This window comes from Struthio camelus, chromosome 19 (genome assembly GCF_040807025.1).
Source record: "Struthio camelus isolate bStrCam1 chromosome 19, bStrCam1.hap1, whole genome shotgun sequence".
Lineage (NCBI taxonomy): Eukaryota > Metazoa > Chordata > Aves > Struthioniformes > Struthionidae > Struthio > Struthio camelus.
This window is the reverse complement of record NC_090960.1, coordinates 1,139,344-1,358,908: the sequence shown is the minus strand read 5'-3', so window position 1 is coordinate 1,358,908 and position 219,565 is coordinate 1,139,344. Positions and strand designations below refer to the sequence as shown.

Below are 219,565 nucleotides of genomic sequence, written 5' to 3'. Positions count from 1 at the left end.
GGGCCACACAGTACTGCAAACCCTGCCAAGCGGGGCAGGCAGCGCCCCAAGAACAGCCTGGGCGACAGAGGAAACCACTTTAAAGCCTTAAAGCCCCAGGACTGGCCCTGGCCTCCCAGGCGCTCTCCTGCCCGTCATCGCACTGCCCGTCCTAGCACCGGCGGCTGAACCCCATCCCGCTCCGCTGAGGTCAGAGGGGCCTCTTCCTTGCTTTTTCACGAGTGTTACTTCGAAGCGCACATGAGCTTATGCGTTTTGTTCTGTAGGGTCAGGACAAAAACGTTGTCACAAAATTAGAGATTCTGCCCGTGCGTGTCAGCAACGCACAGCCAGTGCAATCCCCCAAAGCGCAAACAGCAAATCAAGTAAAAGCTAGGTATCGAGGATTAGCAAAGGACGAACAATTCAGGCCCTTTACTGGGTGGAAGCTGCAGCACTGAAATCCAGCGCAGTCTAAAACAGCACTGACAGCAATTTCTAGCTGCTGTCTAGCACTCTGCAGAACTCAAAGCATCTCCCAAGTAGGTCAGGTTGTTTCACAAAGGAGGAAACTGAGGCGCAGAGGAGAGCAGGAGCTTGCCCCAGGTTATCCTGAAAGGCAGAGGCAGAGAGAGCAGCTTTTCCCTAGTCTCACTGGAAGCCCTTTCTACTCCGAAAGTTCCAGTTTCCAGGTATTTGTATACCAGGAACTGTTTCGCTGTTAATGTTATGCGGCATCTCTTTAGGTGCATTAGCCTTCGCGCGAGAGCAGTGCCAGGCGTGAAGCACGAAGCCAGACGCGGCGCGAGGGCGGACAGCCCGTGCTGCAGGGAGCGTGCAGCCCTGCTTCCGTGGAGCAGATGATCAGGATGGACATCCAGGCTTTGGCATCAGCGGCCTTTTCTTCTGACACACGGCGGCTGGACCACGCTGGACCGCGAGCTGATGCCAGGACTGATTCTCGTCACCCGGTTTGCTAACGGCAAAAAGAACAGCGCCAGACCCAGGAAGCCAGCGGCGGGCTGGCGGAGGACGCGCTAACAGGACAGCTCGATTGGCGCATAGGTACGTACGTGTCCACGGACACAGCGGGCCTGCTCTACGCCCGCTCTTGCTTTCTTCCAAGTGAGTAGGAAGCAAAAGGCAGAGTTTTGTTTGTAGGTGGTTGGGACACTCTTTCTGCCTGCATGAATCAAATCCGGAGCGTGCATGTGCGTTTGAAATAAAGCTCGTACAAACCGCAGCGTGCTGGAAGCCCGGCCCAGGCAGCCCCCCGCATGCCTCCTCCTCCTCCTGGGGGGGACGGGGACCAGTTTGCGCGGTGGCACCTGCAGGCCCCCGGCCCCCTTCCCAGCCTCTCCGCTGCCAGCTCGGCGGACCGCGACGCGCAGGCGCGGGGCAGACCCTGCCTGCTCCTGGAGGAGCGGCACGTGCCAGGCAGCAGCTCAAGCCAGAGGGCAGCCCGCGCGGAGGAGCCTCTGCTCTCCCGCTAGCCTCCGGAGGAGACCGAGGAGAGGGAGGAAGCGGAGGGAGTAGGTGGGAGAACAAAGCTCTGTGGATAGAGACAATGCTGGAACGGGGCTGAGAAGACGGAGGGAGCGGAGGCATGGAGGGGGCTGGAGAGAGGAATTCATGGGCTCGTAGGTGGGGAAGGGCGGGCAAAGGGACAAGAGCTGGGCTGATACGAGCGTGCTGGAGAACAAGACAGGCCTCTGTCAGTTCTGCCGTCCAAGCAGACTGGAGGAGGCTCGACAGAGTGAACCAAAAGTGAACAGCAAACCCAGCCTCTGCTAAGACACCCAGCCTGGAAAGCAGCTGCTGTTTGCTCTAAAGGAGACCTAAAGCAACGCTAGGGATCGGTGTTTTCTCCTTGTCACTCCCAGGCTGCTGAACAGGCCAAAGTTCCCCTCGCTCCTGATTTACCCCAGCTCCTAGTTTTATGAGTGAGTAATGCTGAACTACACGTTGCTAAAGCGCGCTCTGGGGATACTTCCGAATAATAGGAATAGTTTATGTGATTTGCATAATTGGCATGATGGGATTTTGCATCACGTTATTAAACTAGGGGAAACGTATTGGGCAGTGTCTCCAACTGATGCGCTGGACAGGATCACTAATTACGGTGTATTATAGATTCATCTGGGGCCCAACGCTACCTTCCCTCACTGCACGGTATCTTCCTTCCTGAGAAGGAACAACCACTTCTGGAAGGGCTGCTCACAGAGAGGTTCAGCTAGACGAGGCTGAAGGGACTGAATTAGGCCCCCCCTTCCTGGGGCTCTGCTTATTCCTGCTCCATCTGCTCCCTCCCTGCTCAATGTCATTTGTTTCTTTTCTTCAAGCTTCTCTGTTACAGTGCAAGGAGCATAGTCCTACACGGGAAACTGTGAGCATCTGAGTGAGCGCTGGCTTGGGAGGCCAGGCCAGGCCTTCCTACACGAAACCCGCTAAGATGCCTCCCTGCTCTGAGGCTCAGAAATCTCATCCTGAACGTACGTTTACCTACAGCTACACGATACTTGTTTGTTCTTGCACTTTCAGCTTAGCTAGTGCCTTCCATCCTTGCTATTTAACCTTCCTGAGATGTTTATTAACAGCAACTATACACACCCTTGGCCTTCATTTTGTTAGGCTAAAAGAACAGGCTCTTTTAGGGTATATCTGTATGGAAATGGCCTGCATGGAGCTTTGTGTTGCTCCTGGTTCCCAAAGTAGCTAAGTTTAAAGTTTCACTCTACAAGGCACAACAAAATCTCTGAGAGGCATCGTCTTGTCTGGTGAGCTGATCAGCTCGCCAACCCTCCCCAAGGCCTGCTCCTCTTGGAGCTCCTTTGTCCAGAGTACAGATGCCCGGATGTGCCCACCTCCAGCTGACGGCTGACCTGTGTTCACACCGTGCCGTCTCCCCTGAGGTACACTTTATCACATTTCTCTTTTTCTCGGACACTTCAAACAGGAGGCTCAGTCGGGTCCTTCTATTCCTTATTCGTTTTCAGCTCCAACAAGCTCCTGGACTGCAGCAGAAACTCTGGATCTCCAGGTTATGAGTACATCACGTTGTACATTGTGCCACTGAATTTGATCTGCTACTATTCCAGTCTTAAGACCCTCTAGCCACTCTTGTGTATCTCCAGCCTCACTGTACTGACAGGCTCACATAGGAGCATTACCTCTTCCTGATTCAAAAGCAGAGACGCATCCCTGGGACCGGTCTCCACTTGTTTCCTCCCCTTCCTAATTGTACACTGTGCAGGCCATGACTCACTTCAGACTTGGGTACAGCCCAGGACCAGCCTTTCTGTAGCAGCCCTTTTGTTCACTGGAAGCACGTGCTCTGAAAAGCAGATATTGTAGGCAAAACCTGGCCAGGTGATAGCAGACAGCTGAAGACAGTAAGTTACTTTGCAGCGACAGCTTTACAAAGAAACACAGTATATGTCCACAGTTTCACCTAAGACTGAAAAAACACATTCCACTTACAGGTAAGCAAGCACACGTGTGTGGGGAAATAGCAAAAGAGAGTAACCTGGGGACCACGATGATTTCCTAACGCTCTTTCCACACTACAAATCAATCTGGAAGCGGGTCTGGCTTCCCCTGCAAACTCACAAGGTGAAAGTCTGACTCTCCTACATCAGAGCAGCTGCTAGTAAAGCACTTCAGCCACTGCCAAGCACCACCATACACTGAAAGCTCCCGTAGAGTACTAAGAGCCAGCAAAGGTCACATTCCTGAGCTCAGCCATGCAGCCCTCTAACAAATCTGCTTTGTTCCCATCACTGCTGTAATTAGGAAATTGCACTGATTTTTCCCACAGTTGAACTATCAAAACTGAGGCTTGTTCTCTGCCAAAGCCTCTTCCATCGCTCAGCTGGTGACTCAGCGTGACACCCAGCCACTTAAAATACACGAACAGGGGAAAAGGAAGGAGGCAGTGGCTGATCTGAGTGCGTTTCTGAGCCCAGAGCCCAGGGAGGGGTGAGGCTGCTGGGCTTTGAGCGCAGAACAAAACATGACCAGTCCTACCTACCAGCACAAGCACCACCCTGCCGCTTTCGCTCATCCCCAGCGTGGGCCAGGCACGGAGATCTTGGAGTGAATAGTGATTTTGCGGGGTGAGACGTGATGAAGACGAGGAAAAGGAGAATGGAAGACCCCCTACAAACCTCTCCAAAACAGTGCCTGTTCCCGACTCAGTATTTGTCAAGGAGGGTGGAGAATAGAGGATACTGAGTTAATGGTAGGGTGGGGAGAGCGCGCGGCTGCCGTGGGAGCGCCGAGCTGCTGCAGCACGCGGCTGCAAACCCTCGGCAGCTGCGGGCCACGCGGGCCGGCCGCGGCACCGAGGCCGGAAAGCAGCCGGACCCAGCTGCAGAAGAAGGGCCTGCAGATCGACTGCCACTACGACTTTTATCTCACTAGATTTTCCACAGGCATTTCGGGAACCGTTTGAACAAGTAGGGTCTGCAGCCACGTCAGCCTCCAGCAGAGCTACAACCCCTCCTGCCTCTCCAGTCAGCACAGAAATCCAGCTGTGTTGGCATAGAAACGACGACGGCTCCGACATGGCGTCACTGCAAGTTACACAATTCAGTTAAATACAGAATGAGAGGGCTGCGGGGATGTCACAAAGAGGGGGGAGAGGTTGTCAGGGCATACGGGATGGCAAAGGTGCCTTTGCCCCACAGCGACTTCCAGACAACCTCCAGAACACCAAGGGGGGGGCTGCCGAAGAAAACGGGGCCCAAGCTAACGAGTGAAGCTGATGTTCAGACGCTCTGCTGCCTCGTGGACAACACTGAATAACGTTCTATTTAAAGGCAATGCCGCTTGCATAACGTTCACAGTAATTCCCGCTCCCCCACAGCCTCATACATTATTCCTGGGGACGTTTGCAGGAGGACAGTGTGTACCACGGCAGAATTCACCTGCTCCGCGAGGCTGAGCCGGGGGCAGAGCTCCACCGAGCGCGGGTGGGTTTGGAGTCAGGAAAGGACAGACCGCAGCGAAAGCTCTCCCGGGACAAAGGCTTTCTCTCTGGAGAAAACAGCAGAAAAAGGCAGCATTGTCTCCCAGCAGAGCTTCTCCCTTCCCCCAGCCACTGACTTCTGCACAGGGTCAGAAGAGCTTACATTTCCACACAAGTCACGTTAAATGCCATGGCGATCGGATCGCACGGATCGGGGTGTTTGAAACAGCACAGAGACTCGGGCAACAGCTCTGAGAGAAGTGACAAATCACCTACTCCTGTAAACGTTAAGGGATCGAAATTCACTGTCACCTCTGCATGTGCTGTGTCTGTAACGGGTGCGTTGAAAGCGATGTTGTTCTGGTGGCCCGGACGCCTCGCGGTGCCGCGGGACCCGCAGCGGGCGCAGGCGAGGGAGCGCAGCCGGGGAGGCTCCAGGGACGCTGCGGCGGGGGGCAGAGGGAGCAGCATGAGGCTCTTGTATTCAAAGAGTTTAATTAGCAACGAGCCATGTTGCCTCAATGACTTTCTTTGAGGAAGGACACTCCTTTCTTAAACTAACATCTGGCCAACTAAAACACAGCTGGAAGCACTCCACGCTCAGCTTGCGCTGCGGGCTGCCTGCTCCCACCCCACCTGCACAGCTGAGCAAGTACCAGGGAGCGGTAATTAAACACCACGCGGCCACAGCCCCAGGGAAGCGGCGACTCCAGGCATCTCATCCTGCAGGGGGAAGATACAGGGGACGGAGCTACAGCAAAGGGACTGGCTGGCCGAGGAAGGAGTGACCCAGAAACATCCCATTGCCTCAGTTACCACAAGAAGTGCAAATCCAAGATAATGGGGAACTAGCAAAGGATCTTGGAAACACCAGCTGGTGGCTCGAGCGAGAAGCACGCATGGGACACATCACTAGGAGAGGGCCCGTTATCCCAAACTCACGGCTGCACGCTGCAGTTTCATTCTCCCCAGGACTGAGGAGCGAGAGCGACCGCAGTGCTGCACGGTGGGCCTGGTCCTAAGAACAGCGCACAGCAGACACGTGCCAGCTGGAAACAGGTACCTGCTACGAACACGAGGGCTCCTACTGAGGCTGCTTCAGGCAACTGGAGGATCCCACAAGGCTGGACGCTGAAAAACAGCTGAGGGAGGGGAAATCAGACCCCAGCCCAGGCAGCGGCAGGACAACACCGTCACTACTGTGATCTGACCTGAGCCACAAGCTCACTGGAGTCCAGCTTCGGGGCACAGACCATTTATTTCTCCGTTTCCTGAAGGTTCCAGAATGCTTCCAGCAAAGAACAATCCAACGTCATTACAAACACAGGCGACAGGGCTGCTGACTTTCCAAACAAACCCCTTTTTCTTGGGAGCCACCCCACTACTTCCGTCCCCATGAAAGGCTCTGTTTCTCCTGGGAGCTAGGAGGAGATTTTACACACGCTGTAGCTGTAGGCCCACTGCACCCACACAGTTTCTGACCCACTGGTGACAAGCAACAGGTAGGCACAGACAGGGTGCACACAGGATTGGCTTTACCTTCACAGCAACGATACAACGCAAACATCGTTTTTCTTCTCAATACACCTCCACCTCACCTGCATTTTGCTCCCAGACAGCGCCATGTCGCCGTTGCTGTAATTTGCCAACGGAAGAGTGTTCCTAGGACATCTACACAAACAGGATTGTGATTTTATTACACAAGGAACCAGTTCTGAATCCTCCCTGCCCAATTCCCTCCCAGGAGCAGGGAGTAAAAGTGCAGAGAGGAAGGCAACTCTTGATCATCCAAAACATTTATTGTGAAAATATGAGGCTGAAAGAGAGATAGGTGAAACCATTAGAAATATTTATTGTTACAGCACACTACAGAGGTCACACGCCACCCCGGCTTTTCCTCCTAAGGAGACACAGTACAATCTGTTTGGTACAGGGATTAGAAAAGGAAGCTGCCGGCAACCGGTTTCAAAGCTTCCTGTTAGGAGCTCAGTAAACGGCCTCTTGACTGCAGCTACGAATGCAAGGAGCTGCATTCAGCACTAGCCCAACTGCCTCTCTGGACTACAGCTTTCACCCAAGGAAAGCACTGAGCAAGAAAGCACAGACTGTGCCGGGATATTCAGCTCCCTGACTGGCAGCTACAGGTGCTTGACACAGCACCACCACAACTTCCCCTGGGATGGTTGGCTCGTGTCTCCCTTGTTGCCAGAAGGCTCATGGAAAAAAAACTGGGGCATAGACTGTGATGCTCTCTCCTCATCCATGATGATGTGTGCCAACCCTATTTAATAGGGTTTACTCAAAGTGCTAGCAGCAAAAGCTGTGCTCCTAGGACAGGTCCTTTCAAGACCTTATTAGGAGAGTCCAGCATTCACTCCTATGAATTACAAATTAAATAGGGCAAAATTAAACAAGTTGACACCAAGCTAGCAAGGGACTAAAGGAGACCGAAAGAAAAAACGTTCCACAGAAATGTTAAAGACATCGCTGTGCTGATGAAGACAAGGCTCTCTCTGGTGGAAAAAGCGTGCATTGCATGACATTCAAGGTGGTAACTCAAGAGAAGGGGAACAATCTTGCCTAAAGAAAAAAAAAAGTCACAAGGGCGTGAAATAGGATACAGATCTGTCCTATTTTAGCTTCAGCTGTGAAAGCTGAATGAACGGTTGTTGTAACATGCCTGTTCCAAACACTGACTGGGGTAACTAGTGCATTTATTACATAGGTGCAGAAATTATTTTAAGCCTACTGCGCCAATTTCAGAAGAAGTTGAGCTTGTTTTCTGAAGTTTCACACTAATTAAGAGAGAAGGGTCTGAAGCATGTGGGACAGTGGCTTTGTGAAGAAACATTAATTATGAGCTACTGCAGTGAAAGTGAAAATAGGGCAATTCCAAAGTGCACGCCACCTTGAGGACTCACACTCTGCATCCTGCCCCTCACAGCAGGGCCTGGACGCCCAGTCCAGTCTTTGGAACTTAACAAACATAGGTAAAAGGAAAAGAATGATTTAAAAAAGAAAAAAACACGTTTGCTGCTGGCCCATCACCACTGGCTGGAGAGCAGCACAGTCTGGGAATATTTATTATTGTCTAGCACCAGATCACATAACCCCAAAGGCAGTCACTAAAAGTCTCAAAGGACCCCCCCCCCCATGTCTTTCTTCTGCTCTGTTGCAGAAGAAGGAATCAAGGGTTGTGGCTTCAAGAATATAATAAATAAAGATCTGCAATGTCCTGAAGAGCATCTGCAAGCTGGCACATAAGCTTGCTTCCAAGAACAGCTAAATCTGCCTGCCACCTCGCTGGCCAGGCAGTTTTCCAAATAATTCATCAGCTATGCCAACCCAAGTCCCTCTAAACCATGCTAAGTACAGAACTGTCCTCCACAGTCAAGTTCCCCCCCCCCACCCCAACTACTTATTGAACAGTCTTTGGAGTGTTAATTTAAGAAGTTTCATACTTCATATCTGGTACAGAATGAGTCTCATTCACCCTGTTCTGATCTTTCCAGTCTCCTACCCTACGAGGAAATATCAGACAACAAGAGCTGGCAACTGGAAGCAGAATCGATCTCAGTCCATCTGAACGTTGCAAAGGTGAACTCTCACTCTGATGAGGGTGCAGAGCCACCAAGTGATGACTTCCGGCTCATAACATAGGCAGCAGAGTCCTTGTTGTAATTTAAGAGGTTTGTCAGATTTCTGTAACTTCAGCTCTGCTGTTACACTCAGCACCATGGATTACTGTAGACAGACAGGGAGAGCAAGATCTGAATGGGCGTCCTTAACGCCTGCCTCTGACTCGCACCCAGTGGGAGGTCAGCTCTTCACCTCACACTGGAGGACTGTTTCTTTCATCATTGTAAAGTCAAGCAATTGCTCTGAACTTAGCCCAAAAGGAAGAGCCTCACATGTGAGCTGGTCTTACACAAGCCTGACAGAGAAGAACTGTTTTCAGCCTGTAGCACAAAATGTTACAGCCTGCAGAAGCTCAAGACTTGTTGCCTTCTTTCAGCCTGACTGCATTCTGCCCATGCCCTTATAGTGCCTCAGAGGTCCTCATACATGCCAGTCACTGATTTAGATGAGGACAAGAGACAGAATCAGAACAGAAAAGCAAAGGGACTGAGAGGACTGAAGGCAACAGAAAGGTCTAGAGGGCTCATGAGCGCAGTGGCTCTTTCTCATAAAGCCTGGTGCCTATGACAGCCATTTATAAGCACACAAGCACTCTAAAGGGAGGACTTCCTGTGGATTCAGTCACAGCAGAGGCAGATTTACAGTTGAAACCAAACCTAAAGAGAGCATTAGGATTTGGAAGTTTTAGAGCTGTTGTTTAATCCTGGGACAGCACAGCTGAGTGAGTTTAGAATTTAAGATACAAAAAAAAAGAAAGCACTAGAAAATAATCTTGATACAAGAGCAATAATCAGCTGTTCCCCAACCTGCACAGGGAATCCTGCTCCACAATCCGCCCAGCACAGCTGGGATGCTGCCAAGGCATTGCTCGTTCCCAGCACACGCTGGGATGATAAACTGTCCTGGGTGAAAGTTACGTGGGGGAATCCCCAGAAGTGGGAGTTAAGATGCTGCCACCAGTTCTGGTTTTGGCCTGTTCTTGACGGGTGATGCTTCTGTGGAGGAAAGAGAAACTTGTTACAGAAACAGAATGCAAAAAAATCTCCAGGGTCATCTCCGGTGAAAGAACTAGGGCTCATATTGCACTTCTCCACAAAGCAAAAAATGCTTGTGGAGCACCTGGAAAGTTACTGAACTAATACATGCTCATTACAAACAATTCTACATATCCAATACACCCCTCTTTTCCACACTACTCAAAGAACAATTTCAGAATGTGCCCGACAACTTTAGTAAGTCACCAGCACAGCACAGCACGCAGATCTAGAACAGCGAGCAATTTCTCAAAGGGCAGAGGGTAGACATGCTTTGCCACTCACCTCTTTGTTGCACTAACAGGGATTTAAATGGGGCTACATGCAGCAAGGGCAGCTTGTACTTTTTTGGCCATCCTGTCGTCAATGTACAGATAGGACATCTGATCCATATTTACTATTAAATAAATACTAAAAAGAAACAACCTCACTTCTAATATTCCACATTTCTTCAGGACAGATTTCACACAGAGAAAATGGCTTCTTATAGCTCCCGGCTTCCATGGGCATGAAAGAAATCCAGCTCTGCAACTGATGGCTCAGTGTCTGTTGTCCCAGGAGACAGACCCTTTTCCAGTTTAGTGTCTAGCACCCTGCTGAGTCCAGCCCTGCTTCACTGTTCATCTGAATGTAGGAATATCTTCAGTTCTTCAGTGAGGACAGAGCAACTGGTAAAATTCTGTGAAGACTCCTTCCTCACCAAGCTATAGGCCAGCAGCATCCATTTATTCACTCTGCATTCTGAACTCTCGCCTGCTCCCTTAGCATCTAGCTGCACAAACCCAGCAGCTGAACTTCTCGGTTGCTCAGGAGCAAACAAGCACATCGCATCAGATCTGTGGAGCACATGCTCCCACAGTCCTGGAATTCCAGGACTCCACTGATTCTCATCCAACTGGTTCAAAACTACCATTGTTAGCTGAAGTAAAGTCAAAAGAGCTATGAGTTGTCATCAGCCTCATCGAAATCCAGTTTTGTGCAACATGAACACTGATATCTGTGGTAATAAAAAAAGCCTCCCTAATTAGCAACACATTGTGCTGATGTCCAGGGTACCAGTTCTTTGCTTTCAAGCAGACAGCCAAGGAAGGAACGAGTTCTCCACGGAGCTTCGCAATGGAACATACACTAGGTATTCCAATGCAGCTGGTGGTCTCACAACACGTGCAAAGCATGATTCGAGACCACCAGATGCAACAAAAGGTGGGAAACTCAGACAAATAACTAGATGCCAACTGAGCAGAGTAAGAGATTAGAGACTGGAATCCTGAATGTAAAGGTTCAACTGAATTTGTGTGAAGGAAGCTTTTACCGCCCATAGCAACACTGTTTTAAACTAAAAGGTTAATTCCTTCATGTTTACTAGAACAATACTTATGTAAATGAGGGTCTCAAACTATTGCATAGAGCTGAGAAGACGCATGAGAAGCCAAAGCTGCAGAGCATATGAAGAAAGTGTACCTGGGATCTCTTCTGGGAGTGGCTCAGAAGGAACTTCTGGAAGCTCAATCTGTTCCTGTAAGAACATTAAAGATGACACATAACACACGCCCCACGTGCCAGGCTGTGGTTACAGAGCCCTGTGCCACAGTTCTGTGCAAAGACTTATTGGGAACAGAATATCAACACAAGACATTTCACATACAGACTGACATCTGCCCCCAGAGTTGCAGGAAGAGGACCCCAGATTAGCTGTGAAACCCCTCAAAGCATTGCTAGCTGCTGATCCGCTCCATCTCAATCTCCACTGACTGCACGTTTCCTACAGTGAAGCCAAGCCAGTGTTTGAGAGAGCCATAAGCTCTTCAGAGATGGGTGGAAGCGACAACACACACTAACTTGTGTTTATCTGAGCATGATCCAGGATGTTCACAGTCTTCATCTAGTAAAGTTCAACAGTTATCCAGCAAGACCAGAGATCTGCTGACTGCAGCAGAAATAAAGTACAATCCTTAAAAACGTCCCCTTTTTTAAAACAACCCCTGAGTGCAGAGCAATTAGCTTGACCTTTGATTACACAGGAATTGGGCACAAACACGTATAAATGGGATCTCTGGCAGAATGATACAAACTACCAATAGCGGAGGAAAAGACAACGTCTCCCCTATTAAAAGCAGCTTCTTGGAAACATGGATTAAAAGGAATTACAAGCACATCAGGTTAGTCCTACCTGAGTAATGGCATTTAATTCTTCTAAAATGGCATCTTCATCTTCTTCAGTCAGGCTGCCAGCCAGTATCTCATCTATTTGCTGTAAAAGAGAAAAAAAAAATATTCCAGTCAACAACAGGTTAGCAACACAAGCTCTACAGCTTATAGTAAGGCACGCAAGCAAAGGAAACCAGCGTAAACATGGGGTGCAGGAACACTCAAAATTAACAAATCTAATTTTCTGCAGGAAACAGAGGTTCAAATCCCAATTTGATTGTCTCTTAAATAAGGTAAGGAACATAAGGCTCACTGGACAAATTCTGTATGACAGGTTGTCTCTGCTCAGAACTACTCATGCATACAGTACGTACCCTCTGGTACTCCACAGCATCTTGGGTTTCTCCTATTATTCTTTCCACTTCTTCTATTGACATAACCTGGAGAAAAGAGGCAAACATCCATCCATAAGTAAGGCTTACAGGGAGATAAGTACAAATATTCAGGACTCTGCCCAGTCCAAGGCAAGAGTGTACTCGGCTAATTTGGTCGTACACACCTGGTGCATTTTGTTCAGACATTCATTGCCAATTTTCAGACCCTCAATGACCTTCATTTCAATCTGGGTGAATTCAATATCCTGGACCTGAAACAGGAAGAAGAAGAGGAAGCATCACAGGCCGTCATGTTCCCAACATTCGCCAGATAGAGATTTCCAAAGAGACGCTGCAAGGAGCAGGTAGTCAAGAGCCCTTTTCCTAAGAAACAGGGGCCCAAATCATACCAGGTCAACGGGAAACATGCACAAACCCCCTTAACTCAGGCAGCTGCGGAAGTAAATCCAACAGGCCTTTAACTGATTTCCACAGTCTAAGCTGAGGTCATAGCTTCAATGGCCACCCCAGAAGGAACACATTTACTTCTGAAATCAAGGCAGAGACAAGCTTGAGGAAGTTTCTGCTTCACCTTTTGACACAGTGACTAAAGTTTTACTGATTTACAAAGCACAGGTTTAAAACATAGCCTGCACTACTGACCCAAAACATGTTCACTACTTGATTTTTTACAGAAGAGTCATAGCGTAATTGTGATTTCAGAGATATCTGCACTTCTGGCAGAATAACTAAATCTCCATTAGGACATGACTGTTAAAACACAGTACTACAGAATCAAAAGACACATACAACCTGAAAAGAACACTTACACCAAGTGCAGATAACAGGCCATTCACAGGCTATAATAATTGATTCTTGCTTACCATCCGTTCCAAGTTGCTGATTTGGTTTTCTGTTTTATCTAGAAGTTGCTCTTGGTAACGCTTCTTCTTTAGCAAGAGCATAGCTTTTCTAAAGGAAAGGAGGAAGAGGAAAACTCAACACAGAATAAAGCAAATGAGCCTAGGAAGACTGCGCCGAAATTGTATTTGTTTGTATTTTGTTCTTCCAAAGGGAGTGGGGAGGGAAAACGTGCAATTTAAATGAAAACTCTGAATTGCTCCTGTGAAGAATAAGCATGAGCAAATACATCATCTGGTACCGAAAAAATTTAGGTGTTTTTATTGTGGTCTAGGACTTCATTGTGCTAGACGTGCAATAGCAATGCAAAACAGAGCCTGTGCTATGAAAGGCTTATGATACACATACAAAACAAGACATAGTAACAGGCCATTGACATGGCATCCACACGTGCCACTGACACTTTGTGGTTAAAAAGAAATGGCTACTTTTTGAAGGCCTGTTTTAAAACATCAACTTTGGGAACACAGGCAGTCTTCTCTTGATGCTACATATAGAACTCACAGCTTTAAAAAAAAAAACACTTCTTCTTTAATGAGTAATCTGCAAACATATTCATAGCTCGTTAGTAGCTATGGTTCAGTAGTTCTCCCTTTCCAGAGGCTTGAATAAAGGATCTTTTATTCTACAAAAATGCTACCTCCTCTCCCTGTCAGGCTTTTGTACCCATCCACTATGGAGAGGCTACACCTCCTCACTTACTCTTTTTTGCCCTCTTTCAGCAACTGCCTGGCTAACGCTCTCTCTTTTTCCAGGTGCAGGCTTATCCGCTTCTGATACTGCTTCAGTTTATCCCGCTGCTGCTTCAGTTGCTACGGAGGGAGAAAGACTTCGGTTACAAGCCAAGCTCTGACTTCACAGGAGGGCTGCTGCTCAGCACCCCCAGCGCCCGCCACGCTCCCCTCTGCTCTTCCCGCTTCCCATCTAGCGCAAACACTCGAGGTACAAGGGAGCGGCCGTTAAAAGGGCGCAGGCATCAACCCCGCTCCGGGTGACGATGGGGCGCAGGGGCTGCGTTGGGGCAGGCTCCCCAGGAACTGCAGCTTTAATCCTCAGTAACGTGGGGACCAGCTTGGGGGGGGGGGGGGGGCAGCACCCCAGCCTGTGCCGGGACCCTGCGCTCCCGAGCAGCTCCCCCAGCACCCCTTAGCCCCCTCTCAGCCCCTCGGCCTCCCCCGAGCCCCCCCAGCCCACTTGCACCCCGGGCACCCCCGAGCCCCCCCCAGCCCCTTGGCCTCCCCCAAACCCCCCCAGCCCGCCGGCCTCCCCCGGCACCCCCGAGCCCCCCCCAGCCCCTTGGCCTCCCCCAAATCCCCCAGCCCGCCGGCCCCCCCAACACCCCCGAGCCCCCCCCCAGCCCGCCGGCCCCCCCAACACCCCCGAGCCCCCCCCCAGCCTCTTGGCCTCCCCCAAGCCCCCGAGCCCCCCCCAGCCCCTTGGCCTCCCCCAAATCCCCCCAGCCCGCCGGCACCCCCAACACCCCCGAGCCCCCCCAGCCCCTTGGCCTCCCCCAAACCCCCCCAGCCCGCCGGCCCCCCCAACACCCCCGAGCCCCCCCCCAGCCTCTTGGCCTCCCCCAAGCCCCCCCGGCCCGCCAGCCCCCCAGGCATCCCCCGGCCCCCGAGGCCCCCTCGGCCTGCCGACACCCTCGGCACCCCTGAGCCCCCCTCGGGCCCCCCGAGCCCCTCTCAGCGCCCCCGGCTGCCCCAGGCCTCCCCGGGCGCCCCAGGCCCTCCAGGGGCCTCGGCAGCTCCGGGCCCGCCCGCCCGCCCCCCCGCCCCCCCGGCCCCCGCGGCCCTCGAGCCGCGGTCCCCGCCCGCGGCGGCGGCGGCCCAGCGCACCAGCACCGCCTTGTCCTGCTCGGTGACGCGGCTCCGCCGCTTCCGCCCGAACAGGTTGCCCATGGCCCGGCCCGGCCGCCGCCGCCGCCGCCGCCGCCGCCGCCGCCGCTCCCTGCCCGGCTCCTCCTCCCGCCGTCCCTGCCGACGGCGGCCGCGCGGGGCCCGGCCCGGCCGAACGCGACCGCGAAGGCGAAGGCAGGCGCCGCCAGGGGGCGCTCGGGGGCGGCGGGGGGAGAAGAGGGTGTATAGGGGGTGGGGGTATATAGGGGACAGGGAGGGATGGGGGTGTATAGGGGATGGGGGTATATAGGGGACGGGGAGGGATGGGGGTGTATAGGGGATGGGGGTGTATAGGGGACGGGGAGGGATGGGGGTGTATAGGGGGTGGGGGTGTATAGGGGACGGGGAGGGATGGGGGTGTATAGGGGATGGGAGTGTATAGGGGACGGGGAGGGATGGGGGTGTATAGGGGGTGGGGGTGTATAGGGGACGGGGAGGGATGGGGGTGTATAGGGGGTGGGGGTATATAGGGGACGGGGAGGGATGGGGGTGTATAGGGGATGGGGGTGTATAGGGGACGGGGAGGGATGGGGGTGTATAGGGGGTGGGGGTGTATAGGGGACGGGGAGGGATGGGGGTGTATAGGGGGTGAGGGTATATAGGGGACGGGGAGGGATGGGGGTGTATAGGGGGTGGGGGTGTATAGGGGACGGGGAGGGATGGGGGTGTATAGGGGGTGGGGGTGTATAGGGGACGGGGAGGGATGGGGGTGTATAGGGGGTGGGGGTGTATAGGGGACGGGGAGGGATGGGGGTGTATAGGGGATGGGAGTGTATAGGGGACGGGGAGGGATGGGGGTGTATAGGGGGTGGGGGTGTATAGGGGACGGGGAGGGATGGGGGTGTATAGGGGGTGGGGGTATATAGGGGACGGGGAGGGATGGGGGTGTATAGGGGATGGGGGTGTATAGGGGACGGGGAGGGATGGGGGTGTATAGGGGGTGGGGGTGTATAGGGGACGGGGAGGGATGGGGGTGTATAGGGGGTGAGGGTATATAGGGGACGGGGAGGGATGGGGGTGTATAGGGGGTGGGGGTGTATAGGGGACGGGGAGGGATGGGGGTGTATAGGGGGTGGGGGTGTATAGGGGACGGGGAGGGATGGGGGTGTATAGGGGGTGGGGGTGTATAGGGGACGGGGTGGGATGGGGGTGTATAGGGGACGGGGGTATATAGGGGACGGGGAGGGATGGGGGTGTATAGGGGATGGGAGTGTATAGGGGACGGGGAGAGATGGGGTGTATAGGGGATGGGGATGTATAGGGGACGGGGAGAGTTGGGGTGTATAGTGGAAGGGGGTATATAAGGGACAGGGAGGGATGGGGGTGTATAGGGAATGGGGATGTATAGGGGATAGGGCTGTATACAGGATGGGGATGTATAGGGGGTGGGGAGGGATGGGGTGGGGTGTATAGGGGTGGGGTGTATAGGGGTGGGGATGTATAGGAGGTGTATAAGGCTGGGGGTGTATAGGGGAGGGGAAGGGATGGGGGTGGGAGTGTATAGGGGATGGGGATGTATAGGGGATGGGGAGGAATGGGGGAGGTACAGGGGATGGGGAGAGGTAGGGAGGGAATTACAGGGGATGAAGAAGTGTGGGAGGGATATATAGGAGATGGGGAGGTATAGGGGAGTGTATAGGGGATGGGAAGTCATAGGAGATGGAGAGGTAGGGGAGGGATATATAGGAGATACAGGTATAGAGGAGGTATAGGGGATGCAGGTGGGGAGGTATGGGGGGCTGTAGAGGGGATGGGGAGGTATAGGGGATGCGGTGCTGTGGGGCAGGGGATGGGGTTGCATGGGGTGCTATCGGGGGGGGCTATAGGGGTGGGATGGGGCAGGGTTAGCGACTGTGCACCCCGCTGTGTCCCTGCAGCCCCGTGTCCCCATTTCCCCACATCCCCATGTTACTGCACTGGGTTCCTGTGGCCCTGTGGCCCCGCTTGCCTGCATCCCCATGTCCCTGTGTCCCCATGTCCCTGCCTCCCCCGTCTCTGTGTCCTCATGTCCCTGAATCCCTGCATCTCTTTGTCTCTGTGTCCCCGCAGCCCTGTGTCCCCATGTCCCCGTCTCCATGTCTCTGCGACCGGGGGCCGCGGAGTCGCCGTGGAGCGACATTGCAGTGACACGGCAGCGACACGGCACGGCTGGGCCGGCCCGCAGCAGCAGCACCCGAACTGCCAGGCTGCAACGGCCCCACGGCCCAGTCCTGGTGCACACACGTGTCGGAGCAGGTATGTGCACACGCCAGACCCTGGTGCACACGCATGTTGGAGGGGGTGCGTGCACTCGCTGGACCCTGGTGCACACGAATGTCAGAGTGGGTGCATGCACACGCTGGACCCTGGTGCACGCACGTGTTGGAGCAGGTGCGTGTGCACGCCGGGGCCTGGTGAACACACGTGCTAGAGCAGGTGCGTGCACATGCCAGGTGCTGGGCGCACACGCACCAGGTCCTGGTGCACGCGCACGCCGGCCCTGCTGCGCGTGCGAGCCGACGCGTGCAGCTGCGCACGAGCGGCTGCCGCCAGGGCCGCTGCAGCCGGCACAGGCGAGGGCTGGCAGCCTCGCGGCCGCAACCCGGGCGCCCGCTGCCGTCGGGCCTTGGCACGCTGCGAAGTGGGGCCGTGCACGCGTGCCCACCGCTCCTGCCCCGCGCTGCGCCCCGTCCCCTGCACCGGCACCTCGCCCCACCGCAAGCGAGCCTTAAGTGGGGTGCCTTGAGCCTGGAGCAAGTCCCGGGCTGGGGACGAGCCGGCCCCCACTGCGGAGCACGATGGCTCCAGACGTCGGATTTGTGCTGCGTCGGTCGCCGAAGCCGCCCGCCTGCGGCGAGGCCAAGGGCGGCCCCCGGCTCAGGGCTTCCCTCCGCCCCGCGGGGAGCAACACGCCGCCGGTCCGGCGGTTGGACGCGCTCGGCGCCCGCGGCTGCAGCTCCCCGACCCGGACACGTCGCGCGCGGGCTGGGCTGGGCGGCTCTTCGCCCGCCGGAAGGGGTTTCTGGTCGTGCTGGGCTGGAGAGCGGAGCCCCGTCTCGGGGCACTCGGCGGCGCAGGCTGCGGCGGACGGAGCCGGGAAAGCGGGATTCGAGGCACCAAACCGCCCGCGCTTTTGCCGCGCGGCGGAGGCTCGGGAGCGTTTTCCCCTTGGGGACAAGGCGCAGGGCAGCGCGCGAAGCGGCGGCAGCAGCCCCCTCCCCGGCCCAGGACCGCGCAGCACCTTAGCGTTAGCTGGAAAACTAAAGCTAAAACCTGCTCGGGCCGTTCGCGGCACAGAGCTGCCCCCTCCGCCTCCCCCAGGAAACCAGCACCGGGCCGAGAAACGGTTCTGCACTTATTTTGTATTAACCATTTATTGTTTGTAATTGCTTTACTCTCACATTACAATCGTGTGTTGGTTTGGTTTTTTTTTTAATTTTTTTTTATTTTAGTTTTTGTAAAATAAATAGAGATAAGTGAACTTTTACGTAGGACGCTCTCCAGATCCTTGGTTAAACTCCATGATTGAATCTCTGCATCAGACCTGTGAAAGCACAGCCCGCGCGCGCACGCGCCTCGACGAAGGCCAAACCGGCCCCGTCGGCTAAACCCCGTCTCCCGGCGGCGGCAGCAGCGGCTGCCGCTCGGCCTCGACGCGTTTTGCCAGGTATTTCTCGTTCCTTAAACAAATACACTGATATAAGTTAAAAATCTACTGTTTGTTTTTAAGCGGGGTATGTTAATCGGTTACAGGTGGACCCCAAACTCGGTGTCAACGCTCGCCAGCAGGGCCCTGGTCAGCCCCGGGCGGCGCGCCGCAGCAGCTCCGAGGGGCAGGCAGAGGCACAGCTCTGTTCGACCATAATTAACTTTTGGTATCTCCAAAGTGGACTTTCGGGTAGTTCACAAAGCCTTTGATTCGTCACCGTGTGCAGGGGCCCGCGGCCCCCTTCGGAGAGGGGGGGCAGCAGCGGTGCTCCAGGGGAAGGCCGCAGCCCCCAGCCTTTGGCATCTCCTCAAGTTCAAGGAGCCTCATCAAAACGAGTGTCCAGAGGTGCATATGGGACTTTGTACTGGGCTGCCCCACGGCAGGCCTGCAACAGCCAGCTGGCCCCTCCCAAGGCTGCTGCACGGGCCACCTGCCTGGACACACAGGAAAACAAAATTATCTGGTATTTAATGAGCAGTGACAAGGTCAGATGCACGCCAGCGGGTGCCACGGCAGAGGTGAAGTTGCCATCCATGCAATAATAAGAGGACGTTTCTCCCCCCGCCACTCCTATGTCCATCACAGTCAGCCTCATCCCTGGCAGCGTTTGCCGGGAGCCTCGGGCAGCCTGCAGACCAGCGGCACCAGCCCAAAGGAAAACGGGGGACTTCTAGGTCTAGCAGGTCCACCTTTGTCACTACAGTGATTTTTGCACAGCGCAAGCTCTGCTCTTCTTGGCCAGCTAAATCGGCCCTAGGCAGCGCTTCACCAAAGAAACCTGCCCTTTGGCTTTGCCCCCCCCCTCCCCTACATCGGTCTCCAGATGCACGACGGATTTCAAGGGACAGAAACATTCATTACAGAGGCCTGGAAGGTGAGGAAGATGGAGCTGGGTTTCCCTACATAGCTGGGACAGCGCGGTTTTGCTTTAAGCAGGATGACCTGCCGTCTGCCCCCTCTTTAGCGATTTTCTCGTGCTCAGACCGTGCGTGGTTTCATGCCCAGCTCTGCAGGGACACACAGACAAGCCACCACCATACACACGTGCGGACACACGATGTTTGTAGCTGCACACGTACAGCGGCAAGTGCACACATACTCATGTCCATCACCTAGCTGAGCGTTAGCAAATTGGAGTGAGATGAAAGGCTGGGGTTTGAGCCCGGAGCCGCCCTTGCTGGCTGTGCAGAGCTTCCAAGCTGTCACCCGTGTTTGTGGAAATCGCTGAGGGCGAGAGGACCGTGACTGCCGAAGTAAACAGTGACTGCGATACCCCAAGTCCTCCGCCCCCCGCACCCGCACCGTGCGCTTGGGTAGAAAGTGGTTATGTTAGTGACTTGCTCCAGGCTTGCTGGGACGTTAGAGATGTCCGGTTCTTTTCTCCCCTCTTTTCCTGGTATGTGCAACTTTACGGCATGGTGGCACCGTGCCCTGCTCCTGTCATCTCCTCAAGCCCCTCTCCTCAGGATCCCTGCTTCCCCTTGCCACCACATCTCCCGACTGATTCTTCGGTCTCTGCTTCCACCGGAGAGGAAACTGCAGAGAGGACAAGGTTCATGCAGAGCAGACATTTTCCTATCTCCTTCTCCCGCGCTCAGGGAGGGCGGGAGCACGTGTATGATCTTGCAGAGGGGCAGCTCGGGTCTCGCTGCCCTGTCGGAGGGATTACTGTTTGGCACAGGCTAGGTAGCAGCTGGAGGGGTCCCATGGTCTGGTCAAACGCACAGAGCTGTAGGTGAGTCCTGACTTCACTCCTTAAAGCAACCTACGCTCCAGCAAAACAAAAACAAAGACTAAAACAAAAAGCCCTTTTCAAGGGTATTGCCTCATCCAGTCCTTCCAAGCTCAGGAGCCGTGTTTCTAACAGAGAAGCCAACCACTGGAAACAAAAATAAAATATTCCTTTTCTGTAGCTTTTAGAGATACAGCTGAAAAAAAAAAAAAGAGATTGTCTCTCCTCCCCTTGTCAAAATCATCAGTAGCTAAGTCAGAAAAAAAAATATGTTCAAGTTATGGGTTGCAGCAGCAGCCAACACTAAACATTCAAGTCGATAATTTCACTATGTACATTATAGGTGAGACACGGCCCTGTCCACTGGGACTCCCTTTCTCCAATGACGCTGCCATGAGCCGTTATCTGATCCGCTTCTCCACTGAGTACACTGAGATGTAGTAGTCATTGCTTCCGACTGCCAGATGAGGCTGTGGAAAGAGAGCAAATCAGGGATAAACGTTCAGGTGTTAGGCAGTAATGAGAGGCGCATCGCAGAGAAACGGTAATGGTCGACATTTTCAGCAGTAACGCCCAGATGCCAGAAAGCTCTTAAGTGCATCTGCCAACGCAGCTCTGACGACATTTCTGCTAGTACCTCCATCGTGTCAGCAAGTTACATGCCCCTGTTTCAGCCAGAGGGAAAAATTATGGTGACTATTAGTTGCCAAACCCTAACATAATTTTTCTAAATGACTGCAAATTTGCCAGTTACGAACAGTGCCCTGGACTGAAAATTAGCATTCCCGCTATTGAGGGGGCCAGGAACAATTTTGCCATGGAGCTCTGGGCTAGACAAGGTTTTGTTTGTTTGCATATTTAAAAAGCAAAACATTTCAAGTGATCAGCCACTTCTGTCTCCATCCCCCACACTGCAGGATAGCAAAATCACTGTTCAGCTTTCTGCAAAGTGACCTTTCAAAACCAACGAGGAGATATGCTTTCCTTTAACCCTGTTGCCTTAAAGATGTAAAGTGTGCATAACCTAGGCAGAAAAATATCTTTCCCGTTCCCAGTCCAGCCAACACCAAATCACAGCCTAGCATATTTCATTCCTCTTCTCCTCCAGGTCCTTTATTATCCCCACTGCTCTTTCCCATTACATATAAGATATTTGTGTTCTCATGTGCAGGTTTCCAACACAACTGCCTGTTTACCTGCCTTCTTTAACCTCCTCCTGTTTTTCCTGTCCGTTCACATCGCTTTTCCAGTCTGTCTCCTTCACTTATTCTCATCTCTGAGCGAGCAGAAGGCCATAATGCGAATGGGCACTTGCCTCCTAACCACATAGTGACCAGATCTTCTCTCTGACCGCTACTGCAGAGCCAGCTCAGCTGTGACACATTTAGAAACTTCCTTTTTACTCTGATTCACTCTATATTTTTTCAGCTTACGTCTTTAATTTTGGCAAAAGTCTTATTTTTTTGACATGCATTTTTTCTGCTGCACAGCATTAGGTCTTCCAATAGCATTACATCCGAGACAGTGTAAAGGCAGCCTCAGAGACACAACGGCGAGCCTACTCTCTGTAAGCACATAAAAAATTTGCAGGCTGGAAGTGCGAGACTGCACCTCTCCCCTCAGCTGCAGTCGAATTCACTTCAGAGAATTTCTGTGGCAAGAACTACGGAGCTAAGCCGGGCTGCCGTCCTGGAGTGACGGAAGGAAACAGGAACAGTATATCAAACCTACTCCAAAGTGAAAACGGCTCAGCGGTTGGGGGTTCTGTGCTACTCTTAGGAGCAGGTCTTAAAACAGCAGCACTGGCGGCATCTCCAATGTGGCCCTGTCTGAAACAGCCTGGAGTACAAGCACTGAAGGACCCGGGCAGCACAGTCAGGCTCAAAGGACCCTCAGAAAACGGGGATGGGGCAGCATCCCTTTGTGCGAGAGGAGTCTCTGCACCTTTCCTTCTGCCAACACTGACATTCACCCAGAAATGCAAATTATAAATTCCAGAATAAGAGAATACAGACCCAGTGAGGATGGAAAGCCAGGCAGCTGATGGCTCCAACTCTTTGTCCCATAAAACCATCGTAGTATTTGATATTGTTGATCAGCTCACCATTTCCATTGTAGATTGCAGTGAACTGATTCATTGAGCCACTGAAAATGAATAAAGAGAACATGGTGTCATTGAGAATGCTCTGGTAACACCGATATTGTTGCTTGCAGCCCCCTTTTCAGTTGCGGAGACCTCAGTTAGCAATTGCAATGAGTTCTTATAAGGGGTGGGGGACTGACTTTAACTCTGACATGGCTGCCTCAGTACAGAGATATTCACAGAACAACTTAACGACAGTTACCTGTTGCACTGCAGGACTGAGACAGAAAACATGGAGAGATGATGTATGCACTCACCGAAAGCGGATTCCCCAAGAACCATGAAGATTTATGGCTGTGGAGCAGGCGCTGGGCCCTGCTCAGAGCCCAAATGTCTTTGAACAGGAATCTGACATAAGGAGTGAAAGACCGTACGCTTTTACTCCAAGTCACCAGTGCAGAGGTTTCACTAACGCATGCAAGGGATAAAATACCTCAGCTGCAAACATGGGAATGAAGCTGCACTGTTCACGGTGAGAATAAGCAGAACAAAACAGAACAAAAAAATCCCCCATGGATAGTGATTGCCGAGATGAATTGTCCTCTATCCACTCAAGGGATGCAAGGGGTGAAACTAGAACTTACCACGCAAAGAGGTTGGCTTGTGGGTGAATGTCAAGAGCCGTCAGCCCTTTGACTATCTGAAGGACCTTCATGGACTCTGGCATCCTGGGGTCAAAGAATCGCACGTCTCCGTTTACACTGCCAACACATGAATTTCACAATGTCAGGCTGTCCCCGACCAGATCCTGCAGCCCAGGAGAGCAAGCCGTACGCCTGTCTGCGTGCTGACCACCTCGACCAGAAAATTAGGATAAAGAAGTGCAGCCCTGCCCTCTCTGTCAGGGTGACTGAATTCCTACTGACGTCACTTATACTCAGTACCATCCGCAAAGCGTTAAGTGCTGTATAAACACCTTGCCTCTGCCCTCAGGAGTAATCCATTATTACTTTTATCACTTACAGCCCGACACCGACTACGAGTGCCTTTACTGTTATGTCATACTCAATACACTGAGTTACATGTCAGACCCAAATTCCTTCTCCTTTTCACAGCAGAAAATTGTATTAGAAAACTCCAACCAGATGGGCTCTGCTGGTACCATCTATTACGCCAACTGTCTGGACACAGATGCACAAGTTCGTGCTGTCCAAAGTACTCTGTGGACCTGGCATAACAAACAGTGCTTCATGCTCAGGCTACGTGTCAATCCTATTAATGACTTTACTCATCAGGGAAGAGAAGGTGGAGAAAGCAATAGTGGCAGTGGGAAGATACTGTGCTTAGTAGATCAAGCACCTTTCAAATACAAATGATTTCTTGTTGTTAAGCGATCTCTGAAATACATCGCTAGAATCAAGTCTATTAGAAGTGAAGAGGGGGCATCCTGTTCTATGTCCCTGGAACAGAAGACTGAAGGTTTTGCTGTGGTACATCTGCTCTTCCGTGCTTCTTAGAAGAGACTTGTTGACCAGTGTAGGAAAAGATAAACAGAAAAGTCTCTTATGGAAACTAAATTCAAAGTCAACTCATCTGATCTTATTCTACTAGTAGAGAAGAAAGGCCTTTGGCAAGACAAACCCTTACAGTATTTTTTTCAAGTCACCGGTGGCCGTATACGACTGTGAATCACTCTACAGAATTAAGAACAAAGCATTAAGATGCATATTTCCTTCAGTCTCTTTATCTCTGGAATTTCTAATAGTGATCAGAAGACTGCTATACAGGATTATTTATATCATTATAAAATGCTGTAATTCCTGCTGTCACATAATTAAATTCAAGACAAGTTACACTTCAAGTGGATTTACATCTTAAAGACTAGACAAAAATATTTTTTGCGAGAGATCAAATACACAGTAAGTTCATTTAAAGCTTTGAATCTTACTAAGACTTGAAAATGGTTCTGAACGTACTGGAAGACCAGGTAAGAGCTTTAAAACGGAAGCCCAGTTCTGTGGTGGGAGGAGCACATACGAAAACACGGTCTTAACAAAGCACGTCCCAGCTGAACAACAACCGGTGCATCAGCTAATATTTAAAACAAGTCAACAACAGCTAAGCTACTAAACCAGGATATTCAGAAGACGTTTAAGGACCTTTTCTCGCAACACTGTACAACTCATAGAAGCAGACCTGCTGATTAACTGGAGGCAATTTTCAAAAGAGAACAGGGAAAGACCCTGTCCCGACATCCCACTTAGCCGCGGGCTATCACTGTAGACAACTAGGAAAGAAGTCCAAGATACATTTGCCAGGTCCCTGTTATCCCATTATCGCACTTCAGTATTTTGGAAGAGCAGCCACTGGTGAAGTGCTGGTAAGTAGGAAAATTCAACGGTAGCACTAGCACACCGATCAAAACCGCTGAGCAAAATATCAAGTGATTAAGCAGTGCCAGCCGGTGGAGAGCAGCAGAACGCCGGCTGGCATCGCCAATCCCGTGTTGTAAACTTCTCTCTCTGGTCCCGATAAAAACTTTCCCTGTGATTCAGCTCCATAAACACCACGATGCCTCGACGTTTCTCAGGACCAGCTATATCCTAACGTTTGTTTTTCTTGGACGCTGCTGTCAACCAAAGGAGAGACTGAACTGGGGGAAACTGAGAGCAGGGTGGCTTGTCTTAACACACCACCTTCCTGTGCGATGGGACTAGACTGGTCTTCTGAACGGCAGTAGGGTCTCCTACTTTTCCAGTCGTGAGCAAAGGCACCGTTTGCTGAGAAGGGCACTGAGGAGATGAAAAAACGAGCCTTCAGACAGGGGCTGGCCAAGCACACAGGCCTGACCCCTGGGACGGCTGAAGGAGATTACAGAGAGGAAGATTAAAAACTGTAATATGTGAGCTTGACAAATCTGGCAGCTGCATCACTTAAGCCCCTTTCCGAAAAATCTTGATAAATTTGTGCTGGCCCCTCCCCCTCTTCAGGAGTGTTCTACATCCCAGAATATTACGTTTCGTTTTCAGTCTGTAATCAAGAAAGAGAGCCTCTCTGTGTGCAAACAGCGGCTTTGCGACAATAAATTATATTCTGCCGTTCTTTAATGGCCAAATAAATATATGCTGCTCTCTGCTCAGTATTTACCAGGCGGCAGAAATGGATTTATGTGTACAAAATTGCTAGACGGTGAAGTAATCCCACACAGCAATATGCCCAACAGATGCAACATAAACCTCCCTCCCGCTCGCGCTCCATCTCCTACGACCCCACCGCGCTGCTGGCAGCGAGGAAGGACACCCACAAGACGCAGCGCGTCTAGCTTAGGCTCACGGCTCGCTCCGTTCCTCCCTCACACACCTCGTGAGAGTAATTTCAGCAAAGCTGCCTCGGCGTTTACTCCTAAACCTCCCTAACGGGCTTCCAAGGAAAGCTTCACCGCTCTTTTTGCCTTCTCTCCACCAAGTTTGGAGCAGGAGTCGACTACCGAGGCAAACGTCAAGACGCCCTCGACGTCAAGCTTTACCCTCCTAGCTCTCAATATACCAGAGGCAGATTTCAGAGAGAAAAGCAAATGGCGTTTAAAAGAAAACAGCTCAAGCAGTAAAAGCCCTTTTTACCTGACACTCATGATGTTGCCCTCGGGATGTTTCTGCAGGTAGGCTTTCACCACCCAGGCTGTGTGCTCGCGGTAGGTCATGACGCGGCTGAGGGACAGGGAGAGAGGAGAGTCGTTTCCAAGGGGAAGAGGAGGAAACGCGAGGACGCCCCCCGGGCTTTGGAGAACAGGCAAAGCTGGTGGCTTTGGGCCTCCTCTCTGACTTTATACGGGGAGGGGGAAGGGTCTTCCTCCACCTGCAGACTTTGCCGCTGAGTTAGGGGCAGGATATGGTCTCTCCCAAAGGGCTCGGCAAGGCCCTGAGAAGCCTGGGCACCCAGCAGGCTCTGAGCCAGGCTGGGAGGGGAGGACACCTCGCGGAGCGAGGCTCGGATCGCAGCACGATGAAGGCCGCAAACGCGCTCACTGAAACAGGGACGTTTTTTCCAGTACGATATTTCAGTCACCGAAGCCAATGTCAAAATCGATAAATTCCCTGTGGGCTTTGGGCCTTTAAACCGTGGAGAGTTGAAGGGACGGGGACCCCGGCGGGCGGGGGGACGGGGGCACCGTCCTTACCATTCGCTCAGAGCCATCCTCCTGTCGAACACGCGGATGGAGCCGTCGCCCAGCCCGGCCACGATCAGCGAGCGGTGCGAGTCGCACGAAAGGCTGGTCACGCAGCTGTCGGCGCCCGTGGGGATGTCCTGGGGGCAAAGCACGCACAAGGCAAGCTCAGACCGTGACGCGTCTTCGAGTCTACGGCCCAGAAGAGGAGAAGGCGCTGGAGTCGACGTGAACATCTCTAGCAGGGAGGGGAAGCTTTCTGCTGGGCCCAGACGCGAGAGAGCAGCGATCCTGGGGGGACTATGGTCACCGCAGCCGCAGTTCCCAAAGCTTATCCCAAACTCCCAGACCCAGAGGAGGAATTCCAGCCAAACGAGTGCTGTTAAAGACCAGCTTTTGCAAATCATTCAGCTTTATAAACCAAAATCAAGGTGAGGTCTATTTTAGGAAGGAGGAATTAGTATTATTCTCTGGTAAAAATACCTAACTAGTTAAAATAAATGGCCAGAGGAATTGTTTCTCCATAAACCATCTTTGCTGTGTGCAAGTTGTAAATGCTACTGGGATGGCAGGATGAGCAGTAAGTATCTGGAAGAGACACGCTATATGAGAAAGCAAAACTCATAGTGGTGTATATAAACACGCATATAAAACCAAACACAGAGTATGCTTCAAGCAATACCATCCCTGCAAAACCCTGCTGAAGGAACAAGACTGCAAGGTATTAGCTCTTTTTGTGCCTCAAAGGAACCCCCAAATAAGTTCTGGGAAGTTATTTGAAAGCCTCTTACAGAAGAAGCTTTAAAAAAAAATCCAAAACAGTAGAATGCAAAACAGATCAAATAATAGATTTATTCGGAGAAATATTTCCTAGTCAGCAAACCCAGGTCTAAGTGGTACAATAGCAGACACTGGCCGTGGAGAATCCCTAGCAGTAACACATACATTAGAAGAATAGCTTTGTACAACAAGTCTTTTCATTTCACAGCGCTGTGCGGGACAAAAACCATATTTGCCCCCTGGAAACAATAAAATGATTTTTTGCCCTTTAATGATGATTGCAGCCGTTTCAGGTAATGAGCTCCATTTCTTTCAGTTTCATTTTTTTTAGCACTGAGCTCCTTTCCTCCCTTCAGCAGAATCACCCCTCGGTCTCTGCAGAGCCCCTCTGCTTTGGCACAAACGGGCCAAGTTAAAGAGCCCTGGGACCAGCTCCTGCAGCGCCTCCCACAAGGTCTACGTCCAAGGAGGGCGATTCGGCCCGCCAGGCCCAGGCAGAGAGCCAGTGACAACCCTGAGGTTCGACTGTCTGACCGTGACCTCTCTTTTCTCCACGGACAGCGCAGGAAGCCACGTCCAGCAGCCCTGGGGCGCTGGCAGTTGTGAAACGGTTCTGGTGCTCGTGGACAGCCTTGTAACAAACATGCAACTCTTAGCCAACACAGTGAGCTGCCTGGCTACCATGCAGTGCCACAAAGCCACTTATGCAAAGTGAAGTGAGCCAATGCTGTGCCACCCCTCAAGCCCCGCTGTAGGACCTTGGGGCAAGGAGAGTATCTCATTAGAAGCCAGATACTGCATATGTTTAAAAAAAAAACAACATGGGAAAAGACAACTGGAGCTTGCAAGGACAGCTGTGCTGTGAACAAGTCTTGCATTCCTACTCCAATGCTGCAACTTTCCCCCTCTTTTACTTGCTAAAAGCAAAGGAATTTCTTGAAATAATGTCTACAGCTGTTACGAAGAAAAACAGTTTCAATTAAAAAGGGTGAAAACTAAGCAACGTTTTGAAAATAGGATAACAATCAAAGCGGTACTTTAGAACTGCATTAGCTAATTTCACACTTCCATCCTATTTTTGCTTCTGTGCATATTCACCTTTCTTAGTTGCTATGCACAGTCTTAGCTGAGTGAAGTAGCTGTTCGCTAGAGGCACCTAACTTTAGGGGCTGTGTTTGGATAGTTACTCTAACTGCCTAAAACCAGATCCTGCCTTTGAAGCAGGAACAATCAGCTGAAGTGAAAATGAAGTCCTTGCTTCTTCAGCTACAAACAAAGCGCTTCCAGAGATGCGCTTTCAGTAGTTCAAAGAGTGGGGAGGCAGCTTTTTTAGCTTGGATGACATAGCTTCCCTGCTCTGTGCTGAATTTCAGCTTTCCAGTGTTACTGAGTCAGGAAGTTTCAATCACTTGAATTTCAACAAAACCAGTCTTTGCAATTAAAAAAGAAACACCATGTTTTTAGATAATTCCAGTACAATCATTAATCATCATCATTTAGAAGATTTTCACCTCCCGAATTTTGATGTTCCCTAATTTACATAGGAAAAATAATAGGCAAAAGTAATTAAGATAAACTTAATTATGCTACATTGCAGGGTCAAAGTGTCATAATTAATGTTCATCCAGGGTTAATTAATTTCTAGAAGCTTTGAAGACTTCCTTTTTTCTCCAGCATGGTGACTTCATTCTGACAGACCTGCTGCTTCTCCTTACAATTCCTAAAAACATTATTTGACTACAATCAACATGAATGCTTGCTCTGTCTTTTCCCCGTGACACTGCACGGGAAGTTATGCATGCCTTACGTACCACCTCCCTTTAAAGGCGAGATGCACTCGGTTCTGGAGATAACAGCGAGCTGCAGAGCATTGCCAGCAGCTCCCCAGCTGGAAGCAGAGACTTTGAGGGAGCCCTCAGTAGCCTCAGGGACATTGTCGGTGCTTCGGTACCTGGCCCCCACAACACCGGGCAAACTGCTGCTCTGAGTCACGCTGGCCTCAGCTGGCTGTAATCCCACTGCCTTCACTTGGCCACTTGGCCAATGCAAGGTTAGGAAACACCTCGTGTCTCCATCCTGCTAAGCATTCAGGCCCCAATTCAGGAAGGGAACTAAACAGATGTGTGAGTACTTTTGGCGTGAACCACGCTTTCCTGAAGACAGGAGGTATGAGGGTAGTGTTGTTCCGTAATTAGCTCTGTTTGCTTCCCAGAGATTTAGAGAGATGGTAGCAGTAACTCTGACTGTGCTTACCACCTATCCCACTCACCGCTTAATTTCCTCAAGATTTTTTTATACTATTTCACTAACGTATTCATACAAAAAACGTGTCAGCGGCCTCTTGCCTGTTCCTGCGTTGCACAGACCTCACCTCTTCCAAGCACTATCACACACCGTTCAGAATACCAGCAGCGACTTCCAGGAAAGATCTGAAATGCTATCTAAATGTTTGTGCATTTTTATGTATCTTGTAACGTGATTCTGAGGCTGGAAAGCAGGAGATTCAGAACTAGGTACCTGTCAGCTCTTCACAGACAAATTCTCAGATCCTTTGGCTGTGCACGTGATAACTCAATGCATGAGATGTGGGCTGGGAGTTTGCTAGGAGACCGGTACGTTCAGCCATAGGGGAAAGTAAATGGGACAAATACACAGGTGTTACCTGTACTTTCATTTCCCGATCTGTGTCCCAGATCCGGATTATCCTCACATCTCCAGATGTCATAAGGAGCCCCGTTTCTTGCTCCCAGTCGACTACCATTCCTGCTCCTAAGAGAAAACACAGGCAGGACATGCAGATTATTTTCCACACCAGCACAGGCAGAGCAGGACTGAGCAGAACACCAGGTTTTGTGATCTCATGTTACAGAACGCTATCATCGTTAGAGGAAATTTAAAATTACATATACACACACATCCATACATCCTCCAAATGGGATCAGATCAGTTGGTCCTGGTTTTGGGTCCATCTTTTACTTCTTGGGGAGCTTAAATGCTTAGAAAAGTCAAGGTCTAGGTGGTCTCTACAGGCAGGTGAGTATAGTCTTCTTGGCACTTTGGGAAACTACCTACTACTTGGGGATTTCCATGGGAGTCCTAATAAATTATCCACCACCTTATGAGAACATCAGACTAAATGACGATTGCCGCTGACATGTAGCATGACCGGAGACCCTCTGGATTATCATGACTTCTTATTCTAATGGAAGCAGGTAGCTAAGAGGAAACGTTTCTAAACAACGAATAGTAAAGTCATTGCTGTAAGATACTGAATTAAATAGCTTGGTAGACTAAAAAAACATTTGCTATATGGACAGAGAAGGAAGAGACCAATCTGCAATTACACTAGCTAAAATACATTTACAAGAGCTCTTGATCCTCATCCTTGGGGGCATAAGCTGACTGCTAGCCGAAGTCTAGAAGAAAGACCCATCCATGCTGTAAGAGAATTACAAGGGATTTTCTATCCCTGAAAGACCTGACATGGGTACCTGCTTACAGACAGGTTGGCAGACTGTATGAAATAATGAACCTTCTTGGTACGGCAATTTCTAGAGGAAAAAATAAGCGCATTTCACCTCTTTTCCCAGTGTGGGGATTAAACGTCCAAAAGCCACGGAACGAGCTGACTTTCCTAAGCACAGAGCACACAAGGATCAGAACGAAACAGATACTTTGGCCTTAGGAAATAGCTGGCAATGAAATCCCTAATTGGCAGGGGTAATCTCCAAGGTACAATTCTTGCACATTTAATTAGAAGGGACCTCCTTGCACCACCGATGTGCTGCCTGCACAGCACCTAACTGCTTTGCTTTCAGCACAGAGCTGTATACCACTTATCTTTTTCTTCTTACACTGGAAAGGCTGACTAACCCCAAATCTGTAGATTTTGCAGGGAGATTTTTATTCATACACTAAAAAAACCCAAAAAACAGAAGCTCTACACAGGGAACCTGAAAAGGATTTCAGTTTTTGCATGTTTGCTTTCATTTTCTTGCACAGGGTTGTGCAAGACAGAAGCAGTAGCTTCCTTCCTTTCAGAAGCACTGCTTTACTGTCTCTTCTGTGCCAAATTGAGATTCTGGTGCTGAAGGAAAGTATTTTATAAGCACATACAACTTGGCGTCGGAAACTGCTCTGCAGCACACGAGGACCGCAGGCAGGCTCACCACTTGGAGCCATTCACCGTGGCCTTTGTTGGGGCTCCCGCGTTTCCGCTCCACAAACTCTCCCAGGAGAAATGCACAACTAGCTTGTCCAAAACGAGCGTACTCCTAAAGAATTAGCCCCAGCAGGAAATTTAAACATCCTACAACATGCCTTTTGTCACTAAAGGACTGTAAGTACTTTTTGCCAGACGAGACATCTTTACCATTGCTGCTTGGGTACGAAGGAAACAAGTAGAGGCACCCTATAAACACCAAGCTAGCTTCGAAGATGATGAAACGACCTTGCTTTATACAGATCCCAGTACAATGTTTTGCCTGTCTCCCCCTCCTAAGCATTGCATCCAAGCCGCTTCCTGATCTTGCTGCATACCATTGAGAAGATAACTGACACTTATTGACAGTCTTTCATCTTACTGCAGGAAATTCAGGACTCTCAACTAAGCTGAGAGCTTGTATCTTTATCTTGCGAGTCAAATTGATTGCTACTTCGGATTGCCTGGCAGCTCGGAGGGCTGCTGGAGATCTGAGGCAAACAAGCAGGCAGTGATTTAGATGATAAACATCACCAAAGTGTTTTCATTTGTCATCTTGTTTATGGCCCATGTGACAAGATAAAACTGGCAGGCTGAGATAGATATTGCTATTACCATCGCTGATGGAGTTAAATAGGCAATGTGCTCTTAGGCAGTTTTAAAGCTCCCAATTTTCCAGTTACATCCCCCAGTTTGAAGACAATCATTTTCCTCAGTTTGATCAGTAGCAGCAATCCCCAGCCGGGGGGGGGGGGTCCAGAACTCTATTCTGCGGAGGGGGGCAGAGAGATGGTGATTTCAGAGTTATGACTGGCATTGTTGGTGCCACTGGCGTCTAAGCTTGTTTCGGTGTATCTGTGGGGAATTTAATCACCGAGAATATTCAGAAATGAAATCCAGAAGGCTGGGAAAATTTCATGGAGGGAAGAAGCCACAGAAGAGTTTCACTTTACATAAAACAGCACAGAGATCTCTTCTGAGAAAATACCGGATAGAAAGAACAAAAATTCAGCCCTAAAAGAGGAACCGAAAGAGACTCCATGGTTAGAGAGAAAAAGGGGAAAAGCTTCATCGCATGGAGGAAGAAAGCAGACTGCCCCACATAGGAGAGTTCTCGCTCCTTGGCAGCTCAAAACTTAGTACTGGAGCATCCTGGTGTACGGTACAGCTCACGGTCTTACAGGAAGACTATTCTTCTTCTGCCTTTCTTATAAAAACTTTAGTAGTCTGTATAACTGATACCTCTGCTTGCTGAAGAGGCAAGTGCAGCATTTTAATAATCACCTAACCTGAGACCTTCTCTTGCTCTTGTCAGCTTTCCTATTCTCTCAAGGAAACATGAAATGCCATTTTTGCTTCTTCAGATCCACAGTGCTCAAGGGCGGACTAATTTGCATCTGAATATGGGATGCTCATATTGCTCCAAACGATCCAGGCATGAGAAATAAGAAAATATTTGCATAAAATCAACAGTGAAGGAGAACTCCTGGCACCTTCCTCGATGGGAAACACCTGCAGCCCAAGAACCGTTCAAGGTCTTGTCTGCAGAGGTCGCACCCGCGCTGAACACCAGCCGCTCCTGCCGGGGAATCCTGCTCCCAGCCTCCCTCCCGGGCTGCCGCAGACGGCTGCGGCTGGGGGGATGCGAGAGAGGCTTAGAGGATGCCCCTTTCAAGGAAATGGGATAAGGAAAGGGGAAAGGAAAAGCCTGGCTTGCAACTGGAAATGCTACACTAGAATTCAAATCTGTGTTGAAAAAAAAACAAAAGCCTTTGTGTGTACATTTAACTTATTCAGCAGCATGTAACAGGGAAGGCTTCTCTTGACTGTGAAACGTTAAATTCAAAGACGATTCTCACAGTATGAAATTAAACAGAAACAGCTGAACTATTTCTATGTACTAGAGGCTTAAGGGCAAACATGTTTTCATGGTGGAAATGACAGAGTATTGGCTCATGTTTATATGTTAAATTCCCAGTTCTTTAGGATGAGAAGCAAATGTGGGACTTAATACTAACTATCATTTCCTTTTTAATTAACAGAGGTCCTTCTCCAGGATGTTACAACTGAGAGTGCAGCTCACCTGCTGTGTTTTGGCTTGCAGGTCTGGCATGTAAGACGCTTCTCGGCCTTATTCTTGCAAAGGGTAATATATTCTGCAAGCGCATGCAGTCTCAGCTCCACGGGCGAGCCCTGTAGCAAGATTCATGCATTACCCGCCACCCGACTTCCAAGCTCCCGCCTGCTTACAGAAGTGGAGCAAACAGAGGGAATGCTGTGACACAAATGCAACCGCCTGATAAAGGCTGGCAGGGAACGGTAGGACTCTCAGACGCCAGTGAACTGCAGCACCAGGCGCCCTGACAACACTGTTCCTTTAGGGTACCATTAGTTAAGATTAAATTTTTTCTGTAAGGAATTCTTGGGGAACAAGCAAATCTTCCACAGCTTAGGGAAAAAAAAAAATTTAAGGCTTTTTCTGTTGAGCCTTTTCATACAGGTACTTGCAGTTCTGGATGATGTGAGATGATAGACAGGCAGTGCATATCAACAGCCATTCTTGAAGCTGTAACTTTCTAGGGCTGTTCCCTGCAGGACTCCCCCTGAAAATCAGATATTTGTCTCGATGGGATAGTTCCTTGTATAAATTTCAATAAATAACACCGGTGTTGAAAGCAGCTGCATTTTGAGTGTCTGCACTTATTTTTATCGTGACTGGAACACGGCCAACCTGTACTCGGCATTTCAATGAGATCAGAAATACCGACACGGGCTACAATATAAAAGCATCTCAGATTCTGACTGATGATTTTTTAATCATGGGCCCTCCTGGTTAAGCAATGAGGCACATCTCTGTTTTAATTTCCAGGACGCAGTGGGAGGGTTGTATGACCTCACTCTTCATTAATTTCTACAACACACCTTCAGAAAGTGTCACTCTTTTCGTGCCAAGGACGATGCACAGTAAGAGAAAAGAGTGTCTGTTACTCTGGGAATCCAATTGAAAGAACCCAAAACCCTGGAGATGCAACTCCAATTATTTTATTTCAATTAAAAAAATCTGACCATAACGTAAGGTGGTTTTCTCTAATGTGTTCCTAAAGAAAAAGATACTAACTCTTGGGAGATGTGGAGAGATTCACTTCACTTCTCTCTCTCTCTCATTCTTCAGTATAAACTCCTTTAAATTTTATTTTGAAGCCTTCTCTCTGCCAAGGCTCCTCTTTCTGTTGAAGCTGCCCCATACTCAGCTCTGCAGCTCCCCAGGAAATTCCCCTTCCCGTCGGTCGCTAACTTTTCTCTTAAGAACGGCCAAGGGCTGCTCTCCAGCCTTCCCCTCCGCACTGCTCACTTCTGCCAGAAGAGCTGGGATCACTAAAGGCAGAGCAGAGCCTCCGGAGGGCAAGGTCCTGCTTTTTCGCAGAGCTGATATTTGACAATTTTCACTTTGTCTTGGAAGCCCCAGGAGAGCAGGAAGGAAGCAGAAAACTGGCACGTATGCGCTTATTTTTTCTTGCTTGGCACAAGCAGAAACTTTCTGGAGGTACGAGAGATTACGGCTGTTTTCACACCAGAACCAACAACCCCCCCGAGACAGCGATGGATAGAGGTGGGCACAGGTCAGACATATTAGCTTGTTAACACCGCCTCCTCCTGCCTACCGCGCAGGCAGTGCCGCGACGGGAGGCGACGCTGCGGTGAGCCGAGACGCCGAGCGCGCCGGGTGGGAGAGCGGGAGCAGCCCAGGCAGAGGGCAGCACCCACGCGGCGCTCCAGGCTCCCGTCCCGCCGGCCGGCCCCGCCGCAGGCTGCTCCCCCTTCACCCGCAGCTCCTGGGATTCAGCGCCGACTTGCACGCAGCCGCCTGCTATGACCTGGACAATTTTGCCGTGGGTCTCTCTCGAATTGCCCCGAGCTGTGTTGCAGCGGTGCCTAGAGGCTCTTGCCTCAGGCCAGCAGCCAGTGATGCCAGAACGAAGAGACGGTCCCTATCCCGCACTTGGAAAAAGCTCCCCACGGAAGCTGAGGCAATGAGAACAGATTTTTGGTGCTTTAGTGAAAAAATAAGTACATTTTACATGAATGTAGCTGATGTATTTTGCTGTCAAACAAATGGTTAATCTTACACTTTTCCAAGGCTTCTTTGGTCAGGCAGAAGGAATCCTTTTGCTGCATTTTGCCCTAGGTGAATGCCTGGCCAGAAGATGCTGGTGATTTTTTTTTTTACTGGTTCACAGTTATTTGTGTGCTTGGGACAGAGCGCTGACTGTTTAGCATCAGCAGTATTGATCCTGCGCAGGAGTGGCTGGTATTTCCTTAAACTGCTCTGAAGCCCACTTTGCTGAACAGGGAATTCCCTGCAGCCGAGTATTGCTAATTTTAGCATTTTGATTTGCCAGCGGGTTTTTGAGCGAAATGCAGAGCCAGAAAGCTAACAGCAACACACCAGCTTTGCTCAGTGCTCTCCCAGCGTTTTGTCTCTGAACAGCAAGAGATGTGCAAAGGCCTCAAGTTACAGAGCTCTGAATCACACACCAGCGCAATCATCTTTGTTCTGTTAATCACCACAGACACGCTCAGCTCTTATCAGCCAGCAAATGGTAATAACTGATGAAGAGCCCAGGAGGATTACGTCAGCGCTCGCACCCGCGTATGTGCATACACGCAGAGACGCCCTGACACATTCGCCATCTGCTTCCCCCAAGACCTCCGCGGCGGCAAAGGGGGTCAGGCTCGGGAGCGATGCAGGCACTGCACAGCTCCCGCTTCTACGCAGGAAGGTTGGAGGGTTTTATTCGTCTTCCTTCCATATAAAAGAACAGAATTTGTAAAATGTATTAGGCATACCCTTGCCAAAAGACTAAATCCACTCTTCTAAGCCTCACAGGAAAGATTCATCAGCTGCTCCTTTTCAAATGATCTTTAGAGTAAAACTGTATTGCAACTAAAACCTAACAAAATTCGCGTTAGCTTAACGGCTGCTCGCATTTGGAACCTGTTGTTTGAGTTCTTTTGTCCAAGGACGCTTTGAAATCTTCCTAGAAAGAAGATTGGTATGTCCCAGAAAACCACCCATACTTGCTCTCACTGCAGAAAACTCGGCGAACGTTACGTGAATCTCCTGCCCTTTCCTTCAGTGGTTGGCTGAGCTTGCGTGGAGAGCGCGAGACTCCCTCACTACACTTCCCACCGCTGTTACAGACACATACACAAGGCAAGGAATGGGGAGAGGTAGAAGCAGCAAAGCTTTCCAGGAACAAAAAGGACCCAGCAGTCATTCAAAACCATGCCAAAAAAAACAACCAACCAACCAACCAAACAGAAGTCGGACAAGGAGGTCCTTCCCACCCCAGCTGGTCATAGGTAACAGGAAAGAAAGCACTCACCTCCCTGTTTACTTCTGTCAAGATAGATTGAAACCCTTCGGGCCAGACCTGTGAGAAGACAGGGATTAAGGGGTTGACGCTAAGGGTAAGTTGGTCAGCCAGAGCAAAAATAAATCTTAAAAAAAGGATTAGAAAAAGCAACTCAAAGCAAAGGGAAAAAACATAACAGAGAAGCAGCAGTACCAAGAGCAGCACATGCCTCCGACCAGAGAAAAGGGTTCAATCACCGAACCTTTTCCTAGGAAGCCATCGCCAGTGGTGCTTGTCACGTGTGAAGTGAATACTCTGGCTGGCTGACAGCAGCACAGATCTGACTATTAAATTTCCTCTTGAACCAGGAGACTATCCTTTGTATAACCTGGTCCCCGCTCTGAAGTGCAATGTATTGGGCAGTGACAGACGGAAATCCAGATAACTCCCGGCATCTGCACACATCAAACCAGGGCACAAAGTTGCTGTCATTAAAGGCTTGGGCTCATGCAGCTAGTGCACGGGCTCTTCTGCTCCATATTGCAACAGATAGCTCACCAGCACTCAGGGGGTGCAAACAATTTATAGGTGCTCCATTTAAACAACCCTTAAATGGGAGGTTAGCTACCAAAACAGATTCATTTCTAGCCACTGTAAACCTGCAGGTAGTAAGAGAACACTGCAGCAGGCAGAAAACGGGGAAATGAGATATGGCTCTGGGTAACCCTGGAAAATCCTGCACGAGCAACTCCAGGTTCCCACCATTGGTTCCTGCCAATCTGTTAGGCCTTTCACTGGCCCTCCTTTAGAAGTGACACACTGGCTGTCTTTGCTAAATTGGACAAAGAAAAACAACGCAGACTTATGCAAACAGCACACGGAAGGAACTGGGAAGGGAAACCTGAGCAGACAGTAGTTGGTAACTCTGAAGCAGCTAGCTACACTTCTGTATTTCTCCAAATTCCAGCGCTGTCATGCTTTAAAGAGCAATGATGCTCCGATTGGCTTATTTGTTTTCCTCCGTCACAAAGGGACGATACAAAAATTGCAATTTTGTTCGGAAGCATGCGCATGACCACTTGTCTTCAGAGACAGCCAGAGAGCTGCACGACCACTTCTGCCAGGCAGGACGTGCTCTGTGCGACTCTTGAGCAGAGCTCCTGCGCAGGCATCACATGCTGGGTCACTGCGCTGCTCGGCACCCAACTGCTCCAGGACCTCGAGCCATGCACAGAATTAGCAGCTTTCAAACACCCCCTTTTTTATAAAAATTGCCTACATTCCAGAAGCCTTCTACCGCGACATCACAACTTTAGAGCGCTTCAGGTTTATGGTCTTCCCTTGCTAGAAAATGCAAGATGCATTCCCTTGCACTAGAAAATGCTTAGATTTTGCTACTTTTTTTCGCAGTTTACCGTGGCTGGAACACTGGGCTATCAGCAGCATGAGTTTTGCCTTTTCTTGGACCCCTCTCTCCAGCTGGGGGTTCCTGGTTCCTCACATGAGCAAAAAGGAACACTGCTTCACGCTAGAGCACCTGGTACCATTGCTTCTTTAAACACCCTGATTTTAGCTTAAGAGACTTTCTTTGTGCAGCGTGAGTTGATTGAGCACAGATCTAAACAAGATCAAAATTAACAGTTCTTATATTGAAAAAGTAAAGGGCCCACACAGTGTGGCACTCAGTTAAGACTTGTCTACCCTGAATCTCAAAAGTCAACTAAGATGTACAGTGAACTGGGACCAAGCTACTTCTGAGCAGCAGTAGCCACACATGGGTTTAACATACAAACTCAGCTATTAGCTCATTTCTCTTATCTTGGGCTGCACAATGCAAGTCATGACACAGTTTAAGTTCTGCGCCTCCATCTGGCTTAGGCCACCCTCTCGGACCAGCCTGATGCTGCGGGACACTAAGCAGCGTTACCCTGAGCCTCCTGTTACTTAGGCAAGCTGGTGAGGCCTCCGAAGATACCAAAGTATGTATTTCTGTATCGCATGTTCCTCCCTCCTTTTATAAGAGGGGTAACTCCCTAGAAAAGTCAGTATTTTGGTTGCTGTCGAGACTATCAAATAATAAAGAGGAGTATGACACTGCGGAAAAGGATGGGAGGGGAGAGAAGGAAATCAACAGTAGGAGCGAACGAGCTCCAGTAAAACTCCCGAGCACAGCCAGCTTCAAAGATGCACCTTCAGTTTTAAGAGCTACTGCTGGACCATAGCTATGGCCGTGGCAGCAAAGGATAACTCTTCAGTAGAGAGCCTCATTTCCAAGGGGACTTCATTCACATAGCTCCTTTGAAGTGACTGCATTTATTTCTCTCCCCACAAAGAAATCTAACTGTTTCTTCTTCTGAATCTAATTCAGCCAAAGGTGAAAGGCAAAGAAACAGGACCCAGACTTCTTAAGATCACAGAGAAAAGAAGAGGGTGAAAAAAATCTTGAAGAGAACAGATTTAAAACTTTCAACACTGTTGTTTCAGCAAGCATAACCATTCAAGTCTTATAGCTAAATCAGCTCTTGCCTCAGCTCTTAACCTGTTTTGCAATGGCAAACACTGATGCTCTTTAACAATCCTTTCTTCTATATGAAAGGCCTGCAGAGAATAAGACCTGCAGGAAGTAAGGCAGGAAAATGGGATTAGCCAGAAGGAGTTCAGCCTACAGTTGTCAGCACCTTCTCCAGACACTACTCACGATGCAGGAAAAAGTCAATGATCTCAGCAGTCTAGGGGAACATCAGTTGTTTGAGCAAGTCCATTACCAGCACCAAGGAAATAAGATCCTGAATCCAGAGAGGGTAAATATTAACCAACATCTTTCAGGAAGGCTAATGTTGACAAAAAAGAAATAGAGACTAACTGAATGACACTACAAAGGGCAACTTGAGATGACTACTGGGTACTTTTCTCTCCTCCTAAGGAGATTCAGGCCTCTCACCACTCAGTGCATTACTACTGTTTTCTGCCTGCTTTTATTGACATCTCTGCAAAGGGCAAGTTTTGACTGTGGCAATTTTCACAGTATGCTGCAAACTTCCAGCAGTTAATAATCCATTATGTGCACCTATGACAATGAGGCACAGAGCCTAAAGTTACAGCAAATATACTTTCCTAAAACACCAGAGATGAACCGTGAGGTGTTAAAGAAACCTAGCAGATATGAATTCAACAAGGCAGCACAGGTAAAATCCAATGAATAGCTAAAAGAGCTGTGTCAGACTCCTGTGATGAACCACATAAGCTCAGAAATGAGAACTGTCAGATTTTAAGGTCAGGATGAATTATGTTGATCATCTCATCTGACCTCCTGCACAGTACAAGCCAGAGATCCTCACCCAGCAATTCCTGCATCAAACCCATAACGTAAGTACTGATTGAACTACAGCACATCTTCTAGAAAAACTTGTAGCCTTGATTAAAAATATCCAAGTGACAGAGAATCATCATTAGAGCATTAGTACATTACCAGAAGGACAAACGTCTCAGAAGGACAAAACGTCCACCTCCTTTAACGTCCTAAAACAGACTTCAGGGTTACCCAAACTGGTAATCTGGTTTCAAACTGCATGTTGCTGGACGCCAGCGCTCCTTTTTACATCTTTTTCTATATTACTTTTTTAGCACTCAAAGTGGGTCAATGTCCAACTGCACTGTCCTTCTGTAGGTATCAGATTTAGATTGCATATTCTCTTGCCATCTCCTGACCCAAAATAAACAGCAAAGAGTCAGTGCTAAAACTGAATTCAAGCTACATGAGGTCACAGGTGCAACATGCAAAGCTATGCAAAGGCTGCAGCCCATGAGGAGGAAAGAGGAAGTATGTGAGCTACTCCCATACCCAAAGGGGAAGAAACAACCACCTGCCAATGAGTCCAGAGCAGGTAAGTGCTTGTGAAGAACAAGGATTTTGTGCCCTTCTGCTCCCCAGCAAGAGGCTGTTCTAGTTGTTCTCACGCGTGCGTGTGGCAGGGGAAGTTGCCGTGTAGGGCTTTTGGTTTTGTTGGTGTTGTTTTGTGAGAACTGGAAAAGGAATTCCTCACCAGGGCTTGGTGAAAGGCCATTCCAGAAAGATAGAGACTGTCAAATAAGGATGTAACTGATGGCCAAAGTTGAGAAACCCATTCTGCTCTACCCCACCCTAGAAAAATGCCTACCATCCCAAGCTCTTTCTATCCTCGACATGACAACTTAGCGGGGACCCACCTCGTGTAGTTGGCAGCATGTCTGAGAGGCCCTGCCAGGCAGTTACCATCTCGGGGTTCTTTTCCAGGTCTGCAAAGTTCTTCCACACTCTGATAGCGCCGTCGTCTCAGGGAGCACAGAAAACAGAACACAACGCAATGTCACTGCTGATGCAACTCTCACAATTACTTGCACATAACAAAGGAAGGAGAGAAGTGGAACTGTAGTCATACAAACCATAAAACTGAAAGTGTCACTTGAACTTTATCCCTGTTAGAGTTGTTTTTCTCTCTACTCTTACATCCATATAACCTAAAACACTATTCCACCAGGAACTTTTCTGGAAGAGCTATGCTCCTTTCCATGAATAACACCCGACATTAGATGTCGCTCCCCCTCTTTTGACCAATTTGTTTTCTCTAGGACTCATCTCTCCATCTTCCTTGCTGTTGGTACTGAGAGCCACAAAAGTACCCTGCTAGATACAAAACACAACCCTACAGAAGGAGCTGAATCAGAGTCCCCAGCCCATCAGCAGCAAATCTTTCAAGAACATCATGTATTTTTTCAATTTGTTCCCCAACTGTGAAACTTTTGTGCTAAGAATCAATAAATTGAAAGAAAAATGTCCTAAAGGCCCTCTCAACTCTTCTTCTACCTCTCTTAATTATACCCAACCTGTACATTTCATCATGAAGTTTGAAAAGCAATTGAAAACACTTAGACTGACAGGTTTAGAATGGTTCCTTGGGAGAGAAGCAGATCTTACTCACAGCTTTAGAGACCAATGAATGGGAATGAGAGCTCTTCATACTACCTTACAGGGTACAACAGAGCATTCTAGAGAACTGTTCCCCCTAGGTGAGACGGAAGGGACCAGAGAGACATACAGAGAAACTCAGAACTATTTGAGAAGTTTAATGTTTAAAATAAGCCCTGCCTGCTCTAGAGCTACAACAGCACAAGTAACAGAATTTGATTTCTTATACTTCGGTTGCAGTGAGATTTCCTTTTCAGCTTTGGACAGCAGCTTTTAAAACAACAGGACCAACTGAAATCAAATTGCCTCAAATGTTGTATAGGAGAAGGAGTTTGCAATGTGAAGACCCAGAATAATGTAGCAAATGAAGCTGTGACCGAAAACGGTTTCAGTAAGTGTTTAATTTGTTAGTCATTTGAAAATGTCTGCAGTGCTTACTTAAGCGGTTAAGATAATCCAGTACTGCCAGAAACAATTTTCAGGTTTGATTCCAGAAGCGCCTCCTCAACTGAGATCGCTCAGGCAAGCCACCGAGGAGGGACAAGGGTCAGACTGGGCCATGTTCATAGAGGGCAGAGTGAGAGGTCCAGAACAGCTCACCCAGACTTGAGTTCTGTAAAATCCCCCAGCCCTGCCCTGAAACCATGTGGACAAATGTGTCGCTTACCTGTGGCAGTCAGCAGCAAAGAGCAGTCTTGTCCATTCAGGTACTCCATTGCTGTGATTCTGGTGTATCGAGGATTCCCGTTGTGGAAATAGTCCAGCTTCTCCCCTTTCTCCCAATCCCAAAAACTGCGTGAGGAAGAAACATCAGGTCAGTTCTCAGTTCTCTATGCAAGCTATAAAAAGAGAACTACCCATTACAATGACACTAATAATTACACATTGGGTACCAATTCAATTTGTCTTTCTCCTTTGGTATTGATATAGTGATGGTATGCCCAGCTTCTGCCAAAGAAACAGAATAAAACCCCAACTATAATTAACTATTATAAGTTTGTCAGGATTCACTTGTAGCCCTCTAATCCAGCACCTCTTGTACAAAGGGATTCGGGCACGATGTTGAACTCCACTCCATACGGCACTGAACTCCAGGACCTCTTCCTCATCTCCTGCCCCAGAAAGGGGGAGGATGACCGCTGAGGGCAGAGGGGCAAGAACAAGGAGCAACACACCACTCTTCCCCCAAAATCATCCACACCCACTCTCTGATGGGCCATTTTCAATCACAGTCCTCGCACGTGTCACGGTGTGGGAGCTGCTCTCACGGTGTGGGAGCTGCTCTCCAGAAAGCCAGAGGTGAACCCTCACCAGATGCTATCCTTGTCAGCCACCGCTATGCAGGGAGTGAAGGGGTGAAACTTCACCACTGAGGGGACACCCGGGTTCCTGTTGAGGAAGATCTGATCGTCGAGCCGAGAGATGCCTGCAGATGGAACGAGAGAAAGCCAAGACTCAGGGTCTAAGAAAAGCCCATCGGAAGGAAATGCCCAACCAAGTCCAACAAAATATTTTGTGTTGACACAAAATCAACCCTGTTTTTTAATTTATTTTGCAAAATAAAACAAAATGAAAATACTTTATTCAATATACAACACAGTATTTCATGTTAGCTTGTGGATTATTTATTTGACCTTCCATTTCACTTCTTTCTTTGCAATAGTTTGCTATTCACAAGCAGTTTTGGTATCCCTGAAACTGCATTTTTTGGCAAAGTATGAATTCATCACACAAAACTGTAAGCTCAGGAGACATTTACTCAGTTCTAGTTTGTTTTGGAATGCATCTGTTTAATTAAAGTATTTTAAGTCTACTTTAATTCTTGTTAATATTTCCGATTTTGATTTCATTTTTATGAATACTGGCATTTTACTTTCAGGCCAAGCAACCAAATACGAACCTTGGTCAGGAAAAGACTTCATTTCTTCAGGCAAGCATGAAAGATCCCCTTCTTTGTATTCAACAAGACCCCCTCAAGCCACTTCCCGGGCTCCAGTTTGGTTTCTGTATTATTTCAGTTTATGATATTCTGCAGTGTTATGACATTGAGCCACCCACTGCATTGCCTGGAACCCAGCAAGCCTCCAGAGAATCAGGTACATTTGGGAGGCTGGGCCTTGGATATCACTTCACTCAGCAAATCAGTATTTCAGGCTACCCTTCCCTCTGCTAGCGCTCAGAAGAGGAACAACATCTACCCATTCCCTGGGAGCCTCTTTCCTGCAGGATGCCATCTCAGGTCACAGCGAGGAGAGCTCACATAAATGACACTCCCCCGTCTTTGCTGTTTAAGTAAGACACGCAAGCAGTAATAATTCAGCTATGCAAATTCCTGAGGGCACTGCATTGGGTTATACTGAATTTGAATAAATTCCCGTGTTAAAAGAATTCTAGCCCAACTGCTGCCTTGTAAACGCATAAAGAGTTATAAACAAGCAAGATTAGCTTTCGGTAGAATGCAGAATACACACACTAATGAATCATGAACCTGAGGCATATTAGAGGCAACTATGTAAGTATACATAAAGCCCTACATATATAAATATTAAAAATATAATGGGATATGAGAAGTAAACTACCATTTACTGAGTTCAGGAGAGTGGGGAATATGAAAGTCATTTAGATGTCTGCCGAACATCAGGAGGAGAACACATCCATCAGTTCAGCAGTACTGGCTTACTTGTCACGACTAGTAATCCTAATGGTGTTTGACATGCGTCAAGCACTGTCTGAACCTTTTCAGCTGGAGCGCTAAAGTTTATCTTGCAATATTTTATCTCTATCCCTTTAAAAACAGAACCTACAATATTCATCAGAAATTTAGAGGACAGGGAGGAAAAGCCAAAATGGAAAATCAATAGTATCTGTTAAGGGCCTCTGAATTATCGATTTTATGCTTATGACTTTGGCTCTTGCGGACACGCCAGCTCCGACGGGGTGAGTTGCTGAAGAGCTCAGCTGTTGGCCTTCAGATGCAAGGGCTCAGCAGCAAACACACGTGCTGGAAATCACAGGCTTTGTCAATTCTTCTAAGCGGAGAAACCTGCTTTTATGGCAAGCCTTCTCCTCTTGCAAAAGATTACTCTTAACGCTTCTCTCCTCCTGTGACGGACTCGAGAAGACAGACAGCGCGATGCTACACCGGGGCTGAACGCTCTACTTGTGCCTGACCACGCCATTTTGTACACAGCGTTGTATTTAAGTTTTCAAAAGGGGAAGACAGATATATGACTTTTAAAGTAGTCGCTCCCCTGATCTAGCGTACAAAACTATCCCGAGAATGGAAAGATAAGTGATGATTAGCAAAACACGTTACAGCAGAACGGGACCCTATCTGCCTCACCTGCACGTGAAAGGAGGAGCAGGGACCTTTTACGTTTGCGGGTCAGCGTGGGCTCGTTACTACACGAGAGGTTTGACAGCGCAGAGTCCGCCACGAACATGGCGCCGGGAGCTGCCCGCAGCGCAGGAAAGGGGAAACTCACCCTTCTGGATGATCTTCTGGGCTTGCTTCCTGACCCGAGCGTTGCGCAGAAACCGCCACTCCCTCTCTTTGCGAATCTGGCTCTCCAAGTCATGCTCTTCTGGGATCTTTCAATGCATCAATATATTCGCAATACAAAACAACAGTAACAGTCAAAACTCCACGAATTGCCCGTGTCACACACACCACGCACGCACACGCCATGTCACAAGCACAGTCTCAGCTACAGACCCTTTAGCGTGTCCAGCTTCAGGCAGTAAACGGAGGAGCTCAGGAGCCCATGGGACCTTATGTTTTTAATATTTGAGCATTTTTAATATTTGAGCATTTTTCTGATCTGCACATTCTCATCATCTGTAATCTCTTCCCCTTTCCTTTTGCTGTCATCTATTCTGTTTTGCCTTTAAGCTATAGGCATTTCTACAAAGTGAACGACGTTTGTTTTTTAAAGCGCCCCGTACATTCATCGTATGCCCTTTTCTGTTACTGACACATGAGATGGGCAGTTAAGGAAGTGGTTTTACTCTACTCAGTCATTACAACTCCTTTCCCTCTACAAACAGTTTACCTCCAATCTCAACACAATACAGATTATAATACACAACAGTTCTCAGCTGAAAAGCACCACCCAGCAGTCCTGAGGTTAAAGAGAGAACAGTTTTGATACAGTTAGAAAACTAAAACCACGTATTAAAATCTTTCTTTCATCGCTAATAGATGACTGCAGGCCAGAAAAAGCGTTGTTTTACTTCTGAATTCCCACGACGCTTGAGCTACCAAGCTGCGTTCACTAGTAAAGGCGACTGTCTCCGCTCGTCAGACCAGAATTTTGTAAGCTGCCAGAAAGCGATGACCCCGTGTCGTCCTGTTTTGACTACACACAACTCCCACCTGAAATGGGAGAGACGCCCTGAACAGCGTACAACCCCTCCGACCCATTTTCTTCTACTTCCTCCCAGCGCGTAGCTCCAGGCTTCGGTACGCCAACGCGCTTTCCTGGGCAGGGTGGGCCGCCACTGGCGTCCGCGGGCCCCGGCGCTCCCGGCAGCGCGGCGATGGAAGGTGCAGCTCAAAGACCGGTAAAGGTCTCAGATATTTGCATCTTAAATCACCCGTCATTATTACAGCTACTGTCTTCAGAAGCTACCATGCTTTGGAAAACAATTACTATTGAGTTGAATTGCTGCTTCTTTAAAATAAAGGACAAATAAAAACCCTATCCTTCCCCCTGCAGCCCCAGGAAAAAAACCACTACTGTTTTACTATTTTACTATTTTAATTTTTCAAGACTACAAGATCTATTAAAAAGGAAATGACAAATGACCAATCATATAAAGTAATAAACAAAACCAAGATAAAATATAGCAAAGGAGATTTGAGAGTAGCGAGATTACACCTACGCCTTAATGAAAATCCAGCTCCCCTGGGAATAAATTAGAGTAAGACTTAAAAGGCCAGGAGAAGAGAAGGGCTTGAACAGAATGGTAAATTCTGCTACAGGCACCCAGCAACTTTCTCAGTTTAGGATATGCAGCTGAGCAATGAATTTTTCTACTTTCTAGCAGATAAAGAATATCAAATTAAAGGAGTAGCTGGGCTTCTCAGGTCTGAAGAACTTAATTCTTGCACGGCTGTTAAGCAGAAAGTTTTTTTAATCATTTAATTTCAGCAATGAAGACTCCTCCTGTGATGAGGTCTCTCAGGGTATGGTTCCTTGGTCATCAAGTCTGCGCTCTACAGCGTCAGCGCATAATAAAGGTGCAACGCAGTACGCCCCAACTGTGCCATCGCGGGTGCCGAGCACGCAGCGCGCAGCTTGCAGCGGCTCAGCTGCGGGCCAGCCTGGGCCGGCCGCCTCGGCCCCACGTGCTGCCCGGGGCAGCCTCCCGACCGAGCCGCTCACCCAGCCCCAGCCACCGCAGCTCCCAGCGCCCTCCAACGACATTACGGAGAGACAGGCTGGAAGCGACCTCGGCGCACATGACTGTACCACGAAATACTCTGATGAGGGAGAGACAACGTGCAGGCTCCCCCTCAACAGGAATAGCAACGCAGAAAGGCATAGGCGCAGGCCGGGATGGTCACCGTGCTCATCACCACCAGTGATCCCTATACGGTCCTTGCTCCTTGGCGACCACCCACCCATCCAAGCCTGGCTCGCCGTCGTTCCCTCAGGAGGACAGCTTCTGCCGAGCCACTGCGGAAAAGCAGCGTGTGCGTTTTGTCGCCAAAGGAGCGCGTGCGTTTTGCCGCCAGAAGCGGTTCTCCTGTTCGATAGACCACTTGCCTGCTGTGTTCTGCACAACATCCGCAAATGGAGGAGCAGATGGCAGAGGGCAGGGAGCAAGAAACTAAGACAGAAATTAAGGCCATCACCATCTATAGCTTGTCACCAACTGGGTGATGAGTCACTAGGGATGTTCTGGCAGGCTAGCTTGTGTGAAATCCTCCAATACTGCTTGTAAAGTTGCAACTATGTATATTGGTTGCTTTGGAAGCAATAAACCACCAAGCATCCAACCTTTAAACGTCCAACCACTAACAACCCAAAGCCTAAACCTGAGACCGTCAGAAATGCAAGTGAAGACTTGCATGATGAACGCAGCAAGAGTGCAAGAGCACAAGATTTTCTTGTAAAAAGAGTACAACTCCTCCACCCAAACCACCAAAACATTTATTTTTGAAAACACACATACAGAACCTTTTAAAAATTCGTGCAACTATGTGCTTCTTTCTTTTCATCACTGACCCATCAGGTGACGTTCTTGAATGGTTGCAGTCTGTGGGCCAAGTTCTCTGATGGGAGGATGTGCTCATGGCAAGTGGGCTGCTGCTGTGCAGGTTCCAGAAGTTGAGAAGACTGCCGGCACTTCTGTCTCTACCTGTCCACCTGGGCTGGTTCCTGCATCTCCTCCACTCCAGGCTGACTGCAGGCATGCATCATTTCCACGGTGATACGTGGCGACTCTAGCTGTCCTTCATGCATGTTTTGATTTTTTGTCTCCTCTCATTGCTTCTAAGGATTCACATACCTATTGCAAAACCTCTCTCCTCACTGAGACTTCCTCTTCTTTTTGCACGTTGTCTCTGGAGCACATTTACTATCCTTTCTACCGTAGCGTTCTGCAGCATCCTTGCGCTCTGCGTTCATCCAGCGGTCCTTAAATAAGGAATTAAAATAGTTATTATAGCTTCCTTAGGTAGAGATTAAGACAGCATTACTGCCCACTACTTAAAGCTCTTCTCCCCCTTGTCTAGGCCAGAACTGACGATGACAGACTGCTGCTCTATCTTCCCAGATGTAATCTCTGACTGCAGATTAGATTTGGCCTCGACTGCATCCTGGAAGTTGGTGGATAAAGATTCACAGACCAGGCAGGGAAAAAGCACAGAGCAGAAAGCTGTTTGCTGATGATGGCAAGCTGAGTCTGCACTCAAGTAGCAAGACGATGGATGCTCTGTCTGAAGACAAAGGGGGGTTTTATTCACCCCTGCCTAGGGGAGAAGAATCTGTTACAAGCCGAAACAGAGGATGGGAAGGAGGAAAATAGCAGAGCACAGTCCTGCTTGTGACTGCCGTGACCACTTTTGGAGATAATGCTTGTGCTGAGAGACATAACAGTGATCCCAGTTATGGCAGGTCAACAAAAGCATTTCTTCATTCAAGCCAAAGGAAGTTCTGTCAAGCATGCCCTGCCACTGCTACCTCACACGGGTCCTGTAGATAGCCTGAACTGTGGGACAGGGCAGTAGCCCAAGCTGACTTGGTAAATATATCAGAAAAACATTACGGAGAGGTTATTTCACTATCTCAGACTAAAAGTAAATTATATAACCTCCCAGCACATTAATGAGATTCGATGCATGACTGAGGAAACAAACGATGAGGGGAGAAAAAGGCCCTGCCTGCATTTTCCTGCACTGAATGCTATTTGTTTCAATACCTGTGTCTGCGTTTGCACTGCTGTTATGTTGCTTGAGCATGATAAACCTGAAATATAGGCATAATTCCCAGCAAAAACCCTTCCTTCCTCCCCCCAAAACAACAAAAGAATGAATGAGTGTCTGTACCTGGGATGGGAAGGCTTATTCAACTTTTGAAGCCTGGGCATCTTCTTGTAGCACCTGCAACTCACATATGCTCTTGGGAGGCCTCTGCTTCTACTATAATTTGTTTGTCATCTTTGTCTTCCTCTTCTTCCTCAAAAGATGTGAGCAAAGGGGAGTCCCAGCTGCTCCCCCAAGAGTAGCTCTATGTCACGACGGGGTTACATCCATGTATCAATTTATGATGCAATCCAGCTCCTTGCAGTAGGGAAACACTAGGGGCACGTTTCAAAGTCTTGGCGATGGTAAAACTGATTCGAACATCTGTGTTCTCTGTGCCAAAGAACCTGCAGACAGTGGATGTCATCATCTTGGAACTCCTAATGGAGGTTCTTGCACAGACTGAGTGTCGGCTGGCTTTCCCCAGGTCCAGCTGGGATCACAGCTGAAAATGCCCAAAATATACTCACTGAACACTTGATACTTACTCTGGGTGGCTCCATTTCTGATTCAGGTTCTGACTCTCACCAGTACCAATGTTATCATTAAGCTGACTGAGGCTCAGCTAGTTGGCATTTGGTGAACAAGCAAATTAAAAAGAGAAAATAAATGGGCCTGATCCTGCGTATAAAGAAACGTGGCAAGATTCTGTGACACCGCAGGGTGGTCACAGAGCTTTGAAAGAAGAAAAATAGGAGGAGGAGTGGTGAAAAATGCCTGTGATTCCTTTCAAAGTTTTATTACAGAGTAAACATACTACACCTATAGTGAAATAAATTCTGTTGAATTACAGTTATCCTTTCAAAACGTTGCAAATAACTTTAACCTGACAGAGACGCTCTATAGTAGTTGAGTACTTCACTCCGCATGGGTGTGGTGGCTTTGATCTGGTACTGAGCATGCTAAAGCTGGATGTATTGCTTTGGGGAAACAAAAATCACAGCATCACAGTAGTAAACCCATCTAACTGCCTGACTCCCGCAGCATGACTGGGCTCCAATCACTGGAGCCCAGTGGCACCATGTGGCAAAGGCAATACAGTTCCACGTGTCACAAGCACGACACGGTCTGTAGGCACATTATTTTATTAGACCAGTCGGCAAATGTACGGTAAACGGACAAGGTTTTGACCAGACAAGCCCTTAGACCATCAACTGCAGTGAGCAGAAAGAGTCAGAGCACGCTGGTAAAATACAAGTCCTTTCCCATTCTCATCAACCTACAGGCCAGAGCTGCATGACTGATCCTGTCAAGAAGGTGCAATAATCTGTGAAAATATGAACTCCACCGAAAACATCACGAGGGAGCTTCTGGCAATAAACACGCACAGGAGTGGATATCGGAGCACGTGTGCAGCAGAGCACGGTGACCTCTAGCCCAACTGCTGCTGGCTGCAAAAGCAGAAATTATTATCCCAAAGAATGAGCCCAACTCACTATTCAGCCTCATTACTCACGTCTCTGTCTCCCCTCGCAGCCAGCTCCCATTTAAGCACGAGGTCTTCTTAGTAAACAACAGCCCAGTTTTGGCTTTTGCTCAGCTCTCCTCTAAGCAGAGCCCGCAGCGTGCGCGGGAGTCCCAGGCAGCGCTACACGATTAGGATCACGACATGCCGCGGATCTCCAACGCCTCCGAGCTTCCACTCGGACAGAAACCAATTACAACTCTGAAACCTCCCACCAAGCAGCGCCATTTGAAAACCAGCGAAGTTTCTCCTCTTTAACACTTTGTCTCTCCCTCTCAACACGGCAGTTGGCGTTTGGAGGGGAGCAGGGGACGATTCGGCAGACTTCAGTAGTAAATACAGCTTTTCTCCCTGGTTAACGCTACTGCAGCAATTGCACGAAGGGCTCATTTCCCTCTCAGGGCTTTGAACAACTGCCAAGACACAGCGCTCAGAGCGCTGCGGCTGCGGCTCATCGGGAAGGATTTCTTATGTAATTCTCACCTTCCAGGATCCTTCCCCGCTCCTGCCTGCGTGTTGTGCCAGTGCTGGCAGGGACAGAGGCTGGCTCCCGTTCGCTTCGGCTCAGGGCTTCCTGACAGCTGGCAGCGAGGCTTTCCTGCGCCTCGGCGGTCCAAGACCGCCCGGGGTTAACAGAACAGCCTCTTGCCACAAGAGATTTTAGGAAGGGGCAAGACTTTTGTAGAGATCAGCGCTGTGGTAGGTATCTGTTTTTCCTGGCACACGGAGTTCACAATGCAGTATTTGCTTTTACATTTATTTGATTAGATAATCAATGCATCAAATTCAGCATGAGCCAATGGTTTACACTGGAAATTAATCCCTGAATCTTTCCAGTGAAAGCATTTTCAGAGCAAGGTCTATGAAGCAAAGCTAAATTCATAAATTAAATATGACTAGGATGCACTCGCAGTCATTTTGTTTATTCATTACAGGAATAGTTGTCCTGCCTTTCCCTGTTTATGATGATAGGCAGCACCTCCAAATGAAGTACTGGAATTAAGCATCAATGTCATCTTTCACCACCAGCACTTGGTAGATTTTTCTCTTTGCCTTTTTCATGAGACTGAAGCTCCCAAAAGACAGCAGCAGCCAGTCAGGGCTGCTGCAGGAACAGCGATTCCAGGAAAGGAGCCTTCCGCAGAACCGCAGCCGATAAACAAGGTCCCACACGGCCAGCCCTGCCTTGGTTACATAAGGAGCAATGGAGAAACGCCAAAGAAAGTTCTAGTAGAGGGACTTCTCCCTGTCCCCTGTACACATGCAACCCCACCTAATTACAAAGTTGCATATAATTTCCCAGTTAGTACAGTGTAACAGGCAAGTTCTTCCTGCAAACTCTTTCTACAGAGGTTCACTACTTAGCAGTAGTGTCTCCTTCTTTGGTATCCTAACTCATCTTCTAAAATATTTTTCTGTCACTATTTCAATCCTTGGCCTCCTAAAGCTTCTTTACAGAAGTAATGGGAAATTGATTCTTTTCCTTGTTTTATCAGAAAACACAGACTTAGCTTTGCTCAAACTTTACCTAAAACATTGCCATTGAGGACAGGCCATGCTCAGAAAACTCAGCCCCAACCAGTGAACGTTAACATCTGAACACACTTATGGAAACTATTAAAAGAATCGTCACCATCATACACGCTACTATTCTTAGTAAAAGCTGAAGAGATGGGTCACTGTACACGCCATATGTATTTGGATGTAGTTTTGGAGCACCTTAATTCTTATATAGTGAGGCACTGAACCCTTTGGAATGGGCTGTGGGGTAGAAAAGCCCACAATCTCCATTTTGATGATTCCCTCCTCCCTTGCTTCTCTGAATTAGTACAGGAATGCTTCACTTTTCCTCTCCCAAAGTAATTTTCTGTATTTCATGCACATGAAGTACTAAACCTAAATATATATATTATATATATACACACACACAATACTGCTCCCCATCTACACACTAAAACTCCATTTTGATTGGCTATCTACCATGATTTATTACATTAATAAAGACACTCTTTATTGTGAAGAGCTTTCCTTAGAAAGTAGACAAATGTTTTTAATAAGAACCAAGAGATAAAATACCATCCTCCTCCTTTTCTTGCACTATCTTCTGGAACTTGAATCAAGACACTGAAACGCATCTTGATCAAAGAAAACCTGGGTGTAGAGCTTGACCAAGCTCCACAGGTCAGGTATTTCCTAATGAATTACTCTGCTAATGGTATCAGGAGAAAATTAATTTCATTAGCAGCTGAGGAAGTGTCAGGCCATCACTTTTTACCATCTACTACATCCTCTTGGTGATTCTCTAAAGAAATTGAAGCAACGCCGAAACCCGGTTGCCATATAACCAGTTTTACAATACCCTTAAACATGGGGACAATTATCTCACTTCATCGCTCAACAATTTAACATGCTCTAAGATTGGTTTCATGAAGGAGCAGTAACAGATGGCTCAGTGGCAACCCTGGGATGGGAGAAACTTCAGCACATAAAACGCACGACTTCTTCATATCTTCTGAAGATGCAGTGGTTGCATGTTAACCTCCAGAGCCAGAAATATTGCTTTCCTCTGAAAGCATCACATTAGCACAGGAGGATGCGACACAGACACTCTGGGCTTTGCTTGAGATCTCACCCAAGTTGCTCAGGTAGCACCATTAACACAGACTGTGCATTCAGATACACTGCAACACCTCCACAAAATTACGCTCAAAGTTCTGTCACAAACTGTGCTGTTGGAATCCCAAGGTATCTGGAGGCCTTCCTTATTGCGTTTGTTTTTAACAAGGCAAGATTTGCTGCTTGTTTTGATTTCATACTTGAGATTGAAACCTGATCTTTAGTTAAGAGTCTCGAAATTTAACAGTTTCTGTTTCCAGTCATCGACAGTCTATACCCACCTCTTAAGAGCTGGTTTTTTTGTTCTGGAACAAGGCTTTAGTGCATCTCTCCCTCACATAAAACCAACTTAAGGTTACTGGAACACAGTGAGTGACTTCTAAAGACATCTCAATGGAGATTTGTCATTATCTGCTCTTTGCCATAATAGTACTTTTTTGTTTTCTTTAAAAAACAAGAACGATGCTTCAAAAGTTTTCCCCAGGCAGTCATTCAGACTTTGAATCACTATCACATTCCCCTTTCTAAGGTAAAGGAGTCTGTACAAGAGGCCTGTACGCAGGCACAGCTCTGAAGTCACGGTGAAGTACAGAGTCAAGCCTAACTTCAAGTGGAGCATATGTTCTGCTGACACTGGGATTATGTGGTCTTCACTCAAGGCAGCAGTCTCCACTGTTTTCTCTGCTTGTTTTAGCGTCATCACAGTCATAAAATTCAGCTAGAACACCAGGAAGAAAATAGCATCTCTCCTCCAGGCCCTCACGTCCCCTTGCGGAATAAAGGAGCTTCCTTACTCCATCTTTTATTCCAAAAATCACTCAATTTTTACTAGAATTCAAATTTCAATATATATATCCAAACGAAACAACTCTGCAAGCAATCTGCCACACTGGTGGATCTGGACCTACTAGACGACCTCTCCTCATTTCTACATTCTTCTTGAAAGTGCTCCATGGGGTGCAGGTTTTTTGCTCTGGGGCTCTTTCCCTAGCAATACACCACTGCCCCATCAGTCACTAACTCTTCTGCTCCCACAGATGATTTTTGTGCTCTTGCTTTACAAAAGCGCAGTGGTTATGCAGCCCAGCAGAGCAGAATGATGTGAGTACATCCATTCCTTTCCCTCCCAGACTGAAGAGAAAAGGATGTGTAGAGAACAGAGAAAGCCACTAGCCTGCATTCAGTATACTAGCACTCCAGCCTTCCAAGAGCTGCAGCGCTGTGATTCAGAAAACATGCATGCAGGAAACAAAATTACCTTCATGACAGGCTGAGCAAAATACTTTGCGCTCCAGTCACAGAAACCCGTCTGCACTGTGGCCGAAATGAAACTTTTGTGTCCAACGGTATCATCAGCGTCATCAGTAGTCTGTCCAGAAAGAGTACAGGATATTAATCTACGTTCATCCCACTCACATGGGCAGAAGGCATACACAATATCCAGACTGCCTTCAGCAGATCACCAGGCAGAAAAAACGCTGAAAAGCATTGCCAAGCATACGAAATTTTGCACGTCTGTCTTCAAGATCGTTACCATTACGTTATCTTATTTGGTCTCCCTGGAAATGGCACAGACTACCCCTTCTGCACAGCACCTGGCATTATCAGGCTATCATATGAATTAGGGCTGAAGCATTAGTTTATCATAAACATGAGATCCTAGGATGAACTCTTTCATGGTCTCCCAAGAATCTGCCTGAGAAACAGTGGAGCAGTGAAGACGGTTTGGGATAAAGCACTGCAGGACAAGGCTTCAGATCAACAGCACATATGCATTAAATATTTGTTATAAAGCATAAGACATCCAAAAATAAAATGGAAAGACCACTCCATTCATCTAGTTTTCCTCTAGTTTTTCAGAAATATCAGCCAGGCTATTGCCTCCATCCCCAAGAAAATTAAAGGTGTTCCTACTAAGGCTTGAAAAGTTTTTTTTCTTGTAATCACACAAAAGCATTGACTCTCAACCTCTGGAAACTTCTATGAAGCTGTTCATTAAGGAAAAATGGAAATGTCAATTTAAGTGAAGAGCAGTTACTTCTCAGTAGCTAGACTACCTAAAGGCCATACTGCCCACTTGTACTGTGGACTGCGATGCACACATCTTACCACCTGAGACGGGAGAATCTTTCCCTTTTATAGTGCACTGGAGGGAGAAAAGGAGGGCCAGTGTCCTCCCTCCATGATGTTAGTGCTTTAATATACAGAGCAGAGCACTATATCTGCCTTTTCAGTTTCCTCTTATCCACAGAGCCAACACCAGAAGGATCCCGGAAATGCTTTAAAGAGGTAGACAAAGACATTGTCAGATAACTAAGTCCTTGAGAACACTGACCACTGATAAGCAGAGCCTTTATCTTCAAGTGATGTCCACAAGCACATCTGAGTGTGCTTGGAGTCAGCTATACTCAAAGTCACCTGAAGGTGCCACTCAGAATATTTTGTGCAAATTACAGGGCTGCTCCACGAGGCACTGCATCAATGCAAGCTTCTGTAAATGGAAAAATGCCCAGTACCTGATGATTGGCCTTAAAATGCTAAAATAGATGCAAACTCCTTGTTGGTCTGGGCACTGAAAAGAAGAGTCACTGAAATTCCTTCCAGAAGTCCCAACAGCTCTTGACTGATCTACTCTTTTCCAGCAGGGTGACTTGTAATGAGCTTCGGTCTTCCTAGCAATAGCCTGAGCTTATATCCTCCCTTTGTGTGCAGTGAAGAGGGGCTGCTAAGCATGGAACGGGTGGCCACTGCTGTGAAGGCGGCAAACATTCCAGGGCCAGAGCGTCTGTCAGTCTCTGGAGAGGAATCTCAGTTTGTACGTTAACGGAAGAGGAATCTCCCCTTTAGTCTCCCCTGTCTTTGCTTTGGGGAGGTTGGGAAAAAAGCATCTTGAGGATCACGTATCTGACTGTGCATTACCACTCAGACAGATGAATGCTTACAGAAGAATAAATGATCAACTCTGATTAAACACTTCGTAGCAGCAGAAGTGAATAATGTGCTATCAAAAGCCATAAAATGAAATTCATCCTGAAGAAAAATAATCACTTTTTATTTTACTGGTTAGAGGAAGCTAAACTGGAGTTAGCAGCAGCTAGAAGCAAACAAAGAATACGTGGAAATAAAACTGAAAGAACAAAATATCTAACAAATCCCAGCGGAACAGGGAGGCGTCAGAGTTGAAAGGGACAGTTTATTTACCTGTTCTGGCCCTTTGTCAAACATTTTTCTTGTTCTGGGGAACTGGTGGGAGTGGGGAGTATACTGAACCCCCATGTTGCCTACGTTGGCAGGTCTTACAGACGTGATGTCCCGACTGACTGGCTGTTTTGTCACGTCATTTGTCAGGCTGGAGCTGCTGGTGCTGGTGGTTGGAGGTGACCCTCTAAAGATCAAACAAGAGTAAAAGGATGAAGATGACACTGGACATGAAACCTATTCTCACTTTTTAACCACTCTGACATGTATCCCCTGAAACCTGGCCTGTTTCAGTGAAGTGCAGTCCTGCCATGCTTTCCACTTTGCAGAATTAACTCGGTTTCCTATAAACAGAAGACAATTCAGTGCTCCCACTCATAGGTGAAGGCAATGCTGACCTATCAAACCTGAATGGCAGATGATAACACTTTAACTATATTACCATTATCTGTTTCACTGCCTTTGCTATTGCATGTGAATTACATTACTTTTACTTTGTTTCTTTTTTATTTGGTTTATATTTCACTGTTACGTTTCCTCTACAAAAACAAAACACTTCCCCTCTCCCCCTCCCCCCAAATCCAAACAACCTCTAAAATAAGAGTGACTCTTCGCTAAGCCAGCTCCAGATTCAGCATAGAAGAATCAAAATTTGGGGAAACTGTATATCCAACAGTCACACCTACAGCCACGATCCCTGACCTAAAGCACACTGACTAGCAATTCTCTTTCAGCAGGGAGACTGGAAGCCCTGTTAGCCTGCAGAAAAGCATTTTAATTTACATGTAAACTGAGATTTATCTTATTGCATAGCTACAAAATACCATCACAAGACATAAAAAAAAAAAAAAATCACTATGTAGTTATGAGCCCTCCTTTTTAGCTATAATGCTTACCGGTCCAAATTATAAGGCTGCAAGATCTAAAGCTTGTTGTTTTCTCTAGGGGAACGTATTTTGGGGAATAACCAGATTTTCAAATCCTAGCTTTGCCCACACCATTATTTCAATTCCACTGAAACTTAAGCATGGCTTGTTGATCACCAGGTAACGCTGGCTTTTATCAGCTGAACATGGAGGAAATACAGATAACATTTCACTGGGAGAGGTGGAACCACACAGGTCAGGCCAGAGCGCAGCAGTAACAGCAGCAGCATCAAGCTTTTTCTTTCAATTTATCTGTAGACAATTAATGTGGCTTGTTACTGTTTGTCCTAAAAAGGACTAACAGGAACAAACTCCCAGCTATCCCCAGAGCTTCTCTTTCTAAACGCTTTACCAGTGTTAAAACAAGAAACTTCTGAGCCCCTTGCATACTCATTTTCTCCGGTGCAGTTAGTTGCAATGGCTGCTTGAGTTGCAACAGGTAGGGAGCACCTAAATCCACTTAGGCGTAGCTGCTAACAACCAACATTAAAGCTTACCCTACTTGGTGGATGTGCATGCCCTTGTTGGTAGGGCTGGCAGGGGCCGACTGCGTCAGCGAGGAGGTGTCGAGGATGCGCTGGGGACGGGCATTTACCGTTGCCTAGAGGAGGAAAAAAAAAAAAAAGCCCAGTGTGCTGAGCAACCAAGAGTGCAAAATACCAACTGCACTTATTTATTATCTAATAAAATCATACACCTGGGATTAAATGAAGCTAAGTTCTCTATCACAGTGCACGTGTGTGGGTGTTTAAAAACGTAGGTGAAAAGCCCCTGTGCAGTTCCCCATATGTAAGATTATTTCACCACTTCTAGTCAGCAAATACTTACCAGAAAGTATCCTTCTGTTACTCACAGGCAAATGGCTTTGACTAAGGCATAAACCTTTTCCTCAAACCAATTACAACCTAAGACCTGTACCAGACCTTCAAAACCAGCTGCCAGTGGGCAAGCAGAAAGCCTGAGGGCTCCCTTTCAGCCGCGAGGTTTCCCTCCCATCTCCTGAGCCAGGGCTCCTCACAGCCAGAGCTTGTCCTGCCCGAGCAGCCTTTCGGACCCAGGTGTCCTGGTGCATCAGAGCTCTCCCTGCAAGTCCGGCAGCTACACAAGGTTCCCCCCCCGTTGCCTTTCCACCTCCCCTAACGAGCGCCAAGCTTCTACAGAGCTCATTAGAGGATGTCCTTCCCAGCAACACAGCCTGCATCTGCTCCAGTGGGGAAGGCAGGGAATTGCCTGCAAGCCCCACAAAATACAGCCAGTCCTGCTGCAGAACGGTACAAACGCACAGCACTCGGCCATGAGCTAGGAGAGACCCAATTCTGAAATAGTATGAGAAGTTACTGCCCCTTCTCCTGGGGAAGGCCTCAAGCGCAAGCCAGAGGAAAGCTGGTGAGAAACAAAGACACAGTTTCATCGTTGGCTCTTACTCCTCCTGGCTGAGCCCGCTGCTTGTGCTGCTCAAGCACGCTGTCCATTTACAAAAAGAGAAATGTTCCATTGCTTGTGGACTCCTTTCCTCCTCTTGGATATCACTCAGCCTTCTGTGAAATATATAGCTCCTTCATATTGGAATAACTTTTAAAGGAAGCCTCCAACTGGCTTAAAAGCCTGGAGGAAAAATATGGCAGCTCCTGCTGTCCCACAGGCAAGCTGAGTTTCATCCTCTCTTGAAGCACCAAGCACGCGAGTACTAGTGCCGCTAAGGCAAGTACACGAGCTCTGGCTTGCCTCTCGAGGTGGCCTCCTCATACGAGACAGGCTAATTTTGTGCGCTATCTTCCCACATCCCAGCCAGGAGCAAGAAGGGCTCCAATGCTGCTCATCAGTGCAGCGAGGTCTTCCAGGGAGCAGAAGTTATTATACAAGGCTGGGAAAGACGATCACAAAGGGAGAACGGAAAGAAAGTAGTAATTTAGCAACTAGTGATTGATTATTATTCATAACTAGCTTTAATTAATCACAGAAGGCCCGGTTTTAAGATTCTTGCCGTCAGGGCTCTATCACCTGAAATGAGTCAGGCCAACTCGTTTCACAGCAGAGGGACAGGGTCAGCTAGCGGTAGTTTGCCCAAGTGATACACAGGGAGATGAGTGTGGCAGACCACCTTCCCTCTTCTTGGGAAAAATAAAAAAGGAATTCCTCTTCTGAAAGCAACAAGCAATTTGAGAGCTGCAGTTCAGCGATGTGACGGTGTACTGTGCTTGAGGCAGCAGTTCCCCATTTCCTGGAGATTTGCTCCTCTATCAGCCGAATCTCTTTTTCAGGAGGGGAGATGGTCATTCATAATTTTGCTAATTGATTCCAAGTAAATAAAATGACCATGCTGTTCAAGAAAGCCTGTAGCAGGGAGGGATGTTGTAGAGGAATAACTACTAGGATGATTTAGCCACAAACCCTCCATTAAAAATAGCTGGATGAAGTAACCTGGGTTGAAGCAAGCTTTCCTTAAAAGGGCCATCATTGCTTTCTGGATCCTTTTTTTGTTTTGGTACAGACAAAAAGCACGTTTTGGATTTTTTTTTTTTTAAACAATCAGGTTGGGAAGGAAAGTTGTACCATTCCAATCTGAATCACTAATATAAATCACAACACAGCAGCAATCCAGTGAGAGAACCAGCAATGTCTAATCAGTCCCAGAAATAAAGCTGCATATTTCCAATCCAGGAAGCATGCGCGTCTGTGCAACCTACTCGCCAGCTGCTCAGAAAGCCATCACCCTATTTAAAGACCACTGGAGTTCTCCTATAGAACAAGATCTATGTTCATGGTGCCATCAGAAAAACAAATAGAGCTTGGCACATTTGGAAAACAAAAATTCTGCTTTTAATCGACGTCCTACCTTGCAAATAGTTATTCTGTAAATTCAGACTCTTAATCTGAACTTTTGCACAGGGTCACAAAATTCATAGTACTGACCCAGTGGATTACGGCAGAGGATTAAAAAGCTTAGCAATATTTACTTCCTCTGAAGCTCTCACACTACAGTACACTCAAGGTGTTGTCTGAACATCCTTTGGGGGAACTGAGTTACATGACCAACCCTTATATGGTACAAAATATGTTTAAAAATTGTGTTTAAGCAAAGAGCTTGGCAACAATTTCAGCCTGAATATTTAGTATGCCAAAAATGACGATTCAGACCAGTATCGTTCAGAAGTATAAGCCCATGGTGAATTTGTTACAGGTCCTTCAGCCCTGACAATCAAAAATAACGTCCTGCAAATCAGACTGTTTTATACAGTCATGTTAAAATAAGGAAACTATAGATGTCTTAAGTTCCAGAATTAAGCCTTTTGTTCCATGAATTTTGTATTAATTAGACCAAAAGGATTAAAAATCTGAATACCCAAGTGCTTTATTTAACCTGCAATACTATTTTTGTTTCAGTAAGAAAATCAAATTTTCTTCTTATTCAACACTGTAACTCAAACAGCAACATGGAAAATGCATTGTTTGCGCAAGCTTTATGCAGGAGGCCAACGGGCCTGTGGCCAGCATTCAGACTGCTCCCATTTATATCCAGCCAAAGCTCTATTAGCACCAAGGAGAGATCTCAGTATACAATTAGTAGAAATTTAATTGTTACTAATTGCCATTATGTGCCAGACAACTCCGATAACCTATCTGAGCTCACACCGGCAGAGATGTGGAGTTCGGGCTATAAATCCTGGCAGTGCTGTTCACAGCAGGATGAGTTAAGGCCAGATTGTAACCTGGGAACTGAAGCCTTAACTTCCCTTTCAGAGGGTTGTTAATAAGAATCCACAAAAAGAAACCATCTCAGAAGCTACCTAAACCAGGCGGTGCTGGCAAAGGCAAAGTCCCCAGCACTACAAAGTGCCTAGGAGCTGGCCCACTACCTGCACAGCTGCCCAAATTGCTGCCCAAATTGCATATTTAAATGCTTTCCTGACCTTACGGCTGAGGTAAAGAACAGCAAATAAGTCTTGCTCCCCGAAGCATCCCCAGATAAAAATCTTTGCAAATGGGAATGCTTCATCTATTGTTTTGCAAAACCATTTGAAAAGTCCTTGCCTTAGAGAGCCAGGGACAGAGCAACTGTCAAGAAGCAGAGCATGAAATGCATGATGTCCATCTACTTGAGCTTTCATACTCCATTCAATACCAAAACATTTAGGTCAAAACACCTCAAAATCAACCTAGAATTTACCAAACCAGTCATAACGTTCACTACAGATATTACAACATCATGATTAAAGTTTCCTAGTTCCTACTGGCTAAGCAGAACCACAGCAGCACTAGTGAAGACATCTGCAGGGCACAACTGCATCTTTATTAATATTTATGCATCTCTTTCCACTAGCAAGGGAGAAAGCCCTGAAAAAATAGTTAAGACAGAAAAAGCAGATCCAGTTCCTCTTCATATTCCTTTTAATCCCACAGTAGGACTAACACTTTATTCTGCAAAGAGCCTTCCAAAACGCAACACTGAAGTAGCTTCATGTTTCTAGTGCAGATAAGACGGGAATCTTTTAACATTTCCTTCTCTTTTTCACCTTAGTTTGGAATTTCCAGCCTGACATAGTAATTTGTTGTGTACCTCTATCATTAGGGAAAAGCTGACCTCATTGCCCACAACCGTCACAATTTACTATCCCAAACCCCAGACTTTACCAACCGACTCACATGTATACTTAAAACAAAAGAAGGAGTTTAAACGAGGAACTATTTTGTTAAGAGAGAAACAGATTTAAAAGCAAGAAACCTCTAACACATTAAAATGGTAGTGCACAATGCTGGCATCTCTTACTGCAACTTCAGCTTAGAAGCCTAAGTGCAAACATTTAGGGTTGTTCATTGTAAATCGTCAGTAAGAGACGTCATCTTGCATTGGGATGGCTCATGGTCTTGATGCTAGAGCAACTAGAAAGGTGGAATCCAAGCATGTGGGAAGGGCTGCACTTGATTAGCTTTCTGATACCATCGGCTCGGGCAGAGAAGGGGGAAAGGCAGTTGGTGAGAAGATGTTCTGGGGTGGCCTGGTGCTTTGTTTCAGGTGGAAGGTGCGGGTGCTTCTACAGCTCCCCAAGCTGGCAATTCTGGATCAGCAGTGACGGCAGCCTCCAGGGACATCTTGTCATCCTTGGAGGATGAAATGCGATGAGGATGGTGGTTTAGGCCTGGATTGGAGAGGTGAGTAGTGGCAGGGGTGTCTGCATGCTGACTCACATGTACTAGTTCACCTGGATTGGAGAGCCGTTGTGGCTTCAGTCTGCAGGCCAGTCCCACTTGCATAATCTAGATCAGTTTGCAAACGGATAATTTAATGAAGTATATTTAAGGTTTCTCCCAGGGACTGATCTAGACAAGAAGACTTCTAAACAAGACCTAGTGTCTAAGGACCGTACCTAATTCATGTCCTTAAACAATCCCCAGCCCTCCCCCATGTATTTTAACTTGTTTAAGAGTTCATACGAGTGTTTAATCATCTTGAAGGATTAAAGGTTCCTTCTGCAACAGATTCAGACTGAACTAGGCTCATTTACCACAGCCCTCCAAGGGATCTATTCTGTCCCGCCTACCTATACTTTGCCTAAGTATGAAAAAAATTAACATACAAAAGCCTCACAGACAAACACGAACAGGGAAAGGCATACCTTGTAGGCGATACTATTTAGGACTTTCATAGCCAAGTCGGAGACATCAGGATAGGGGTCAGCAGCTAGGTGAAGGAGTACTCTCCAAATTTGAGTATAAACACTGTTGAAACTCACACCTAAAATAGTAAAAAGAGAACAAAGCCCCAAACACATGACAATCCGTCAACTTCAATTCTGTGATCTTATGTGAGATAATTCCTAAGAACTCCTAACGTGACAATGGCAGCTAAGCAAATATCGAGAGAAGAGCTCAAAAACACCCTCTATGGGACAGTCTCCATCTAGTCTTCCTTTGTGAAGTCTGCAAAGGTTTCTAAAATGAAAGTGGGAGAAAATTAAAGAATACCTAAATAAGCCACAGGCAAACTGATTGTTTTCTAAGCCCTTGAAGCAAGTTATTTGAAAAGGCCAAATGGAAGACCACGTGTTTGCAATACCTGAGTTAAAATACTTAAAAAAAAAAATTAAAAAACATCACATTTGCTTAGATTTGTGTGGTTATTTTTGTTGCTGTTTTAAAGATTAACATTCAGTTTTTATGTTCAGGGTATTACATATTCTACAAGTTTATTAACCATCTGAATGTTAAAATGAAGCTTGAGGACTAGTACCTTTGAGGAGCAGAAAGTCTAACTCAGTTTTTCTTATTGACATTCGTGCCAATTTCTCAACTGCCAATGTGTTATTTACCACCAATATCTGCAGTTTGGTAACCAGCAGAAGCGACTGACAGGTTCTAAGTACAAATCAAGTTAATAAGCATTTCTAACAACTGACAAAAATTCTGTGAACGTTTTATTTTGCTGCTTCTAGGTGAATCTTTAATTTGCTATTCTTTCTCCTAACCCTCGCAATATTTAATAGCGATAACACCATTCTTTTGGGAGTTGAGCCATTTGGACAATACTAAAGTAGTCACACTAACAAAAAAGGAACTAAAATAGGGATTTCAGATGAGTCACAATCAATGGAAATGACAGATCAAGCTGTTACTGCATTTCCTTTAGTGTTCCTGGAGGCATCTAAATATAAAGTGTTAAGTTAGGAATAAAGGGTCCATGGTCAACAAGCAAGTTCTCACCTTGCATATCCTGAACCTGATACTCAAACCAAGAGAAAATAGACTTGGACAGTTCAGTTTTGAACTCTGGCCAAAGAACGCAAGTAGAATGCAATCATAAGCTCTCGCAGTATACACGCTGCCCTTTCTCCATATATTTGTCTACATTAGACAAAGGAACCTTTCTTCTGCCAGAAAAACTCCCCAAGGCGTGACAAAGCGTCCTGCAAAGCGCAAGGCAGGAGTCTAACCCCATCCCTTCATTCAACCTGCAAGTAAAAGGGTCTCTTACTCTTTCAGTAGAGGTCACTCAGAAAATCGCTTGGACATCAGCTGAGTTGTGTGCAGAGATCTCACGGACAACTATTTATGCAGCAGCCCCTGAACAGCACTGCCCGCTTGCTGGAGGTTATCTGTACACTAGACTCCTATAGCTCCTCCTCACCTTTCCAGTACAGGCAAGGTGCTCTACTTTGGGTCAGATACAGTGTTAAATCTGTTGGTTAAATCAGATTTAACCAACAATGTTAAATCTGCCCAGGAAAAAAAGATGAAATTGATAATCCTAGAAAGCAGTAACATCTGTCAAGGTGCACGAGAGTCAGCGCGCGCTGATCTGTCATATCTGGTTTGCGCTAGCTGAGGACAGAGCCAGAAGTGCCTGAGATCAAGGAACACGTGACAGCAGCATGAACGGGTTTAGCCAAACTGACTGAACGCAACTCGATCTGCAGATCCAAGTTCAAACTTTGGCTTTGGTCACAACAGGTAAAAGTCACTGTCTTTTTCAACAGTCCCTTATCCACGTTTAAAAACGATCGTCAACACACGGTAAAGGAAGTCTCTGCTTAGACGAGGGTGAGGCCTCCCCAACGTAAAGGGCGGTGGTACAACGCTTCTCGGTCCTTTCCGGGCTTCTGACCGTTTTAGTTTAAATTTCACAATCGCCATGCTCATCCCGGAAACCTCTATTTCTGGGGAAAAAATGGAGGAGACGGAAGAGAGAAAGTGAGAGACAAAGTGCTACAAGCTGCGGGAGGGCCAAAAAGCCTCAGCCCCGGAGCAGCTCGCCAGGTAACGCCGGCCGGAGCCTGCTCAGCACGCTGCCTCCTACGCTCGGCCCTGGGCTAGGAGTTACACAGGGACCAATGGGAAATCTGAACGGCTTGATTTCTTTTAAAGTCCCTGAAAGACAGTAAAAGGAAAGGGGGAGAAAGGCAGAGCGAGAGGATACCAATCAGGTTTTCCAGCCTCTCTGATAATAAGCCCATTCATGATGCAGTCATGAAAAGAAAAAAAAAAAAACCCCAAACGACATTTTTTATACATCTAAGCGTCATGAAAAACAAATTTAAAATAGAACTGCGCCAGCGCAATTCCTCAGGCACCCAGCAGCCTTTGAGGAGAGCAGAGGGGATTTCTACAAAGGGGCCTGAGGCGGGGACTGGCGCTGCAAGGCCTCCTCCTGCCCGCCGGCGCGGCGCGGCGCCCGCTCCGCCGAGGGACGCGTCTGACCCAGCTCCCGGTACATCACGGAAGGCAGCACAGGCGGCCGGAGGAACAGCCGCTTCATTTCACGTAACGGACTGAAATAATAAAACAAATCCATGAGATGCAAACAAAAAGCCAAGTGAGGGGGAGGGGGAGTTAATTTAAGCAGACAGCTCTGTAATTAGCACGGCTGACTCAAAGCCAGTTAAATGGACCCTGCAGTATGGATTCAGCAAATGATTCCTTTCAGCTAAGGATGTCAAAAATAAATTGCCTTTCTTTGCCGATGACTTTGATTTTGTTTGCATATGTATAACTCTTGGTTCAATTTAATAGCAAGCAACATGCAAAGCGACTGGTTTAGGTCTCGCAGTCTGGTCACCGAGTACGCGCAGAGCAGAACCATGCTGGATGGAGAGACGAACGCTCATGTTTTTATTTACTCTTTTTTATTTTGTCAGGGTTTGACAGGGTTTCTTTCTAACCGCCTTTAAAAACCACTGCAGTGATTTTAAGCCCTGATCCCCGGAAGAAGATGCAGTCCACTCGCCACCCAGCACAGCCGCAAGAGCGGACCAACAGCCAAACCCGAGCTGCGCGTTTTGGACCGTAGACGAGGCTTATTTGTTTTTGTTTATTCTGCCTGCAGGGAAAAGCAAGTTTTGGAGCGACACACAATGGAAATGCATAGCTGGAGTATGTCAGGACGAACAGTACCTGAGGACTCCGACACCCGCTCCCCATCACCGCCAAGCCCACCCGCTTTCTACATCCAAGTCCCACAAGCGGCTTCTCGTCCCGCGAGTGCGATAGCAGGTCCTGGGAGACCCAGGCTCGGAGGAAGAAAACCTCTGAAACGCGGTCGCCTCTCAACTCCGCTTCGGTCAACGCGGACGGCAGCCTGGTCCCTAGAGGGGGGCCAGGGAACTGACCCTTCTCGCAGGGACCTCGGGGTCTGCAGGCGGCTCTCTGCGCGGGCGGCCGCGCGAGCGGGGTCCCGCGCGCCCCGGGCACCCCAGCCCCGGCAGGGACGGGGCGCCACTGGGGAACGCTCAGGGGGCCCCCCGCGAGGCTCAGCCGGGCACGAAGGATGACTCAGGGCAGCGGTGACGCAACGCAAGCGTTCGCCCAGCCCCTGCCTGGCACACGCAAGGCTGAAGGGGCAAAACCACTTTAAAGACCTCGCTCACCACCCCGACAGCAAATCAAACGGCAAAACCTGAGCTTTTTCACGTCTCAACAGAAACCAGAAGCCGCTCATTAGGAAAAGGGACGTTCCCGCCCTCCGAGCGGGGACGGCCGGGCCAGGGCTGCCGCCCCACTAGCCCACGCCACGGCTCTCGCCCCGGCCGCAGCGCAGGGGAGCGCGGCCGGGGCAAGAAACGGGGCATCGGGAACCTCCTCCCCCAAAACGAACAGACACAAAGCAACCGAGCTGCATTTGATAATACCCCCAAAACTGCTTCGTGGCTTGCCGAACCGCGCAGCATTGCCCTGGCCGCTGCGCAGGCTCCTCCAGCCTCCTTCCCTAACGCAGCGTAAATAGCACGGACCTGACGGGAAAGCCCTGCAGCAGACCTCCACTCCTGCAAAGCGTTCGGACACCTCTATTTTGCTACTGTGCAAGTTACCACTTGTAAATACTGCTAGTTGATCGATTACTTATCATTATGACTTTGCATTTAAATATATTGTCTGATGATAAAGAAGGAGGCTCCAACTGTCCCCGCTCTCGCTTTCTTCGCTCCTGTGGCGTGCCGTCCACGTCCATCTCTTGTCTGCTTCACCCTGACTACAGTAACCTCCTGCTGTACGTGGTACTTCAAGATAGCCCACCAGGACCGATCCCGGGACAGGGCAACAGTTTTCAGCTCCCAGCCTCTCCTGCTGGAAAAGAGAACTAGTCTCCAGCGCTTCATTGCTCCAGGTTTCTTTTTCCCCCCTCCTTCTATGATCATTCCTTAATTTAATCTTTCCAGCACTGCCCTCCATAGGACAAGGACTTTAATCATGCAGTTTGGGTAGGAATAATCGGTCTCAATTGAGAGCTCCCCCATCTTAATTCTTTCCCTTTCCAATCTTAAAATAAAACAAAAAATTAAACAAAGCACTGGGAACACTAAGAGCAACGACTAGTAGTATGGAAAAAGAACGCAGGCTTTAGCCTTCCATCCAAACTGCTGTCTCTGTTGACTAACCAAGACTGCCTGCTGCCAGCTGGGAAATGCACAGGCCAGAAACACATCTCTCTTCTGGTAGCTCAGGACTGTCCAGCTGAGGAGCAGTCTGCCAGAAAACAGCACACCTAGACTACGTGTTGCATTTTGGGGGGGGGCACTACAAGAGGGCATTTTGCCTTTAGTTAGCTAGGAAGCTCTTTGTAAAATGGGATGGGAGGGAACGGAAAGATTTTCCTCAAGCTTGTGAAAGAGACTGTATCACACGATGACGTGAGGTCAGGAAAGCGGACAGACTGACCCAGAACACTCCCTCTAGCACAACACTCCCAAAATTGCAAGTGGGAAGGAAAGTCCTGAATATCAGTAAAACAACTTAGGGAACGCAGAGGGGAACACAGCATTAACTGTGGTTGACAATTTCTACTTTTATTGTTACAGACTAGATTTTCGCTTTGCTTTGATTCTATCCATGTACTCAAAGCATCCCTTTTACTGCTTTCTCTACCTCAAATATTTGGCATGGCCACTACTGCAGAGCCAAGTCACTATTACCTTTTCCAGAAAAAAGAGCAGAGCAGAACGTGTCTTCAATCAAGGCAAGTCTGCCACCCAGCTAGGCCCCTCTCTGAGCTACACCCACTCTTCCTAGCAGTATTTTATTGCAGGCTAAAACTTTAAGAAAGGCCTTCACCTGAAAGGAAGAGGGCGCTTTTGGAAGTCTGCAGGCTAAGCTGCAGCTGGCTCCTGCACGCAGACAACCCACGTTACAGGGTTAACGCAAGCCCAGGCGTCTGCACAGCAACTCTGAAAGGGTGGTTGGAGCTGATGGGATTTTGCAAACTCTTTCCTTTGGGACCAGACGAGAGCAGGTTGGAAGACTGCGATTCTTCAGTAGAAATGAAAAAAGCCTGGCTTTAAGCAGGCAAATGCTGAAGGTAATAGGATTCTGTGTGAGTTATGAATTTTAAACACTTCTGTAAGCTCTGTCATTTCCAGCTGGATATGAGCTCTTCCAATTGAATAGGAACAAGGGAGGCTTCAGAGAACTGCTCTTTTTGTTTTCCTAAGTTCCCATCACTCATCTCTGGCTGATCTCTAGACTCTTTTTCAACTGTGCTGTAAAGCTCTTGTGAAAGACACAAACCATCAAGCACATGTCAATTTGCACCAGCGTAAGCGAGGAAAACTCAAGTTCCAGTCTAAGGCAGGGACAGAAATTTCCAAACATTCCTGTCATGCTTTTGAAAATCCAATTTCATTATCTGCCATCAAAAGCAAATTATTTAAACCAGCTTCTAACGGCTGCTTGATTTTAAGCTATCCACAGGGGCTTTGGCCTTAGTTCATAGTCAATAATGATACCAGCTACATCTTTTTCATTAGTATGATCCCAGAACCTTTCGACTCAGTAGTGCAGCGTATAAAGTTTTCACTGATTTTTGAAGGCTAGAAAATTATGGGCACATTTACCAATTACAAAGAAAATACACAGGCTCCCCCCAACATTTCTCTGGTGCGTGCTTCCTCCTCTGCTCCATGGAGCTTGAGACCATTTCAAAAACTAGGTCCTGCATGCTGTCTCCGCTATCATCTCAAAATGGATTTCGACTGTTTAAAACCTACAGCTAGCTTAAAGCAATGCTGTTGTAGTAACCAGACACGTCTAGCAAAATCATTGCAGAAATAAATGAGTAGAACTAGCCATGTAAAAATTTCAGTTTTGTTCCATAGAAGAAACAGAAATCATCCATTACGTGCAAATCAGTCATGAACTGCATAAACACAACTCAAATTTCCTTTCCTTCTGTGCTATAGCACTTCACTCTGCAGTGTTCTGTGCATTAACCAGAGAGTCAGACTCCACGATAGAAAAGGACTCGAGTGGCTTTAAAAAGCTCCGTTGATGCTATTGATGTTACAAGTTATCCAGGAGGAAATAATGGAGAGAGAATTGGAAGTAGTAGAATCGACCATGGAACATTTTGCACAAAAGCAGATTTCTGTGAAATACCCAGTCTGTTTGTGCTTAAGATACAGCCTGGGATTTCTTCTTTTATAAGTCTCATTTTAACAATTCACACATAGATGCGCATAGGAAATTAGTTAGATAAGGCTCCCTTGTATGAGTAACAAAATTAGATGGTTGTGCTGTACAGAAATACAGCCTACATGAAAAACAGCCAGGGGAAGCAGCTAGTGCCAGAAATCCCAGCTGTTATGTCCATGGGATGGGGAGCTCTTGTTTTCTTCTCTAGGCAATGAAGTTGCAGTGGATGTAAAATTCCCATATGTGCAACATATCTGTGCTCAAATTCCTAATAGTACTGTGGTCTGTCATAGTGAAGCATATGGCTGAAGATCAGAAGCACTCTCATTTCCAGTCCCTCCACCAAAGAGGCTTGAACACTAAATTTCCCACTCTCCTTCCTGCATATAGCCTACACAGACACAACAGTTGCATTTCTACTATTATAAAAACTCCTGTTGGAGTAAGATCTAGCAGGAGCTAAAATCAGTGCTTTCTACAAAAGCCAGCTATAGTAGTGCCAGCATATAAAGGAAGGAGACACCAAAAGAAGGGTAAAAGAACCTTTACTCACCTATCAGTGAATTCAGAGAAGAGTAAGAGCTGACTCGTCTCATCTTGTCGATAGTCTCAAACGACAGGATATACTCTTCATTCTCAGGGCTGCCCAAGGTGCTGCTGGCACTGCTGCTGGTGCTGAGATTCCCAGGAGAAAAAGCAACAGAACTTCCAGCTGCCAAGAGAAAGGAAGGCAGGTGCTGAAACAAGATCTGGTGAGAGAACAATTTTTATCCAAACATAACAGCACTTTTAAAAATCCTACAACACCCAGTGAAGGTGTAGACAAATCCCCAATGTCCTCTTTTAAGCACTGAGCGTTTAAATACAGAGTAAGCGTCAAAGCATCAACAGTTAAAAATCCACGCAAGTCAGCAAGTGCAAGGTGCCTTGTTTTGTCCCCAGACACTTAGAAAATCAATGCTAATCACCAGAAAATTGAAATTAGTTAGGATGGGGCTTCTCATATAACTCCTTGGAGTTGGCAGCTGGAGGATCTGGGATAAATTGTTAAGTTTCGGATCTTGTTGTTTGGCAGGTGGTATTTCCTAGCTTGCAAGAGAGGGGAAAAAAAAGAAGTGGTAAAGAAAAATGAAAGAATTTTCAAGTCTCTCTTACATTCTTCATTCAGGCTGAGGTTCTGCAAGGACTTGTTCAGGTTCCTAGCTGTGGTAACTGCTCGGATATTCCCATAAGAGCTGACAGAGCGCAGCCTTGGTGTACATGGACCATCTCGCACTGGTGTCAAACTCCCACCCTCTGTAGAGGCAAAATTTAGCAATTACAGAGAGAATCAACCAAAGAGAATCAGCCTACAAGCTATGATCACAGCAAATATAATTTAGTCATTGCCTGCTACCCTAAAAGACAATGAGGAATAACAAAGGATCCTCTCTGCACATAATCAGCAAGGACTATGCTTCCCTATTGTGCAGGATGTGACTTGTTACCTCCAATGAAACCAGAAGAGCCAAGCCTTGCCCAGTGTCTGCAGACTACCAAGAGAGACAGGATGACTTGTCTTTCCAGGTTGGTGCTGGGCCATTGCCCAGATATTGTGCTAGGACACACTGCTACAGCAGATGCCTGTTAGTAGATGGCATTTAAATGTTGGGTTCTGTCTGCTTCTGCTCATTAAAAATCTGCTAATTTTTTCATTATAAAGAACTATTAAAATCCTTGCTTCCTGGTCAAATTTCAGGCTGGTTTCAAGTCATATTTTACTCACGACCTGGATACCCAAAATCTCATCCAGACAACCTATTCTTCATTTTCATTCCTGAATGTGCACACAGTATCATGGCTGCAGAACAATTATTTTGTTTCACTGCAGAGGTGGTTACATTATGGTGGTGGGAGCAGTGCTTCCAGTGCATCCTACTTATAAATTACTTTGGGATTCTTCTGAATAATGAAAAGCACTATATAAACTGTAAGTAAGGAGCATTTTCTGCAGCAAAAAAGATAAATGCAGGGAAGCTTGTTTTCTAGTACGATTCATTTATCCAGACAATGAAGAGATTAAATTGCTTATTGCACAGATAATACATGCTCTTGCCTCCAAGCTTCTGTTGCAACAGTCCCATTATCCTTGATGATTTCCAATGTGCTTAGTGTCTAAAGAGAATGTGAGGTTAGCAACAAATTCCCTAGCGCTTTTCATTCCCCATATGAAGCAACATACAAAATAAACGGATGGGAACACAGGCACTAAGCATAAGGTTCTTCATCAGTTCTTGTCTGGTGCTTTACAGTAACAAAGGTATGGTTGGTTTATTGTCCCATGGTAAGGCTCATTAGCCTCGTTAGGTCAGCATATCACTGAAGTTTCTGATGTTAAAGATGCTGATGTTGATGAAGTTTCAGAAGAAAAGAATACAGTCTGGGTGAGCCTGTGTACCTTACTACCTTGACAAATATACTTTAATCTTGACGTGAAGGGAATCCCTTCTGAGCTTGGCAGGGTGTTCAGTCTCTACAACTGGCTGGTAAGCTGTATCTGTCTTTTAGAGTGAGACTCAACTCAGGATGCATTTTTCCAGTGAAATACATTATAGTGCTAAATAGACATTATAGCTATGCACCATTTCAGTAAACTTTGTAGCAATGGTGTCATATGACATATCACTACCAGGAAAAAAATTACTGTCTTAAGCAAACTCTTTTATTAAAGTTCTCAAGAACTATCAGGCTATAAGTTTCCTGCCCACAAGAACACAAAACACATACCTGTGGCAGCTGGAGAAGGGAGAGGGTAATTCTTCTCTTCTTCCATGAACTGCAAAGCAACGGTGCAGAAATTGCTCTCATACTGAACCACCAGATGACTTAAAGCCACCACCAGCTCCTAGGGAAAGGGCAGAAGAAACAGGCATTTCATTGTTATACAGGTCAGAAACAACCGACCAAAGGGAAAGGAGTTGTTATACAGGTCAGAAACAGCTAACCAAAGGGAAAGACAGGGAACGATGTAGTCAATATCGTTAGATGGCTATCCAGAACAATTAAAAAAGCAGGAACAATCAAGAGCAATAGACAACTTCTTTCAGGAGCAGCTTTGGCTTCCTGCAGATCAGCTTTACATGTCCCCACATCCTCTTCCTCAACAGCCTCCTTGCCCTTTGCTCCTTATATCCCTCTAGCACATGCACACACAGCAACCCTAGTGCCTCCCATCAGCCCTCAGCTAGAAAATGGGCAGCAGGGGCTGCAGCAGGGGCTGCAGCAGGACCCGCGCTGGGCACGTGCTGCCTGCCTGGCTCCCATGCGCTCAACGATCAGATATTCAGCAGGCCAAACAGTACAGAAAACTGTTGAACTCCTGTTGCAGCCCTTTTCTAGTCAGGAAACTAATTTGGATCTCTCTCCTGCCCGCTCTCATTTCATATCTTTGATACTTTAAATCCCTCTGATAAACTTATCTGACAAGAAGTGACTGCCTGACAACGGATTTACCACTCAAAACGAAACACTGCAGCATATGGACCCCTGCATACATGTACATGGGAAACGGTTCAAATTGGGTGACTCCGACTTATTCATTTCTCATTTGGGATAAATTCTACAGTAACTGTGCCGTTGAGCAGTAAATGCTGCATGGCATAGGGTGAAACGTGCCCCTACTTGAAAGGGTTGGGGCGGGGTAAAAACTTCTAGTCGGATACTTTCTATTAGAGGAAAGAAGGATTATTTTGGTCCTCTGTATTTCAAAGATTCTCTTTATAGCTGAATGGCTCATTTTTTATGATGATGACTATCACAGAAATTCATATAAATAACACTGAAAGACAGAGAGGTGATATTACATATCTATCCATCCAAAAGAATATGCTGTTACAGCAAAGTCCATATTAAATAAACGGAGCTGAACAGTGTATTATGTTAAGTTTAAAATTGTATGAAGCTAATAAGCTCCAAATAATTTAAATTTAAAGATGCACGTTTTGTTTTAGTCTGTGCCCCAACTCTGTAATGCCTCCTCCTCTAGGATTAAAAACCTCTGGGGAAAAAAATCAAGTCTTCTCAGTGAGGTCAAATGTCAACACACGGATGGTATTTACTTGTCCCAGGAGCCTTTACACCATAAAGAAGTTCAGGAAAAGAAGCACGGAATCACGTGAGATCTTTTCTTGGGACGTATCTAAGATCAGGGCCTGGAAGGCCCAGGGACGTACGTCAGTTCTTAGACGGCTCATGAGAAAGCAATGGCCAGGCTGAACAACGGGGTACGTCTCCACCAAGCACACGGGTTCAGAGGGGGGAAAACAGCTCCTCTGTAGCTCTGCTCTCCTGGAGGCATTCTCCTTAAGGCAGTGGAAAGACAAAATCCCCTCCTGACCCTCCAAAACACACCAGGTGAACCAATGCCAAAGACATGAGAATTTAGCAAGTTACCTCTATTCCGAGTTAACAAGATCGGGAATAGCCTTCTCCTCTTGTGAGGATCTTTCTATTTTTTTTTTTAAATAAGGGAGACTCAGGTCCTTGTGAAACCAACCCTTTGACAAAATTAATACCCATCTGTCACCAACTGGGGATGAGGGCACTTTTTATAGTTGGCCTGGAGAAGTATTGATTTTCCTTTCACTTAACTGGGATGGCTGGAAGAAAGCCAGAGCCCTCAGTTTCAAAATTAATTCTTCACAACAAAAGTCTTCCTCCTGAACAGGCTCCCACCACTCTTCGATTCTGCCAGATATTGTCAAGCGGATGCAGAAAGTACTGAACAGGAGACTGGTGCGCCGCTCGGGGCTAAAGAGCGCAGGATCTGACCGGGGTCCGGGGACGCGGCTCAGCAATGCCACGATGAATCCCGGCGTTTGCCTCCGGAGTCAAGTGGCACGGGCAGCCTCCTCCCGACCTGCTCGGCAGCAGCTAACGAGAACGATGCTGAAGACCCCTAAGGAATCACCAGGCAGGTCGTTCTGAGAGTTGCAGCTTAGGAGCCTTGAATTTCCCGGGGCAGGGTGAGGGCATACAGGGGTAGAGGTGGCAAAGCGTGGACCCTCGGCTAGGTCCCCTTTGCAAGGGGCTTGGAAATAGCAAACAGGACAGCCGGAGGGCTGGTTTTGGTTGCTGTTCTCTGAGATGCATAAACATCTCTTTTGGAGATTTAGCCCATTGAACAAAGAGCATATAATCTGAAACACAAGAGTCTCTTGAAATAAACTGAAGTTCAGTACACTGGAACAAGACAACAAAAATTAATCCTCGCAACGCTCGTGACAACTTGACAGGCTACTGATGTTCCAGTTAGGTAAACAGAACAGTTAGGACACCTAAGCGTATGCCATCAAGAAAGTCGGGAACTATTTAATGCACTACTGTTGTACAGCAGAGCATCAGAATTTGTAAACTTTGCAAATCTGAAGTACAACCATTGAATCGATCTCCTTTCCTTCCTTGCTGTTTCTAAAAGCAACAAGATCTTTTTACTGAATGAAGATCTCCTGTTCTCTCAACAGCACTCTTACTCCCGCTCCTCCTCTTCCCCTAGAACTGCCACATATTCCATGTTTCCAGTAACAGATTAATATTTCATTTAAGCCCTGAGGTCCTGTAATGTAAATTTTGCAATCAAAATAGTAATAAATGGAAGAATTTTAGCAGGACAGAAAGTAATTCTTGTTTCAAGATGACAAATTCAGCTAGAATTCTCAGGGTTGTGGGTACCTGATAAGAGACTTCAGTCCAACTGTTCTCCATCTTTATCTTCATTATGGCATTGTCTTAAATTCAAAAAGCAGGATATAAAAATGCCCACAAAAATCTGATATTGTTACTCCTATTTCAGACATTTGCTTAATGGAATACATGAGCTAAATCAGAGGTCCACCATTAAATAGAAGAAACGTTTTGATCTGAACAACAATCTTGCCACCCCTAGTCATGATGACATCATACGCTTTACATATAATGTATTATTCCTGTCGGTGGACTCCTTATATTGCACGGTAAATGAAATGGCATAATGCGTGCATTGAAAAATGGCAAGTGGATAAAACATTATCCCAGAAAGCTACTGCATTCAGTTGTTCAGCATCTGCAACGTAAAGGTCAGTGCTGAGCTGCAGCTGCAGCAGTAGCTTCACGCTGCTGTTTTCGCTGGGGTGTTCCTGCTTGTGTGCTGCTTCTCGGCCGGAACTGAAGTTACAAGCCTTCCAGAGACATGTAACACGCACTTCCAAATGAGTCCAATTCATTGAAACTCTATTAAGCAATGTGCACTCTGATTAGGAAGAGTGCAAAGTTCACCAGCATTAGTCTACCAAACTTTCATGCAACCATCCTTTTCGTACCTTTCTAACCATAGGGCTCCCATCATTGATGAGCTGGGCCAGCATCATAGCTACGTTGTGATCAATGGTGGTGGAGTGATCAGTCCGCTCAGCTGAGTTGCCCACGAATGTTCCCAGTGCAAAGACTGCAGCACAGCGAACCTGGGAGAGACAAGCATTCGTCAGTGTTTTCCTTTGGTTCGAGCTTGGAACTTCCCAGTGGGATTTCTCATCCCCTTGAATGAGGTCTCTGGAAACTTGGGCTGTGTCAGGTAAATAGCGGGGACTAAAGGGAAGCCCACAGAGAGCAAAACCTGAGCCAGATTCAGCAGAGCACTGCGTTTTAAGTATTCATGGGTGCACAAATATATTTACTTTCCCAGAACATTTGATGACCTTCTCATGGGCGATTTTTCCAGTTGGCACTGCCTAGAATAATAATTAGCAGAAATAAGGTACACAGGGAGTTACTGTTGGGATGTTTTTCTCTTTTATTAAGGAGCGCTAAACTACAGTCATCAGATAAGGGAATACGGAAAGGCAGCACATGACCGGGCAGGGGGAGGAGGAGGAAAGAGGACAGCTCAAATCAGGGTAACTTTTGCCACATCACACAGAGCACAGGGATCAGACGGCTCGGTGATCTTACAGCTTGTCGTGGCAGAGACTGAGAACGGTGGGGATGCAGCGTCATCAGCGACTGTGGGACGAGCTTCACAAAGCAGAAGCGACCCTCCTGGCTTTTCAAATAAAGGTGCTGATGGGCCACAAGGAGAGTCAACCTGACCCTTGCACAAATATTGTTTATACAATGGGGGAAAAAACTGGGCAACAGAAAGGAGGTAGAAGATACCAGGACAGAAAGATTAGATCACTGTAAAAGGGAATAATAATAATCTTTAATCACTGCAAGTGGGCAATGGTGTTTATCTCCAGGCTTACTTCTCCCAAATGCGATATAATTTCACTAGAGTCCGACAGCGTCCGTCAATCACAGTCCTGCTCTGCACAAGAATCTCTTCTCTTGGAGGGTTTCTCACACAGGTGAAATACATTCAATTAAAGATGTATTTTCACACATATCAGGAGGAGAATAGTTTTCACACTCAGACAAAAAGGTTAGGGGATTTCCTGAAATTGTATACAGAGAGTTGTGGGAGCAGATTTTTAAAGAGCTTCTGATACAGACGTAGCCAGAAAATGGGGTGTTTCCCAACTCCTGCTTCCAGGATTTCAAGTCATCTGGGCAGTATAAATTTCCCCCTGCATTTCTTTGGTTATTTCTCGCACAGGGCTATATGACTTGCATTATCTATAAGAAAAAGTGAAAAGATCTTTCTTTGAACCAGGTATATAATCATAAAGATTTTGAAAGCCCTGGTTTTAAAAGCCCTTCTGTAGCCCTCTTTTACAATTGTGATAATTCAACTGACGTTTATTTAAAAATTTGGATTTTTACCTCTGGGATTGGATCGGAGAGGAGACTGTAGAGTTTTTCATGGGCACTGTCTCTCACGCCACACCACCTGGCTGAGTCAAAATTCTGCCAAATACGTCCTAAACAAATGGCCACCCACTGACGCAGAAGAGGATGTGGATCATTTAACTGCTCCAGGCAGATAGCAATCAGGTTTCCTTGAAGGCAGGCTTCCTAAAACACATTTCAGTGCAATTTATTTTGAATGACAGCTTCCCACCTCATCAAAAAAAAAAAAAGACAGTAAATCAAGAGAAAATAATTACTCTGTGGTTACGTAGTTATTTTGTTGCAAAACGCCATTTGAAAGCAGCATGAACTATATGCTGTTATAGCTAGTCAAACAGTTGAGCATTAAAAATGCTTTCTGTAGTGCATAAAGCCTGTTTTTTCCTCATTGGAAACATTCCTCACACCTGGCAGAGCCCCAAGGTTTATGGCTCATTCCGTTTGCCTGGCTTTATACCCTTCCCAAAACCTTTATCACAGCCATCAAGTTTCCACTTGACAAGAACTAGGCACCGCTTCTTTAACAGCATGTCAGAGCACTGCCTGAAGGAGTAGCTGATGAGTGACGTGTGTCTCTAACCTCCACTTCCAGGTGCCACGTACAGGATGTGCTTGTCACACCTCCTGGTCAACTGGTTTTTTTAATCCCCAAAGACATAATATAAAGCAATCTTCCCATTTCTGTTTTCCAGTTCAGGGCTGTGCGTTAACGCAAGGCAGGCACACGCAAAGTAAAGGCACAGTGCAGAGAAGGGCTGGGAGAGAGAACAGAAAGGCGGGGACTCACCTGTCCTGTGTTGTAGTTGTTAACAATTACAGCCAGAATAAAAGCAGTCATTGTCCTGTGTTCAGCCTTAAAACAATATACAACCACTTGTTATCTTGAAAACAGGTCAGAGAATACCTATATTCCATGCTTTCTGAAATATGAGATCATTCTGAATGCAGTTTGCATCACATGAAAAGAACAAGAGAGGGGAAAGAAAGAAATTTCTTGCCACTCAATCCCATCACTAATTACAACTCTGAGACCTCTTATAAGTTTATATCATCAGGCTGCCAGTATGATCCTCTCATGTTTCACTACTCCAGCTTGTTTTAAAATAAATTATTTTTCTTTGTTGAGCATGTTAAAATAAAAACTTGTCTTTTAAAAACTTTCTGCTGGAGAGATGAATGAAAATCATTTAGCATTTCATTACCTTTGCCATTTAAGTTCAGGATTTCTGAAGTGTTTCTGCAGAAAACCCTTCACCCATTTTAATGTACGGTTTGGGAAAACCATGGACATCCCTCATTGAAGGAAATTGGAAAAAAACCCAGACCTTAGTATATTGCTTTGGATGAAGAATACAAATATCTATTTCACTAAACTATAAACGAAAAAAAAATCTGCAGAGAGAATTACAAAAGTTGCAATAAAATTAGACCACCTCTGCACCCATTTATTAGGGCAGCTCCCAAGCCCTGCCTTCAGTGCTAGCAGCTTGGCCGTCCCCATCATGGAACGGGCGTTTTATAACCTTCCTCATCACTGACTTAGCAATGACTCTTCGGGAGAGCAGTGGGTGTTAGTAGGTACAGTTGGGAGGCAGGCCTACGTTATCACCAACTGCATCAGAACAGCAATATATAAATCAAAACAAAGCAAATATTAAGAATCTGAAAAAAGATGATATGTCCTTACTGGCATATAAGGATCAGCCAAAACGGAAAGGAAATACTTGTGACCATTGTCCTTCACAAGGTCAGCTTGGCATGACTGAAAAATGAGACAGACAAGGAAAAAAACCAATGAGTACAGCAACAAATACATTTTTCCTCCAATGAATACTTCATGTCTTAATCATTTTTCTCAACCTCAGCTTTCATTTGAAAAGCAAAAGAAAGCATGAGCCCTCTCGCAGGACTGCAACCAAACAGCTGCTTTTAAGAAGGGGTGATAGAGTGGTATCTAAAAGCAAGGAATCGCCCTTGAACCAGAGAGAAAGAGTAACTGAAAATATGCCCTACACTTCTAAGAAGGGTTAAATTTGAGATCTCTCTCCCATATTAAACCTTTGCCAGTATTTGAGAGCCAAAGGGGAAAAAAAAAGGAGGAATGTGATTCATCAGATTTTTGACATTTAGCAAAATAAAAATTATGTAAGATTACATTCTATAAAACCCTCTAGTCTAATTCTGCAGTTGATTCCCATACCAAGCCAAGACAGTTAGTTTACCGTAGATCAAATTTGCTGATAACTGCTGCTGCCCACCTTCTAGTTGTAAAGTCAGGTATCTAAGTAACTAGTGTAAAATCCTGGTCAAACTCATAAGGTTCCCAGGCAGAGAGCAAAAACCCTGACTTTTTCTTTCGAAGACCATTATAGTTGCATGCTCACTACCAAGATTCAAGAAAGCAGAGCGTGTAAATGCTCAAACCTACCGTGTCGGAGCATTCCTGGCAGCCAAGCACACAGCACACAGATGTCACATACGTTCTCAGGGTCCCTCTTCCCCCAAACTGCCCACCTGGTCTTCACTTTTGGACAGAAGAGCTCTGGAACTGTTTGGCACATCTGGCACGTGACCCGCCTCAGCTGAACATCAACACCTATCCACCCATGATTATGGGAGGCTCAGCATGATTGTATAGACAGTCTTTCTGGCTCTATACTATTGCAGCTGATTTTCCAGTTCAGCCCGTCAGCCAGGAACTGAGAACACGTTGTCTAAATGAATGCTAAGGTACCATCTTTCACAAACAGGACAAATCTTGGAGACTGCAGTGCTCAAAAAACCTGGCACACGTTTCTGTTGCAATGACCCACATCTCTGAGCGATTATCAGTAAATCTCGATGGGGATGGGGGAAGGAGAGGGAATTATTCATTCTTTATATTCTATCTCATCCCTAGCTGAGCTTGGACTATACTTTGACAAGATGATTTCAACCTATCTACACAAGTGAGGCTAATCTCTGTATTATTTGGTTAAGTGATAATATGTATTAAAGTGGTACAATAGTACCATGTAGCAACACGATCTTCTTCTATACACAAACAAAAATTGCATAGCAACTCCACTGTAAGAAATGCAGATTTTTCTGGAGCAGTATTAGCAGTGAGGCATGCGGCCTGGATTCAACAGCTCATAACATACACCAAGAACTTCCTTCTGCAGCTTTTTTTTTTTTTTTGGTAACATACCAACTCAGGCTTTAGGTATGACATATTAGGGTCAAACCAAGAGAATACATACTCTAAAGTGAAAATTTAAGAGAGGAAAACTGACTTGGCATTCCAATTTCCCTCCTGACTGTGATTCTACTGTATGCTTCATGTCAGAGACAGGATCATGTATTTTTTATGTGCAGAGAAGGTGAAGGAGGGTACTAATTGTTGAAAGGAGAGGGGATGGCAAGACAGAGATGCAAGAGAATGTTTTGATGTTGAAGGGAGTAAAGATATCGTTTTTGGCAGACCAAAGAGCAGAGGGAACGAATTGATGCCAGGCTGTGGTTTTTTTTTTTTTTTTAAATTCTCAGCTTGAACACTTTCTATTCCTTAGGAATTAAAAAAACAAAAAAACAAAACCCCCCAAACCCTTCAAATGTAACACAGGGAAGCAGACACCAACTAAGAGAAGACTGCCCATCCTTACGCTGCTTTTCCTTGTGCTGCCACTCTTAACCAGTCACCTGAGGCTACACGGAGGGAGGCAACTTTTATAAAGCCAAAACAGCTGTAAAAACACACTTGCTCATACCTTCACTACTTAGATCCTGTGAACATTACGGAAAAAGCCAGCAACTCTTCTCCTTCAAGGAATAAGCAGCTGTACTTGTGAATAATAATACAACCCGGCAAACACAAGCTGCAGGGTAGGATGGAAGTTCAGAACGTGCATAAAATATAAAGCTCGCGATGCCGGGGAGGGACGAGAGCGCAGCTCTGCCCTTGCTCCAGAGCACGACGCGCTCCGCCTAAGCTGCTCCGAGATTGCCAAGGTTGCTGCACCCAGCGGCACGATCCCGGCCCGGGGCACTCGGTGCGACCCACCGCAGGGGCCAAGGAACCACCACCGCCCCCAGGGATCCCTTTATCAAATTATCCCTAGAGAACGCCTAACTTGCATATTTGTATTAATCACAAGAAGTGAACTGGTAGTCACAATCCTGCTAAGAAAGGATGCATCTGGCAAGTAAAAACACTCTTTATCGTCCCTGCATCTACGTGGGGCAGCGCACACCACCCGTTCCACACCCACGTACGCCTTCCGGAGACCCGCAGCACGCAACTTTGAACCAACACTTGCTGCGCGGGCTATGCAGCCCTGCAGGTGGATTGGCCAGAAATACTCCAGCCGACTTCAGGCAGGGATGACAGAAGTCCTAAGTGAATATTCTAGTGAAAAATCATCTGACTCTAAACGGAATTAAAGCAGACTAATCCAGATAGCGCAGCGTTTACTAAGGACATCTACAGCTGCCACACACAACTCCGTCTGAGACGCAGTGCTTCTGTAATACCGTTAATTTCTCCTGTAATTTTTATGACAGGATACAATTCGTAGCAGGAGACCCCACTTCCTGAAGGCATCTCTGAATAGACACACGACATGCTACACAGCTGCCACACGCCAGAACACCCTCCCGTTCCTCTCTGCCTCCTTCGTTCCCGTTACTTCTTCTGCCTCCCTGCGCGAAGAGAGAGGGGAACCAGAGCAGAAATCCTCTCTCAGCAGCACCTCCTGCCGCTCTCCAGAGCGCAAGAGACCAGCGGGTCTTATATACCTGCCTCAGTTATATCCAAATGCAAAGAGGAATGACCTATTAGCTGAACTCCGGTCCTAACGATGGTGATTTCATCAGGTACAGCTTCCTGAAACCAAACAAAATACACTGACAGGGGACAGCTGATGAAGGCGATGACGCTGTCTGATTATTGTAAGGAGGAAGATTATCTGGGAGATAAAACAAACACGTGCTCTCACATGCCAAGGCAACGGCTTCTGCCCGGATGACCGATGTCGCAGCCGCTCGGACGAGAGTGGAGCCGGTCGGACACGGGCGCAGAGCGGGGCGAGAGGCGCAGCCCGCCCACCCCGGCGCTCGCACCCACGCGCGTGCGCGGGGCCGACGCTGCAGTGATTCACTGCAGCCTCACAATTAATTACTGCATCTACCTTTGAGTCAGAATGCTGCAAACCAGCATCTCATGCTTGCCTTTCCTCAGGCGTGCCGAGCGCACCCCTGCCGTTGTCGCTCCCCGGAGGCGTCTTACAAAAAGGCCAGCTCCGAGAAAAGCAGGCCAACACGCAGGGGTATGTGCTCTCTCCGGAGCTTAGCTACGTCACAAACCGCATCTGCTACAGAGCGGGAGGAAGGACTCTCTCTCTCTCTCTCTCGTTCTGGAAACGCACAGGGCTGGGAAAATGGAACAGACTACGTAAGGTTAGAGAACTTGGCATTCACACAACATGCACGCCAATACAGTTGTTTGTTAATCTTTTGTAACTGGATTTGTTTCAAATACATATGGGCAAACCTTAGGTCAGCAGGGGAGAGGAAGGACATTTCCGATTGATTTTTAGCATATAATAAGAAAGTATTCTCCCAGCTTCAGATACTACAACACGTTCGTATCCTTTGCTGTGCTGCCTTTCCCCCTCCCTCAGTGGCTTTAACTCCACCTCCCAACTGTAGTCAGGCTTGCCTTTCTTGCACCGATACAATTGTTGAGCTAGTGAAATGATACAACTGGAAAAAATGCAAATACACAATTCGACAGGTTCTTTTTGTTTAAAGTGCAGCCCACCAAATAAGTGGGGGCAATAAAACATAGCATGGGAGCTCTCAGAGTGGCTTTACCATCAAAGAAAGTGAACGATGGCATGACACTCTACGTAAATTATATATGAGCCTACTCTGTAAGGTACCTGGGGCTGAAGTGTCAGCCACGGAGAGGCATGCATCAAAATAAGCTTTTCAAGAGTTGCTTTAAGATGAATAGTTTTCATTTTCTGTGCTTTCCAAAAGCCTCTTTGGATGTTAATGAAAATATATTTATAAAACTAAACGTGACAATGCTAGATCAACAGCAAGGGAAAATGCCAACAAATCCAATGTTATTCTCCATACTAAAATGGAAGAGAAATAACAAAAATAAAACTGAAAAAGGTAAGATCCAACTTCTATAAGCAGTTCAGACGATTTAATATCGCCTCATAACTGTGCCTGCAATGAACTGTTTGCATCACTCCTAATAATCTTATATCACTCAACTAATTGCACTCACAAGCCAGGGACATATGCACGAATGCACAAGTTTATGTACAATTACTTACCTGCTTCATTACTTATTTAACACCCCCCCTCCCCAACCTAGAGCTCTAGTCAAGGCCATCTTTAAAAAAATCAGGGGTCAGTTTTTAAACCTTATCCTGAAAGGTGCCAGAATATTGTAGAGAAGACCAGAATCAGGGACCTGTGATGGGAATAACCTGCCTGTGGGTGGTAAATAATTCTACGCTCACCATGTTCAATACATCAAAGCATGCAGATAATATCACATTAGACTTGGAGTATGACTCATAAGTTAAGCTCCCTAAAATTAGTTTAGCTTTATTTCTAGAAAGATTTGGGGTCTGAAGACTACTTGGAGACTGTTCTGACAATTGACAGATATGGTCCTGAACAAATCAGGTTTCATACCAAGCCAGAGTGAACAAACTGAGTGTGCACGTGTGCCTGCATGCGTATATGTGGCAGAGCATGAGTGCTTTTAAAGCCCATTCAGCAAGCAAAGCAATATTTCTGCCAATAAAGATGTTATCAGCATGATCTAATGGCTTTTATCCACAGCATCCACACCCTAAAACCAAAGTAGGAACTAGGACCTGGAACGTGTTACAGTGACGTTCAGCATTAACATAGAACAGAGCAAACACGCTCTCACAGCCCATGCAGGTAGAACCGCCCTGATGACCTCTGCTTGCTGACAAACACTCCTATGAAGAGGTGGGTAGCTAAACTATTCAGCTTGGCAGTCCCTTAATGGGGGTTTCACATTCCCAAAACTTAACAAGTTAGCTTTCACACAGGTGGAATGAATGAAGTAGATGGATATGCTGGTCTTCAAATAATAGACTTCTTTTAAGTACCTCAACATAAATTCTAAATTCTAAAGTAACTGAATAAGGACAATGGGAAAACAAAGGATGTTGATGCAAATCAAAAAAAGCAGCAAAGTTCAGAAATACTCACACTGTCCACTGCGAGAATTTTGGCCCAGATGAATACAAGAAGTGGTCTCAGTTCACGAGCTGAACTTTGAAGTAGCTTCAGTACATATGGGAAAATGCCAACAGACAGCGCCTGGGGAGCCAGAAAGAATAGTAAATCATGTTAAACTTCCCAGCTTTAGTGCAAAAGCAGCACTACAGAGGGGCAGAATTGCACTTTTTACAAAGATGCAGTGTATTTAATAACACAGAGGAAAAATCTGATAAGAAGCAATTTCACACATTTCTAGTGAAGAGGGGATCCCTGCATATTTGTCTATTGCTCATTTTAATCTTGGATGTCACCAGATATTTTCAGACTCATTTCATCCACTGAGACCCAGAGTTAATCTAGCACTAGCTTTTACTCATTACAGCCTGTGCTATTTTATGCTTCACAATATGTCGCTCTCCTCAGATGGGGCCATTTGCTCCCATAAGTAAACATACTGCAAAAGCTCAATAATTACAGTCTTCCCACTGGAAATTAAACGGGTCTCTCCCCTTACACAGACTTTTTAACCAAAGCTTTTGCACGGTAACAGACTATGCTCTTTGGAGGACATGCAATTTGTCAACTCTTTGAGAATCCCACCATGACTGCAGAGACCCTTCACAAAGGGCAATGCAAAGGAAACGGATGAAGAGGAATTCTGCTTTCAGTGCTGGGCCATGCAAGCTGCGCGGTGGCACCAAACGCCTGCAGTCCTCGGTGCGCTACAGACCACGCGAGCTGTGAAAATGGGCGCTGTAGCTGAGCACATACAGTGCCAGGGCCAGTCTGGTTTACAATGCGCATAACGGCTAGAGCAAAGGCGGCCACTGTGGCTCACCTGTAGCTATCGTTTAATCCTCACAGAAGTTTATTATCCAGAGGGCTTAAAATCACCTTTGAACGCATACTTGCTTCCTACCACTGAGGGCCAGGCTTTCTGTGACAGGCCTCCAGATGGCACAGAAGAGGATCTTGGCTGAGATGAAGACAGAAGATAAAGAAAACCACTAAAAAGTCCCATCATAGAGCTATTCCACTACCAGCTGGTGGTTCGTCTTCATCACTGTTATCAACAAACAGCTCCATTTACAAGAGTGTTTCAAACTGCTTGCCTGTTTGATTCGTATTTATTATCCACAGCGCTAGCCACTTTCCCAAAAGCATGAGGCAGCTGCCTCCCCTCGGAAGAGCTCACACAACCCAGAGACCAAACACATAAAGGATGAGAGGAAAACGATGCCAGCGAGCTTAGAGAGTAGGGGATGATAAACATAAGCTCTTTTTCTACATTGAGTTTTATTCTATATGACAAACCTTCTTAGTCATCCCAGACATTTCCCCCATTTTATTCCTTCCAATATTTTAAATTAAATTATTCCAAAGGAAATCCTCTTTATAGCAAAGCACGCGAACAGCTATTTGGCCTTCTTGACTAATATCAATCACCTTTCTTTGAGGTATATTTGCTCCATTTTACATGCATGGAGAAGAAATAAAGCACTTGTCACTGCTCAAACTTGTGGAATACCTTCCACATCTTTCTTTCATAAATCATCATTTGTATTTATCACCTATACTGAGAGAAGACTTTTACAAGACAAGATGCAACATCCACACACCAAGCTAACCGCCCAGGGACCCAGGTCCAAAAATCTTCCCAGCAAATCAAGAGCTCGGAGCCGATGTACTTGGCTCAGCAGCACCTGCAGAGGAAAGAGACAACGACTATTATTAGGAAGAACAAAAATCCTTGTGACTGCAGAGCAAACGTAAGAGGACCTCAGGATCCTCATGTAATTTGAACAAACTGATGATCTGAACCATTGAATAAGCTGAAAGACAAGAGCTCTGGCTGAAAGCTTTCACCCGCTGAACAGTGTCACCAGTGGGTTCCTGTCCCCTCCTGATAACGTTCTCCTTCATAAAGTTTCTAGGAAAACATTTGCATGTGCCTGCAGAAACAGGGTTGTCTTCAATCTCCAAGTCATTGCTCCGTTTGCTCTCTCTGTTAGTATGTCTCTCAGACCTAGTGGCTCTTATCCAGCATAACTCTGCTAGATGGAAGCAGCTGCTATGGATTTCAAATACTCTCCTCTTCCCACCTTTCTTCCCTCAATAAAGCAGGAACAGGATGGTCTCTACAGGAAGGATTCAAACGTGAGCAAACGGCCCAGCCTACCATTATCTAAAAGAGCCCAGAAGCAGAAAAAGAGGCTTTGCTTTCCTTGGCAAAGGGGTATAAGAGACTTAAGAGGGAAGCTAAAGGTCACATTAGTCTTTAACAAAAATCTCATTAAAATGGAGTCTAACAACGATAATGAGGTTGTAGTTTACTGGCTTATACCTACCCTGGTGTGAAATATTAACAGACAGACTTTCAGTTCTTAATCTCCTTAACAGATGTAAGATATTGGAATGCAACGTTTAATCCTCTGTTTAAATTGAGCAACATCCCTCAGCACGGATCACGAAAGACTCGTTGATTTAGCTCCCCACGTCCATTCCCTTCTCAGTGTTCTTTCCACATCACATATTCAAATTAAATTATTTTTCATGTTTAATATTGAAGAATAACTAATATTATTTGGCTCATGCCTCATAACATACATCACTGATACTAGATACTAAATTTATGCAGGGAAAGTCCAGAAGAAAAAGATTGTTACCTAGGAGGGTATTAACTACTCTAATTGTTTCACCTCCGAATAACTGAGCTCAGATCCCAGCACAGGTCATAAGAGAAAGGATTTTGGTCATCACGCCCTAGTTGGCACCAGCCTATTCTCTAACATACTACAGAACTTGGCACGATCGACAATCTGCTCTAAAGATGCCTAGCGCAGGAATAACAGGGGCAGCTGCTTGAGATTAAAGCAGTAATAGAAACCAGGGCATAGTGGAAGCTGGAGCAGGGCTGAAATAACAGACAGGAAGATGTTAGGTGCAAGGTGCTCAGGCAGACATGGGAGGCATGCAGATTCGACAACACTGTTATTATCTGAACCTCAGAAAAACCAAGTATGCCCGTGAACTCTGTCAAAATTGGGGGGGGAAAATGGATGTAATTTTAAAGGATTTCCAAATGAGGTTGCAAAAAACACATCTCAACACTGCTGGTATCCCACAAGAACCTTCAACCAAATCAAATCGGGTCTTATTTTAAGAGTTCCATTTCATTATGTTCAAAAACAAAAAAGCCAACGCTCTCTCTCAGGCTTTTACGTTCAGGCTTCCTGGACTGATTTGCACAATAACCTGAAGCCATTAACTGACACGAACTCTAGAGACTTGTATGAGGACCTGGGGAATCCGCATGCCATTTATGAACTCTAGCTGAAATTAGGAAATTGCTGCATTGTGGAATGCCACTATGTGCACTCAGCGCTGTGTCTCATTCTTCCCCGATCAGAAACAATTTTCCATCATTGTTCCTAAACAGAAGATGGGGAAGCTATTAAACTTCAGGGCACAGGTGTGCTGTTTCCTCTGAATCCACTCTGATGCCAACATCTTGTCTTTTCTCTATTTTTAGACCACTCAGAGCAGATGGTCACTACACCCTTTACTCTCCCTGACCAGGCATGGTCTCATGACCCTCATATTTCCACTTCTGCAGTAATCCACCAACAAGCATTATACTTGCAACACTTTTTCTGTGCCCCTACCAAGGCCTTCCTTCCTTTATAATATCACAGGTGCAGGATTTAGAGGCTTGAACTGCAAATCATGGAAAATTGGGGGGGGGGGGGGGGGGCGGGCAGAAAGCTAAAAAGAGCAGCCCCTACTTGGATGCCCAGAAGCACAGCTATCACTCCAAGCTAAAAGCAAGTAGTTCTCAAAGCTGGAGCAATCAGAAGCAAAATAGATCTGAAAAGCTCTTCCAGTCCATACACGCAAGTTAGAGAGCGGCCAGGACACAAGAGGATAATTTAGGAAGAACAGCCCACATGTTAGCAGTAACTTCCTAACTAGGAAAGGAAGGAAGCGTAGTGCAGCAGCCGCCTCTCCGTGCCCGTCTGTGGAGTAAGCGCTAGCTTCATCTACGTGCGCCGGAGACCACGCAGCGGCAGGCACCTCTGCAAGGACCAGGCACCTGCTCCCCAGGCGGGTCCAGGCTCTGCGGGTGCTAACTCCCCTCTCTGGCGAGCTCTCTCCTCCCTGCACCCGAAGCCACCTCTGGCGACCTGCCCCTTGCACAGTGAGGAGTTGAAACAGAAGGCAACTTTTTGAAGTCAATAAAAGGTCATTTACAACAAGACTGTCTCCCTGTCCTCGACAAATCCAGGCTCCACGTGGCTGGCACCATGCCCCCGGCACTCAAAAGGCCCTCTTTCCCCAGGGGCTCCTCAAAATGAGGAAAGGAGGACCAGCCTTCGTTAGGCTACAGCAGCGCAGTCCAAGCACTCCCAGAGGCTCAGAGCAGAAGGACACTCAGAAGGGGGGTCTGAAATGAAACTCCTTCCCAATCCTGCTCAGTCACTCTCCGGTCCCTGTCTCAGGCCTGTTTACATATTACTGTCCAAGCAATCTTACTCCACCATAGAACTACATAAGCTTTAATTAGATTCTTATAATTACATTGTCCCAGCTCATTCCTGCTGCAGGGAGGAAAGTAGATTCCTTCCTCAGGTGAGCCCAATTCCACAGCAAGGTTAGCTCCTGCAGAGCCCTCTGGGGCCCACAAATTCACTGTAAAGCAGCAAAGTCGCCTGCCTTCTCCCATTACAGTGACAGAGATAAACTGTACATCTGTTTATCCAGCTGATCTCTCGACTTGGGAGGCTCGGGGAAATCAAGACTCGGTCGTACAAAGATTGATGGTGCCGTCAGTCATGAAACAAGTTGGTAGCTAACAGTGGGAAGGTGAGTCCTCTCACATTGTGGGAAAGAAACCAGATACCCTCGTATAAGTGACTGGAACCCTATTCCTTCAAGCAGGAAGGTTTTATATTTTGCTATCTGAGAGAGAAGAGACCAGAGTTGCCTTGACAAGGGTTTACATTTCTGCCAGTGCAAACATCTAGGGAGGAGAGGGTGACAGCAGATGAACGACTGTCACACGTACCTTGCCATAAAACACAACTTGGGAGGAGATGCTGTGTTTCTCCTAGAGTCACTTCTCTGTCTTTCTACATAGGAACTTAGTCTAGTCTGAGCAGAAGCCTACCAGCACTCTACATTTCTTCCAGGCACAGTCTTCTGAGCCTTGTTTCTATGTTCTTGCTGCAAATTTTCAGCACTGCATTAAAGGGAATACTTTCCAAGCTGCACTAGACAGATAGAGAAACCATCCCCAAGCTATTCACATTGAAGTAATGCCTACTTCCTGAAAGCAGAGAGGGGAAAGTATCTGCCTGACAAAACTATCACATAAGACGACATACTACAGGGGAAAACAACAAAAATGCACTATTTTGTGAAAAGGTCTTGCTACTTCAGAGCGAAATAGGAGGCAGTAGAGCGTGACGCTGTCGAAGTTGCAAGTGGATGATAGTAGGAAGTTTTGCTAAACATAAAGAGTGAAGGTACGCAGGGAGAAAAGCACCATGTCTTCATCTGCACAGGTCTAGCAAGCACACCATCAGCTCTAATCTATCCTGAAGGGGCACAGCACTCGGCAGGTAGGGAGAGACACGTGCACAAACACCCGCCGCGGCAGCGCGAGGCTCGGCCGGGCCGAGGCCGCTCACCTGCAGGACGATGGGCAGCTGCTCCGGGGGGTTGCGGTTCTCCACCCCCATGGTCAGCCACACCTGGAAGGCCGTCAGCTGCTCCGCGAAGAACGGGCTGTGCTGCTCAAACGAGAATACGGAGGCAAGGTTTGTTTCTGCAGAACAGGCACATCTATAGATGTGAGGAAGGTTTTCTTAAATAGGTATACTCTAGCTTTAAAAAGTTCCCTACCGAATGCTGCCAAAGAATTAGAGGGCCAGTGGAAATTTCACACAGACAGGCCCAAACAATCATGCGTTATTTTACGATATATCTGAACAGCATCCAGGAAATACGGAAGATGCCAGCATGTGACATCTCTAGACAGAGAAATATGGCTTAGGGACAGCAAATGCAAGTAGAGAAAATGCTGCACACTCTGTAAAACACGATGTTACTATGTCTTACTCTAAAAACATACGATCCTGTGGGTGTGCCAGGACCTGGCTGATGAAATAGGGAGTTTATTTACTTAGATCTGACATCCTGCAGCACACTACATTTACATCACTGGAGCCTGCACAAGTCTGTAGAGCATCTCTCTTCTCCCAACTCCAACCGTGACCGGCCTGTGGATGTTACGCTCGCTCCCCAGTGTCCTATTGCACGGTGCACACGCAGAGAAGTCCTCGGGCATATCGGCAGCCCCAGCTGGGGCAGCAAAGCCCCCAAGGCTGGAGGAAACATTCCTGCTGCCATCTAGCACACCAAGTCTATAACGCAAAGCGGGCAGGAAAAAGGACTAATCAAAGGACACAGCAACTTCCAGTTAGAAATCCACTGGGAAACAAAAAAGAGGGGGGAAGAGATGGGAGGAGGGAAACTAAACCAGACAAAATGACCCCAGAAGCCTAATCATTCCTGCAGCCTCCTCCCATAAGAGCGCGCTCAGCCTGCAGGCTCTTCTGCATCGGGTTATCCTGTTTCCCAGTCTGACTAGCAAAGAACACCTGGAGAATAAGCAGAAGTCAGAAACACGTGGCTTGTAACGTGCTGCTGAAACAAAGCAGCCCTGCAGAGATTACAAATTGCTTTATCCCGAGCTGGCCGGGACTCTAAACCCCGAGCGGCCAACAAGGCCGAGGAGCGACGGCAGCGGGGTAATCCTCCACCGGTGCTGACAGCCAGGCGCCGACTGCTGCTCCTGCCGGTCCGTTCCGAAAACGGGCCGACTAACCTGAATAACGCAACTCTCCTTCCCTGCCTTGCAGTAAACACCAGTCTCTCACATGATTCCTGTTGGCTAGCAGCAGCTAACCTCCTCTGATATACAACATTTCCTGCTGGGTATAAATCAAGAGGCTGGAGAGTAAAATAAAATGTTGATTAGAATAGATCAGAGGTGTGCAACTATCTGTCTTCTCCAACCGTCTGTCAGAGCCTCCCAGTACAGAGCTAAGCCCCCTCCACTCCCACCCCAGCTCAGGGACAAGCTTCAGGCCCTTTCCGCGGGCCTCTGCCCGGAGACGTCCAACAGGTTAACAGCCTCGACAGAACCGGCACAAAACTGCGACGTATGAATCATGCAGGATTTTAAATAAAAGACAGCATAAGGAAGAGCACAGAAGAGGGCTTGCTCTTGCTTTTACTTCTATTACCTGCGCTAGCTTGGATTTGCCGACTTGTATTTACAGCCAAGGCAGAAGCCACAGCAACTCTACTTGAGAAAAATAAATATGGTTTCCTGAGTGACTTTAAATGAGTTGGCAGCCTAGAATCTATGAGAACATTATGGTGGAACAGGCATCTGAGATGGTGGAGTAACTATTATTTAAAGGTTTCCATCCATTAAATGTCAAAGGAATATCACGAAAACTCCACTGTGACTAGAGGAATTTAGGCCAAATAGAATGTTAAACATTTTATTTTTCTGTTCTTTGAGATTAACTAATAAGAAACAAAACAGTGACTCATATTAATGATATTATGCTTAAGAAAATGCTTGGACAGGCCCTTAACCTCTGTTTCATGGTTATTTGAAAATACCTGCATTAAGAACTAGTTTTTGCATTTTGAGAAGGTAAAAGTTTTCATCATATAAATCATGCTAGTAGGTCCTTTTAATGACAATAATCTTTGATGGAGTGCTCTGAAATTTTAAAAGTCAAGGTCCTCATCTCAAACATCGTTTCTACCTTTAAAACCAGAAAAAAAAACTGGCATTTAGCAGACGCCTTTTTTATGACATCCTGCTTTGAAAAAGTTTCATAGCATAGATGAACTATAGACATTTCATTCAAATATACCTGTAGATACAAGGTTTGAATTCAGATACAGGTGTGGGTTCAAATAGACAGGTCATACACTAGCGAAGAACTTAAAGTGAGCAAAGAGCTTTATGTGAGGAGATTAGAGATTTGTAATTTTCCAAAAATATAAACCCTTAAACTGCAACAATTCAAGCCTCAACAAGCAAAGGCAATGTGCTGAACTGAGGTTTCAAATAATGACTTACCCTGGGCACGTAACATTTCAACGCATTGAGCAACTTACCCTAAAGGCGGTTCCTTCCTCTATAATCGTAGGTAATTGTGAAAGGCAAATATCAACTGCAAGGTCCCATGCTTGCCTACAGAAAAAGGTGAAAGAGGATAGAGAAATCACAAGTTATGCATAAGCAATAGCAAGTTAAGTCTAAATTCTGATTATACAAGAATATGGACCAATCAGTGTTGTCAGACTGGCTTAGCAATTCTTAACATTTCCTCTGTTCAAAGCAAGTCAGATATAAGTGATGTTACACACGAAAACTATTTGAAGAAACAGTGAGAAGGCTGGTCCAGCATCATGTCAGGCTGCCCCACAAAACACCAGCGAGGTAAAAAAACTCCCTAGCTCAAGCTTCCAGAAACTGCATCCCCTCTGTAAAGCGGAGGACAGCTAGACTGAATTGAAGGTTTATTATACACCTGTCCAAATGCAAAAATGGATTTTTTTTTTTTAACTAGAAAAATGACCTCAGTCCTGGATTAGCTCCAACCCTTAATCCTTCAGCACAAAACCCTTCATGCATTCAAACTCTAGCTTGCTCTGTGTTCAAGGCACGTGAAAACTGCACCTCCGCCACTACACTAACTCTCCTTTTCAGCATCCTAGACATAGATACCCTCCATAGCACATATCACTGAAAAAGTTACTCAACTTCCATTAATCTAATTTTGAGTTGGGTTTTGCATGGCAAACTTGTTTATAAAGGCATTTGGTTTTTGTTCAAATTAGTCACCCTAAGGATGGAGATTTGTACATCAAAACAGAAGAAGAGAAAATATTTAAAGATTTCAGTTATTACATTTATCCACTATAACATTTAATGGGTAAAGTATAGAGATCTACACTATTTTTATTCAAATTATGTAGAGTGGCTAATAAGTCTATTGCGGTAAATTCAATGCAAACACAAAATAGGATAACAGCCTGCTTCAAAATGCTTGCTATCAAACTAAAAGAGAAATAAACTAAAATAAAGGAATTTTGTTAGTTAGTTCCTAAGCCACTACAAAAAATGTCAAATAGGTACTTTTTACCCCAGAAACCATTATCCCTACTCTATCTACACACATTCCATGCATTTTCATTTTAACGTAAGGATTTATGCATTGTGAGGGGCTAGCGAGTTAAAACACCACCAACTGGGTTTCTTACACGAAAGAAACTAAATCTACTCTCTAGAAACATTTGCTCACCCTTAGCTTGGGGCCATCATGTGTTAACGTTAATAGACTAAGCAGTTTTTCTTCTCTAGGAAGATTTGCAGACATAGGGCCATACGTGATAATCAATGCAGTGTATTTTAGTTACCTTTCTAATACGTCCTTAAGTCATCCTGGTCTAAACCAAATACAAAGACTACTATCAGAACAACTGCCTAGTAAAATCTATCCCAGTAGCCTAACTGGCAGCTGTTGTCAATTAAAAGCAATCTTTCCAATTAGGAGGAAACATAAACTACAAGACACTTGCATTTTCCCACAGATTCAAGAGATGCAGCTTGTTTTATCTGCCCCAGACCTTGTCCCTCTGCTGCACAGCTTTCACCTTCCACTTGATAATTTGCTGCCAATATAATTAAGAGGTAATCACGAGATAATCAAAACACAGGCAACAAACGCTTTGCACGTGCTCAATAAAGACCCACGCTGGAGGTAAAATGTTTACGCAGAGCTGATGAGAGAAATATTTATTCCTGGCTGAGGCAGAGGCAAAGTCAATTAGTACAATCAGAAAGATAATTTTACTTCAAGTAAAGAATGAATATTTCTAACTTTCAGGTGCTTGAAGGGACGGGCACTATCTCCCAAAGAAAATCTCTCGCACTTTAGCAAATGCCAATACACAGTGTCTTTGAGATGTGTTATTAGATGGGAACAAAAAAGGTTTAGAGATCAGAGAGAACTAGTCGTATTTTGGCTGCCTATAAAGATTCTGTGTAGGTCATTATACTGCAGAGGCACAGCACTAAGATGCTGAGCTCCTCAAAGTCATTTTAGGTAAGAAGCACTAATACCACTATAAAAATGTCCAAAGCAGCCTTGCAAGATCATATCTCAAAAGGTTTTAAACATGTTATCAGAAAGAACAAACAAAAATTTGAAAAGAGATTTTAGCAGATTAAAACTAAATCTCTTTTTACACTTCCAAAAACAGGCCCTTAAAAAAAAAAATGTAACCACATAGCAAATGTTATTCAATCTTCTCAAAGAGCGCAACCATCAATATAAAATCTTAGCGTTACCGCTCATCACAGCCTAGAGAGCTACCGATTAACAGGAATTGTGTAAGAGATCCTGATCAATTCAACTCCTCAAAATGATTCTCCAGCCTTTCCGAACTAGCCCAACCTGCTGTTTCTGCTTTATCTCCAGAGCAGAAGACCTCCCCACTCACCGAGACAAGGGAGCTAATAGATGCTTTTGGCTGAAGGGGAATAAAACTACACTATTTCCAACCGCTAGGAGAACAGCTACATGTTACTTACTGGCCTTTGGGCTGTATAATTCACATCTGATTTGTCACACAGCTAACTCACCGCATTGGCAAAATTGATAACTGCGCTAACTAGGCATTCAAAGAATTTAAAGATTCAAAAAAAGACTCAGAAGACTGGTAGAAGGACAAGTGCCACTGGATTTGCACAGAGAAAATGAAGGGGAGAAACCTCTTGTTACAGTCACGGTGAAAACAAAGGTTGTCGGTCATAGGGAGGAAGAGAAGTGATTGACTGTTTCAATATGCCAAAGGGAACGAGAAAGGCAGGCAATTCGTAGATATGCTCTCTGAACCAATATTACACTTTAGCACACAAACAGGAAATAAGTTAGGGAGCAGCGGGGGACAAGGCTGGGTGGCAATGCAGGCCAGAAGTGATTTATGAAAGCCAACCCAAGAGGTCGCCACCTTTCTTCCTCCTTTGTGGAGATTGCTGTTTGTAAAGCGCTTTGGAAAATTTGTTTTCACTACATTAGCTACAAAGAGAGCTGGATAATCCCTCAGCGTTGGTCCTTCCCCCCCTTCCTGACTGCTCTCTCCCCATAAACCGCTCTCCCCCCGCAGCATGATGACATTATGATGCATCTGCTGGGTGATCATCTACTGAAATATTTCAGTGTTTCAGCTTCGGCACATTACACTACTAGAAAAGCACGTCAATGAGATGTGTTTTTTACACTAGGTTGTCCTAGCTGGTCTGTAGGCAAAGCAAGCAGAGAGCGCCTGCGCGAGGACAGGCGACGCTGCTCTCCGCGTGCCCCCGCGGAGCCAGAAGTTATCACCTGCTTGCACCCAGGGTTTATACAGAGTCCTGTCGTGTCAAAACTCACGTGTGTTATAAAACTAACAGAACTTTCCACTCATTTCCTCAAATCCCAGCTGCTTTTTATCTGTAAACTTCTGCATCACGTACTACCAGAAGCCTTCAACGCTCTCCTCTCACCACGAGCACGTCGAGCCAGCGGGCCGCAGGGACCGCGCTCAGACCGCAGCGCGCGAGGCGAACGCTTCCTGCAGAAACTGAGTCTGCAACGCTGCTAACACAGAAAAGTTTCATCCCTCCTAAAGGGGCAATAAAAACAGTCAACCCATACAATACACCATCTATTAGGAGGTGCCATCTACTGCCAACCTGCAGGAGGCAGTAACTCGAGAAGCTGAAGAGGAGCCCGGCCCCACGGACACCTCCCGCAGCACCTTGCTCCCCGCTGCGCGCGCAGGGCGCCTGGCAGCTTCCCTAGCAAAAAGGCAAAAATATCTCACAGCACAGTGCTTTGCTGTGAAGCAGTCTCAGTAAAGAAAGGGGCCAGAGCCTCAGGCTTTCAACTGCAGTAGGATGGGAAAGGAGATACTCGGGTTCAATGTTGAGAAGAACATATTTAGTCCCATGCATCTCCCATATGTGATTTGGAATAAACGTATTGCAAATCCTCTCCTTAGTTGGAAGACTGACTCAATTACAAAACGGGCAAGACAAGAAAATCCTTTTGTTTTTCTAAAACAAGCAAAGCAATGGAGCATGCCATCAGAAATGGTCTGAAAAGAAAACAAGCCAACAGTGCCCTGCATCTCTGTCTGGGCTGATCAATCAGCTCAAGAGGCGCTCGAACGGCCAGATGCAAGCGAGCATCCCGGGAAAGGAAAAGCATTCCGGAATACACAAAAATTACAAACGAAAAGGCATCACTCCTCCACAAGTCTACAATAAAAATTAAACGGGGAAAGAGCTGCCCTGAATTCCATCATTACCTCTCCCCTCCCTTGATAGAAATGTTCATAAACTTGACTTATACTTTAGTTTCAATTCTACGAAGCCTTCCAGCACAAAGTCTCCACTCACGTGTCCCCCCTGCAAACTCCATCTCTCTCCCCTCTTCAGCCCAATACCAATTTCATTATAGTAAGTCTGTAATAAACTTTTAATAATTTAACGTGAATTCATCCAGCTGCCTCTACTGTGTTTCCCCTGAGGTGCTGCAAAGTTTGGACCTTTAAGCAGAGAGCAGAAGGCAGAGTTCCAGCTTCGCTCAATGACTGTTTATTGTGCAAATCCACGAAATGTTCTGTAACAGAAGCCCACAGTAATACTTCAATAGCATAAATGAAACAGTTCAGAGATGTGCCTTAGTCTTTCTTCTCTCACATGTACTACTACATTAGCTGGGAGATCACGAGGCAGATTTTCCTATATTCAACTTAAATTTTCTTGGCTGAATTGGTGTCTGGTGCTTTTAATTCTTATATCACTTTTATTTTTTTTAATCAAGTATTATTGATGTCTTTCACCATTCTCACTTTTTTGGGGAATAGTTTGTACTATATTGCACTGCACAAAATATCAGTGAAAAAATCATACTTCTTACTGAGACTGCCCCGCTGAGGAGTGGCTAAAGGAAAGCTGAAGCCATGTGTAGTTCAGGGGCACCGACACCAGCGTATCTGCTTACATTTTGTATTACTGTATTAACTGTGTTAAATATTTCAGTTTGTATCAAGCATTTTGCACAAGGTTTTCATGTTTGCTTTTTCTGCAGCTACAACTCAGCAACATACCCTGTTTGATTGAATTTTCAGATTTCAACCTGAACTCTCCTACTTCAACAGTGACATTATGATCTCCCTAAGCCTGCTTCACGGGAGACACCCGGGAAGCTGCTCAGACACAACTATTAAAAAAAAAAAAAACCATATATTATACACATACACACTTAGTGCTATGAATATTTGGTCCAACTATGAAATTGTTCTTTCGGCAGTGCGGTACCACCCCTCCAGCCACAACCTGAAGCACACGCTTTACTAATTTTAAGATCTCTCCCCATCAAAACAGATGTTAAGCCTACACAGATTAAAAAAAAAAAAACTGGTTAAATCAGCAGTGTAATATAATCCTTCAGACGTCAAATAGCTCTAAATACCCTTTCAAACAATCCCTTTGTTTCTTGCTGAGATGCTAAAATTGTTCCGCGTAGTAAGTGAGAGTCATTTCTTTGAGAAATCAGTGAGCAGACTTGCATCCACTTTGCAACACTCCCACGATGTTCAAAGGCTCCAGATCCTCTCTCACCTGTAATTGCATTGCTATATTATGGTTTTCTTCTCAGCTAGAATTTCAAGCTTATTTTATTTGCAGTGTGCTATGACTTTCTTTCAACTAGAATTTCATGCTTGCTGTATACACTATTGCAATAGCTCTATTACGGACAAATCATAGTTCTTCCACAGCATAATTAAGGTACTTGGTTTTTAATATATGACCTATGTTAGGTAATATTTCTAAATACATTATTAGGTCTTTTCAAAGCCCCTGAATATAACTTGCCGCCAGCAGCAGTAATATATAAACCATAATCTATCACAACAGAGATCAAGATGCTGACAGAGCACCGGGCCTCTTACTACGCGATAGATGAAACGACTCTCAAAGTTGAATAGCACAGCCAGTCAATCGATATGTATTAATATTAATACTTGTATTATAATAGTGTCTACAGCAGCCAAGAACCTACAGTTCTAGGCACAAAAAGCCAGCCCATGCCCTGCAGGGTTTACACGGAAGCAGCACAACAGAGAAAGTCAGCGAGAGACAGGAAGGAACGAAGCCATATCAGCGAGCCCCCGAAACGGGGCAGGGTCACAGAGGGGATCGACTCCCCTGCGCCCCGAGCACGGTGCCCTTCTCGGTGAAATATAAGGATGGATAACTTGTGGATCAAAACTTCCCTCAAAAAAAGCAAGCGTTGCCTTTTGCTCATTTGTTCAGGTAGAAAGGACAAGTAGCAGAGCAAGTAACAGTAGTCTTCCAAATGAATCGAGTAGAATGACAATTTAATTGGTCAAAATTGAAAAATTTGTGTTCAAAATGACTAAAACAAAAGAAACATGCTCACATCTCTAGTAACCTCAGTGCTCCTATTACAACTCTGAAATGTCACATCATTTGAGGGTCTTGAAGTGTGATTTAGGGAAAATTAACAAAAAGCACAGAGATAAGCAAAAAAGAGAAAAAGCAAATGGTTCGTATTTAACTTCTAAAAAGGGGCAGCCATAATTATCCATGAGAAAAAGTGATGCTTAAGTCAAGTGGAAAAAACCCATTTCCTAGCACGCGCACCTCCCTCCGGCACGCTCGCAGCTGAACAACATGCCACCACAATAGTCCACCAACAGTTTCATGGTTTTCTATCAGCGACGTAACTTCAACAGGACTGACAGAGCTCTGTCATCCAGCCACACAAAGCAAAGGGAAAAGAGGGAACATTGTGCTCTGCCTTCAGAGGCTGTCTGTGTTAGCGTCAGGCACACGGGAGAATTGCAAGAGGCAGGAGACACTTTCTGCTCTTTCCTCGGATTCACTGCGAGATGTTTCCAGGCGCAGAGACAGAGCTGCAGGGCTGGTGCAGAGCAGCACGACTGCAAACCCGCTGCTGCGAGCAGGAGGAGGAGGAGGAGCAGGGCAGGTCCGCAAAGCTCCAAAGAGAACGGGGGTGTGTTACTACAATCAGGGAAACACTGACATTTATTTATGCCTTCTCTGCAAAAGAAAACACCAAAAAATACACTAAAGATCGTAATGAAAGATCATGGAGGAAGGGAAAAAACAGAAGATCCCACTGACTGAACTCCAAGGTGATGGCTCTCTTTGCGGTCGGCCCACACCTCCTGCAGTCCCCTGCACACTGTGAATATACAGCAGAGATGCTTGACTTCATCGCTAATTTATATTTGGTATTTCACATACCCTAGTGCCAGAGCCGTGACGATTTCCATCACACTTCTTAGCTACTGAAACACAGGAGAGACTAAGTGCATTTAGGATCTGGCAGCATTAAAAAGATGCATGTTTTCAAATAAACAGCAATAAATTCAGTGAAAACATACAATACTTGTTTGCTTGTTCAGTCAGCCTCCTAGCGGCACATGAACCATGTTTGCACGTAGACTCCATTTTGAGCTCGGCTGTGCACCTGCAGGAGGGCCAGTGCCTCTGACAGGGAACACAGCAACTCCGTGGGAAGCCTGGGAACCGAGGGGCAGGAGCAGCATCCAGAGCGCAAAGGGAGAGAGGTGAACATACACAGACACGCTCTGCCGAGGCTAAACATCACACCTCCGCTCAGGCTGTGAGCAACAACACAAACCCCGACTGAGGAACGCATCCCCGTTGCGTACGCAGTCGTGGTTACGTGAGAGCGGTGAAAGGCAGGAGGCACTAACACAAACAGGCCAAAGTAACAGAAAAGCAAAAAGGCCAGGAGGGGGGAGGAAGCTAAAGGGAGGGGGGCGAAGTGGAAGTCCTTTAAAGTTTGAATTTAGATCCTTGAGGAACACTGACTGACATACAGCAAAGTTGGTATTTACATTCATCACGCATTTACATGTTGTAGCAGAGCCTTGGAAGTTCTCGCCTGCCTCTTGTAGATCAAATCACTGCTGACGACAGGGCAGCCAGGAGTCACTGCCCAAAACGTCCCCACTCTGCGCTGCCGGCTATGAGAACTCCGTGGGAAGCTCTCAGCAAAACTGCAGTCAGCCCAGACTCTGGCATCCACAGTCTCCACGGTTTGACGATGCAGATCCAGACCCGGAGATTAGCATCACATCACTGCAAAGTTCCAGCTCTTCTCAACATTCAGCGGGCCAACTCTCCCCACCTTCCAGTCCCATTATCTAGTTCATCTAATTAACAAAATGGGTTTGGAGGTTTCAGATCTGGGAATCATTAAAAAATTCCTGAATGAAGGTGTCAGATAAGTACAGATAATTATTTTTAGCAAACATTTAAGTGGGCTCTAAATTAGTTTCTAAATCTGTCCTTCCTAAAAGTTCATAATAATGAACTGAGCAATCTCTGATAAAAGTGGAATTTTCCTCCCCTTTGCTAGATTTGCTTCAAACTGCCCATTTTTTAGAGGATACCAAAAAGTATGTCAAGGGATTCTCTGCTCGTTTGCTCTCTGCTTTGCTAGCGGATTCTTTCTCATGGACTCATGAGAAAGAAAACCCTGAATGTGTGACTTTTCTTAAGGGATCTCTTCTTCTGGTGAATCCTCAAAAGCAGCAACAGTGATATTCACCATTATCCTGTGGTACGGTCTGAAGGGCCTTACAAAGGTATTTTCCACACTATTGTATACAAGAAGAACTACATCACAAGAAAGAAAAGAATGACTTTCTAGAATCCATCAGGGTACCAAGCAGGTCTGGGAGAGGTACAGGAATAGCATCCAGGTCTACTGCATTTCCGTCCTCTGGTTCAGCCAGCAGACAGCACCACCAACTCTAAGTCAAATTATGTTCCCAAATGAACCCAGAAATATAGGCTTTTAATATGCTGGCAATAAGAAAGAAAAATATTCCCATAAGGAACCAGAAATATAGTCTTTTAATATGCTGGCAATAAGCAAGCCATAAGTAACCCAAGAAATTCACTGTTCAATTTCAAAATTTCTGCAAAAACACGTTCCATTTTACTGCAGCCATATTTGCACGGTTCTTTCAGTACAGCTCAAGCTCTGCCATGTCTAGTTGGAACATCATCTGAAAGACCACATGAGAACTCTTATTGTCATTTTTTCTACTCTTTTCTTGTACACATGTCCCAGCTCCTCATGCTACACAATGATAAGACAATTCGTCATAGTTACAAATGACTGAAATAATTTTCCTCAAAAGTTGTTATGTCAAAGCACTAACGAACACTGTTTGCCATGTGCAAATACACAGTACATTTAGCCAGGCTGGACACTGTCCACTTTCTGACTGCCTGACTTCCTAATAGCGCCATCAGAAATCTCTATTATTGCCACCATACTTTTCAATAATTAAAACAATGTCATATTACCAGCAAATGTCAACTCATTGACCCATTGCACCTCCAAATTCTACTGGGGCATGCTGTTATCTTGTCTCCATTTCTAAGAAAAACTGTGCAATATTATCTGAGCTTACTGTTTTCACTGATCATCATCATTTCAAGCCTCCTCTAAATTTATATTCCTCCACAATTTTACGGAGGAAACTTTTCAAAAGGATTTTGAAAATTAAGGCAAATTAAGCCAAACCCAGCTAACTTTACCTATCGTTTTATTAGCCTTATAGTAAGTTACATTTAGTAGGCTATCATTCTCTCTTACAGGAACTACATTAGCTTAACTCTATCAGGTTGTACTTCCGTTCTTAGTCATCCTGGATCAGGAATCAAAACAAGGATTTTTATTATTATTACTATTATTCACAGGGTATTTGATAGTCAAACCTGCACTTAGGAGGTTTTCTATAATAACTGTGCCACCTCCATTTCCATTAAACATCGAAAAAGAAACAGTGAGAGTAGATGCACTCTGCAGCAAAATATTTATTTTACTTCCATTACGCGAGTTAAGAATTTTTCCCTTGGCCTCCAGCCATCTCAGTTCTCCCCTTTACAACCACAAGTGATTAGCTTCGCTTTGTAAAAATAAAGGTAGCAGATGCACTGTTTCCTTTCTTTCTGTTTGGACTAAAAGATTATATGGCTGAACTGAAATTTCTGTATTACAGAATTACATTATAATTATATATGCATAGAGAAGAAATACATTTGGAGACGGGTATTAAGCTACCACATGCTCTTTCATTCTTGATTCACTGCCTTAATCACTAAAGTGCTGTGCAGATTCGGTAACAATCTTGCCTGGCTACAGCTGCTGAAATCTCCTTAAGGCCTCAGCACACAGCCCTGCCGCGGGGACTCACCACATTGCATGCATGTAGGTTGGAGGTAGACGCGGGCTGCTGACGGGGGTGCAGTTGTAGGATCTCATAATTCTTTCTGCCAAGAGAAAGTTACGGAATAAACTGGCCACAAGCAGGTCCTGCCTGAAGAGCTTCTGGAAAAGATCTGTCAAGAGATTTCATGGATTACTACATGCTGAGACATGACACTACAACTATTAAAAGGACTTCTGCCCTCTGAGTTCCCTTAGTACATCACAGTTGCTCTCCATTTTACATTAAAAAAACCCAAATACTTTCCACCTTAAGTTGATTGTCCCTTTTCTGGATAAAAGTTCCTCTTCTGGTGTTTCACTTAAACTCATCTGTCCTAAGTTTTTTGGAAATTACTGAGGGGAAAAAAGGACCTGTATATACTGTTTAATCAAGAACTACACACTTGTTAACTGGCAATTTGATGTGCTCATGAAAAAGCAAAATGAATCCTAAAAGATACTAGACACGCTGTCTTCTGTAGAGGCAAAAAAGTACTTATGCTGCTGTACTGAAAATGAGTAAGAGCTCAGCTGGAAAACTTTACGCAGATTTGCCCACCCATGCTGCAGAATAACGAACTCGGAACAGAACAGGGATGGAGGAACAGTACGAAGTTAAGCAGGGGAAAAAACAGACTGTCTCACCAGCGAAGGGAAAAAGAACTTTATTTGTGAGACTCACAAAGGCTAGAAGAAAATAAGATTGTTCTTTACAGACAGAGCAAGAAAGAAAATCATTCAAGCTACGACAATGCTGCTGGCACTACAAAAAAAGAAAAAACATACAACACTGGTTTCTAGTTACCAAGTAGTTGAAAATATTCTAGTAGAGAGCGAGCGCAAAAAATTTAACTAGTCTTAAGATGAGGAATGATCTGTTCTTTTGGTATCCTTGTTTCAGTATCTCATTTATCTCACTCCTTTATCCTTCTACTCTGAACAAGCAACGCTCACTTTTGATGAAACCTTGATTCTCCTGCCGAAGTCTTACCTCTAGGCAAGACGTTCCACGCGATGGTGTCTGTGATAGCTGTGAAAATCCAATTCAATTCTCCTAGAGGAGTTCTCCTGTCATTCAGTCTTCCAGGAATCCTACAAGAGGGGACAAAAACAAGTAGGTTTCCTGTTAAAAAAATATTTTTTTTTGGAGACACCTCCATACACATACTCATGCTCACTTCTAAGCCTTAACCAAGGGTCACAGAGGACAATATTCCAGAGTTTTAATTTTACTGTCGTATGAGGATTTGTTTCCTTTTTACCACTTCAAAGGCTTCTTGAAGCGAGATCCTGAAATAAATGAAATCTTTATCTACTTCTTGCAACGAGTGCCATTTTTAATCTGTTTTCCATGGGTAGGCAATAGCGGTATCATAAGCAAAATGGGTTAATCAAGAAGTAGTGTTGCTAGACAGGTGATACACAGGCAACCAAGCACGGAGCATAAGAAAGTAGCAAAGATAAATGCCTTGATGTACCAGAAACCAGTGGACGGAGAGATGATTTTGCCTTGTATCGCTGAGAACGACATGGGAACACTGTGCGTAGTATTCACATTTAAATCATTCAAAAATGGGGCATACAAAATATAGAAGGTGCAGAAAAAGCTACAAAAATGATAGCAAATGTCTCATACAGTGAGACATTTAAGAAGGTCGTTCTATCTATCCTGCCATGGAGTAACTCGAACGTTGCGGATAACCACCTACAAGAGGGAAAAGTCCTGCTGCTAACGAATACTTTACACTAGTGGAGAAAGGGAGAGGAGACAGCACTCAACCACTAAAAGAAGGGAAAGCGATTGATTCTTCACCTGCCAAAGGTTCAGGGATACACTCTGCAGACAAGCACGAGTTACCTGGCTTTATTCAGGGAAAACTAGGTGAAATCCCGCAGCGTGAGACAGGCAGAAGGCCAGAGCAGATAATATAACAGTCCCCTCTGCACCTAATATTTATTATTTTAAGTTTCCATACAGCAGAAACAGCCGCAGACCGGCGCTCAGGGAGGTGAGCGGTCACAAACCTCTTCTACGGTAGCCAAACGACGCCAACAAACCAAGAGGTTCGTCTCTGTGGAGCGCAGCACACAGATTTTAATCTGAAAGCTATTTCCACAAGCCGAATTTGGCTGCCCACTTGTCAGTCCGAACCGGTGAAACAAGTAACAGCACTAGCTAGATGCGTTTTACCTCTGCAGGGCGGAAAGGCAACAGTCTCGTTTGCCACATGTGAGCATCTTGCTTATCTAGATCGAAAATACAGTTCATCAATACGTTCCCCTACCACAAGGCCCCGCAAATTCATTTCATCCAGGAGCTGAATAAAGCTCTTATACTGTACTTGTTAATCCTTAGTAAGACATGGGATCTACGGAAGCCACGGGACCAACACGCAATCTGTCTTCTAGGATTCAGGAGACCAAACCAAAAGTCTACTGCGGCTCAAAATCGACATACAGGTGACAGTACGTAAACAAAAAGTGTGCAAACTGTTCTCAAACATCTTCTGACTCTACTCTCTAACATGCTTCCTAATGCTAATTTGCTTCTCATAAAACAAAATACTCCAAGACCGACAGACTCAGCTCTGGGTCGGTCTCTCAAACGCACAAACGTAATCTGGCACTCTCCAGCATAGCTTTTTTTTAATCTGAGGAAGCATCAGAGATACGAGGAGTAAATTTCAAAACCAGGCATCCAACCCAGGAAACCACCCTCAGGATTTAACCCAACGCGCTCCCCCAGCTTCCCTTCTATTGCAAGTTTTCTAATATTAGAAGCGTCAAGACAAAATTATACGAACCAAGTGATTTCTCTCCTGCAACCTGCTCCTCTGATAAGCAGAGCAGCGTTATTCCCCATGCAGGTTTGCTTGCTCCCCTGTACAACTACAGTTTCTGAAACAGCCAGAAACTAACATCATCTGAAAAAATCCTGTCCTTGCTCGTTTTGTACCTCACCCCAGCACGGGGAAGATTAATGCTGTTCAGCGCTTCGAAACCCTACGCATTCAGTGTTACTGGTGAGGGCAGAGAGCGAGGAAGAGCACGAGCGGGGAAGGCCGCACGTTTCAATAACTGCCCAAAGCCTGCCGGGCTCGCGGGCTTGAGCTGGAAGGAGAAGGCAGCGCCGGAGGCCGCGGGCAGCGCCGGGGTGCTCCGCGCTGCCCGCGGCACCCGACTCGAGCTCCAGCAGTCGGCACTAGCGCTCACTAGCTGAAACTAAAACCAACACGTTTTCTGCTCCTGAACGGGACTACCCAAAGGCTCCTCCTGCGGGCTGGAGGACAGCTTGCAGTGAATCTCCATCATCTTGGGGAGTTAAACTTCCAAAGGCAGCAGGAGAACGGTTCCAAACCCTCAGACGGCATTCAGATGTACTCCGATAACAGGGATAACGAATCAGCCAACTATCAATTAAACACATCAGATGAATTCAATCTGTCTGCCCTAAACCTCGGAGGGAGCTGTACCACAGCACTACATTAAAAAACAAAAAACAAAACAAAACCCTAAAAAACAAACAAACCTAAAAGGTCATGAGAAAAAAAAGTTAGAGCAATCTCTATTTATTTCTTCATCTTTTTATAAAGATTTATTTAATATAAAGTAACCATTTTTTTTTTTTTAATATTTCCACCCTTCTTAAAGAAGTAGAGGTCACTTCATTTCTGTTCTTTTTCTAGAGTTCCACTACACACACAAGTTTACCCGATGCCATTTTCCACATAATATATTATTTCAGAAATTAGTACATTTCCCTTGTACAACGTGCTCTTTCAAACCTGTCCTGTGACCATAAACTAGCAAGTTTTAAAAATGTATTTCTGGACACGCATCCACATAAATGGAAAGTTGCAAAGCTCCAGAAAGTATTTTTCCTGGTGAGGAGTACTGCTATCATCTTGGTGTCACTTCTCAGGTCCTTCACGTTACGCCTTGACAATCATCAGAGAGCCTTTGACAGTAAGGACAAAGCAGACTTCATTTGTAAAAACTATTTTTGAGGGAGGGGAAGAAAAGGAAAAAAGGGCAGGCTGTCTCAGCTGTTAGCTGCAATTTAACATCTCCAGCCACTCAATTGCTTCTTCCATCAACTTCCTGACAGACGCCTTTACAAAGACCTAAATCACTGCGGTCTATTGTGAAAAGTGAGGACTACAAAATGTCAGGGTCCCTAAAGAGCTTGTGCAAGGTGTAACCGTCAATGGCCTTGTCAGAAACTTAGCAAAATCCTATGAATCACTTTAATTACAGTGGAAACATTTACTTCAAAGGATGCCAGGTTTTCTCTTCAGATGGACTCTATCATTACCTCTACTTTGGACATATAAAACATATAACATTAAGATATCTGACACGATCCACAGACTTCAGAAGAAAAGATGCTGTGGCATTGATGTATACCTGTGAACATTCACACTAATTTTAGTTTTGGCAAAAAATTAACATATTTCACTTGTCACTGTTCCAGGAGACAAGGGAGAGCGAGCGGAGCGTGGCAAAGGGCAGGAGGAGAGCGTCCTGCCGCGCGGGGGACGGGCCACCGAGAGCTCCTGCACCGCCAGGAGCCACGCTGCCAGCTTGCTCACACACCGCACGTCCTCGCCGTCACAAAGTAACGTGAACGATACAGACGTGCCGCAACGGGGCTCCTGAAGCCTTGGCAAACTACTCGAGAAAGACAAAACTTGTAAATTTTTAAATTATTTATTCAAGAGTGCTATAAGGCTTTGTACACTAGTTGCCAGCCCTGCTGTTTTTCTGTACGAAGACATGAAAGAAGTGTTGCCATGAACACCAGCCTGTTGAGTACGATCTTTACTTTGTCTATACAACAGAGTTTACACGCAGCAGAGACTGGTACCCTGTGACAATGGGGATAAAACTTAAATACTCCATTTCAATAAAACCAGACTTATTACTGAACAGAAACCTTTCAGATCAACATCTTCAAAAGTGAAATTTTCCCTCAAGTACGAATGAGCCCGGTAGTACAGACAGGTAGCGTGGCAAAGCATCTCTGTTATACCACCGCTAATAGTACTTGCTAAAACACTTATATTCTGAAATGCACTTGAATCCCTTCAACTGAATTTTCTAGAAGAAAACAAACTGGTTGAAAACTGCTTAAACTGGGTCCAACGGCAAACTAAGAATTAGTTTTCCCACAATAAATAAAATAGTAAATATAAAGAAATAGTCAGGCTGCAGCAGTTCAGAATTTAGACCAGTACATGGTTGCTTAGGTATCATCTGTAAAGACACCTTAACTTTCGCAGCTATGGTGGCACAGCCCGGCTGCGGGGAGAGCGCGGTCCTGCCCACGCCGGAGCCAGCGTTCCCCTTCCGCGGCACTTGGTCGCTTGCCCAGAAGGCCACAGCATGCGTCGTCTAGTCCAGCTGAAAAAAACGGATTTTTTTTTTCTTTGTTTTTCCTTTTTCTTTCTTTTTTTTTTAAATTAAATGCCTTTCTCCACCCAGTTACGTTCTGTCGAGCTTAAATACAAGCAGCCGTACTACTGTTTCCTCAAACCAGGTAGGCAGTGTATTTTAGAAGGTAATACTGTATCCTGGTGAAAATATAACTTAAAATACAGTTTAGCGTTTGGACTGATTTGCTAACACAGCCATAACAGCAATTTTGTTTATTCAAACAAAAGTAAAGTCAGTAGGGTTGTTACCCTATCTGGACAGTTTTGGTCCTTCTGACTTTTTCAAACAATATGTAATTTCCAGCGACTTTCCACACGCAACAGACTCACTCTGTTCCGGGTGATGCGAGCAAAGGCTTGCTGCGCACGTTACCCTTCTCAGGGGAGGGCGATAAAAGCCTCCCTCCGGCAAGCCGGAGCCGGCGAGCGCTCTCCGCGCAGTCCTCCCCTCGCCCAACGCGAACCTGCCGCCTGGGCCGCTGCTCGTGCCGCGCCAGCCCGCTCCTGGCTGCTATCAGGGACGTCCCCCCCAGTCATAATAGGCAGTACTTCGGCACATGAAAGTTTACTAAAAGGAAAAGCTGATAATTGCACCTGGTTAGCACATAATTTTGACAGGGATCACTTGGAGGAAAAGTTATTATACTAACCAGCTGCTCTAGTTGGTCTTTCTTCCAATTTACTGTTTTAAAAGTAACCAATTAGTTCAGGTTCTGAGGGCCTGCATTGAAGATACTTGCCATATTACTGCGTAATTGCTACATTTTCTCCAATTACTTCATTTCTGTTGTGTGATATCTTGGGATTTCATCTACGCCGTCTCTAAATCGGCTCCTACTGAATCATTACTCATCAATAATCAATTGACACTAAAAAATTAATAATTTCCAGTCGGTGACATTCCACAATAGCTAAGAGGGAAACAAAAGTAATTTTCGTCTCAAATTTGTTATTTTTAGTGGGTTTTATAAATGGATTTTGTGCCGGTGACTGACAGCCTGGAGATGGGCTCTCTACTCGGCACAGCACCAGCAGGCGCTGCAGCAAGGCGGATTTCGCCCACGCTGCTCCTGCCTACGTGACTCAGGGCTGACGTTCAGAGAAGGTCCTCTGAAACGAAGCCCTGACAGCGAGGCACTAGGATCCATTTCAGCTGTGAAAGGGAATTTTGGTACCATATTTTTATGGTCATTTGAAAAGACTGACTTCTAAATGGCGTCACGCAAAAGCAGGAACAGCTCTCAGGTCACCAGGATTTTTGCTTAGAGATTTTCCTCCCTCTGCCAGGTACCAAATAGACTATCTAGGAGGAAGAAAATCCCAAGAAAGCAATACACCATCTCAGTCATTGAGAGCGTGGCTTCCTGAGACAGAGCCTAGTGCAGCAATATGAATTAAAGCACTCTTGTACATCCCTGGCTCTTGGCACCCAGCTTTGTTTTCCCATCCCTACACCAAGTTATGCCATCGTTCTGGATTTTTTCCAGTTTTTTTTTTTTTTTTTTTTAAGGCAGAACAAAGCCACAGTTCATTTCGCTAGGCAACCACACAACTAGTTGCGCCAGCACAGGTGCCAGGATGACTTATCACCGAGCAGAAAAGAACCACCGTGGCAGGAGGAATGCCTGACATTGTCAACGCCCCTGAAGACTTCGGCTTATGAAGTGGCAGCCAGAGGTTCCTAAATTCCTCGTACCATGACAGCATGATTTTCCATCCTTTTTTTCCCTTACATTTTACTGCCTGGTTCCAGCAAAGATCTTTATTTCCAAACTAGGGATTTTTTTGGCTTCATCTGAAAAGATTTGTAATATAAATACACATTACGATACACAACACGTTTATTCATCAGAATGTTAGTTTAGCCTAGATAATTAGAAATCTGGGCCCTTCAGAGAAGGCACAGATTAATTTAGTCTCAAACTCTGCAGTCTAATTAGAATATAAACTCTTCCCTCAGTTTTAAAGACAACTACATTATAAATCACAATATACACACAGGCAATCCAGGAAGTATTCTAGGCTTATCGTGGGACTGCAATAAAAGATATGTTTTCTATAATTGATATATGTAGCAGATTATGATGAGGTTTAAATATTTTATATCCACAGGAACCTTCTTCCGGCACAATTTCCATGCAGACAGCCTTTAAAAAAATGTGTGTGTGCTGTAGAACTATCAACAAGAACCAAGAATACAGAAGGAAAAAGGACATTTTTGCAAACCAAAGTGCCTGTGGAAGTGACTGCCAGCCACTGAGAAGGTCTGCTGGTGAGGAGAGGCCCAGCCGCCAAGGGGCTCTTGGTCGCACGCTGGCTGCTAGGGAAGAACCACGGGGTCAAGGAGAGCGGGTGAAGCACAGGACCTAACGCGCAGGGCAGCGCTGCCTCTCTCCAGCATGGCTTAGCTATGGAAAGGCTGCGAATCAGACTATGGGGACAACTCCAAGGGTTTGATTTCTGTCCACAGAAAAAGGTTAGTTTAGGTTGGTGTCTGTATTGCAAGTACTGATCCATCAGTCCCGTTCTGAGCAATCCTGTCCAGGTAAACCGTTATTTGAAGAGCGCATGACCCTCTGCGGCCCGTCTGAGGGTCAGGAAAGCTGATTCCTGGCTCAGGTCCTCCTTTACCCTTGCTGTACAGGCTTTGCTTCTTTATCGATTACCCCCTGCCCAACTTGTTTCTGCTTCTTCCTGTCACATCAGACAAACTCCCGGACTCCTGGGAACACAGAGCGCACGGTTTTGTGGCCAGGGCAAAGGACCGAGGGGCCAGGCAGGGGCTTCCCATTTTGATCGCTGCACAGTTTTTCTGTCCGACTTCTTTAGAGTCCAACCCTCTGGGTTCCCACCTGTGCAGAAACACGACTGCACAACACTTCCCTTGAAAGCCAAAAAGCAAAAGTTTAGATCTTGCATATTTCAAATATTTCCTTTCAGAATTACCTGCTAACGCTCACTCTAACACGGGAGGCCTCTAGGCCATTCAACACGCAACGATCGCTCCCTCACTCTAACAAGAGGAACGAGCCCTATGCATCTGAGGAATCGGACACATTCTTGCAGGGAGGTGTTAATTGCAATTAATGTTATATAGCCATTGCTCTAGAACACCTTTGTCAAGTGGCCTGAGCTGGTCTCAGTTTAAACTTCCAAATTTAAACAATCAGAAAACTACACACCCTTCTATCACTAAATAGTTGTTAACTTCAGGACTATCCAAACAAGCCATGAGCAGACCTTTGAGTACCTAGGCAAAGCAAGTTTAGTCCTCGTGTAGATTTCCTCTCTGTTCCTCATCTCCTTAAAGGAAAAAAAAAAAAAAAAAAAAAAGCAAAGCAAAACAAAATCCACTGCCCTTTCACACATGGTACTGACAATATCTGGTGATGGACCTTTTCCTGGACTGACACGCCATCACTGAAAATAGTTTTAACACTTCCGAGAGCTTCGGTGGGCCAGGCAGGTTCTGTCTTTCTGTTTTTCCCCACAACAACCAGAGAACAAAACAGATTCATAAGAAGATGTCAACACGGCACCCAGCTACTCCGGCGTTACAAGAAGCCGCCATTTGCTGCTTAACAACTAATGCACTACAGAAGATGTAAACATGGCTCATTTTTTAGTTTGATCATTTGTATCGTGTAACTTAAAAGAAAGTGGCAAGCTGTATAAACTTATGCCCTCCACGGACTGTACAACTACAGAAGCTGCATGAAACACCTCTGAAGCACACAGCAACCAAGGAAGAAACCCTAGATGAATTAAATGGTGACAATCGAAACAAAATCTGAAAACGCAACACAGCCTTCAAGACATGAGAAACATTTAGAATGAAAAACAGTTCTGAAGAAAGAAATGAATTAATTTTCTAGCTATTTGTATAAATTTCTTTGGATTTTTCTTCCGGCACTTTTTCCCCCCACATGCAGTGAGGTGAAACCTTCTCTATTTCTCTGTTCTTTCAATCAAAAACTGAAAAATGATTTTTCTTTCGATAAGATTAGTGCCTCTGAACTGAACTTTTACGAGAATCTTAGCTTAGCCCCCCCATCTTAGATGAGATGGGATAACCAAATATTCACACGTAAAATCAGCATGACTAAATATGTAAAAGCTACTGATGAGCCTGATATTCTAAAATGCATATAATGGAAGAGTTAAGGGCATTTAGAAGTATCATTAACTTCATCTCAGGGTAAAACCGGCAAGTTACTCAGCACGGAATGATTTACTAAAGCAACTGAACAAAAGATTTTAGTTGATGCAATTTTACCCTCATTGCCTCCGCTGCAACAGATAATTTGCTGCTGGCAGCATGAACAATGAATGATCGCTGCACTTCACTACACCGTGTAGAAGCTTGTGAGAAAACCAAGAAAGGACCAGAAAATAATTCTATTATAAATACATGCTTATTATCCAGATCCCAGCTCTCCTAACCCTTTACAGGATGTCCTTCAATTCTACAGCTTTCATCTCAGACAAAAGATGATAATTGGACTCTGGACATCCACATGTCAAAAGCATGGACCTACGGCCTGTTCTAATTAATCTTGGAAACACTGATTCTAGAGTCAAAACTTTTCAGAAAATGAATTAAGCAGGCCGAGATGGTCTGTGTGTGTATATCAATGACCCCAGAAGAGGACATTCAAAAATAACCAGTGAGGGGCACAGATCTCATGGTTGCAAACAACTGCTGCGCCTGTCTTTAAGGATGACAGAAAAGACTACAACGGACAATTATTTGATTATTTTTGCAACAGCCTAGCTTGTTTGTATAAACTGAAGAAGATTCATAAGAACAGTTGTCGTCGCTTATCAGCTTGCCTCAGCTGCCTAAGAACCAATAATTATGGCCAAATATTGTTTGGATAAAAGGATTATAACATGTATCAACAGTATTAAGTCTGAAAAACAACACCACTGTCACAGAGAGAGACTAGTACAACAGAGTAGGAGTGAAGTGAAAACAACCAATATTTTTGTTAAGTGTTTTTCTGTTTGTTATTTTGGTTGACTCGGGGTGCACGGCTCATAGAGGAGAGCGCAATGGAGACACTCAGACGCGCACTGTGAAAGGTTTCCTTGCTGAGCCCCAGTGTCGCACACGCGGTGCCAGCCCAGGCCGGCGTCCCCGCCGAGCTCTGCCGACGTGCCCAGGCACACCGCGCTTCAGCCGGTCTCACGTTCTCGTCTGCGTCCAGCTTCAAGCGGAGACCCGCACCTCCAGATTTCACACAAACCAGTCTGTTCGCCCAGGACAGCCAGCAGGCACGGCTGCGGGCGCATCCCCTCCGGCGACTCTCCCGTGGTCCAAACCCACATCCAAGCCACGTTTGTAGCTTAACAGCGCCGGATGCCAGGAACACGGCCACCACCCCGTCCGCAGGCACCAGCTCTCTGGCTGGCTCAGAACGACCGTACGAGAAGCGGAGACCTACGTGACTTAACTCAGCTGAGCTGAGCTGAGCAAAGCCCTAGCGCAGCAGCACCCGCCGTTACCCAGGGCCGCGGCACCACGCGCTGAGCCAGTTCTCTCTCTTACAGTCACTGCTTATTCTGTCATTTATTTTCTTACCATATGTTGACAAACACTATAGTTAGAGGCTCTGGGAAAAGCGCACCAACAAAATATTCTCTCAGACAAACAAGAGAAATACTGGACATAACCAGGAAATGGAGAGCAACAGAAAAAAAAAACACATAAAATTTGGCTTACTTCTCTATTAAATCCAGCGTGACTCCTGGCACCAGTCTGACACTCTTCTGCATACAAAACCTGTGGAGAAGAGAATAAAAAATAAGTCATCCTAATTAAATATTTAATGACACGGCTTTGTGAATATGGAAGAAGGTTTCTTTATTACAGTGTTTCTGCTTATAAAATAGTGTCTGGATAAAAAACCTTGCCACAGCATAATAAGAATCAAATAATGCCTTCAATATTTGTCACATTCATGATTATGCAGTGATTTCCATCATCGGGTGTCAAAATTGTGGTATTGTAGCTGTCACAGTGACAAGTTTTCCAACACAGAAAGGGGAAGGAAAAAAATAAAAAAGGTTCACTGTCCTCTGGCACAGTCTCTCGGGAGGAGCGAGGAGCCACGAAAGCTGAACCGCTGTATGTTGCTGGAATAATGATTAGCGTTGGCTGGGTTTCCCTGAAGAGATTTGGCACTGCAGGCAAGGGAAGTGAGAAAAAGAAAGAGTGATGTGTCAAATTCAAACCCCTTAGTTATTTAATGAAAAAAAAAATGCTGACTCCATTTTCTCAGCATTACGGATACCACTACTTCAGAAATGCCAATACTGGAAAATGCAAAGTCCTCTTAGAACTACTACTTGTGGTACCTAGAAAATCCCAAGAGTAGTTAATCGCCAGCAACCACGGAGGGAGAACAGAACTGCTGGCCCAGTTTCCTCGGGCTTATCTCCCTCCTCCAAAACTCTTGGGGATATGCTTCGTGGCCCCAGGAGCTGCACTGGGAAACAGCAGCACTGGGATGAAAAAGCAGCCAATTCAAGTTAAGAAATGAGTTCCTCATCACTATATTCCCAGTCCATTTTCCCTGCATTTCAGTAATCCACTCTCTCTTGTTTAGTGAAGAATGTGCCTGTCAGCAAGACGTAAGTTCATATTTAACCCCTACGCTTCACTTGCCGCCAGCATGGAAAGCCCTACGGATGGAGGGCAAGCCCGTGAAAGCAGTCTGCTACCACGGCGTAACCCCCAACGCAGGATCCAGCAACATCCATCTCCCTTTTGTGTCTCCCTAGAGCCACGATATCCACATCCAAAGGATTTTCCCCAGGTAAAGGGGGGAACAATTACTTTTTTTTTTTTTTTTTTTTTTTTAAAACAAAGATCAAGATGTGCAGAGCCCATTGTTGAAGGCTTGAGCACCCTCTATTTTCTTTGCTGTGTCCTCTGCTTGCAGGATGGTCTTTGCTGCCAAGGACAGGGACCGGTTCTGAAAAGCTGTGTGGTCTCTAGGCTGCTTTTCCAATGCGTGGGCTTTCCATCATTAAAAAAAGTTCGTAGATAGTTTTAAGACACTACAGTATCCATACAGTCTGCTAAAACCTGTAAAGTAGAACTATAAGATTTTTATAACTACGCAGGGAAATACTGTCCTCAAACGAAAACTGCAGGCAGGTTTCAGCAAGGCAGAAGTAAGTTACTGGGATCAGACTGGAGCCTCCCTGTAGACTAAAGGTGCCAAAAGACTTTCCAACTCCACCGCTCAGTGCCGCTATGTTATGACGTATCTGAAAGGATCGCGATACAGCGGCACAACTTTGGGCCGTTCCACTTTTGTTTTCTATAGAGACAAATTCCACCTATCACCACTTCACACGATATCGTGTATTCACTTTGGAAGCCTCTCTTCCAAGTTATTTTTTGACCCAACCACACTTACTTAGCAATATTTTACAGGCTCACAGACTAACGGGACAGAGCTGCAAGACAAAACGCGAAAAAAGGCTGAGCTCACGCCGGCTGCTCACAGCCCAGCTAGCCGCTTCCGGGCTGTGCATCAAGACACCAAAACCTGATGAGCAAGCTCTTGCCTGGCAACAGAGTACATTTGCCACAGGGCAAACAAATACATTAGCCTCCTTTTTGCAAGGATTTCTCATAAGCATAAGGCTTTTGATTACAGCTTGTTGCAGTTCCCCCGTGCATGCAGACATTCGGGACACTGAACAAGAAAAACGTCACGGTGCCTAGCATTTCCTACAATTTCCAGAAAAGTAAAATAAGCACACCTTTGAGGGTCAACCTTAAACAGATGCTTTCCCATTCTAAATAAATGATGCAACTGTCATTTAGCACTTCCTCAGGGAGCGGCTAGTACTGCAAGATGTAAATGAGCTCAGACTTCAGTTATTTAATTTGAGCACGACAAAATAAAACCAGGTTGCATCTGATTAGCAAAAAAAGCATCCTTTCTGCAGCAGAGCCCCTCACCATAGATCTGTTTGATATTCACCAGCATGGGACTAAAACAGCAAACGCTTATGGCTTTTCTATATACCAGGGCTGTTTCAGTATTTCTTTGAATAAGTGCCCAGGACTTCCCTGAAAATTTTGGGAGAGAGAGGCTAGTTCCCTAAATCCTCATTTAACCGGTACTGGACTCTCTGCATTTCCTCTCCTGCAACCACCGACTGACCGCCGAGAACGCGCACCCTCCATCTCCAGCCCCCTTCCCTCGGCCGAGGCGCTGAACGCGACGTCTCCAACGACCGCCGGTGTCACCCCACAAACAGCAGCCGTGATACGCTAGAGCTGCGTGCAAACGCACCCGTAAATGCCAGGCAGTAGAGAAGAAAAGTAGAAATACGCGTAATCGCTCAAATGGATTTACCTAGTTAACGTAGGAATATTTTGAAACTCAGCTTAGCTCCTTTAATTAAATTCGGGACATAAGATCGATTCAGTAAAATCCCCAAAATTTCAAGCAGAAATGCAAAATAAATATATTATAACAGCAACAACAAAACAGAAAACATACTTTGAATGTTTATTTTAATCAACAGAACAGGATTCCTTCATACGCAGACAGCAGAAAATCCCCTATGAAACAAGATCTGATTCAAGAATTTCAGGTAGCATTAGGAGGCTAATGGAAAAAAAGATCTTTTGGCTGAGACAAGATCACAACCCTAGCCGCTCAGAGCCATTAGAAACGCTCTGGTACGAATGGAAAAGGAAGAAGGGGTAGCCACTAGCCCGGCGTCCGGAGCACATTTCAATTAAGTGATAAAATTTGCATCTTTATGTTCCTTGTGCAATGAAAAGCAGATACAGCATCACAGCTCGGTGCCGCCACGAGCCGCCGGGCCGCGCGCTCAGACGACGCCGGCTGCAGCGCCCGCCCAGACCCAGCAACCTGTTAGAGGAATGTAAAGAACATTATTATTTAAGAAAAAAGTTTGTCGAGGACAGAGGACACTACATGTAAATGCACACTAATATTAAAATGTCTGAAGAACAATAATTAGTATATTATGTCTGTTAATCCAAGACAACCACTGTCTTGCTCTGTTGTAGCTAATCCGTTTGGTTCACAAAATAGCACAAAATCGTAGAATTATGGCAGTTTGAGTACTGTTGAATAAATATAAATTAGAACTTTTGCTTCATTTTCACTCTCCCATAAAGGCAAACTTATGTTGTGTGCAACCTTTATTAAAAGTAACTCCTTTCATATCTTAAAGGGCCAGTGTTTCCATTTAAACACTGGCAAGTTTTCTAGATCACTGCACCCAGGAAATTCTCCTTGAAAGTCAGAAGCAATCATCATATGCATTTCCCTGAATTACAACAATATCCTGTACTACACATTCATGAAAAGCTAACAAAATAACCTGCCATCCCCACATACAAAGAGGAAAAAAACATTACAGTAGTGCAAAGTGCCTTCCACTTCTTATCAGAAGAGACAACTCTAAAAATACAGGGCTGGGGAACCGTGCTGAGCGCAGCACTCCTTCCCAGTTAAGCAGAATGCTCAAGCGCTTTTTATTCTGCTAAATGATGCAAAACGCCCTCACGTATTATTTCTCAAGTCAGTCAGGTCATACTACGGGGATCTGAAACATGATCTCGCAGAGCTTTGAATCTCTCCTTCCCTGATGACACAATGCTAAACTCTAATGCTGGTAAAAGAAGAAATCAGCTAATCCTGATTCTTGCAGAGCGGGAAGGAATTTTAAGCGTGGCCAGAGAAAGCTAAGAGAGTCAAAAAGCATCAGAGCTCTTTCTCCAATCAAAAAATCCACAAATTCCACATCTGCATTTCACAGATTTTATATAAATAATACAAAATTTCATTTGTTCTTCCCTTTCAATTCCATTAAATTTCTCCCCATAATAAAATCTCAATAACAAGAGGGACTGCATGTTACCGCATTATTCCTTCTAGAGACTGACAATCATCCACCCAGTCAGCACAGTATCTGAGCATCTCGAAAGCACTTATGGATATAAACTGACAATAACTTTCAGACAGCAAAGTTGCAGTCACCAAACATGGGGGAACTGAGGCCCAGAGAGACTAAGTAACCTTTGAAGATCAGGCCACAGAAACCTAAACTCAGCTCTTGTGCATCACGACCACAACACAGAACCATCCAGCCCAGTCCCAATCAGTGTTATCTTGAACATCCTTACTTATAAGCATCCATTTTCTCAGTCCTATATATAGTCTTTTTCATGCCTTAAACACACTTCAGAACAACTGCAGCATAAGGCTACCCCCCCCAACCCAAAAACAAACCAACCAACCCACCCAAGAAGTCCTTCTACTTAGGAAACATTTGTCTTTTAGTCCTGCTCTGACTCCGTTCCTGGTTCTGGGAGGGAATACGTGCGCTACCGGTCACGAGTCTGGTTCCCTCCAAACCTTGCCCCTTTCATAATGCCCCTTGCAGCTTTCTCGTTTCCCATTCCTATCCTGTCGTCCAGCCTCTATACAAGTCTTCTCGACTACGCAGTTCCATCTTCCAGATTTTCCACTACACTCCCTAAATCAAAGACCTCCTCCCTAACCCAAAACACTATGCATTTTGTCCTGAGACTACTCATTCTTGTTCAACCTTTAAAATCCCCACCAAAACTCCTCTTAATCCTTTTTTTTTTTTTTTTTATCTTTGCCCTCGCCCTCTGCCCATCACCTTTGCACTGCCCCCCTCTACGCCTCCTTCCCACTTGCTGGACGCTGAAGTTGAGCGCGCGGGAGGAGCATCGTCCCGTTCCCACCTGCGGCGCCCAAAGCCAGGGCAACCAGAGCAGCGACCGCGGAGGAGTCCCGCCGGCCGGCCTCGGAGCGCCCGCCTGAAACACACCCAGCTCACGCTCTGCAGAGGCGACCGACACCGAGGAGCCTCTCCTGAACACGTACTAAAGATTTTTTTCAAGTGTTGATGACTTTGTCAAATTCGGGGAATTTTAGCAGGAGGAAAAAGCAGTAAATCCCCGAGAGTACGGAAACGCATGTGAAATGCCAGGTCCTTGCTCCAGAACGTGGGGATAATCTGTTTGACATAGCTAAAGCCAGGATCATTCCAAGCCCTGCTTTTCAGAAACTACTGGAAAATTTCAGCACGTTTTGCCACCGCGCTCATCAGCCGGGAGCTGGGAAGAGGCAAGGAAACCTAACCGTAAGCGCTGCCTCCAGATACCTTCCGGTTCGGTCTGCGAAGATGCGCAGACAGCTCTCCTCAGCGTAATTGCTTACAACAAGATCTATCTTTGAAAATAAGCTTTTCCCACACAACGAAGGGGAACGAGGGCTGCCCACACAAGTACTTATACACACGGCTTCTGCAGTTTTTGTCTGCCTTGAAGGCTGACTTACAGATACCAGGAAACTTCCACAGGCCTCTGACAAACACTATTTTCCATCCCTTCCATACAAAATAGCCTCTCCTTTGTTCACAGAATTGAACAGGTATAAGAGAGAGAGAGAGAGAGAGAGAGAGAGAGAGAAGCAATTTTATGTAATCTTAGGGGAAAATTAGTGTTTATTGACATTTAACTTTTTTTTTTTTTTTAAATACAGGAAAAAAAAATAATGTCAAGAGCAGAACCAGCTCCAGGGAGAAGCTGGCAGGGAGAGGTGAAGGCTGCTTTGATGCAGGCACTGTTTCGGACATTTTTATAATCAGCTACTAACAACTTTGCATAATGCAGAAAAGTCAGTAGGTTTTACATATACCCCGTTGTTTCAAGACTGCCTCTAAAAAACACTCAAAGGAAGCGGGCCCCCACTTTTTTTTTTTTTTTAAACCCTCCCCTCCTCCTTTTCAACCTATTTTCTTTCTTTTTGCTGCATTGCTGACGGCACAGGTGGAGCTCCCATAACTGACTCTCTGAAGAGACTTGCTGCAGTTGTGTCCTGCAGGCTGGTGGCCTGCACTGCAGCTTTTCCACAAATCCTCTGTACCTCGGGAGAGATCAACCACTCCTGGCTGTTCCCGCTCCTCCTCCCGGGTGCGGAAGCCGAGGCCAGGTGCTCGCTCAGTGCTGTCAAGGACTGCAACGACTGAATTTGTCCAAGCGCTCTTTTCATACTTTGGGAATTGCTCTTTCAAATCCTAGCAGATTTTGTTTCTTTCACTGCTGCCTCTTTAAAAAGAAAAAAAGAGACAGAAATAAGAGCTTGTGTCTATTTTACAACTGCTGCTGAGAAGGCAGTGCAGCGCGGTACTGCAGGAAACACCCAGCGCCTCCTCCTGCACCGACCGACCGGCAGTACTGCCGGGAAGTTAAGGGACTCTCTCTACTGCCTTCCCCCCTCCTCGGGCAAACGAACGGAGCGCAAGGACTTTAAGACGACAATTGTTTCTTCAAAAAGTAGAGTCGGACAGAAAGCAAAAGACACCAGGGGTGCTTCTGCGGAAACTGAGCTCAGCCACGCCGACAGCTGCGCTCTGCCGCTTTCCAAAACTGAAGCCGGGACGCATGTAGGGAGCGGGAAGGGAATCCCAGGGCCGGCATCCATCAAACCTCTTCATCCCCTGCACTTAGACGGATGGAGTAAACCCAAGAGGAAGGGTGTGCAAGGCCAAGGAATTCAGCAGCCCATAGCAGGACACGGGTGGGGAGCCTCTTGGCTGAAGAGGCTCCACCTCAAGAACAGCACCAAAATGGAAAAGGGTTTTATTTTGGAGCACACATGAGAATATGAACTGAAATACTAAGTCAGATCAAAGGTCCAACTACCCCATTTCTAATAGGGCCAACAACAGATACTTAAGGAATTACTGTAAGAAGATTTTACGTATAGAGTGACATTTCCCGCAGTCTGTAGAGTGACTTTCCCAGTACGTGGCAACAAGCTCCTTAAGAACTTCCTCTGCCAGAACTCCATTTAGATCTTTGGGTTTAGTTGTCTTTGATGAACTCTTTCTAAATTAAATTGTACTCCACAGACAGAAAAGGTTCAGAAAGAGTGTAAAAGAGGATCTCATTCACACAAAGGTGAAAACGTCTGTAGCAATCCTGAAAAACTACTAAACCCTACTAGAGGATCGATGCATTTTAAATCACTTAAAAAAAAAAAAAAAAAGCTGAAGATAAGTTGTGTTTTCATTACTTGGGTTACTAATAATGCCATCATTTATTAACACCGAAATCATGTAGAAATTCCCCTCTGGCACTTTGTTTATTCTATTTCATTAGGATCAAGATAAATTAATGTGTTTCCCATATGTCTATTTAGCACTGAGTTTCATTCAAGATTCTCCAACCAGTGGCCCAATGCTGCAGTTTACAATGTTCAGCCGAACATTTGTTCAAAATACTGTACTAACTGTACTGAATGTCAATGCACAGAATCGTTGATTTTAGTCTTCAGTTTTATAAGTCATTCTGTTTTGCCTACTTTTGAGATTAATTTGAACCTTAAAACAGAAGGGGAAATAACATTCTTGAGCTTTTCTGTGCATTCTGCTCCTGCACTTCTCTCAAATTATCCTGCATAACATCACGACAGCCAAATTCAAACAGACAAATGAGAAAACATCTACAAAAACTACACCAGCCTACTCACTCACTCACGCAACAAAGTCGCAGTGAGGATATGCATCCGTTAAAGAACGCTTTTGAATACATTTAATGCCAGAACTCCAAAAGCCCTGAGGTGATGAAGGAAGGCCAGATCACATAGAAAGAACCAAGTGCTTTTGTCCTCTAAAACAGTGACAGGCCCCAGAACGCTCTGAACATATGATCATGGGCAAGCGCCCATGGTCTTTCTGCTCTTAGTCCTGTTGTAAAGCTTGATGCCACACTGACCCTCTTTCTCTAATTACGAAGAGGAATTTTAAACATTTACTACTGTTTGGTTTTCAAAGTCTTCCCTATCCTGCAGTGCAACTAGCAGTATTCCCTGACCCTACTCTTAGCAAAGATGAAGTCATGATTTCTCAAAGTGACAGAAGCGTAGACAGATCTCTGACTCCTTCCCAAAGGGTGCATGTAAGTGGATGGCTCCTTTGTGAAAAAGGGCACATTAAAAACCCACGGTGCAGGAGGAGGCAAAACGCTTCTTCCTTGCCAACCAAATGTTTCACTGGCAATAGGACTGAGATGGTAGTGGCCCGATGAGGCTGCTTTCCCAAGTTTACAAGTGCTCAATCTCAACTACAGCCTAATGATATAAAAACTATAGTATGTGTTATAAAAATTAAATAAGAATTTAACATATGCAATAATGTAACATGCTGAAGAGAACAATTATTTTAAGACCTATTCCACATTATATGTGCAAAGGCAAACCAGATTATCAATGTAAACCTAAATATTTTAATGTCTTTCCTTAATATTTTTGAAATAACGTATCAGTTCAAATGCCATGGCGTTTGCCCTCCTCTTTTACTCGTAAAACAGGTGCAAAATAGATGTTCTTAAAGGAAGAAAAGCCTTTCCAATGGTTCTCTAATAAAATTATTTAATTCCTTCCAGGTAACTGTCTTAGGCTTGTAAAAGAGGGCATACAACAAAAAGGAAATAAACATAATCTTTTCGATTACTATATGAACACAGTCTACTCCAAAGCCAGCAGAAAGGTAAAAAGGAAAAGAAAGAGGCCTGGAAGGCAGAGCCAATCAATAGACCACGCAGTGAAACCCTGCAGCATGCAGTCAATGTGTTACATGAAACAGAGCTCTTGAAGACGGGTCAACTACCAGAAGATTACTTGGGAGAAAAATAGATTATCCACTTCATAGAGCTCTGCTGTAATATAGGAAATTTTAACAAAACATTTTCTCAAAAACCAATGTCCTAAAAAGAGAAAAGCAGCTGTAGTATGCAAGAAAGGAATTTCTACAAGAGATTCTAAGCACAAATCACAAGAGCATATTTCAAATCCCCTGATCCTCAAGATAGAATTTGAATCTATTTTTTAAGGAACATTTATAAACTTTTGAGCTGAATTTGGTTTATATCTGCTATGTCTTTTGCTAATACTCTATAATCTAAAGGATACATAATTTTATAGGTGGACATCACACTGAATAATGACACACGAATAATGACAATCAGAGTTCGCAAAACACTCCCTGCCTCTTCTTCTTCACCCTATTATGCTACATACTATGGAACTGTCTATAGTGTATAGTAAACAGATCCACACTGCCAAATCCTACCAGGAAGTCTTGCAAATTGGCTTCCTCTGCAATTGCTTTATTCGCTGTCTTGGGACAGTGCTGGATCACAGCCAGGAAGGCCATAAGACAGCTCTGTATCAAACCCTGCTTTGTGCAATATCACATCTTTCCCTTGCTAGATATCCCATCACCCTGAAATGAGGCCAGTTAAAGTTAAAATTGCAGAATCAAAGGAAAGCTAACAGAAAATAAACAGTGTTCGAGTTTCTGATGAGGTCTGATTTAGATCTTTTTAAATAAAATATAATTTCACAAATATTTTTCAATTCTGATGAACTGCACAAATTAGCTTGAGCAGGCAAAAGCACTCTTCATATACTAATTAATGGATGGAGGCCTTATGTTTACTGCTCCCTAAGCCTCAATCTCCAGTTCCTGTTATCCCCACGCACCCACTATTAGATCCATATTTAAAAACAACCCAATCATTTAAGCCTCCAGAAGGCCCTCACAGTCCTGCATAGTGCATTTTAATTTTTTCAGTCAAGACTCAGAAAAAGATATGATCCAGCAACCGCTGGTTGAAATGAAAAATGCAGAGACTAGTTTTAAGTATTGCAGTTTGTTGACTCCAATTTTCATACTCACTACAGATTACTGCTAACTTCTCATACACTGCGCGCTGTCAAAGGGTATCTAAATTCTATTACAGTGTGCCAGAAATAAAAGGGCAAGACAGGAGGAAAAAAAAAAAAAAGAGAGAGAAAAAAGGTCTTGCTCTGTCTATACTTATGCATTCTGACAAACTGGCAGCAGCAGCAGAGATGCCAGATTCATCAAATTTCTGGGACTATAAAACCAAGCCTTTTCTCCTTCAGGTCCTTAAAGGGCCTGTGACACTTCTACGGCTGCTAGCTTTCCTGGAGGATATTCTCCATCTCCCTAAATAACGCTTGCAGTTTTGATCAGCTAGTGTTGTCCTACTTCCTCTTAAACTGGTGGGCTTTGCTGTTGCAAATTACTAACGACCACAAAGGGCAGTTGTACTGTAGTGGTGGGTGAAGCGATTCCTACATATCATATGCAACGCACTTCAGGGCAGCAGCTCCCGTAGATAACACTGTAAGCTGATCTATTATTAGGGAGAAGAGACTGAACAGAATATGCTGCTTTCTGTTGTTCCCAGCATCTCTCCTGTACAAAGGGAGAGACTAGTCTCTGGGGAAACAGTCTGTCTTGACATACCAAATCACTACTCTGACTTCAGAACAAGCCCAGTCTGCAGCTGAGAATTAAAAATACAATTTTTTTCCAGCTTGTCAGCAGGTTTGGTAGGGAGAAAGCATAAGTCTGTTTTCAAATGCATTGTATCCTGCACAGCCTTTCTACAAACCACACGCAACTCCTAGCACAGACTTCACATATGAACTTATAAAAAAATGCACAGTTATTTGAATGCCCAGAGGTACTATAGGAAGCTATGCAAAGAGAAAAAGGACATTGCAGCTGATTTGTAGTTTATAGCCCTTGACAAGTCACAGAAATCATTTGGGATCCCAGTGCATAAACACATTAAGGTACAAAAAGTAGTTTTTTCTTCCTATACTTACTTACAAAAAAGTGGAAAGCGTTGTTTTTAATCCTGAACTTATTTTTTCTGAATAACATTAGTAACTAGAGTGTCGTAAAAGCTCTCAGTTGACCTAATCTGCAAATAAACTTAATTCCTGTGCAAGTTTTTCAGAACCAGCTAAACAGTTTTCTATAGGATGAGTAAAGCCTCCCTTCAAAAGACCACCCCTAAATTTCACTTTCTCATTTCTTCCATTTTTCTCTTCCAAATACATGATTATCCACCCCTTACTGACTTGAGGAATCAGAATTCGTTCCTCAGTGAGCCTCTCAACACAGTATGGATCGCCAGCTTGCTATATTTGTGTTCCAATATACAGAAGTTGCATATTTAAAAGTCACGAGTCTGAGAGGCTCCAAAGCTTTGTTTGCTTTGGTTTGGGGGTTCTTCAGCCCTCTTCAAAAGCCCTATCACCTTTTTATGGGTAGGACTTCACGGTTCAAAACCTTAGGTCCTCAAGGCAATTTAGACAAGCACAGCTTTCTCCTTGATGTGTAAAACCGAATACATACTTGCAGCTTGTCCATCTCTTCAGGGGCTGATGACAATAAAAGCATATGTTGCAGCACTGATCACAAGTTCCAATATAGCTGCCTTTTACTTTACAGAGTTTAAGGGAGATACAGATCTGTGTAAAACTACTCCAGTCATATACTAATTTCTGCCTGCTTCTGCGATAGCTGGGTCTACTTCCTGATCAGTGCATATCAATCAGGGTTAACAGTCTGTGTGGCTTAACTTCAGCTCATCCCTTACAGAACTGCAATATATATTAGGGATTTGTCAGCTTCCACAGTCACTGTACATGAAAATAATCAATAAAACACAGGAATTCTATAAAGTTAACCAGAATTCATTCACTGGATTCCTGGAATTGTCATACTGTGTCACTAAGGGTTTCATGCGCTACATTCAGAATGACACAACTGACCTGCGTTTCTCTTATCAGCATCAATTTTCTTTCCCTGAAATTACACTAAAGTGGATGCAGCTGCAACTCCATTTGATAAGCAAAGACCCAATGTTGTCCATCAATTGTCCAGCTAAAATACAGAGCACAAAATAGGATGTACAGGAGTTTATCCAACAAGCTTTTATTTGCCCAAAAATACTGCATGTGAAACTTCATTAGCCTGTCACTCTAGAATTGCAGAAATGTTATATTTCAAAAGCAATTCGGTAGGGCTTCTGGATCAGCTATAATAAAAGGGCCAGACCGAAGTAAGAGAGCAGTTTCAATGACAAACACTTACATCAGTTTTTTTTAGATAACTGTTTGCTTTTGGAAACCAACACACAGTTTGCATTAAACTACTGAAATGCAGGAGGGCAATCTGGCTTTGCATGTATGTTTAACAGCAGTGAGTAACAACGATCCACAAGCAAGCACTTAACTATTTACAGGACTTGCATGGACACACATGCAACCTAGCAGTGCCAATGAACTGGGAGAATAAAGGGAGCATATTCTTCATCATGGAATGGAGGAGAAAATCATGTGTGTGTGCAGTAAGCAATACCTATAATCAGCAGATTAGATGCAAAAGGAAATGCATTACTATCTAGGAGCTAGCATGGCATCCACCAGCATTAACACCAAGAATAGCTGAGGTTAATAGTTTTAAATGCTTCCCCTGAGCAGAATTTTTACAAACACATTTCCTGTCAAACACAGGCAGAAACCCGAGCGTAATTCATGCTTGTGCCAGGTGTAACTGCTCAAGAATCAGCCCTGATCACCCCCCCCACCCACCCACCCAGCAATGTTCCCAGGGAGATGAAGTAACAGAAAATCCCAAAATAGATAACTTATCCAAAAAACACTTTCTCAGTATATATGAACTGCACATTAAACACTGCTGCGTAAGCAGTTTGTGTGTTTGGGGAGGACTTCCTTCTTGTAAGGTTCCAGTACCAAACTCTTACAGAGCCTTAGTGTTTTCCCTTTAATTATGGTGCAAACACTGAAACATATTTCTGATAATTACAAGGGAAAGATAAAACTGAAATCCCAATGCAAACAGCTTTCATTTTACTTATGAAGCTTCAGTTTGCTACAGGCCAGGTCCACCAGCATGTGTTAATCTCAACAGGATTCAAAGCCCATACTATGGATTCTCACAAAGATTTTATGAATTACTAAAACAATAGAAGTTAAGTGATATCACAGTATCCTCATGGTATTGGTTTAAAACACCTGCACAATAATCAGCTTTTCAGATTAACTGGAAGCCTCAGCGTATCCATCCTGAAAGCCATTGTTTCACTCTTTCTCTCTCCGAAGTCCGAGGAAGAGTTCTGCGGAAAACATTCTCCCTAGAACTTAAACTCAAACCTCCAGTTCTTGGAGGTTTGGCACTTTGCATTGTTTTACTTATTGGTATTGGACTCCATTCAACCAAAAATACACATATTAAAAGCTACAGTCATTTGTATTTACCAAGTTACTTTCTATGTCATCTGTTGCTAGCCTTGAACCAGACAGGTGGATTGTTTTGTTAAATTTTGAAGCCTCATTCCACAAACAGAAGTAGCATAAATCTCAACTTCCTTCACGTCAAGCAGTTTGGATAGCAGTGATCTGATAGCAGCCATATGATGAAAGTAGTGCCCTGGAACTATGTTTTCCTGGTTACAAAACACAATCTTTCTCAAAGTTTCCTTAAAGGAATTTTACAGCATAACTTCTTTAACTTTTAAAGAGAAGAATTTATGCAGGCAACTTGAGAATTGTCAAGCAGCAGTGCTCTGAACGAGCCTGGTGCCCAGACCGCGACACCTGGAAGAGCAAACGAGCAAAGCTCCCGGTCCAGGCAGCCACTTTGCCAATGAGCAGCAGTCACAGCTACAGGGGCAACTTCACCTGCCCTGGAAGGGAAACATGCTGGTCTCGCAGGATTAGACTAGACTAAATGTTTCCGTCTAATCAGCAGCCTCCACCACATTTCTTATCTGCAAGCGTTCACTTGTGAGTTTTGATGTATGGTTAATATAGCAATCAGATTTTTAAAAAAGCGAAAAAAAAATCCATCAGTCCAGACTCCTGGTCTTTGACACTTGTGTTGGAAAATCACTTTCTCATTAGCTCTCCAAGAACCACCTTCCCTCAAAATATTCCTAATGTCACTGAAGAAGATCTTTGCTCCGCTTCTCAAAATTACCAAAGACTTCTACCTGTGTTTATAAGCTGCAACACTCTTCTGTGAGAAAATACCCTGTGAGCCCAGAAGACCAAAAACAGGACAACAAATTAGACAGGCCTTGTGCTGTCCCTGACATGAGCAAAAAGGTGTCAGTCTAAAGCCGCTAGGTATCTAAACCCAGAACCTGGTCAAATCAACTCACTTCGTTTTTTCCCTTATAGAAGTCAGTCAGACAGAATGTAAGAATCATAAGTTTCTGCAAACATCTCCAAGTGACAAGTAATAACTCTGTAAGCTGTGGTGACTCAATTGCAACATCTATATCCTTCTGCTTACTTTCACCTAGTCTAACAAATGACCCGCATTTTTTCATTCTGGACTGCAAATAACCTTGAGTAGATCAAGTGAAATGAGTTCTGTGGATTCATTCCTAGCAGCAATGTGCCTTGGTGCACACACCTGATTCCTTGCATCATGCCTGCAGCCAGCACAGCAACTGTTGGGGCTCCCCTCCACTCTTACTTAGGGATATTGCTCTTAGAAAGTTCCTGCTATCTGTTTTATATCTTTCTGCCTAATTAACTTGGTATGTCATTCCATAACATCTTTCTCTTGTTTACTGCTCAATTTTTTTCACTATAGCATTATTTAATACTACTGCATTATTTACGATAACTGCAATATTTGGAATATAATTTGTACAGAAGACAACTTACAAAAAGTTGTGTTGTATTATGCGCTACTTCTGCTCCCTGAAGAGGCAGATACTTAATTCCCAGAACAGTAAATCTTTTAACTCGAGCAAACCTAGATCCCAAATGCTTAGTTCAAATCTTGTAATTCAATACTGTAGAAAAACCTTAGGTTAGAAAAAGCACTTGGATTAACAAATCTATCATTTCATCAGACAAGCTTCACAAATTATTCATTTTCCTTCAACACTGGGGAAGATAGTTACCATCTCAGAGCAATTTTGATCGGTGTAGTAAGGCATGATGTGAATAGGTCAGCTGGCAGATCAGGGATCATAGGTAGCAATTCGTTGGCTTCACATGCTGCCAATTGAATGCAGTTCTTCATTGATGGAGGCAACGGCATTTGAGCAAGTGGATGGTTTGGGTTAATTGCAGCCACCTGGAGAGATCAAAGAATTTAATCAATTGGTGAATTTAGTCATTCGGGAAAGTTAATCTCTATACCATTCAAAAAATAACCAATGAAGAACTATCCAGGTTCAATGGTTCTCTGGATTCAGAGAAGTTTAAAACTACAATAGCAGCACCTGTGGTTATGTTCCATATATTTTACAGTATTAAAAGTGTATTTACCATAACAATACTTAACACCAAAAATAGCAACTTGCAACATGGATTAAGCTGTAGATCACCACTTCAGTCTTCAGTTTGCATCTGCCAGCTTGGAAGCAAGCACTGTAGAAGCAAGTTGGGCTAATTATTGTTTCTTTTACATTTAAGCAAAAAACATCCTGTGGCTCATAACCATTCACCTCAGATGGCAGAAGAGCTACAAATGGAAAAGTGTACTTCATTTGGCTGCGCTAGGCAGCATTTCCTGCCACGGGGCATAAAGATGACCCTTCCTCCTAAGCGAGGAGAATACTCAGCTCCCTATATGTCTCTCCCCACACATCTTTCTATTTCACTAGAGCAAAAAGGCCATGCTGGAAAAAGGAAGAGAGAAAATTTCCATCAGTGTGTAGAGGCTGTCTTCTAAACAGAAAATGAAACGTGCACTGTCTTCTAGAAAGCAAATGTTAACGTATCATCAGATGCAAGTTTTAATTAATACTTCAATAAATGGGTTGGAGGTCTCTCTATATGTTCCTATGGATGTCAAACACTAATTTCTGCTCTAAGCAGTAAATGCTACTCTGAAAAATCACTCTGAAAGTCTTTGCATTTCAAGACCTAGAACTGTTCTAACAAGATATCATTTTCCAAGACTCAATTAGTTTGACTGGTTTGGGCATAATCACCCAATTAATACACTCGGAGAGAATGGAGAGACATGTCAGCGCAGACTTCACGCTAGCGTGGACTGAAGCAACATATGGATGTGACAGCATTTCCGCACCTGCAGACAAGAACCAGCTTTGCATAAATGCTATTCATTCAATTCTTTCACTCCACATGCTTCAGAAAGGTCCATTTTTAAAAGGAAAGGAAGAATGAGAAACAGAACAGGCACTTACATGGGCGTATTCAGTGCTCTTTTAAAATCATGACCAAGTCTGCTGTGAAAGAGTTGAGTATCTAAAATTCTGTACTATATGATTACAGCCAATTCAGCTGTCCAACTATCAGGTTTTAAAATGGAAAAGCATATACACCGGTGTTTCCTGTTTCCAAAACTGCATTGATGCTCTTAACTAACATCGTGATTAAGAGCATGTTTCTCAAGACAAATGATCCACAGAATGGAAAACATACACAATCTTTGCAGTGCCTTTCCGAAACAGGGGAACACAAATACTGGACATGCACTGCAGCCACCCAGAATTGGGACCTGTGGTACACCAAGCTTCTTAAATGAATAGGGCAAAGAAATTAAACACTTGCAGGGTGTTCATTGCCCCTCCACGCATAAGCTAGAAAGCACGGACTTATAAAAGCGATCTATATGTTATCAAAGTTTACAGAAGCACATTCTTACAAAGATTAACAATTCTGCGAGTTTCACTTTTTGTGCCAACCGAGTGAGATCGTACAGCTGACTTCACTCTTCACCATCTGCATACGTGAAAAAACTATCTGTCTCAAAGAAAACAATTTGGTGTCTCAGAAGGGTCACTGGGGAACAGAATACCTGCCTTACAAACCCAGAGCCCAGCACAACCACATCTCTCTTGTCTAGCAAAGCATCCCCATAAGCTACGGAGGATTTTTCAGATGTTATTTTACAAATTCTACAACCTGTTCAGTTTTTTTTGATTCTTTAAATGTTTCTCTCTTTCTAATCGCAGATGCAGTAGTGACACACTTTGGCTCTCTCAAGTTGACCAAACTGGCTAAGACCTGTCATTGCTCTCAGTTCCGGTGTGACACTTTCAGCACAGAGTCATACCACACCTTGGCTGGGAATGAAGTTAAGCTCAAATCATTACTTGTCATCTAGTGATATTTACTGCACTTCGCAATAAAACTTAAGCTGGACATTTCACAACAACAAAAAACAGGTAATTACTACACTGAAAAGATCTTTTATTTGAGGAGAAAGTCCTAAGAAACAGGGTGGAGAAGCCTTAGCTCTTTACAGATTTATAAACCCAAAGCAGTCCCACTGCTTAGCTACGGCTGCTAGTTTCCAGAAGCGGGCCTTGCCCTCCGGGCGTCCTCCACGGGCGGGAGCACACCGAGACGAATTTGCTGCTTTCTGAGAAGCGTGGAGCACCTACGGCTCGGCTCGACGCTTGTCGGTGCCTGCTAAAGCCCCTCGGGTCCGACAGGAGGGGAAGGAGCTCGCCGGCCACGACCTACCCAGCTCCGGCCTTCTACCGGCAGAGCAGCCAGGCTACAGAAGCTGGGAGACATGCAGGGCAAATACCTGCCCAGCAGCAGATACTATTAACAGCCATAAACTGAACATACAACACCAGCTAATAATTACAGATCTTGTCAGGTTTTTAGGGATAACGATCTAGCAAAACCTTCAGCACTTGCTTATCCATTCATCTCCTTAAGATAAATCTTTTCCTCTCTTTTACAAAATAAGCATGAGAGGGAGGGGGGAAAAAAAGGGTCAAGTAAAGCCCACTCTGAGCATTTATTTTTGCATCCTTAGAACATCCAGAGTCAGGTGGAGACTGCTCTGTTCCCTCCGAAATGTCACTCTTCCTTAGGGCAATATATGTAATGAGTAGGTGGCAAAAGAAAGATTAAAAAAATAAATTGGGAAAACTTCATAAATTCACAACTGTAAGAACTATAAATACACTATGTGAAGTTACCATATATGAAATGTTACCAAAATTATTATATTAACATGGATTTAGCTACAACATTTAATTGTTTTTCGGATGTCAGCTTCTGAACGCAAGCGTTAGGTGAAGCCCTTGCGCGCCTCAGTGCTCTCAGCAGCGGAGAGGCGGTCTCGGGGCAGAGGGATGCATACTTCCTTGTGCAAGCTTTGTAAGCACAAACCTCTTTACAATGAGCGAAGTACTTACGGTGTTACTTAACATTATTTAAAGGCAACTGAAAATCCACAGCCTTTCAAATAATGCTACCTAAAATTAGTTTATCAACTATACCAAAATATCCTGGCATTCTTGTAAGATGGTAATAATTACTTTGTTCTGAATAGCAATTATAGCTGCCCAAGCTAAAGAGCACTCACTTTTGCCATTTGCAAGTGCTCTGTCTGCCAGGAAGAAGAGCTAACAGATGTGCAAGCACCATCACTTGTGCTTAGCAGCAAGGGAGACAATACCTGTATTTTAAACCACTGTTACTGAAAACATTTATGTGCATACAGAAGCAAACACTTGACAGAAAAAACAGGTCTCTCTCTGAATTAACAGGCATGTTTTAAGTTAAGCTTGGGAGGATCTTTGCCCTAAAGCAGAAACTGGAAGTTGCTGTTCTTTTACTTGCTGACCAGACTTGTTAGTGTCACACAGTTTCTGCTAAGAGAATCCTCCTCCCCTGCAAGAGATACTAATGCAACTATAGAAATGGAGATGTGCCTCTCTCCCAGCAGATGGTGGATTAGAAAAATTCTCCCCCCGGACATGATGCTAATGCCAGACAACAGTCTGCTGTGCTGCCATTACGCTAATTTTTGGAGAATTAATGTTCAAGATGGAAAGATAAAAACTGTGAGTTCTTCAGCTCCGATTAGGAGTTAGTCACATCCCCCACTCAAGGCAAGAAAGAACACGCGCCCCCACAGCAAAATTTAATTCCTACACAAAGAACAAAAAGCCACGATGGAGCTGTAAGTAAAATGTTGAGAGATTTGAACTATAAAAAAAAGTTGAAGGCAGAAAAGTTGCACCTCCTGCAGCAAAGCAAGCATCCAGGAGACGTGTTTCAGCCTTCGCTCCTGCACATCTCGCACGCGCCCTTCGGACTACAGCCCTTTACTGTATGAAACAGTTATGAGTCAAAGGAGACAACAATCACAATTACACAGAAAATTAATCAAAAATAACCAGCTTACTGTTTTACTACTGTTAGCACAGCACACTTAAAATGCCTGCTTCGTTCTCCAGAATTATGGTTTATTTATATACACTCATAGAGCCATCAAAGCTAGCTAATTAGATGACTAAGAGCATCCAGCACCTCCACTTCCATTACACATCATAAGCAGATCTCAGAGCTCAAAGAAAGGCATATGCAAGGTATTTTCTAAATAGGTTACTGGCTGCTTTATAGACATTGTTTCACTTGCCATTTTCTTACAATGGCATGAGGTCGAATCCCTGCCAGGGAGCACTCTGCACCCTCTCCCAGCGCCAGCACTCACACTGCCTTAACTGCTCCCGGGCTAGTGATGCCAAATAGGACATTAACCAGGAAGATAACAGCAGGAACTCCCGTTCCTAAAAGCTGGGGTCAGTTTCCAACTCTGAAAAATGTGTTTTGGGAAAGGAAAACAATTGGTTTTGTCATAGTATTTCTAACAGAAAGCTAAGTGTATACAGGTAGCATCAACTGCAAAAAAGAACTTTTAAACTAATTTACCACACTTCATAACATGCCATAGTACCCACATCATACTGCTAAACGGATATTTCTTACTTACAAAATTCATAGTTTTGTCTAGCTAGGTATTAAACCAGGACCGCCCATCCAGTTAACAATGAAACAAATCAGATATTTCTGGGAAACAGCCAAGCCTGTCACAGTCCAGCAAAACAGCCTTTTCAAAATAAAACCAGCATCTAATGTCCCGTAAGGTGTGCAAGCCTGTAAGGATACGGAATGCTTTTTTGGTTTTGTATCCAGTCCCCACATTAGAAGTATTTAACTTAAAATTTGGAAACACTGTGACATCTTAAGAATGCTAGGGATTGGTAGAATTTATTAACTTTAATTACTGCTGTGTAATTACAGAACACAAGTGCCATTTTAGAGGCTGACCTCAGAAGAAAACAATGTAAAATGCACTGCTACAACACTATTTTTTCTTCAGATATCTTACAGAAGCTTAACCACTTTCCCATCACTCACCCAAACCAACACTTATTTTTGTGCTGCTTCTCTTTGGAGACGGAACAAGATTTAGATTCAGATTTTACATCAAGAAAAAAACACTAGCCTTTATATCCCAAGAACAATGAAAACAAAATATAATTGGGGTTGCAAACATACCTGTAAGTAGGTTGTCATTAATTTTTACATTTATGGTGGAACTATATAAAATCTGAAGGCACCTGGCAAGCACTCTGTACTATCCAAAAAAAGGGATCCCTAAAAAAATAAGATAGGAAGGCACAGCTAGAACTGAGTGTCTGGTAAATGAATATCACCTACCAGACACCTAAACGGTCTATGCATTTGTTAATTGTAACTTCGCAAGATAAAAAACACACATCTTAAAGAAAATAAGAGTCTTGCCATATTCCTAGAAAGGCACTGATATTTAGTTTGTATGTTTTGCACTTATAAACTCATCTAAAGATTGCTGTACTATGCTTAATATCATAAAAACAAAAACAAACTTTTCAGAATAATTGAAACAGTGTGAATTCTGACTGTTCCGAGTATAATGCATATCATCTCATGACAACCATGAAATAAAATGTGTGTTTAACCTGAAAGTTCAATTTCTTAGTTGGTAGCTCCTGTTAAGTTATTACCTATCTACTGCAAGACATTTAAATGCTTCATTTTCTCTTCTAAAAGAACACGGTGGGTTGAAGGGAGGAAAAAATCTTTTCCGATTATCCAACTTCAGCCACTTCCCACAGAGTCCACATCTGCCATTTATTATTTTGCATGCTCATAACACTCACATATTACATCTCGGTGATACGTGCAATAGTTTAATTGCACTAAAATCAGGTATGTTCTAACACTCATCCCATCAGCCCTACCACTGAGGAGAACCTACATAACATCTCCAAAGATGGTTTGTTTGTAATATTGCTGGGTACTGCATTTACCCACCGTTATGGCAGGTAATCCCTTCCTCACCCTCTCCATGCTTCACAGCGTTTTCTCTCCTTAAATTAACTTCAGCATCCAATATTTAGGTATTTTGTGTAAGACAGATAGAGAATAACCACATCTTTATCTAGAAATCTGCATGTTGGTGTGACTAGTGAATAATTAGCCTGTTACTAATAGTTTACTACTGCAGTGGTTGTGATGGAAGTTAACTATGGTACAGGACTGCACTGAGTCAAAAGCAGGTAACATCCAAGAAGCACTGAAGGCTTCCTACGAACAGGATACCAAAACCATAAAGCAGCAAGGCATTCCCAGCAAGGACGGATGTGTTTATACCTGCGTGCAAAGCACTAGCAAGATCAGTACCTCCATCAGCAACGTCTGGAAGGGACAGTCTCCTGCTAACACAAACTTCCACGTCATATAAACCTGTTCTCAAATTTATAACGTTACACCTCGAGAAATAGCCTGGTTTCCGTTATTCCAGTCAGGAGGTCATTCTAGAATCTTACTCTTCTGATTTTCTAAAACTATTTCCAAACTAAATGTATTCATGGACAGTTTACACCTATTTGCTCTTGGGTCAACTGCGTCTTCGTGTTTTATGAGTATTTCTCCTTCCCTTAGGCTTATTCCTCAATGAATTTATACATACAGCCATACCTTCCGTCACCATTCACGCTGTCAGATTAAGAAAAAGGCAAGCTCTTCTAATCTCCTTTCAGTAAGACGGGCTAAAAATTATCCTGATCATTCCAGGAACCCCTTGGAGTACCATCTTCAGCTTTACTTCACTTTTCATGAACTCAGACAATTCAGTAATTTATAGTATTCCAAATGAATTCACATCTGTGCTTTGTTTGACACTGTAAGCATTTCTCTGTCTCTATTATCAAGTCTTCTGCTTTGTACAAAATTAAGCAGTTTGTGAGTCTTCAGGAGCTGTTGAAATCTAACATATAAAGTGTGGAAAGTTGACATCCAAACCTGAAAGTATTTTCATAATCAAATTTACTGGTCGCTTTCAACCTGGGTTGGAAAGTGAAGAAATACTATAACAGTTTTACTATGTAACCTCACATATTTTGTCAAAATTAACAACCTCCAAAAAACTAAGCAAGTAGAACTTTATATTTTGTTGAGATTAAAAACTGATTTTGCTACTTGTGCTCATCTTTCTCAAGTTAACCAGCTATTCTGGCCTGGAGACACAGCCTGGTGTGTCTGACTCGCAGAGAGTGGTTCCTCTGCGCAACCACGACCTGACCCATTTACCTGTCACAGAGCAGAAACCAAGAGAGAAACCTGTGACTGCCTTCCTCCCAGAACAGCTTCAAGGTCATTCTAGAGCCCAGCAAAAGCAAAGGAGAAAAGGAGACTTATGAAGAAAGCTGGGAAAGGGAATGTAGAAATAGGCTCATTTTTCATCTGTTTAGGAATAGAATGAGAAACATAAACAAAAAAAAAATACAGAAGGGTACATTATACAAACAGAAGAAAAAGGCTGCAAAAATAGAGCAATGAAAGTCAGAGGCTGATAGAAGAACTTGACAAGTAAAACAGCATATGACCACTCGATGTTTTCCCCGAATTAAAAGGCTGGTAACCTTCAAAATGCATCTATTGCCAATACTGCTGATATGCATCTTGCAGTTTCATGCTCTTATCAAGCCACAGAGCTTGCAAAGTTTCACATCTATGCAGAGAACAGCGTTATCACTGGTAGAGAAGAGCAGCAATGATGACAAGATCTATATTTCTCAAGATATTAGACTGGTTTCTCTCAGTAGAGAGTTAATTTCTACTTGCCAAAAAAGTCACCACAAAAACATCCCCAGAAATTACAATCCAGAATGAAAGGGATTAGACCCAGGGATACTGTTAACGTCTGCCCGATAATCATATTTGTGACAGACATTTGCCTGATTAAATAATGTTCCTTCCTTGAAGTTAAAAAAAAAATTATATGTTTTACAACTATCAGAGGGTAAGAAGTTAACCTTTAAAAACGTGCTTTCTGTGCAGGCTAGAGCTAGCAGGAATATCTGGCAACTGGGAGTCTTACCATCCCAAGTTGCTACACAAAAAATCTTAACTTCTTACTTTCTACTTTGTGTTACTGAAGTAAATCTGAAAACTTATTAGTAATTACTAATTTGCAATGAAAGGCAGCTTTTCATTAGAAACACAATGAGCTTAAGCATTCTGTGAAACTGAAACAACCAGTCACAATCCCGCTGTGCGTCAGTTATATCATTTTAACATTTGCACATTTGGTTCAACAGCACAAAACACTAACTGCATCCAAACACGTACCCAGCTATCAGTCTTCCGCATTTAAAATAAATATGTCTGGTTCACCTCAGCATTTATCTCAGCAGAAAAGATCACTAGGGCGCACACTGATTCTATTAACATTATCATTTAATTAGTGCTTGTACTAAAAATTATTCTGACTTTAATAGGATAGCAAACTGAACCAGAAAGACTGGAACGGCAAAATTATTTCCAAATTAATTTGCTTTTAATGTAATTTTAAACATATTTTTCAATGGGGCATAGCAAAGCAAGCCTAAACTTAGCCCTACTGCAGCCATTAGAATCTAGATGAAATCTTAACGTTAGTGGAGAGAAAGAGACACAAATGAAACTTTTGCAACTGTGATCTTACCTCCAACTCTTGCTCCCTCTGTAGTGCAAATTGTTTAAAAGACTTGACGATAAGGCCAGCATTGGAGCAATCATAGACGAAAATGGAAGGACTGCCCATCCAAGTCTGCAGGTCATATATGGACAGAGGAATATACTGCGTATAGTTCTGTAAGAAGAAAGAAAACATTTGAGTTACACAGAGGCAAAAAAGCAACAGAAGTTATTTGTGAGATAATGAAATACACACAAAAATTCCACTTCTGACATCACAAAATAAAACCTAGATAGTACACTGGGCATATTAATCAAGATAAATACCAATCAGCATCTTCTAATAAGGAAGACTACCTACCCAGCTCCAAAACAAATGTCAAGTAGGCTTTATTGTGGTATTGTTTGGTAGGCTAAACTTGAAACTAAAACTCTAAAAATCACTAAAGAGTGCTTTGAAATATGCCAACAATCCCAATGAGCATTTAATAGTCCAATTCTAGCTCAAACTTCTGCAACACTGATAAAAGACACAAACCGGTTGTCTTTAACATCAGCTACGTGGTACTGAAAACTTCATCAATACTTCAATATGGATAATTAAGACTGGTGGCCCTTCAGCAGCTACTCCATCTCAGTTTAATGAGGTACTTCACAATTTTATTACGGTCTTTAAATTCTGTGCAACTTTCAGAATTATCCTATAAAATTAAAACCTACGAAGACTGGCTTCAACAAAGTGACGTTCCAACAAAATCAACTTCTGTAACTACTCCGTGCTTCGTTCCTCCTCTTCTCCCCTTCCTCCCACCAAATAGTTGGAAGCAAAAGCTTCTAAAATTAGAAAGACGATCCAAAAAAATCAGGCTTAAAAATTAGCCATGTAGGGCCATATGCTAAACTAAGTGGCAGAACTGAAACCCCAGCGGAAGCAGCGCTCTGCCCGCTGAGGCTGCGGCGGCGGCCGGCCGGAGCCTCCCCATCCGCAGCCAGAGGGCAACCTGCTCCTGCTCACGCCGCGCTCAGCCCTGCCTGAAAGCAGCAGTAAAAGCTGAGATGTTACTGTTAACATCAGCAGGATGATGGATGGGATCATAACTCCCATTTAAATTCAAGAGGCTTAAAATAGCTGTAATAAAAACAGTAAACTTTTGCAAAAAACAAATTTTCAAGGACACATCTGTATATGTAAAGACTGAAGTGATCATAAACCGAGTGTTCGATACAGTAAGAAACATTAAGTCATTTCAAAATCCAGTGTTGACCATACATAACACTTTCTGTTGTTTTATTAAAACTAATATGAAGAATTATTGCTCATAAAAGTCAAAGTTTTAGGGAGTTAGGAGTTTTGCAAATTGATACAGGATAGAACGATACACAAACAACCTTCTTCCTCAGCGTAGACCTTTTCTGGCTTTTTTAGACAGCAAGGGGAGCAAACTGATATACCACTAAGTTTAAGCACATTTCAATCACAGTAATTACATATAAAAAAATCACTCTGACACATACACTCAGTGAGATTTGATGGACACACGTTCTTTTAACTTTAAATTTTTAATACATATTGCTACAGTTAGGATTGGATTATGTCCCTGACTAAGATTGTGACATTTCAAAGCAGCAGAATTTTAGGTTCAGAGTTTACGGGGGGGGGGGAGGGGGGGGAATAGCTCAACTAATTTGCTGATAATATGTAAATCAGATAGTTTGAAGGAAAAAAGGAGCATTAAATAGTCTTCTAGCACGGCTGCTCAAGGTGCTCTTTTGACGCTTGCTGTTTATCTTGCCTCTGCCAATTGACTGACTTTGGTTTTTGGCATGAAAGCTTCTGCTGGGTTAACGTAACTCCCAACATCCATGTTCGGTGACTGTTTACAGGAATGATGCAACACAAATAAACATAACAAGTAACAATTAGGCTAGAAACTAATTTTGAACATCTTTCATAAGCAATCGCTTAACAAACAGCTCAAGAATCTTTAACAAGCATTCTTCAGATTTTGCAGAGAAGTGCCCCGGAACTTCAGAATAAAAAAAGATGGAAGTTTGAGGGTTAAATCACGCCTGCTACGGCGTGAAGGCAGAACTGCAACTTCTGGCCCTCACTTAGTCAAACACAGGATGTTCCAGCAGAGCTGTGGACAGATTAAAGCACGCACCTTTTAGACCTAAAGCAGCTAAGAAGTGTCCGGAGAAAGACCAGCACAGCTCCACCTCAAGCTATACCTTCTCTTTATGGCTCCCATTAAGGGGAATCTATCACCTATTTTGGAGGCGGAAGATTATTTCGGCAGATGGCCAGAAAGTTCCCAAGAAATACAAGCAAGGGAAGAGAACTGACAAGTTTCGAAAGTTTATCTCAACAAAACTTGAACAACTGTAACGATGCTTTTTCAACCAAAGGGCTTTCACTGCTACCTTTCAGAGACAGCCAGCAAAACCTTTAGAGGCGCTAGATCATCTCTAAGGCTGCAGAGGTCTTTTGCAATGAAAACTGGACGGAAACTTTACCAAAGACTCTTATCAGTTGCCCATATCATAAGAGATATAATATTCGAAGGAATCTCAAAATACTGTGTGCTTGCTGACCCCAAGTATCTGAAAGTGTTTTGGCAGTGCTTGGAACATCACTCAAAAGACATTCAGATTGTTAGAGTTTACCAGCTGTTAATAAATTAAACGCCAGTTAGAATAAAGAAATATTTTCCAAAAGACACAGGGAGACAATGATGAGGGTTTTTTTGTTTTTCTTTTTTAAACTGTTTCACGTTATTACATTAGTTGCAGAATCTGCTTCTGCCTACGCATACATTTCACATCTCTGTACAAAAGACAGACATACCAAACCCAGAAAAAGGAAATTTTCAAAATAATCATCCCTTCCAAAGTATGGTACAATTTCTCTTTCCAGTTCCTACTCAAGATGAAACAATATGTGAAGAGTATATAGTCATTAATTTCTCTAAAGCTAAAGAGCTTCTTCGGAAGGTTTGTGTATTCAGCTTCTGCCTGGGATTTCTTGACCTAACGGATCTCTCAGAAAATAATTTTTGTGGTGATGAACCTATGGGAATTTGTCCCTAGTTCTTTCTATGTGTCTAATTATCTCACTAATAAAGAGTTTAGGAGCATTTTGTTTGTCAAGCTGCAAAGCAAAAATTAAAAAATTAAAGGCCTATAAGCCTTCACATGCTATCTTGGAGTAGCGTAGCACTTGTTGAGCAGCTGTCATTAAAAGATAGAAAGAAAAAAAAAAATACAACCGAAAATATTTTCTGCTTCCCTTAATGCTGTCTCTCCCCCCCATGAAGTTACAGAGCTGAAATGATTTCTGAAGAGTGGGGATTTCTAGGGAAGGAGGAAGGGCAGGGGAAGGAGGCAGGGATGGGGAAGGGGGAAGAGAAGCAGGCACCCTCCCGCACTATTTCGCGCATTTTCTACCCCGAGGAAGTGCAGTTAGAGGGACTCGTCACTATCGTCTTCTTTTTCTACAGAAGACATACAGAAGGTTTTAATTCTAATAAAATGAACAGAGATGAGTATCAGATTATTTATTTACTGCTCTTCTCTTTATCTGTCAGACTAGATTAAGTATTAAAAACACAGGCTTGCTTCATAAGGGAGCCCTGAGAGATGAAGACAACCACAAAGTTATTTATACTGCAGCAAGCATAACATGTTAAAAATCTACAAAAAATTAAACTCAAGAAAAACCTGCATGCAAGAGAGGAGGTAGATTTGGTTTTCAAAGATCAGGTTAATTTAGCTATCATCTTTTTAAGGGCCTTACCCAAACTGCACCATACTATTTCCCCTTTCACGTCTCTTCCCAGTAGAATTTGAACTCTGTTTAACTAAACAAAACAACTGAGATGCATAGCTGAAGTGAATCAGGCTAAATGATACTTCCTGAAGGTTCTAATCTTTTTAAATCTACATATCAGAATATATCATTGCATAACAATCAATTTTTTTCATAAAATTTTTTTTTTCATAAGACAAATCAAAAGAGACCACAGCTCCTAATGAGCAGTTGAGCTCTCAACCACCTTATTCCAGCTGAGATTCCAGAAAAACTGGCAAATACCCAGCAAGTTCTTAATAAAGCATTTGGCACAACACACAAACTTCATCGAACAGTAATTTCCTCTTCTTCCATGTGTAACGCATTCTGCCCATCACTCTTTCTGGCTTATTTATTACCCACTGGCAGTTAAGTGAGAAGAAGGTCACCGTTATTTTTTCTAAAACACCAAATTCAGCTTCAGAATGAGTTGTTTAAAACGCTGGTGTGAATACTAATCAAGTCTCCCATACAGATGCACTAGAATAAAATGACGACCTCTTGTACTTCCCCCCCCTTCCCTTTTACCCCTACCCTCTTTCAAGTTATCATTGAATGCTTTTTCAATTATAAAAATAATGCACGTGAAGTAAGAGAACAGAAGTTCAATAGGCCCCCAAAATAAAATAGGAGCCAATTTATAGTAACAAATGCAAGTTCTCTGTCAGCTGGATGCACTTTTCAGCTACCGGCAGTATATCTCCATTTCCCAAGACTCCATTCTAAATCAGTTACCCTTAATAGATGCTAAATAGCTTAACTAAAAGGAAAGCAAAAGTACATTTAGGTCATACTCAGCATCACTGGAAAAGTATTGCATATGGATATGTGAAAGCGAGCTGTACAAATTATAGCTAAGCAGGAGCGGCAAAAAACTTTAGGAAAATAAGAGATACCTATTCTATGGCACTCAGAGGTTCCTCAGTACTCTGTACTTCAGCAGCAGAACTAGCCATAGTTTTGTTGCCCTCGCGTGTTTTTCCCATGTAGTCTGAATAACGGCTATTCAGAGTTAGGGGACATTTTAAGCATAAACTTCATTTTAAGAACTTAACATTCAGACAGTGACACAAGGCAGCCAAGCCAAGTCCATGAAGGAGCTTCACCGTTTGCTCCAGACACGACAGAGCTATGCTGTTACGTCTGAAAAAAAGATGGATGAAGTGAAAGTAGCTGGCTTTTCAGCGTTTTGTAATGACCCTTAGCACATCCAGGAAGACTCTCCTACTCTGCAGCGGGGAGAGGGACAATCTGTTTGGTCTCAAAGAAGAACTTTAAGGACACAGAAGAAAGCAAACAGCTGTCAGTGTGGAACCAAATAAGTACCTGTGAATGCTTTTCAAATCCTGAAAAAATCAGTTGTTCTTTCTAACAAAACAGTAATACAATATGCAGAGGAGTGAAAAACATCCATCTGTTTTGCACGCTGCTCCTCAGAGACGCACCTTATTGAAGACCCAGATCTCCCCATTTACTGTTGGCCTGGGGACGCCATGTCCGTTGTAGTGGAAAAGGACCCGCTCTTCCTTGGCATTTCGACGTAGAGACGTACACAGTTTCTTAACTTCATCCACCGTAGGATCAAGACTTTGCTTGTATCTGGCCTAGTAACATAAAATATAAGTTAATCATTTTAACTGTAAACATAAATCTGTTCAAGCATCTATTCAAGAAGGAAGTGTGTATATAAACCGGCATATTGGAAAAAAAACAAAATATTTACGAGACAGCTGAATAAACAAAATATGTCTGTTACTTGGTGTGTGGGAACGCACACACGCATACAGTAGCAACACAGGTACGAGTTAGTTTACCACGTATCTCTGAACTTTGATCCGGCTCATCCAGGGATTACTAACGTTCAAAATGCCTTAGAAATAGCAAATACATTTTCAATATTAGTCAGCCTCAAAAACGACCCCGTACAATTCTCCAGTCCTCAAATTCATAGCCTGTGACCCTCCAAATGAACAAAACTCACTCTTAAAGACACAAAAACGTACAAGCCTGGTATTGTGTAAACCTCAGATCTCATACTGAAAGGTTTCTTCCCTCCCGTTGAAAAAAGGACACGGTTCTTGCTTCAGGCCTCAAAAGGAATGGCAATACCAAGCTGAAGGGCAGAAAAATTCGGATAGGTATCCTACATGGGATTATAACAACAAGAGCAGCACCACCCTCTTCCTAAATCCTGACTCATTAGTTCCGTGGCATAAAGGTATCCCCTTCCACTAACGAGACAGATATAAAAGAAGCCCGGCCTACACCTCAGCAAATATGTTAAACTTAAATGGAGTTGTGCCATTTCTAGCTGGGCCCACAGCAGACACAGGAGCCTAAAGCTACGAGCAGAGCGAATCCCGGCCTGGGAGAGGGGAAAGGACGCGGAGCCCACGGCAGATTGCAAGCAGCGGACCGAGGAACTAATCTCCGCGTTCTCGGCAGCGAGGAGTTCCTCTCTGCTTCCCAACAGGAGAGCACTGACTCCATAGAGAGAGCTGCCGGAAGGGAAAGAAAGGGAAGTTGCAGTGAGATTCAGCAGACAACTGAACAAGGACACAGAAGGAAAAGGAAAAGGAAGACTATCTTTCCTTTCCGCTCTCCTTACTCTGTACTGTACTGTCAGCAGTACAGGCAGTAATGCAGAATTTTTAAAGCTCATGATGAAATATCTATACTTCAGTACCATCACCAGTATTTCTTGTAGAGCTATATATCTATGCGGACATATCTGAGCAAAAACGCATAGAAGCATAGTCTTATACAACTAGAATATAAGAAAGCATAACACAATGTGAAAAACTAAGGCAAAAAGTTTGGTTTCTAGAAGAAAAATGGTTAACTTGGTGCAATGGCTCACACTACATACTCTGCGGACAGATACATTTTCAGTAATGACTATACTTTGAATCACAATAGCTCATCATCGTCATTGCTCCTATCCGGCCAGAAATGCTACTGTGTTTCAACAGTTCTGGTCTCCTCTTCCCATGTAAGAGGCATATAGAGGACCGCTGAATAAACGTACAGCTGTTTAGTATCTGTTACCGGCAGATACTGAATGGACTACATAGACCTGCAGGATTACAGAAAAATAAACAAACGCACTATCAGCAAGTACATGACAATTTCATTCAACATTAGGTGATAGACAAAAATAGAGAAAAAAATCAGAGCAACCTAGTATAACATTAATGAACCTTTAAATTAACTTATTAACTATTAGCCATTAAGGTCAGGCACTATATTACACCAGACTGAATGCATCCCCAACCCTAAAGGAAAAAGCCTATTGGTTAAAACTTTGTCATTAATGAGACTATGAAATGTTATAATTGTTATATTCATTCACTGTCTCACCTCTACCTAGAGGTACCTAGAATGCTTTATGACAAAGCCATTCTGATTAAAAAAAAAAAAAAAAGGCACAAAAGTCCCAGGAAGCTAGCATTCACACAGCTGGGTAAAAAGAAGGTAACCGAGCATCAGAAGCTTCTCTCTTGCTCCTGGAAAAATTTGATATTCAGTATCATTACAACTTTGGCTATCAACGCTATATCATCATTCGCAGCTATGCAATTCTACGAGCATGTAAATCTTAGCACATTTCTATGCTTGGAAAAAAAATGCTGTAAGAAGTCAACATTTCAAAAACATTCTTACTCAGATAATGTTCAAGATCCCTAAATAGTAGCTGGTTTGTCATACTCAAAGATGCATTTTTTGGAAGCCAGGCCAAATAATAAAGTCTTTTAACTGTCCTTTGAAAGACAAAAGCCTGTTTCTCCTTTTCTCCTCCAGACCTCCAAAGAGAAACTGATAATCCAGAATCAAAACGGCCTAAAAAAATTAATGTTGACGTACTGAAGTAAAGAACTTAGTGTAAGACTAGGACGATTGTAAACATACCTCCACAAAAATCTGCTACTGAAAGTCTGCTCATACATCAAGGTTTAGGTTTGGGCTTTTTAAGCTTTCTTCTGTGACACTCAGAGATACAAAGGTCTAAAAATATCATGGTAAAAAGGGATGAAGCACTTTATGTAATATAAAAACGTGTTGCTTATTGAGGTAGCTTGAAAAATAGGTATCATGCTGCTCAATTAATATTCAGCATTTCAAGCCAATAAGCAAAATGGATACAGTGAATGGTATCATCTGAAGCAAAGCAAGCAAAAGGAAAGAAAACGTAAGAAAGGGAACCAGTGGTCGCATACCGACACTTTTTGGGGGCTTCCATAACAGGTAAAGAGAGGAGGCTGTATTAATCTCAACCCAGGGCCCATCTACCTCTTTCTCTCTCCTCTCAGTGTTGCTATGAAGGTGTTGATTTGCAAAAAACGTTCACCTTAAATCACATTCTGCCTGCTGGCACCTTTACAAGACACTATAGAGCGGTGGGCAATTTTTCAATTCCAAAAATACAAAAAACCCGACTCATTGTAACACTCCTCACATCCTTTCAGCATAAATATTAAATACAGCTAGCAATGAATGGAGGTGAATTCATACTCTAAAACAAAAGCCTTGTAGTCCTAAAAATCCAAAATGTAAACATGTCATCCTAGACATTTATAAACACAAGGCTGAGAAGAACGAGAAGGCGAGAAGGGAGCCCGTAAACAAGCAGACAAGCACCTACCTGTCAGCTGAGGCCTTTCAGGCAGGAGCGTATCCAGCACCGCTCACGTGCATACTACAACAAGCGGTTAGCCGAGTAACTAACTACGCAATGTGTCTTTTTTTTTTCTTTACATAATATCTTCAAGGTTTTTTTTTCCATGATGCAAGAAAAAACAGGAGAATAAGCACAGAAATCGCAAGAAAAGTGTAGGCTTTGCTCAGCTGATTGGGTGGGGGGTTTTAGTGGTGGGGGGAGAGGAGAAGGTACTATTTTATCTGATGCTCTGTGGGACTACAGGTTTTAATAATTTTCAAAAACGACCTACGGTTTTTCTTCCAGAACAGGACTACAGAAACTGAAGGACTTTGAGAAAACCATACAGAAAGAGCATGCACGGGTGGCCGCTCCTGCCGAGCGCTGGAGAAGACGTTCGGGAGGACCGGGGCGCCCGCGCCCCCTCACGTCTCGCGAGGCCGACCCCCAAGCGAGCGGCCGTCCAGGCGGATTCACCCGCTCGAGAATTTTACCTTTATTTTGACAATAGGAAGCAGTATTTTTTAAACACAATTTTAGTTCTCATCTGCCCATTTCATATCTTTAGCATCGTTATCCCTTCGCTGGATATTTCCTTTGTGGTCTCCTCCTGTATTTCCCTCCATCATTGCTCTTTCATCTTTCTCAGCTACACTCTGCTCCGTTCCTTTTCCCAGCAGATGCTCTCAAGCAGTAGTCAGAGCAAAAGGTAACAGAAAGCCTCATCTATACGTAACTCTTCAAAAGTTCTCTGCAACTTTTACTGAAATGATGCTAAAAAAAAAAAAAAAGGTTTTTTTAAAAAAAATAAGCATGAATCCATTCAACATTGTTACTACATCTGAAGTTTTCAGATGAAAAACTGGATTTTTCAGTCCCTGTAGATCTCCCCTTTTCTCCAAAATAAGAATTTATTTTTTATCCTAAACCCCATATAATTCAAAAATGTAAATATATTTATTTACTGTGGTTCCAGAATCTGTTGCACAGGCTGAAGCACTCACCAAAATAGAAAAATGAAGAGTCAAGTAATAGCCAAATAAATAAATAAATAAATTCAACACAAACTATATGCAACATCTAAAACTTGCAAGCTTTTACGATAAAATTACCTTATTGAAAGGAAGTTGCAAGTGACCTGACTGCCATCAAGATAGTGACAATTAAGATGGGCGCTATGCTTGTACCAGAGTACCATTACCTAAACCGAAAAGCACCAATGAAATAAGTGGTCTCCAGATATTACCTGGTGCTCTCTACAGTACACTTATATTTAAACTATAAAACATGTAAATACTAAAAGAGGTAGTATACTTGATTCATTTCCCACTTGCACAGACAGTGACAGAACTTTCTCATCCTTATAGCATAGATAGTTTGAGGAACAGTATTTATCGTAAATATTTGATTCCAAAATTTCAGGAAAACTCTGGGACAGGAGTCTGACTTCCAGTATTAAAAGAAGTATTGTATGAGGCATTTAGGGGCCAAAAAAAACCAAAACAAAACAAAGCAACAAAAAAACCACCACTGTCTTGGAGTAACGCCATGGCTCCAGAGCGCTCTACATCAACCAGCAGCTCCGGCATTCCCCAGCCCCCTGCGCTGAATGGGCTTAGCTGGCAAAACTAGCAGCAAATTACCTAGGCAAAGAAGTTGATAATCTGCTGCTGCAGCAGCAACCGGTGCGTAGGACCCGCTGAACACCGGTGCTGTGCAAGGGAGCAGACGACGGGGACAGCCGCGACTGCAGGGGCGGCGCACAGCAGCCCCACATAAGCACCCCAGGTTGTGAGCGCGGGGAAAGACAGACTAACAATTAGATGAATACAAATGGAGAACATACTATTAAAGCTCATCATCTTCATCAGAAAGAATAGTAAATTACTCCTCTCATGATGAAATCAAAGCCATCATCTTTAAGAGAGAAGGCATGGATTCTCTAAAGCCAAGATCTATCAAAACTACATAGAAATTCTTTCCTTCCCCAAGCCAAGAGCAATGGTCTGGGAACATCTAGGGTTGAAACCTGACTTTAGGATCGACGCTCCTCAGGACGTGTGAGCCAGGTGCAACGAGCCAGCATGGCAAGACTGACACCACCAAGACAATTAGCAGGTCTGGAAAAACATTAGGGGAAAGTAGCCGGTGGGTAATGAAACAGTCACTTATCAGCTGCACCTCCAGCCAGTTCCTGAAGCCAGCCTCTGCTGTCGGGACTGCACTGGCGTCACTGCTGCTCCACTGACAACACACAGAACGACGCAGCAGCGGAGCACGAGCCTTCTCACTTCTCCCCAGCATTATCCCATTCATTTCAGGAGGGATTTAGTTCTTTCAAAGGATAAATAAAACACCCATATGTTTGCTGATTAGCAGGTGATACAGCAACCTCTCCAAGATGAGTCTGACTAGAGGCGAAAAACCAATTCACTGCGTTCATCAATTCCTACCCTCCTGGGAAACGTCAGTATTTATTGGCTGTATAAAGTAATTCCCACAGTTCTGTGGATTTTGTGCTTAAATTAACAGCTCTGCTTTGAAACCTTTGCCTAATTACAGATTTCTCTTTGACTCTGAAGGAGGCCAAGAGATAAACCAAGCATAATCAGGAAGAGTCCAACTTAGAAGCCCCTTTCCCAGCATATCACCAAGTTATGCTCAGACCAGCAGGAACTGCAGAAGCTGCTGATGTTGTGACAAAGCACTGTTTACCGGTATCGTTCGAGAAACTGGAACCTGACTCACTATGTCTTGCAGACTCCAGTGTGCTCAGCCCTGCCAGGTGCTGAGTTCAGGGAACTCACCTCAGGATTAGGGCCTATAAAAAGAAACGGAGAGTTCTGAAGGTGACAATTTGAGGATAAGTGATTTTAAGTTGCTGATGTTGCCTACCCCATTAATGGACTCTGGTAAGAAAAAGGGTTTGGAAATCAGGCCAAGTTTCTGTCCTTATTTGGCACTCATCAGCCCCGCAGAGTGACAGATGCATGCTGGAGCACCAGGGTATTTCCATCAGGGAGATTATTTTTTCTCTTCAGTACAAGGAGAAACCTATCTTCCCAGAGTTACAAAATTCAAGTCTTGATTCTTCATTTTCATGTAGCCCAAAACCTCCGTCCTCCTTCCAGAAAGACTTCACAGCCTGGACCACAGTGGGTGTGCGATTCAGTAGCAGAGCAGCAACACCTACAGCACAGCAGGTGTGAACCACAGGAGAAACATATCAGTTGGCACGAGTAGGCTTTAGTATTTACAAATTATAATTTGCCATAACATTTAGTATAAAAGCCTATAGTTGCTCACCTTTTCTAACTAAGAAACCTTACTAAAACTGATGGGCATAAGCTCCATGAAAACAAATTCATATTTCTACATTTTATATCGGCATGTGATCTCAAAATTGCTTTCCCTAGTAACCTCATACTGGTGAGGTCTGATGCTTTTGGTTAATTTGGATTGAAGAATGTAGCTATCCCTAAAGATTTCCAAAGTTATCATAAAGACACATTAGCATCTTACAGCGTTAATGTAAACAGCTGTATGGAGGGTAAAGATGGACAAACTGTGTGAGTGCAGAAAAGGCATCATCCGCACAGGGACAGAAGCTCCACATTTAGAAGTTAAGTTCTCAGACATAACTTGGTTAAGCAGGATTTAAAGCTGTACGCCTCTTAGACAGCATTTCACAGATTAAGCTGTGCAGGCTGTTTGGAGTGCAGTGACTGACAGGGCAAGAAAGGAATAGATAAGATAGGAAAGTACTTTGACAAACACTGAGGAATGTCTTGAAACTCATCACCTAAGGACTAACGAAGTTCTCCCAAGAAATCATAACTCTGTTCCTTTATCACTGTCCACATCTCCCCTCCTCTCAGTCCCTTCTCTCCTCAAAAGGATCAAGAATGCCCTGACTGTCTGAACACACTATCACGTAAACAATTCCCCAAAATAGGATGGGGTCAAGTAAGACAACTTTGTTCTTCTTGAGAGACTACCTGCACACTGCCGTACCATTCACCGTCTGAAGAGGTCTTCCAGTTTTATCAACAGGAGGCATTCAACTCCAGCATTCAACATTTTAGCTGCTGCCTGAAACAGACACTCCTTTACACCTTCTTCAGAAGAAACCACATGCACAGTCCTTCCCAGAACAGATAACAGTTTAAAATACAAAAGCTTCATTTTGCTGAAGATTTTTTTTTAAACAGGTATTGGCTGACAAAGAGACCCACATGCAAAAGAACAGACAAAAAGCTTAAAAAAAGTTGCAGAGTAACATACTGCTATAGGTAAAATAAATAAAATAGAATCAGTATGTTTGTAACATTCAAGAGTTTAAAATTCACTATAACAGAGAAGGAAAACAATCAGTTAATACTCAGGGCATGAGCAACACAAAAACGGCCAAGTGCAGAATAAGAAATCTTTCAATCTCATTGCTTAGTCCCATATAATCCTGGAAAACAAGGCTGGGTTGGATTTCGTGCAGTAATCTAGTCGCATCCCAGTTCTGAGGCAGAATCGACTATCTGTGTCCTTCCTGGCAAACGGTCATCCAACCTACGTTAAAGGCTTCCAATGGCAGATGCTCAAAAGTCTCTCAAGGCAGTGAGTTTCCCTTTTTTGTTACAGAAGTTTTTTCCTAACATATCCTAATTCTTCCTTGAAATGATTTACAATAATCATTTCTACCTTATTCTTCAAAGCAGCTCTGCCGCTCAAGGTGAACCTCAATGTAAATGGGACAGCACAGGATGCTGTGTGGCTGCTGCACTGTGACTTAGGTCAGATTTGAATCCCAGCTTCCAAATGAAGATACATTAAACCTCACTCTTTACCATGCACACAGACAGGCTACTTAATATGATTTAATTAAAAGGATTTAAAACAGTCTAATTATTCCAAGGGAATGTTTTTTGGAACAATGCCCAAATTTGAAAAAACAGAGATATTAAAGTCCTCACAAAGAAATAAGTTATTAAAACAAGAGCAATGAAACCAGTAGTTTCAAGGGCCAGTGATGTGCAAGTGTGAGCTACCTATCTTAATCGAGTGTGTACTGGGGCCTCCCGCCCAGCACACAGACCCCTGTTCCTACTGCTCCGGAGATCTGCGTTACTGCTCACAACTGCTGTGGTTGTTCCATGATCTGTGAGGCCAGCGTGATCAGCCGGTGGAGGGGAGAGAGGAAAAAAGGAAAAAGGAAAAAGAAAAAGAGGAAGAAAAAAACAAAACAAAACAGAAAACCACACACACACACTGCAAACTCTCAGGGCAACCGTGAGGAGCTCTGAAGCCCACCCACCCCTGAAACAGATGCTGCAATGCTGAACCTGCAAGAACGGCTACCCCTTCAGAGGCAGGGTGGGAAGGTTTATTAAAAGGAGTCTCGAGGTGCTCTCTTGTGCACACGCAGACTTTGGAAAAGTATAAAGTCTAGAGCTAAGGCTCCACAATTTCTCACTGGTTACTTTCAATGTTGTATTTTAAGGCATGTAATTGGTAAACCACCAACATGATGCCATGTTTTTTTTCCCCACTATTTAGCTACTCACAAATGATGTTTATTCATTTTCAAATTGTTTCATTGGCCACATCATCAATTAAATAATTAGGAGACTTTCAGCTAGGCCTGCCATTTGTTTTAAGGACACACTATGCATTAGAGTTTGTAGCAGTCACTGTAAGGTGCCTTAACAGAGGACAGCATCACATGGCAATAAGAGGCTATTCCTTCCAGTTCAACTTGTACGGAGGATGATAAAGGCAGGCCCACATCTTATAAGGAAGAAAGAGAAAAGAGAAGGGATTTATTAAGCAATCATTAAAAGAAACAGTTTACCAGTTTATAAGATGTTCCAAAATACCAGATTCTGAAATGATAAGAAAATTCCTACAGAAGGTCTGTACTCAACTTTTTAATCAGACTGCTCAAGGTTCAAGTTTTGTCATCCAAAACTTACTACTCAAAGGCATTCGATGGTACTATGCAAAGGCAGCCCTGGAAGGAAGCACATCTACCCCAGGTCCTTCTCCTCGGCTCTAACAAAGCAGAATAGTAACTTCAGAAACAGATTATTTCTGCAACAGGTGAAAGAATTTGCTCAACTTAGGGGAAGGTACTCCTGGGATTACTACACGAGTCTAGCCTCTAGATGCCCGAGGTCCTGAACGTCCCGTCGTCGTTATATATAACCACCTCAGCAAGTCCCCGTGACTCAACTGTAAAACCCCCCTGCAGGTAACTGACGGCCATGTTCTCCAACAGCAACACTAACACCTGAATCCTGAAGGACCACTGTGCGATGTATGGCAACGCGAAAGCAGTTGGGTGTAAGAGCATATCTTAATTACCATTTTCAGTGTTAGAGAATTCAGACCGATCTCTTCTTATATTCAAAGCATCAAACAAAGCCCCTGCAGCCTGAGATGTTTCTCAGATGTTTGAAGATCTATTAACGACGAACACTAAAAATTCTGGATTTAGTTTGCTTTAAAGTTGAAAAGGTAGAACTGAATTAATTCAGAGTCCACATTTTAGGGGCAACTGTCAGGTTGATGCAACATGTTCCTCAGAACGTCTGGAACAAACTCTTAGACATGTACAATATGCCTATATATGTCAAACAATTTTATAGTCACATAATTGGCTGACTATGTTTTGTCATGCAGCAAAGCAACATCACTGACATTTAAAATGTTTAAAAATACTGAACACCCTGGAAACATAAAATAATGAAAAAGAGCATTTCCAAAATGAAAATGTTTAGTCTTCCCAAGCGAAATAAAACTCCAAGATTCGTAGTACAGCTATTTTACTTAGCTTAATGCACTTTAAGAAGTTTTGAGTAACATTATCATTCAGAAAATGAAAAGGATGAACAAGATTGTGTCTGCATAGACAAAATCAATTATGCGGAGAACACTGGAGATAACCGGATTACTTTAAGCTCCTGATAAATACTATTTTTAACCTATAAATTTCACAGTGTAGAAAATAAAATAGCAAATAGCTAATGACATGAAAAATTGAAATAAGTCCTTGTCTATAAATACTTTTTATCAGTCAATTTAGTTCAGTGATCAGTATGTTAAAGTATGATTTTGAATCCTGGTATAGAAAAAGCAATTTTATACGGCAATGCTGCTCTAGGGATACTACGTCAGGGCAACACCGAGCGGCAACTACTACATCAGTAACACGCGATAACAAAGTGACTCAACAGAACCTCGGAAAAGCCAACGCCAGCCTAAGCCTTTAAGAGCGCTGGCAGGGGCAGGAACATCTTTTTGTTACAGTCAACCTGAGGGTTATAACAAGACTTTAAATGAAGAACGCCTCATAAGGAGAGTATAAATATATAGCAGATCAGACTAAAGGAAAATTACCCTCAGCGCCACGGACAGAAATAAAGATAATAACTTTTGTGGACAGCCAGAATCACGTCTGCCGCATGACCGCCCCAGCCGGGAACACCGACCTGGCTAACCAGGCTGCGGCAAACTGCAGATCCCCAACAAGCCGAACCTGCTATAACTCCCAACAGCTTCTCACGCAGTTTATGAAACTAGTTTTTGAGAATGAAACATGCATCTATGTTTGCATGGCAAGGAACTCTTTCACATCTCCACACGTTAAGGCTAAAAAGCCCTAGAAAATTCTTGCTTAAGCAATTTCATATAACCTTTCCAAATGAGTAAGAACAACAATTAGGAATAAGAGAAGAATAAAAAAGCTATTATTTATAATAGAGCAAAATTAATCCAGGGCATTTTAATTATGTAAAGCACAAACTTATCTATGTTATGTATGAAAACATCCCTCTGAAACCTAGTCCTCACTTTATTATAAAGAAGCAGTAGGGGAATAGCAGTATTAATACTTGCACATTAATATAAAAATACAATAGGAATAACTTAGATAAATTAGAAGAGCATCATGTTACCATTTTTTTAAACTTATTTTAAAAGCATTCTACAAAGTCATCCTGTAATGACACACAAGACAATAAAAAAGGGTCAAAACAATTTCAGTAGACTTCTCAAAAGGTTTAAATTATAGTCTAGTACAGTGAAAAGGAAGCTTACAGTGACTTGTGCCATCTTTTTTGTCTTTATAAGGATTGAATCTTCAATAGTATTGCTCTTGGTTGGATGTTCAAATTCATCCATGTTTCCGTTTCTCTGAAAGTCATAAATTAGATTTTTTTTTTTTTTCACTGAACATTCAGAGATTCTCTGCAAACACCTCCAGTTCTCTTATTAGGAAAATTTTTGAGGTTGAGAAGAAAAAAGAAAAAAAAAAAAAAAGAAACTCCAAAACGAGTCGGAGAACGCAGACAAGTTTATGCATTCAGAAATCCAATTGTTACTTTAAGTCCAGATAAGCCACAGGAATCTCTGATGCTGTTGCACAAGTGTGTGCAAGGGCCGTATAGCCCATCACTATTATCTTGCTGCATCAAGTAAGAAAACTGTTACAGAAACAGACTGCAAAGATATTCTTACATCTGTCTTTACAACATATTGGCTCAAACCGTTACGCTTATTTTTGAAGTGTGTATTTATAAAACGTAAGTGAATTGCTACGTGGAAATGGTGTACATGCATCAAACACTGGATTCACAGTTTCCTAAACACCTTCCTGATTTCCTCTCTCTACTTGAGAAAAAACATCATTAAAGCCCAGCCAAACCTCAGCTAAAGATTCATTCCGGTTTGCTGCAACTCCTGTTTGAGAAATACAGAGTAAAAGTCGCGCATGAACTGTGGGTGCAAGGCACCACTATGATCTGGGGGGTTTTGGCTGGGGGGGGGGGGGGGAAGGTGACGTTTCTCCTGGTCACTGAGTTTTCTTCTCCTTAAGAAGATTTTAAAATAGAATTTATTCTATCACAAAATATAAATCAGGTTTAAAATATGCTGACATTTTGACTTTTGGTATGAAAGACACTGTAGATAAATCAACACATCAACTACCAACAAAAAAATCTTCAATAAATTTATAAACTGGGTTCCAGAGGATTACAAAAAAAAGTTACAGAATACTCAAGGACTCACATACTAACAAAGAAAGCTAACGCATGCAAAGAAAGCTAAAGCAAGCATGATTACTTGTTCCAATTGATTAGGAGTGACAAGATTTCAAAAGCGTATGCTTACGGTTTAACTTGCTGGAAGCGGACAGCCCTCAATTACCAAGCTGACACGGCCATCATCAATCACAGCCAGTTAAAGGCAGTGATCATCAGTCTTTCCACATCCCTATCACATCTCCAGGAGTTGCTGAACAAAAGCATAAACTACATTTACTCAAGCCTTAAATTATTGAACTTTAACTGTACCGTGTAGCCTCTTTAAAATCGCCTGGGTATCAAGAGATGGGAGAGCAGTAAGCACAACAGTTTGTTTGTTTGTTTGTTTTTTTTAAATGAAACCAGAGGAAATCCAGGGGTGTCTGACATCGATGCCGAGTACATCGATAGGAATAATAATAAAGAATGGAATTAACAGAAACATGAATAAACACCTCAGGAAGAGTCCATTTAGCACTGATAACGAGAAGCCATGCTTTTCTTTAGCACAAACTTTTATCTTCTAGAGGTGTTTTTTTTTTTTTTTTTTTTTTTTTTTTTTACAGAAATCAAAGAGCATGGAGATATGCCTGATATAAATCGATTTGGATACCCAGAAGACATTTAAGCAACATCTTAGAAACTAAAGCTAACACGAGATTTAGAGGAAATCTTTATCTGTATCCACATACAGATAAAGATTTGCTTAAAAATGAGGATGGCGGGGGATCATTAATTTTCTCAGTGGAAGGAAGTCCCCTGCGACACTCCGGGGGATCAGTGTTGTATCCTGCGCTGCCCAACTTTATTAACAAACATACTGAAAAGGGAGCAAGCAGTAATGCAACAGTTTGTTGATGACAGAAGGTTATTCTCAGTTACCACAGATAGACTTTGCATTACTGAGTGTTTCAGCAGTAATAAGGAAGAGGTTATACAGTAGGGACTCATTTAAATAGTGCACAAGAAGAAACAATCCTAATTTTATACATACGCAGTTAGGTTTGAACGAGCTATTGGCACTCAGAAACAAGATCCCGGCAGCACGAGGAGCTGTTCTGTGTACACAGCAGCCCACTAGCAGTCAAAAAAAGCATGTGAAGAGTTAGAAATCATTAGGAAAGCAAGAAACAAAACCGAAAGCCACGATGCCATTGTATAGCTCCAGCAACCACCTGCATCTTGAACACGGTATGCAGGTCTGGTCTTCTAGGTAGGCAATGGCTTTCACGTGGGGAATGATTAAGTGGCCTAGGATTCATCTAGGACGAAAGATGACAGAAGATCTATAACAGTAGCTTGCAAAACAAAAACCAGGCATGTCTTATTCACTTTCTCTTGGCTAGTCATTATGTCTTCCAATAAAAGAACTAGGGAAAAAAATGAAAGTATCCATTAATGTGTTCAAAACAAAAGAAAGGAGATGCACAACTTAGCCATATATTGTACTAACATTATCGTCCTACTGCCACAGGACATTTTATAGAGGTTCACAAGTGACTGAACACTTCACGATTCAAACTCATGGAAGAAAAACATATGCAGGACAGTAAAACACCCAGACACCACCTCTAGCTCAGAAAGCCATTAAGTCTATATGGCACGTGCTCAGCTCCCTCATGCGAAACTTTGACACGTCTGCTATTGGCCTCTGTGGCAGGTGGGATAGCGAGCGAGAACCAGATCCGTTCAGCCGCTCGTTTTCCAGCACATCCGCGGTCTAGTGCGGGTCCCCGTCCAGAGCGCCCTTTCATCACTACTTCATTACTCATCTTTGCTCACTCACTGCAGCCCTGGCAGGGACAAGCGCTAGAACTAAGCTAAAGGACAAACCTCTCTTGGGAGACTGAAATTCCCAAAGGACCTCCGAGGGCTGCATCTCCAGCAATTTTCTTTAAGCCACTTCTTTCACAAGTTCTTCCAAAGCATGCTAACAGTTTATGTTCCTAATAACACTCACTACTAGGTGCTTTATACCAATTAACTTCTTTTAAATTAACCGCACTACTATGGACTTTTCGTAATGCTGTTATCTCCATGCTGTTTTTCTTTTTTTTTCCTCTCCTAACTGACACCAAGCTGGCCTGCTTCCAAGTCCTCCGATGCTGCAGCTGTTTTAGTGACAAACTACATATTTAATTCATAGCAAAAATACTTTGCTTGGTTCCTTCAAAACTCTGATTAATATCTCACTCCAGTGATTTACTGCAATTTAATTTTAATACTTATTAAAACACATCTTTTTCCTTTGCCTTAAAGATAGATTTAGGTTGCAGAAAGATTTAGGTTGCCGAATGAACACCAGCTTTGGAAACACATCAAAGAATAAAAAAAATATTTATTTTGCACAATTTTATAAGTGATGAACAATCTACATGGCAAAGAATTTTTTGCATGAGCAGTAGAACAAAGCATAGGGTTTCCTTGACTTCGTTGCCTTTTTTTTTTTTTTTTTAAATCATCTAATCAGGTGCAATCTCCTTCTGAAAGTTAGGAGCATGAATGGTGTTTTCTTCCCTCCCCATATAGCTGTTAATGTCTAGTAAGAGTTGTGCCCACATCACAACGTATTCCACGTTTGACCAAGGGGGTATCAGTAAACAGTCTCTCAACTATCTCCACTCAGCTATTTTCACAAAATGTTTAGGACATTGAAGTTTTAAATTCTCAACCCTTTTTAAAAAACTGTGTGTAGTGTTTTGAGGTTACTGGGATGCAAGACACGGTGGTAAAGCCAGAACCACACACTGCATGGTTGTAAAAGCCTGGCTTCCGTAGGAAATCAGTCAGAAGTATATTCAGCCTTTGGAATGCATGTAACAACATGCATGCAAAAACAAGCAGTTTTTTAATAACCCTTGATACATCAATAAAAAGTATGTCATTTAAGAAATCTGGATCCTTTACTCTTAAGGATCTCCGAAAGTTTATCCAAAAGCAACATACTTAACTGATGCAGTTGTTTTCCACATCCACCCCAAACACAGAACATCAGCAAAATCTTATCCGGACAGGAATCCTTTAGCGGTAGCACAAGACCTTGTAATCGCTCACGCTGCTATAGAACCTGGAACGGCCACTGGTGTGACACATTTATCCCAAACTACCTGGCAAACTATCAGAGAGTTTGGCAGGAAGCCTACAGTCTCACAGAGGGTATCCTGAGTGTCACAACACTTGCACTGATGCAACTTGGTTGTTCATTTCCTCATGTTGCATGACAGCAGTGCCGGAGCAGGATTTTGCTGCAACAAGTAGTCAGACTGCAAAGAAGTAAAGGTTACAAAGACGTAAAGAGCTGCAAAAGTATGTTATGAGATAACATCGGAAATCAATTCAGCAATGCAAGAAGTGATTTCAATTTATGCATACTATCATTCAATCCTAAATTATATGGCCATATCCACAGATTCTAGGCAGCCTTTGCTCTCCCCTTGCCTTATATCTTAGGTTGTGGGCACATTAAATTATCATGATGCAAATTTATCTTGTTATCTTTCATTAAGCCTGATAACTGCATATAGTTAAATAGAGCAGAGCATGCTCCCAAATTGATGTTACAAGCAACAACTTATCCTGGCTGATACAGCCCATGAAAAATTGCTTCTGATCCTATTAACTCTTGATAACTTTAAAAATATTAAGCACTGCGAAGAAATTGTTTTATAACTTACAGAAACTTAAGTTTAAACGCTAACTCAAAACACAAGAAAAGACTCTTGCAAGTCTTTAGCAAGTTCTCTACAGATATTTGGTTAGGTTGTAAAAATCCATCTCAGTCTCCTATAGGGTAATATATTCACAAGCAGCCCAAGACTTAAACAGCTTAATTTGCTAGATGTCTAGGAGAAAATGCATTACTAGAGCTAAGCAATTACAGTGGAACATTTATTCACTTGACTGTAGTCAGCAGGGTAGTGACTTTACCTTTTCTCTGCAGAGTATTTGACCTTGCTTATAAGTCCAATGTGAAATGAATTCTAAACCATCTAACTCCCATTGTGTGGATTCAGTATTCAATAATACTTCCAAAAAAATATCTTTTGAGAAGTCTGTACAGGAGAACTGATGTTGACAGGGAAGACTAAAATCAAGAGCACTAACCTTGAATATCTGCTACGTTAGATTTGAGACAGGTGCGTTCCTTGGCAATTAAAAAGCTGCCACACATTACGAGGTTGCTCCGTCACATACGTAACTTACACCCATCAGCATACATTGTACAATAAGAATCTCTCCCTATAAAATAAAAATTCTGAGATAGCTGGGTAATTAATTTTTACTTTTAAACAATAAAGGGAATTGGTAAAAGAACTTTAATATGCTGCTTCTATACCAGATCCCTTTTCTGAGACTGATGATAATTTGATGTCTTTGATGGGTCACATCACAAAATGCTCTAACAGGATTTTAAGTACACACCAGGACACATCTTTAAAACCTTCTTAGTCAGATAACATAACTCCTAAGCAACTGTGTCATTTTAGTACTATTCCTTCTTTGTAATCGCTATTTTAAGAGCTCTTAAAGTTTCAGGCTCTGTCTCCTTGTTCCTTAAACTTAAACTGAGACATTACTCAGAGCTCATTTTAGGCTGCAGGACCACATTTGGTGCACAAATGAAATCTCAGTCTGGTTGTCTTTATATCCTGGTCAAAGGGCATCGTCCTCAACAGGAGATACTGCTAGCCCATCTTCATGCTAGAAGTTAATCTTCTCGGTAATAAATATTCAGAAGTGTCCAGTTTTGTCTGATTGCACAGTAATCTTTTAATAAAGTGATATTCAGATTCAAGAACAGCTTAATGGGCCAGGGGAAAGAAAAACAATCATCCTGAAGTTTATACTTTGTTAAGATAGTAAGGGAAGAGTTAAAAACAAAATATTTGGGGCTTTTCTCATTCTACCTCACAGATACGAGCAGGAATATAATTGCAAATAGTTTTCTTTGTTAACTCTGAATGTTTCGCACAAAACTGCGATATCTTTTCAGAAATAAACTTAAGTTGCCTAATGAAGTACTATTCGCATGCCCAAATTTGCAATGACTGAATCTCGTGTTATTTATGGGATAAAGAGCACCAGGGTCAACGCAAGTGGATCTGTAGAAGGCTCCTCCCCTCTATAATCACCAGTGATTCACTACTCTTCACTGAACACAAAGACGAGGTATTTTTAAATAGGTCACACAGAGGCTGGGTGGTAATTACAGAAAAACGTTAATCAGATTTGAGCAGGCAGAGCTGCTTATCTCTTTCAAGAAGCCTTTTTTAATATGAGGTCTTTCTTCACATCTTAGAACAAATTCACATTAAGAGTACAATGATCATATAAAAATGCTCAAGCATATGAAGATCTTGCTTGTCTGCCCATTCTAACTCCATTTTGATGATAAAATACAAAACAGAACAAACAGAGGAAGTATACAACATGTGAACGGATCCTACTGTCAGATGACTATGGAAAGGAAAACAAGAGAAAGGATGGACACTCACCTCTTGTATTCAGACAGAGGATCCAAAATTAATAGGAGTTCAGACGCTGGGTGATAACAGGAAAGAAAAAGCATTTCAGAAGGCTTCTTGGTAAGTCTCACCTTGGCAAAGCAGGCCCATTGCCTCCCCAAATGAAGGCTCGCGTATAGGAGGGGAAAGGAGTAATTAAGATAAGAATCCATCTGGTTCTTCTTGTCTTTATGTCCTTAGCTGTTTTCTTGCCAAGCAGATCTTCCTGAATGTGCATGTGGGAGACTACCAGCTGCTCCTTTCGCTTTCAAGGCAAGCTGTTTAAACTGTGCAGAAATAGCAATAGGGTATTCGAGAATGGTTGTCCTGCAGCGATTCAGGCCTTGCTACCAAGAGAGCGTACAACTGAGGCGGACATCATTGCCCAGCAGCTGCTTGAGCAGTTCAGTGATTTTTGAAGGCCGTTTCTCTTCAGAAAGCTACTCTAACCTGAGCAGTCACATTACTGCACCTTTTTCCTAAAAAAATTGGAAGATACTTGCGTGGCTCACAAGCAAAGTGTCATTTTCATTGTGGTTCCGACTTACCATTTTGGACTTCAGCAATAGCCTCCCCTTTGCCCTAGCTCCTCAATTCAAGGTCACTCCTGTCTGCAGTGTTTGCAGCTTTCAGCAAGATGGCAAGACCCACAGGATTTTCCCACTAAACTGATTTTGCAAGTTTGTTGACTTAGTTCCAGCATGCCAGATCATTGCTGATCTGCAATGTCTGACGGAAAGCATGACCGGTACAGTGTACAAAACAGCTTACTGCCACTTCTTTGTCTTCACAGTTTCTGAATATGCTTCTTTGACATCAGTTTATGCCAGAATCTCAGAGAAATCAGTATTAGGTAGTGATGCAATTTCACAGTTTCCACATTATTTTTCAAAGTCTCACTACCTAGAATGAGCCCTGTAATTGTATTAGGAAGTTTTCTACATCTACAGGTTACCCCAAATCCTTTAGCTATCATTGCTGTAGGGCACCTTTATGTACAGGTAGTGCAGTCCCACACTAAGGCAGTCCTATCGCCAGATCCCTCAGCTACAACGGTACACTTTGGGCTACTGATAACAAAGCTCCGAGGAATCTGCGCAGTCGTTTAAGATGTTAAATTCTCTAGTCACTCATCATGACCTGCTGTTGGTGCTTAATACCCCCAAGGAAAAGAAATTGGGTGGCTCAGTTTCATTTTTTATGGTATGATGGACAGTAGCACCCAGTGCACCTTCATTGACGGCTTAAACTGACACCATGGCCTTACGTTCCTTTCTGCCAAGCTCCACGGCGAAGGCAGCACTTTCCAGGAGAGAGGTGGAGTGGATGGCTGGGTTGGTAGCAAAAGGAGCCATTATATGATGATTTAGCAGAATTTGTCAAGGTCCTTACATTTAGTAAAATCTAATATATAATAGTGTTAACTATATCAAAGCTTGATGTGTGGTATACTATTCCTCGTTTTTATCTAGTAAGTAGTCCTCACGCATCTTCACAAAGTCCATAAAAACAATACTGACCAATACTTAGCTCATAAACACAATACATTTTTTAAACAGAGAGTGAATGCTCACAGGAGGGTTTCAGCAGAGAACAAACTGTCTTGTGACCTTTTTAGTTTGGTAGATTCCTAAAAGATTTTTAGTGACTGTGAACACCTAGACATTGCCAAGTTCAACCTACTGCAACGGTGTTTCTTAAATATCTTTCGTGGACCCACAGAGATTATTAGTGAACCTCAGAAGTGTGCATGCAGATCACTCTGAGAACCACCAAAAGGAGAGTTACAAGTCAGATGCTGCCTTAGACTGGAGTGGAAAGCAAATAGCTATGTCTGCTTTTTGCTCTGAATCGTCTTTTATTAGATTTTGTCCTAATTTTCCGCATATTCACAAGGCATAAGAAGGTGGCTTTTATCATTTATCCTACTTGGAATTTGTGCTTTCCTGTCTAAACTACCAGTTCTTCTGGAGAGATATTTTACAAAAAAAGCACACTAATAATGAAATGCAAAATAGTGCCAAGACAATTTTTCACGTGGAATGAGAATGTCAACAACTGCTTTTGGCAATTATACTTGTTAATCTCTTTTCTATGACAAACTTTTTTTTCAAAAAAAAAAAAAGCTATTTTATGATCTTTAACAAGACAGCAAAGGATTGATATAACAAACTTTTGCAGAGCCTGAAACAGCTGCCAAGCTCATGAGGCTGTTGGGAAATAAAAACAACACATAACAATCCTCTTAGGAGAGCATGCAACAAAAAAAACAAACAAAAAAGACACTGCGACCTTGTTTAACAAAACCAGGCTTTCCTAAACCATCTGCAGAGTAAGGAGACCAAGGACAAGTTTTTCCATTCCCCTTTGGAATGCTACAGTATTTCTTTTGCAGGAGCAATTAATATTTGCTGTTGTTTTAAAAGAAAAACCCTACAGAAATAATGGAAAAGCATGACTCACAGAGAAACCAATAATTAGGTCATGTGTTCAATTAGCTCTCATACTTAACTAGTTACTCTTTAGGAAATGCTCAACCTTTGATGTGCAGCAGGCAACTTACCAACTAATTAGGCAGAAGGAAGCAATGCAAGGAATGAAATCTCAGAAACCATATCAAAGCCCAGAGATATCTAATGAGGGAAACAACAGCATCAACAACAGAAAACATGCACAAAAAGGTACAAGGCTTTAAATGATCTGCTTCAAGTATCTTGGCTATACTTCCTTTGAAATTAAGACAAAACTGTTGGGAAGGAGACTCAAAGACAAGAAGCAGCAGCCTTGTTTGATCAGAAAAGCCTCACTATTTCCTTGAAGGCTTGGCACAAAAAAAATATAATCTATCCATATTGTATGAGTAGTTTCCTCAGAGAGCATTGTTTATTGCTGGATGCCAACTGTAAGAGCCAATATACACCATACGATATTGGATTAAAAGCACAATGGGACATAGACACTGCTGAGCATCTCAACCTGCACAATGGGACACAGGCACTGCTGAGCATCTCGACCTGGCACCAATCACTTGCAAAAGATATAATATACAGCCATAATATAACTGACACGTCTATTAATGCTACATATCAAAGGAACAGGCATGCTTACTTGGGATTAGTACTTAGTTTCTCAGTTTCCTTAGGCCAATGTTCTACTATGATGTCAATAAAAGATTGCTCAATCCTCTCCTCAATTATGTCACCCCTTTGAATTGAGTCACAAATTGGTACAACCACATGACAAATGAAATAGGTTGGAAAGACCTAAAACATGCCTGGCTCTGCCAGATTAATGAGTTCAGCTTATGTTACTGCCTGTCCCTTAATAATGACACTAATGTAAGAAAAGTAATCAGTACAAGAATTGCATAAAGAACAGCAACAAAATCACTGTGTGACAGTGCTTTATCCATAACGTTTATTAATACGCTGTCCTCGGTGATTAAGGATGCTACAGATGTAGGCATTCTCAAATGTCAATATTTGCTTTCAAGCCACCCTTCCCAAAGGCTCACTCATTTAATTTTGCCTTCTAGATCTCTCAAGTCCATCCACATTTTTGGCCTAAGTAAAATCCTTCATGGCCATTCTTCACTCCAGTGAAATGCATTCAGATGGAACTATATTGAAATACTCAAAAGAAACTCCAGCAGAAATTAGACAATCAAAATAAGACATTACTGAAGATGATTATCTTAGTAAGAAAGGGAAAAGTGGAGAGAAGAAAAAGGGAGATAATGTACCACTTGAAATAGAAAAATCAATACTGTAATTGACTGGTTTTTCCTTTGTTTTATTTAGCAAGAGGGTGGGAGATGAAAAAGTAGTAGTTCTTTGGGGCATAATGTTTAAAGCTAATTGGCTTTGCTGGTGTTAGCTATCACAAAAGGAAGCGCAAAAGTCCCAGAGCTCCAGGCCTGAAAAAGGTAGAAGGGGAAGTGGGGGAAATAGATGTTGCAAAGATGACAAATTACAAATCTTTCTGTGGTTAAATCTTACTCAGAGGTACAAAACTCTCACGCTCCATTAGGTTAAATATCACAGGAGGTAAGAATCCTGAATTCCATAGAAGAATTGACCTTCAGCTTGAAGTCTCTACAAAGGCCTCTACAAAATCAAGGTGCCACCAACACAATTTTGTAAGCTCTCAAAACATTGCAGGGAGTTATCAGACAGTGCAGATTTCACAAATAACTCAACAGTATAAATAAAATGTGCAATATGTTGCAGCCAATCTTCCCGTCTCCTACTCCTCATTCTGAAATTAGTTATAAAACATGCTCTGCCAAGTTGACAAAAACGCCCTTATGTGATGGGCTCATTCCCTCCTGTGGCCGCTTCCTCGTTGTATTTCACGCTTTCATACGCTAACATTTCATCCTTTTTTTCAGATTCAAGTAAAATTTTCTTCCCATATGAGATTCCTGTTGATCTGGATGCATATAATTCTCTCTTTGCTTTCTTCTTTAAGGCAGCATCCTGCGCTAGGAGAATCCCGGTCTGCTAGGACTGCCGCCTCTGAGGGGAAGCGCTGGCCAGGAGTAACGGGGTGATGACGTGGGAGGCTGGACAGCATGATGACTGCAGCTCATCTGCGTGCTTTGCAGCGTAGTCACTCAGATAGCTCAGAGTGCTTCGCACCTTGACACCTTCACTGGTTCACTTCCAAATCTCTCCAAGACTCGGGGCCAAGGTCTGTTCTCTTCAGAGGTGAGATGTCACCCAGTGACACTGAACAGTTGTGCTGCTGCAGCTGGCTTCAATGGACAATAAATATTCAGGGTGCTCCAGGGCTCGTTCCCTCCCCCCTGAAGCCCCTGCACACATCGTAGTAGGGCTAGAGACCGACGTCCTCCTTAAACATAGCAGAGAACGCAGCTTTCCTTTTCTTCTAAGCCATCTATGAGCCTTAACTGTTGAGTATTGTAATTAAACCTTATTCCTTACAACAGTCCAGCTTAAAAGGATAAAAGGTGAGTACCACATCAGTCCTCTGATTTTCCTGGTAGCAAGGCTGCCCGAGTTCTTTGTCGGATTTCATGAACGTGCTGATCACCAATGTTGCTTCAAGCTTGAAGAACATGCTCTTTCTAATTACTGTCTACATATCCTCTTCCAGTTCTGTGCAGCATTTTCTCTGACCTAACATCTGCTCTTTCCACTCAAGTGAAATTTCTCTCACCAAAATCCCTGCTTAGTTCATTTTGCTAGCTAATGGCCAGAACTGCTCTTTTAAAAATTACCTCTCCAGCACTTCGGAAGGCTCATCTTTGTGAGAATTACAGCAAAGCCCTACCAATGGTCCTCTCCTCTGCACCCTTTAAACCTGATTTCTTTCCATGATCTCATGTGCAAACAAAATTTAATTACAACCCTGTACTCTGGTCTGTTCCAAGCCATCAGCACATTCTCTTCAAAGAACTCCCTTGTAAGAACTTCCTTCTTGTTTCCATTTCAGGTCCCTCTTTAGAAACCTATCACGCCATAACATCTACCAAAACTATAAGAGTTAGGCTTCTGTTGTGCTAAGACCCTGTCACATTGACCGATATTATTTTGCAGTCTCCTTGTACTCTCCCATTTATCTATATCAGTTTTATTTCAGATGGCAAGCTGTGTGGCAGTGTTTCCGTTCCACGTGTGCAGCACCTTGCTTAACTGAAGGCTCCTACGTGCTGCTGTAGTACAAATACAAGAAGGGGTTGTAACCCACACCACACCACACCTAAGGGAGTCACAGGCATCTCTTTCTGGGTTTTCTCACAGCTAGCTATGTAAAAAGTCTATTGCACGGCACAAATTCTCAGGAAAAGAATTTTTTTTTTTTAAAAACTTAAAACATTCATTTTAGTTGAAACAAGGTCCACCTTCTCCAATGTTAAGACTGCGCTGCATGAGCAATGCAGGAATGTGAACGTTTGTGAAATACCTTTCTTCACCTCACCTTTATGAGCATCATTTTTTGACCTGCCAGTGGTAGAACTGGGAAAGTTTCTATCAGAGAATACAGATCAAAAAGCTTCTGGTGTAGGAGTGCCAGTGGGCTTCACTTGGACTGGTTAAAAAAAATCATCACAACAGAAGTGTCAAAATTATTGAGGATGATGAGAGAAAGGAAGAAAGTCTTGTGAATTTTCTGGGCAGTTTAGAGTTAAAGAAATAAACTGGTCAAAAGCCATAGTCAACAAAAATAAAAGAAATTCTATAATTTCATGCAAATTTAACGAACATATGCTCCAAACTGCTTCATACCAGATCCTGAATTATGTAAGCTGTGCATCATTCAACCTACAATTCTGCCTTTGGCTACACTAGCAGATACAAATACAGGCAGGCAGATACAAAAGAACGGGAACTAAGCACACTCTAATGTCCAGGGAAGGCTAAAAGCCAAGAGACTGAAACGTCCATCACAAAAAAACGCGAAAAAAAGCCTGATACCCTTCTAAAAAACATAACCAACTATCACAGATAAATCTAATCTAGTAGCATCCTGTACAACATTCCCTGCTTAATGATCATTTTACAAGGCAGAACCGGTGCTTTTTATACGAAATACTGTAGCCCAGTCCAGAGGCTCCCAGCCAAGAGGATGCAGAGAAACATTTACTTTCTCTCAAACCAGCGCATGAGGAACAGGAACACAGTGCTGTACAGGAGAGCTGCGGAAAGCTGACCACCATCTTCATCCTCTCCAATAACCCCTCTGTTCCAGCTCTGCAGGACGTTACAGCAAGGGACTCAAGCCCCAGGCTTTGCTGATAAATGAATGTAAACCGTGATTTAAGTAACAGTAGCTTCTGTTCATAAAAATCCACAGTAGCTACTGCATGCTGATAAAGCATCTCACTGCAGCAGCACTTTGAAGAATCGGCAATCTATTATTCCTATTTTCAAAGTCTGCTGACTTTTAACGAAGGAAGGTTCCTACCTTTTACGTGACTTAACATGCAATGTTGCCAAGAAAACTAAAAAGAACACACCCGCTGTGTCTCTTTCACCATTTCCCACCAAACAACAGGGAAAATATTTACTACTTGCTGCCAGCACAAGCAGACTAGTGTTCTTGCTGGTCAGTCACTAGAACCTTGCACCTAACCCGGACAATACTCTGCAAAGGGAAGTAAAAGAATATCACAAGCAGAGAAATACTATTTCAGTGTGATCAATTTCTTACCTAAATATTTTAAATACTATGTGAAGAACTCCGAAAGAAACGTATCAAGTATTTCTATTTTAAGCAATTAGAGTGATAGAAGGTGCTGTCTCAGCCAAAAGCTCTCCTTTTTCGGGGCGTTCTCAGCAACCGGCAAGCCCGGCGGGGCTCAGCTCCGCCGAGCGCTCTCCGAGCCATCGGCCGGCAGACTCCCCAAACACCAGAACGGTTGCAGGGAAGGTTTTTTTCTTGGGCCTTCAGGGAGAAGGGAAGTCCCCTCCAATCACGCTGGGTATTATGGGGTCCTGCGCTCTTAACTTTCACTACCCTTTTCTCCTTCCATTCTCATCTGCTTAAGCAACCCCTTTTATCCCCTGTAATTGAGCCTGCTTTCCAGATTACCCTCAGATGTAACCCCTTCAATGCCCAGAGGGACTCAACACCCCTTACACAGGGTAACATTCAAGAAGGGTTGGTTTTTACTTCATTCCACTTTTTCCACCTAAATTATCTCTACACTAAATTGTAAGAACTCGTTAGGAAAATTCTTCAGAGAGATAAATTCTTCATTGTATCCCTGCAGCTTTGTAATCTCCTACTCCCTCCAATAAAGTTTTCATTTGAGACTTGCAGTGAAATGACTGAATGTTGTTTAACTGCAGTATTTTGCAGATGAAACAACAGCTGAAATGTTTTTTCACTCCTGCAGCACACAAATTTATGTAGCTACAAACAATAAGGCAAAGTCCTAAATTTAATCAGAAGAAATACTTCAAGTAATGGCAAGCTGATAAATTATGTAGAAGGGGCTCAATAAGACCTGCCAAGGAAATACGCATCAGCTGCGCAGCCTGTGAGCTTTCAGAAACAAAGAATTTTCACACTTGCCCCTTTTAAGGTTTTGTTTTGTTTTTTTTTTTTACTTAAGCTATTTGTATTTAACAAGTATTTAACAGATATTGATTCAAAAAACATCCTACAATTATCAGCAGACAAAATAGGATTGCACTGGTAGTGATATCATAAGGCTGTTCATACAGGGTTTATCACAGTATGACACTGGGCAGGCTAACAGAATAAGTTCACTGGTAGTTAGCATCATTTGTGCCTTTGCAATAAGATATTAATGATAGGTATTTCCTAGTTTAAGCACTCACACTGACAACCCAGTAATATTGGCTATTTCAGGAGATTGTAATGATCTGGGCCTTATTTCAGATTGCCTAGTTTTCCCCCAAGTCGTCTCCTTTCTGTCAAATCTTCAACCATTCCAAAACACTGAGAAAGAGACAAAACTAGATGTATTAGTATTTATATGAAAGGTCTAGGAAATTCAATAATGTTCCTATTGTTTTATTGCAGATGGCACATCAACTTCTCTTTATTACTGCAGAAAACTCAAGAGCCCTGTAGAGTGCAATAAAATGGTACGTGTTTAGCTTTGCAATGCTTCAAAGGGCTGTGATTTACTGTTGAGAACCCGGCACCTTGCACACAAGCATCTGAGCTCCGTAATTGCTTCTATGTTTTGTGCAAACTCTACAAGGCAGCGTGAGGTCTGCCCACACATAGAGTACCTGCTGCTTCCAGACGCCTGTCCCTCATTCCTCAGTAACATGGGCTCCGTTATTAAAGAGCGGAGAAAAAGGTTTGTTTTCACCTTTGCATCAAGATGTTTTACTCTATTTGATTTTAGACACTATTTGAATTTTCTCTCCCAGATCTTTTGTCTGCTAGAGAGAGATTAAAAGAGTAAACTGCCAGTGCACCAAAAGGGAAAACACAAAAGTAAATAAGCTTGTCTTAAATATATCCCATATACGCTTAAAGACAAGTCTTTCTTACATACATAGAACGTAAAAATGCAACACTTCTGAAGAAAGCACACCTACTGAACATTCAAATTTAAAGTATTACGTAGAAAATTATCCACAGGTTTAAGTAATGTAAACGTTCCACCACTAAGCATGCTAAGTTTTCTTCAGGTAATGCTTTTAGCTTTTACTGAACAATAAACTCAGTTCTAGTCACCCAATCCAAAGTAAGCAGGTGGAGGTACCAAATATATGCAAGAAGTAAAGAACCTGTACTAACCGTACCTGAGCTCCAACTGCCCTGAATATATTATTCTTTCCCTCAAGTTTAGAGGGGAGACTTTGAATGCATTCAATGCAATAATTTCAGAAGAATATGAATTTTAACAAATCATTGTAGGACTTAGTATTTTAAACAAACACCCCAGACATGCTTAAGCAAAGTGCTAGCCAAGACAGACAGACAGCTAGAAAGCTATCAAGTTTGACAGCTTGCAAGAATTTATTTGCACAGATGGATTAAGGAGGCAACAAATGCTGCAAGACCACTATGCCACATGATAGATACATAACTTTGTTTTCAGTTTAAGTGGAAAGTCTGTCACAGAGAAGGATCATGTCTATAGCTACAGAGGAGAAGCCCAAGGAATATACACTTACTCTTGGCTGCCAGTTTTCATACTGCTTCTGTAAATTTGCACCAATCGTTTCCAGAGCTTTTTGAGGACCCATTGATAGAGGATCTAAGAAATATAACACAAACAAGTGTTTTTGACCACAACTAAATCATTCACCTTGACAAGAGGCAAAAAGTTATTTCCAATGCTACTTGCATTTGCTTTAACACAGACCTCTAGCTACTCCAGGTTTTGTTTCTGTAAAATCTAGATCTACAACCTGGATGACCAGTCTGCACCAAGTGCGACAACACCCTCGGCAGAAGACAGACACCAATCTAGTGCTTTGCGTGCAAGAAACAGGATGTAACGGTATCTTTCAGGCAGTTAGTTAAAAATTTATAAGCATTATATACTCTTCATGGAAGTTACTTCAGTAAAATATCCAAAAATTAGCCCTACATTCTTCACTCAGGTAAAAATTAAAAACCATTAAAGCCTGTCAGATTGTCTTCAAAGTATTAAACATAAAATCTTTTTTGAAAGAGGGGAGAGGCATAACATTTTTCTTTTAATATTGAAAAAAGTTTCTGTAATAATGACAAAAAATTAAATAACCATTTCATTTAAAAAAAAAAAAAAAAAAAAAAAAGGTAGATCATCTCCAAAGCAGTAAGCAATGGAAATAGATGAAGAAAGGTTTTGTATTTATCAAGAAACATTTATCATCTAATATTTAACTAATTTTTAAGTTAATTTTGCCATTAGGTAATTACTGCCATTCAAGGCAATACAATTTCAGCTTCAGCTTATGGGCTTTATTCAAAAACTGTGGCCATACAATTGATAACATTAACAAATTTCAAAAAAAAACCTAGAAGCTGATGCTTTGCAATATAATATAAATTATTACTTTAACAGCATTTAAAAAAAAATCAGTGAAGTCATATTTTAAATCATCTTTATAAATATTCCACTTCATACCACCAGAAACAAATATTTTAAAGTATGATGAAAGCAGGGGTTTTCTAGTTACTTTTCTTAACAGATTAAAAGCTAGAATTTCATTTTTATTTAAACTTTAATATTCTTTTGTAGACCTGCAGGTTCCTTAGAGCAGAAGGGGTGCTCTGCTTTTACAGCGCCCATTCTGCTCTAAGGAACCTGCAGTTTCAGCAGTCAATGACACACATTTTAGAAATGTCTCTACATACTGCATCAATTTTTGTCACTCTGAACTGCAACAGCCCTCTTGCTATTAAAGGAAAGCTTCAAGCAGATACCCTTGAGCTGCTGAACAGTAATTCCCTGAAAGTACTCACACTGCCTCATAACGCCTTTTGCTAGTTAATATGTCATTAGCTGCTGCTCAAATTAAAAGCAAAACAAAACAAAACCCCAAAACAGCATAAATCTGGCAAAACAGCCAGATTTTTTTGGAGCCCTTCAAAAGGATCAAAACGAATTTCAGGGAAAAAAAAAATTCAGCAGCAGTCTGACAGCACAAGAACATACTTTGTGGATTCTGGAATACCTTCAGAGCAGTTAGCATTATTAGCAAAACTCTTTATACAAAAATAACGTACATTGGTGCCCTTCTAAGAGCAAAATAGTGAAAACAATTGATTTTCCTAAATAAAGCTCATGCCTTTACAGTCATTATGCAGGCCTTCAACTTCCCTCATTCAGTGTATGCATAAAGCTAATGAAAGGACTAAAGAAACATAGGCCGTGATACCTTCAGTACAACCATGGCATGAAGTTCTCAATGCCTTACACAGTGTCAAGTTGACATTGTAGCATAGATGTTGGCTAAAGCTTAATTTTGGATAAAAACAAAGCACTTGGATGTTTTAAGGGTGCATCTGGAAGGTACAATGAGAACTGCAACTGGCTTCTGATGGCAACTGACTGCCCTTTGTTCCTAGGGTTCACAAGCTGGTGGCCGTGGTTCAATCTCAGAATAGCAATTGCACCCAACATGATTTCCATGCTTTCATCTACATCTGACAGAGATATTATGTTGCCGCAATACACACCGCTAGCTTCTAAGACCGTTATATAGAAGAAGAAAAACGGGTGGATATTTTTGGAGATTACATTTAAAGTTGCCCAGAAAAAGAAATGGGTACTTGTATATATATAACAAAAACTTAATTAAGAAAGTGCATTGAAAATTCTCTTTGTTGATGATGTTAACTAATAACTTTAAAATAAAGACTCCATAATGCCGTTCATTCTCTCTGCTCTCCACCCAATTAAGTTTTTGGTGAGTTCCACATATCTGTGAGAAACGGCAGCTGCTCCTTCCACTGAACGAGGGCATTTGCTGGTGCGTGCTCGTGGCATTTTAAGTGCTTTAATATCATTAGCATGTTTAGGTTAAAAGAAATGCTACAGATTCAACAAGCAGGGAGGCAAGGTTAGAAACAAGAAGCTCTAGAAGTTTTTAAAGGAATTCAGTTTGTGCAATGATTAATTTGCTTCTGTAGCCCATTAAAAACTCCAGAGTCTAGGATTACAAGGGTCTGCATGTTACTTGCTGAAGAGTGAATGTTTTCATCTCCTAGTTTAAAAACACATCTCTCCTAGACAGCTTTCTTACACAAAGTAATTGCTTCTAATATTACTTCAAATTTGTCTCATCCTGATAATTAGATTTGACCCACAAAACCAAGGGAATTTCATTTCTTAGCAAAAGACTAAGAATTTAGTCCAACACCGCCTCAAAGTAGCAAGCCTTTGCGTTGGACTGCTGGCAAGATGTTCTAGGAAGAATTTGGGGTCTTCTAAATTCATGCTAAATTCATGCTCTGCCACAGAGCAGTCTTCTCGACATGCAGTACAGCTCATGTATTTTACAGGCACTTATTTTTCTACTATATGATGCAGAGTTATTTTAAACCTTTGCAGATCAGAATACTCTCAAGATGCAACTGTTCAGAGATTTACTTAGACTTTTATAAATCTACAACAACAACAAAAAAGCTAAGTAGCAGCTTTTTTTTAAATCTCCATGCTGTCTCATTTTAGAGCAAAGCTGGGAAGATGACCTACAGCAGCAGTTACCACTTGACACAATTAATTCATATAGACACATTCAAATTAGATGCCAGAGATTACCTTTTGTTTACCCTAGTTTTAGGTCTAGGAAACATATGACTGAGACCACAGTATATGCTATACTTCAGGATTCGTAAGAGTAACAGTTAAGCGCAGTTTGGAAATTTTCAAGACTTACCTATCCAGCACTCCAGACGGGCACAGGGAGTTGTCTTCACCACATCAGGAGGATCCACGCCAACATTTAGGCACAAAACTAAGGCAACACTAACAGTCTTCATCTAGAAATAAAAGACAATAAATGCTTACTTAGTATAGAAAGTAATCAATTTTTATTTGTGTTAGAATTTTACTACTACAACAACTTTGGAAGAATTTCAACTAAAGCTTCATTATCTGCTCTTTAACACGGACTATTTTAAGCAAGGCACGACTGACTGTATTTTCTCCTTTTTTTTAAGTATACCGGTACTTAGATTTTACGTTACTATTTTTATCATTTCCACAGCCCTTTCTTCAACTATACAGCATGGAAATAGATATCACTGGACTTCTGCTAAGCATCTTAAATTAGTCAATGTCTAACTGAAATACATTATTAATACAAGTGAATGTGCTATTCAGGGTTCCTGATTAACATTAGAATATAGAATGCCCTTTCTAATATTATGTCCAAAAGAAATAAGAGGAAAAAAACACCTAAGCAACCAACAAATAAAGTTTAGCCAATGTTTTTCTGTTTTCCTAAGACCCCTAACATGTTAGTTATCCTGGATATGTCTTACAGTTCTCTGAAAGTATAGGGTGTATTATAGACAAGAACCTTAGTGCAAGGTTCTCTTATCCAAAGGATTTACTAAAGGATTTTGTGGGGTTTTGGGGTTTTTTTGTTTTTGTTTTCTAATATTGCCATTTTCAGGAGCAGTTCTGTACTTTGCTACCTTTTATTCTTCTGTCCGAAGTTCTGCAGTGGGAGAAGTTTTGGTAGACAAAAAGGGATATCTTGGAAATCTGTGTGCATATACAAGATCTCCCCACGCACACTGTCTACACACTGTAGGAAACATTTGGTATCTTGAAACTTCTACTCAAAAGTTTCCCTTTCAATTCACTTTAAAAGTTCACAAACCCTGGAGAGATACCAACCCTGAAAACCCTAAGTGAATGTTGCTGATGGTGTTAATCCTTCCGTAACTACGCAAGTCCTGTAGCCCCAGAATTCCACTAGCTGTTATTTCATCGTCCTTTAAAATCAGCCTCCCCGTAAGAAACCTGGCATGATCGAACATACAATTCCTAACCTTAGTAACTGCACCAAAACTGAATTACAGACATCCAAAGCAATACAAAAACCCTGAAAGAAACAAAGCATTTCCCGTTAGAGGAACAGGAGCGTCCTTGGCTAACCAGATTTAATTTCTCTAGGAATCTCAATGCTCCTGTTACATCAGTCCTACCTGGGACCTGAAAGGGAGATCACCAACGAAAGCAAGTGCCACAGGTTCACTAACGCATTATTTCTCTTCCCGTCAAAGCTGAAATAATGTCTGAGCTTGCTATTACATACCAGTTTTAGGATTCTGTGTACATGACAAGTTTGAGATATGCCTGACTGACACTGTCTTCATTTTAGTCCCTTCTTCTCATGTTTAGATCCTCATTGCAAAAGAAAAACGAAGAAACCACAGCATAATAAACTTGTAACTTTGTTCCTTAATTAATGAGATTACTATAAACATAAGCAGCTTTTTAGTGAACAGAGTCCCTTTTAAGGGATTTATTCGGGCAGAAACAATCAAGGACAACATTTTCAAAAAACGTTTCCAAATAGAAAATTCAACTAGCGTCTTGGCTGCAAAAAATATAGTTCCATTAGTTAAAAGATATTACTATTAAAAACTGTATACTGAAATCATGCCAAAGGCGTTTTCCCATGAAGAAATGCACGATGCCCCCAGGCACAGAGTTCGGAAGCGCTCCTTCCTTCGTACGCCACGCCGGCGCGCCAGGAAAGCCTGCACGGAGGCGAGGCAAGCGTTCCTACAAGCCTTTCCTCCACGCACCCTTTGCATCACAGCCATAAAAAGATTACATCCAAGGAAGCTTATGTCTTTAAAATCTGCCTTCATCTAAAATAAGATTCTGTTGTTAGAAATGTACATTATAAGAGCAGGCTACCGTATTTGCTGTTCCAGTTCTTTCGAAAGGCAGGGATTGCAGCGAGGCGCGCTGATACGGCACGCCTGTGGCTGCTACTCACGACGCCTCGGTGTTCTTATTTTGGGAGAAATCACCACTTAGCATGGTCTTGCTGCTGATTCAATAAAAACAGCATAAAACTGATCAAGCAGCACTTTTAGACGTGCTGCTGTAGCCACAAGGGGCACCATGAACACAGGAAATCCAAATCTATTGATATCTTAACTATCACCTAAAAGGAGCATTAAACCAACTCTTAAACGCTGCAGCCAGTTAAAAATATTGTTTGAAAATTATTTTGCAGCCTTATGCTCTTCTCTAAACTCTCCTTCACACCAATACCTAAACCAGAGAAGGAAAACAAAAGAAATAGCGTGGTCTGCTGGCCCTCCGTGGCACGGCTGCGGGAAGCCACCCGCACCTCCTCCTCCCCAGGCCGCTCCTTCAGATTCCAACAGCAGGCAAAACAAAAGGGAAAAAAAGAAAAAAGAAAAACCCAAACCCCACACTTGCTGAAAAAGCTAGATCCACATAAATGTATAATTTATGAAGAAACTAGAAACTGGAGCAGAGAGACTGTTCGCAGCAGGAAGGGGGGGGGGGGGGGGAAGGCCCCGTATCAGGATAAAAATTCTGCAGCCTCTGCTGACTCCTGCTTCTATCAAAGGGCTTCTGCCGCGGAAAATTCGCAAGAGGGCTGGTTAACGGCTTCATCCCAAGCCGTGTTCTCGAAAACAAAACCCTGCAATCACGTACAAGTTATTTTGGCCCGCACTACAGCACCAAGGGGTAAGCGGCACTCTCCAGAAGGCAGGAGAGAAGCGCAGTCTGAAGGGAGATTCCTCGCTGGCATGCCGCAAGGGCATTTCACACGTTTGAGAAAACCCTCAGGGCTGATCTACTTAAAGTTAGGAGCAAGATATTTCAGAACGGTCTGATACTTTATGAGATCTTTTTTTCCATGACACAGAAACTAACAGAGATGTTTGCAAGCCACAACGCATAAGCGCACGTGGATCAGCTGAGTAAGTCCATATTTGAAGTTCAGCAATAAACACAAAAACACACGCTAAGAGCGCTCTGTAGAAACTGAGAATAACACAAGGTAAAAGCACAGCCACTGGCACAACGGAGGATACAGCTTGGTCATCCAAAGCGACCCGAAGCTCCGCTGGCCCTACGGAAACGGCACGGAGACCGTGCTGCCTGTAGCCGCCGCGGGGCTGCCGCCACTCCGAGCGGACACCGGTGCTGACAGCCAGCTCCATCCCTTCCTCTTCCCCTGAGACTCCCCCATCCTCCTCCCCTTCTAGCTGCTCCTCTTTTCTTCCATTTTATCTCCCCTGTCCCCTCACTTTCCTTCATTGAGTTTATCAACACTAAACTGCTGCCTGCAAAAATAAGTTGTGCCATCACCGCGGTGCCGGTGCGGCTCCCGGTCACTCCCAGCGGCTCCCACCCTTCCCCGCCAGTTTGCGCGTTGTTTCGAGAATAATTTCTTCAGGGAGGAGTAACGGCAGCCCTGTTCTTACAGAACCTAGCGCAAAGGTCTCACTATTGGTTTGCTACAACACAGGCTCTAATAAAAACAATCCTGCAACAAGAGCAACAAAAAGCCCCAATATTTTTATAAACACAACACATGAACATGTTCTTTTTTCCCACAAAAGTGCAGTTAGGTTAAAAAACAACAAAAAAACCCTCTCAAAGTCATCAACGTATTTGTCTGCTGATCCAAAACACACACGGAGAACGAGCGACCCAGACAGGACGACCCACGACGCCGACTACAACGACGCCCGGCACCGGCACGAGGAAGTCTAGTTCCAAAACTTGAAATTTCTCAACTGGTCCTGTGCAAACTTTGTATGTCATAAAGATGGCCTGTCTTTTAAAAGGAATCAGACACTACCTGAAAACCTCAAAGACAAAAGCTACATGCACCTTGAAATACCGGAAAATAAATTACTGGGCTCTGCGAACAAATTAGCTCATGCATGGTGAAGGCTGCTAGATGCGAGGTGGCGATAGATCAAAACAGTCCCCTTTAGTCTTAAAAGCTACGAGGGAGTGTTTTTAATGCTTTTTCTCCGGCAAAGCAGACGTCTGGCACCTGATATCCCGGTGCCTTGTTTCCCCTCAGCAGAGGCACGCGGCTTCTGTCCCGCCGGCCCGTTTCCCATCCCCGGGTGACTATTACACCCAATGAAAACACTGCATTCCTTCGATGTTGCAAAAAATAGTAACTACAACATGCAGTTGGAAAGTTCTCTATTACCTTTGGGAAGATACTAAGTGAAATTCTTATCTGTTGTTAAGTGGTGCTTTTCAAAATTATTTAGTGTCATCTTTTTCTACCTTCCCTTTCATTAAACCCACCTGATATGCCTGAAGTATCAAGAGATACACAGTTCCAGAAGAATTTTCTGCTCAACCTGCCTGTAGACTAGGCAAAGATAAGAAATATTTAATGTAAGATCTTAAGTAGACAACCCTTTACTATTTCATGATATACCAACTATGCCCATTTGTAAAGATTAAACATTAGTTCGAGCAGTACAATCCGGGAAAAAAGAAAAACCACAAAACAAAACATCTGACCAGTGCAGAACTATTTGCATCGACTGAGAAGGAGCTTTAATCTGAGCCTGCACACAAAGACATCTTTTCATCTTTCCAGTATACTAAATCTATTATGAATTCACACAGCCCCAGAAAGAACGTTGTGTCATATAGCGCGCTAGCGTTGCTACGAGTAATCACACGCTGGCGAAGAGGCACTGACATCCAGAAGAAAATAAAGAGAACTACATACACAAGGCAAAAGAACTTATTAGAAGTGAAAACTTTCTCTTGAAAGAATGATTTGTATGTATTCTTCCAAACAATCTTTTCTCTCTCACTTATTCAGCGTTTCCCCTTTGTGGCCTAACGCTGCTTTATTTTTCAATATTTTACTAGTAGCGTCTGATCCGTGGCTATTGTTGTACATGCCACTATTTATTTTCTATTCCTGAGCTTTGTCTTTTAAATAAGTATATCTCCTTGAAAACACACAGTAAACTGGTATTGAAAAGTAACAGTCTAGCGAAGTGAGCCCATAGACAAACGGGATTTTTCCCCCTCTGTTTACCTCCTCACAAAGCAGGTAACGCATTATACTTCATGGCTATTGGTTCCACTAATAAAGAGCACGCTTTCGGCAAGAATTACAGCGCTCTCATACTCCCCTCTGACTCCTATTCAGCATCTACGATGTTGAATCATTACAAATCAAAAGAAAGACTGAGTCCAAAAAGCTGAATAATGCTTTTTGCATTTCTGAACGGTACTGTAATATTCTACTAGAAGCTTTAAAGCTTAGTAATACAAGAAGTACTAGGAGACTCATTTGTCATTAAAACACAGTAGAAATGTTCTTCTCTACACGTCAAGGATACATCCACCTGAATACGTTTCAATAAGTTTTTGTCAGAATTAATAAAGAAAACATACGAGTATTTGGCATGCTTCTAGGAAAACCAATATCCAAAATGCTTTCTCACCAAAGGCCCAAGATCAAAGCCATGAGAGGTTATATATAGCGGCTTTTCAGCTGCACAGCATGCTTTGCATGGAAAAAGAGTATGTACCGTCCACAGCTTTGTGTTGCATGCCATTAAAATGATTTAATAACTCTGGGCCAGAACTTGCAATACTTAAATGGCAAAATCCCCTTGGTCAAAAAGCACTGTGAAGTAAGGGTGTTGAATTCAAACTGAAAATCTTTCAGAAATGGGAACAAGCAGAGGCAGCTGTGTCTGTTATTACACTAAAGTTGTTAAAAGAATTCCCAGAGAATATAAAAATAGAATATTCCTTCACAGAAACCCTGCTGACTAATGTATTACTAAAATTAACACTTAAAAATATTTTTAGTAAATGATGTATAAAATTATTCTTATCAGTTCTGATTTCCTAAATCACCCAAATCTCTTTTTCAAAATTAAGTACAGCACTGTTCAGGCTTCTTCCCACGATGCTCTGTGTGAAAAGTCGTACAAAGCTGCTAGTCTAGTCAGTAGTGTCTGTTTTCTTTAGCTGACTTTACTAATCCAAGACTTTCCTGGGCTTCCTTGGTTGTTTTTTTCTTCTCTTCTAATTCATTAGATAAGCTACTGTTCAGAATTCTCCTGTGTAGCTTGTACGTTTTCACTGCTATCAGTGATCTATCCTGGTTTTTTGTGGGTTTTTTTTTTTTTTTAAAGCTTTGACAGGGGTAAGATCTCCTACTTTGATCTGCAGATGTATTAAGAAGATGATGCTTATTAAAACACTTGACATGGAAATTTCCATATTCTGCTAAAGATTAGAGTTGTTTAAAGACTTTTGCATTCACCTCTTACTTCATTTCTAAACACAACAGATTTGCAGATGAGACTAATAGAGCCTGTAGCTATCTGAAACCAAAAGTTGTGCAATTCCTGCAGTTAGTTTCAGTTAGAAAAAAGATTACATTCAATCGCTGATTGAAAAAACCAGGGGTTTTTATCATCACAGGGAGCCTAACTTATTCTATTATAACATACCTAAAAGTAATTCCAGTTCAGATTGGAAGTGAGCCACCCGTTCTCACCAGATGCTAAATATTTGTTATAGATTAAATAAAAACAAGGATAGCAACTGAGAGACATATAACTGTTTTATCTTCTAGTTCCACTATCACACGAGCAAGTCAGTCATAATGACTTTGCAAGCATTTTAGGGTAAAACCTCCACCTAACATTTCAGAATGGACATTTCTAACCCCATTAACATTTTATACTTACACTGCAATTTTCAAGCTGAAAAGCATCTGCTTAAAGTTTACACAGGTGAACACAGAAATTGTACACCAGAATAGTTTTAAACCAGGAAATTAAAGCTTGTTTCTGAGAGTTAATGCAAATGCAAGCTTAAGTCAGCATTAAACGTAAAATCTATGTTGCTACATACACATTCAGCTTTGTAAATTAATGTATCAGCATTAAATGCAAATACTATGACTGACTTCCAGATTGAGAAATCCTCATACCTATTTAATTCAGAAATCCTCTATTGACCAGCAGACTCAGTTCCGCCTGCTTGTTCAGTAAATTCATTCCCTTCCTAAAGACTTTTTTGGACGTTTTTCTTTATTATGTCTACACATGCTCAGTATACACCTTTAAACCAAAAGGCAAAACGAGCCAGGTGTTCCATAGGTAACTCCAAAACGTTAACTTTTTCGGTGCCATACCACTAAATACTTGAACAACAAGTTCCCTGAACATTGAGCAGTAACAGCGATATTTAGTAAATGAAACACTGCTTTCCATTTACAGTTTCAGTTAGGGATCGCTCCACAACACTCAAAATAATGTTTTCTCTTTCCCATGCCGCATGGAGGTTTGCACGTATCGCACCCATGCCCGGCAGGCGTTTCTCACCAGCAGGCAGCCTCTTGCAGCCAGCCCCGGGCTGACCTGGAGCGCCGCGTGCCTGGGGTCGCCGCGGATGGGCCACGGCAGGAGAAGGGCAGCCTGAACTCCGCCAACTTCCCATTTCAAGCTCTAGGCTAAGAGCGTGGCAACAATTTGGTCAAGCTGCTTTGCACACCAAGAGTACAGTTTCCGAAGCTTAGGCACAAGACACACCAGCGAGAAATGCCACTAGCAGAGTTCGCAAAGCGGCTGGTGAAAAAGCTGCAATTTTTGAAGCACAGACAAAAGCTTGACCTTCCTAGTCAGCTCGATCACACAACTGTACATGAAGACAAACAAAGGTTTCTCAAGAAAGCAAGTCAGAACGCATCCCACTTGGACACGACTTCTCTTTATCCAGTGAAGGATATACAGGTCCGTGCTGCAGAAACGGAGTCCAGCTGTCTGAAGCGCTGCCCCTTGAGTAGCCATTTACACGATCAAGCTCTAACTTGGAACCGTTTTACACAGATTTCACACCACAGTGTGAGAGGACTGAGAATCAAGTGTTTGTCTTTTCAATGGATCCTCCCTTAGTGGTTCAAATACCAAAAAAAAGGAGACATATGCCAGTGTCCTTACAAAACCTCTTCAGCTCATCTGTAACATTTACAAGGTAAAACATCTAAAAAGGAAGAGCTTTCAGTTTCAAGGATACTTTTCTTGTACTGTATATAAAAGCCTATCATTACAAAAAAATTCAGTGTGTTCCTCCACAGAGATAAAAATAGTAGAATGTAAAGAAAAACTTGAAGTTACCATTAATAATTCAACACCTCTGCAGGTAGTCTTCAGCCATCTGTAGTCCAAAAGGCCAGTTCTTGCTGCGACTGTTGTGACAGCATACACTAGATTCCTAGATCCACTCCTTTGAGTGTTTGTTTTTCCCTTTTTTAACCTCTGTATTCTGCACGTGTGCTGTGAAATTCCTTCAGAGGTTGATTATGTCCAACACGCTCCCTACTTCCACGCCTTCGTCAGCCACTGAACGCAGCTACTACACAGAGTTCAAGAACAGTCAGCAGTGCTAACAGCTCCTCGCAAAACAGACTTCTAACTGCTGGCTTCACTATTTACTTTATAAGCACTTCCTAAGCTTGAAGATACATTACTACTGTCAATCGATATGCAAGATACACATATACACTTCTATTTACTTGCTCTGAGAACAGCATGTACCTTCTCTGACTGTTAGGGAATATTATCAATTGAAATAATGATATGGCCCAGCGACCTCAGCTTCTGAAGGTGCCCTCAGAGTTTCAAGGTAATGGTGCATGACAGAACAGCTCTTAAGATTAAAAACTACACAGTCAAGGTGGCTGATTCACTCTGTCATAGCAAAGCATCAAAACATTGCTTTTAAAATACTGTTGAGTTGCACAGACCCCAAATGGTGCCTTCTTGGTCCTGCTAATCATTCCTTGAAGTTAGTAAGAAATAGTAGGAAGCAAGTTATTTTATTTCTACTATCTTTTTACTTCCTTTATAAAACATGCAAAAAATGATCACCTAAAAGCATTTATAGATCTTATTCCTAATTTGATCTGTGACAATGAGTTTCCTCCTCACCTCAGCACAACTCTATCCACTTTGCATTCCTTCCAGGTTCTTTTCCTCGTAACACTACATTCTCATGCCTTTCTAGCACTATCTTTAAAAAAGTCTCCATCTTCCTGTGAATCGGCCTACCTCCTCATCTTCAGATCTTCCTTAAAAGCTATTATTTCCAATTATTCCTAGAAGACTACTTTTAGATCTTTAACAACTCAATAGTCTATGCTACACAGTGCATAATGGGAGCAGGAATCACATTGTCCCCTTTAAGTGGAGCCCCTGAGCTACGGCTAACTTCATTAAATTACAATAATAATAGTTTTCTGAGCTTTGGAGAAAAAAATAGAAGAAAGTGAAAAAGACAAGATCAAGTCAGTTATCTAAAGTGAAGAGTAAGGAAAGTAGAGACTAAGATGCCTGGTAGTGCTTGAGAGCGGTACAGAACAGAACACTGTCCTCCTGCCTAATAAAACTCAACCAGCTGATCACTTCAAGGACTTGAATTTCTTACTGCTGATGTGCCCTGCAAGAATTGGAGAGAAAGGAGGAATCACTGAAGGGGAATCAATCAAGCTTTTCAGAGAAAATTATGCGGTAGTTTGTGCCTCTTCCTGAAGCTTCGTCAGACTAGATGGAAGTCAAGCAGGGCATGCCATGAGTACCGAACCCCACCGAGATTACTGGACGTACAGTGAACAGAGTGATTTGAATGATCACTTTCTACCATAGACGATTCTGCACACTTTCGAAGCACTGCTCTTCTTCTCTGTTCTGCAGTGTGCAGCTAATTACATTGCCACCTCTCACTGCCCCGTACAAAAGCTACTTCCTTCTGTAGATCACCCTGCCCCAACACAGCAAAAAATAAATAAATAAAAATATCAAATGAAAAATATTGGTGAGGGTGTCACTGCTAGAGCCACTGGGACAAAAAGGTAAAAGAAAAAACTAACAAGGAACACTTATTCTGCCGAGCGCTGACGAAACCGACTTCTTATACCGCTAACTATTAATCCTCCCTGTATAATGAAGGAGGTTATTGTACTGCATTCCTTCTCTGCGGGCACAAATAATATTTACAGAAAGGTTGCAAAGTCAAAAAAAAAAAAAAAAGCTACAACAAAAGATCTGCTGAAGAGATTCTAACTTGCTTTGGATTAAGAAGAAGTCATTTAGACTTTCAGAGGAAACTTTAAGGTGAACTGACAAAGTCCAGACCTGCGCCCTGTTCATATCTAGAGAGCAGCAGAGGTCAGTCTGGCCTGTTTCATGCCTAACAGAAAACCAGAAAACTTGCAGCACACAGCTAATTCTCAAAAGCCCAGCTGTCCAGGATGAACAGAAAACCACAACTGAACGCGGAGTGGCTAAAGGAGCACTTGCTCTTCTTTCTACAGAAGGGGTAAGAAAAGCAGCAAAGCAACCTAGGAATCATTAAGTTATGGTCTAAAAGGGCAGGAGACAAGCAAGAAACCCGGGCAGCTTAAGTACTCATTTACCTTTAATAAGCAGGGAAAGAAAGCACACACTGGCCTAGGAGGGAAGCAGTAGAGTGCCTAGGAGGTGAGCCGCGAAGAGCAGTAGCCCATACAGAGAGGACACCTAGCAGGCAAACGGCTGCTCATGCTGAGGTGAGGCAGCCCTCCTCAGAAGAGCCCTACAGAGGAAGTGCGGGCCAAAAGGGGTGCAAAACGCAGTCACGAGAGCAAGAAGAGCTCAGAGCGATGGGGTAACTGGGACGGGAAGGAGCAGAACTAGTCCGTGGAACACAAGGCAGGCGCGCAATGCCCTCTCCTGAGCGAGCAGGACTCCTCAGGCCCGAAACCATTTGTAACCTACTGCACCCTACATCATAACTTCACATTGAAGAATATATGGTTTTGTTAAGTATTTCATTAAATGAAGTTATTAAAAGAGACATTTACAGTACATTCTTTGTAAAAGTAGAGAAGAACATGACATAAACATCACATTTACATCTTATCAAATTTATCAAGTTTATCAAATTTATTTAGAAATGCCAGTTAAAACTATATGCGATAAAGGACAATCAGTAGTCTCCCTCAACCATCAATGGCCATACTAAGCTAACAGCTACTTTCAGAAACGTTCAAGGGTAGCAGATCAGCATTCCAGCAAGCTAATCAAGGGGGGCGGGGGGAATTCCCCCCCAAAACCTATATAATCCATGAAGACAAACAAACAAACAAAAAAAACCTCCAAAGAATCCTGTAAGCCTTGAAATTCCTCATCTACACAAAGTTAGAGAAAGGTAAGAACCAGAGAAGTATTAACAAAGCGTTTCCAGAAAGTTCACATAACCTTCCGTCTCTCAGCTATTGGAACATACAGAATACCAAAATAAAAAAGTGGTAGTTGTCAACAGAACAGATGTTTCAGTTTCCTCCACGAGAGCTTTATGTGAAGCAGCCCACTACCATCTGGCTATTCACCACTGCACTAGGGTGCTACCAATGTTTATTCACATTTGCCACACTTGAGAAATTAGAGGAAAAACCTCATGCAGCAACAAATATTTTTAATTAAAGTATGCAATTTACAGTAATAATCCAGCACTTATGTACATATTTCCAGGTCTATACTCTTTCCCTGTCTTCTGTTCACAGGCCTTTCAAATTTGTACAAGTATGTTAAACGGAGAGGAAATTAGCCACCACAACATATACGTTGTAAGCAGCAATAAACAAACATTGCCCAACTCCTCTGCACAGTACCATATGTTCAGTTACCTTTAGTTCAGCAACACCAATTTCCAAGACTGCTGGAGACAAAAAGTTAAGCACATTATAAATATAATATGAATGTTCTCATTTCAGGGCTTGAATAGAGAAAGAATATTTTTTGAATGGGGAGGTGAGAAAAGAGAGTAGTTATCTTCTGTCATCCCATTTGCTAATGGTGAATTTTCTCCCCATTCTAACATCATCTTTGCAAGTGATAACCTTGTCAGCTCCTTTCCAACACATTACACGGCATTTCTATCACTTATTACTCACATTGCAAGTGTAATTACTACCAAGCACTCTCAGGGAGCTATTTAAGGGAATAAGCGCCCTGGTCATTTCTGTCTACCAAGACATTATAATTTTTCACCTACAACAACTATTTTCTTCCCCACCAAATTGGTAGAAGTAGGAATACCAAACCTGGAGCTTTGCGATGCTCAATATCCTTTGCCTATTCTAATCTTTAAAGATTGACTTAAGCCAATATACAAAGGAAAAAAAAAAAAAAAAACTGACTTGCTTCCAAGTCCCTAAGGGACCTCCCACGCCCCTAAGGGACCTCCCACGTCCCTAAGGGACCTCCCACGTCCCTAAGGGCAGCTTCCCCCACTTCCAAGGGACATCAGAAAATTCCCACTAGCGTTTCCTGATCAAGGAGGATGCTACGGCAAGAGGAGAATGATCAGATCCAGGTGACTAGAAAAAGCATACAGTGAAGTATGTTTTTATTCTGTGATCACTGACATTCCACAAATCAGAATGACTGATACATTCACAGAAACAAGATTTTATCTCAAAACTTTGCATCTTGAATAATAAAAGAAAAAATATTTGAATGTGAAGTTTGAATGTACCGGAACATCTTCAAATTTTAATCTAAAGTTACCATGAACACAACAGTAACTAATGCAAGTGAATGATTATATCCACCACATATAGAACTCTCTACTGGCACAAATTTGAACTTATCAGAGTCTGAATGCTGACTGTTTTTAAAAGAAAAAAGTTTTCAAGTTCAATTTAAAGAATATGCAGACAAACGTAGCTACGATTACACATTTAGTCACATATTGTCTTGCAAAAAGTCCTCAAAACAATATTGTGAAAAAAATCAAATCCTAAACATGCTCATATAAGAAATTATGTAGACTAATGGAGTTATTCTAATACTCCATTTAAGCTAGTTAAGTATACCACAGAAGTTAAAGCCCAGTGCCTTCCCATAGCAAAACACTAAACAGCCATATCGCTGCCCTACCATTAGGGCAGTCTGATTATAATTGACACAATAGAGGTGAATGTTCATGAGAAGTATGGATCATATTGCCAGTAACTACCAAATAACACTCATTTTACATTCACTAACTCTAAGTTAGAGTGAGAAAATTTTTGGAATGAGAGAGATATCGACTGAGTTGAAGATTTCAGTGTTTGCTACCGGTATACCAAGGTAAGACCTTTTTATTTTGAAAAGGTGTGACTAGCTACACTCTTCAGAGTTGTTGATCAAAGTCCTCTCTCTGCTTACACATAAAAACACTTGTAGATAGTGTACATACGGCACAAGCTTCCCAACTCCATCCAACCGACAGACAACCACCTTAATTCAAAGTGATCTTTGTTCTAGATAAGAGAAGATACACATCTGTAATTCTGATGACAGTGCTCATTACCTCCAGCAGGGGGGTCAGTTGGGGGGTTTTGTTTTTGGGTTTTTTTAAAAGACATTTGTAAACCAGCAGGTGCCCTCCATTACTCACTCAATTCACACACCTCCCTGAACAGCAGTTGCCACTTTTAGTGCAATTGAACTAAAATGGATTTCAACCACTGACCTAGGAGAAAGATTCACACCATTACCAGTTCTCGGGGCCGCTCTATAGCATCAAAGCAAAGCGCTCCAAGCTAGCCAAACTAAGAGTTTATTTTCAGATGAAGGGAAGAACGGAAAGTAGGTATCATTTGGTTTACATCCCCATATCAGTTGGTTTACATCCCAGACTAACCTACTGGGTTACGAGTTTCTTAAACACGAACACAGTCTGCAGTCCATGATCACGCACAAGCGAACAGAAAACAAACATTTAAGATGTAATTTCATTATAACTTTAAGCCAATCTAAAGGGAAGGCTGCTGCCAAACCCTGTAGTCCCACCCTCTCCCTCCCCGCCAGATTCCTGCTGCCTCATTTCATTGCACAAGAAACGCCCAACGAACTATACTCACGAGGAAGGCGGGAAATTAGCTTCAGTACTCGGTAGCCAAGCCGCTTCCACTGCAGGAGTGACTAGGAGGTTTCCTTAGAATGAAATAACTATTTCAAGCTGAAATAACGTGCACAAACTTCCTATACTATCATCCTTCATTAATTTCCTTTGACGCATGAAACATTTACTATTCAGGCAGGTAAGCTCAGCAAGCTTGTTTGAACTAAGAGCATTTGTATGCAGTCCTGTTTTAATCTACATTTCCACAGAAACCTAATTGTCTGTTCCTCTTCTCAAAAAAAACAGAATTTAATTCTCATTCTGCAATTCATGAGGCAGCTGGAAATAAAATGTTAAAATAAAACTATTACAACCAGCTTTTCTGCTCCCCACTTATTTTAGAAATCAATATAAGCACAGAATAGCTTATTTAAATATTCTGAATTTAGTAGCAACTTGTCAGTAAAAACCTGGTGTATTTGAATTTTTTTTATTTTAATAAAGTTTCACGTCTTGATTGCTACTGAAGCTGTGAGATTTAATTCAATATACAAAGCATAATTCCAACTCTCTTGTGTTAAAAATATTCTTTAAATAAATAATAGATCAAAGCAGTGTCACTTCGATGGCATACATGCTCCACAGAAGTGGGAGACAAAGGATAAAATATCTTCAGAGCTGTCCTTCCTTCTGGGTGAAAGGGGGGCAAGTGAACATTCAGCTATTTTATCTAGGTTTACCACTGATTACTTTTCTTGAGTCTTCCCTCTTATTAGACTCCTATCTTCTAAAGATAGGAGTCTTCTAAAGAACCTTCAAGCTCCTATAAACTCCAAGTTTTTTAGAACTACAGAGCAAGAAGAAGAAAAAAAAGAGAGACATTCCATTCTGAAATCTCAGTGCAATCACTTCTTATAGGCATAGTAAAATTAAGATCGTTCATTAGTAAAGGGCACTAGGAATAGTGGAACTCAAGACTAGTAGACAGTTATCATAATGATGAATAAGGGCATGACCCACCTCTGCCTATGTTTTTTTTTCCACGATTCACACGGGGAGAAAAAAGCGCCACAGACTCACCTGAAACTCTGGTAAATATAGACTTGTTTTGGTTAACCTTTGAGAATTTCTTCATTAGGCCTATGTGTTTATATACAGATAAAGGCTCTTATCCTAAGTTTTGAGAAGTTAATTTATCAAATCCAAAATAATGGAATACTTTTCACACTCTGAAATATAAACCGAGAGGGCCAGAGAGGATATACCTCTCACGTCAAGATTGCTTTCAATAGCAGCTGCAAGAGAAGAAAGGCTGCATAGCGTGTCTGCAGTGAATCAAACGTTGCTTTTGGAAAGAGGTGCCAATAGACAAAGACAAAAAAGAGAAGCTACAGTATATAGGAGAACGCAACAAACTAGCAGGTAGATTGAGACTGGAGAGAAATTACTACATTTTAATTCAGTGAGCAACTACAGACAGGTATCAGAGGGCTTGAATGCTGACCAAAATAAGCATGGCTGCAGCATAAAATTGTGATCACTGGCAAATAATGCTCTAAAGGAAAGAGAGGAAACTGAAGTCAGCTAGGACAACAAAATGACAGGAATAATTTATTTACAATGCCAGAGAATGTGTAACACAACACAACAATGAAATGAAACCCGAAGAATCAACAGCAAAAATCAGTATACTTCCTGACTGTAAAAGCTGATAGGTTAGGGCGTACGTTCCCTCACAGGAGGGGGACAAATCCCACCACATCAGAATAGACACTTAACTTGTACATCCTGGACACCCACTTGTCTGTGGATTCCTACTGTGAACTCCGGAAGATGCAGCTGAAAAAAAGCTAGCCTCCTGCCAGCTGGGTTAAATTCTTTATACAGGAGAATCTGCACCTTCTAGTCGTTAAGAACATAGAAATCACTTAAGGCTGTATTTAAGTATCCGAAATAGTGGTTTTCAAAGTAGCCACTTGTGAGCCCACATCCTACTAGATGTTAGTAATACAGAATCCAGACTACTACCTCTGATTCAGACACTCCGAAAACTTTAAAAATATGGTCCTTTCCACTACAGATTCCCTGGTGCTTCCTAAAAAGAATAATAAAAAAAGCATAATTAGAGCTTCCCAGCCCTCATTCCCCATCTTACTGAAGAAGGTTCTAAAGCCCCATCAACTTTTATGAGCTATTAAACAAAGTATAATGGATATAATTTCTCCATACATTAATTACACTATTACCCCTAAACGCTCTATGATTAAAAAAAAAAAATCTCAAGTTTCTGCATGTTTATCAAGTTCACTGGTTTTCTGGACAAACCCACAACATTCAACAGCTGTTTTCAGTTGGCTTATGTGAAATAATAACAGCATGAACTAGCTTGGTCTTCTACCTTGTGTTCATGTAACACAAGGTCAAAACAGATTATATGATTTTATAAACAATTTAGCAGGATTGACCTAACTTTAGTTATCTGGGTGAAAATGGATGAATGGATATTTACCAAATGTCAATAACCTTATAACACTCTAAATGCTCGGTTTTCAGATCTGTTCTTTTGCTATTTGAAGTTCTGATAAGTTTGTTACATCCCATCAAATGCTAAAGAGACATCCAACGCCAGATAGAAAAGTTAAATAAAATAAAATATATGAAAAACAACTATGAAAAGAAATGAAAAGAGATTGAATATTCTCAAGTTATCTTCCTGTCCTCTTTCAGATGTTTTATGTGTTTTCTATATATTCCTATGACCCCACTAAAAGCAGTTACACCAAATGGCAAGTTTGGACAAACAGTAATCGATAAAGCTGTCCAGACACACAGCGACATATCACCAGAACCACTAATCCTTATATAAAGGAAAGTTAACTTGAAACAAGTAACAACATTCATTTTAGACTTTCCAATAACATGTAGGATTACAAAAGCAGAAGAGCAAAACTGAAAATTTAAGATTTGTTTCTATTTTCTTCACTTACAAAAATAAGACTCTCAGTAACTTTGAGAATGAAATCAGTCAGAGTGTGACTTTGCCGTGCTCATTCATAGCAAATAACACACTCAAAGCACGGAGGAGTCTTAAAAGAAGAAATTACCACTCCATAGGAGTGAGGATGGTAGGAACTGGGCCGTGACAATTACTGTAACCATTGCTCTTGTCATTAAAATGATTCCCTTTGGCTGTAACATGCATGTGAAACACAGGCAGCAATCAAATACAGAGAAGACAGCTGATTAATACCTCTTTACTTATACTTTAACCTATTGATTATCTTGATCAGGTCAATATCATTCCTCATTTAGAAAGAGACAGCTTTGCAGATCAGGAAAGAAGTGAACAGGAAGTTTCACAGGAAGGCAGAGACCACTAAAATAGACAAGCAAGCTCATCACACCTCCACAGTCTACTAGAGACAGCATCTCTTCTTTGCCAAAACCCTTTAAAGAAGACATACCACAGAACTTTGTGTTCTGTGGCTCATTTAAATTAAATTCTACTCCAAAAATCTCATTCCATTCCATTAATGGTCTGCCAACCCAATTTTCCAGTAGATGATTCCACACAGCCAGACAATTTTGGCCCAGGTAGAGCTATGTGTTCCCAGCATTTCTGAGAATTATAACCATTTAGGTGAATACCCCTCTAGGAACATTTAGATTTGCATATAGCATTCTCATACCCAGCCATAGCGCCTCTGGAAAGAAAATGCAGGACAGAGTTTCACTGACTTCCCAAGTAAGGTCACAAAAGGGATCCCAAACATAATAGAAATTTAGTCCCTCCCTCCTCCCCCCCCCCCCGATCTTACAACCATGATTAGTATCATTTGGCTGAAACATGACTGAAATGTGCTGTAGAACCACTCTAAGCTACAGAAAATACTACTATTGGTGTCTCTTTAAAACTCATCTCTCTCAAATGTGTAAATTTGTTGCCTATTTTTTCATTTTAAACAATTACACAGCTACTTCTCATACTATCATCTCACTTACTCTGATCCCTGGCCCTTCCCATATAACAAATAGACATTTTTCAAAATTGCATAGCTAATATAAAATTGACATTGTCACTCTGGCCACTTTGCTTCATCGCGTCTACAACCCACTCTATCTTCTTCTTTTTTAGATAGCATTTAACACTGGAAAGGGACTACGCTCATCTTTAACATGCCTAGTGCAACAAAATCCCAATCTCAGCTGTTCTGTTGGCATTGTAAAACATGCATCATTAAAAAAATCAATTCAACTCTTAGAAAGATATGAAATATCAAAAAAGTATGTGGGAAGAATTATTAACAAAGAATGGCATCACAAACAGATTATCACCACACCAGGGAGCGTAAAAATAATCTACTTGGTTCTAGCTACGTGGTACCAGTGTATAAATACTTCCAGAAACACGTTTTGTGAACGTAGAGACGTTACTTCTTCAAAAAGTTTCAGTCACGCAAAAGATAAATTTGGAAACAGAGTAAGTATTCACACACACAGTCATATGCACACATATCTGGGCAGAACGCCTTTGAGACCTCAGGACTCCTGTAAGTCAAAGCAGATCCCAAGAACAGAGTGAGCAGAGCTGACTATCCAGGATGCTTTGTTTGTTTTTCATATAAGCAGAAAAGTTTAAGTGGGCACTGAGATGCAGCAGAGGATTCCAGATACCCTAGCAGGGATATTTGTCTGATGCACTTTATCAGTTTAACGTGCAACAGATGTTTAAAAACAAGAGAAGCACCTTGCTGTAACACAATGAGAACTTGATCTAATAAGTATTTTTGGCTCCCAAAAAGATCACGTGATCTCAGTTTCTTTCCCCTGCAAAGAATACCTTATTCATATATTCCACATAACACGTGGATGGCAAACTTCAAAACTCACAAAACTTCCATGCATCTTCACCACTAAACAACTACAATGATGACATTTATCACAACGTGCGTGCTTGCATCATTAGCCTGCTGATCCAGAGAGCTCCTTAAGACCTCATTAATTATCGTCTTTCTTGAAAAAACACATACATCCGAATTTTACTTGAAGTGCTTAAATAAAGGAGTTACTCAAAAGAGTAAACTACCATGAACTAACGATTAATATTTTTGATTTGTCATATGGCCGCAGGGGAAGTAAACATGCAGACAAGCACACAAACTCAGGGCTAGCTGGACTACAAGACCAGATACCCAGTGCTTCATCTGAAAATAGAGCGCAGCTGGAACTACAAAACCCCTCGGAGCTGCTATTCCTTCTTCTTCACTGCCTCCCCCGCCCCCACCACACACAGAACCCACCCTGCCCTTGAGCCTTACCCGGTCCTTCATCCTCCAGCTCTGAGCCAAAGACTTGGAGCCCTCGATCTTCTCACAGTGCCTCTTCTTCATAAAGGCCAAGGGCAAGTTCCAGTCCGTCAGGTCCGACTCGTCCTCCTCGCCAAGCCCCAGGAGAGGCGACTGCAGCATCTCAGACTCCATCGGGGGGGGAAGAGCCCGGCAACGAGCGCGCAGCGCGGGCCGGCCCGGCGCTCGCCGCGGCTCCTCTCCGGGCGCGCAGGCAGGGACGAGGCGGGAGGCAGCGGGCGCCCCGGCGCTCCTGCGGGCAGGCCGGCGGGCAGCAGCGCCGTCGGCGAGGCGGGCGGCGTCTCCCGGCCCCGCGGGGGGCGGCCCGGCCCGGGGCCTCCACCCGCGCCTCTAGCCCCGCGGGCCCTGCACTCTCCGCGGCGGGAGCCGCGCCCGGCCCATCGCGGCTCCCAGCGCCCGGGCGGGCGGGCGAGCGGGCGGACGACCGAGTAAGCGAGCTGCGACCTCGGGGCGGGCGTCAGGTGGGGAAAACGGGAGGGGGAAAAAACCGGGGCGGCTCGTCCTACGGCGCCGGGCAGCCGAACTCCTCTCACCAGCACAGCAAGGAGGCGGCCATCTTCCTCCGGCCCACAATGCACCGCGCTACGGGCCGCCGCGTGGGACAAGCCGGGCCGCCGCGCGCCGGCCCGCCCGCGGTTACCATGGTTACCAGCGCGGCCCGCCCCGGGCCTAGCGCGGGACGAGGCGGGAGGCTGCGGGCGGCCCTGTCCCTTCCGCCGCTGTCCGGGGCGCCCCGCCGGCCCTTCCCTCAGCCTGCGGCCGCAGGGGGCTGCCCGGCGCCTCGGAGTCGCCCATTTTAGCGGCCTCACCCAGCTGCCTTCTCCGCAGGGACTCCTCCACCCTGTGGCAGAGCCCCGGTGTCCTCCGGGGCTGTCGCTCCCTGGGGTGCCCTCTTCGCAGAAGAGGAGAATCCACTGAGCGCTTGTGGGGCCCTAAAAGCAAACGTCCCCAAAAAATCCACGCGGCTTATATCGCCAACGCCTGAGGCAGCGCAGAGCCTTTCGGACCGCCGTGCTGCCGCATTGTAGTCCTGATGGTCTTCATCGTAAAGAGAGTCACAAATAAATCCGTGATTTCCAGTTCTTGGCCCTCAGTAGCATTAACATGCTCCTGTTTGTTCCCAGTTTCCCCAAACACGCGCTCCTGCAGCGCAAGCCCAGCCACTAGTCTAATTTGCCGCGGCTCGGGCCTTGTTTCAGTTGTGTTGTCATTCATGCGGGGGCAAAAAAGCAGAGGGATAGTAAAAGGGGACAACATGCTTCAACAGAGTTACATCTAATATATGCTCGCTCTCTATATAAGGAAAAGCAAATGTATTATTTTAGGATTATATCCTCTTTACTATCAGATAAACTATTCAACACTGCAGGTTAATATCAAAAATTGCTCTTAATGGAGTTTCTCAGTGTTTGCTCTTAGCAGTAGACAAGTTGAACTGTATTCCTATTTACAATTTAAATGTGGATAAAAATTATTTCAAAGTATAAATCTAAGAATACGTGCACAATTTGATTTATAGACCCATATGAATTTTCGTTACCATTTTCGGTGTGTTCACATTCATGAAATACTTTAAATGCAAAGACTGTTCTCCACAATCGGCTGGAAAAGAACGTTTCTCGAAGGCTCTGGTCCTGGGGTCGCCAATGTTTTCTGTCGTTCATTTGATTTACAGACTGAACTGATTCACTGTTTCATGGATGTTTAACGTTGGTGGCTGATCATAACTACCTGATTGTTATTAAAATGAATGGCCATGGCATGGAAAGCGCTTATGGTTGCATTTCTGCTAACCTTTAATGGATTCATAATACCAGCGGCAGCTACACAAAATAGGACTAACAATCTCAACACATTACCTGAAAAATTACAGCTCGAGCACCCAGCACAACTAATCCACCCCAGCTGAAATGCCTGAACGAACAGATGGACCCCTGCGCTGTGCAGTGAAGGATGCTAATCCGAGATCCTGACAGAGCATTAGGGAGCATATCCTGGAGTCGGTGCCTATCCAGCGAGAACAGCCTGCTGTGCAGCCTCAGGAGCTGCCAGCGAAAATACCTTTGAAGGACACAGCTGCCAGAGAGCAGAGAGCACAAATCTGCCTCACTTCACATATGCAAAGCTTTTAAATGGTGATTATTTAAGATAAGAACCATGTGTTATCACAGTCCTCTAGGCTGAGTCCATGGCATCTGCCAGAACCATGTTCACCCACTCCCGGGTAGCTGCTCCCTGTGCAGACATGTCCTTCCCCTTTATTTCAGGGACTTCTCTGAAACGCTGTCCTGCTCATCTGAGGACCTCAGCGTTCCCAGGTCATTTATCCCTTCCTCTCCAGCATCTCTGCTCTGTTCCACATAATAGAGGCTCTATGGGGAAGGGGAAGGGAGGAGGAAGGGAAAGGGGAGAAGACTCCTCAGAATGGAGCTAAAGTGATTGCTTCGCTGTCTGGATAAGAACCAGACCGTGAGAACAGGCTGTCAGCAAACCTCCCGCACAGCTCTGTGAGCGCATCAGCTCTAACCTGCAATACCCCCATTATCCCAGACATACGCTCCCCAGGAGGACCTCAGTCTAGACCTGAGGCTCTCCACATCACTGTTCCAATTGCAGATCCACCCTGCTCTGCCTAATTACATCTTTTCTTATCTTTCCAGGCTGGGAATCCTCATGCTGCCTGCTTCTCAGTACCAAAGGCAGTATGAGATACATGGCAATGGCATCAGGACCCCCATTCCTTCCTGGGTCAGCCCTCTGGCCCCGGATTCTGGGCAAAATAACAAATTAAACCGATACATTATAAGATCATCTTGCCTTAGAATAATAAGGTGATAGAAGGTCCCTGCATGCAAGCAATTCTTTTTATACATATATATATATATGAATAGGTGCAGAATGCTGCCTTAGCAGCCCTTCACACTCACACTGTACTGGATCAAGCTGTATACAAATTTCCATGGAAGAATAAAAACAGTCATGCTCCTGGAGATACCTGTGGATACAGATCCACATAGCTGCAAACCTACTTAAGGCTATGTGAACCAGGCCTGTCCTCTGCTGCCCTGCCGCTTGCTCTCGGTGGCAGCAGAAAGCCTAGAGCCAGTTCCCACTTTCGTAACACGGTTTCCACACAGCAGCCTCTTTTCACAGTTTTCACAGCCGTATTCCTCTAGTCTTTGTGCAGTGATTCAGGATGGAGCCTTTGCTACCTCTGAGGATTTGGGTTGCATTGCTGGGGCACTGCAGAAGAGCCACATGAGGGGAACGTCAGAAAGGCCGGTTTCTTGAGAGCCAGAGGGACCTCGCAGGCTCCTCGGCACCTTCTTAAGGCTGCTATGCCATTTCTACATGTAATAAAACACCGTAAGTCTCTGCAGTGAGGAAATACTGCCTCTACAGACAGCAGCTCAGCCAGGAATGGGCTGGGATAGGACATCGTCAGTGTGCGTATCCACACCAGCTACACGGCAGCACGGCGCTGCCCCCCCGCAGTTACCACCCCTGGGCTGGGGGTGCCGCCAGCCCCAGCCGGCGGGGTGACGGGCTGCCTTCCCTGCCCTCGCACCCGGCCACAGGGAGGACCGTTCAAAACACCCATAACCTTAGCAAAGGGGATGCTATGGGACGGCTCAGATGACACAACCTATGCGCTAAGTACGCATTATTGTTTTTATGCATGATGAAAAGGGCATAACATTTACTTTCAGTAAATTTATGATTGGGAAAGTGTGAACTGACTGGAGCCAGTAAATAACAAATGAAAAAAATACATCTGCACTTTATCAGGTCTCTCACGAAGCCTCACAAATATCCTTTTCTAAAGGACATATGCTGCAGGTCAGCAGGGATCAGTCTCCATCTGAATTCCTAATTTTGCAAATTTTGACAGAAATCAGAATGAATTGATTTATTCAAATATAGCACTGCCAAGCACTTGGCCCTGATGGCATCTGTCCTCTGATAGTGAAAATCTTCAGGGTGGTGGTTGTGGGCTCTCTTCGATCATTTGCAGCTATATGCTTTAATCAAAGCTTATTTCATTTCCATTGGACAAGGACCAAAGGGAGCCATAAATAATCTTTCATTTATATCTCCATAAAAATTACTTGTTAGAAGTGATGCTTCCTTCATTTCACTCTATAGTCCAGTGTCAGGTCCTGGCTCCCTTCACCCCAAAGAAGGTTCTGCAGCTTTTACTCAGGAAAAGTATTTATCAACTTGGACAGACCACAGCAAGCCCCATGCCACTAGAGTATATAATTTAGGCTGCTCATGTGCTTCTCCAGCCAGTATATGCCTGAGCTTTGTTAATGTTCTTTTTATTTATTTATTTATAATGTTTAGTTCATATTTCTGCAGTATCACAGGCTCTTAAGACCTTCAGTGATAGAGACTACCTAACTTCTCTAGGCAATGTGCTCTGAACAGCTCATTTCCATCTTAAAATTAAAGTAGGTACTTCATTCCTGCCCTCAGTAGATGGAGAGAACAGTTTATTCTCTTTTCCTTTCACCTCTTTTATGTATATGAAAGCTGTTTTTAAGTCTTCTCGTGGTTACCCCTTCTCTAGACTCAACAATTCCACTTTTTTTAGCCTTTTTTTCCATATTACATTCCTAGACCTCGTATCCTGTTGCTCTTCTCTGGACTCTTTCCAGCTGATTCACACCTTTCCGGAGGCGCAGTTTCCCAGGCTGGGCTCTGCTCTCCAGGCGCAGCCTTACAAGCACTGGCTGGGGCAGAAGGACGGTTATGTGCCTTTCACTGACTACTTATTTATACATCCCAGTATGGTAGTTGCTCTTTTTGAAATAGGATAGTATTGTTGAGTCATGTTCAGCTCGTGATTCACAGTAATCCCCAGATCCTTTTTGCTGGAATTGCCATGTAGATGTTTTAACCTGTTCTCTGCTTTGTGCTGTTCCAAAGCCTGCATGTGGAACATTGCATTTCTCCATATGGAAATTAAATCAAATTTTTTACATATCTCCAGTTTGTCCAGACCATTCTGAATGCCAGTCCCAGCCCCTTACATGCTTAAGGCACACTCAGCTGGAATTGGAAAATCTAATAAGCATACTTCCTAATCCATCATCCGAGTCATCAACGGGAATTATCAGGGCAGCTCCCAACCCCAGAGAGACCTCCAGAAAACCCTGTTCAATGCATCCTTCCATGTCAACAGCAGACCCTTGATAACCCGTATGTTACTCAAACATCCAGCTCACTATAAGCACCTCTAGACCCCATTTGCTAGACCACTGCATCAGTCGCGTGAGCATTGGTGAGCCAGGCATCGGGGCTTCCCCAGCGCTAATAAAGATCGAGTCAGGTCTGGCAGCGGAGCTGGCGGTGCAATTCATCCGAACAAACGTAGGGTGAAGCGAGCTGTGTCCTAAATGCAGTTGGCGGCACTGACTAGGTCTTTGCCTGCTTAACGAAGGAAAACACGACCGTGTTCAGTCTAGAATGCCAATTATGCTTTAGTGCTCTGCAAACACCACTGGGAGTCCCACAGTCAAATGCTCGGGTAAGTTAGTCTCTCATGAATTTCAACATCAAGGAAGCTTTTACTGTGAGTGCATGGAGATCCTCAGCTCGCGCTCCCCTTAGAGGCGCTTTAGCAGGTTTGTGTTTGTTTATTGCCCTCTCACATGTGCCTGCCTGCCGGCCCAACGTCTCCCTTTGAATTGTTGGTGGCACTCATCGCCCAGCTGGGTTTGCCCCCCTAAAACATGCACACACTCACGGTCCCAGCCAGAGCCTCCCTTTTGGCACTTCCCATTGGGACATCATTTCAGACCTGCGTGTTTCAAGCCCAGTCTTATGTTTCATAAAGCTGAATCTAAGCTCAGCAGATCTGCTCTTGATTAAGCGGCATTTGTAAGACCCCTCTTTCCAGGGAGTCTAGGGAATGGAAACACCATGTCAGGGAAAGCACACAAAGTGACGTCCTAAAGACCAAAACGTGCAGCAGCAGCATCTTCCAGAAATACACTTTGACAAATTCTCCCACCTGTCACTCTTTTTAATGAAAAATTCTCCTATCTCCGTCTCTGTCAGGGCCCATTGTTTCGCCTTATTCAGCCAGCTAATTCTAATTCCACAGATATGGAAAGAGAACGTTATTCATAAATATCAAGTGAGATTTTATCTTTAACTTTCGTTAGTCAAATTCACAAGTCACCAAATGAATCAAAGTGAGATTCAAAGGTCTGTGCCCTTAGCCTTAGGGCTACTATTTCTAAGGCTCTAAGAGTAAGTGTTTGCCTGTGTGTTTATGCATGCAAACACATACCTTCCCCAAATGCAGACTCTCCTCAGACAGGCAAGCGTTATTTGTAAAGCCATAACCAGGGTTGTTTTAAGCGTTTAGGGGCTAACAACAAGGTTTGTTTTAACACTTCAGTTGGGGGAGCTTTATATCCTAAAGACAGTAAGTAAAATATTTATCAGGAAGAATATCTATTTTTAACTAAGGATGATTTCAGTTCTATTATTTATGCATCTACAGTGCATAGACTTCCGCGCTTGTGTCCTTGCAGTAAATGTGAATCAGAGACTTGAGGCTGAAAACGGGAATTAAAGCCTGGGGAGGAAAGGATCTGTGCAGGTGAGGAGGGGGGTGGTTGATCTTACATGCCAAATCCAATACACATCAAAAATGATTCATAACAGTGACTCTCCTTCCTGTAAGAGCATCCCAGTGACCTCCCTCTGCGAGAGAGAGAAGCGGCGAATACGTCCGCAGCACGGGCACGCTCCTCCTCGCTCGCTCGCTCCGGGCGCACGCACGCAGGGAGGCAGGGAGAGGCGCGCTGCCGGGGACGAGAGCGCAGCCCTAGCCCCTCGGACCGAGCTTAGCCAGCACCTGCCTGGCGGTTGCCAAAGGCGCCGCAGCACGAAATTGCGTCTCGTGGGTAATCGCCACCGGGATTGCTGCTTTCCAAGCAGTTCCCCTCCGGCACAGGGAGCGCTGGCAGCATCGAGGAAGAGCAGAAAAAATCTGAAGCTTTCCCCTGCCAGGACAAGTCTAGCGTGAGAAGACTGAGGACAGAAGGTGAATCAAACCTGGAGCAGAAGAAACCACAGTTGAAAAACCATAGGGATGCTCAGCATAATTCCAGCTCCTTTTGCTTACGGAGAGGGGAATACGCAGCGACACAGGCGCAGGCGCAGAGCCTGCTCAGCCCAGGGGCCAGCGTCTCCGCGGGTGCTGCAGCGCAGCCACCTCTCTAGCACTGTGAGACCGACAAAAGTGGCTCTCTGAACATCCCTGTCCTGGGCACTGAGCATCCCACGGCTGACGCGGAGGAAACCGGCAGCCAGTGTATTCTGGGAATGGGGCCGGGTGTCCTCGAGGGCCAAGAGCGCTTTGCACCGCAGTCTCTCCCAAGCGCCCGCTGCCGCTGCTCCTGATCCGATGTGCTGCTACGGCCAAGCACACGTCCAAACTGCCTGGGAACGATGGGAGCCGCAAAACGGGTGTAAAGCTGTGTCCGCGGCCGGGAGCGCTCCCGTAGGAGTATGACCGGGATTCTTCTCTTTTCTTGTTGAAAGGCCAGAATAAATATTAGGTCAAAAATGTCTCCTTGCCCTTTTAGTAGCAGAAATAGTTGGCCATCAGGGGAAATTGTTAACCAAGCAAAGGAAGAGAGACGGGGCGACCCAGCAATTAGAAGCAGAGCATTTGGGGCGTTCTATTTTTTCTCTTTGCCACCCCTGAGCTATGAGAGGGCAAGTTTCCGGATGATTCAGAAGCTGCAGGGTTTAGTTAATGAGTGTATTTGACATCCTTGGACACAAGGTAGTACAGAAGATAGAAGTAATTTAGACCGTGAAACAACAGCTGTATTTTACCTAAAAGGTGGCTTTAGTTCACTGACAAATATACAGATTTCTGTGTTCCTACTTGCACTGTGGAGACTTAAATGACCGCTCCAAAGACTGACAAAAATTGGTTGCTTAATGGAGATGTTTTTCTCATAAAGCCTGAGTGAAGCTGCACTCAATACATTTGGGGATACAATGGATTGGGTAGTTTGCAGAATCTGTTAATAGAGTTCTCGAACCGCTTTGCTATCTATCTCAATGAGCAGCACTGTATAAATGTAAGCTCATTTGTTATTGCATTATCTCTCTTTGTCTATTCCCAATCTGAATAATTTGCTAGGTTATCAGGCTATGTGTGTTTAAAAACACATGATAGATGTCACCTCCGCAGACATTTGCTGGCTCTCTCATTTTTAAAGGCAGGAATGTTTCCTTAAACACTTTGTAGCTATTATAGATCAGTATCAGCCCTGACTCAGTGATGAAACGGCCCCTAATACACTAGAAATAGAAGTCAGGGAACTCTGCTGGCTCCTTCTGAACCAAAAGCATTCAGAGCAAATGTCCTATTTTCTGGTATATCTCTTTGCAGTTACCTTGTCAATGCTCCGTCCCACTCAGGGCGGGCCAGCTCGACGCTCCTTTCAGCCAGAACTGAGCAGGCCAGAAGAAGTAATTCAGCATTTTACTGAAAGTTTTGGGGCAAGTGATCCTCATGCTCTGTCCTCTTTCTGAGTTTGGGGATCTCTGTTTCATGGAGCAGCCTTTGGAAATGCCCAGCCCAGGGATGCTGAGGTTACTTCCAAATCAGAACCATTGCATTTGGTTTTATGATGTTCAATACAAGAGGCAACAACCCAGAGACTTGCATCCAAACCAGATAAACCCTGAATGGAAAAATACAGCTTTGGCTGGACCATATAATTTTAAACATTAACATGCTTTTAGATGGATAAAAACCAAAATCTCTTCCTACACATAGGAGATGTAATTACACCTGGAATCAGCATGTGTCTCTAGTCCTCTTTTTGCTATTCCAATGAAGTGCATCAGTTGAAACCTTTTCTTTATGCCTAGGATATTTCAAACTCAAATTCCTGATACAAAGTGACACAGTGTTCAACATCTATTTTCTAAGTCTTGTGGGGTTTCATGGGCGATAAGTTAGCTGCTGAAACTCCAGCAGGTTTCTAAGAAATAATGTGACTAGTCTTATTATAATTAACGGAAGTCAGATGAACATATACATGAACTTACCTTTCTGCCACTTACACTAGGGAACATCCATAGAGATGGAAAGTAAAGGCTTTTCTATGTGGTAAAATAAGCACTACATAAATCTAAGGTGTGAATTTATAGTACACTAATGACTACCCATTAAATTGCTGATTGAGCAGTTAGGATGTGGCAAGCATGAGAAGCTTACTCCACTTCCAAAGATGATGCCAAGAGTTTCTATCCTTGAAAGCAGTGCAACGTAGCTAGTGTATTCTGCATGCACAACTTAACTTAGTTTGCATTTCTCATACAGAAAAGCACTAAGGAGTAAGAGCATAAAAAATCAGACCCGTGGAGCATACACTGACATCAGGCACAAGCCAAAGTAAGGCAGTGCTGATGTTCTCAGGTTTGGCTAACGCTGTAATTCTAGACGTGAAGTGCAAAATGCTGTAACAAATAATAAATGAAATGTGCGCTGCTCCAGGTATGGAGGAGCCTACAGGTTTGCAAGTCCATCTCTCACCTCTGAAAGCTATCTCACCCCAGGTCCCAGCTGCAGAACAAGCTCTGACAGCCTTCCCTGGGCTCCTGCTGCTCTTTGCACCTTCAGCAAGAGGAGCGTCCGCTCTCCTTGCCAGCCAGTGCGTCCGCAGCTCTGCTTACTGCTTGGGAGCAGCTTCCACGTCCCCCCAGCTCCACTCACTATCTCTGCAGCTTCCGAAGCCTCAGATCTGGAAAGAGGAATCAATAACGTGCCCAGCCCTAGCGGCACCCTTGCCAGCAGAGAAGCTTCAGTATCGTAAGAGCTCTGTTACCCGCACTAAAAGCTGTACTTCAGGTAAAAGTCATCCCTTGCAGCAAAGTGCAACGAATTCCTGTTGCATTAAAGCATTTTATCAATTCCATCTTTAAAGCCTTGTTGTTTTTTTAAATCGATGTTCCAAATTCTCACAACCACAAATGCAGTTTGAAGCCGGCACCGGCAGCCAGGTGCCGCACCCGCCACGGAGGGCCAGAGCATCCCTCCCTCTGCGGGAACCGCACAGCAGCGCGCTCAGCGTCGCGCCCGGCTCCTCCCTGCCCAACGACAGGCGCCAACACACAGCTCCCAGCTCCCCGATCCAGGCCTCGCACAAATATCTGCACGTACATCCGTAGCTGCACGGCCCAGCCTGGCCAGCCCGCTGCCTCGGCCGTGCCTGGAGCTCCCGCCAGCCTGGTCCTGCCATGGCGCCGTCCTGCAGGTGCAGGCAGGGGCATGCCCAGCCTCCCCAAACTTTAACAACAGAGCAGAGAGCGGGGGAGAAAGAGAGAGCAAAATACTAAATAACCACAGGAAAACTAGGGCATCAGCAGTGTCACAGGCTTTTGATGTTTCCCTCTCATCCTCTCTGCCTTTTCTCCTGCGAAGAGGGAGCTCGGCAAGGTGGGGGGAAGCCAAGAGCAACGGGGACGGGGAGGATTCCCCGCAGAAGCGCCGGTGCGATTACAGGCGGACACTGAAGCTATCAAAGAAGTTTAAGGGATTTAGGAGGCCACTTCCCATTAGTGTCCTTTCCATAGCGGGGAGAGGGACCTTCTGCAGAGACCTAAAGCAAACACCGGGACTGTGCTGACTTCTGAACACCTGGGGCTGGCTACGAAGTAATTTCCCTTCCTGTGTCAGGCAGAGAAAAAAATTACAGATATGTTTTTTATAACGAAGAGTTGCAGTGTGTTCACTTGTGAGCTGCCTCAGGGGACAGGTCGGGCTCTGCCCGGGCCACGGCCACAGCGCTGCCCGCTCAGGCCGGACGCCGCCAGCGCTGGGCAGCGGCGCGCGGACCACGAGGAGCGGGTCCCCCGCCGGCCCCTGCCCGCCCTGCGCAGAGCGAGGGTCCACGGACGCCCCCACCCAGCCGGCACCCAGCCTCTTCCTCCAGCAGACAAACCCCGAGAGAGCTGAAAAAGTGTCTGAGGGTTGATCGGGAAGGAGAAGCTGTTGGTTCTTCTGGGGTGTGTGTTTGTGTGCGCGTGTGCATGAGAATGTGCAGATAAGGACGGAAATTACTGTATAAATCGATTCTGAAACTGAGAGGCGGATGTGGGATGTTTGAAACCTGCCTCCATTCAAATCTGCTGCTTAAGAGCCACAACAAAACTTCATTAACAAAACATGATAGCAGGCCCTATTCATCCTCCTTGCTCCTGATTCCCGCTGTAGGACAACGCCACTGACGGTAAATGACTTTTAATTTGCACCAGCATAAGAGAGTGGAGAGTGATGCCTGTGATCTCTACCAAGGCATTAGCATCCTCTCCCGGGGGATTTGCGGCTCAGGAGCCAATTCCCCAGCAGCCTGCCCAAGACAGAGCAGTTCCCGTCCTACGCCCCTGGGCAGAGCACGTGTTTCCCATGCTGCACACCTCACCGGTTCCCGTCTTCCCCCCGCACAGGCTGCATTGCCGAGAGGAGAGGCGCGTGTGGCAGGAGGGGTAGAGCAGGAACGGGGACCTAGAAAGGCCTTTTTGAGCTCACTTGCGGCTGCCAACCAGGGACACGCTGTTATGCTCTGTAGTCAGAAAAGCATCTTGGAGCTGGCAGGAATCAAACAGAACACCACTATTGACAGCTGCCAAGCGTGAGCTCCCCGTCCTCGGTCAGCCCATTGGCTTCTCGTCGAGGGAGCATCACCAAGGTGGCAGAGCCCCCGCTGCAGCTCTCCCTGCAACTGTGGCTAATGCAAGATCAGTCCTCAAGCAGCTAAAATGATTTCTCTGCTACACTTTTAAGGGAATGCTGCAGTTTTAAACCACAAATTAAATTTTTAATGAAACTTCATAACTGTTGTACCCAAATGTAATGTAATATTGATAGGAGCTATGCATCCAGCTAGCATGAGATTGCCCTAGAAAGCTTTTTAGGATGTTATGCAATATATAGCTAAATTAGTTATTTGTAATGAAAGGATCCATGTCCCTATAGCATCACAGAGACCTACTAGTACAAAGAACACACTTTTCATTCTCACTGGACGTAAATGTCAGGCAGTTTAGAAGGAAGCTGACTTTTGAGATTGGAGCAGTGAGAGAAAGGGAAGGAAAAAAAGGGGAGAGACTGTATGTGTGTGCATGAGAGAGAGAGGGAGAGAAACAGAGAGGGAGAGATCTGCAAAGAAAGACTGCAGCAAAATGCAGCAAATTTCAGAACTCCAGTCCAACCTGTTTGTCTGTTACAGAAAGGAGTACTCCACCTTACAAGCAGTGTGCTGGTACTAGCTGCACACCAGGCTCAAGCTGTTCTAATAAGATCTGTAGATTTTAGAAGGTGCAAAACAGATTTTGCACATACACTATTTTGCAAACTTAAGCACAGAGCAGTTCAGGGCTATGTGCTCTTCTCATCTGGCTACACGAGTACGGGGCTTTAACAAGGATCCATCTCTCTCCACACCTGGGTCCAGTTAGCAGCAAACACAGGCAGCGATGCTGCAGTGTGATTAGAGATCCTGTCCTTGGGGTAGTCTCTCTCAGAGCAAGTCCCTGTATTAAAAGACCAGTCGGATACCTATCGGCATGTCCTGCTTCAGGCACGTTGGGGATGGGGGTGTGGAGCCACGAATGGGGGCTGCAGCAGATGATCGTTCCAGACCCTTGAAGACGACCCAGGCACAACCAGCAGCTCAGCACGTACCAGCTGGCTGCACAAGCCAAAAGAGCTGGGTTTCTCGCTAAGCGAAGTCTACCCATTACTATTTCCCATCGCAAAGCTGTCTCAATCCCATAACAGATCAAATTGCTCCCACTGCGCAGAGGAGATTTAAATGCGGAATCAGCATTACCCCGCAGGAGAAAGCTTTCTGTGCAGCAGGCTTCACAAACCGGAGGGAGACCTTCCACTCCCAGCTCCCCAGGACTCCAGCTTCCAGGATTAAAGAGATTTGTCCACTTAAAAAATGTCCTGATGTATTTGTAACTCTGCTGTTCTTACATAAAGGTTACCTTTGAACAGATTGAAAATGTACGTACATCACCTCTGCCTTGGACAACTGGCCGTGGCAAAGGGCACCGTGGAGTCAGGGTTTCTGGTCCCTGGAGGGAGCACCCTGGATTGTCCAAAATTATGCTCATCCATCACGAATATAAATGTGCCTTCTGGCTCCTGTTCAGAACCAAATCATCTCCAAGGATCCTTGATAGCTTTGCTCAGGTCGTGTCATCCTCAGAGGAATAAATCTGCTAGATGCAGAGAGCTCGTTGGAAGTGGTAAGAGAAGTGTTAAAAATAATAGGGGCTCCATTATTCCATTATATCCATACAGCTCCTAAATCTACAAAAGCAATAATGGATCCTACTGCATGATTCAGTGATTCTGGAAGAGCTAAAATCTCAGTTACATTTTCTAGTTCTTTCTTTGCATTAGGCGACACAGGGGTTATTTTGCTTATCTACTGTAGTGCAGCTTTGTTGTTTTTTCCTATCTAGGTATTTATATGGTCTCCATCACCATAGTATCGGAGTGTTTATTTTATTGAACCTGTCACCTTGGTCTCATCTCAGCATAATGTACTGTGGATGACAAAAGATTCCTAGTTAAATTGGTTCAGTGACATGAACAGCTTTGTCAATTCCATGCAGATGTTAACAGAAGTGGGTACCAATTCAGCTGCCTCTCAGAGCTGTTTTACACTGGTGTAATTACATCGCCTGCAGCAACATTATTTTTGGTTTACATTCCTGCCAGTGGCAGAAGAATTAGACCTGCAGTCTTTTCAGCCCTTTCCACAGCATCCCTTTTCTCAAAAAAGCAGCACAAGTGAGACTGGCCTGCCCAGGAGAAGATCTCCTGCCTGTCCTCCTCCCCAACTGCCCTCTGCTCCATCACCGTTGCATTCAAAGGTATACAGCACAGATAGTAAAGAAGAGGAAAAGCAACCAGAACAATAAAGCCAGAAGTGAGGAACCTAGAAGAAAATGCAGAGGGTTCTTTTCCCCTGAGATGTTCCTGAAGCAAAACACAGAGCAGCAGGGGCGCGTTCCTCGCTGACTTCAGGAGGCTCTGAACATGGGTGCATGGGTGGTATCAGGGGAAATAATCAGGCGTCTTAGGAGGGCTACGTATAACCAGTCTCCCTGCTCCTGCAGCCCGTGTAAGCACTGGGACAGTTTCGGTGAAAGACACCAGTGCCCAGCACTACGGGATCCCAGCACTGCTGCTACGGAAATGCTGAGTGCTCTGGCATGTTCCCAAACTCCTTGTCCACTTCCAGGCTCCCACCCTGTTCCTGACGTGGCCCTGGATTCCCTAGGCTGCGTGCTAATGGTCATACCTAGCCATGGCAGAGAATTTTTTTTGTTGACTGTTGTCATACCCTTTCTGCTGTGCCTGATGGCAACCCCAAACCTCTGGGTTTGGCCATTATATGCTGTTTTAACTGTAATCCATTAAATGTTGCTGGATGCGGATAGGGGCCTCCCAAAGGCAGGTGGGAATGCCTTTGGGGAGGAAACACTTGATGCCGTGGTGGTGCATCATAAAGCTCTTGGGGTTAGACAAACACTTGCAACAGAGGTGTCAAACAGTCACATGTGCAAAGCCTTGCTGTGAACACCTCCTTCATGCTGCAGCTCCTGGGAGGGCTCATCAGGGCTGCATTAGAGATAAGACAAAAGAGGGAAAGCATCATGAAGTGGTAGTATTTTATCTTTGCAATAGACTGCTCCACGGACAGTAAGCCCTTGTATTTTACTGACCCACTTCACTAATCAAAATTAATTGCTTCCCATTTCACAGGATAACTTGGCATTTTGTAAATACTCCAGCCATATGGACTGCTGCAGTGCAGATTTAGTAGAGCAGGCGATGAAGTGAGCTGAGAGGACCAAGTTCACCTATGGTATAATCAGAAGCATATTTTACCCAGGCTGCTTGCAAGCTAACCCTCTCGTCAGTTCATGCATCCCCTACAGAAGAGATATATCCCACAGAATACAGTACCGCAGAGAGAAGACAAGGATAAAACCAACAGGTAGGTTTTTAGGAGAGCCTCAGGGAGGTGGAATTACAGGGATCCAAACTGCCCTGTTTGTGCCCAGGTCCTTTGGGAGCGGGGAAGGCCAGGAGAAACGAACACAAGAAGCCACATGCTCCTTTCCCAAGGACTGAAGAGGAATTGGCCTTGGCTGAAGCACTGAAGATGAGAAAGGCAGCAGTTCTGATGGCTGCTAACTTTCCACCAAGGACAGATCCACATATTACGCAGGGAGGTTTTTTTTTTCCTGATTAAAAAGGAAAGAAAAAGTAGCGATTGCTATGCACCAATGTCACCGTACTGTGGCTTATTCCTAAGGACATCGCTGGGCCCCCTGCTCCAGAGGGACTGGCTCTGGGCTGGCAGCCCCTCACCCTTTTGCGAGGTCAGTCACAACTTGGAGTGGCTTCTAGTCTAACAGTGCCCCCTGACCCTGCCAGGGCTGAGCATCAGCATGGCCCACCGCCCACCAATGTCCCCCCCATGGTGTGCCCCGTGGTCCACCAGTGACCCCCCGTGGCGTGCCCTGCGGCCCACCAGCGCCCCCCCCATGGCATGCCCTGCAGCCCACTAGTGTCCTCCGCACTGCGTGCCCTGTGGTCCGCTCACATCCCCACCACAGTGCATGCCAGTGGCGCCCCCCTCAAGCCACGGGTGTCCGCCCGCCCGCCCGGTGCCCTGCTGCGCTGCGGCGGCGCCCTGCGAGGGGCTGGCCGTGCCGCGGGCGCAGGCGGCCCGGCAGCGCGGGGGTGCCCCGCGGGCTGCGTGGGGGCTCTGCGGCTGCCGGCTGCACCCGGGGGGCGGATGTGCAGGGGCAGGCTGGGGGGGGGGATCGGGGGGCCGGCCGGGGGGGCCTGGCCGAGCTGCGCCGAGCCCGGGCGGCGGCGGCGGGCGGGAGCCGCGCACGGGCTGCAGGCGAGCGGCGGCGGCGGCGGCCCGTGCCCCGGCGCAGCCCCGTGCCGGTAACGGCCGGGACGCCGCGGGGCTGCCCGCTGCCCGGGCCGGCACCGAGCGGCGGCGGCAGGGACCGCCGGGCTGCTGCGCGGGGAGCTGCGGCGGCTGCCGCGGAAAGCGCCGCTACCGGCAGCCCCCGGCCCGGCTTCACCGCGCCGCTCCGCTCCGCTCCGCTCCGCACGGGCGGAGGGGAGCCCGCCGGGCACCCGCCGCCCGGCCCACGGACCGACACGCGCGGCGGCCCCTCCTATGCACGCGCGCACACACACACACACACATACACACGCGCGCGCACACACACACACACACACACATACACACGCGCATACATACACGGCGCTACACAACCCCGCTGCGCCCCCCGTCCCCTGCGCCGCCCTCCCCACGCCGCGCGGCCCCGGCGCTGCCCACGCCCCCCCCGGCCGCGGGAGCGCTACATTGTAGCGCGCCGGGATTCCACGCGCCGTGACGTCAGGGCGCGCGGCCCCGCCCGGGCGCTATAAGAGGGGCGCGTGCCGCAGTGGGCCCGGCAGCCCGGCGGAGAGCGGCGCCGTGCCGTGCCGTGCCGTGCCGTGCCGTGCCGTGCCGTGCCGTGCCGTGCCGTGCCGGCCCCAGCCATGGCCGCGGCGCTCGCCGGCGGCCTCCTGCTGCTGGCGCTGCTGGCGCTGCGGGGACGCGCCCAGGGCTTCGGGCAGACGCGCTTCATTTGCACCTCGGTGCCGGTGGACGTGGACATGTGCACCTCGCCCGTGCAGAGCGGCGGCGCCGCCGAGGACCTGAAGACGACGGTGCTGCAGCTGCGGGAGACGGTGCTCCAGCAGAAGGAGACCATCATGAACCAGAAGGAGACGATCCGGGAGCTGACGGCCAAGCTGGGCCGCTGCGAGAGCCAGAGCGTGCTGGACGCGCTGCCCGGCGAGCCCAGACCCGGCGGCAGGAAGCAGCCCGGCTTCTCCAAAAACACCATGGGGGACCTGTCCCGCGCCCCCGCGGCCGAGACCTTGAGCCAGCTCGGACAAACTTTGCAGTCCCTTAAAACGCGGCTGGAAAACCTAGAGGTGCGCGGTGCTTCCCGGCCGCGCCGCGCCGCAGGGCGAGTCCCGCGGCGGTGCAGCGCCGGCGCCCGCCCGGTAAGTCCCCCCGTAACGCCCCGCTTCTCGTGTTTGCTCCCTGCAGCAGTTCAGTAGGATGAACTCGTCGAGCCAGACCAACAACCTGAAGGACATACTGCAGAGCAAAATAGACGACTTGGAGAAGCAGGTTCTGTCCCGAGTGAACAGCCTGGAGGAAGGGAAGTACAACCCCAAGAACGAGTCCGAGGAGCGGGGCAAGATAGAGAGCACCCTCACGTCGCTGCACCAGCGCATCAGCGACCTGGAGAAAGGTAGGGGCCCGCCGCCGCCGCCGCCGCGGGACGCGGGGCCGCTGCCCGGGGCCGCCCGGGCCCGTCCTGCCTTCGGCGCTCGCGGTCTGCCGGGGCCGGCGCTGCGCTGCCCCCGGGACGGGGATTAGGCAGCCGGGCTGCGCCGGCGGGATTTGCTTTGCTCGCTGCCATCTCGAGCCCGTTACATAACGGGAGGGGGGACCGCAAGGCAGCGGGGCGCCGGCCCGGCCCGGGGAGCCCAGCGGCGCCCTCCGTCCCCCGCAGGCCAGAAGGACAACCGGCCCACGGACAGATTTCAGCTCACCTTCCCGCTGCGCACCAACTACATGTACGCCAAGGTGAAGAAGAGCCTGCCCGAGATGTACGCCTTCAGCGTGTGCATGTGGATGAAGTCCAGCGCCTCCCCCGGCATGGGCACCCCCTTCTCGTACGCCGTGCCCGGGCAGGCCAACGAGCTGGTGCTCATCGAGTGGGGCAACAACCCCATGGAGATCCTCATCAACGACAAGGTAGCGGCGCGGGGCGCGGGCGGGCGCGGGGGCGGCCGGGGCGCGGGCGGGGGCCGCCCGCCGCCCTGACCCGCTGCCCGCAGGTGGCCAAGCTGCCCTTCGTCATCAACGACGGCAAGTGGCACCACATCTGCGTCACCTGGACCACGCGCGACGGCGTGTGGGAAGCCTACCAGGACGGCACGCAGGCCGGCAGCGGCGAGAACCTGGCCCCCTACCACCCCATCAAGCCGCAGGGCGTCCTGGTGCTGGGCCAGGAGCAGGTGAGAGCCGCGGGGGGGGGCGGCCCGGCGGGCGGCGGCCCGGCCCGGCCCGGCGCCCCCGTGACGGCGGCCCGCTCCCCGCAGGACACGCTGGGCGGCGGGTTCGACGCCACGCAGGCCTTCGTGGGGGAGCTGGCCCACTTCAACGTGTGGGACAGGAAGCTGAGCCCCGGCGAGGTGTACAGCCTGGCGACCTGCAGCACCAAGGCGCTCGCCGGCAACGTCATCGCCTGGTCCGAGGCCAACATCGACATCTACGGCGGGGCCACCAAGTGGACTTTCGAGGCCTGCCGCCAGCTCAACTAGGGCCCCCGGCCCCGCCACGGACACGCGAGAGAAACCTCCTCATCGTCCTTTTTTTCTTTCCTTTTTTTTTTTTTTCTTTCCGCGCAAAAACAACCGAGAACGACGTCCCCCGTTTCGTCCCGAGGAGCCGGGGCGCCCCGCAGCGGGGCCGCCCGCCCCCGGAGCCCCACGACCGTCCGGTTTCTGTCTTGCCAACGTCCTTCAACGCCTGCGTGCCTTGGCCCGGCCCGGCCCGGCCCGCCGCCCCCTCCCCGGCTCGGCTCCCCGCTTCGCCGCCGCCGCCTCGCAGCCCCGCGGCCGCCGTCGGGCCGCGCCGCTCCCCGCAGCGCCCCGGGCACCGTCCTCTTCGGAGAGCGGCGGGGCCCCGGTGCCGCCGGGGGGGCCGGACGGGAGCCCCCTCAGGTCCCCTCTTCCTCCAGCCTGAAGCCACCCGCGCCGGGAGGGCTGCCGGCCCCGCAGCCCGGGGGGGGGGGAAGGAATCGCGGAGCCCCCGGTCCTGCTCCCTCCCGGGACGCCTCTCCGTGCGTGGAGTGGGGGGGGGGATCGCGGAGCCCCCGGTCCTGCTCCCTCCCGCAGCAGCTCTCCGCCGCGGAACTGGGGGGGGGGGGATCGCGGAGCCCCCGGTCCTGCTCCCTCCCGCAGCAGCTCTCCGCCGCGGAACTGGGGGGGGGGGATCGCGGAGCCCCCGGTCCTGCTCCCTCCCGGGACGCCTCTCCGCGCGTGGAGCGGGGGGGGATCGCGGAGCCCCCGGTCCTGCTCCCTCCCGAGACGCCTCTCCGCGCGTGGAGCGGGGGGGGGGATCGTGGAGCCCCCGGTCCTGCTCCCTCCCGCAGCAGCTCTCCGCCGCGGAGCCGGGGCGGGAGGGAGGGGATGGCAGAGCCCGCCCCGGCCCCGCTCCCTCCAGGGCTCCTCTCCGCGCGTGGAGCCGGGGGGCATCGCGGGGTCCCTCAGCCCCACTCCCTCCCGGAGCCGGGGCTCCCGGCCGGGCGCCCCTCGGCCGCCGCGGCGGGCGCCCCGCGCTCCGACCTGCCTCACTCAGGTACGTCCTCCCGGCACCCCGCTGCCTCCAGCCCCCGAGGCCTCCCACGCGCCGTAGCTGGTGGAATAGCCTTTCCCGTCCCCTGGAAGTTTAGCTACCACTTAAAAGTCTGAAGCCTTTCTGCTTTTGATAATACAATATATTGTTTCTCTTACTGTAAAAGGAAGTTTATTACCAATAAAAAAGGTATTTTTATGAAGAAGAAAAGAATATAGAATTAAGCAATGCTCCCTGAGAAAAAGTACTTTGAGATTCTGCAGAAAAAGTGACAGAAGAAGTGTATTTTGAAATAATAAATGCATTTTGTATGGTTTCCTTTTTTAAACTCCTGGTTTGTACTACAGATTGCAGAAATCACCCCCCAGCCCACTCCACTGAGCCCCCCCAGGGCTGCCCTGGTGGCAGTGGGAGTCGGAGGCAGAGAGAATTCACCCGGGGCCACCGAGCCGACCGACCAACTCCAAAGACGTGGCAAATGGATTTGCAAAGCGGACGCAGTTCGAGGCCAGGCTGCTCGATAGGCTGATGCTAGGCAGGAGCGCGGGGCTGGCCGAGGGACCGCCGCTTCGGAAACCGCAGCGTTGCGACTAAGAGCAGCGCACGCAGGAACACACGCACCAGGCTGAGTTACCGTGATACAAACTGTGGCTCAGGGCAGCATATTTTAACTGTGCTCTTTTTAAAAAACCATCGTGAGTTAATTTGTTAAGTTACTTCTGAGAACCTGTTCCCGTCAGCTAACAGTGGCACGCACAACCTGCCGAGGAGAAGAAGCCGCTGAAAAAATTTAACCTACAGTCCCAGTTGCATCTGATTTGCCAAAAAAGGGTGTGATATCAACATAATGTATATATTGTATAGGAGGGGAGAGAATAAATGTATTTTAATTTGTCGGTATTTTGCTTACCAAAGCTGTACATTTTTCCTATTACTTGCTATCTGTCTCCTTTGGGTTTTGAATGGGTTGCAAATATACTACGCATCCGGCCCGCATCAGCAGCTCTGAAAGTGCACTGTTTCTACTGATATTCATGCTTTTTCCATTTTATTGCCGAGATTACATGAATTGTTGACTTTATTTTTACACAATAAAGAGTGAAGAAAGACACTGAGGTCTCTTTTAAATGTGCTGTGGCTTTACTGACCAGCCGGTGCTCAGCATCCCTGCTAGGGTGCTGAGCACCCCTCTGTGGAAAGATTTTGCTTGTTTAAAGCAGGAATTTCTGCCTGGTCCCCCTGGAGCCTGACACAGGCGCCTCGGCCCGGCTGTACCTGCCGGGCTGCCTCCTCCTGCAGCGTTAGGCCACATCTTCCCTGCTTTAGGCAATACCACCATACAAATTGCCTTTTTCCCCCCCCCCTCTTTTTTGCCCTTTCTTCTCTGCAATCACTGAAAGTGCGATGCAGGCTGGAAGCTGAACTATCTGTGGCTTTCCCTGACAGGCTGGCAACTGCCGAGACAGTGACATGCCGCATCCCACAGTGCCTGACGCCTGTCAGCGCTCCCAGCAAATGTCAGCGTTCCCGTTACCGACAGCCGGGGCCCCGGAGGACCGCGCCGGTCCCGCTGCCCCGCTCCGCAGGCGCGAGCTGGGGTTGGGGCGCTTGGGGTGGCCCTAGGAACGAGCCGGCCGGGAGCCGGAAGGCAGTTCCTGGAAGGCATCGCTCCAGAGGGCAGAGCGGAGCTCGGGTACCGCCAGGGCCCTTGGCTCGGCGCGCCAAGCGGCTGGAGGCCATCGCTATGTCACCCGACGGCGACAACCGGCTCGCAGGGCAGCTCTTGTTATTGCTAAGTAATTGCTACAAATTCCCACTTGTTATATATACACATCTGCTGCAGAACAGACTTGCCAAATCAATTGCGTTTAGCATCTAGATGCAAGTAAGAAAACCACTATTTATTCTTTACAGCTAGCCAGAAGCGGCTCCAACCCCAGCCGTAGTTTCCGCCCTATCCCGTTCCAGGCGCGAGCGAGAAGGGGAGACGTGTGTCCGGGGCTCTGGGGCGCTGCGAGGGCACCGCGCGGCCCCTGGGCAGAGCGGCATCCTCCTCCTTCCTCGAAAGGGCGGCAGGTGCAAGGACAAGGTGACACAGCGCTGGAGGGACCCAGCTCCCGCAGCGCGGCAGAGCCCTCGGCTCGGCCGGAGCAGGGGAGGGAGCTGGACGGGGGGAGAGGCCCCGGTGGCACGTCTGGATACGCCGGTGATCGCCAGGGACAGGGACGAGAGCGAGCCAGGCCGCCGGTAAAGAAACGGCAGATCAGTCTGGGGTGCGAGGGGCCGGGAGAGCCGGCGGCGGGCACCGGGCACGGCCAGGCGCCGGCGGCCTTTGGGCTGCAGCTGCCCCACGAAGCCCACGTGCAGCTTCTGCTCATGATGTCCCCGACTGCTGCCTGCCACCTGCCTGTCCCCACCGCCCGGCAGGGACACGGGCGCCTGGGATGGCTCTCCTTTGCCCCCTGGGGCCACCCTGCCGTAACACCCGTTTCCTTGGTTTGGTCCTCGGACTTGCCCAGTTTCTCTTAAGGACATTTCAAGTCATAACAACTGGCCAGTGACTTAAAGGGCGAGGGAAGGAGGGAGGCTGCCTCGAACCCGACCGCAGGTTTGGTTTTATTTCTGGGGGACCAGAGTGCTGCTCTAGCCCGAGGTTCGTTCCAGGAAAAGCAGGAAAGGCCTGTGGTGTCCGCAGGGAAACCGAGGCAGGACTGGAGCCCCCGGCACCCTGGGCAGGAAGCGGCCAGCCTCAGGGACCCTCCGCCGGCAGAAGGGGCAGCGACGCATCGAAACTGCCCCAGGGCAACTTACTGAGGCCGTGGGGTCTGGCGGAGGGTGTAGTAACCTGCCGCTCCCCCGTCCCGGCCAGGCGACCGGCGGCCACGGGGACCTCAGCCAAGACTCGTGGAGGGGCAGGACGGGGACGAGCCCAGGCACAGGGGTTGAAGCAGGGGAGCGATCCCAGAGGGCACTGAAGAGAGCCCGGCACAACCGAGAGTCTCCCCCTCCCCAGCTCCCCCCGGGGCAGCAGTAATTTAACTCAGGACGGTAACAGCCTTACAAAAGCATCGCTACCGCAGAGCTCCAGCCAGGGCCAGGCAAGAGGCAGCTCCCCGGCCGGGGCGGCCGCCTCCGCGGGCGGCTCTCCCGCCCGGCCCCCGCAGCAGGAATTCAGCAATAGCTGTCAGTGCAGATACGCTACCCTGGGTTGTTTTTTTTTTTTTTTTCCCCTTCCCTCTGAAAACCAGCTGCTCCAAGGACAGGCTGCTCGGTCTCATGTCACTGGGAACAGCCCACATCTCTGCGAGGGGAATGCTATTTTTACTCGGCGAAGGGGCGGCAGCTCCCGCGTCGCTCCCCTGCCCTGCCGCGGCGGCCGCCGGCCTGAGCCGGCAGCGCTGCCTCGGCCGCCGCGCTCAAACAGCAGCGCCCACCCGCTACGGCGGGAAAGGAAAACCAGCCCGTCAGCTGGAGGCTGGTGCTGCACCGCAGTTTAAACAGCAAAGAGGAAAAAAAGAAAAAAAAAGAAAAAACCACCAACAGGCAGATAGGCATATTTTTTTCTCTCTTGGTCACTGGAAAGCGCTGCGGTGATTACAGCTCCCGGGGCGGGCAGCAGGGCCAGGGCGGCCGGGAGGGCTGGGCCGGGCCGCGCGAGCGGCCAGAAGCCCCTGGAGCTGCTGCGCACGGACCCACGGGGCTTTCTGCTCGCCTGTGGCTGCCTCGAGCCTTCGGGGAGCTGCTGGGGGAGGAAAGCACGTTTAGTAGGCCGGGGGGAAGGGACCGAGAGCCCCAGCAGCAGCTTTACTCCCACCAGCGCGGGAACAGGGCCGAAGAAGCCCTGGCCAGCGAGGGCAGAGGACCAAGCCCTGGAGAAGCTGCTCGAGGGAGGCTTCTGCAGGTCGAGGTGCGGAGGCGAGGGCTAACGAACCTCCCGGCTGATGGCCCCCGGCTCCCCAGGGCCGCGAGGAGACGCTGCTCCGGCCAGGAGCCGTTTCGCGGCATGGGGAGACGGCCCTGCCTGCGCGATGCTGGCGGCTGCCAGCCCAGCGTCCCCGCGAGCGGAGCGTGGATAAGGGCGAGCGTTTTACCCTCGCTACCGCTGAGGGCATTAAATCCGGGAGGCTTTTAGAGCAACGGAGCAGATGGAGATCTTGGGCTGCGTGAGGACAGGCCCCAGGACCGGGGAGATGGCTCAGAAATATTGACGGGGGCGAGAGAGTGTCCTTAAGGGCAGGATACAGCGGGGATTTACCGCTCTGATCCGACTTCTCCCTGGCAGCTCGCGTGGAGGAGCAACAGGCGTTTTGCCCCCTCGGCCCAGCCTCCTCTCCCCGCTCTCTGCCCAGGTTCGTCCCACCGGGAGGTTTACAGCAGCGACAGGAGGAGACGGGCGACGTTAAATCGGCCACGTGTTATTGCAAGCAGCGCCAGCAGCGGGGCCCCCGCGCAGCGCGCCGGCGCGGTGCCAGAGGCCACCGGGCGCCCCGCAGCCGGCCCGGCCAGCCCCCCGCCGCGGGCTCCCCGGCACCCGCCTCGTGCGCGCAGGAGACGCGAGGGCGAAGGCGAGCAGGGGGAGCCGGCCCTGCAGGCAGCCGTGCACACCGGGCTCGTTTCGGTAACCCGGCTCCTGCCGCCCAATTAGGCTCTTGGCGGCTGCAAGACCCGCGCAGAGACGCGAGGCGCCAAGGAGTCCCGGCGACGGGCGGGCGACCCGGCGGCCAGCGAGCCGGCGCGGCCGCTCAGCCACCCGGTGCCACCGGCAGCCCCAGCGGGGGGAGATTCGTCCCTTGCCCCCCCCGAGGGGCCAGCACCACCCTGACACCGGAGCTCCCTGGGCCACAAGTGGGGCCGGAAGGGCTCAGGCCCCCCGTGCTGCCGCCGTCCCCCTTTGGCGGGCCGGGGGGGGCCGGGCAGGGAGGGGAGCCGGCGGCAGCCCCCGCTCGGGCAGCGGAGGCCGCGGGAGGCCCCGCGGGGCAGCTCTGCTGCCAGGCGGCCCCCCGGCCCACGCCGAGCCCCCCGGCCCCGCCGGGAAGCGGATGAGGTGGTCCCAGCCCATGGAGCCGGCGAGATGCCGAGGAGGCAGCTCTGCCGAGGAGAGGGCAGCTCTGTTGCCCTACAGCAACGGGTCAGGGACGGTGCTCTGTGCCGCTCGGGAGGCGAGTCACCGTGCCTGGCGGAGGGGAGGCAGCAGCGAGGCCGGGCAGCTCGGAGCCCGCGGCCGGCGGGGCGAGATAGGGACGGGCAGGGGACGGCGGCCCCCGTGGGCTGTTTGCGCAGGCTGATTGAACCAGGCACACGCAGGCTCTGCTCGCGACGGCGATGGCGACCGTCCCTAGCAGCTCGCTCCAGGAGGCGGAAAGCCTGAGCATCCCAGCCCCGAGCGCCCGGCCCGGCCCCGCGGCTCTGCTCAGCCCTCCGTGCACAGGGAGGAAACGCTTCCCTGGGGTAACCTGCCCCATCCCCGGCTTGGGGGGGGGCTGCAAGCCCGACCCGTGGCTCTGCAAGGCTACTGCTGGCCTAAACCGCGCAAACCCAGGGGCAGGCCTTGCAAACAGCTCCTGGCTCCCCGCCAGCCCCTTTCTGGGCAGGGCAAAGCACCCCGCCGCTCCCCACCCCAGCGGCTCCTTCTTTTGGAAGGATCCTAGCAATTCGGCATCCTTCCTTTCCAAGCGGCAGCCGCCCCCGCTGCCGGGCGCAGAGACTGCCCTCCGCGCAGGGGACCCCTGGCTCCGTCATGGGCCAGAGCCCTTCCTCCGGCCGTGCTGCTCGCGCCCGCGCCCGGGGAGCCGCTCGGCTGCTTCGAGCGGGAGACGCGTCCCCGAAGCAGCAGGAACAAGCGCCGGGGCAGTCAGGCCTCCGCTCCGGCCCTCGCCCTGCGCCGCTGCGCCCGCTGCCGCCGTCCCCCAAGCGCCCCCGCTTGACACACCTCCCCGCCGCACGCGTGCCACCGGCCGTCTGCAGGACCGGGAACCTCATGCTCCTGCAGCAGATTTGCATGTTTATTTTAAATAGCGCTTTCTGTAGAACGTTTCAGACGAAACTTGGCTTTTTCCATCCTGGCCGCCCT

At 45.2% G+C, this 219,565-nt stretch overlaps 3 protein-coding genes across 7 annotated transcripts; 1 reads left to right on the top strand and 2 right to left on the bottom strand.

Moving 5' to 3' along the window:
• Positions 1–6,780: 6,780 nt before the first annotated feature.
• CHMP6 (charged multivesicular body protein 6) lies at positions 6,781–15,048 on the bottom strand. 2 transcript variants are annotated; one of them, XR_011135490.1, is made up of 9 exons: positions 14,906–15,030; positions 13,767–13,876; positions 13,028–13,115; positions 12,329–12,415; positions 12,144–12,209; positions 11,792–11,872; positions 11,083–11,137; positions 9,394–9,582; positions 6,781–8,692 (listed from the first exon to the last, which is right to left on the bottom strand). XR_011135490.1 is itself a non-coding variant. In XM_068913602.1 (8 exons), the coding sequence occupies exons 1-8, from the start codon at positions 14,966–14,968 to the stop codon at positions 9,530–9,532; spliced, it is 603 nt and encodes a 200-aa protein (XP_068769703.1). In that variant the 5' UTR covers positions 14,969–15,048; the 3' UTR covers positions 6,781–9,529. The 2 variants fall into 2 exon arrangements, 1 of the variants encoding a protein (XP_068769703.1); XM_068913602.1 differs by having other exon boundaries at positions 6,781–9,582; positions 14,906–15,048.
• A 3,247-nt stretch (positions 15,049–18,295) lies between these two features.
• Positions 18,296–194,200, bottom strand: RPTOR (regulatory associated protein of MTOR complex 1). Of its 4 annotated transcripts, XM_068913312.1 has the most exons (36): positions 193,928–194,200; positions 174,598–174,700; positions 171,400–171,482; positions 143,978–144,136; positions 138,711–138,857; positions 129,859–130,034; positions 114,718–114,777; positions 104,549–104,649; positions 103,544–103,688; positions 93,314–93,389; positions 90,799–90,900; positions 86,728–86,811; positions 85,097–85,207; positions 79,536–79,610; positions 78,636–78,701; positions 77,822–78,013; positions 76,384–76,524; positions 72,815–72,932; positions 71,204–71,344; positions 70,602–70,760; positions 63,268–63,386; positions 62,840–62,908; positions 58,150–58,253; positions 56,730–56,913; positions 54,787–54,897; positions 45,402–45,507; positions 43,228–43,342; positions 42,584–42,708; positions 41,178–41,282; positions 37,002–37,049; positions 30,076–30,182; positions 26,646–26,773; positions 26,089–26,175; positions 23,113–23,229; positions 22,401–22,530; positions 18,296–20,855 (listed from the first exon to the last, which is right to left on the bottom strand). In XM_068913312.1, the coding sequence occupies exons 1-36, from the start codon at positions 194,087–194,089 to the stop codon at positions 20,787–20,789; spliced, it is 4,125 nt and encodes a 1,374-aa protein (XP_068769413.1). In that variant the 5' UTR covers positions 194,090–194,200; the 3' UTR covers positions 18,296–20,786. The 4 variants fall into 4 exon arrangements, with proteins under 4 accessions (XP_068769413.1, XP_068769412.1, XP_009680969.2 ...); XM_068913311.1 differs by lacking the exon at positions 37,002–37,049 and having other exon boundaries at positions 193,928–194,198; XM_009682674.2 differs by lacking the exon at positions 62,840–62,908 and having other exon boundaries at positions 193,928–194,197.
• A 16,379-nt stretch (positions 194,201–210,579) lies between these two features.
• NPTX1 (neuronal pentraxin 1) lies at positions 210,580–212,746 on the top strand. Its single transcript, XM_068913889.1, has 5 exons — positions 210,580–211,055; positions 211,174–211,381; positions 211,646–211,890; positions 211,974–212,153; positions 212,238–212,746. The coding sequence occupies exons 1-5, from the start codon at positions 210,615–210,617 to the stop codon at positions 212,457–212,459; spliced, it is 1,296 nt and encodes a 431-aa protein (XP_068769990.1). The 5' UTR covers positions 210,580–210,614; the 3' UTR covers positions 212,460–212,746.
• The last annotated feature ends 6,819 nt before the right edge of the window (positions 212,747–219,565 follow it).

Coding starts and splice junctions, on each gene's coding strand:
- CHMP6 (XM_068913602.1), bottom strand. CDS start 14,968: ATGGGCAACCTGTTCGGGCGGAAGCGGCGGAGCCGCGTCACCGAGCAG. Junction 13,116..13,766: donor CTGAAAGAGGGCAAAAAAGA/GTAAGTGAGGAG, acceptor CCTTTCCTTTAG/AAAAGCTATGCTCTTGCTAA. Junction 12,416..13,027: donor TCAGCAACTTGGAACGGATG/GTAAGCAAGAAT, acceptor TTCCTGTTTCAG/GTCCAGGATATTGAATTCAC.
- RPTOR (XM_068913312.1), bottom strand. CDS start 194,089: ATGGAGTCTGAGATGCTGCAGTCGCCTCTCCTGGGGCTTGGCGAGGAG. Junction 62,909..63,267: donor TAAATAGTATCGCCTACAAG/GTATGCCTTTCC, acceptor AAACTGATCTAG/ATTATGCAAGTGGGACTGGC. Junction 45,508..54,786: donor TTGCTCAGCCTGTCATGAAG/GTAATTTTGTTT, acceptor ATGCATTGAAAG/ATCCCAGAAGAGCATGACTT.
- NPTX1 (XM_068913889.1), top strand. CDS start 210,615: ATGGCCGCGGCGCTCGCCGGCGGCCTCCTGCTGCTGGCGCTGCTGGCG. Junction 211,891..211,973: donor AGATCCTCATCAACGACAAG/GTAGCGGCGCGG, acceptor CGCTGCCCGCAG/GTGGCCAAGCTGCCCTTCGT. Junction 212,154..212,237: donor TGGTGCTGGGCCAGGAGCAG/GTGAGAGCCGCG, acceptor CGCTCCCCGCAG/GACACGCTGGGCGGCGGGTT.